Consider the following 233749-nt stretch of genomic DNA (forward strand, 5'->3'; position numbering starts at 1 on the left):
GCTGGTCACATGTCCACATCACATGTCCTGCACCTGCCTGGGCAGGTCATGTGATCACCACTATGTTTGGCTGTAGTCGGTTGGTTGCAGTGCATCCAGTATGGTCAGTGTTGTGGTGATGGCAGTTACACATCATTACTATGGTAACAGAGCAAGAAAACCTGTTAGATCATCACTGGGAGCAGAGCATAAGAGGTAGGAGGAGTTACTGAGAACTAAAGGATCATGGAACTCGTAGTTTCCAGTGCAGGCCATCTTAGTGATAACTCCACCTACTTTAGAGAGGCAATACATTTTGTAAATCATAAAATCAAATTATTTAAGCTCCGTTTTGTGACTAATGACATTGAGTATTGTTGCATTCATTTATTTATATCATCATGGGTTTTTGTGTCAGACGCTCATATTCCCGGAATACCCCTTTAACTGTAATAGTAGTGTTACATCTATCTGTGTAATTTCTTCTGCTGTTTGGCTGTGATGGTTCTGAATTCTATTTGGTGCTTTTCAGTTGACAGTCTGAACAGTGATCTATTTCTTGACTACTGGAAATCTACAATCCTGGCTCTGGACCAAGGGTTACGGCTGTCACATGTACTGAGCCCTGCTAGTCTTAATTGGAGCTCTCTGATTTAATCGTTGTGTGCTCAATTGTGCCTTGCTGGTCAAACAGTTTGTATTGCTAGTTCGCCGTGGGTCCTTTTTGCTATATATTTTTTTATTTCTTTTTATATTGACTATGCCCTTGACTATTCTCCTTTATAATCAATTATGTACTTTACTTGCTATCTACTTGTTCCTAGATTGGTGACCTCCCCTTTGTGTTATTTGTTTCTCTGTCTTGTTACAAGTTTACACCTCTGTGCGAGATGGGAACAAGTCCCAGTATTTGCCCACTGTTTACGGAGAACCCAATTAGCAGGTGAAAGTTTGGCGTTCAGATTAGAGCTCATTATCCTTGAATGTGTTGTCCCCTGTCTGTCTGTTTTGCTGTCTGTAAAATATTCAATTTGCAGTCTGTTTAAAGTACCATCTGTACAACAAAAAGGGCATTGCAGCACATATCTCTGTTGCTGTAATACACAGGGACAAGAACATTTCTAGCATTTCTACTTTTACATACAGGCAGTCCCCGGGTTACATACAAGATAGGGTCTGTAGGTTTGTTCTTAAGTTGAATTTGTATGTGAGTCGGAACTGTATATTTTATCATTGTAACCCCAGCCAGAACTTTTTTGGTCTCTGTGACAATTGGATTTTAAAAAATGTTGGGTTGTCATGAGAATCAATATTAACACTAAAGCTTCATTACAGACACATTTGATAACTATTACAACTGTTCATTGTAGCCTAGGACTAAAGTCCTAGCAGGTTGTTTTTGGCTCACACAATTGATTTTTGGCGCACTTGCGCCAACTTTCATGCGGCACAAATCGGGGGCAATCCGACTGATTTGGACTGAGCGCAGGATTTAAAATTCAAATTGTGTTGCAAGACATGCACTCACATACACCGGGAAGAAAATGGTGAACTCCGGTGGACCTCAGCGGGAAAGCGACACATGCAGGATATCGGATCTTGGTGGATCGCGCCGGACTTCATCCTTGTCGGACAGTCCGGATCGGGGATCCGGGGACCGGGTAAGTTAATGTGCCCCAATGTGTTTGCTAGCTCCCCCTAGTGATAAAACCAGAGAAGTGTGTTTGTTTTTTTACCAGTTCATCCTAAACATACTTTAAAAACTATAGCAGGCACAAATGAAAATTTTTGCTGCTCAAACTAGCACAAACGTTTGACACTAGTTTTGTTTGATTAGATTCACGTGGGGTTGCTGCTTTACCTTAACAATTTACTTTATATCTTCAAAACAGTAGCAGCACAAACAGAAATTTGAGCGTCACAAACCAGCACAAAAGTAGCACAATTGATTGGCACCAGTTTTGTTTGGCTTGGGTAATGTGGGGGGCTGGTTGACCTCTTACGACCTCTTGAAACTTTTATTCATATCTTGAGAACGATAGCGGCACAAACAAAAATTTCTGGTGCACAAACCAGCACAAACGTAGCACCAACGTTTGACACCTATTTTGTTAGATTTGAACAAGGTGGGAAGGCCAACTTCATTCAGGGCTGTATAGGTTATATACAGAGGCGCACCTGCCATGAGGCGAGTTGAGAATCTCGCCTCAGGCGGCGCGCCACCTGCTGGACGAGGGGGCGGCATTGTGCGCCCGGCCGTCCATGCCGCCACCCGCCAGTCTGCCTATGCTGCCGCTGGAACCCCCACCCGTGCTGCCGCCAACCGGACCTTGCTGCCGCCCGCCAGCCTGTCCTGCCGTCCACTTGACCGCCCTCCCAGGCTGACACCCCCCCCTGCATGGCGGCTAGCACATCCTCTTTCCCGCCAGCCGGCACATCCTTTTACCCGCTGGCCGCCACATCTTCCTGAGCACCTGTCTGCTCCGCTCCCTCTGTCCTGTTCATCTCCGCTCTCCCCCTCCTCCGCTCGGCTCCCCCCTCTCCTCCACTCCGCTCCACTCCGCTCCGCTCCCTCTGTCCGCTCTCCCCCTCCTCCGCTCAGCTCCCCCCTCTCCTCCACTCCGCTCCCTCTGTCCCGTTCATCTCCGCTCTCCCCCTCCTCTGCTCGGCTCCCCCCTCTCCTCCACTCCGCTCCGCTCCCTCTGTCCCGTTCATCTCCGCTCTCCCCCTCCTCCGCTCGGCTCCCCCCTCTCCTCCGCTCCGCTCCCTCTGTCCCTTTCATCTCCGCTTCCTCCGCTATGCTCCGCACCGCTCCCCCCCTCCTCTGCTCCGTCCTCCCCCTCTCCTCCACTCCGCTCCGCTCCCGGCCTCCTCTGCTCCGCTCCCCCCTTATCCGCGCCCCCCACGCTCCCCCGCTCCTGGAGAACCTTCCTGGAAAATAAAAGAAAATAAAGTAAGTTTATCTGTTTATATGTATGTGATGTGTGTATGTAATGTATATATATATATATATGTGTATATGTATGTGATGTGTCTATGTATGTGTGTATATGTGTATGTGTATATGTATGTCATGTGTGTATGTGATGTATATATGTATGTGTATATGTATGTGTATATGTTTGTGTACATGTATGTGATTTGTGTATGTAATGTGTATATGTATGTGATGTGTATATGTATGTATGTAATGTGTATGTGTATATGTATGTGATGTGTATATGTATGTATGTAATGTGTATGTGTATATGTATGTGATGTGTATGTGATGTGTATGTGATGTGTATATGTATGTGATGTGTATGTGTATATGTACGTGTTTATATGTGTATATATGTATTCCATATGCATTTTATACTACATGGTGGCACGTTGTATGCGGTTTATACTACATGGCGATACGCTGTATGTATTATATAGTACATGGTGATATTCTGTATGCATGTTATACTACATGGCGATACGCTGTATGTATTTTACACTACATGGCAATATTCTGTATGTATTTTTTACTACATGCCGATACGCTGTATGCATTTTATACTACATAGAGATATGCTGTATGCATTTTATATTACATGGGGGGGGGGTGCTGTATGCATTTTATACTACATGGGGGGACGCTGTATGTATTTTATACCACATGGCAATATTCTGTATGCATTTTATACCACATGGCGATACGCTGTATACATTTTATACTACATACTACATGGTGGTACGCTGTATGTATTTTATACTACATGGGGGGATGCTGTATGCATTTTATACTACATGGTGGTTCGCTCTATGCATTTAATACTACATGGCGGTATGCTGTATGCATTTAATACTACATGGCGGCACAACGTATGCATTTTATACTACATGGTGGTATGCTGTATGCATTTTATACTACATGGCGGCATGCTGTATGCATTAAATACTACAGGGCGATATGCTGTATGCATTTTATACTACATGGTACTCTGTATGCATTTTGCATTGCTTTATTTTCACACCAAACCAATATGATGGATCTGGTCCTGACACTCCCTGAAATATTACATATATGGGTGGGGGGGGGGGGCGTCTCTATATGGCTCGCCTCAGGCAGCAGACAGGCTTGGTACACCCCTGGTTATATATGCAGTATTTGGTACTGTAATAATCCACTGTGTCTGACATCTGTAGTACTAACATTTAACTGTGCATGCATGCCCTAACTAGAGCTCTAAGTTTGTTTGTAATTATTAGACCATAATTTAGAACATTATGGTGCAAGCACCATGACATAACTGTACTGCATGGTTCAGCAATATATTGGCTGCTGCAACTCTGTATATTATAGTAGTGTGAATAATGGTAAACTTAATCTTTATAAGATTGATTCAGCAATGACATTGATTCATCTGCAGCTGAAAATACATTGTTACCTAATTTGCAATGTTGTTTGTGTAAATTTATATTAGAGATCAAATATTGACTGTTTTCTGCTCAAGAGTTCAGTGATAGTTTAAGTGATAAATGATTTGCTTAGTTAGTGGGTAAGCAAATCATCGCTGTCAACTTTACCTTCTATTAGAAAAAAACACAGACTAAAAAGTATGCTAACAGTACTTTGTTATTCACATTTTTGGAATAAAAAATTCCATGCCTTTCCCTTCTATATATTATACCTTCATATACTATATATATATATATATATATATATATATATATATATATATTTACTTACAAGAACATTAGAACTGCCACTAGTGTTTTTTCATTGCAGAAAATGTACAATTTCCCTATGACGGTTGAAAATATTTTTTTTACTTTAATTTTTTTAATTTATAAAATAAAACGTACAAGTAACAACAGACCAAACAATGGGCCAATCAAATAAAACAATAATTAAAGCACCTTTGTAATGACCTGTCAAGCAACCAAAAGATGCAAATACTGTTAAGGTTATTTCAAAGCATCAGAAGAACACAATATTCCCTTAAAATGTAAGAAGAAGGGAAGGAGTGGAAGGGAAGAGAGGAGAGAGAGAAGTAAGAGAAAAAATTGGGGTTGGGAATGGGGTTGACACCATGTTTTCAATAATGTGTTACAGAAATCCTCAACCTGAATTTTATAGATCCTACCAATTTTAGAGAATATCAGAGCTGTAGCCCATTGCTCAATTTAATTCAACTATATCAGTGTCCTGTAGGGTACACACATGGGGTCATTCACTAAGGGCCCGATTCGCGTTTTCCCGACGTGTTACCCGAATATTTCCGATTTGCGCCGATTGTACCTGAATTGCCCCGGGTTTTTGGCGCACGCGATCGGAATTTGGCGCATCGGCGCCGGTATGCACGCGACGGAAATCGGGGGGGACGTGGCCAAACGAAAACCCGACGTATTCGGAAAAACCGCCGCATTTAAAAAAAAAATTGTGTCGCGAAAATTTCACTCACCTTCATCCTGGATAGGCCGGTGTATTTCGAGGCATTCCAGCGGACTTCAGCGCAGCAGCGCCACCTGGTGGACGTCGGAGGAACTGCTTTGATGAATCCCGACCGGACCCGAATCCAGTGCAGAGAACGCGCCGCTGGATCGCGAACGGACCGGGTAAGTAAATCTGCCCCACAGTGTTTTTCATTGTTTAAATGCAAAACACTGGGTGCTGGTTACCGATTGCATGCGTTTCAATGGAAGTGCATAATTGATCACTCTAAGCCCAGGGGCGGACTGGCCATTGTACCCACCGGGAATTTTCCTGGTGGGCCGGTTGGTCCTGGGCTGGTCTGGGCGCGGTCCGGAGCTGGTCCGGGGCCGGTCAACACTCCCTCCCTACAAATTTTAACATAATCTATAGTACCTGCATCGTACAATGCAGGTACTATTAATCAGTACACAGGCGCAGCGCCGCTGCTTCTGCGTCTGTGCATACATTCAGCTACACAGGTCACGCAACTGACGTCATTGCGCGACCTGTGTAGCGTGGAGGAGGCTGACACTTACCAGCTGTCAGGTCTCCTCCGTCCATGTAGCTCCGCGGCTTGGTGTAAGAGGCGTGGAGCAGTGACGTCACTATCCCGCTCCTCTACACCAAGCTACCAAAGACCGAGGGAAGACGGGAAGAAACCTGCGCCAAAGGGGTGAGTATTATGTTTTTTTTAAAAAAAATTATAGAATGGGGGCATTAATTATGTCTGGGGCGGGGGCATTGTTCTATCTATCTGGGGCTGGCAGGGGGCATTATTGTATATCTGGGGCTAGCAGGGGCATTAATTATATACCTGGGGCGGGGGGTGGGATTATTCTATATCTGCGGCTGGCAGGGGGCATTAATTATATGTCTGGGGCAGGGGGGGTATTATTCTATATCTGGGACTGGCAGGGGGCATTAATTATATGTCTGGAGTGGGGGGGGGGGGAATTGTTCTATATCTGGGGCTGGCAGGGGGCATTAATTATGTCTGGGGCGGGGGGGCATTAATTATATGGCGGGGCATTGTTCTATATATCTGGGGCTGGCAGGGGGCATTATTGTATATCTGGGGCTAGCAGGGGGCATTAATTATATGTCGGGCTGGGGGGATTATTCTATATCTGGGGCTGGCAGGGGGCATTAATTATATGTCTGGGGCGGGGGGGGATTATTCTATTTCTGGGGCTGGCAGGGAGCATTAATTATATGTCTGGAGTGGGGGGGGGAAATTGTTCTATATCTGGGGCTGGGAGGGGGCATTAATTATGTCTGGGGTGCCTGGGGCGGGGGGGCATTAATTATATGGCGGGGCATTGTTCTATCTATCTGGGGCTGGCAGGGAGCATTATTGTATATCTGGGGCTAGCAGGGGGCATTAATTATATGTCGGGCTGGGGGGATTATTCTATACCCGGGGCTGGCAGGGGGCATTAATTATATGTCTGGGACGGGAGGGGGGATTATTCTATTTCTGGGGCTGGCAGGGGGTATTGATTATATGTCTTAGGTGGGGGGCATTATTCTATATTTGGGGCTGGCAGGGGGCATTAATTATATGTCTGGGACGGGGGGGCATTATTCTATAACTGGGGCTAGCAGGGGGCATAAATTATATGTCTGGGGTGGGGGGGATTATTCTATATCTGGGGCTGGCAGGGGGCATTAATTATATGTCTAGGGCAGGGGGGCATTATTGGATATCTGCGGCTGGCAGGGGGCATTAATTCTATGTCTGGGGCGGGTTGGGGGAATTATTCTATGTCTGGGGCAGGCAGGGGGCATTATTCTATGTCTGGGGCAGGCAGGGGGCATAAATTCTATTTCTGGGGCAGGCTGGGGGCATAAACTCTATGTCTGGGGCAGGCTGGGGAAATTAATTCTATGTCTGGGGTAGGCTGGGACCATTTATTTTATGACTGGGTAGGCTAGGGCCATTAATTTTATGTCTGGGGCAGGCTGGGGGCATTATTATTACGCCTTGGTCATAGTAGGGGCTCTATCAATACTGGGGTGGGTGTGGGGGGTTAAGGAGGTTAAATGAGAGAAAGAAGAAATACATTACCCTTACCATTACAGTATGTTACATTATGGGGCACTATTTGTGTGGTACTAATATTTCAGGGGGCTCTATTACAGTATTTGGGGCACAGTATTGGTGGTAGCAGATAAAGGGACAGTTAAGGGACAACCGGAAAGTGCAGAACATAAGATGTCTGTGTGGTAAACTTTGCAGGAATGCTGTGTACCTGGAGGAAGAGACAAGGTGATGGTGGAACTAATGGAGAAGATGATGAACGAGTCCAATCCGAGGATACGTCACCTGATGTCACAGGATGTAATAGGTGAGGATCTCATGTGTTTTCTGTAGCTGTATATGATAAATACTGATTTTTTTCATGTTCACTTCTGTGTATATATGTAGTATTATAGTAGTTATATTCTGGTACATAGGGGGCAGTATTATAATTCTTGTACATAGGGAGCAGTATTATAATAGTTATATTCCTGTACATAGGGGGCAGTATTACAGTAGTTATATCCTTGTACATAGGGGGCAGTATTATGGAAGTTATTCTTGTACATAGGAGGCAGGTTTATCGGGTCATGTGTATGCATCATTTACTGATCAACAGGTCACATTCTTTGCGCATTAGATTCACTTACTAGTAAAAGATGTTCTTGTTTTGCATTAAGGCCATCTGCCAACAATTTGTCTGTAATAACCTCACCCACATTATCTGACCACACCCACTTGTTTTGACTCCACCCATAAAATGGGGCCACTTTTATAGCTTTTTCCAGGGCCATTTTAAATTCCCAGTCCGCCCCTGTCTAAGGGTGCTGTCACACGTCGCGTTTACTGCATGCGTTTAAAAACGCATTGCTACAGCTGAAGGGGTATTTCCCTAATTAAACAGCTGTTAACGCTTGCGTTTACAAAACGCAAGCGTTAACGCATTATTAACGCATGCGTTAACATCGCGGTTAACGCATGCGGTTGTTAACGCATTGTTAACGCATGCGTTAACCGCGATGTTAACGCATGCGTTTTGTAAACGCAAGCGTTAACAGCTGTTTAATTAGGGAAATATCCCTTCAGCTGTAGCAATGCGTTTTTAAACGCATGCAGTAAACGCGACGTGTGACAGCACCCTAAGCCCCATGCTTGGGTATTTGCATTTCACTTGTATACACAATACGAATGCCACATGTGCCACAAGTGTGTAGTCTATTATAAATGATTCCTATAGCCGGCCCTTTATTTAGTGTAATCGCTACCACCTGTCAGTGGTAGGTTTACAGGTTTGTAGTCTATTGTAATCACTATCCAGTGTCAGTTCTCCAATTAGTGTAATCATTATCCATTGTAAGTCCTACTAGTGTAATCAGTGCAACAACTCAAATGTATATGAGCCTAAGTAACACACAAATATTGATGAGAGCATGACACAAATATAAAAAGGCAGCCAACCCTCGACACAAATAGAAAGGAGTGACCAGCACATTACAGAAATATAAGGTGGTGACCAGCAGCGCATAACTCAAATATAAGGCGGCGACCAGCACTGCTTACACGATTATAAGGAGGCGATCAGCGTATTACACAAATATAAGGTGGTGACTAGAAGCACATAAGGAGGAGATAAATATATTACACAAATAAAAGGAGGAGATCAACACATTATACAAATATAAAAGGATGACCAGTGCATTACACAAATATAAGGAGGCAATCAGCGCATTATACAAATATAAAAAGGGAAACCAGTGTATCGTCCAAAAGTACACCTTTGGGCCCCTCCACATGAGTGAAAGGGTTAAAGTACACTAATGTCATTTTTGTACTGAATTGCACTGTTTGCAATTTGATAACACTGTTCCTATGTTATTATCATTGTATGTTATGTAAATTGGTTGTACCACTGTACGGTCCAAGCCCTGCTAGGTTGGGAGGTAGAACCTGTATATGTATATAAGTTACCTAATACTGTGAGTGTCAGAGCAGACATGTGCTCAGTTAGTATGGCTCAGTCAGTGAGTGTCTACTGAGACAGTGAGGTGATTGTCAGCAGGACACAGCAACAGGAGCTTTACAGCATGATCGGCTGCTATGGGGCCTGCACAGAGAGGGGCCTGCAGGCCGCACTATCTCTGCATCCAGGTAAAAGTAGTGGTGAAGACACTAGCCGTATAGCAGATACAGACGTAAGTATAAATTCCTGGTTGCATGCAGGGGCTCTGCATGCAACTAGACATGTTATACCTGCTGCTTGGTCAAATCAAGGATCCTTTTTCCATTGGAGCTGATGGTATTCTCCACACACTGCGGCCACACCCAAACTTTCTGTGCAACCTCTGTGTTCTAGGATGGACTGCAGTGTGAGAGCCTCCCTCTGTGTAATTCTGCCGTGAGGATTCAGACAGAGGAGAGAACACAGACACAGAGTAAGGACACACAGAAGACCCCTGTTGTACTCTGCCTCCAAGGTATGTGTGTACCTAACATTTGGCCCCTGTACTCTGCCCCCAGTGTGTGTATTCCATGTGACCTCTGTGCTATGGCCCCAGTGTGTGTATTTCATGTGACCCCTGTGCTATGGCCCCAGTCTGTGTATTTCATGTGACCCCTGTGCTATGCCCCCAGTCTGTGTATTTCATGTGACCCCTGTGCTATGCCCCCAGTCTGTGTATTCCATGTGGCCCCTGTCCTCTGCTCCAGTGTTTATTCCATGTGACCCCTGTGCTATGCCCCCAGTGTGTGTATTCCATGTGGCCCCTGTCCTCTGCTCCAGTGTGTATTCCATGTGGCCCCTGTCCTCTGCTCCAGTGTGTATTCCATGTGACCCCTGTTCTTTTCCCCCAGTGTGTGTATTCCATGTGACCCCTGCCTCTGCTCCAGTGTGTATTCCATGTGACCCCTGCCTCTGCTCCAGTGTGTATTCCATGAGGCCTCTGTGCTCTGCCCCCGGTGTGTATTTCATGTGGCCCCTATCCTCTACCCCCAGTGTGTATTCCATGTGGCCCATGTGCTGTGCCCCCTTGTTTGTGTATTCCATATGCCCTCTGTGCTCTGCCCCCAAGGTATATGTCTTCCATGTGGCCACAGCTGCTTTAGTGTGTCATTCTTCCATCATCATTCAGTTAAGCCCTCCCACTCTCCCCTGCTTTCTGACGGGAAAAACGGGAGGAGAGGGGAATGGTGAGTGTTGCTCACCCCTCGCCTCTCCATAGCGATCTGAGTGGCCACTCCACAAATCAGGGAAGGTATATAACCTGCCTTATCCTCTGCAGAGCTGCTGCATGGTTTAGATACAGTGCAGAGAAACACAATGGCCCAAATATATCATAAGTGAGGCAAACTGTCTTAGTGCAGGGTGCTGGGGGATTATTGAATACTGGCACATGGTCTTCCATTACATGGTGCCCCCTGCACTGCTGGGGAAGTGTGAACCATCTTTTTTTTGATGCACCTTTATAAATTTATCAAGCTGTCTGAAAGTCAGAATATTTCTAGTTGCCCATGACAACCAATCACAGCTCCCCTTTAAAATATTCATGAGCTTAGCTGTGATTGGTTGCCATGGGCAACTAGAAATATTCTGACTTTCAGACAGCTTGATAAATCTGCCCCAGAGTGTGCAACATTCTGTCGAGTAATAAATGTGTTGCAAAATCAGACTAAGCAGTAACACGCACTTTTAGGTGCACATTTTTTCTGTCTTGTCTGACACAGTACGGATGCAACACAAAACTGGCACAAGAACACTACTTATATAGATGTGTAAGTTCCAAGGTTGTTATTTTCAGTGCAAAGTAGGAAAATTGGCGCAATAATCGATCTGGGCCAATGTGTTCACCACACAGGGTCCCTGCATAATTCACATCTATGGTGGCCACGAGCTAGCTGCCGTCTTTGCGGCTAACTCACGGATGTGTTCACATGTTCCGTGCATTCAAATGAAACACATGTGATCTGTAAGAAGAACATGTTTTGCATTGTTTACATTCAAGAAGAAGCAACAACACATGTTGCTACTTTTCAAATGCAAGCATGTAGGACTAAACACTTTTGCTTCACAATTACGACACAATTCGCAACATTTGAGTTTTGCCTTAGTGTGAAATTATGTAAAGTGAAATTTTAGTGTTTTTGAATAAAATGTAATGTGTAGAATATTGTTGTATGTAATCATATACCTGTGCATGAAGTAATGGTATAGTAATTATTAAAATTACTAATATGATAACATCTATTCATTAATAGGTCGGTGGACACGAATCAGGTTACGTTCTTCATTTCTTGTTTTTTTTTTTTTAACATATTCAGCCTATAGACCCGGAAAGCTCAATGGCGTATATGCTGAACGTGTCCATAGAGTACAAAGGCAGGTAAAGGCCTTATTTTGACCTCTGTCTGCTCAATATCATCCAACAGGAAACACTGGGTGGAATAGTGTAGAAGACTACACTACTGCTTCCTGCTGGGAAAAAAAAGTTATAAGTTAAGCAGAATGTAATGATATGGTACCCATTCCCATAATCTGCTGAACGTATACTGTGGATGCTCCGTCACTGAAGTAACTCTTCAAATATGGTCAATAGAGAGACATCCCGAGCATAAGCAGCAGCAAATCACTGTCTGCTGCTAATGTTTACTCCTTCTAAAGGGGTAACTGTTTCCAATGGTGCTAAGTATATTGGCACATCACAATGTACACACTGGGAGGCCCCACACAAAAGTTTTCTATGGGGCCCAATCAATTCTAGTTATGCCTCTGCCCTAAGGGGTCTGATTGTTCAGTACTGTTGTACTGCAGTATGTTGTTAGAGTATTCCCTTTATTAATATGGATCATGACATGACAGCCCTGGGAGCCTCTAAAAGGCACCTGGCTGTTATGGCAATTGACCTACTGACCGTATAATGATGGCCACCTAACCTGCATGGAGAAGGCTCATCCTCATCTTACATGTACGTCTTTTGATGGTAAGAGGTTAAGTGTGAGATGGAAATGCCAGTAGGTTTTCTGGACTAATGAGCCCCAATAGAGCATTTATTTCTGTGACTTCGTTACAAATGATGGCACTTTTACAAATGAGTCTTTCCATCCCTTAAATTTTGAGCATTTTGTACAGCAGGCATTCTGTGATGTCCTGCACTGCACAAAAGCCCAATGCAAAGTAATTGTTGCTTTTTGACTCAAATTTTAATTTCTTAAAGGAAATCTACCATCAAAGTCCATCATGATAAACCAGGGACACTTAGGCTACATGCAACATGTGACTATCCGGTCGATGCCGACTGGGCACACATCCAGCACATGCAGAGTAGGAGGGGTGACCCCTCCCCTCTCCATAGAGATTCACGGCGCACAGCACAGTAACACAGGGGAAGATCTTTTCCCCATGTACGGAGCGATACCGTGCCCCACGTGTGTCATGCGGCCATTGCCGTCTATGGGGGATGTATGTATGGCAGCAAGCTTACGGCCTTACATACATCCCCCCGACGATCGTGTGCATGGGGCCTTACTCATAGATCCAGGCACTGTGACTGTGGTAATCTTCTTAAAATTATTATCCATGGCCTCCTTCTTCTAAAATCAACTTTTACAATTATGCTAAAAAGCCTGAAGGGCTACGCTAGCCACTCTGTGATCTGGCTTTACAGACAGTTACACTGTCTCACCCTGAATCCTGCTCCCTCAGCAGTGAGATTACTCGAGTAAGTGCTCACTACACAAGAGCTGAGGAAGCCAGGGGGAAGGGTGAGGCAGTTCAACAGTCTGTAAAGCCAGATCACAAAGGGGTTAGCATAGCTAGCCCCTTAGACTTATTGGCATAATTGTAAAAGTTTTGCATGGAATGAGGCCATGGATAACAAATGTAAGAAGATTACCACAGTCATGGTGCCTGGATTTGTGAGTAATGCCCTTTATCATGCTGGATTTTGATGCTTGATTTCCTTTAACTAGTTTTCTAAATTAAGGCCCACAATATACAGAAATCAAGTAAAGTATACATTGCAGCAACATATACTGTGTTAATCACAGTGCATAAAGCAATGTCACATAGTGTGCAAGTCATACATGGAACAATGTATTAGTGTTATTCAGAAAGCAAAAAACACCATATACAGGGCCACATCTGACATGAGGCGAAATGAGAATCTCACCTCAGACGGCAGATAAGCAAGCCCTGATGGGAGGGGCAGCTTGGGTGAATGAAATGTGGGTGATTGCGCCCATTGCCGCCCAAATCACCCACCATGAAATTAATTAGGTCTGTTTCTTTAAGAACATGGACAAGATTAATATACAGTGTGGCGCAGGCCTTTTTAGTTGCGCCGCTGTGTTGATCTAAAGCACTCAGGCGGCGTGTGATGATGTCACCTGCATCCCTGCACAGAGCATTCAGTGGGAGAAGAGGAGACAACTGAGGCTGCATGGGAGAATAACTGGAGGTAAGTAGCTGATTTATTATTTTTATTTCTGGCGGAGGCTGTGTATGTATTGGGGTAGGCTGTGTATACTTGTGGGGGGGGAGGCTGTGTGTGTATACAGGTGGATGCTGTGTATACTTGGGGTGGGTTGTGTATATACAGAAGGAGGCTGCATATATACAGAGGGAGGCTGTGTATATACTGGGGGAGGCTGTGTATACTTGGGAAGGGGTTTGTTGTGTATACAGGGGGGAGGCTGTGTATACTTAGGAAGGGGATGTTGTATATACAGGGGGAGGCTGTGTATAGTGTATATACTAGGGGAGGCTGTGCATATACTGGGGGAGTTTGTGTATCTAATGCAGGGGCAAGCTGTGTATCTAATACTGGGGGAGGCTGTGTATATATTGTGGGTGGAGTCTGTGTATATATTACTGGGGAAGCTGTGTATATATTGCTGGGGGGGGGCTGTGTATATACTGGGGAGGCTGTGTATAGTGGGCGAGGTTGTGTATACTGGGGGAGGCTGTATGCCTTATTGCAGGTGGCTGTGTGTAGTGGGTACTACTGGGGGTGGAGTGGCCCTGCATACTGTCAATGGGGGGGGGGGGTCTATATATAGGAGCTGGAATTTAATTAAACTGCGTGGCCTTGTATAGATTACTGTATAATTTAATTTGGAAGTATGTATATGGGGGCTGTCATGAATAAATAAAATGGGTGAGTATATAAATTAGCTGGGTGCTGTAGTTCAGGGCATGTGGTATATAATTGTAGGTACTGTACGTGCTATAATTTATTCGGGGGACTATATAAAGGATGTTTTATGTGCAGAATAGTGTATAATTTATATTAAGGAACACAATCCATTATAGTGTAAGTAACTGTATTTTTTGGGGGGTGCTGTGTGGAGTTATGCTGCATGTAGCTGAAGACTTCACTTTGACAGTGAAATCAGCAGAGTCTGACTTTATGTTTCATATTTGTCGGCAAAGTTTACACCTGAAAATATACCAGTATTGTGGTTTGTAGCATCACAATCCGCTTTCCCCAAATCATGCCTTTTGCCCATTTCATTTAGCAAATCCCCCTCATTGTGTGTACGATTTGTCACAAAGAGTTTCATTAACCCAGCCATGTCCTTCAATACATGTGTTCTTATGTCTGTCTGTGCCAATGACACAAAGTTCTTCAACAAGGTCAGCCAAAGGCTGTTATCTTGTCACCACCAAGTAAATGTGAACAATTTAATGCGAACTGTATCTTGCAGTGAAGGTTCACCTGTGATATATAATACAGGCAGTCCCCTGGTTACATACAAGATAGGGTCTGTAGGTTTGTTCTTAAGTTGAATTTGTATGCAAGTCGGAGCTGTATATTTTATCATTGTAATCCCATCCAGAACTTTTTTGGTCTCTGTGACAATTGGATTTTAAAAAATGTTGGGTTGTCATGAGAATCAATATTAACACTAAAGCTTCATTACAGACACATTTGATAACTATTACAGCTGATCATTGTAGCCTAGGAATAAAGTACAATAAATTACCAATATCCAGAGGTCCATTTGTAACTAGGGGTCGTATGTAAGTCGAGTGTTCTTAAGTAGGGGACCGCCTGTATGTACTTATGAGAATCAGGCTAAGATATTTGGGAGCATTCATTATTTTTGGTGCTCTGTATTTTTTTTTTTTTTGTGCCCAAATTTAACAGTTATTTGCAATGTGATGTTATATTGTGGTGCATGGCCTTAAAGTACAGTCATGGCCAAAAGTTTGGGGAATGACTTTTACAAAGTCTACTGCATCAGGTTTTATAATGGCAATTTGCATATACTCCAGAATGTTATAAAGAGTGATAAGCTTAACCGCAATTAATTGCAAAGTCAATATTTGCCTAGAAAATGAACTTTTTCCGCCAAAACACATTGCAACTTCATTGCAGGCCTGCCTTAAAAGGAGCAGCTAACATCGTTTCAGTGATTGCGCCAGTAACACAGGTGTGGGTGTTGATGAGGACAGGGCTGGTGATCAATCTGTCATGATTAAGTAAGAATCACACCACTGGATACTTTAAAAGGAGGCTGGTGCTTGGCATCATTGTTTCTCTTCTGTTTACCATGGTTATCTCTAAAGAAACACATGCAGTCATCATTGCACTGCACAAAACTGGCCTAACAGGGAAGAGTATCACAGCTAGAAAGATTGCACCTCAGTCAACAATCTATCGCATCATCAAGGAATTCAAGGAGAGAGGTTCTGTTGTTGCCAAAAAGGCTCCAGGGTGCCCAAGAAGGACCCACCAGGACCATCTCTTAAAAGTGTTTCAGCTCCAGGATCGGGCTACCAGCAGTGCAGAGCTTGCTCAGGAATGGCAGCAGGCAGGTGTGAGTGCATCTGCACGCACTGTGAGGCGGAGACTCTTGGAGTAAGGCCTGGTGTCAAGGAGGGCAGCAAAGAAGCCACTTCTCACCAGAAAAAACATCAGGGAAAGACTGATATTCTGCAAAAGGTACAGGAAGTGGACAGCTGAGGACTGGGGTTAAGTCATTTTCTCTGATGAATCCCCTTTCCGATTGTTTGGAACATCTGGAAAACTGATTGTGCGGAGAAGACAAAGTGAGCGATATCACCAGTCTTGTCTCATGCCAACTGTAAAGCATCCTGCAACCATTTATGTGTGGAGTTGCTTCTCAGCCAAGGGAATCGGTTCTCTCACAGTCTTGCCTAAAATCACATCCATGAATAATGAATGGTACCAGAATGCCCTCCAAGAGCAACTTCTCCCAACTGTCCAAGAGCAGTTTGGTGATCAACAATGCCTTTTCTAGCATAATGGAGCACCTTGCCATAAAGCAAACGTGATAACTAGAGATGAGCGAGCACTAAAATGCTTGGGTACTCGTTATTCGAGACGAACTTTTCCCGATGCTCGAGTGCTCGTCTCGAATAACGAGCCCCATTGAAGTCAATGGGAGACTCGAGCATTTTTCAAGGGGACCAAGGCTCTGCACAGGGAAGCTTGGCCAAACACCTGGAAACCTCAGAAAAGGATGGAAACACCACGGAAATGGACAGGAAACAGCAGGGGCAGCATGCATGGATGCCTCTGAGGCTGCTTAAACGCACCATTATGCCAAAATTATGGGCAACAGCATGGCCATGACAGAGTGACAGAATGAAGCTAGATAGCATCTAAAACATCCAATAATTGACCCTGACACTATAGGGGACGGCATGCAGAGGCAGCGGCAGCAGCGGCAGGCTAGAGAGTGTCTTGGCAACATACCCCAAATGGACTCAGGCTTAAAACCAATGGGTGGCAGAGAGGAACCAAAGGAGGTGAGCAAGAAGCGCTCAAATAATATCGGTAAATGATAAAAGTTTGCCAGTATATTTTGTGGATTACACAGCAGGGTGGCGACAAAGTTAACAAGTTTGTTGTGGAAGCCATGAAAACAACCCAAAATTCTGCCTGACACAGCTCGTTTGATAAGGGGACCATGTATGCCTACAGTTCATGCCAGTCGCTGCACTGGCTGCCAGTCTCCTTTCGAATACAGTTTAAAATAATAACCCTCATCCATAAAGCTCTGTATAATGCTGCACCCCCTTACCTCTCCTCTCTTATCTCAGTCTATCGCCCAACCCGTGCTCTTAGATCCGCCAGTGATCTTAGATTAACCTCTACCCTAGTGCGGACCTCCCACTCGCGTCTCCAAGACTTCTCTAGAGCTGCACCAATTCTATGGAATGCTCTGCCCCGGACTATCAGACTAATACCTAACCTCCAAAGTTTCAAACGTGCTCTTAAAACCCATTTCTTTAGGCAAGCCTATAACACTCATTAACTGCATGAAGTTTTAACTCTTCTACTAACCCGTCCTGTGTCGTCCTCCCATCTGTTATCCAGCAACCAACAGGCACCAGACTTCTCTGCAGTCCCATTCACCCTGGACCTGGTATATAAGATGACGGCTGAGTGGTTCAAGCGGCAGCAATTCCATTTATTATATTTTGTTCTATTCCCTAAGAAGAATGGCTTGACCATTAAATATTCTTTTACCTCGTGTTACCCCATCATCTTCATAAACCGTAAGCTCTGGCGAGCAGGCACCTCACTCCTGTTGTTCCATACAAATGTTGTGCTCTGTTACATTACATTTGTATTTGTTTCCTATGATTTGTAAAGTGCTACGGAATATGATGGCGCTATATAAATAAAGATTATTATTATTATTATTATTATGGAGGCAGTGAACTAGTAGTAGATTAAAGGTGCTGCAGTTAAAACTATGTTAGTTGGATCTTGGGATGGAGCTGGCGCTCCGCTTCCAGGCGAGCTTTCGCCAAACCAAGCCCCTGTCTCTAGGCTACTCCCCAAACAGCACTTCTAAGAACCTTTTGTATAAGATCAAGTGTAGTAGCGTTCTTATAAGTTTGGGATATGGCGGGTGAGGGGAATGTAAACAGATGCGCAAGAAGCACTGAAATAATATCGGTAAATGATAAAAGTTTGCCAGTATATTTTGTGGATTACACAGCAGGGTGGCGACAAAGTTAACAAGTTTGATGTGGAATGCCCTGTAATAGTTCTTGGGCGGTGTGCCTTTTATCGCCTAGGCTCAGCAGTTTGAGCACCGCCTGCTGTCGCTTCGCGACGGCACTGCTGCTGTGCCTAGAGCTACCGACTGATGGCGCCATGCCCACGGATGGTAATTCGGAGGAGGAGGAGGTGGAGGAGGGGTGGGAGGAGGAGGAGGTATAGTAGGCCTTTGAGACCTGGACCGAGGTAGGCCCCGCAATCCTCTGCGTCGGCAGTATATGACCAGCCCCATGGTCAGACTCGGTCCCAGCCTCCACCAAGTTAAGTGTAGTAGCGTTCTTATAAGTTTGGGATATGGCGGGTGAGGGGAATGTAAACAGATGCGCAAGAAGCGCTGAAATAATATCCGTAAATGGTAAAAGTTTGCCAGTATATTTTGTGGATTACACAGCAGGGTGGCGACAAAGTTAACAACTTTGATGTGGAATCCATGAAAACAACCCAAATTTCTGCCTGACACACCTCGTTTGATAAGGGGACGATGTATGGAGGCAGCTATATGGACGACTTTTGGAGGTAGCAATGGAGACAACGTGTGGAGGCTGCTATGGAGACAATTTAATTTGGATAGTGCCTGTATGTGGCAGTCCAAAAAAGTTTTCAAACCAGAGGAGCAGGTAGGTGGCCCTCCAGAAAAATGAAATAGATTGAGTGCCTGTATGTGGCAGTCCAAAAAAGTTTTCAAACCAGAGGAGCAGGTAGGTGGCCCTCCAGAAAAATGAAATAGATTGAGTGCCTGTATGTGGCAGTCCAAAAAAGTTTTCAAACCAGAGGAGCAGGTAGGTGGCCCTCCAGAAAAATTGAATAGATTGAGTGCCTGTATGTGGCAGTCCAAAAAATTGTTTAAAACAGAGGACCGGGTAGGTGGCCCTCCAGAAAAATTAAATGCATAAAGTACTATAGCTAGAGCCAGTGGGCCCTGTCAAAAAATAGCCAGTTTCCTCTGCTTTAGTGTACAAAGAGGAGGAGAAGGAGGAAAATGAGGAGGAGGAGTGCATAAATTATTCAGGTTGAGCTTCCTTCACCCGGTGGAGATTGGAAATTATGAGAAATCCAGGCTTTATTCATCTTAATAAGCGTCAGCCTGTCAGCGCTGTCAGTCGACAGGCATGTACGCTTATCGGTGATGATGCCACCAGCTGCACTGAAAACCCGCTCGGACAACACGCTAGCGGCAGGGCAGGCAAGAACCTCCAAGGCGTACAGCGCCAGTTCGTGCCACATGTCCAGCTTTGAAACCCAGTAGTTGTAGGGAGCTGTGTGATCATTTAGGACGATGGTATGGTCAGCTACGTACTCCCTCACCATCTTTCTGTAAAGATCAGCCCTACTCTGCCGAGACTGGGGACAGGTGACAGTGTCTTGCTGGGGTGACATAAAGCTGGCAAAAGCCTTGTAAAGCGTACCCTTGCCAGTGCTGGAAAAGCTACCTGCTCGCCTACTCTCCCTCGCTACTTGTCCCGCAGAACTACGCACTCTGCTGCTAGCGCTGTCAGAAGGGAAATAGTGTTTCAGCTTGTGCACCAGGGCCTGCTGGTATTCATGCATTCTCACACTCCTTTCCTCTCCAGGGATGAGAGTGGAAAGATTTTGCTTGTACCGTGGGTCCAGGAGAGTGAATACACAGTAATCGGTGCTGGAATAAATTCTTTGAACGTGAGGGTCACGGGATAGGCAGCCTAGCATGAAATCTGCCATATGCGCCAGAGTACTAACGCGCAAGAATTCACTCCCCTCACTGGCCTGACTGTCCATTTCCTCCTCCTCCAACTCCTCCAACTCCTCTTCTTCTGCCCATACACGCTGAACAGTGAAGGACTGAACAATGGTCCCCTCTTGTGTCTCGCCAACATTCTCCTCCTCTTCCTCCTCATCCTCCTCCACCTCCACCTCCTCCGATATGCGCTGAGAAACAGACCTAAGGGTGCTTTGGCTATCAACAAGGGAATCTTCTTCCCCTGTCTCTTGTGACGAGCGCAAAGCTTCCGACTTCATGCTGATCAGAGAGTTTTTCAACAGGCCAAGCAGCGGGATGGTGAGGCTGATGATGGCGGCATCGCCACTGACCATCTGTGTTGACTCCTCGAAGTTACTCAGCACCTGACAGATATCAGACATCCACGTCCACTCCTCATTGTAGACTTGAGGAAGCTGACTGACCTGACTACCAGTTCTGGTGGAAGTTGACATCTGGCAGTCTACAATCGCTCTGCGCTGCTGGTAAACTCTGGATAACATGGTTAATGTTGAATTCCACCTCGTGGGCACGTCGCACAACAGTCGGTGAGCGGGCAGTTGGAGGCAGCGCTGCGCTGCCCTGAGAGTGGCAGCATCTGTGCTGGACTTCCTGAAATGCGCACAGATGCGGCGCACCTTTGTGAGCAAATCAGACAGATTGGGGTATGTCTTGAGGAAACGCTGAACTATGAGATTTAACACATGGGCCAGGCATGGCACATGTGTCAGTCTGCCGAGTTGCAGAGCCGCCACCAGGTTACGGCCGTTGTCACACAGAACCATGCCTGGCTTCAGGTTCAGCGGTGCCAGCCACAGATCAGTCTGCGCCGTGATGCCCTGTAATAGTTCTTGGGCGGTGTGCCTTTTATCGCCTAGGCTCAGCAGTTTGAGCACCGCCTGCTGTCGCTTAGCGACGGCACTGCTGCTGTGCCTAGAGCTAGCGACTGAAGGCGCCATGCCCACGGATGGTAGTTCGGAGGAGGAGGGGTGGGAGGAGGAGGAGGCATAGTAGGCCTGAAAGACCTGGACCGAGGTAGGCCCCTATCCTCGGCGTCGGCAGTATATGACCAGCCGCAGGGTCAGACTCGGTCCCAGCCTCCACCAAGTTAACCCAATGTGCCGTCAGCGATATATAGTGGCCCTGCCCGGCAGCACTCGTCCACGTGTCCGTGGTCAGGTGGACCTTGTCAGAAACGGCGTTGGTCAGGGCACGGATGATGTTGTCTGACACGTGCTGCTGCAGGGCTGGGACGGCACATCGGGAAAAGTAGTGGCGGCTGGGGACTGAATACCGAGGGGCGGCCGCCGCCATGAGGTTGCGAACGGCCTCGGTCTCTACTAGCCTATAGGGCAGCATCTCCAGGCTAAGCAATCTGGAGATGTGGACATTAAGGGCTTGGGCGTGCGGGTGGGTTGCACTATATTTCCGTTTCCGCTCCAGCGTCTGGGGTATGGAGAGCTGAACGCTGGTGGATGCTGTGGAGGATCGTGGAGGCGACGATGGGGTTTTTGTGCCAGGGTCCTGGGCAGGGGGCTGACTATCAGCTGACACAGGGCAAGGAGCAGTGGTGTGCACGGCCGGAGGTGAACGGGCTTGGTGCCACTGAGTGGGGTGTTTAGCATTCATATGCCTGCGCATACTGGTGGTAGTTAAGCTAGTAGTGGTGGAACCCCTGCTGATCCTGGTTTGGCAAAGGTTGCACACCACAGTCCGTCGGTCATCCGGTGTTTCCTTAAAGAACCTCCAGACTTCTGAAAATCTAGCCCTCGCCGCGGGAGCCCTCGCCATGGGAGCTTCACTACGTGACACATTTGGCGCTGATGCACCTGCTCTGGCCCTGCCTCTCCGTCTGGCCCCACCACTGCCTCTTCCAACCTGTTCTGGTCGAGGACTCTCCTCCGTCTCAGAAGCACTGTGTTCACCCGGCCTCTCAACCCAGCTTGGGTCTGTCACCTCATCATCCTCCGATCCCTCAGTCTGCTCCCCCCTCGGACTTCCTGCCCTGACAACAACTTCACCACTGTCTGACAACCGTCTCTCCTCATCGTCGGACACCTCTTTACACACTTCTTCCACTACGTCAAGAAGGTCATCATCACCCACAGACTGCGACTGGTGGAAAACCTGGGCATCGGAAAATTGCTCAGCAGCAACCGGACAAGTGGTTTGTGACTGTGGGAAGGGTCCAGAAAACAGTTCCTCAGAGTATGCCGGTTCAAATGCCAAATTTTCCTGGGAGGGGGCAGACTGGGGGGGAGGAGGCTGAGGTGCAGGAGCTGGAGGAGTGCCGATTTCGGTGACATGGGTGGACTGCGTGGAACACTGACTGGTGGACAAATTGCTCGAAGCATTGTCGGCAATCCACAACATCACCTGTTCGCACTGTTCTGGCCTCAACAGTGCTCTACCACGAGTCCCAGTAACTTCAGACATGAACCTAGGGAGTGTAGCTCTGCGGCGTTCCCCTGCTCCCTCATCAGCAGGTGGTGTCTCACCCCGCCCAGGACCACGGCCTCTGACCCCTGCAGTAGTTGGACGCCCACGTCCCCGCCCTCGTCCTCTACCCCTAGCCCTCGGGTTAAACATTTTGAAAATGAAAGTTATAACTTTAATTTTTTTTTAACTTTTTTTTGTGTTTTTTTGTGGTTTTTTTTTTTTTTGTGTTTTTTAGTTTTTAAAACCAAACGATGCTATCCTATTGCTATGGCTATTTTCTAGCCAAGTATGAAAGCACACTGCTATGCCAGATGAGATGACGCTGAGTTACGAAAAAATAAACGTAAAATAAAAAGTAAATGGCAGACTGTGCCTAATTGAAATCAAACCCCTAATAAATTTTCCCACTTCGGTCTTTGCGATGGATATCTGCGTCACTAAGCGCTAAACACAACGGTAGCAAGTCTCACTACAAATTCCTCACAATATGGTAGTAGATGCACTACAGCAAGGACAGCCACCAGCAGATCAACCAGAAATAAAATATATATAACGCTATTGTAGGCCTAAGTAAGCCGTTTGGATTCTCCTATGGCTATTTTCTAGCCAAGTATGAAAGCACACTGCTATGCCAGATGAGATGACGCTGAGTTACGAAAAAATAAACGTAAAATAAAAAGTAAATGGCAGACTGTGCCTAATTGAAATCAAACCCCTAATAAATTTTCCCACTTCGGTCTTTGCGATGGATATCTGCGTCACTAAGCGCTAAACACAACGGTAGCAAGTCTCACTACAAATTCCTCACAATATGGTAGTAGATGCACTACAGCAAGGACAGCCACCAGCAGATCAACCAGAAATAAAATATATATAACGCTATTGTAGGCCTAAGTAAGCCGTTTGGATTCTCCTATGGCTATTTTCTAGCCAAGTATGAAAGCACACTGCTATGCCAGATGAGATGACGCTGAGTTATTAAAAAAATAAACGTAAAATAAAAAGAAACTGGCAGACTGTGCCTAATTGAAATCAAACCCCTAATAAATTTTCCCACTTTGGTGTTTGAGGTGGATATGTGTGTCACTAAGAGCTAAACACAACGGTAGCAAGTCCCCCTGCAAATTCCTCACAATATGGTACTAGCTGCAAATAAAAAAAAAAAATGTATAACGTTATTGTAGCCCTAAGAAGGGCTGTTGGGTTCTTGTAGAATCACTCCTGCCTAACACTATTCTAATTGAACAGCCTAACGCTATCCCTGCAGCAGCAGCAGCAGCTCTCTCCCTAGCGGCATCCAGACACAGAATGATCCGAGCAGCGCAGGCAGGGGCTAGTCTATTCCAGGGTCACCTGATCTGGCCAGCCAACCACTGCTATCGACGTGTAAGGGTACCACGTCATGCTGGGTGGAGTGCAGAGTCTCCTGGCTTGTGATTGGCTCTGTTTCTGGCCGCCAAAAAGCAAAACGGCGGGAGATGCCATTTTCTCGAGCGGGCGAAGTATTCGTCCGAGCAACGAGCAGTTTCAAGTATGCTAATGCTCGAACGAGCATCAAGCTCGGACGAGTATGTTCGCTCATCTCTAGTGATAACTAAATGGCACAGGGAACAAAACTGAGATTTTGGGTCCATGGCCTGGAAACTCCCCAGATCTTAATCCCATTGAGAACTTGTGGTCAATCATCAAGAGTCACGTGGACAAACAAAAACCATCATGTGACAAAATGCAAGCATTGATTGTGCAAGAATGGACTGCTATCAGTTAGGAGTTGGTCCAGAAGTTGATTGAGAGCTGCCAGGGAGAATTGCAGAGGTCATGAAGAAGAATGGTCAACAATACAAATATTGACTTGCTGCGTTAACTCATTCTAACTGACAATAAAAGCTTTTGTTACTCATAATATGATTGCACTTGTATTTCTGTATGTGATAAAAACATCTGACAACCACACATAAAAACCAGAGGGCAACAGATCATGTGAAGATATAATATTTGTGTCATTCTCAAAACTTTTGGCCATGAGTGTACAACTGTAAAGTATGGCTAAAATTGGGCACAAAAAAAACAAAACACAGGGCACATTTACACCTTTACACATATGTATGTATGTATTCACTGTCAGCCAGTGTTCTTTTCCCAGGGGGTGTCATAGGCCACAGATATGCAGCCAAGTAGCTGCTAACCACAAGTAGACAGTACAAAGTTAGGATGAGTGATACCTAGTCCTACTGTTCTGCTCTCCCCTTCCCCAAATTTTCTTATCTTATGTGAGAGATAACATATTTCTTTCCAGACACCATCTTATGCACCCAGACGCCATCTTGTTCACTGCCAGCCATCTCATGATTCAGACGCCATCTTGTGTAATCTGCCTACTGGTAGTTTTGTCATTGGTGCTGTTTTCTTCTTTCTTCTTCTCTGAAGGTCATGTTTTGACTATTAGGGGCCTTCATAGTACATTTGACCCTGTTTCCCTTGAGAATAGGCTTGTTTGAAGAAACGAAACCTAGAGTTCATTTGGGAAAAGCACTTAATGGGGGTTTCTGGGAGTTCCTCAAAGTATATCCTAGCTACAATATAGCATTTCAGTATTTTATCACCTTTCACACCATCTGCAAAGCATTTCTGTTTTCTATAGACACGGCTACGTGCCCTGAATAAAATGTGATTGAGTAAAGCTTATGACCAGGTGTCTGTGTCTTTTCATGCTGCTTATCCCAGTGCTGGGAACAAAGACCTATATTTGGCAATCACCTTACAATTTAGGGAGGGTTGTTGGAGCCCTGGATAAAAATCTCAAACAGGAGCTGGTGGTTCACAGTATCAAACATTGTGCATTCCAAAAGAATGAGGAAAGAATAGTCACCTTTGAATTTAGCAATGAGCAGATCATTGAAGACTTTAGAGAGAGCAGGTCCAGTGGAATACATAGCATGTAAACCGGATTGTAGGGGGTCATGATGGAGTTAGCACAGAGATAGCTGATAAGTCGAGAATAAACCAGGTGCTCGTTACTGATCACGTGTTTCACTGGAAAACGTATGAGATCAAACTGAGGCGAGGCCTGTCCTAGTATCACTTGTGAATATGTCCCAAGAAATGTGCCCCACACAGTTACCCCCAGTAATACCACCCATACAGCCACCCAGTAATGTCCCGCACACAACACCCCCTAGTTTGTCCCCCACACAGCCTCCCAGTAATGTCATCACACATCCCACAGTAATGTCCCCACAAAGTCCCCCAGTAATGTGCCCACACAGCCCCCCCAAAAATGTCCTCCACACAGACCCCCAGTAATGTCCCCCGCACAGCCCCCCAGTAAGTAATGGGCCCACACAGCCCCTCAGTGAGTTATGTGCCCACACAGAACCCCAGAAAGTAATGTGCCCACACAGTCCCCCCCCCCCCCCAGTAAGTAATGTGCCCACACAGCCACCCCCGTAAAGCATTATAAATGCATGCAGTATGAAATGCTGTATTTTTGTTAATATGAATATGATATAATATGAATGAATAACAGAATGTGTTATTTTGTTATCCTGAGTATTATGGTGTTAACCCTGTGATCACAAGCCACCATCTTGGCAGGGCTAGTCCCTTCCCATGATGTCATTGGGGAGCAACGATCTGTTGCCATGACATGCTATGCCAGGGGCACATTGTAATAGATGATATGTAAAATCCCAATATACTGCCATACTGGAGTATGGAAGTACATGGTAAGATCATTCAGACAACCTCTGGTTAAAGTACCCTAGGGGGTCTGAAAAATAGTAAAGAAAAAAAAAGTTTACATTTAAGAAACCTAATAATTCAAATCACCCCCCTTTTCGTAGAACTGATTTAAAATAAATAAACAGTAAAAATCGTAAACATGTTAGATATCAAGGTGCCCTCAAAATATCATAAATGTAATTCCAGGAGAAAAGAGGAGAGAAACCAGTTCTTTCAATCCAGCTCTGAAGGATGCACCAGGAAATAAAATTTTCAGATATCACATATCCTTATTCATGACTGTCATGATTCAGTCATGAATAAGGATATGTGATATCTGAAACGTGTAGACTGTCTTGCTGTGCTGTATGTATCCTGTGGCAACCATGCGTTTTTTAATTCAAGAATAAAGTGTTGAAAAATTTTATTTTTCAACCTTCAAAGCTGGATTGAAAGAATTGGTTTCTCTCCTCTTTTCTCCTGAAATGTTGGTGCTCCTAAGGCTGGTGCCACACGTACCGCTTTGTCTACGTTTGCAAACGCAGACAAAGCTGCACCCACCGGGGCAGGCAGCGGCCCGATCGCATTGGCGTTTCTATGGAAACGCCTGCGATCAGGAACTAGGCGCCTGTGTTTTGGGTTAATTTAATGCGAAACACCGGCACTCGTTCCCGATTGCAGGCATTTCCATAGAAACGCTGATGCGATCGGGCCCGCGGCCCACCCCGGTGAGTGCAGCTTTGTCTGCGTTTGCATTTGCACCAGCCTAAGCCATATCCGTGCTTGGACGATCCCAGGTGCTACGAGCCATATCATCAGGATGAGCTGACTACAATCTTCTCTTTGGTTTATAAATGTATTGCTGGCGCTGAACCCTGTAACAGAAAATATTGCCCAAAAGTTTAAAAGACCACTTTATTGCCATTTTACAATGTCTAAAAATTGAAATAAAAATTGTTCAAAAGGTTGTACAGTCCTCAAAATGATAGCAAAGAAAATAACAGCTCATCACGCAAAAAGTGACATGTCACACCAAAGTATGAAAAAGTTATTAGCATCAGAAGATGACAAAACAAAGATTTTTTTTCATACAGAAAGTTTTAATTTTTTTAAACTGTTTTAGACAAAATAGCACCTACATAAATTTAGTATCCCCGTGATCATTCTGACCCAAAAAATTAAGGAGACATGTAATTATGGGCACACAGTAAAAGCCTTTAAAACCAAGCCCACAAGAAAATGGCACCAATTTCACTGCATTTGGATTTTTTTCCTGAATCCAAGTACACAGAATGAATATTTAATACCATAATATTTTTCCTGTTTCCCAGTACATGGCATGGAATATTAAATCCCCTCATTGCAAAGTGCAGTTTGTTTCACACAAAAAACACGCCCTTATACAACTCTTTTCATGGAAAAATAAAAAATTTATAGCTTTTTGAATGCGGGGAGTGAAAAATGAAAACGCAAAATCATAAAAGGGGCACAGCATTAGGAGATTAACCATGGGGAATGCAACAGACCTCATACACAATAGCCCACAATTATTATAGTGTTTCCGACAGTTTTCTGTCTGACTTTGCACTGAAAAGATACAAAATGCTTGCACAAGTATTTAAAGGAAACCTTCCATTTGATTTGATGCATTATGAAGCAAACATATCTTGAGAATGCCGTAGCTACACTGATGCAGAAGCATATCTTGTTTAATCCCTGTGCTGAGTGGTTTTGCTGAAATTTTCATAATGAAGCTCTGTCGCTTCTGTGCCTGGGCCCAGCGGTTTTCCTATTACATTAATTATGCGCTGCACCAATGGATGATGCAATCACTCTTCTCCCTGCCAGGCATAATCAATCAATAATCAATTGCTGCCCCATCACTCACCTGCTGTGCATGGGTGATCCAGTTCAGGTTGATTAGTCCTGTCTTAGCTTGTGTGTAATGTGGATCCTGCTTTCCCAAGGTCCAATTTTATAATAGTTTTTTTCAGCAAAACCACTCAACTCAGAGATTAAACAAGATATGATTCTGCACCAGTGTAGCTACAGTATTCTCAAGGTATGTTTGCTTCATAATGCATCAAATCAAATGGTAGATATTCTTTAAGAAGTGTTTGTGCCAGTTTTGTGTTGTGGCTGCACTGTGTCCGACAAGGCAGAAAAAATGTGCACCAAAAGGGGTTTGTTAGTGCTTACTCAGAGTTTGCAGCACATTAATTACTGACGTAATTGTTACTGACAACAATTCTGTCTGCATCATAATTCTGCAAAGTGAACTAAGTGCAGTACAAAAAAGGTTGCTAACTTCTAGATCAGTGCAGGGGGCGCCAGATTAATGAAGACTGTGCGCCAGTTTTGATGAATGTGGAGCACCCTGCATATAGACAAACTGCACATAGTACAGACTAGTTTTGATAATTGTGGGCCAGTAGGATACATTTACTAAATTTACCAGAATTATGGCAAATATGAGTTGTAATGCCACATTTAATATCTGTTTTTGACAGTTTGTGTGTCTAATATTGGAACATAGGTTAGTAGGAATGGGTACATGGCTTACTGGTTAATGAGGAAAGGCTTAAAAATTCATAGTGCAGAAGAGAAGCTGGACATGCACAGAGCAATGGGTCATTTTGAGTGTCTAAATGCTGATGATGGGATGTGATGTAGGTGGGAGGCATGACAACATCAACTTGACCCCACACAGCATCATCGTTACAGGTAGCAGTAAAGACATGAAGCAGCTTAAACCACAGCAAGGAGCAGTGGTGGATTAAGGCTACCATTTTTTACAGATTGCTGCTTTTATTTGCTGAGTTTAAGGACCATTTTTTCCATAAATTACTTTATTTGTTACAAAAAAGCAGACAAAAAGCTCAAAAACACAGTCCTTATCCCATAACAAACTGTTTACATTACTGTACAATATTTCAAATGCAACTATTGCCAATTATCATGCAAAACAAAAAAATGGAGGAAAAAAATGAAGGGTACATATTCAAGTTCCGCTCACCTTCTCAACATTTTGTGAAAATGAAGAAGAATCGAAGAGTGAGCCCAATAACCCAGTGGGGTCCCAAGAGGACTTGAGACCTGAAAGATGGATAGCAAAAGAAGTGGAGTAGAGGAAACAAAGGTGAAGGAGTGTCTATAGTCAGGAGAGCATTAAAAGAGAATCCAGGGCTGCCAGGGTTTGTGAAACTTTTCATATGCCATGGACACAAGTAAGGTCTTCCATAAACATGAGATCATTAACTTGTCACCCACGTTGCTATCGTTGGAGGAGTAGTTTGTTTCCATAGAATTTGAATGTAGGATGCTGCAGTGATGATCAGAAAGCACAATATATATGTATGACCAAGTTCAGATGCCGCAGTGATAGAGGAGAAGCAGTGTGTGTGTGGGGGGGGGGGGGTCCAACTCAATCGAGGATCCACATATTAGAGATATAAGACATAATTCCTGACAAAATGAGCAGAGTACATGGCATGACCAAAACATGTAAGATGGTGCCTTCCTCTTTCCCAAATCTCCCGCACGTTTCAGATACCTGTGGATAAAATAGAACGCAATGTGGTGGTAGCAAGAGCCAATGAATGTCCCATGATGGAGTACAAATTTTCTATTCTTTTTTTCAAGTGTCAAAGTATTGTTTAGGTCTGATTTCAGTCAGTGAGTGAGGTAGGTCATCTAGGATAGTTTGCAGGCAGGAATAGGCTAAAGAAAGAGTGCGGTGGAAGGTTTCCTGTAGCAAAGCACAAGATTTCAAAGGAAGTCTTGTTACGGGATAATTGAGAGGACGGAGGCAGGGATGTCAAATACTATGACATTTGTCAGACTTTCAACTCACCAAGGGGAATAGGTTCTATAAGACATATCAACAATTGGGTTGTGAGCCAATTCCAATTATCTATGAAGTGTTCAACTCCATATTCACCAGTCCAGTTCTTCGCCACAGTTGAAAAATAAGGTCACCACAGCCTGGAGAGAAGTCAGATTTTACTGCAAGTCCAATGCGATGAGGGATCATGTGCAAGGAACGCTCGTGAGCAAGGGGCATAAAACTGTGTCTAAGGCAACACTAAGGTTTCCCCCTACAATCATCAATCCTTCAGCAAGTTCATCTTCAAGATCAATACAGTTAGAGATAGCTTGAGCTTGGCCAGAATTGGGGAGGTAAAGGGAGGTAAATGTATTTATTTTGTCTTTTACTAAGATGACACAGCCATCTGAGTCACTGTGAGAGTCCAGAAACTCCTATTGCATTGAGCTAGAGATCAGAGTAGAAGTCCATCCAGTACAAGGATCATCTGTGTAACTGTGATGGCATGTGGGTACCATCAATTTGTGGGTACCATCAAATTCTTATGAATGTTAAGCATATATGAACACACAACATACAAATAAAGGTGTGATAGCGATAAATAAGCGAGAAGTTAATCAGCATGAAACACATAAGCTCATGCTACCTTTACTCAGGGAGTGAATAACCAGCAAAGTGTAATTCAAACCTGAAAGTAGAACCATCCAGTGAGTCCATCTCATGAAGACAAAAAGTTTAGAAAGTTCTGTTGGCTTCCAGAGAAAGGCCTTCTGATAAGACAGGGCCCAGCGGGACACCGTCAGAACGTTAACGATTAAGCTGTAAAATGGGCCCCGGCAAATCTAGCAGTAGCCAGTTAGGGACTGCACAGTAACACCAGGAATAAAAGCCTGTTGGTCTAAGTGCCCAAATGTCTCTGCAACAAATTTGAACATTCTCCAATTCTATAACATCCCCTCACATATATAAATGAAAACACATTTCTAGTCCCACCACTCATAACTTTTAACATTTATCTTTTGTTTTCATATATAGAATTTAAGCAGGGAAACGTCCCCTGCCTTTTCTTATAAAATAGTTAGCAATAAAAGTTAAATCTTAATAAAAATTTCTTTTTTTGGTCGAATGCAAGATATGTAAATACTGGGGCAGATTTACTTACCCGGTCCATTCGCGATCCAACGGCGGGTCCTCTGCTCTGGATTCGGGTCCAGCCGGGATTCATTAAGGTAGTTCCTCCGCCGTCCACCAGGTGGCGCTGCTGCGCTGAAAGCATCGGTACGCACTGGAGTTCACCGAGCCGGGCTGAGTGAAGGTAAGTGCAAGCTCCGCAACAGATTTTTTTTTTTAAATGCGGCGGTTTTTCCGAATCCGTCGGGTTTTCGTTCGGCCATGCCCCCCGATTTCCGTCACGTGCATGCCAGCGCCGATGCGCCACAATCCGATCGCGTGCGCCAAAATCCCGGGGCAATTCAGGGGAAATCGGCGCAAATCGGAAATATTCGGGTAACACGCCGGGAAACCGCGAATCGGGCCCTTAGTAAATGACCCCCATTGTGTGCCACATTTAACACGTAAAGTCCGACAGAAGTGTCTTGCACTCCTCATCTTTACGGTGCACTAAAAAAGAGTTGGTGCAGTCTCTCGGGGCTGTGCAGGGAGTGCCAGATTCAAGAAGAACGTGGCTTGTCTCCTTATGAAAGCAGATTTTTTTCCCTAAGAACCTGGTGGGATGGTTATATCCTCTGCGGATTCTAACCTCCCTATTTTTTTAAAACTTTGGAGGACCTCCTTGACATAAGAATTGATGGCTAAATCTCCCCTGGAATAGGTGGATGTTTAATTGCTATATCTCCTCTAAAGCTAGGTTTGAAGGCTGGATCTCCCTGAAGTACTGTGGATCGATGGCTATATCTCCCTGGAATACCGAGGATTATTTGCCCTGGGAATGGCAGGATTGTTCCTTGGAGCTGGCAATGAAATTTCCTTCCACTCGTCATCCACAAAAAAGGGATTCTGCCTCTTTGACCCGAGCCTATACAAGCCAGATACTTTAGGGTTCATCTTATAATTTATGGATCAGATGGCAGAGACCTTCTTAGGCATAAGTGCAGTCTTAAGACCCTCTACTTCTCAGGGAAGCTCCAGAGTTGTAGGCACTGACGTTACATTATCTGAAGAGTCTAATGCTAGTGTTTCTGTAGAATCCACTGACGATTCAGACGATGTTCTTCTGTTGAACAAAGAAAAAGTGACCTTATAAAAGTGGTCAATAAAATGGTCTAAGAGAGATGTCAGTGGGAAATCAAAGAAACCGCAGCTATTTCTCATCACCATGCAACATCAACCAGAAAATTGTGTTGCCAGTTCTTGCTCATCCTAATATGGAGTCTCAGGACAGTAGACGTGCCCTGCTTACGTACAAAGAAGTCAATAAAAGCTTCTGTAAATCAAAAAATCTGCCAATTTCATGGGCCTAACAAAGGTAGCAAGGCAAACAAGTCGACCTTGGCATAAAAGTTGAAGGAAGTGATCAAGGAATGTTACTAGATAAGGGGGAAAGATTGCCCCTTAATTGTCAAAGCTCACTCAAAACATTTATCCGACGACCTTCATCAAGCATTACAGGATTGATGTTCTGGCTGCAGATGGTTAGGCCTTTGGCAGACGAGTTCTTAAAGCTGCTGATTCCCTCCCATAATATCACTGCTGTATAATTCCTATTAGTATGTGCAGCCATAGGACGAACAGGAAGTGGGAAATTTACTCACCGGAAATTTCTATATGCAAGATTTGCATTAAACAGAATAGATACCATGATCAACACTTCTTGTTTTAGACCAATAAAAAGTATGCATGGAAAAAGAGTTTCATACAGCTCAACCAAGCTAAACATTTTTCCTATACATAAACCATGTTTTGTTTTGTACAAATGCAAATCAACGAGAAACATTTATAAGCCCTCCCTCCAATATCTGCAACTAAGCTTGTAACATAGTGGAAATTTTCTTCACATGTGAAATTGTCCTCAGGGTCAAATGAGAAATTTTCCTTTCACTTTGACCTACAGTAGGTCACTTTTGATCCACACAAATAGTGATAGATAACTAGACATAGGGGCACATGTACCTTTGCTTTGGCTTGGCTTTTTGAATTCCAGATTCCTGCTGTTATCAGGCGTAGGAAAGCTGTTTGCAATTATTGTTCAAAAAGTCTCAAAATCACTAAAGACCTTAACTCAGATGTATTTAACCCCTTATCACCGACACTAGTTTTCAGCTCAATGACCAGACTCGATTTTTCAAATCTGACAAGTCTCACGATAATTGGTTATAACTTCGGAACGCTTTAACATATCCCGGTGATTTTGAGAATGTTTTCTCGTGATACATTGTACTTCATGTTAGTTATAAAATTTAAGTGATAAGTTTTGCATTTCGTTCTGAAAAAAAGTGAAAATTTGGCAAAAGTTTGTAAAAATTCTTCATTTTCCAAGTTTGAAATGTTCTGGTTTCCAGACAAGATGTAAAACTACCCAAAAAGTTTGATAATTAACATTTACAGAATATCTGCTTTATGTTGGGATGATAATTTATGCTTCCGGTCCTTTTTCTAGGATGTTATGAGGTGCAGAACTTTAGGTGCGATTTTTCTTATTTTCATGAAAATTGCCAAAACTCACATTTTGAGGGACAACTCGGCTTCCAAGTGACTTTGAGAGACCTAAATAATAGTAAAACCCCATAAATTACCCCACTATAGAAACTTCACCCCTCAACGTATGTAAAACAACTTCTATTAAGTCTATTAACCCTTTAAGTGTTTCACATGGGTTAAAAAATATGGACCTGCGATTTAGAAACTATTGAATTTTTTTGGAAAATACATTCATTTAGGCCAAAACTGAAATTTTCAGAATAAATTAAATGATGAAACGCACTGCAAGGCTTGATGCCCAATTCCTCCCAAGTGTACTGATACCCCATATGTGGTGGTAAACTGCTGTACAGGCGCACGGCCGAGTATAGAATGAATGGAGGCGCCATTCACAGCAGATTTGTATTGTCACATTGTATGACCTATAAATTTTTATTTTTTTTGGTAATACAAACATATGAGGGCTTATTTTTTATGGGATGAGATACAATGTATAGATAATTTATTTTGGGAGTCTAAAGCTTATTCTTGAGATTTTATTAACTATTTCAAGGGGGACACAAACAAAATCATCAATTTTTATTTTGGATTTTTAGCATTTTTTCTTTTTAACTTAAAAAAAATTTTTTTATCTTTATTCTCTGGTTCACTACGATTGCAGTGATACCTCATTTATATAGTTTTTCTTATTTTTGCTTAATTTTCCTGAGCAAAACCAATATTGGAGAAAATCGCATTGTTTTTACTATTGACAACTTTTCAGGCTTATTTTTTGCGAAAACAGTTGTTCTTTTCAGTCGTATCATATTAGGGAACGTAACTTTTTTTGATCACTTTTTAGAACATTTTTTGTGATGGTGTTTGATGAAAAATTGTATATTATGGGAAGTTTTCCGAGTTTTTTTTTTACGTAGTTCACCGAGTGGGTTCAATATTGATTTAGATTTATTGTACAGATTAATACGGATGTGGTGATACCAAATATGTATGTTTTTGTGTTTTATTTACTGTATATGCATTTTATGTGTTACTGGGGAGATTATGGGACTTTTATTTTATTTATTTAATTATATTATAAAAAGTTAAAAAAAAAATTTTTAAAACTTTTTTACATTTTCTACTTCTTGGCTTGAATAAGCGATCATCCGATCGCTTATTCAAGCCTTTACACTGCAATACAGGCAGTCCCCGGGTTACATACAAGATAGGGTCTGGAGGTTTGTTCTTAAGTTGAATTTGTATGTAAGTCGAAACTGTATATTTTATAATGGAAGTTCTAGACAATTTTTTTTCTTTTGCCCCAGTGACAATTGAAGTTTCAAAATTTTTGGTGTAATTGGACCAAGAATTATCAATAAAGCTTCATTACAGACACCTTACAGCTGATCATTGCAGTCTGGGACTATAGTAAAGCATCCAGAGAGCTTCACCAGAGGTCACATGGGGCAGAGGGGTCCGTCTGTAACTATGGGTTGTCTGTAAGTCGGGTGTCCTTAAGTAGGGGACCGCCTGTACACTTGTATTGCAGTGTATACTGTAAGTAACTGAGCATGCTGCGCATGCTCAGTTACTTACAGCCGGGTCCTGCCAGGAAGGCAGGACCCGGCGAGAAGAGGAGCCGACAGCCTCGGGTCACTCGTCGGGACCCGGGGCAGCGGCAGGAGGGATCGGATCCCCCGGTAAGCACACCGGGGGGTCCGATCCACGTGGGACACACTTGCACGCCGCGGTCATGCTTGACCGCGGCGTGTAAGGGGTTAAACACCCGGGATCGGAGTTTTTCCGATCCCGGGTGTTAGTGCCGGGTCTGGGCTGTGATATCACAGCCCGACACCGGCACTATAATAACCCGATGTCCCGAAAACTTCTTCTGACGCGGCGCCGTAGAAAGGCGTCGCGTCAGAAGAAGTACCCTTAATGACCGCCGTAGAATCCCGATAGGGCAGTCATTAAGGGGTTAAAAGGCAAAAACAAAGCTAAAACAAAAATACACGTGCCCCCAGTGGCGTAACAAGACCAGTAGGCCCCGATGCAAACTTTTTTTGGATCCCTTACTTACATAAAATCACGCTGCCAACCCTGTCTCACACATTACACTTGAAAATACACATATGTACCAACATACACTCACCGGCCACTTTATTAGGTACACCTGTGCAACTGCTCGTTAACACTTAATTTCTAAACAGCCAATCACATGGCGGAAACTCAGTGCATTTAGGCATGTAGACATGGTCAAGACAATCTCCTGCAGTTCAAACCGAGCATCAGTATGGGAAGAAAGGTGATTTGAGTGCCTTTGAACGTGGCATGGTTGTTGGTGCCAGAAGGGCTGGTCTGAGTATTTCAGAAACTGCTGATCTACTGGGATTTTCACGCACAACCATCTCTAGGGTTTACAGAGAATGGTCCGAAAAAGAAAAAACATCCAGTGAGCGGCAGTTCTGTGGGCGGAAATGCCTTGTTGATGCCAGAGGTCAGAGGAGAATGGGAAGACTGGTTCGAGCTGATAGAAAGGCAACAGTGACTCAAATCGCCACCCGTTACAACCAAGGTAGGCAGAAGAGCATCTCTGAACGCACAGTACGTCCAACTTTGAGGCAGATGGGCTACAGCAGCAGAAGACCACACCGGGTGCCACTCCTTTCAGCTAAGAATAGGAAACTGAGGCTACAATTTGCACAAGCTCATCGAAATTGGACAGTAGAAGATTGGAAAAACGTTGCCTGGTCTGATGAGTCTCGAATTTCTGCTGCGACATTCGGATGGTAGGGTCAGAATTTGGTGTCAACAACATGAAAGCATGGATCCATCCTGCCTTGTATCAACGGTTCAGGCTGGTGGTGGTGGTGTCATGGTGTGGGGAATATTTTCTTGGCACTCTTTGGGCCTCTTGGTACCAATTGAACATTGTTGCAACGCCACAGCCTACCTGAGTATTGTTCCTGACCATGTCCATCCCTTTATGACCACAATGTACCCAACATCTGATGGCTACTTTCAGCAGGATAATGCGCCATGTCATAAAGCTGGAATTATCTCAGACTTGTTTCTTGAACATGAGTTCACTGTACTCAAATGGCCTCCACAGTCACCAGATCTCAATCCAATAGAGCATCTTTGTGATGTGGTGGAACAGGAGATTTGCATCATGGATGTGCAGCCGACAAATCTGTGGCAACTGTGTGATGCCATCATGTCAATATGGACCAAAATCTGTGAGGAATGCTTCCAGCACCTTGTTGAATCTATGCCACGAAGAATTGAGGCAGTTCTGAAGGTAAAAGGGGGTCCAACCCGTTACTAGCATGGTGTACCTAATAAAGTGGCCGGTGAGTGTATACCTCCACTTAATAAAATGGGCCTCTATTCAGTAAAATGCCCAGCAGCCTCCACTCAGTAAATGACCAGCAGCAGCCTCTACTCAGTAAATGACCAGCAGCAGCCTCCACTGTTACAGTAACAGTAAAAGCATCCATTTTAGGTATACAAGTATGGTGGTATCACCCTGTGACAAGTCTAACCTACTTTTATTAACTCTTTAATGTATGGAGAAAAATAAAATCATCAATTCTTTTTTTAGATTTTTATCATTTGGGGGGGGGGGGTATTTACTGTAGCATAAAAATATTATCTTTATTCTATGGATCACTATAATTACAATGATACCTCATTTATGTAGTTTTATTTAAAATGTTCAATTTTACTGAAGAAAACTAGAATAGAAAAAATTGCATTTGTTTTAGTTTTGCCGTTTTTACAGCAGCATAAGTTTAGTAATTTTTTATTGACAGAGTTGGTATTGTGTTTATTTTTTGCATGACAAGTTGTTCTTTCATTGATACCATTTTGATGCATGGAACTTTTTTTTGATCACTTTCATTCACTGCACTTTTTCAATGGATTTCAGTTGCGTCATGCCTCCTGCTCACGGACTATATTGCGCAGCCTCAGGGCACTGGAAGACCTCGGGGCTGCCATCAGAGGACCGGACCCCCTCCCAGTATGCGCAGCAGAGGGGAGGGTATTCACATGAAAAGCCACTTACACGCCACGGTCATGCTTCAACTAAAAAAGATGTTTTTTTCTATACATACTACAAATCTTCTCAATGGAGAGATGTTTATGATTCAGGACACTCTAGCAGCAAAGACATTTGTTAAAGAGGACCTGTCACCCCCCCCCAAAAAAGACCCTACCAAATATGCCCCCCTTAATCCTCCCCCTAGCCCCTTTCTATTTATGCCATTTTAAAAAAAAAAATGTATGTTGTGAAAATTGGTTTTTAATCGATCCGACCTCTTATCAAATAAGAGGTCGGATCCTTGTATCCTGGCGGCCTTATTCATGAGAGGGTCGGCCGAGACTCCCCCTCCACGTCTTTGTCAGCGTGGACCTGTAAGAATAGCCGTCAGCAGCGCATATGTTGCACTATCGCTGCTCATTCACATATATATTCGGGCGGTGCTATTAAAAGCATGCCACAGAGAGCCGCTAGCGATTGCGTTATATATGCGCTGCTGCCAGCTATTCCTACAGGTCCCTGCTGTCAGGGGCGTGGAGGAGGAGTGTCGGATGGCTCCCTCATGAATAAGGCTGACTGCAGGGGACAGGATACAAGGAAATGACCTCTTATTTGGAGAGATGTCAGATCCATTAAAACCAAGTTTCACAACATACATTTTTGTTTAAAAAATGGCATAAATAGAAAGGGGCCCTTAGGTTGATATGGTTTTGTAAAATCGCCACAAGAGACCTGAATCATTTTTGAAAGCAGTTAGCCTTTTTTCGTTTTACACACAGACACACACAGAGTGGTGTCTAAAGTCAATTGGGAATAGAGGGCATGCGACAGAAAATCAAACAAGAATCTGGTTTCAGTAACATATCAGCACTCCAAATAGCTTGCCACAAATCAACACTAGTGACGGATATACTGTAGAATCCAATTAAAAAAAGAATTGTAGAAAATATAGATGGTTGCAGGTATCTCACTTCAGATAAACAACAAGTGGTACAGGGAGGTCTCCACCACAGAATTTGTCTGGTAACCTACAACAAGAGCAAGAGAATGAACAAATCATATAAAAACACAACAATTCTGTTAGTATTATTATTATTCGTTATTATTAAAGCCACACAAAATTGCTTAATATATTATAAAATACACATAATTTATGTTTGTGTTGCTGCATAACATTTTACTTTTCTATTCATAGAGCTCTATGAGAGCCTGTTTTTTGCAGGACATCTTTTGATTTTCATTAGGGACCCTTTTTTGGAAGCTTATAAGGCAGGAAACTTCACCTACAAGGACATATGTTGCAATTGTACATGTCCTAAAAGATACTTTTTAAGTATAGTAAAATGTGCTCCTCATTTTTTATTACTTTGCAATCAAAAGCGTAGAAATACAGCAAAAATCATCCAGTGCAGTTGATTGTTCTGGTATATCAATTTTCCAGTTAGGAAGCATAAGGCATTGTTGACCCATTTTCTCTGCTGAGATACAAATAAAAATTTCTAACAGATCTATTGGATGCACTGGATTGGCAATAGAAAGACAACTTACAGTTATTGTCTCCATATACCTCCTGTCTGTTTCTTCTCTAGTTTAGCTAGTTGGTAATACTTGCTAGTCCTTGTCAATACTGTTAGCATGAGATGGCCCATTTATTTTGCACACCCAAGCATACAATTGCAAGAAAGTTTGATGTTGAAAAGGATGACAGATTAAACACCAGAACTTTAGACATTATACAAGAATCCCTGTACAAAGCCTTAGAGAGTCATCAAACAAGCAACAGGACTGATATTGCCAGCAGCAAAAGGTGGAGCACTGCTAGAGTCCTATGAAATGGCCTCAAGTAGGGAATGAGTGTGTTTAGTTTTCCTCAAAGTGTCAGAAACAGAAACCATGAGAAAGACAACTCAGTTCTGTGAAGCTTAATTGGCAATTGCAAGAAAACTCTTTATAGATGATAGCTAGTTCACTTTAAGTACATGTAAAATAGTCTAGAGACGCCAAAGGAAATGTTTGCCACATCATTCAGCAGGGCTCGTTTGTCAGTGGTTTAGGTCTCGGAGGACATATCCTTGAAGGGTCCCACATGAAGCCACATGAAAGCCAGTGGTACTTGTAACGCTATATGGGAACTTCAATAAACTCCTGAAAGCCACAGTTGCATTAGGCCTTGGTTTGTTCGTGGTCCTGGTCTCATGTGACCAAAGTGTGTACACAGTTCCTCACTTATGCCCTGATCTGGGTCAGGTATTCAGTGAGAAGATGCAATAGGACATCATGCTTTGTCTATACAGGAGCTTGACAAGACATTTTCTAGGGTGTATGCAGGCACATGGAGGGCATGCACTTGGAATTTTACATTGCATCTCAAGCACAAATGTAAAACTACCTTTTGTCCTTGGCTATAAAGAAGTTGTTGGCCTCCCCAAAATGTCTAGATATTTAAAATGATCTAACGTAATAAAACAAGAATTGTTGCATAGAAACTATAACATAACTACAGTCATGGGCAAAAGTTTTGAGAATGATGCAAATGTTAATTTTTACAAAGTCTACTGCATCAGGTTTTATAATGGCAAATCGCATATACCGTATATACTTGAGTATAAGCCGAGACCCAAAAAATGGGAAAACCTATTGACTTGAGTGTAGGCCGAGGGTGGGAAATGCATTGGTCACAGCCTCCCAGTATGTAGCCAGCAAGACCCCTGTAGTGTGTAGTCTGCCCAGCCCCTGTAGTATATAGCCTGCCTAGTCTGTCTCAGATGCTGCCTCGGGTCCTTCGGTCCTTTTTGGATTCTTCCACTCCTCTTTGGGTCTTTGCGCTCAGCCAGCACACAGAATTACGCCAGCTGCTTGCCGACGTCATTGTTTGTGAGCCGCTGGCATCTCGAGGGGGCTCCAAGAGGAGCGGAAAAACCCGAAGAGGATCCGAAGGACCCGCGGCGGCACCGGAGCATCGAATCAAGTATAGGACCTAGGGTGACGTCGGAATGGTGAGTTTTGACTATTTTTTTCTTGACTCGCGTATAAGCCAAGTTAGGGTTTTTGAGAACAAATTTTGTGCTGAAAAACTAGGCTTATACTCGAGTATATATGGTACTCCAGAATGTTATAAAGAGTGATCTGTTTAACAGCAAGTAATTGCAAAGTCAATATTTGCCTACAAAATGAACTTTTTCACCCAAAACACATTTCAACTTCATTGCAAGGAGCAGCTAACATCATTTCAGTGATTGCTCCATTAACACAGGTGTGCGTGTTGGCGAGGACAGGGCTGGAGATCAATCTGCCATGATTAAGTAAGAATCACACCACTGAACACTTTAGAGGGAGGCTGGTGATTGGCATCATTGTTTCTCTTTTGTTAAACATGGTTATCTCTAAAGAAACACTTGCAGTCATCATTGCACTACACAAAACTGGCCTAACAGGCAAGAGTATCGAAGCTAGAAAGATTGGACCTTAGTCAATAATCTATCGCATCATCAAGGAATTCAAGTAGAGAGGTTCCATTGTTGCCAAAAAGGCTGCAGGGTGCCCAAGAAGGACCAGCAAGTGCCAGGACCGTCTCTTAAAAGTGTTTCAGCTTCGGGATTGGGCTACCAGCAGTGCAGAACTTGCTCAGGAATGGCTGCAGGCAGGTGTGAGTGAGAAGCCACTTCACACCATAAAAAACATCAGGGACAGACTGATATTCTGCAAAAGGTACAAGGAGTGGACTGCTGAGGACTGGGGTGAAGTCATTTTCTCTGATGAATCCCCTTTCCGATTGTTTGGAACATCTGGAAAACTGCTTGTTCGGAGAAGACAAGGTGAGCGATACCGCCAGTGTTGTCTCATGCCAACTGTAAAGCATCCTGCAACCATTCATGAGTGGGGTTGCTTCTCAGCCACGGGAATTGGCTCTCTCAGTCTTGCCTAAAATCACATCCATGAATAAAGAATGGTACCAGAATGTCCTCCAAGAGCAACTTCTCCCAGCATAATGGAGCACCTTGCCATAAAGCAAAGGTGATAACTAAATAGTTCAGGGAACAAAACATAGAGATTTTGGGGGATTTTTAGCTTGTGCGCCAGCGTATGATAACCCCGCTGCTGCAAGTTCGCAGCCGATACATCAGGAGGCTTCCGCCTCTTGATGTATCGGGGCTGCCGGCAGCGCAGTGCTTATCCCATGCAAGGCAGGGCCTGGCGTAGAAAAAAATGCGTCCGGCGACTTTTCACGTATGAAAAGCCGGCGGCAGCAGCGATTGCGCAGGTGCGGGGACAGTAACGCCCCACGCCGGCCCATTCCCGGCCGGCTGCGCCCCCCCCCCCCTTCATGCCCCTTCACTCCCCACTGGAGTTGCGTAGAGGTCCTGATAAATATGCCCCTTTGGGTCCATGGCCTGGAAACTCCCCAGATCTTAATCCCATTGAGAACCTGTGGTCAATCATCAAGAGACGGGTGGACAAACAAGCATTGATTGTGCAAGAATGGACTGCTATCAGTCAGGATTTGGTCTAGAAGTTGATTGAGAGCTGCCAGGGAAGTCTTGAAGAAGAAGGGTCAACACTGCAAATATTGACTTGCTGCATTAACTCATTCTAACTGTCAATAAAAGCTTTTGTCACTCATAATATGATTGCACTTGTATTTCTGTATGTGATAAATACATCTGACAAACACACATAAAAACCAGAGGGCAACAGATCATGTGAAAATATAATATTTGTGTCATTCTCAAAACTTTTGGCCATGACTGTATGTACCTTCACAACGTGATTGGCTGGATGGGAACACAAACGTCTCCTCGAACCAAGCCATAAAAATATTGGCGTATGTGGACGCCACATTTAACCCCGTGGCAACTCCACGTTTTTCACATAGAAATCTGAATGAAAAAGAAAGTAATTACATTGTAGAATAATCTCAAGGAAAGAAATGACAATCTCTTTATAGCTTTTCTATTTCCCAAGTACAGATAGCCTCTGTCACCGCCAAAGTACCTTTTTGATGTTCTGTACTTGTGTACAAGCTGACCACGTCAAAGGACACCAACAGGTCAACCTTCTGTACGTTCAACGTGGACAGCCTGTTAATAAAAACTGTGGTATCCTGCATGTATGATTTAGCATTTATTGCTGCTGCTCTTAAAATCTGACAATGGGGATAGAAGGATAGATAAAGAATAGAATCAGTACCCGCCACAATGGGTCTTCCGGGCAGGTTTCAAAGATTTTTATGTATCTTAGGTAGTAGATACAGGACGTGAATCAAAGGGTGTTGTATTAACAAAAAATGATGACGTTTTTGATCAATAATGTCATTAGCCAATGCATTATCCACTATCACAGGTGGATAGGGTCACAGGTACACTTCTTATATACATTAGAGTCATTAAGTTGTCTAAGACCATCACTGAGATTCTGGGTGGTGTCCATGACCACGATCGCACCGCCTTTGTCAGCTGGTTTGATCTTAAGGTCTTTGGCACCAACCAGTCTGCCAAGAGCTGCTACCTCTTCTGATGTGAGGTTAGGGTGTTGAAGATCACCTGAAGTGTTCTTTAGTTGTGCAAATTTAGTTTTCACAATTTGTATATACACTCACCGGCCACTTTATTAGGTACACCTGTTCAACTGCTCGTTAACACTTAATTTCTAATCAGCCAATCAAACCGAGCTTCAGTATGGGGAAGAATGGTGATTTGAGTGCCTTTGAAAGTGGCATAGTTGTTGGTGCCAGAAGGGCTGGTCTGAGTATTTTAGAAACTGCTGGGATTTTCACGCACAACCATCTCTAGGGTTTACAGAGAATGGTCAGAAAAAGAAAAAACATCCAGTGAGCGGCAGTTCTGTGGGCGGAAATGCCTTGTTGATGCCAGAGGTCAGAGGAGAATGGGCAGACTGGTTCGAGCTGATAGAAAGGCAACAGTGACTCAAATCGCCACCCGTTACAACCAAGAGAGACAGAAGAGCATCTCTGAATGCACAGTACGTCGAATTGTGAGGCAGATGGGCTACAGCAGCAGAAGACCACACCGGGTGCCACTCCTTTCAGCTAAGAACAGAATACTGAGGCTACAATTTGCACAAGCTCATCGAAATTGGACAGTAGAAGACTGGAAAAACGTTGCCTGGTCTGATGAGTCTCGATTTCTGCTGCGACATTCGGATGGTAGGGTCAGAATTTGGTGTCAACAACATGAAAGCATGGATCCATCCTGCCTTGTATCAATGGTTCAGGCTGGTGGTGGTGTCATGGTGTGGGGAATATTTTCTTGGCACTCTTTGGGCCCCTTGATACCAATTGAGCATCGTTGCAATGCCACAGCCTACCTGAGTATTGTTGCTGACCATGTCCTTGCCTTTATGACCACAATGTACCCAACATCTGATGGCTACTTTCAGCAGGATAATGCGCCATGTCATAAAGCTGGAATCATCTCAGACTGGTTTCTTGAACATGACAATGAGTTCACTGTACTCAAATGGCCTCCACAGTCACCAGATCTCAATCCAATAGAGCATCTTTGGGATGTGGTGGAACAGGAGATTTGCATCATGGATGTGCAGCCGACAAATCTGCGGCAACTGTGTGATGCCATCATGTCAATATGGAACAAAATCTCTGAGGAATGCTTCCAGCACCTTGTTGCCTTGTTGAGGCAGTTCTGAAGGCAAAAGGGGGTCCAACCCGTTACTAGCATGGTGTACTTAATAAAGTGGCCAGTGAGTATAGGTCTCGACTGCCTTGTCAGTCTGGGGGGCTGAAAATCACTAGAGTTATGAAGACCTTTTTCTTTTGCTTTAAATGTAGAGATACAGTTAATGACATTGGGTACATTCTCAGTGTTAGATAAATCACAATTGGTATTAGAAAAAAACGCTTTTAGTCTTAATCGTCTAAATAATGCTAATAAGTCACATTCATAGGAAAACCAATCTACCTTGTTCTGAGGAGAGAAAGACAATCCCTTCAATATACTCAATTTACTGTTCGTCAATTGTACTGAAGAAATATTAATAACTAATTGGTTTTCTGTGTCAGGTTCTTTGTGGAGCGATTTTATGTCAAAACACTGATCAAATTTGGCGATATGATATTGAATGTAACTGTCACATCTGCACTTGCTGTCTCCTCTGTCCATGCTAGTAGAATTAGGAGACACTGAGTTTTGTCATCCTGCAGTCTGAACTAGGTTCCACTGGCTGTCTTTATGTCTGCCACTCCCCTCACTGATTCTGTCTTGCAAGAGTTAACACTGTGGACCTGTAATTGCTTGCTCCTTCCACCTGAGGCAGGGCCTAGTTCCCTCTTTGCTAGTCAAACTGCTATCTTGCTGTGTGCACTAGCTATCTTGTATTCTTTGGTTTCTGATTTCTTGCCTGTGTATTGACTATTCTATTGGATTGTGATTTGGTTATTGTTATTCCCCACTGTTGCCTACTCGGATTGTTTACTTCGCCTTTTTGTGTTTGTTTGTCTGTTTTTTTCATGTTCACACCTTAACCAGGAAGGGAAAGTTGCCCAGTAATTGGCCTCCGTTTAGAGGGGACCCAATAAGTAGGTAGGGACAGATTTGGGGTCTCAGTGTCTTTGTTTGTGTCCTGCCTTTACAGTAACACACTTCACTTATTATTTTCTGTATACTTTTTATTAACTATTTTGAAAATTAGATGTTATAACAGGATATGATGTCACTAAGCAGTGGGTGTATATATACTTGCACTTGCACACTTGTTGTATGCTTACAAAGATTCACGGCAAATCGAAACATTGCTGCTTTTTTCATGCTTGTGTAAATAAAGGCTTAGTTCCTTCTTCAATTATATCGGATGCTGTAGCTTTTTCTTGTTTTGATACTAAAATCCTGGCAGCTGCAGGGCGCTCCTTTCCTTCTGCACCTTGCCTTGCACCCATAAAACAAGTAGCGGCCACATGTGGAGGGTCTCTGTACTCAGGAGAAATTGCATAACAAATTGTGAGGTGGGTTTTTTCTTTTTATCAAAATGAACATATAATAGACATATGGGAAATGTTACGCAGCAACTTATTTAGTTGGTAAATCTATCTGCCTGAAAACACAATGATTTCAAATTTTGAAAATGGCAAATTTTTCAAAAAATTCATAATTTTTTCTTTTTTTTTTGTAAATAAACGCAAGACATATCAGCCACAATTTACCACTCAAATGAAGTACAACATGTGAGGAAAAAAGACACTCAGAATCGCTTTGATAAGGAACAGTGTTCAAAAGTTATAACCATATAAAGCAACACATTTCAGAATACAAAAAATGGGGCTGAGCCTTAACCTATAAACTGACTGCGTCCTTAAGGAGTTAACCGGTTAAGGACCGGGCCCTTTCCTGTTTTTTCATGTCCATTTTTCACTCCCCACCTTCAAAAATCTATAACTTTTTTATTTTTACACGTAAAGAGCTGTGTGATGGCTTGTTTTCTGCGTAACAAATTGCACTTTATAGTGACGGTATTAAATATTCCATGCCATGTACTCATAAGCGGGAAAAAAATTCCAAATGCAATGAAAATGGTGAAAAAACGCATTTGCGCCATTTTCTTGTGGGCTTGGATATTACGTATTTCACTGAGCGCCCCAAATGACATGTCTACTTTATTCTTTGGGTCGGTACGATTAAGGGGAAACCAAATTTGTATAGGTTTTATAATGTTTTCATACATTTACAAAAATTAAAACCTCCTGTACAAAAATAATTTTTTTGATTTTGCCAACTTCTGGCGCTTATAACTTTTTTATACTTTGGTGTACGGAGCTGTGGGTGGTGTCAGTTTTTGCGAAATTTGATAATATTTTCAATGATATCATTTTTAGGACTGTATGACCTTTTGATCACTTTTTATAGATTTTTTTATATTTTTCAAAATGGCAAAAAAGTGCCATTTTCGACTTTGGGCGCTATTTTCCATTACGGGGTTAAACGCATTGAAAAACCGTTATCATATTTTGATAGATCGGGCATTTTCGGACGCGTCAATACCTGATGTGTTTATGATTTTTACTGTTTATTTATATTTATGTCAGTTCTAGGGAAAGGGGGGTGATTTGAAATTTTAGGTTTTTTTATTATAATTTTTTTTTTTTAAACTTTTTTTTATTTTTATTTAAACTATTTTTCAGACTCCCTAGGGTACTTTAACCCTAGGTTGTCTGATCGATCCTATCATATACTGCCATACTACATCATGGCAGTATATGGGGATTTTCCTCCTCATTCATTACAATGTGCTATCAGCACATTGTAATGAAGGGGTTAAAACGAAATAGCCTCGGGTCTTCGGAAGACCCGAGGCTACCATGGAGACGGATCGCTGCCCCCCCGATGACGTCACGGGAAGCGGCGATCCCAGGTAAGATGGCGGCGCCCATGCGCCGCTATCTTTTTGAGGCTGCCGGCACTGCGAAAACACGGTTTCTAATGCGGGTGTTACCGGTAAGCCTTTGCTGCAATATGCAGCAAAGACTTACCGGCTGTGGAGAGGGCTCAGCCCGTGAGTCCTTTCCATGCAGCGCGACCCGACCGCCGCCGTGAATACACGGCGGGCGGTCGCGAACTGGTTAATGGTTTTAATGATTTCCTCTGTCGTTATGGGTGTGCTTTGTTGTGCTAATTATGTTTCTGTTATTTTAGGGAGATGAAGCTTGTCTGAGAAACCTGATATCAAATCTGCTGTGGGGGATTGTAGTAAATTGTAATTTGCTAGATTGTAGAGTTTGGAGTAGTATTCCATAAAACCGTTTGCTGGGTGTCATTATTTTATCCTCTTTTTATGGTGGAATATATGTGGAATTTTGGTTTTATGAGTGCGTTGTTTTATTTGGCGGCCAATAAAGCACCAGCCTTAATTTTCAGTTTCTGAAGGGACTTTGCATATTTTTCTAAGAGTAAGTTACATAAGTTCGTTCTAGCTCTTGGTTTTTGGTTTCGTCTTTCAAGAAATTCTATTAGAACCATATAGGATGCAATTTGCCTATTTCTTTCTCTGCGTAGTCTGCTGCCTAGTTTTATCAGATTATCCTTCGTATACATTTGTTGTGTGATCCACAGAGAAAAAGGTTCGCTAGATCATTGTCGTTAAGGGAGAGAAATTCTCTTAAAATGGTTTCTATGGCTACAGAATTTTCATGTTCTGTTTCTCTATGAAATCTGTGGTGCGTGAAAATGTGAAAGTTGGGTACAATTTCTAGTATTCCTCATATTTTGAAATTATTCTGCCAGTCTCGGTCCTCTGTGTCTATTAGTTTAGTTTGAACTGTTGAAACGGAGGCTTCCAGTGAGTTGTGTGAGTCCGCCAGCTCGTTAAAAGCATTTGTGTATTTCGACAATTTGTTTTTGACGTGGGAAACTCTATTCCTCACCTCCTCTATAGAGCTCTGTAGTGGTTTTACCGAAGTGGACCTGATTGAGATAGGCCACAAATTCCAAAAAGAAGGACTGTGGGTCCTACCAAACAATGAAGTTATCATTCACATATCTTTGGAAAGCCCTTAGGTTCTTGGCAAATGGGTTGTCCAAACAAAACATATATAGACTCTTTTATTTTAAACCAGAAAACTCAGAACCATAGAGCAAAACTATTTCAAGGACACATGCGTCATATAAACAATATAAAGACATTTTTCCCAACATGAAATCTCACCCTCCACCCCAACCCTCCCCTAGGTCTAAACTTTTCTCCTATGGGATACCCATAGCTGTGCCAGTCTTTTGGGCAAATTATTTGCTATGTGAAACTATGTGAAAGCAGTATTGGAAAGGACCAGGCAGGGTCCTTCACAAACAAAATACTGGATGAAAGCTTGTTCCAAAGTCTGGACATCACCCTGGGCCTAAGGTCCACCTTCCAACAAGACAATGAGCTTAAGCACACATGTAAAATACACACAAAAGAAAGAAAAGCTAGTGGTAGGGGCCTATAAACCACCAGCACAGTATATACCACCAAATGTTTGAACGAGAAATAGAAAATGACCAAAATGGTTTCTAATGAGTATCACAAATATAATCTTTATTAATCATGATGGAATAACAAATAAATACATACAATAATATGTGGACCAAGAGAAAAGGGATAAAAAATGACTTGTACAGAAGTAATAGCCAAGAAAACAGAGTTTTAGAGGTAGGTTGTACAATCCATAGTAAGATGAGGCATAAGGAAGAGACAAACATAAAAAGGAAGGTTATATGTTCACATAGCCAAATCTATAACCTAGATGAGGTAGTAAGTATACAATACCACAGAATAAAAGGTACAAGCCACGGACCCCGACACGTGTTTCGCCAGTAGGCTTTATCAAGGGGAGTGCTGTGTGTTTGGAATGTTCAATATTTAGGGTACCGTGGGCCAATAGTAGCTGCGCCGGATAATTAAGACCTTACTGATGACCAATACCATGTCAGAGACATCGCGGGGAGGCGGGCGTCTGGCGAGATGTGCTGGGCTCGGCCGCGATCAAGCAGTGCAATGCGCATGCGTGGGAGCAGCGAAACATCGCAAGGGCACCCGCAACAAGCCGGCACAGAGAACCCAGCGCAGGACAGCATTCGCGCATGCGCAGAACTGTAAGACCTGTGAGTGGAGCGATGGATGGTTGATAATGCATACAGAGGAGAGGGGCATGTGGGGAGTAGTGTATTGCACAAAAGCCCTAACAATAATGTACATATATATTATACATGGTGCATAGGAAAATGTAAGAAAGAATAAAACCTAATAATAAGTATTGCGAGAAATGCAAAGTTATATTGCACAAACCCAATGATCGACAGGCAAATGAACAAGTGAAAATACATGTAAAAATTACATATAAAGAGAATGTGCAGAACATATCAAACGATCATGGCCATAATTAGATCATTCAAATACATAGCATACATGATATAGAGTGATGAATATATATATATAAAGGGAAAAATATGTACTTGAGGAGAATACAAAGGTAAGTATATATAAAGTGCAAAAAGTGCAAAACGTGAGCACACAAGTGTAAAAATGGGGATGGGGGGGGGGGAATATCGCTGGGAATAAAGAATGCAATAGTGGGGCCAATACACATGGATTGGTAAAGAACGGCAGAAGGTCCAAAGACATCTGTAAGAGAAAAGAAAAAAGACATAAAAGATACCTACTCACAAAAACAATACCAACAAGTAACCAGAAGATAAAAGGACCAACAAAAGTGGTACCATAAATATAAAGAACAAAAGAAAATAAAAAAATAAAAAATGTAGCTAAAATACATAGAGAGACCCAGAGCATGGGAATGGAGCTATAAATGAGGGGACTCCTGGGGGTTTATAGGAAAGGGGCAAAACTGAGGTTCTCATTAAGGCCTTGTGGGGTCACAGTGTCCAAGAGGAAAATCCACTTGGATTCTCTCTGTGCCAGGATCCGTCTCCAGTTGCCCCCTCTCCCATCTGTCAACACCCTATCTATCCCTCTCACCTTAAGTTGGGATTCATCCCAATCATGATGTTCTTTGAAATGTCGAGGGATAGTTTTCAGTTTACTTGGGTCCACTTCCTCTTTTGAAGCTCTGATGCCTAGAGCATGTTCACGAATTCTGCGTCAGAGTTCTCTGGTGGTTAGGCCAATGTAGATGAGACCGCAGGGGCACGTGGCAAAATAGATAACACCAGAAGTGGTGCATGTAATGTCATGCGTAATCTCGTAGTGTCTTTGCCTGCTGGAGTTGAAAAAAGATGTGGCAGTTTCAACATTCACACAGGCAACACAATTCCCACATGGACGGCATCCCCATTTGGGACCACGTGATCCGAATATGTTATGAGGGGTTTGGCCCTTATGTGTACTGCGGACCAAGTAATCCCTCAAATTCTTGGAGCGACGGTAAGTAATCGAGGGATTTTTCTGTGTGTACTGGCTAAGTGTTTGATCCATACGTAGGACCTGCCAGTACTTGGATAGACTGTCCCTAATGTTTGCCCATTGGGAGTTGTATGTGGTGACAAACCTCACCTGGTTATTCGTTTCTTTGTCCTTGGTTTTGGGTATGAGTAGGTCCTTCCGTCTGGTTCGCTTTGCTCTCTTGTAGCCGTTTTTGATGGCCCGATCAGAATAAACTCATTCTTGAAATCTTTGTTGGAGATCTCTCGATTGGATTTTAAAGTCTGCATCGTTGGAACACAATCTTCGGATACGTAGGAATTGGCCGATTGGGATGCTCTCAATCAATTTCTGAGGATGGGAAGAATTGGCATCTAGTAGGGTATTACTGGACGTTTCTTTCCGAAACATGGTGGTAAGCACATTGCCCAGATCATCTACATCAAAGAGGATGTCTAAAAATTCCATTTTGTGGCGTCCGGCTTTGTATGTCAATTTGATGTTCTTGTCGTTTTGGTTTAGCATCTGAATAAATTCCTGGAGTTCGTTTAACTCCCCCCGCCAGATCATAATGATGTCATCTATATAACGTGCGTATAAGCATATGTTGTCAACAAATCTGGAAGGGTTGGTGGTAAAGATCTCCCTCTCCCACAGCCCCAGGAACAGATTAGCACATGAGGGGGCACAAGCCGTCCCCATAGCTGTCCCCTGGAGCTGCAGGTAGAGGAGGTCTTTAAACAGGAAAAAATTATGCATAAGAGCGAACTCTAAAAGCTGTAGGAGTAGAGTTGCAAAACTGGGGTCAATATTGGATGTTTCCAGAAAGAATGTTGTGGCCAATATGCCATCCACGTGACGTATTGAGGTGTATAGTGACTCAACGTCACACGTCACAATCAACATCTCAGGATCCAAATATAGGTCTTCAAATTTCATCAGGACATCATTCGTATCTTTTAAATAGGAGGGCAATGTCTCAACTAATGGACGTAGGTAATGGTCAACCCGATTGGGCGTCCGGGTGGATTGTTCTAGCGCTTGTGCACCTTAGGGAGTAGATAAAAAGAAGACACTTTAGGGAACTTTGGTACATGAGTATTAATATCTTTCCCTAGTAGGACATTGTTGTCTACTGCCTCTTTCAAAATTGCAGTCAACTCCTCTTTAAATTTCAACAGAGGGTTAAATGTCAACCGCTTGTAACACATAGTATCTTTTTAGTTGTCGAAATGCCTCCTTTTCATACTCTTGAACTGGCCATATAACTACGTTCCCACCTTTATCTGATGGTTTAATAACTACATCAGACAACTTACTTAGTTCTTGAATGGCTCTTCGTTGGACTGTCGTGCAGTTGTTGCTGTTGCCACTCCTAGGTAACTCCAGTAGGCAACGACACTACGAGATTACGCATGCCATTACGTGCACCACTTCTGGTGTTATCTATTTCGCCACGTGCCCCTGCGGTCTCATCTACATTGGCCTAACCACCAGAGAACTCTGACGCAGAATTCGTGAACATGCTCTAGGCTTCAGAGCTTCAAAAGAGGAAGTGGACCCAAGTAAACTGAAAACTATCCCTCGACATTTCAAAGAACATCATGATTGTGATGAATCCCAACTTAAGGTAAGTAGATCCTGGCACAGAGAGAATCCAAGTGGATTTTCCTCTTGGACACTGTGACCCCACAAGGCCTTAATGAGAACCTCAGTTTTGCCCCTTTCCTATAAACCCCCAGGAGTCCCCTCATTTATAGCTCCATTCCCATGCTCTGGGTCTCTCTATGTATTTTAGCTACATTTTTTATTTTTTATTTTCTTTTGTTCTTTATATTTACGGTACCACTTTTGTTGGTCCTTTTATCTTCTGGTTACTTGTTGGTATTGTTTTTATGAGTAGGTATCTTTTATGTCTTTTTTCTTTTCTCTTACAGATGTCTTTGAGACCTTCTGCCATTCTTTACCAATCCATGTGTATTGGCCCCACTATTGCATTCTTTATTCCCAGCAATATTTCCCCCCCCCCCCATCCCCATTTTTACACTTGTGTGCTCACGTTTTGCACGGGGTTTCACGTTTTGCACTTTTTGCACTTTATATATACTTACCTTTGTATTCTCCTCAAGTACATATTTTTCCCTTTATATATATATATATTCATCACTCTATATCATGTATGCTATGTATTTGAATGATCTAATTATGGCCATGATCGCTTGATATGTTCTGCACATTCTCTTTATATGTAATTTTTACATGTATTTTCACTTGTTCATTTGCCTGTCGATCATTGGGTTTGTGCAATATAACTTTGCGTTTCTCGCAATACTTATTATTAGGTTTTATTCTTTCTTACATTTTCCTATGCACCATGTATAATATATATGTACATTATTGTTAGGGCTTTTGTGCAATATAAATGAATTGGTTTACACTACTCCCCACATGCCCCTCTCCTCTGTATGCATTATCAACCGTCCATCGCTCCACTCACAGGTCTTACGGTTCTGCGCATGCGCGAATGCTGTCCTGCGCTGGGTTCTCTGTGCCGGCTTGTTGCGGGTGCCCTCGTGATGTTTCGCTGCTCCCGCACATGCGCATTGCACTGCTTGATCGCGGCCGAGCCCAGCACACCTCGCCTGACGCCCGCCTCCCTGCAATGTCTCTGACATGGTATTGGTCATCAGTTAGGTCTTAATTATCCGGCGCAGCTACTATTGGCCCACGGTACCTTAAATATCAAACATTTCAAACACACAGCACTCCCCTTGATAAAGCCTACCGGCAAAACACGTGTCGGGGTCCGTGGCTTGTACCTTTTATTCTGTGGCATGGTATACTTACTACCTCATCTAGGTTATAGATTTGGCTATGTGAACATATAACCTTCCTTTTTATGTTTGTCTCTTCCTTATGCCTCATCTTACTATGGATTGTACAACCTACCTCTAAGACTCTGTTTTCTTGGCTATTACTTCTGTACAAGTCATTTTTTATCCCTTTTCTCTTGGTCCACATATTACTGTATGTATTTATTTGTTATTCCATCATGGTTAATAAAGATTATATTTGTGATACACATTAGAAACCATTTTGGTCATTTTCTATTTCTTGTTCAAACATTTGGTGGTATACACATGTAAAATAGCAAAGCAGTGGCTTCAGAACAACTCTGTGACTAACCTAACCTAAACCCAATTGAGCATCTCTAAAGATACTTGAAAATGGCTGTACACCCTATCACTGTTGGTCTTCCAATTTAACCTGTCATCGATGTGCACCCCCCAGGTACTTGTGGGTGCTGACTCGGGCCAATAGCATGCCCCTTGATCACTATTGGATGAGTGGTCATTTTTTTCCTCCTTATATCGATCACTATCTCTTTAGTCTTGTCGACTTTGATGACATGGTTTTTCCTTTCACTCCATCCTACAAAATAACTGACGATTGTTCTGTATTTCCTGTCATCGCCCTCATGGATACAGCCTACAATTACAAAGTCACCCAAAAATTTCTATAGGTGGCAGGAGTCCGAGTTGTATCTAAAGTATGATGTGTATAGGTTAAAAAGAAACAGCGAGACCACAGTACCTTGTGGTGCCCCCCCTGTTACTCATGGCTGTGTTGGAGCGCACATTCCCATATCTGCACATGCTGTGGTCTGTTTTTCAGGTAGTCAACAGTCAGATTAGGGTGGAATCCATTTGTAGGGCCCTCATTTTTGGTCTCATACAGGCTGGTCCTATTGTATTGAAGGCACTCGAGAATACTCGTGCTTATGTGTCTGATGGCAAGTCCTTCATGCACCAACTGCCTCATTAGCATACAATGACATATAGGACAAACAATTAACAATTACGTTTTGTGTAAAATCTCTACAAAATGCTGACAGCAGATTATAATGGAAGACCCCCTTTATCATGTGACTGCCTATTTTCAGATAGGCATATCAGATGGAGGAAAAGAAAAGCCACATTCACAAAAAATTCTGCAACAAATGAGTAAATAGATAGTACTCTGATGGTAAAGAGAAGAGCAATTAAATTAACTGTTCTTTTATAAAACCTTCTTCATGATTTTGAAAGCTTCTTACATGAGATATATGGTTTCATAGTTTTGTTCTAATTTGAATTTTAATATAACTAATTAACTTATTAAATCCACTTTGGATAGTTTGGAAATTCAGGCCAAAGAACAGCAAGTGAAATCTGAGAATAAACATGGACCCTGTATTTCAAAACTCACATATTTACTCAGTGAGAACTGCCTATTTGATTTATAGAAAAACCTGAGCCAGTTAGATAAAGATTTCAACTATTATTTTCATTTCCCACTCTTTCTTTTGTCTTTGTGGGGACAAATACATTTAAATTCAGCAGACAGCCATGGCATATATATTTCTGTAACCTAAAGCAACTACAAAGACCGCACATCTGATAAATGTAATCAACTCAAAACCAAAGAGATACGGAAATGCCTCAATAATGAGGCACCAATCTATTACAAAAATACAAATATAACTTTTGTAAAATTTAATTGCACAGACAAAAAAAAAACATTTTAAAACACATTCAATCATAAATTCATGTGAAAAATAGAGAAAAATACAAACCAAATCTGAACTACACTTATCCTGTAGGCTGGTCTAGCCCAAACCTATCACACAGTTAATGAGTACATACAGAAGTAAAATTATATGGATCCAAAATGTATCAGTAGTTCAGGTAATGATAGTGAAAAACAACCAGATGTCACAGTAAGGCTATATTCACACTGTTGTATGGGGGAAGTATATACAGCCAATTCATATACGCAGTATATACGTCCCCCATAGATGGCATTGGGCGCACGGTGCCTTATGGGAGCGGTACGGTGCCGCACACATGCGGCAACGTACTGTTCCGTTGCCAGGAGAAAGATAGGACATGTCCTATCTTTCCCTGTATTACGGCTCTCCATATATCACTATAGAGAGGGGCAGGGGTGAGCAGTGCTCTCCCCCTCCTCCTCTCGCCAGTGCTGACGCGTGCTTGCCGTAATATGGTACGGCGTGCACACGTTAGTGTGAATATAGCCTAACTCTGAGGCAGGGACGAATTAAGACTGCCATTGACCCTGGGCTGTATGAATATTATAGCGCCTATAAATATGAAATTCGCTTCCTACATATGGTACTAGAAATAACATCTTGGGGGATGTAGGATGTGTCCCTTCTACTGCTTTTAGTCTGTGGTTTCAGGACCTTTGGAGCTCCTTCATAGATCCTGAAATGGCTTTTGTGTGCATGTGTATTGAGAGCAGGAACAGATGTACGAGGAGTTCATCGGTGCTAGTCCTTCTTAGTATAAAACTTGGATGGTGGTTTGGGTCGCCATGGACCCACTAGAAGTCTTGGGCCCTGTGCTACTGTCCATACCGCCTATATTATAATCAGTGGCGTAACTAGGAGAGACAGGGCCCCCTAGCAGGCTACTGTAGCTACGCCCCTGATTATAATCCACAACTGCACTGAGGATCAAACATCACTATATGCGAATGAATAATTTTTTTATTGATTCGCATAAAAGTGATGTTTAATCCTCAGTGTTACTGTGACATAACACAACTATTTCACTTTTCTACAATTTCTGTAATGATCTATATAGGTATTTGTTACACAATAATGAAACACAAATGTATCACATGTATGATCTGCGATATATTGTAGGTCAGTTTTATAAGTTTCCAGATATCCAGATTTTTCATATTACCAGGGATATATAAATGGAACAACACCCTACTGAGAACAAGAAGGAACAAGAGTCCCGAAAAGCGTCCAGCTTTTATATCTATTGAGTCTATACTCACAATCTGCGGTTCCATGCCAACTATATAAGACTATATTTTAAAGTTGTATACAGATTTGATTACCTTTTGAACAATGCAGAAAGACAAGTTTCTTTTTCTACCCATATTGAGGAGTTCGAACTACAGTGGCTAGCGGACCAACAAATATCATCAATTGTTTTCTAATTAATTTCAATTCAATTGTCCAATTGGTCATTTCATTGGATCAAGGTGGGTTTCCGTATTTATGCCTCCAACAGGTTGTTACCTGTATTTATAGGCATTTAATGCCATTTGTCATACATTGGACCTTTTTTGTCTTTTGACAAAAACTGCATGAAAAGGTTCCCTATAAATACTTTTGATTAATCAAATCTTCTGTATATACTGACGTGTAAACACAGTTTATAATTGAAGATGTATGTATTTTTTAGTTAAAAGAAATGTATAACCAATTTTTTTATTCATTTAAAGCAAATAGTGAAATATATAATTTAGTTTTTTAATTTTGTAGAATTTTTTTTTCTATTTTCTGTTCAGAAATTCAGCATTTAGTGATGTGTTTTACAGCAGACTCAAATACATAGACAACAACGGACTGGAACCATCTATGATCTATGAGGATTTTCTAATATGTTCTATCTGGGGAGATAGAGCAGATAACCTGTGACATTATCTATTCACTATTGGAAGCAATTGCGATATTATCTTCTTTAATCAAATATGTCTTGTCTTTAATGTTTATGATGTGGCCCATACAGAATAAGCAGGTGGCAGTCTAATATTATTCAAGAAAAAACAAAAATACAAGTTGCAATTACAGCTCACCAACCCATGATCTCCAAGTAGGAGACTGCTTGTTGAAGGTGCACAGAAGAGGGAGCCAGGTTAGTTCCTGAGTGGCAAATCCAAAGAAAAAAGGAATTTCTCCAGCACTCAAAAATGAATAGAATCCAATAAAGTTTAACGCTGTATTAAAAATACATGACAAACACTACACAAAACTTAAGTTCTTAGTCATGGTCTGAGCATGACTTGTGTAGTTCGAAACATGTTGGTATTTTTACATGCATCCCATGTGTGTCATGTATTTTTAATGAAGCATTAAAGTTTATTGGATTTTATTCATTTTTGAGTACTGGAGAAATTCCTTTTTCTTTAGTCTATTATTATGTCTAATAGAGTAATTACGGATTTTAATTATTAAGGCAGAAATAGACATGCTTATGTATATATAAAATAAGTTAAACATTTTTCTGGTGACACATTCTTTTTAAGCATACTGAAATATACAGAGTTAATAGTTCGACTTCCTTACATCGTAGTATGTATAATCAATATCAATGGAAAAAATCACAGGATGAAAATACTAAATCGCAGTGTTCAAATTAAACTCGACATTCAATCCACCAGGTTGTATGGACTTGAGCCTATGAATCCATTCGGTTTCCCGGTTTTTTTAAACTTTTTGTCTTAGGCGTGGAGGGGATAGACAAAAAGTTTTAAAAAAATGGGAAACCGAATGGATTCATAGGCTCAAGTCCATACAACCTGGCGGATTGAATGTCGAGTTTAATTTGAACACTGCGATTTAGTATTTTCATCCTGTGATTTTTTCCATTGATATTGATTATGCATACTACGATGTAAGGAAGTCGAACTATTTACTCTGTATATTTTGTTATTAATTTTATTCTCTTTATATTCACAGATCACATTATACATAGTGCTTATGACAGTCAACCCTAAGCGCTTACCACAACCTTTTCCCTTGGAATATGGCCCACGCCTATTTTTCTCTTTTACATTCATCGTTCACGACCCACAAGATTGTCACTTTATTATTATATATATACTGGAAGAATTTGATTAAGAAGGACAACGGAGCCATGGATGTTCCTGATGGACACAACAATATATGCAGAAGTTCACTGTGACTGATTATCCTGCCTCCAACCATGAGGTTTTTCCGATTGCTGCATAACCCTCCCAGTTTTGCCAACCTTTTTTCCACATTCATCCTCCTATGGGCAACATGTTCGCATGCCCACACCTGAGATGGCTGCCGCTATGCTGGGGCAAAATCTCGCGTGAGTTGAGGCAACTCCAAGACAGTGACGATGCTGCATGACGTGGTAGACCGCGGCGACACTGGGCACAGCTAGCAACGTGATCACATCGTCCCAGTGAGTCCACTCGGATTGCTGTTCCCACCATGGCTGAGGTATGCCTAGAATCAGTTAAGTGGTGCACTTAGACGTACTCTAGACTTGTTATTTTTTATTTTTTATGATTTGTGGAGAAGGCGTCCTGCTCTAACTGGGTTGCTTAGCAATGTTATTGACATGCGCTGTGGGTTTGTTGACAAACACTGGCGTGATGGCGCGCCGGGTTGATTGTCGGGTACTATGACACTTTTTTATATCAACACTTTTTTGTATCAACGCAGCACTTGATGTATTAACATAGATATGAAGATTGTTGACATTATGTGACTATATTGTTATATATGTTTTAAATCGCACATGATTTTTTCCACTGATTCTCCCAATTGATGATGTCACATCTTGCGGGGGATATAAACCCGCCTTGTATGTTCACACACTATACTTGAAAATGGCTACATTGAGATAGCTGAAACGTTGTACTTTTCTCACTGGTGAAATAAAACACTAGTTTTCACGGAGTGCTGCTTCCCTGTCTTGGATTTTGGATTGTTTTATTGACAGTAAGAATTGAGGGGCCCTGTAAACACTTCCTCTCTCAGCCTGCAGTGTCAGGCAACCGAGAATGTGTTGTGAAGAGCAGGAGTCGTGTCTGGTCAACTCTGTGCTGAAGTAATGGTCTGGGTGCCCACAGAGAGGACTTTGAGTGCCAAAGGTTCACCACCACTGATATATACTGTTTCAAATATCAGCCCAAGCACTAGAGATAATGGAAACAATGGCATTTAGCTTGGTTCATAAATTCATAGCTAAACCAATTCCCATTTTTGCTCATGACCAACCAAAAAATATCACCATACTGTTACCAAATAATGATACCACCATACCGATAGCAAATAATACCACAATACTGTTACCAATTAAATCTACCAGGAGACCAATACTCCAAACAATAACGCTACAATATCCAAGTGATACCTCCAAACTGTGATCCACAGTATTACCACGGCATAAAGTAAATATAACTTTACTCATGATGAACAAAAGACTTATAATGAACAAAAGACTAGTATCTACTACTCGGTAGTAGTAGATACCGGTCCTGCACGGAGACTGCACTGTAATCCAGATGACGTCCTTCATGTTGCCTCTTTTTTTTCTTAGCTCTTCCAGACAACTTCGCATGAAAGCCAGCACCAATGCGCCAAAATCCGATCATGTGTGACGCAATCCCCTTCTAAATACCTGTCCCAGCGACGCAAATCCCAAAAAGTCTGACGGAAATGTGGTCCGTGGACCTTTAGTAAATAAGCCCCAATATCTCCCGAGTACACTGATACTTTATATGTGGTGGTAACCTGCTGTATGGACGCACGGCCGGACATAGAATGGAGGCGCCATCCAGAGCAAATTTGCATTGTCAAATTGTACAGGCTATAATTTTTTTTCTTTTTTTTTTATGTGGACCTATAGGGTCTTAATTTTTTACCATGCCATAAAAATAGCATATTATTTTTATTCTATGGGTCGCCAGATTTTGTTGTTAAGGTTAATTTTAGCATCACTGTCTTTTGAAATTTCATATTTTTCGGCTGACAAATCTGGTTAAGAGCTTATTTTTTATGAGAAGTGTTGTTCTTCTTTGATCTTATTTTGGAAGGTGTAAAATTTTTTAAATCACTTTTTAGAACATTTTTTAAAGGGTATTAATTAAAAATTATCTTTTTTTCCAAGCGTTTTTTGGAGTTGTTTTTTTACGAAGTTTTCTGTGCGGGTCCAAAAGTAATTCTGTTTTATTATGCGGATTGTCACGGACGCAGCGATACCAAATGTGTAGGGGGTTTGAGTATTTTATTCAATTTTACAGAATAAAAACTAATTTGGAGAAAATCTCGTTCACCGTCTTTTCAAAAGTATAACTTTTTCATTTTTTGGCTGACAAATCTGGTTCAGGGCTTATTTTTTGTAAGGGGAATAGTTCTTTTTAGTGGACTTATTTTATAGTGCGTAACTTTTTTAATCACTTTTTAGATAATTTTTTAAAGGTATTTATTAAAAATTATCTTTTTTTTTTCCTGTCATTTACCAAGCGGGTCCAGTAAAGATTCTGTGTTATTATACAGATTGTTACAGATGCAGCAATAACAAATATGTGGGTTTTTTGGTGTGTATTTGTGTTCTGTATACTTTATTTAGTGTTTGTAAGGAAAAGTGACATTTTAGGGGCTTATATTTTTATTTATTTTTTATTTATTTTAATGTTTAAACTTTACTTTTTTTACTCATACAAACTTGAACTCTAACCAGTGATGCTCTGACCGCTGGTTCAAGTCCAATATACTGCTCTACAATACTAATTTATTGTACAGCAGTGTAAACGGTCTGGCAAGCAGACGTATGCACAGACAGACAGATCCGGAAGGGGTCTGACTGCAGAAGAGATCAGGCAGCCCTGGGGCACTCGGCAGACCTCGGGGCTGCCCAGAAGTGGATTGGATCCCCTGGTAAGCGGCACCCGGGATCTGATCCACATGGGGAAGACCCTTGCACATCTGTAATATACAGCTGACAGCCGCTGCTTCTTGTGCCGGCTCCGTTCATGATCCGGTGTCAGAAGCGGGTCGTTATAGAATGTTCCCGTGCAGTACAGTAACATCAGAGTAAAGAGACATAGAATGACACTCACCCTTTTAGGTGATTAAATCAATCTTTATTTCAGTTTGCAACGAACATGGCTAAGGGATGGAGAGTGATGCAGAGGTGCTGTACAGACAAATGGCTACAATCCATCTGTCTATGAACAATCGTCCCTGCCAGGACCTTATGATAGTGTTTAATGAATATAAGATGAAGGTTTAATTAATAGATGTATATTGGTCAATTGCCTGTCCCCCACACTTTCACACACATTACAAAAACATGAGGTAAAGTGGCCAACCCCTTTAATTTCATAACTCACATAATTAAAAAAAATCATTGTTTTATTAATAATCCATGAAAACATTGTTACTTGAAAACAGATAGTTGTATTCCTGGTACATGCCATTCAGTAATTATTATTCATATGAAAGAATGAAACATAACTGAAAAACATCAGATTCATATTGTGCTTTTTTATTATTTAACCTTTGTACACATTTGGAGTTCATGATGAGCATAGATTCAGGAGTTGTCATAATCTAGGATCACTTTACTTAACCTTTTGTTCGTGGTTTCATAGAGTAATTACCAAAGACTGATGTAGTTCATATGTGGACATCTACCTGTTATACAAGGACTTTCAAAGAGACGGGTGCCAGCAATGAATTTACAATTGATTACATGTAGTGTTTTTGCCATCCCGTTACTTCAATCACAAGGTAAATATTAATTATTTATAAAGGCAGTGTGGTTAATCATTTGTAACTAGTTCCAAAAACCATATAAATTCATCGAATTCTCTCATCCTCTCCAGGCTCCTAGGAGGTCCTCCCCAAACATCTGCAGCCATGAAGTTGGTCACTCTGATTTGCTTGCTCCTCTGCTCCATAACAATTGAATCAAGGAATTTGCAAAAGAGGGATGAGGGTAAAAAAAACTGCTTTGTAATAATGTAACCCAATGTAGATAAAAGACCAGAAATTTCATCCTTGTTTTCTTTGCTCAGTGCATATCTATTCTCCTCTACAAACTCTGTTACAGTCTGTATTGCTCTGTTAAATTAGATACTCTCTCTCTCTCTATATATATATATATATTTATATATATATATATATACATATGTATAGTTGCTGATGTAGAGAATATTTAATTTGTTATAGTACCTTTATTTGTTATTAGTTGTTATTATTAGTTATTATTTGTTAAAGTGCATTTCTTATAGTTTGTCATTGCCCCAGCTTGTGGCAATGTAACTGAAACAGCTTTACACTGTCAGCAGAACCTTGTAAATTATCCAGCCCAAAAATAAGCATCCCTAACCTTTGTCTTTATTGGTTGCATGTGTGAGGATTTTCCATGAAATTGCCTTTTTGTGTACTAATATATGCTCCTAGATTGTATACTTTATCAAGTGCAAATTTCTAAAGGATCAGGGGTGGTTGTACAACACTGTTAACAGTAGCATCAAGGACCTGTTCTTGGGCTCCCTATAGCTTCCATTATGGTTTGTGTATGTTGATGTTGCATATTTGTTGAATAGATTTCTAACACTGGTCCAGTTACCATGTCCATTATTTTCGTGCTAATGAACGATGAATAGTTGAATAACCAGAACAAGAGCACATCTTTCCATTATACCTTATCTCTGTATTATCTGTACACCTGGTTTTGGCTGAGATGCAAACTGCCAATGAGAGTTTGATTTATTTCAATCAATCAATCAATCAATCCACATGCTGTAGACACAACCATATCCAAATGAATTTAACAAACTTTTATTTGCAGACATTCCTACAACAAATCTGCCTTTTATGGAAAATACTTGCCATTTGTAAAAGATGATTAGCTTGTTACCTTTCTTTAGGTATTATGGAAATTTAGAGAAATATAATTTATTCCTTCCTTTTTCTTTAGATCATCATCCCCGGCTCATTGGTGAAATACATACTGCAATAGGCAGTGACAACTTTAACCATATGTAAGTGTTCTTGATCTTTTCCTCTCCTTTAGTAGAAAGGAAAATAAGTGTGTTTTGCTGTTAGTGCCAAACTAGTTAATGGGGACATGTCAAGGTGATTTGGGACACTAAACCAACCATAGGTCCCTATGGACTGGTGGTTTAGGTTTCCAAATTGCCCTTTACTTTTTCTCTCTTTGCCGGGGTCTAGTGTCTCTAAATCACCAAATCACCCAAAACACCCTGCCAAGTCCTCTTTAAGCATTCCATATATATATATTATACTCCAGATGGGTTGGATAATATCACATTTTCAGATTAGTATATATTTTCTGGATATCATACTGTAGATATAAAGAGTAGGGACAATTCAATGAATAATAATGATTGCAAAATCAAAATTTTACAGAATACTGGCTATGCTCGCTCAGGACCTCCAGCATTGTAAAGTTGAAGACCATGTGAAAGTAATGTTGGAACTAGCCAAGTTTGCGCAAGGTTGTGTAGATGATGAAAGTAACGAAGAATGCAAGAAACCAATGGTATGTGCCTTTGCTACTAATAACGTAGCAAAGCTTTTACACTGACAGCACCACCTTGTTGATTATCATGATATTTGGACCCACCTTAGATTTTAATACATTGTATTAAATTGAAGCTGAAAATCCATTGATTTTATCTATGAATAATCTTTCACATCCCAGGGTCTAGGAAATATTCCTGATGTGGCAAAGTGTTTTTATTACAATGATTCCTTTGAACTCTTTATGTTGTCTTTAAGGATTAAATAATCTCCTATTATAAATATATGATTGCATATATGATTAATTTGTCTTTTGTGGTTTTGCAGATAAATGTTTACTATGATAAAGTTTGTGCAATTCCAAAACTAGATGAAGCTTATCCTTGGACTAAGGATTGTTGTGTAAAGGCAGAGCTGGAAAGAGCGCAGTGCTTCCATGAGCACAGAGATATTCCAGTAGAGCCATATAAGATACCAGATGCTGAGGCTGCCTGCAAACTGCATAAAGAACACCATCATGATGCTTTACACAAGTATGATTTTTTAATGCGTTATTCCATTTATCATAAAGGGGTATTCAGGAGACAGCAACTTATCACCTGTACACAGGACAGCAGATAACATACAGCTCAATGGGACCCCAGGTGGGACTTCCATTGATTTGACTAAGAATTAGACTTTTACCAATTTCTGTGGTACCCCCCCCCCCCTAAAAATGAGAGTGGCTTGTTGCACATGTACCCTGATTCTCAATTCATTCTTTATGGCACTTCCAGTGTAAGCTGAGCCATAGACAGAGAACAGAATGACACCACAAATTTTCAACCTGTTACTTCAATCATTTTGGGGTTCTGTTGTGATCCGTGTGGTGCAGCAGTTATACCAACGCTATTGACAATTTGCTGTCGCTGAAATACCTCTTAAGTTGTTTTCTTTTGAAAGTGGGGGGAATTAAAACTTGTTCTACTTTCCAGAAGGATATCAAAATTGTAACAGTTAGTGATTTTGCTTCCCACTCATCTGTTTTAAAAAGTGGAAATAGCAGGTATGGACCAGAGTGAGCTTGGGCAGGGTCACTACTTTTTCACAGATTTTTGTAAATCCTATAGTAGAAAATATTCATAGGTTATAGAGAAAATATCAATTTTGATAAACTGGAACCTAATAATACTTCTGGTCCATCTGATGTCGACATGCCAGATGATTAATTCAGGCACACAAAGTAGTGTATTGTTCTTTTAACCATTTCAATGGTGCGGTGATCGATATAAATACAACTAATTACAATATCCAATAAATGCACTTAATTACAATACATATTTGTTTCAAATAGAAACACTGTTATATGTGTTACAACTGGATACTAATGGATCATATTGAAAAATCTAAATAGACCCCCACCTATTATGTGTCAATACCTTCAGTATCTTCAGTTATGGAGGGTGATGTGGCACAATTATTTGCATTATTCTAAAAAGTTACCTAGGAACCTTTTCAAGATCAAGTGATATGTTGTTATGATGAGAGTTGTATTTTTCTTGCCATTTTCCTACAGTAACTTAATAAATCACCTTTCTTTAAAATATCCACCAAAAACAGAAACTATTCTGTTTTTCTGGTTTTCGTTAAAGAGAACCCGTCATGCAAAATAACCCCCCTAAACTAAATATATTTTCATAAACTGCCATTGGAGAGCATTGCCTCTATCCCTTTATTGTCCCTCTACATGCCTGTAAACCTAAGCAATGAGGTCCTAAAGCTGTATGCAAATGACCTGTGAAATGTCCAATGAAGCATTAGCATATTCAAGCTGTCCACCTTATTCATGAGTGAGAGGCACAGCCACACCCCAGTGCATGACTGACAGCCTGTATAATGATGTGAGGCTGTATAATGATGTGCTTCCTGGTGCTGGTGGCCACGCCCCCTGCAGCCTGTGTGTGCATGTGTGTGTGTGTGTGTTTAGGAGAGACACAGCAGCTCCAGGCAGCCATGTTACAGCAGAACATGTCAGATTCATGTGTAGCTGATGTCTGTGTCTCTCACCTGTATATTAGGAGGATGCAGCATGTCAGCAGATGCAGCACACACACTAGCCATGCTTTACTATACATTACACACAGACATGAGCAGGGGGAGGAGAGGGGAGGGGTAACAGGGGTGACATCACTGCCTCTGACCATGTGACCAGCCACATTTACATGATAAAAAATAGATTATTTTACAATGAATAATGTATGAAATAACTAGATAAAGGCTAAGATGGGATCCTTGTGAGCTGCTCCAACAGGTAGTAGTGACAAGACTAGTGACACAGACCTGATGACAGGTGTCCTTTAAGCCATTATTTACTATACAACATGAAATACCAAAAATATAACAATATACTTTAAACCGCCTCCCAGGTTCTAAGACCTCTGCTTACGGTAATGGGAAATCTCATTGACATGCAGAAGTAACCGTGTTTCTTTAAACTACATAGCTAGGTAGCATAAAAGTATATAATGCTAAATGTGTTTGTCACTGTTTTCCAGACCAATTTAGTACCGTATATACTCGTGTATAAGCCAAATTTTTACAGCACAAAAAATGTGCTGAAAAACGTCACCTCGGCTTATACACGAGTCAATTAAAAAAACTTATATACTCACCCTCCGGCGTCCTGATACTCCACGCGGCTCCCGATGTCCCAGATGACGGCTCGGCTCATCTTCTTTCTTCCGCGCGGCTCCTCTTCTTTCTTCTGTCTTCTTTAACTGCCGGCATGGAAGCGACCATGTCATACTACATGGGGTCAGGCTGGTTGTATACTACATGGGGGCAGGCTGGCTGTATACTACATGAGGGTAGGCTGTCTGTGTACTACATGGGGGCAGGCTGGCTGTATACTACTGGAGGCAGGCTGGCTGTATACTACTAGGGGCTGGCAGGCTGTATACTACTGGGGGCTGGCTGTATACTACTAGGGGCTTGCTGGCTGTATACTACTAGGGGCTGGCTGTATACTACTGGGGGCTGGCTGTATACTACATGGGGGCTGGCTGGCTGTATAATACATGGGGTATGGCAGGCTGTATACTACTAGGGGGTGGCTGTATACTACTGGGGCTGGCTGGCTGTATACTACATGGGGCTGGCTGGCTGTATACTACATGGGGGCAGGATGGCTATATACTACTGGGAGTTGGCTGGGTATATACTACTGGGGGGGATGTGACCAATTCATTTCCCACCCTCGGCTTATACTCGAGTCAATAGATTTTCCCTCTTCTTGGTGGTAAAATTAGGGTTCTCGGCTTATACTCGGGTCGGCTTATACTCGAGTATATATGGTATTCATTAAAGTGATTGTCCAGGCTATATAAAAAAATTAATAGAAGACAAGGGGGGGGACTTCAAAAGCCTCTGCTGGTTTACAGAGGTTGGCACACCCATCCCGAACATCAATTTCTATGCATAGCAGTGGTCAAGACTAGAGCATGGGCCTCTATAAACAAACAGTGACCACGATGATGCCACGGATGAACAGCAGCACTGGAGGGGGTGAGTATAACATTATTTTTTGTTTTTGTAGCCCCTTTCCCCCAAGCCTTATACAAAAAATTTAGAAAAGCCTGGACAACCTCTTTAAATCCATTCACCCATTTACAAAACATGGCCCTAGAGGTTTATATTTGAATAAGCACATACTTTTCTAGGGGGAAGTAACCTTTTTATTTTGCATTGTGATAGAGCTCACCGCCTCATTGGCTAATTCATAGATTAATTTCCAGGCCATATCTTTTGAAAGGGTGGACAAAATATTTACCAAATTGATAAGGGGTTTTGTGAAAATCAATAATGTCAGTTATATAGCATTGTGTAGACATATTTTATCATACAGGTGGCTGTTTTCTCTACACTAACTTGGTTTCTAAACTTTCAGATACATACATATTATTGCTAAGAGACACCCAAACATCTACCCCCCAGCAGTTTTGGCCCTTGCTGGACAATATGACACCATTCTTACGGAATGTTGTGAAGAAGAGGAGAAGGTGAAATGTTTCGAATCTAAGGTATGGTATGCAGTTTCCAACAGAAAATGTTTTTCTTTCTTTTTAAAATACAGTACATTCATATAATAGACAATATATACAGAAAGAGTAAATACGATTAATCAAGGGTTAAGTTGAAATAAAGGTTGGACTCATTTATCAAGCATCCTACTCATATTTACTTTACTTTTTTCAGTTTGTTGAAGTCCACAAAGCCACACTTTATATTGAAAACAAGCAAAAACATGTTTGCCATGTTCTTAAAGAATTCCCAGAACGGGTCTTTCAAGCTATGTAAGTTGCTGAATTGTTATTGGAGTGTATTTCTATTCATACTTAAAAGATATAAATCCTTAAAGCACACCTGTCTACAGGAATGTCAGGTTCCTATATCCTATGCTATTATGATTTTAATAAAGCCTTTGTCAGCATTCTGAAACATTTCAGTACTTTATATAAGCTTAATTCACATTACCCGGCTCCTTGCCATCAGCATGTGGTAAGTCCTACGGAAGGGGGGCAGCTGCAGCTTATGTGCCTGTGTCTCTTCTCCTCCACACTCCACAGCTCTTTCCCCCTCTCCACTTCTTTCCATGCGCATTGAGCAGACAGGAGAGGGATGGTATGGAGGAGAAGAAGAATGCATGACGAGAAACAGGCACACACGGCCTTTAGCTGCCACTCCCCCGGGAATCCCCACACACTGCTAAACTAAAATAAAGTGCTGAAATGATTCATAATGCTGACAAAAGTAGTTTTAAAATTAGCATAGGTAGAAGGTGAATTGAGCAGCCAGGCAGATTTGAAAAAGACATTCATTCAGTGCTAAAAAAAATATAAAAAAGGTAGAGCAAATGATCTGATGCATTTCAAACTTACAATAAGTTCTTAATCAGGCTATGATCAGGCTCAAAACATATCAGACCATTCGCTCTACCATGGTAACTTTTTGAATTTTTAACGCTGAGTGAATTAAAAGTGAAGTTTTAACACAACCATTTTTTTCAAATCTGCCTGGCTGCTGGGATTCACCTTCTTCCTAATTCTATTGGACTGATATGGCTCAGCATATCCCAGCATTGGCACTTAATATATAGCTACTACGGGCAGCTGAGCTGAAAATACATTTCCCTTTCCTTTATTGCGCATAACATAGACTATTGGAACCTGTCAACAGCTAATAAAACATTCCTGTTGACAGGTTTGCTTTAAAGATAAAAAGATGGCTTTATATTTCTTTTAAAATTCATTGCTACATCAAAACTAATTAGTTGTAGAACATTTATGTTTTGAGCTACATGAACATGTTATTAATTTGTTTTTCTCTACTTCAGAATGTTAGCTAGATTTGCTATAAAATACCCTGGAAGTAGCTTTGACGTTATACAAAAACTCGTCCATGAAGCTGTGCATTTGAACAAGGACTGTTGTAAACACGACGTGGTCGAATGTATGATTGAGAAGGTATTACAACTGCATGGATAAAGGGATATATTTTGTTTAAGACATGAGGCAATATACGATATATGTTTTCACAAGTACCAGAAGCTCTACTTCCCAGTACCTTTAGTGTGCTGTATTTAAAAATATTATTCCTGTAAAAAGATTTTGGTACAATACATGTTGCCTCCCTATAAAAACAAAACCTCATGACAATACTATTTCTCGTGTAGGTTGTCAGTTTAGTGTTCCCATATAGACCATACATATTCAGTGCTTTGATAATAGTAAACTTCTGATGCACCAAATAAGAAGGTGTTTTCATTGGCCCACTAGCACTGAAATGTAAAATCGGACTGTAAAATTCATCTTTAATTAGATGTAATTAGTGATAGATGTAATCATTTGTAAAATAACTGTAGAAAATTAGTCCCAATTTAATACACCCATTAATCAGGAATGCACTTCTCTATGTATTCAGATTAGATAAAAATTAGCCATTTTCTTTAGCACCTATTCAAAAAATGAGAGATCTCTGTCAAACTTGGCTCATTATAAATTGTTTCGGTATAGATGGAGTCATAGATTTATTCACCTGATAATACTTTGTCATTGTCCGGCAGCTCGAATTCAACAAACATGTCTGTGAACACCAGGCGGATATATCACCCAACTTGAAAGTTTGCTGTGAAAAACCCATAATGGAACGCACACCCTGTATCATTGCCATGCCTCAAGAGCCAACCCCAGAAAGTGTGCCTAAAGAGCTGAAAGAGTTTGTAGAGGATGAACATGTGTGTCAAAACTTTGCAGAACACAAGGATGCCTTCTTAGCCAAGTAAGTATACATACATGATCACATTGAGAAATGAAAAGAATATTTAGATATAACAACCACAAACAGATTTAGTAGAATGATTTGCTATAATCAATCCACAGGATGGGCGATACAAGTTTAATAACTGGGTGTTGAATTTGAGCACTCCATTCCTCCTGCAGAAAAAGTGAATTGATTGGTGGCCAAACTTGTGAAATTCTACTCAATTTAAAGTCTGTGGGATAGCTGAACGCTGTATTTGGTCTATCTATATATCAATTTATCTACTATATGTATCTCTCTGTATTATATAGTTATTATTTAATCACCACTCTGTTTACTTGGATGATGAGCAGTTATAAAATTATAGAGAACTGTTCTAAAATCTATTTAAAAAGGGCAGCCATTAAACATATTATTACTTATATAGGTCTATAATGGCCATGACAAGGTATTACTGAATGCTTAGCAATTTTATTCATGTCATCTTATATTACTTGAATGTTTATGCTCTCATAGGTTTGTATTTGCATTTGGAAGAACACATTTAACATTAGGTGTCACAAGCCTTCTGATTGTTGCTAAAGGCTATGAGGATCTGATTACAGCATGCTGTGCAAAAGAAAATCCTGTGGAGTGCTACAAGACTGCGGTATGACTACTTAGCCAACTACCTCCCAGTTAAAATGATTCATCCTGGATTCATCTTTTACTAAAATGTTTTGTTACTTTACAGCCTCAACTGCTTGAAGCAGGAATCAAAGAAAGCCTAAATCTATTAAAACAAAACTGTGATGCATTACAAAAGATTGGAACATATGCTTTTACTATTCAGTAAGTGTACAGAATAGTGTGAGATTGTTATAACATTGGTTTATATGTACATTGTAGAAAGCTTTAAGTCAGGTCAAGTAGAGTGACAACACCCTACCACAAAATGTATGTATGTATGGAAATATATTACTCATTTATACATACAACTTATAACTTACATGTTACATACAATGAAATGAATGTTAAGTATGATTTTAAAGGTCATATTAGCATTTGCTATATTCATATGTATACTTTACATATACATTCCAAACATAAATATATGTTTCTGTACATAATATGTTTATGTACTGTAGAAGCATGCAAAATGAGATGAGACAGACCCTAAAACCTGAGTCAGTAAAATCTCAGAAATCACCGGCATTTAAAAGGTTTTGTCTAGTGGTATAGACTCCAGAGAAGTGTATTACAGGTGGTCCCCTACTTAAGAACACCCGACTTACAGATGACCCCTAGTTACAAACGGACCTCTGGAAGTTGGTCATTTACTGTACTTTAGTCCCAGGCTACAATAAACAGCTATAACTGTTACTAAATATGTCGGTAGTTAAGCTTTATTGTTAATCCTGGTTCTTATGACAACCCAACATTTTTAAAATCCAATTATCACAGAGACCGAAAAAAATTTGGTTGGGGTTTCAATTATAAAATATACAGTTCTGACTTACATACAAATTCAACTTAAGAACAAATGTACAGACCCTATTTTGTATGTAACCTGGGGACTGCCTGTATATAGAAGAATGATGATGGTGATGATTATAAATAGTGTCTTCCTAGTCATCATATTCATTACTAGTCCAGGAAGTGCAGCGTCATTCTGATACTTGTCTTGCTGCAGGTCTGGCTTTCCCAGTTATCAGGTTTTTGACCACACAGTTGTACTCCTACAGCACAGATCCACTACTACCTTACCCCTACAGAGAGGCTTGTGACAGTTCTCACACCAAGGCCAGGGTTGCCTCCTGCTTCTGTATCTGCTGGAGATAATTTGCAATTTAGCAGGTCCTGTGCAGGTTCAGTGGTTAGATGACACTGACCAGAAGATGGGGGAGCCGAGCAGAAACAACAATGTGGCCAGAGACAACTAGATAATTAGTTGTTTGTAAGTAACATCCATGACAGAACACCTAAATAGTTATTAAAAGAACAGGAACGTGTTTTCTCCTAATACTTAAATTGCAAGCAATTTCACTTGCCCAAACTGTCTCTGTCTGGACTGAGCTACATCATATCACATTGCAGAATGAAGAAACTTGCTCTTTATGTGTTCTCAATCCAGCCAAAGGTCTACTGGGAACTTTTAAGGAGGCACAGACATCTAAGTGAGCAGCACAAATTATAGAAGCCAAGAAGTGCAGGAGACTTATGGAAATACTGTAGCTCATGCTGGCACCCTAATGCACCCTGCTACCTACTTTGAGGCCAAAGCCCCAACTCACCTCATGGTTAATGCAAAATTTCTTTAAGTTGAAAAAGTTGTACCTTTTGAAACTCCCCTCATTCATAAACTTCAGATGGGGTTTAAAATTTAGCATCCTGTAGTTGGCCATTTGTTTTCTTTAAAGTAAAGTACATGTAAGTCCATCTAAAAAAAATTAGAAATAGTGACAATTTTGGAAAACAGTATTATAGGTGCCTATATGTATAATGTCCTTTGTTCTTACACAACATTGTGAACACTTGATTAACACTATATTACTGTATACTGTGCATACACTCATTTTATTGCTATGACATAGGGAAGCAAACAAGCTTAACTCTATGTTTAAAAAGAAGGAGAATGACAGGAGCTAGGGTATCTAGTAAGTATTAAGCGTTTTGGAGAACTGGTGGAAAAAAATATCTAGTTGAGAATTCCTAATATTAAAGTATTTTTTTTTGTAAAGGAAAGGTCAACAAGGTTGGTTTTCTATATGGGAAAGGAACGGCATATATAAACTTAGTCATATAATGGATATTTTAAAAAAGTGAATTAAAACCCTTTGACCAAATAAAGAAGAGTTAAGTTCTTATACTATTTACAGATATCTAAAGAGATCATGAAAATAGATTATCTAGGAAAAATAGGTAAAAGTAACAATTTCAGAAAATGTTTCATGTGCTGGAGGGGGGGGGGGGCAATCCATCAATTGTTAGCATCAGTAGATATATGGTATTTGGGGAAGAAGACATATTTAGGGGAAGATAGCAAATAAATAGGCAAGATATACACTCACCGGCCACTTTATTAGGTACACCATGCTAGTAATGGGTTGGACCCCTTTTGCCTTCAGAACTGCCTCAATTCTTCGTGGCATAGATTCAACAAGGTGCTGGAAGCATTCCTCAGAGATTTTGGTCCATATTGACATGATGGCATCACACAGTTGCCGCAGATTTGTCGGCTGCACATCCATGATGCGAATCTCCCATTCCACCACATCCCAAAGATGCTCTATTGGATTGAGATCTGGTGACTGTGGAGGCCATTTGAGTACAGTGAACTCATTGTCATGTTCAAGAAACCAGTCTGAGATGATTCCGCTTTATGACATGGCGCATTATCCTGCTGAAAGTAGCCATCAGATGTTGGGTACATTGTGGTCATAAAGGGATGGACATGGTCAGCAACAATACTCAGGTAGGCTGTGGCGTTGCAACGATGCTCAATTGGTACCAAGGGGCCCAAAGAGTGCCAAGAAAATATTCCCCACACCATGACACCACCACCACCAGCCTGAACCATTGATACAAGGCAGGATGGATCCATGCTTTCATGTTGTTGATGCCAAATTCTGACCCTACCATCCGAATGTCGCAGCAGAAATCGAGACTCATCAGACCAGGCAACGTTTTTCCAATCTTCTACTGTCCAATTTTCGATGAGCTTGTGCAAATTTTAGCCTCAGTTTCCTGTTCTTAGCTGAAAGGAGTGGCACCCAGTGTGGTCTTCTGCTGCTGTAGCCCATCTGCCTCAAAGTTCGACGTACTGTGTGTTCAGAGATGCTCTTCTGCCTACCTTGGTTGTAACGGGTTGCGATTTGAGTCACTGTTGCCTTTCTATCAGCTCGAACCAGTCTGCCCATTCTCCTCTAAACTCTGGCATCAACAAGGCATTTCCGCCCACAGAACTGCCGCTCACTGGATGTTTTTTCTTTTTCGGACCATTCTCTGTAAACCCTAGAGATGGTTGTGTGTGAAAATCCCAGTAGATCAGCAGTTTCTGAAATACTCAGACCAGTCCTTCTGGCACCAACAACCATGCCACGTTCAAAGGCACTCAAATCACCTTTCTTCCCCATACTGATGCTCGGTTTGAACTGCAGGAGATTGTCGTGACCATGTCTACATGCCTAAATGCACTGAGTTGCGGCCATGTAGCTGGCTGATTAGAAATTAAGTGTTAACGGGCAGTTGGACAGGTGTACCTAATAAAGTGGCCTGTGAGTGTATATTGGATAATGTAATACACAAAGAAGCAGAGTTTACGTTATTGAAAGGCTGGAGAAATACATACAATATCACCTGCTCAGAAATATTGAGGGGGACAATATTAATGCAACCATATCATGCATGTAATATTCCTTCTGTAAATAACATATTGGGTTATAAGAATGTATGCATTTAATAAAGATATCTCAATTCTTCATAGAGGAGACACCCAAGAAGGGGTTGAAATTTGACTGCATTGTAAAAATTAAATACAGATAAGAAAAGACATTGTAAAAGGTGTTTAGGAACTTCTGGCCATATACATATGCACTTGACATAACAAACATTTGATAAATCAATTATATCCAACACACAAAAAAAATCCTTTTAATGTGAAATAAAAATTATTTTCTTTATTTTCCTTTCAGAAAGATTGCTGCCTATACAGTAAAAATGCCACAAGTGACTGACAAAACACTTATTGAAATCGCTGTTAAAATGACCAAAATTGGTGTCGAATGTTGTGCACGTCCTGAAGATCAGAGAATGTCTTGTTCTGAAGAGAATGTATGTTAGTTTCTATTTTTGCTTTTTAAGGTTCTGATGATTTAATTTAATGGCTTGTCCAGACATAAATCAGAAAAAGTCAGAAGCTTGGCAATTAGTTGTAGTTCTAATGTACTGCCAGGGAGCAATTCATAGAAGGAACTAAGATGAAGGAGTCTTGTAAAAAAAAAAACTACATCTGCCTACATTGTAAAATCTGAAGGATGCAGAAGTTCCAGACTTTCCTGGGTTCTTTCTTAGAGATGGAGTGACGCACTGACAAAGCTTTTCACCCAATCTCTGAGAAAGTAGTGTGTCCGTACAAGTCTTTCTCTCTTCCTGAGAGGCACATACCAATCTTCAGTAACATGTGCAGTGCGGTCCTTTTAGTGATGTAAGAGGTATGTGATCAGATGGGAGAGGAGTATTCTTTATACCGTGGGTACAGAGTTGAAAAGCAAGTTACTTAAATGCAAGATTGTGCAGTAGGGCTGTATGTTGTAGAAATGGGTAGTGTGGCTGTATTTGTGTGTGTGCATGTGGATGTAACAGAGCTGTGTCTGTGCACATGTTTGTAGCTGTGCTTAGTGTGTGTGCAAGTGTATGAAGCAGTGCTGTGTATGTAGCAGATATACCGCCAAGGAATGGTTAATTGGTGCCAAATATATTTTTATATATTCTTTTTATTTTTGAATCTGCATCTTATACTTAGGTGCTTCTTATAGTCTGAAATCAGCCTGTAATTTTCATGTTAAGAGCGCCTCAACCACATGTGTTAAGGGGGCTGGCTGGCTTATACTTAAGGGGGCTGGCTGGCTGTATACTACTAGGGGCTTGCAGGCTATATACTACTGGGTGCTGGCTTGCTATATATTACATGGGGGCTTGAAGGCTATATACTACTGGGGCCTGGCTGGCTATATACTACTGGGGGCTGGCTGGCTATATACTACTGAGGGCTGGCTAACTGAATACTACAGCGGGCTGGTTGGCTATGTACTAGAGGTGGCCGGCAAGCTATATACTACAGGGTCTGGCAGGCTATATATGGCTATATATGGCCCAACCACATTTTCTATGGGGCCAAGCCTTTCCCAGTTAGACTACTGCTTCTTATATGCATAATGTTTAGGCATACAAAAAAACCCTCTAGTCTAGGTTTAAATATTAGATATTATACATGACCTCAGCATACAATAGAGATTCTAGAAATACACATTTCATACTTACTTCATAGTTTACTGAAGGAGAATTTTCCTTAATGACATTAGTTTATCAGTTATCTATTTCTATTTCCAGCTAAGCTTATTAATAGGAGAAATGTGTGAAAGACAAACAAAAACACCCATAAATGAACAAGTTCATCACTGTTGTGATGCCTCTTATGCTAAAAGAAGAAAATGCTTCACAGACCTTGGAGTTGACACATCTTACCAACCACCAGCTTTTGATGAAAATGTTTTCAATGTTGGTGCTAATATCTGCGAAGGTACAGAAGAGGAAAAGCAGGCCAAAAGGCTTATGTAAGTACAGGGGCGTAATTCCATAGAAGGTGCAGGCATAGCAGTCGTTACTGGACCCTCAAGCCCAAGGGTTCTTTCTATCATAAGAAAACACTAATAATATAATTGGAGGTCCATTTAGAGAATTTTCTTGGGGCCCAAGAGCTTTGAGTTTCAACTCATTGTAACTCAGACCAATGTCCTTATTGTTTCCAGATTGCTTATAAAGGCCATTAAACTAAAGCCCACTATGTCATATGAAAACCTGAAAGGCTGTATTGAGGAATTTACAAAAGTAAGAGAAAAATGCTGTGCTGCAGAAGATCACCAAGTTTGCTTTGATACAGAGGTAAGTTTGTAGTGTTACAATTTTAATTGCCATTCTTCTCCATTAGTTTGGTCTAGTTTTGCAGCCCAATGTTCAAACTATTACATATAGCAGTGACTAAATATATTTCCTTGTGGATGTGTAATAACTTAAGTCTTCTTAGACATGGTCATGATTGGATACTACACTTTCTGTATGGAATTTTATTAGCTCTTGGTATGAAACTATTATAGACACTTTTATTTTTCTAAAATAATCTAAAGGACTAATGTAATATTAAATATCTTAAAATTATTGTCCGTTTAATCGTCTGATGGACAATTATCTTAACCCCTGAACGACCTGGCCCTTTTCTGTTTTTTCATTTCCAATTTTCACTCCCCACCTTCAAAAATCTGTCTTTTTTTATTTTTGCACATAAAGAACTCTGTGACAGCTAGTTTTCTCCGTAACAATTTGCACTTTATAGTGATGGAATTGACTATTCCATGAAAAAAATTCCAAATGCAGTGAAAATGGTGAAAAAACGCATTTGCACTGTTTTCTTGTGGGCTTGCATTTCACATGGCTACTTTATTATTTTGGTAGGTACGATCACAAGGATACCAAATCTCTATACTGTATATAAGCCGAGTTTTTCAGCACAAAAAATGTGCTGAAAAATCTCGCCTCGGCTTATACACAAGTATTTTATGTGGGCTGGCTGTATACTTAAGAGGGTGGGCTGGCTGGCTGTATACTTAAGTGGGCTTGCAGGCTATATACTACTGGGGGCTGGCTGGCTATATACTACAGGGGGCTGGTTGGCTTTATACTACAGGGGGCTGGTTGGCTTTATACTACAGGGGGCTGGTTGGCTTTATACTACAGGGGGCTGGTTGGCTTTATACTAAAGGGGGCTGGTTGGCTTTATATTAAAGGGGGCTGGCAGGCAATATACTACAGGGGCTGGCAGGCTATATACTACAGGGGTTGGCAGGCTATATACTACAGGGGACTTGCTGGCTATATACTGGGTGGCTGTGACCAATGCTTTTCCCACCCTCGGCTTACACTCGAGTCAATAGGTTTTCCCTGTTTCTGCTGGTAAAATTAGGGGCCCCAGCTTATACTCGGGTCTGCTTATACTCGAGTATATACAGGTTTTATAATGTTTTTAGACATTTACAAAAATTAAAACCAACTGTACAAAAAATGTTTTTTTGATGTTGCTGTTGGTGGTGTCATTTTGTGAGACTTTTGGTGATGTTTTCAATACTACAATTTTTAGGACTGTACGACCTTTTGATCACTTTTTATTGAATTTTTAATATTTTTATAAATGACTTTACATCGGGCATTTTCAGACCCAGTGATACCCAATGTGTTTATGATTTTTACTGTTTCTTTATATTATTATCAGTTCTAGGGAAAGGGGGGGGGGATTTTTAGGTTTTTTTATTATATATTTTTTAACTTTTTTTAAATTTTACTTTAACCCTAGGTTGTCTGATCGATCCTACCATATACTGCCAGTATATGGGGATTTTCCTCCTCATTCATTACAGTGTGCAAATCGCACATTGTAATGAATCGGTTAAAATGGAAGACCCAAGGCTGTCATGGAGAACAATCGCAGCTCCCCGTCAGTTTTTGACGCCACCAGCAGCGGATAACACCCGCGGTCGGTGCTAGCACAGATCGCTGGCGTTACTGTGTTACAATATGCAGCAAAGACTTACTGGCTATGGAGAGGGCTCAGCCCGTGTGCCCTCTCCAGGTACCCGCACCCGACGCGTGCCGTACTATTGCGGTGCGTGTTTGGAAGGGGTTAAAATGTTGTTTACAAGGTTAAGGTTTTTTTGCAGTAATTAATGTACTCATCTTCAACACTATGTATAGTTAGAGGGGATATCCAGTTTCAGCAAACAGAAATCTACCCATAGTCTTGAGATGCACAATCAAGTTCACGAGCTGTTAGTACCACATGGCTCTGATTAATTTCTGTGATATAACGATACATGCACCTGCATGTCCATCACATGACCATGGGCAAATTTCTATCCACTGAAAGTAAACATACAAGCTTTCTATAGTGGGACAGCAAGCAGAGATCTAGAAAATGATGAGGAATTGATACAGAAAGTATATTGGAAAATTATATAACTTTTCATTACACAAACAATATAAATTATTTGCTGAAAGTGGTCAACCCCTTTTATGTCCTTATCTGATTGCTATTCACATTGCCTTTTCCTCTGTAGAGACCTGCTGTTATGCTACATTTGAAGAATCTGCTAGGAGTCTAAAATACAAAAGGTAAAATATGTTTTACTATTTTGGGGTTGAAATTATAGACATCTATCTGTATACAGTAAGAAACAATTATATTTTTATTGTATTGTAGAGTTATGAATTACCATTATTAGCAAAACATTGTTGTTTTGTTATAAGTGTTATATATATATATATATATATATATATATATATATATATCTTTACCTTTACTATGTGGGGAATTGAGCAACTTTTTTTCTCCTAATGTGGCATAAAATAGAATAAAAAGTCTATACTGCTCTTGGTCGCTTTGGATTGCATTTCCAGTGATGTTGCAGTTATGCTAGCCGTTGAATGTAGCCTTAAGAGAATCTGGAATTTATTTACTTGACTGACTTCATGTTTAATTCTATAAAACAGATCTCTGCTTTCTACAGACCTCAGACTCGTAGAAGGAAGACCAGGATCTTCTAACATTCGATCAAATGAAAAATATACAGAGCTTTCATAAAACTCAAATAAATTTTGCAGAAATTAAAAATCAGTCTCTTGTGCTCTTTTCTATTATAGGTCCTATAACCAATGGTCATTTATTATAAATGAACTATGTCACTTGGATAAGATGTTAGTGAACTATACATATTTAAGGTTCAAGAGACCTATAACTTTTATTTGATACATAATCTCATGAAATGGAAAGAAGTAATTAATAAATGATAATTATTAGTATATTAGCAAGTAACATACAGTACAAAGTAGGGATTATGGAGTCAATTCTGCAAAAATCATCATAGCTTGGCATTAAAGGGTCTGTCCAGAGGTTGAAAAACATGGCTGCTTTCTTCCAAAAAGTGCTCCTCTCCTAATCATGGGTACTGTGTGGTATAGCAATTAAGCTCCATTTATCTCTTTGAAGCTGATCTGCCATAATGGAACACACTGGGGGCCATTTACTAAGGGCCCGATTCGTGTTTTCACGACGTGTTAACCGAATATTTCCAATTTGCGCTGATTTTCCCTGTATTGCCCCGGGATTTTGGCGCACGCGATCGGATTGTGGCGCATCAGCGCTGGCATGCACGCGACGGAAATCAGGGGGCGTGGCCGATCGAAAACCCGACGGATTCGGAAAAACCGCTGCATTTTTAAAAAAAAAAAAGTGTTGCTGGACTCGCGCTTACCTTCACCAGGTATAGGCCGGTGAACTTCAGTGCATTCCGGCGGGCCTCGGCGGACTTCAGCGCAGCAGCGCCACCTGGTGGACGTCGGAGGAACTACCTTAGTGAACCCCGGCCGGACCCAAATCCACCGCAGAGAACGCGCCGCTGGATCGCGAATGGACTGGGTAAGTAAATCTGCCAGACACTGCCAAATTCATTACATGAAGTAACTGAAATGCTAAAGTAGAAGTAGGGATTTTTAATGTCAATTCCACAGCAAATGATAAAGAATAGGTTTTTCCAACAAGTACTGTTTGTCATACATACATAAACGTAAGTAAATTATACTGTACATGCACATATTCAGAAATAAAATTGTGACGTTTTTTTTTTTTTTTTTTAATAAAAATAGACGTGAACCTTTATGGGCTATGTACCAAGGCTGCACAAATCTTCCTGCCAAGGAATGATGCCATCCAAAAATAATTCTCACAATAATAAGAGTTCATATTTGAAAACTGCAATTGTCTATTAATGACTATAAACCATGTTGCTTATAATACATGTGGAAAGAAAATCAGTTAATTTCTTATAAATCAGATACACTTAATCATTTTTTCTGTCTCTGTTATGAATATGTTGCATTTTAATGCCATATTAGCTCAGGAATAAGTGTAAAAATCACTATAACTGATTATGTTTCCAAAAAGCCTAAGGACAAAAAGGCCCAACTTCCAATATCTGTGCAGTCAAGACGTGTAGTCCACTGTGAAGTAGGGCATTATGCCACAAGAAAGTTTTTCTCTGTGTTCTCTTGGCATTCATCATTATCCAGTCCTCTTTGTATAAATTAATTTTGAAATAATTATACTGTAGTTTCCGTCTTTTTAGCAGTTTTTGAATTAAGGTATTGACGTAATACGGCTTTCTCATGGACATACCTGAAGAATAAAAATAAAATATTAACTCATAGTAGTTAGGCTTCTTCACACACCAGTTAGTTAATTATAAAAAGATATGATTGAAATATTTGTCCCTATTTGCCTGATTAACAATACCTGGTTTTAGCTCAAAAAAGCTGATCCAAAAACTGACATGTGAAGTTTGAAAATATTTATCACTATTGTATCTCTATAAATGTTCAATTGAATACCAGAGATGAAAATTTCAAATGACTTTGGTCTGCTCTGTAATATATTCACTGCTCTCCTGGTCTCTCATGCCCTTCTCTCCCCCCTACATCCTCTTCTTGCACTGAGATGCCAGAGGGAGAGGGTGAGCGGTGAGCTGACACGTCATCAGGGGGAGGGAAGTGCAGAAGTCAAGAGTGACTAGGAGAGCAGTGAATATATTACAGAGCAGACGGAAGTTGTTATTTGAAATGTTCCTCTTTGGGACTCTGCTGAAACATCCGGCAGGGAGCCAGGTAAAGTTTCACATACTTTATTTCAAACACCATATAAAACTGACATTGTTTAAAAACATATTTGGCATATACAGAACTTTTTCTATAGCAACCTGACACCTGATAAAAATAGCACTCTGGTTTCCTTTAAAGAGGTCATGCCACCATATCAAATTTATGTAAATTACTTAAATACATTTAAAACAGAAATTTTAGTTTTGGCATTTATTTAAAAAATCTGCCTTCTTACTTCAAAAAATGCTTTTTGAAATCCTAATAGCTCCTCCTGCTGGTGTCTATTACCATCATCTCCAGCACCTTCCCTGGATGATCATACGCAGAAAGAATTAAATGCTAAAGACAAAACCACTCTACTGGGCATGCGCATAGCTAAACAACAGAATCCTCCACTGGCCCCCTTACACCTTTGCACTGTGGGGGGCCAGTATGCAGGCAACCTGAATGTCTGATATAGCACTGGACGCTGTCTTTATGCAGAGAGAGCAGCAGCTTCCTCCGCTGGTCTGACCTGAATTGTAGACAATTAAAAAGCATCTTGAGGTTGCGATGTCCTGATGCTGCTGCTGCGTATTACATTCCGGCTGCTACTATTGGGCTATAGTCCGAGGCAGAGAGGATATAGGTGCTGGGGAGGTGGTAGTGATTTAATGTCACTTTAGGTCTCTTCAGGCCTGTGCCTGATATGTCCTGTGCATGGAGCAGTCATGCACAGGACATATCAGCGGGTGTGTAGGGGGAGACAGTGCCAGCATCCAGCAAGTCATGCTCTAGAAACACATTAGCATCAGCATGACAACATTACCACTCCTATAGCACAATACCACTCCTATTCTATATGTATCTGCACAGGACAGACTTACTACTCCTACCCTGTATATATGGACACATCACAGTACTACTACTCCTATCCTGTATATATGGACACAGGACAGTACTACTACTCCTATCCTGTATTTATGGGCACAGCACAGTACAACTACTCCTATCCTGTGTATACGTGCAAAGGACAGTACTACTTCTCCTATACTATGCATATGGGCACAGAACATGAATACGGCATGGGGGAACACACAGTCGCGTGCATTACATTTTATTGTGAGAGGCCTATATAAAAGTTTAATTAGGTAAATATTATTGATTGAAAGGAACAGGGAATAGAGAATCAGTGACACATGACACAGTACACGTAGCATCTCTATATTTCTTATTATTGCAGTTCAAGGTTCTTAAGTACTGCAAGAGTTTTTAATGTTCTCAACTACTGCAGGAGTTCAAGACTGCACTTTGGTGATTATCCACAGGGTGTGTTCACACGTTGCAGTTAAAACTGCATCGCACTCAGCTTTGAGGTGGTTTTAGGTGCAGTTTTGTCAATTGAACAGATGAAAGACATAAAATGAACAAGTGAATGACATTTGTGGAGCAGGTTTCCCCTTCAAAATCAAATTCACCCATTTAGGTTATGGGTTTCACCTGTTCAATTGACAAAACTGCACCTAAAACCACCTCAAAGCTGATTGCAATGCAGTTTTAATTGCAACGTGTGAACGCACCTTTAGCCACAACTTATTTTAATTTAATATGGAAACGACACCAATCACCTAGTTGAAAATAGATCTTTACTTCAGTGGTTGCAACACCTTTACCTTGCACACATATAAACTTCAGAAACCTATGCCCACTTTCCTGTTAGGGTATATCCACACATGATATTTTTGTTGCAGACATTTCTGCAACTGAAAATTAATTTTCTTAATTTGATGTGATAGATTTCTGTAGGCCTCATTCTAAAGAATAGTACATGTGCGGACAATTCTCTAACATATCAGCTGTTTGCCAGTAAACTCTTATTTAGACGACAACATGAATGTTGATAGAATGATGACAGTAAATGACAAACTATATCACTGACTTCGCAATTGTCCTTTGTATTTCTCGCTCTTCTTCTTCATTCAGTCGCTGCAAAATGGTTTCCAAAAGGGGAAGACTAAATTTAATATACTGAGCTACCTGTGGAGAAAGAAATCCAGATGTTGGTCACGTTCTTTTGTTGCAGCAATAAACATAGTTTTGTTACAAAGGTAATAAGTGCATACATCACTGCTGATCTCTTCTGCTTCTCTGTCCATGAGGAACATCCTTGCTATATTTCCTGAGGGGCCTTGTAAGAGTCTTTCCCATAGTGGACAATCTGTGCTTTTCAGTTTTTTCTTTTCTAAACAAAATAATTTTACATATAAGAAGAAATTTTTAACTCATTTATCAACTGTTTGAGAGCAAAGTTCTAGTTGTTCAAGGCAATAAATCAGAGCTCAAGTTTCATTATATAAACTGCTGTGGGAAAATAAAAGCTGAGCTCTCATTGCTTGTTATTAGCAATTGGAACAGTTTTGCCCTCAGACTCGTTTGGTAATTCTCCAGAGAATTCATAAAGTATATAGATCATCTTTTTATTGCATGCTTTTCCTTGTAGTCTTAACGAAGTAATACAACAATTATTCAATAAAACAGTCAAGTCAGATAACCCATAAGATCCCCTTAAGCCACAATATTTTGAATATTTCAAATGTTTACTACTATATGATTCTGGTTTAAGCAACCATCTCTAAGACTCGAAATATTGTAAGTGCTATTGGGTCCTGTAGACTTTACATGAGCCTGCATATTCCAAGTCCAGATTACAAAAATCTAAGGGCAAAGTCTCTTAATTGGATAACAGTCATCATTACTGAACAATTTTTCATTGCCTTTTTTCTATTTTATAAGGAAATGTAAGAGGATATATAGTAGATCAGTCATACAAGACAACAAGGTAACTAACTTTGTCAGTTATAGTGGTTTGTCCATTCTCAAATTTCAATCCCCTAGTGAAGTTTACACAATAAAGATCATTTTAACCCCGTACTTTACAATTTTACTTAGTGTTATTGTTGTTTTAGCTCCTATCACTCAGTGATTGGTCAGTGTAAAAGAGTGTGGGCAGTTACTCTCTAACCAGACACTTCAGGATTCCTCTGTGCTATGAGATGCTGTGTGCTGACTATGTGGTTAGATCATCAGGGCACAAGGTTATATACACTTTCATTTAGCTTCTGAACATTCATTAGTATCTGTTATATAGAAATAGAGATGAGATAGATTGGAGATGAGAGATGATGAGATCCATGAGATGCATATAACACACAATTACTTTCTCAGTTCTGCTATCTCAGCTATAACATACACTATCAGTGCTGCTGTGCCTCCCTCCCCTGGATAAAGACCTTATCAGCTTGTAGATTTACTCTCCTCACGCTGATGTTTGTTGGCAGGAAATCTCTGTGTGTGAGCTTGTCTTAGAATGCAAGGGTAAGAGCAGGTGGCAGAGAGAAGCTCAGTGCAGTGTCAGACAGGCGAATTAATCTGCCATGCCCAAGCATAGACTTCTAATTTATGTTCGGATTCCGGTGCAACCACAATTATATACACCAGGACTGCTATAGACAAGTTGGAATTATATCTGCAAAATGCTGTATTTTTGCTAATAACAGTGAATTAGAGAATGTGTTATTTTGTTATCCTGAGTCTTCGGAATAACCCTTTAGCTTAAAATGCAGCAAATTTATGATCTCTTTGATATATCTGATACATCTTTAAGTCTGTCTTCTCTAAAACTACCAGGGGCAGACTGGCCATTGTACCCACCGAGAATTTTCCCGGTGGGCCGGTTGGTCCTGGGCCGGTCTGGGGCCGGTCCGCACTCCCTCTGTTTAACTTTTGATTCAATCTATAGTACCTGCACCGTACACAGTACACAGACGCAGAGCAGCACTTCTGCGTCTGTGTATACACGCAGCTACACAGGTCACGCAACCAATGTCATTGCGCAACCTGTGTAGCGTAGAGAAGGGCTGACATTTACCAGCTGTCGAGCCCTCCATGCATCTCTGTGGCTTGCTGTAAGAGGCGCGGAGCAGTGACATCACTATCCCGCGCCACTACACCGAGCTAAAGAAGACCGGGCACAGTAAGAAACCTGGGCCAAATAGGTGAGTATTATGTTTTTTTTTTTTAATTATAGAATGGGGGGCATTAATTATATGTCTGGGGCGGGGGGCATTATTCTATATCTTGGGCGGGGGGCATTAATTATATGGCAGGGAGTCATTATTCTATATCTAGGGCTGGCAGGGGGCATTAATTATATAAAAATAGGTAAAACCTCTGCACTACCCAGACATTGATTGTTAGAGAATAGGATAACTAAGCACTGGAAATGCTGTCGGTGTGATACAGGTGTCTCTCTGTATCAAACAAAAACTAAAAAGAGAAGAAAAAATACACCAAGCACCAATTGACACTGATTTCGTAAGACAGTTAATATAGAAGTTTTAATCGAGTTGTGGTCTCAATACATCAAAAAAATAAAATAAAATACACATCCTTATTCTCACATATTAAATTTCAATGTTATACATAAGCAACAATAGATAAAATACATAACAGTACTGAATATCAAACGATTCTAAAAAATCTGTCCTATATAAGTAGGCAGCAATATAAAGCTGCAAAAAAATAAACGTAATGTTTATACCCAATTAGGACATTAAAAGGTATCATGGTGTGATCTCAGGCAGGGCAAAAAGGTAAGGTAGCACTCAAAGGGGCCCACGTGCTTAACCTATACCTCAAAAATATGTTTAAAATGTAAAAAAGATAAAAAAAGGTCTCATTTCTTGTTCCGTATAAGCATATCAAAGTCCATATATTCGATTAAATTGTATGACCAGTCACATGCTCATATGGTTTAGTTGTTTCCACAATTGAATCTTTTAAGCTGCAGTTCACACAGGATGATTTTACACTGGGTGTGGGCTTCAAATTGGGTGGCCAGCCATTTGTTTGAATAAGTAGCTGGATGCAATAAATATCTCTTTCATCAGATATACTGGCAAGGTTAACCTTTATTTGGATGTTGTGCTTACCCTCAGTTGTTTAACAGTGAAAGCGTATATTTACAATATAGTCCACTCCTCGGGCGGTTAATCAGCTTTTACCTCCACAAACAAAGAAGTCAGATCTGTGTCAATCAGCGTCTTTCCGATTTTTCTGCGCATGCATGTCACTCCATTCAGCACGGTCAGAGAGGGAATCGCACAGGTTTGTAGGAGTGCAGCTCACACGGGTATGTGGGGAAGCCGCTGCCGTTGGACTGTTAGTAAGTGTCCGTCTGATGGCTCGTAGCTGGATTAGATTAGGTGCAGCATAAACACTGGTAAATGATGACAGTCCAGAACCATAAAAATGAGCGTAGATACACGGAACAAATGAGAGAGCTGCTAGACGCGTTTCCAAGCCATTCATCGGCTCCTTCCTCAGTAGCTAATCCTTCCTTTAGCTATACTTATTCAAACAAATGGCTGGCCACCTAATTTGAAGCCCACACCCAGTGTAAAATCATCCTGTGTGAACTGCAGCTTAAAAGATCCAATTGTGGAAACAACTGAACCATATGAGCATGTGACTGGTCATACAATTTAATCGAATATATGGACTTTGATATGCTTATACGGAACAAGAAATGAGACCTTTTTTTATCTTTTTTACATTTTAAACATATTTTTGAGGTATAGGTTAAGCACGTGGGCCCCTTTGAGTGCTACCTTACCTTTTTGCCCTGCCTGAGATCACACCGTGATACCTTTTAATGTCCTAATTGGGTATAAACATTACGTTTATTTTTTTGCAGCTTTATATTGCTGCCTACTTATATAGGACTGATTTTTTAGAATCGTTTGATATTCAGTACTGTTATGTATTTTATCTATTGTTACTTATGTATAACATTGAAATATAATATGTGAGAATAAGGATGTGTATTTTATTTTATTTTTTGATGTATTGAGACCACAACTCGATTAAAACTTTATATTAACTGTCTTACGAAATCAGTGTCAATTGGTGCTTGGTGTATTTTCTCTTCTCTTTTTGGCATTAATTATATGTCTGGGGAAGGCAGGGGGCATTAATTATATGTCTGGGACTGGCAGGGAGCATTAATTATATTGTTGGGGGCATTATTCCATATCTGGGGCTGGCAGGGGGCATTAATTATATGTCTGGGGTGGGGGGCATTATTCTATATCTGGGGCAGGCAGGGGGCATTCATTCTATGTCTGGGGCAGGGGGGGGGCATTATTCTATGTCTGGGGCAGGCATGGGGCATTAATTATATCTTGGGCGGGGGGGCATTAATTATATCTCAGGGGGGCATTATTCTATATCGAGGGCTGGCAGGGGGCATTAATAATATGTCTGGGATAGGCAGGGTCATTATTCTATATCTGGGGCTGGCAGGGAGCATTATTTATATGGTGGGGGACATTATTCTATATCTGGGGCTGGCAGGGGGCATTAATTATATGTCTGGGGCGGGAGGGGGCATTATTCCATATCTGGGGCTGGCAGGAGGCCATTAATTATATGTCTGTGGTGTGGGCGGCATTATTCTATATCTGGGGCTGGCAGGGGGCATTAATTCTATGTCTGGGGCAGGGGGGCATTATTCTATGTCAGGGGCGGGTTGGGCACATTATTCTATGTCTGGGGCAGGCAGGGGGAATTTATTATATGTCTGGGGCAGGCTGGGGGCATAAATTCTATGTCTGGGGCGGGCTGGGGGCATAAATTCTATGTCTGGGGTAGGCTGGGTCCATTAATTCTATGTCTGGGGCAGGCTGGGGCAATTAATTCTCTGTCTGGGGCGGGCTGGGGACATTAATTCTCTGTCTGGGGCAGGCTGAGGGCATTAATTTTATGTCTGGGGTAGGCTGGGGGCATAAATTCTATGTCTGGGGTGGGCTGGGGGAATAAATTCTATGTCTGGGGTGGGCTGGGGGAATAAATTCTATGTCTGGGGTGGGCTGGAGCCATTAATTCTATGTCTGGAGTGGGCCGGGGCCATTAATTCTTTGTCTGGGGTAGGCTGGGGCCATTAATTCTATGTCTGGGGTAGGCTGGGGGCATTAATTCTATGTCTGGGGTAGGCTGGGGCCATTAATTTTATGACTGAGGAAGGATGGGGCCATTAAATTTATGTCTGGGGTAGGCTGGGGGCATTAATTCTATGTCTGGGGTAGGCTGGGGCCATTAATTTTATGACTGAGGAAGGATGGGGCCATTAAATTTATGTCTGGGGTAGGCTGGGGGCATTAATTCTATGTCTGGGGTAGGTTGGGGGCATAAATTCGATGTCTGGGGTAGGTTGGGGGCATAAATTCTATGTCTGGGGTAGGCTGGAGCCATTAATTCTTTTTATGGGACGGGCTGGGGGCATAAATTCTATGTCTGGGGCGGGCTAGGGGCATAAATTCTATGTCTGGGGCGGGCTAGGGGCATAAATTCAATGTCTGGGGTCGGCTGGGGCTATTAATTCTATGTCTGGGGTAGGCTGGGGGCATAAATTCCATGTCTGGGGTAGGCTGGGGGCATAAATTCCATGTCTGGGGTAGGCTGGGGCCATTAATTCTATGTCTGGGGCGGGCTGGGGGCATAAATTCTATGTCTGGGGTTGGCTGGGGCTATTAATTCTATGTCTGATTTGTGCGGTCGCACATCGACAGTGGGTATCGGAAGGACACTGATCGCAATAGCCTCCTACATTTTACCAGTTGCCACTCTCCTGCCACCATCCATGCAATACCACGGTCCCAGTTTACCCGTGTCAAGCGTTTGGTCAGCGATACTGACACACAAACAGATTCAGGGAACGAGGATACCCCGAACACGTCATTAAAGACAGCATGACGGCTCATAACCCCAGACACAATCCCACCCCCTCTCACCCCAGGGTACCATTTGTACACACGTACCATCCGGCATCTAACAAGATACTCCATATTCTCAGACGACATTGGTCAATCCTAACCAGAGCCCTTCCAGAAATCCCAGAGTTCCAACAACCTCCCCTACCATGCCGCCAACGCCCTAAAAACCTCAGAGACTCCCTGATTAGAGCCGACATCGGCTCTAACTTACGTACTCCACGACAACAATTTCTCCGTACACCTAAGAAAGGTACCTTTAAAAAAACGTGAAGCCTACTGGATTCACACTTTACAGAGTTTAGAACCACGAGGAATGAATCGGGATTACGATATTTGCAGTTTTATTTGATTGTCAACATACTTTATTGCCTTATTGCTTTGCGAATTTTAACATATGTCTCATTCTACTTCTCTCCCCAGAGATCCTAGAAACTACATATCTCTTCTGTGGTAAGATCACCCACACAAGATTTCCCCTACCCCATACCCCCTGTGGTACCCCTTTCCCTTCTCTCCCCCTTCTCTCCCCCCCCCTCTCCCCTTCCCCACCACCATATACTACCCTTTACCATCCCGTATCCACCATCCAGGCCCCGTACACACAAACTACATTCTCAACAATAGTCACTCACATATCGCATATACACCACTTTTATCCCTCCCCCGAACTCAGACCACAGCCACACACTATTGTCATTTCTGACATGACGCTCCACCCCATCCAGTATACACTGGCGACCACACACTGTCCGCCATGTGGTTAACTGAGTAGCGTCACCATGGCAACACCTCTATACACACGGTAGCGCAGACCGCAGTCAACTGAGTAGCGTCACCATGACAACACTCCTATAAACACGGCAGCATTGCAGATCGACCATTCCCAAACATTTCACTTTCACACCTACTCTATAACGTGCCATGATTACAGGTGCCCGCCCATCACATCACGTGATCGGCATCCCACGTGACATCATATTAGGGCCGCCCATCACATCACGTGATCGGCACCCACGTGACGCACTCGTCATACTGTGCCCGCCCATCACATCACGTGATCGGCATCCCACGTGACGTACTCGTCATGCTGTGGGACGGACAAGAGGCGGCTCACAAGTCTTTTAAACGCCGACACCGCCACAACCAGCAGCACGCTCTCCTACAGACACACAGTGTCCATACCAGCCGCCTGCCATACCAGCCAGCCCTCTCCTGCATCATCTCAGTGATCGGTAACTTATTTTCCTTTTACCTTACAGGCATATTTATGCGCCACCTGCTGCTATTCCTTAACCAAGGCATTGAAGTTCTGATTATACAGCCATACTTCATATATTGTGGTTTTACTGTGTGATTATATGACTCTGTATCTCATGTCCTTTTTTCTTATATTATGACATAGATATACCCTAGTCTTCTATATTCTCAATTTGTCTAGTATATATCTTCTCCATGTACCTAGTATCATTATGGTCTATACATTGTTCTAGCTCTACATGCTTATGTATATAAACCTTTGTATCTTATAGTGTTTGACAAAGGCCTGTGATAGGCCGAAACGTCACCAACTGATCACGTTCTTGTAAATAAATATCACTTTCTGGCATCCGAAAATCAAAAGGAGTGCTTGGATTATTTTATTTGGCTATTAATTCTATGTCTGGGGTAGGCTGGGGGCATAAATTCCATGTCTGGGGTAGGCTGGGGGCATAAATTCCATGTCTGGGGTAGGCTGGGGGCATAAATTCCATGTCTGGGGCGGGCTGGGGCCATTAATTCTATGTCTGGGTGGGCTGGGGCCATTAATTCTTTGTCTGGGGTAGGCTGGGGCCATTAATTCTATGTCTGGGGTAGGCTGGGGGCATTAATTCTATGTCTGGGGTAGGCTGGGGGCATTAATTATATGTCTGGGGAAGGCTGGGGCCATTAATTCTATGCCTTGGGCAGGCTGGGGGCATTTATTCTATGCCTTGGGCAGGCTGGGGGCATTAGTTTTATGACTAGGGAAGGCTTGGGCCAATAATTCTATGTCTGGGGTAGGTTGGGGGCATAAATTCTATGTCTGGGGTAGGTTGGGGGCATAAATTCTATGTCTGGGGTAGGCTGGAGCCATTAATTATTTTTATGGGACGGGCTGGGGCCATTAATTCTATGTCTGGGGCGGGCTGGGGGCATAAATTCTATGTCTGGGGTCGGCTGGGGCTATTAATTCTATGTCTGGGGTAGGCTGGGGGCATAAATTCCATGTCTGGGGTAGGCTGGGGGCATAAATTCCATGTCTGGGGTAGGCTGGGGGCATAAATTCCATGTCTGGGGTAGGCTGGGGGCATAAATTCCATGTCTGGGGCGGGCTGGGGCCATTAATTCTATGTCTGGGTGGGCTGGGGCCATTAATTCTTTGTCTGGGGTAGGCTGGGGCCATTAATTCTATGTCTGGGGTAGGCTGGGGGCATTAATTCTATGTCTGGGGTAGGCTTGGGCCATTAATTCTGTGTCTGGAGCGGGCTGGGGGCATTAATTCTATGTCTGCGGTAGGCTTGGGCCATTAATTCTATGTCTGGGGTAGGCTGGGGGCATTCATTCTGTGTCTGGAGTGGGCTGGGGGCATTAATTCTATGTCTGGGGTAGGCTGGGGGCATAAATTATATGTCTGGGGTAGGCTGGGGCCATTTATTCTATGCCTTGGGCAGGCTGGGGGCATTAGTTTTATGACTAGGGAAGGCTTGGGCCAATAATTCTATGTCTGGGGTAGGCTTGGGCCATTAATTCTATGTATGGGGTAGGCTTGGGCCATTAATTCTGTGTCTGGAGCGGGCTGGGGGCATTAATTCTATGTCTGCGGTAGGCTTGGGCCATTAATTCTATGTCTGGGGTAGGCTGGGGGCAGAAATTCTATGTCTGGGGTAGGCTTGGGCCATTAATTCTATGTCTAGGGTAGGCTTGGGCCATTTATTCTATGTCTGGGGCAGGCTGGGGGCATTAATTTTATGACTGGGACAGGCTGGGGACATTATTATTACGCCTGGGTCATAGTAGGAACTCTATCAATACTGGGGGGGGGGGGGGGGTAAAGAGGTTAAAGGAGAGAAAGAAGAAATAAATTACCCTTACCATTACAGTATGTTACATTATGGGGCACTATTTGTGTAGTACTAATATTTCAGGGGGCTCTATTACAGTATTTGGGGCACAGTATTGTTGGTAGCAGAAGAAGGGACAGTTAAGGGACAATGGGAAAGTGCAGAACATAAGACGTCTGTGTGGTAAACATTGCAGGAATGCTGTGTACCTGGAGGAAGAGACAAAGTGATGGTGGAACCAATGGAGAAGATGAGGAACGCGTACAATCCGAGGAGACGTCACCTGATGTCACTGGATGTAATAGGTGAGGATCTTTCATGTGTTTTCTGTATATAATAAATACTGATTTTTTTCATGTTCGCTTCTGTGTATATAAGTAGTATTTTAGTAGTTATAGTTTGGTAAATAGGGGGTAGTATTATAGTAGTTATATTTTTGTACATAGGGGGTAGTATTATAGTAGTTATATTCCTGTACATAGAGGGCAGTATTATAGTAGTTATATTCCTGTCCATAGGGGCAGTATTATAGTAGTTATATTCTTATACATAGGGGGCAGTATTATAGTAGTTATATTCTTGTACATAGGGGCAGTATTATAGTAGTTATATTCTTGTACATAGGAGGTAGTATTATAGTAGTTATATTCTTGTACATAGGGGCAGTATTATAGTAGTTATATTCCTGTACATAGGGGGCAGTATTATAGTAGTTGGCTTGTATATGGGAGAAGGTATTGTAGTAGTTTTATTTTGTATATAGGAGGCAGGATTGAATGTGTTATTCTAAATGTGTTACTGTAGCGTTATTCCGGTACGTAGGAGGCAGTATCAATATATTCTTTCTCTGAATTGTACATGTATGGCACAGGGGAAAGCTATTTAAGGCTTATCGGGTCGTGTTTTTGACGATCAGTAAATGTTGCAGATGTTCTTGTTTTGCATTAAGGCCATCTACCAACAATTTGTCTGTTATAACCCCACCCACATTATCTGACCACACCTACTTTTTTTGACCCCGCCCATAAAATTGGGCCACTTTTATAGTTTTTCCCAGGGCCATTTTAAATTCCCAGTCCACCCCTGAAAACTACACTGCCATTCACTGCTGAGAAATTGAGATAATTCTTGCAACTTTAAAAAATGTCTCAATTGAAAAATCTGGAAAAACAGGCTAACAATGCCCATATTCCCATACAATTTCCAAAACTGAGGTGCGTTTTTGAAAAACCTACAATGACTTTGAAGTGCCAACAACTTCTCCCCCCTCCCCACCCCCCATCCACATCCTAATAAGTTACAGTATTTGTGTTGGTAAAAGCTGTAAGGGACTTTCATACATATGACAGCCATTCAAATCACCAATTATTCCAATATAGTTGTGAAAAAAAGTAAAAATGTAGAATGTAGAAATTGCATAAAATAGTACCCAGATTCATTAAAGAAGACATGTCACCAGATTTTGCCCCCTGACTAACAATGATAAAGTGTTACAAGTCCCCCATATATCACCTAAAATTAGCTGCCAGCCCTGTACATTAATTACAGCCATTTGTCTGATATGCAAATGAGCTTTTCTAAATCTCCTGTGAGAGGAGAAGAGTCAGAGATACCAGTGAATCACGCCCCATTATTCTGACTGACAGCTCTGTGTCTCTTCAAATCACTGCTCTGTCTCCTTGTCCTTAGGGACCGTCTACTAATATTCATCTACAGACATATAAAGCTCTATGTACAGATGGGGAATATTGTACATAGGTGCCCTGTGTTACATATATGACATGTGACCAGTGACATCATCGCAGGTCCTTTAGCCTTCTAATAATAGCAAACTGTACACCATGTATGTGAATATATGAAATCACAGCAGCCTAGATGGAGGATGAAAAGAAGTAGAAGTCCATGGAGGCAGCTGTGACCTTATGTGGTCAGATACATGTATGGTGTACAGTTTGCTATTATTAAGAGGCAAAAGACCTGAGATGATGTCTCTCCCGTCACATGACATGAACTGTGACCGGTAAGGAGGCATAAGGCATAGGGAGGAGTAGATGGGAGGGGCCTGATGAGCAGGACACTGCCCCCTCTGATGCCACGTAATATAAGATAAAAGGTGATTTATGTGGATGAAAGCAAAATAATTTTTAGCTAAAAGACCCATCAGTCAGTTAATTGAGATCTGAACATGTCACTGGCTGTATATGTGCAAATGTGGTGACAGGTTTCCTTTAAGATGACACAAGAAAATATACACTCACCTCCTGAGGCATGAATAATGTATAGTGCAAATTCATTCGGACTAGTCTCAATCTGACAAATAAAAACAATATATTAAAAGGTTTATATAGACCTGTGAAATTTTAGGATAGTGTTGAAGATTACTGAGAAAATAGCAGGTAAGTATGTAGCATAATGTACCAATATACTGTCTGATATACACTCACCGGCCACTTTATTAGGTACACCTGTCCAACTGCTCGTTAACACTTAATTTCTAATCAGCCAATCACATGGCGGCAACTCAGTGCATTTAGGCATGTAGACATGGTCAAGACAATCTCCTGCAGTTCAAACCGAGCATCAGTATGGGGAAGAAAGGTGATTTGAGTGCCTTTGAATGTGGCATGGTTGTTGGTGCCAGAAGGGCTGGTCTGAGTATTTCAGAAACTGATGATCTACTGGGATTTTCACGCACAACCATCTCTAGGGTTTACAGAGAATGGTCCGAAAAAGAAAAAACATCCAGTGAGCGGCAGTTCTGTGGGCGGAAATGCCTTGTTGATGCCAGAGGTCAGGGGAGAATGGGCAGACTGGTTCGAGCTGATAGAAAGGCAACAGTGACTCAAATCGCCACCTGTACAACCAAGGTAGGCAGAAGAGCATCTCTGAACGCACAGTACGTTGAACTTTGAGGCAGATGGGCTAAAGCAGCAGAAGACCACACCGGGTGCCACTCCTTTCAGCTAAGAACAGGAAACTGAGGCTACAATTTGCACAAGCTCATCGAAATTGGACAGTAGAAGATTGGGAAAACGTTGCCTGGTCTGATGAGTCTCGATATCTGCTGCGACATTCGGATGGTAGGGTCAGAATTTGGCGTCAACAACATGAAAGCATGGATCCATCCTGCCTTGTATCAACGGTTCAGGCTGGTGGTGGTGGTGTCATGGTGTGGGGAATATTTTCTTGGCACTCTTTGGGCCCCTTGGTACCAATTGAGCATCGTTGCAACGCCACAGCCTACTTGAGTATTGTTGCTGACCATATCCATCCCTTTATGACCACAATGTACCCAACATCTGATGGCTACTTTCAGCAGGATAATGCGCCATGTCATAAAGCTGGAATCATCTTAGACTGGTTTCTTGAACATGACAATGAGTTCACTGTACTCAAATGGCCTCCACAGTCACCAGATCTCAATCCAATAGAGCATCTTTGGGATGTGGTGGAACGGGAGATTCGCATCATGGATGTGCAGCCGACAAATCTGCGGCAACTGTGTGATGCTATCATGTCAATATGGACCAAAATCTCTGAGGAATGCTTCCAGCACCTTGTTGAATCTATGCCACAAAGAATTGAGGGAGTTCTGAAGGCAAAAGGGGGTCCAACCCGTTACTACCATGGTGTACCTAATAAAGTGGCCGGTGAGTGTATACTTTAGATGCTAAAAACATTTTTTTGTTAATTTCTATAGGACATACTTACTGTTCCCTTTACCAGTGTATTTTTTGGTACACTTTACCACGTTAGAAGGTCTTTCTGAGCTTTTCTTTTCCAGACTGCACAATGTAGAGATAACACTCAACATATTGATTGGGATAACTGTACCAGTATTTTTTGGGCATCAAAAGCATATGTCATGACTATGAAAATGGCGTGCCCCTTAGCTAACTTGAACAAGGAACCTTACAGATTTAAACTGTTATTTTCCTTTTATCTGTGCTAGATTCAGGAACATGAGCCGACAACATGAGTGAAAGATTACGCACAGATCACATGGCATTAAGAAAATCTCAACAGTATTAAGTAACAACCTGAAAATTTGTTATTATCACCCTTTTCAATCTTAAATTTTACGATTATTATTATTACTTTTTAATGTTGCTTGATGTTTTAAATGGAGTGTATTATGTAAAAAAAAAACTGTATTGCTGATGGAAAAGACTTTACAATCGGGCCCTGGCTGCTTAACATGGCCAAGTTCAGGAGAGAAAACATAGTCCTTATATCAAATAGCCTTATTATCAGCCTTAAAGGGGTATTCCGGGTATATGAACATCTCACACAAAACCCAGGATGATATAAATAAATGAATACAACAATACTCAATGGCATTAGTCACAAAAAGGAGCTTAAATAATTTGATTTTATGATTTACAAAATATATTGCCTCTCTAAAGTAGGTGGAGTTATCACTAAGATGGCTGCCACTGGAAACTACAAGTTCCATGATCCTTTAGTTCCCAGTGAGTTCTCCTCCCTTTTATGCTCTGCTCCCAGTGATGATGTAACAGACTTTCTTGCTCTGCTACCATAGTAATGATATGTAACTGCCATCCCTGCACATCACCACAACACTGGCCATACTGGATGCACTGCAACCAACGGACTACAGCCAAACGTAGTGCTGATCACATGACCTGCCCAGGCAGGTGCAGAACATGTGATGTGGACACGTGACCAGCGGCCATCTTCTGTCCTGTGTCTGCTCCACAACGGACCGTGCGGAGGAAATTAACGGACTGATTAAAGGGCCAGTAGCATTTTAATTCTTCATTACAGTCTATGTCACCAGCATTTTCTGCTAAGGGGAGCTAAATTTTAAATAACAACTAATTACACATTAGCTTATATTTTGAGTACCCATTTGTATATGAATTATGCTTATTCCTGGAATACCCCTTTAATCTAACTCCACTCAACGGAACTGACCTGGTGCCCATTCAACCGATACACAGACTTTCCCTGCACCAACTTATTCTCAACACCATATTTCTTTATTGAATTCACACCAGAAACAGGAATAAATATATAGATTATTATTTTGGATTAAAGGAGTTATCCTATTGTAAGAAAAATTTTGGTGCCAGACTGAAGAGGGCTTTTACAGCTTCCAGCAGCCTAGCATGCTCATCCAGCACCATGTCCAAGTGCCTGATACAGCGCCAGACCGCCCAGAATTTGTTGGAGCAGAGCTTCCGTGGACTGTGGCGTGGAACACAAATGAGTACACGTTTCATTTTTTAAAAAGCTGTCCCCAGTCCAGAACCTACATTTTTCTTACAGTTGAACAAGCCTTTTAAAGGAAACCTACCACTTGAAGTGGCAGGTTTCAGAAGAAAACACCGAGCACCAGCTCAGGCTGAGCTGGTGCCGGTGCTTATTTTTGTTAGTGTTTTAAACCGCGGTATCGCGGTTTAAAACACTTTTTAAACTGTATAGCCAGCGCAGGGAGGTACGCGCTCGGCGCTTACCATGCGCGCGGCTCTCCTTCACTTCCTATGTAGCCGCGCGCATGGTAAGCGCCGAACCTCCCTGCGCTGGCTATACAGCCACTTCAAGTGGTAGGTTTCCTTTAAGGTGCCTTAAGCAATCAGATCTATATCTTTACTTTTTTAAGCACACTTTAAGACTCACATTTTCCTACCATATGTGTAAAAGAAGTAGAATAGGGAAATTATAGTATGTACCTACCTTAAATTTGTGTAATAACTGATCAATTACTTCTTTTGTTTTCATATTGCTGTTTATCATGACTTTTGTCTCTGAACCAAAAGCTGGGGTGAAAATTGAGGTCTGGAATAATAAATAGAAGATTATGAAGAAATAAGGAAAATTGAGTTTCGAATGAATGGATGTTTTGGTCAGAGAAACCTCTGTAGTTTATATCTATCCCATTTAATTCTGACTATGGTCATGTCTAAATTTACATGTTTATAATGTACTCTTGAAACATCCACATTTTCCAAGAACTGATTACAGGCAGTCCACGGGTTACATACAAGAAAGGTTCTGTAGGTTTGTTCTTAAGTTTAATTTGTTTGTAAGTCCTAACTGTATATTTTATAATTGTAACCCCTTTGTGACCAGGATTAACAATAAAGCTTCATTGGAGACACCTTTAATAACTATTAGGGCTCTTTACTGGAGTCTAAAGCTAAAGTACAGTAAATTACCAACATCCAGAGGTCTATTTGTAACTAGGGGTTGTTTGTAAGTCGGGTGTTCTTAAATAGGGGATCATCATATCTGTAGAAATTATTTTAAATTGCAACAAATTTACACTTTATCAGTATTTATTAATGTACTTTTAAAAACAAAAACGATCACCCAGAAGATCAATAATCTTATAATGGCAGAAAAAGCAGTAGGTAAATATATATTATGTGACTACATTCACCGGCCACTTTATTAGGTACACCTGTCCAACTGCTCGTTAACACTTAATTTCTAATCAGCCAATCACATGGCGGCAACTCAGTGCATTTAGGCATGTAGACATGCTCAAGACAATCTCCTGCAGTTCAAACCGAGCATCAGTATGGGGAAGAAAGGTGATTTGAGTGCCTTTGAATGTGGCATGGTTGTTGGTGCCAGAAGGGCTGGTCTGAGTATTTCAGAAACTGATGATCTACTGGGATTTTCACATACAACCATCTCTAGGGTTTACAGAGAATGGTCCGAAAAAGAAAAAACATCCAGTGAGCGGCAGTTCTGTGGGCGGAAATGCCTTGTTGATGCCAGAGGTCAGAGGAGAATGGGCAAACTGGTTCGAGCTGATAGAAAGGCAACAGTGACTCAAATCGTCACCTGTACAACCAAGGTAGGCAGAAGAGCATCTCTGAACGCACAGTACGTCGAACTTTGAGGCAGATGGGCTACAGCAGCAGAAGACCACACCGGGTGCCACTCCTTTCAGCTAAGAACAGGAAACTGAGGCTACAATTTGCACAAGCTCATCGAAATTGGACAGTAGAAGATTGGAAAAACGTTGCCTGGTCTGATGAGTCTCGATATCTGCTGCGACATTCGGATGGTAGGGTCAGAATTTGGCGTCAACAACATGAAAGCATGGATCCATCCTGCCTTGTATCAACGGTTCAGGCTGGTGGTGGTGGTGTCATGGTGTGGGGAATATTTTCTTGGCACTCTTTGGGCCCCTTGGTACCAATTGAATGCCACAATGCCACAGCCTGCCACAGCCTACCTGAGTATTGTTGCTAAACAATGTCCATCCCTTTATGACCACAATGTACCCAACATCTGATGGCTACTTTCAGCAGGATAATGCGCCATGTCATAAAGCTGGAATCATCTCAGACTGGTTTCTTGAACATGACAGTGAATTCACTGTACTCAAATGGCCTCCACAGTCACCAGATCTCAATCCAATAGAGCATCTTTGGAGTGTGGTGGAATGGGAGATTCGCATCATGGATGTGCAGCCGACAAATCTGCGGCAACTGTGTAATGCCATCATGTCAATATGGACCAAAATCTCTGAGGAATGCTTCCAGCACCTTGTTGAATCTATGCCACGAAGAATTGAGGCAGTTCTGAAGGCAAAAGGGGGTCCAACCCGTTACTAGCATGGTGTACCTAATAAAGTGGCCGGTGAGTGTAAGGTTATAGAGAAAAATGCAGCTGGTACACATACAGCAGGTATACATACAATATTATAGAGCTGCTGTACTTTATCTAAGCTGCCATTATATAGGCATCTACAGTACATAGAGTCAAGCTGCTGTATCTGAGCTGCCATGTTCATCCAGCTTAACTAGAAATGAGCCGTGGCCATGAGGAGAATTTGTGTATTTGCCCCTAGCTAAATTTTTACCCCAGGACTAGAGATTTTTAAAATTTGTTTCGTCCCAATTCGCCAAATTTTTTGAAAAAATTCGATTCGACCCAAATTGAATCAAAACGAATCACGTTAAAAAACAGGCATTTCCTGGCTGCAGAGAGCCTGTAGGGTGTTGTAGAACGTTGTGCCGTGCTTAAATATGCATAGGGAGCGTGGTTTGTTCTTCAAACAATGCTGTGTTTTAGTATGACACGCACATGACAGCCACGGCTCTTAGAATCGCTTCACTCTTCACTTCCATGTGCACTTACATAGGCCAACTTCCCCAAATAAGCGAAGCGGGAACACATCCTGACAAGGTAACATCTGTGCCAAGATCCCACTATAACATCAAAGAGTGCACTCTTTTTACACTGACATCAGATGATTCCATAGATCACGACATAACCTGTTCTGTCAAATGCGGATACATGTGGAAAGCCCCACAAAAGAGTGCAGAGGATGTTGGCAGTGATTTTGCATTGACGTCACTGATCATTTTGCCCTTCTTTTCATGCGTCAGTGTCCTCTTTCAATCGGTCAATAATCCATCAGTTAAAGCCAAAAACAAACAGGAGTTGATCCAGAATAGAGATGAGCAGCAAATGGGATACTTGCATGTCCTCTGTGTTCTGTATCCACTACTGCTTTTGGCTATCAATCCTGAAGCTTTTCATCCTTCTGACAGATGAAATGAAGGGGAAAACCAAACATAGTGGCAACGTCATAGAGTGATGGAGGGTGAAAACAGCATTATGTAAATCACAGGGTGTTCCAGGGAGACACTGGTCAGTTGGCAGCAGCATGAGTAGGCTGAAGAGTGGCACAATGACAAATTATGGAGGTAGCGGAAACATGGTAGGCCACAAAGTGGCACAATGATAAGAGTGTGGAGGTGGCGCTAGCAGAAGCAGCAGCAGGAGCCCACAAGTGGCAGCAACATGGGGGCAGCAACAGGGGTAGCCACAGAGTGGCACAATGATTTAGTGTGGAGGTGGCATCAGCAGCAGGATCCCACAGGTGGCAGCAACATGGTGGCAGTAACAGGGAAAGCCACAGAGTGGCACAATTATATAGTGTGGAGGTGGCATCAGCAGCAGCAACAGGAGGCCACAAAGTGGCACATTGATAAGAGTGTGGAGGTGGCGACAGAAGAAGCAGCAGCAGGAGTCCACAGGTGTCAGCAACATGGTGACAGCAACAGGGAAAGCCACGGAGTGGCACAATAATATAATGTGAAGGTGGCATCAGAAGCAGCAGGAGCCCGCAGAGTGGCACAATGATATAGTGTGAAGGTAGCATCAGTAGCAGCAGCAGCAGCAGGAATAGCACAATGATATAGTGTGAAGGTGGCATCAGAAGCAACAGCAGCAGGAGCCCACAGAGTGGCACAATGATATAGTGTGTTGGTGGCATCAGAAGCAGCAGGAGCTTGCAGAGTGGCACCATGATATACAGTGGAGGTGGCGGACAAGTCCAGTCCCTGGTAAAGATGGTAGGAGGCAGATGGTGCAACTAGCAGCAGAAGTGTGGCATCAGGCGGGTGGCAGCATCAAAATAGTAGCTGAGGCAGGTAGTTAGAACCCTGACTTATTTCTCAATGTTTGGAGGAGGCGTCATGGCTGATCTAATCTGATGCATTAGGCATTGGGTAGTTGAAATCCTGGCCGATCCAATCCTGATTCATCTTGACAAAGGTCAGTCTCTCCACATTACGGGTGGACAAGCGGGTTCTCCTGGGGGTAACGATGGCCCCCGGCGCACTGAACACCCGCTCTGATGCCTCACTACTGGCTGGGCAGGACAGCTTCTCTACTGAAAACTCCGCAAGTTGCGTCCACGAATCAAGTTTGGCTGCCCAGTTGTCCATGGGATCCTCTACCTCAGGTGGTAAAGTGCTGTCCAAGTAGGCCACCACCTGCTGGTGCAGGGTCTGCTTCATGTCCTGCTGCTGCTGCTGGTGGCGGCTACCCTCCTCACAAGGCGGGTGAAGGAAATTGCTCATTAAGGAATCCAGACTTAAGCGACTGTTGATGGAACTGCTACTGCTCCTACCCCCCCAGCTCCCCAGAGCAGCCGTGGTAGTAGTACGTGAGCAATGACAGCCAGGAATCCCCCGGTCAGACCTGACAGAGGATGGACAATGGCGCACATAGGCAGTGGCCAACTGTGTGCTCAGTATCACTCTATAGTATGCCAATTGTTCCTTCCTCTCAGCAGCAGCAAAAAAGTCACCTATTTTGGACCGGTAGCGAGGGTCCAAGAGGGTGGAGAGCCAAAAGTCATCCCTATGCCGGATGTTGACTATTCGGCTGTCACTAGTTAGGCAAAGCAGCATGCTGCGGGCCATCTGCGCAAGTGACTCTGAGGGACTCCCGGCCTCCATATCCACAGTACACTGCCAAGGTGCTTCTGGGTCATCTGCCTCGTCTTCTACCTCCTCCGGATGCTCCTGCTCCTCCTCTCCTGTCACCTGAGTAGAAAAACCACAAATTGCACCAGACTCTGCTTGTGCTCCAAAGTCCTCCTCCTCCAGTTCAGCCCCCACCGGACTCATGTGGCCATGAGATGTAGTCTCCACTTCTCCAGTGCCCTGACCAGAAAGATTTTGCAGCATGAGTTCCAGGACATGAAGCAGTGGAATGACGTTATTCATCCCGCAGTCCTGGCGACTGACAAATAACATGGCCTCTTCAAAAGGCCTGAGCAAACAGCAGGTGTCACGCATGAGCTGCTAGTGGCTGGCATCAAAGTTACACAGGGGAGTACTACGGTCCACTTGCATCATCAAAAAATCATTAATGGCTTTTCTCTGTTCATAACATATGGAGGCTGGAATTCCAACGGGTGGAAACATCGCATATCAGACTATGTTGGGGTAGGCCGTTCTCGCGCTGCAACTCGAGGAGGGTGTAATTTCAGCGAAAATCACTGTATAAACTATGTGGATTTCACACGTAAATATGGCTGTAAACTAGAGCCACAATAAGGTATGGCAATGTGCGTTATACAGATAACCCACAACTGACAGTGTAATTTCAGCGAAAATCACTGTATAAACTATATGGATTTCACACGTAAATATGGCTGTAAACTAGAGCCCACAAAAGGTATGGCAATGTGCTTTATACAGCTCACTACTGCAGTTACATGAATGTCAAACAGATTTCTTCCTATTTGATTTTGTCACTAAATAGAACTGCTATTTGGGGTATACAGATCCCCCTTAAAGAACAACCAGGGATTGGTTCACCAATCGCTACTGCAGATGCATGAAAGTCAAACAGATTTCTTCCTATTCGATTTTGTCACTAAATAGAACTGCTCTTTGGGGTATATAGAACCCCCTTAGAGAACAGCGAGGGATTGCAGCAAGAATCGCACAGTACAATAGCAGCAGCTGGACACTACAACATGAAGTGTGAAGTGCTGAGATAGAAAATGGCTGGGTTTTATAGGGCTGTGTGACATCACATAAGCCTGCCGGTCGCTGATTGGCTTTCATGTCTGCAGATGTCATCGGGGATGTTCCTTTCTCCTTCCCAGAGTTCTCTGCCCCATGTAACTTGTTGTTCTCGCGCCCATTTAGCAGAAACATGAGGGGAAAAAAACCAACTTCGTTCCCGCGAATCAGCATAAACGTCGGCTTCGTGACGAATCGAATTTTTCCTGAAATTCTAACCAAAGTTAGAATCATTGGAATCGATTCGCCCATCTCTATCCAGGACCCATAAGTCTTTAGTTATCCCACTGCTGCCCATTAGTCATAGCATAGACTTCCATGGTTATACTTATGTGAAATATTTTTCACATGTTTAAAGAGTCAAGCTTTAGTCGCTTCTGGCTACTATGTACAGAGCTGAAAAGTTTTTTATATAAACTTCTCACTGCAGGAAAAGAGGGAAGTATTTTCTTTAACCCCTTCCCGACGCGCGCCGTACTAGTACGGCGCGCGCCGGGTCCCGGTGCATGGGGAGGGCTCGCGGGCCGAGCCCTCTCCATAGCCAGTAAGTCTTTGCTGCATATTGCAGCAAAGGCTTACCGGTAACACCCGCGATCGGTGCTAGCACCGATCGCGGGTGTTTTCTCCGTGATCGCCGCCGGCAATGCTGCCGGCGGCTTCAAAGAGATGGCGTCGCATGGGCGCCGCCATCTTGTTGTGGATCGCTGCTCCCCGATGACGTCACGGGGAGCGGCGATCCGTCGCCATGGTAACCTCGGGTGTTCCGAACACCCAAGGCTACTTCCTTTTAACCCATGCATTACAATGTGCTAATTGCACATTGTAATGCATGGGGAGTAAAATCCACATATACTGCCATACTGTAGCGGTGAAAAGAAAATATAGTTAAGTTTATCATTATTAAATTTAAATTGCCTTAAAATGTAGTTATTCTCTAATCATAGTGGTTTCTAGCTTATGTTCAACTTTTTCTAGCAACTGACAATACAATTATGCAAAACTCAATAAAGTTTTTGGACTAAAACATTTAGACTAAAAACATTTAGTAGTGTTCTAAAAAGTCACATAGTAGATATGATTGGACTGTCAACAGAGTATGCAATTCAAATTATTACCAGGAGATGTCACACTAGTACGTCTATATTACAAATGTACACTACGCCTGACCAATTTCCTTTTGTCGTGCAGTAGTGTGTACACAGGTGTAAAACTTTAAATAGTCGGAGCTGGAAAAAAAAGGGCATTAGTCCCAAATTGCATCTAAAGTCTTCAATCCAAAAAAAAATATGTGTTTCTCCCCTACAACGACTTTCTTCTCCTGTGTATCAATAACATTAGCTCACTACTGAAACCAGATTAAGAAGAAGAAACTGCAGCTACTTCATGGACTTCATGACCATTTTTAGCTCATTTGCATATAATTTTGGAGGCAATTGTATTTATTGGTAAAATGGACGGTCTTAACATAAAAGAGGGAAGATTGCTTTGCTCTGTATGCTCCCTGGCTCCATGTTTTCCATCACGATTGGCTTTTCGGGACACTGCCTTTCAGGAATGCGTCAGGTTATTCCTAGACTATGGAAGTCCTCTGTAGGCCCCACAAGGACCCAATGAGTGGAGGCTGTTAATAATATAATGCAAATGGAGGAGATGAGGGTCATGGATCGTATGATTGACCATTAGATCTCAAGATATAGTACTAGGGTTGACAAGTTCTTACTTGAGTGGGGCCACATCTTGCCATCTTGCTGTCTTAATCTCTGCTCATGACTACCTAGATATCTAAATATCTAAATTCTGTTGCGCTTTACAATTCCTTTTGTTTCTTCCTTTTGTTTCTAGTGTTTTGGCAGGCCCATTTGTGTCTTCCATTGTGTCTGTAGAATGCATTCTTCTTCTTGGGTCCTTGTGGTACATAATAGGTTTATATAGGGTTATGTGTTGGTGATTTAGAGTTAGGTAAATGTTTCATTTGGTTGTCACTGCATCTCTATGTATGCCAATACTTGCTTCAGTCTTATTGATGTGACATTACTATGTTTTGGCGACCTACAGGCTGGTAAGCTAGTATGTATACAATGTATGGCTGTACAAGTTATATTTGTTGTTTTAAACTTTTATTGAACAGAAAAGAGGGAATGCTAAAAAGGATATTTCATACCCTACCTGAGGAGGCAAATAGTTCAGTGGTATAAATGTTGGTTACAGGTTTCCTTTAATGTATATATGTAATGCTAGCATACTTTACTTACTTTAAAGTTGTAGAAATGTCCATTAATAGAAAACCGATGCTGTTGTAAATGAGTTCTGTCTGGAGTGTTAGTTCGAATCCTTTTTTTCACTAAAGCAGCATCACTCATTGTTCTATACAAAGATGGGGAATCAGGCGCGTGATCATTGAGATTACTTCTCAAAGTACTTGTGTCATAGTCATATTTTGAATAGTCTGAGGATTGCAAAAAAATATAACATTGAAAGAAGTAAAACATAGCAATAGTTAACCATAGATATGTAGATTAATGTACATTGTATGTTATCTGTTATGGAACTGTATATAAAATTTGCATTTGATGCTTTGTTTATTGTATGTTTAATTTTTGTTTTTCTTTTTTTTACACAGAAACACATAGTAGAATTTAGCGTTTGAAAACAAAAGTAGTATAAAGTATAATTAAAATAATAATATAAAAAAACCTGTGTCATAAAATCCTACCTTTAAATCCTTACATCTGCAAACTTGCCATAAACTCTTCAATAAATTCCTTTATGGAACTAAAACTATTGCACCTATATAACATCACAAACCAATACTAAATAATTTCAACCTAAAATAGGTTATCCACAATAAATAATTGATATTTTTTATATGATGAAAAGTTAAACAATTTACCAATATTATTTCTGTGTTAGGCCCCTTCCACACTTGCGTTGCAGATCACGTCAGAGTCTCATCAGGTTGTGATCAGGGTTTGGTCAGTGAAAAACTGACATTTTGCATCAGAGTTCAATTAGTTTGAAAAATGTGTGAAAACGCATTGCACTTGCATTGCACTTGCATGTGTCTCAGCGTGCAATGCGTTTTTGATGCGTCTCCGTAGACTTGTATGGTGCGTTTTTCATGCGCGTGTCTTGCAAAAGTAGAGCATGCTGAGACTTAAACGTGTGTTAAAAAAAACGCATGTGTGCGCCTGAAAAAAAATGCAAGTCTGAAAAAGCCCATTGATTACAATGGGTCAGAGTGCAATGCAAGTTCTACGCGTCAAAACACACGCAGAACACGCACGTGAAAAAGGCAAGTATGGAAGGGACCTTAATTCCTCAAACCTTAAAGCTTCTTGCCCACAAGCAAGTTTGATGCTTACATCACATTCGCATTATGTGCTAGCTGCAGTATCCAGCATGTCAGTTTAGTCCCAGTTTTTGAGCATTCAGGCCAGACATTGCAGCAAGCACTCGATACTTTTATTATAACCTTTAAAAGTAAAATCTGTATTACCATCTTTTGAGTCCAACTCATAATCTGAATTCATTATAGGCTCATCTATTTCAGCAATGTTATAAAGGTCATCAAATTCACCCCAACGCATCATTCCACTAGAAAAGATAAATAACATACAGTTATGCCATGATGATTATAACACATCTATTAGGGTTATTGCCGGTATAGCAACCATTCAAAGATAGATAGATAGATAGATAGACAGATAGATAGATAGATAGATAGATAGATAGATAGATAGATAGGTTCAGTGAAGAGGCAGCACTCCTTGTAGTGGTGAAAGGGGTGAAGCTTTATTCAATAAAAAGCGACGTTTCGGTGCACCGTTACACCTTTATCAAGCATTGGTCAAGCTGATTGGTCAATGGTAAGTGACAATAATTCAGTGTACATCATACAGAAAAGTGACAAACAAGTAATAACATTATTCATATACATGTTATAAAGTGACCAGTAGTGCCAATATATTATTATGGAGTGTGCCATCATCATAAAGTGACGTAGTGCAAAAGTAAACACAGTAAAACACGCCCATGGGTTTGTAGACCTCCTCCACGTCTCATTCATGAAAAGCAAATAGTTTCTGCTTGGCCACCTGTTGTATCACACCGTGTTCAGTGCCAAACAGGAAGTGTATACTTTGACCTCCAGGAAACCGGAAGTGAGGTAATCGGCTTGGATAGTACATGTGTATTGGAGGTATGGAGTTGATGGTGGCCATCTTGGATAAGGGTAGCCCTCTTCTCATTACACCAACACCAATATGACAAGAGGTAAGTATTAAAATACCATTATTTTTAGCGCACGTTATGTGGATCAGCACATATTGTTCGTCCCCAGTATGCAGAGGACTCACTCGTGCCAAGTACCTCCCTAGTGCTGCAGGATCCATCGGACGACAGACCTGAAGCAAGATGGGGATATAGTACCATTGTCCCGAACGTGTAATCGCCAATTGGGATGACAATCCCACCTCATAGAGTCGTGGATGAAGGTTTGGGGAGTTGTTAGAGGGTTATGCCGGGCCAATCGAATTTGAATGGGAGACGTGGGAAAAATGGTCCATCCAATGGGAGTTTTCAATATATCTCTTGAACTCTGTAGATATAAAGACATAGGTATTAGTTGGATTTAAAGAACAATCTAGTGTTACATAATACAAGAGATGGTAGGGACAAAGAATACATTCAGTCCAAGGTACCAACACTCCATCATGTCTGCTCCTGTGTTAGATTATGCTATTTAGATTAAATTCAATATTCAAACCATATGGATGGAGTGTCTTTAATCGATGGATCCATTTTAATTCACATTTTCTTAGAAGTTGTGCCCTGTCACCACCCCTTCTTAGTGGAGGAATGTGGTCAATGAGGATAAAGCGCAATTGTGAATCGTTATGTCCTTTTTCAAAAAACTGTCGACTGACGGGAAGATCCCGTCTCCTTTTGCGTATCGTATATTTATGCTGTGTAATCCTGACTCCTGACCTTGAATTCGTTTTTTGTGGTTTCACCAATGTATTTTAGTCCACATGGACATATCAACATGTAAATTACATGGTCACTAGTACACGTTAAATAATGTCGGATTTTGTAAGAAACTCCTTCATGTATAAAAGACTCGCCTTTTTGCATCAGTGAGCAATTAATGCATGATCTGCATGGGAAACTCCCTGTGCGTGTAATTCCCATGAGACCCGTTTGTATAGACGATCTTAATGGTCCCACATCTGACCTCACAATATGGTCACCAATATTCTTGGCCCGCCTGTATGAGAAGAGGGGGGGATTACGGAATTCAGGCACACCGGTGGATTCCTTCGCTAGTGTATTTCAGTGTTTTTTTATTATGTAAGATATTCGGTCACTTTTATCGGAAAAGGTGGAAATAAATGGAATTCGACTGGAGTTGTGCCTTTTATTTTTAGGTCTAAGTAAATCCTTCCTATTGTAAGTGTTGGCAAGATTCCTATTTTTGTCAATAATTTTTTTTAGGGTAACCCCTTTCCAAGAATTTTTTCGACATTTTCTCCATGTTGGACATACACTTATTGTCGTCACTGGAAATTCTTTTTACCCGAAGAAATTGACTTAGAGGTAACGATTTTAACATGCTTCTTGGGTGTGCACTGTCATATTTTAGTAGGGTATTCCTATCTGTAGGTTTGACAAATAGGTCTGTGTATAATGCATGTTCTGCACAAGATACTGTAACATCTAGGAACTGAATCGAATTTTCTGAGTACACCACTGTAAATTTGATATCTTCATCTATGGAGTTCAGGTAATTGTGAAACAGGGTAAGTTCATCAATAGTCCCAGTCCACAAGAGGAAGATGTCATCTATGTATCGCCAACACTCCACAACATGTTGGAAGTGGTGGGACACAGAGACAAAGTCCTCCTCAAGTGACGACATCATGATATTGGCGTAACTGGGAGCCATATTTGCCCCCATAGCTACACCCCTCAATTGTGTATAAAATTCGTTACCAAATAAAAAGTAATTGTTATACAGAATCAGGTGTAACATATCCAAAATGAACATGATAGTTGACGGTGAGTAAGAAGTGTTATGTAGACATTTTTCTACAGCTTTCAACCCTCTGATGTGGTCAATGGAGGTATGCCAAGACACCACGTCGAATGAAACCAACAAGAGTTGGTTATGTTGGGACAAGTTAATGTTTTGTAATTTGTTAAGAAAATCCGATGTGTCACGAATATATGATTTGCTTTTCATTACAAAGTCTCTCAGGACAACATCGAGAAAAATTGCAATATGTGAAAAAACAGAATCGCGGCCAGACACAATAGGCCTGCCGGGGGGATCTTGGAGACTCTTGTGAATTTTTGGAAGGATATATATCACCGGTGTGATCGGGTATGGAACAGTTAGGTACTTGTGCATGTTTTCTGTAATAATGCCTTCTGATAATGCTCTGTCTAGATGGAGTTTTATTTTCGTGCAATGTCAAATTTGGGGTCACCTGGAAGAAGCTTGTAGACAGAAGTGTCATTTAATTGTCAACGGATTTCATTAATATATGCTGAGGTGTCCATGATGACGATAGCCCCGCCCTTATCGGCTGGCTTGATAGTGCTCACTGATGCAAAAAGAATTCAAGACATATATTGAAAACCCCCATCGGATGGACTGTTTTTCCCACGTCTCCCATTCAAATTCGATTGGCCCAGCATAACCCTCTAACAACTCCCCAGACCTTCATCCACGACTCTATGAGGTGGGATTGTCATCCCAATTGGCGATTACACGTTCGGGACAATGGTACTATATCCCCATCTTGCTTCAGTTCTGTCGTCCGATGGATCCTGCGGCACTAGGGAGGTACTTGGCACGAGTGTGTCCTCTGCATACTGGGGACGAACAATATGTGCTGATCCACATAACGTGCGCTAAAAATAATGGTATTTTAATACTTACCTCTTGTCATATTGGTGTTGGTCTAATGAGAAGAGGGCTGCCCTTATCCAAGATGGCCGCCATCAACTCTATACCTCCAATACACATGCACTATCCAAGCCGATTACCTCACTTCCGGTTTCCTGGAGGTCAAAGTATACACTTCCTGTTTGGCACTGAACACGGTGTGATACAACAGGTGGCCAAGCAGAAACAATTTGCTTTTCATGAATGAGTAGGAGGAGACGTGGAGGAGGTCTACAAACTGATGGGCGTGTTTTACTGTGTTTACTTTTGCACTATGTCACTTTATGATGATGGCACACTTCATAATAATATATTGGCACTACTGGTCACTTTATAACATGTATATGAATAATGTTATTACTTGTTTGTCACTTTTCTGTATGAAGTACACTGAATTATTGTCACTTACCATTGACCAATCAGCAGGTCTGTTGGTCCTTAAATAGTTGGCTGTTTGTTACTCACACTATGCTTGATAAAGGTGTAACGACACACCGAAACGTCGCTTTTTATAGAATAAAGCTTCACCCCTTTCACCACTACAAGGAGTGCTGCCTCTTCACTGAACCTATATTGGAGACCCTGGCCAATTAGAGACCCCGGCTTCTGCACCCACCGCTAGTTGTGCTGCTCTGGATCTTCTACTTTTTAGATAGATAGATAGATGTTAAAAGGGACATGACGTAGCATGTCTGAGGAAGGGGGCGTTTCCCCCGAAATGAGGAAACGTTACGTCATGATGCTCATACTGTTGTCCATGGCGGTCTATGTGTCTCTGCCCGAGGTCTGAAGATCGAGTGAGTGTCTATACTAGATTGATTTATCTACACTGAATATGCGAGTAAGAAATATATTTTATAGTAACATCCTTTAATATAATATCACACAAACAAGCCATTATTACTGTTTTGCACAAAATTATGAAGACTTTTGCAACTGAACTGCAAATATTGCATATGTAATAATATTGAAGTAAATGAAGCATTTGTTTAAAGAAGATAACTTTGTCTATGGTCTAAATTGTTGAACACTATTCATTGATGCATTTATATGAGGTTATGGAGATCCTCTAGTCCTAGATCATTTGTTAAAACTAACATCCTTTCTAACAATTGAACTTTTATGTTAGATATGCAAATGAGTTTAAAACCGTCAATTTTTGTCTGTAAGAAGTCAGTGTCTGGTGAGCGAGCGTCACTTCAGACACCTGTGTCCTAAACTCTACAGCATCTAAGTGAAGCTTTTGGTATCGTATTTAAAATGAGAACCTCATCTTTCAAATTACAGCAGACCTTCATACCCTACCTGAGGCTGCTCTTTGTTTTTATGGATATTTAAATTTTATTTCACCAAAGTTTTTTATGCATCTGTATATTGGGTAAATATTTAGCATCCACAACACAGATTAGCATGTAAAAAGTATTCAGGTTAGAAATACATAATGGATAAATAAACCAAAGGTATAAAGCAAAGCTTGTTTTATTTCTTTGATTATTTTAAAGCTTACCTCTTTGTTATACTTGATCCAATAACTTCTGGAAGTTGGATAGATTCTGAAGAAACACACTTTTCATCTTGCATTTGAAATCTAATGGGACGTTGAACTCCCCAGAAAATCTCAATAAGTCCAGATAAAACAATGTGTCCTTTGGCATCCTACAGTAAAGGATAGTGCTTTATATTAAGCAGGTCCATACACAGTAATTTGCACTTATTATTAAAATTATTATTACTGCTACCAAGGCGTAACTACAGAGGTAGCAGCCATAGCAGCCGCCACGGGGCCCGCAGTGTCAGGCGCCTGACACAATAAACGACCTGACACAATAAAGAATGGAGGATGGGCAACATTATATCTATATTGTACTGCACATGTCCAGCATAATATGTATATAACATATACTGTGATGTATATATGCAGTATATATGCTACTATTATCGTAAAGGTGTGTCAGCTCAGCTGACATGTTCAGGTTTTCCCAATGGAACAACTCGACAGTAGCATCTTTACTTAGGACTTTGTTGTTCCAGTACAGCACACCAGCAAACTACTCTGATATATTCCTGTGGGTAGAGCTGCCCTTTATAACCCACAAATGCTGCAAAAAGGCTGGCAGCAGAATGCAGCAGATCTTATAGGTCTCATTTACTTGGGGGTCGCGCTGCTCACTTTCAGACTGTGCGTCTGTGTGCTTTTTTCAGGGTTACACGGCTTGTACAGGTATTTAACAAGTATCTGCTCTTGGATTTTGGTGCACGCAATCTAGTGCCATCGGACAATCCGACTGATTTGGACTGAGCCCGGGATTTAACTTGCAAATTGTGTTGCAAGCCCAAGGACTTAAAAACACCACTAAAAAGATGTTGAACTTTGTCAGACCTGAGCGGGAAAGCGACACATGCAGGATATTGGGCAGGCGATCTTAGTGAATCGCTGCACAGTGCATTATCGTCGGACAATGCACTTTCGGTGAACTACAGCGAGAATGTAAGTAAATGTGTTCCAGTGTGTTTATTGGTAGCTAGAGCAGTGTGGTGGGTAATAGGAGAAGAACTGCGACAACATCCAGGCAGAGTTGTATTTCTGAATAACTTGACTGCTTATTACTAAGAGAATGCTTATTTGACAAAGAGAACTAAATCACTATTGGTATTTTAGAAAAATCTACCAATAATAATGAAAGAGCAGCACAACAAAGCACCCTAGGAAATGGATACTTCAGTACAATTACACTGAATGGAATTCAAGAATCAACTAAGGAAGATATATGGTGACTGGTCCCCTATAAGTCATCATAATTATCATAGTATATAAGGTTGGAGAAAGATGCAGGTCAAGTCCATCCTATAAAATTAAACAAATGTTTTTCCCCCATAACCTGTGATATTTATGGTCTCAAGAAAGCCATGCTCTTACAGTAGAGGATTCCTGTCTATGGCGATAATAGAACCACCTCTCCTCTAGGCGTAGAGGATGCCCCCTTGTCCTGGTCACATGCCTAGGTATACAAAGATCTATGGAAAGATCTCTGCACTGACCATATACATACTTGTACATTTTAATGAGATTTCAAGATTATAAACAAACCCCTACCCCTTTTTTATTCATACAATCTTTTCTAAAACCATCCATAGACTGTAACCTTCTATATTAATTGCCCAGTCAAAGCTATTCTCCATCCATGTTTCACTGATTTCCACAATATCATATTTGCCCTCCAACATTAGGACTTCCAGTTTCTCTATCTTATTCATGAGGTTTTTGGAATTAGTGTACATAAACTTTATATTGTTTCCCCATCCTTATTCCTTTGGTTATCATTATCTTTCCCTAGCCCCCTTTACTCCCCCATAACTCTTCCAAGTATACATTTACACTGTATTGCTCTGTACAAGTGTTATTGCCCTTACCCTAGGTCTCTAGTTTAATGTTATTTGTACCAAAATAGTACCTCTGGAAACATTGTTCCTCAATAAATAAGCCCTCAAGCAGCTGTCAACAGAAAAATACTAAAGTTATGCGAAAATTTAAAAAATAACAGCTAAAGTTCTAAGCCTCCTTGCATCCTACAAAAATGAGAAGACGCATAAATACCATTCCAAAATAAAGCAGACATTCTCTAAATGTTAGCTATCAAGTTATATTGGTGTTATTACAATGTGCCGGAAAAGGAGAAAATTTTGAATTTCGAAAGTCAGATCAAATTTTTGCCAAACATACATTTTTTTCATAAATAAACGCAAAACATATCATTCAAACTCTTCAACTATAATGAAGTGCAATGTGTCAGCCTGTAAACTCTTTCCTTACATCCCTTAACACTGTACAATACTGCCGTGTTGCATGTGCAGGTTAAGATTTTTAGACTATCCTAAAACATGTGTATTGTTGAAAAAAATGTGATAAACACATGAGAACACAAAATACAGAAATGGGTACATTCAAATGAAACCTGTCAACAGAAATTGACATAATAAACCACTATCAGCATAAGACAGAAAACTCAGCAATGAAGTCATTATGCACCCAACCTCTGGAGAGCCAGTTATAATGTACCTGGATACAGAATCTTGACTTCAGTTCTAAATTCTCTGCTGCACCATGAAAGAAACTTGATCTGAAAGGTGTTAATCTGGTTGCCAACATCACCGCATATTGCAGGCACTACAAATTACACACTTTAGTGATGTACTGTATATTACTATATCTTTATGGCAAGTTATTTCTATCACAATATTAAAAATATGGGTACAAATCACTACATATTCTGCAACTATCTATAACTGAGCTCTATTCACATACCTGGTGATGTGTTATTTGTAGGTTCTTTTTGTCCTTGAAATAACAGTTGTATGACTTCAGAAGTGAATCCAGCTGACCTCTGAAATACATGAGAAAATGACAATGTTTTTATGGGATAACATGACTCTGGGTCACATGAGTTGGGTTGACGTGCCCTTTTGAATCTTTTGGTCCTTGTTGTTAGAGGGGTTTCTCAACTCAAGGATCACTGAATGACTCAGTGGTCTTCAACTTGTGACATTATTCTGATATTTAGGACACTTACAAGTATTTACAAACAAAGTGCTGAAATAATCTTCTTTGGCACCATCTAAAATGCTCACCATAACAGCAGTACAGCAGTATATAACTGATAAATCTTGTAATAACCACTAGACTCTAAGTTGCCTAGGTGGCTACTGCTATAGAACATGCAGGTTGCCTAGGTGGCTACTTCTATGGAACATGGTTGCTGCCTACAGGATTCTATACTTACCTATCCAGTTACCTACCTACAGTTCCTTAGGCTCTCATGGCGGGCGTCTATCTCCTGCTCTTCTTCAGTGCAAGCTTCCAGCTCCTGGCTGTGTTCTGTGTGCCAAGCTGACAGAGCAGAGAGTACTCAGGAGCAGCAGTGGACAGTGTGATGGGCATAATTAAAGAGGACCTTTCACCCCCTCGCACGTGTGGGGATTAACATATCATCCTGTAGGGACTGGAACACAGATTACGGGGCACATTGAATTTTCTTTGTAGCCCCCACGGTTGTGAAGATATCAGTCCCAGTAATCTGTGTTTTGTCTGAGAGGAGGAGCTGAGGCTGGAGGCACATGTTATGCTAATATTCTGACAGACAGACAGTGTGTAATCTCTCTATGCCGTTCTAGGTGCTGTGTATTGTGTTAACATTGTGGTAATATTCAGTTAACATTACGTTTACATAGTGTTTATAAAGATGCGAACGGGAAGCTAACACAATGGAAACGCAAATGCAGTGTAAAAACACATGCAATGCAAACACCATTAAATGTTAACACACATGCTATGTAAACATCATGAAAACAATTTATATATGCTATACGTCTGTATATGGCACTGTGTGTATAAGTAATGTGAATATGCTCCATATGTGTGCGCATTTGTGTAAGAGTGTATAAATGTCTGTAAAGGGTATAAATGTTTGTGTAAGAATGACACACCATATACCATATACTCATACAGCATATATACATCACAGATACATATGCACATATGCAGAATGTATACATTACATACATATCATAAACATATTATGCTGTACAGTGTGCACCAAAATATGTATATAATGGTGGACATCCTCTATTCTTTAGTGTCGGGTCGGATGACTGCTACAACTGGAGTTACACCTCCTCCTCCAGCTCCAGCCAGAACACAGACTATAATGATCAGATACTAATACTGATATCTCTGCAAGTGTGGTGTCTAGAAAGAAAATTCAAAGTGCCCCTGAATCTGAGTAGATGTCCCCACAGAATGGTTTATGAATCTTCACATGTGTGAAGTGGTGAAAGGTCCTCTTAAAATCACACTGTGCACATACACAACAGCTTCTCTGTTTCGGTATGGACTAACTCTGGTGTGGATCTACAATTCCTGATCTGCTGGGACTAGTTGTGTATGCAATGCAGATTAATCCAACAAGTACAGGCACTTGCCACTTTACTTGTTGGATTAATCTGCATTGCATACACAACTAGTCCCAGCAGATCAGGAATTGTACACCAGAGTTAGTCCATACCGGACCTATTGGGGGTTGTCAGCATATTGCATGTATTGTACGCATTTATGAATTGTATTATGGCACTTGTGGCCATATGTTTTTAAATGTTTTATGTTAGTGCTATTATATTACAATAAAGTAAGGAATTTATAGATGCACATTTGATATTTATTTCTTGTGGCCAGTTTTCATGCACATCCCCGCTATTTAGTCCATGTTATACAAGTAGATAAGTAGCCACAGCACATTCCTTCCAGTAGATAGGTAGGCCCAGCAAAAAAAAAAAAAAGAATATTTACTTACCAGAACTATCAGCAGCCAGCTCCTCATCGCTCCCACGCTCTTCCCTTTGACCCAGGCTCAGGCGATAGCGCCTGGGTCGTACAGAGGACATAGGCAGCGGTAACATCACTGCCTGCGTCCAGTGATCAGTTTAAGAGACACAAAGCAGCCATCACTATTTATTAAAGATATGTCTGAGAGCCAGATGCAGCCAACAAAAGAGCTATATCTGGCTCCCGAGCCATAGGTTCCCTACCCCTGCTTTAAGAAATCATTGCTTTCCCTATTTTTTAGTCAGAAAAGGTGAACGAATTGACTCTACATGCCTGTTTCCCACCGTGAAATTGGAGGAGGAGGGGTGATGGTGTGAGTGTTCAAAATTGAAGGTATACATGCAGCGGCATGCTGTTCCATCTAGTTTGCATTTAGTTGGACCATCATCTATTTTTCAACAGGACAATGGCCCCAAACACACCTACAAGCTGTGTAAGGGCTATTTGACCAAGAAGGAGAGTGAATGCGTGCTACTCCAGATGACCTGGCTTCCACAGAAAAAAAAACGGAACCCAATCAAGATGGTTTGGAGTGAGGTGGACCGCATAGTGAAGGCAAAATGGCCAACTAGTGCTAAGCATCTCTGGGAACTCCTTCAAAATTGTTGGAAGACCATTTGAGGTGACTACCTCTTGAAAAACATCAAGAGAATGCCAAGTGTCTGCTAAGCAGTAATCAAAACAAAAGGTGGCTACTTTGAAGAACCTAGAATATAAGACATATTTTCAGTTGTTTCATACTTTTTTGTTAAGTATATCAATCAAAATGTGTTAATTCATAGTTTTGATGCCTTCAGTGTGAATCTACAATTTTTATAGTCATGAAAATACAGAAAACTCTTTGAATGAGAAGGTGTGTCCAAACTTTTGGTCTGTACTGTACACAGCTAAATCTTTTCTGTCACGTAATTTCAATGACTTTATTGTGTACTATTTGGGATTTGACTCTGCTATGAGGATCCGCTATCTTTCTTTTGGGTTTTAATGTAGCACAGCACACCAGGATGACAAAGCACAGTCTGTCTTAAAATAAACCTGTCACCCTGAAAAACTGCACTAGGAGCTGCTTACTGAAGTAAGCAGCTCCTAATGCTAAAACAAATGCAGCAGTGTTACAATGTTAGCATTATCAGAAACCTCTGATAACGCTAACTAACACAACATTGCTGCGCTGTACACTGGAAACGCCGGATCGCTCTCAAAGCAGTCTGGCGTATTCATGAGGTGGCAAGCTTAGGGACGGTGACGGCCGAATGACATGCCACAGTTACTGCCGGTCTATGTACAGCGCAGCAGTGTTAATTATCGTTATCAGAGGTTTCCAATAACACTAAAAGTGTAACATTGCTGCATTTGTTATAGCACTAGGAGCTGCTTACTTTAGTAAGCAGCTCCTAGTGCCGTTTTTCAGGATGACAGGTCCTCTTTAAGCCCTTAGCGCAGTGACTTAGCGCTCAGCGTCTGATATACATCGGACTCAGAGCTGAAGCCAGTTCAGCTCAAGATCTGAGCAGAACCAGCATAGACATACACACGGTGCCGACTGTAACTAATAGTTTTACCCGTTGAATGCCTTGGTCAGTGCAACTGTGGCATTTAACCTGTCTTGGGGGGGTCTTTCCCCCACGAACGGGGGCACCGATCATTGAAATGGCAGCTCTGGGGTCTGATCAGGATCCCAGAGCTGCCTGTAGGCACTGCCTGAAAGATGGTGTCTGTTACGTAATCTTAAAGGCACAGTGTCAGCCTATGCATGTACATCAGATGATTGCTTGTTCATGTCCCATGGTGAAAATAGTAAAAAAGTAAAAAAAAATGTTATCCATTAAAAAATAAGGTAATTAATCGATAAAAATGCCCATAAGCCCCATAACATATAAAGAGACATATAATGCAAAAAAAAGTCTAAATCATAAAACAAACCCCAAATATATAGTATCACCACGTCTGTAACAACGTGTAGAATAAAAGTGAATAATTATTGAACCCGCATGATGAATGCCGTTAAAAAAACTGTTAAAAACTCACCAAAAATTATGATTTTTACCTATACAATACCACAAAAAATGCAATAAAACGTGATCAAAAAAACATATGTACTCCAGAATGATGCTGTTGCAAAGTACAACATGTCCAACAAAAAACAAGCCATCAACCAGCTCCATAGCCAAAAAATTAAAAATGTTATGCCACTTGGAAGAAGGCAATGCAAAAATGATAGATTTTTCCCACATCAGGGTTTTATTTGACAAATTTAGTAAAATGGAAGAAAAAATATTCATGTCTGGTATCCCCGTAATTGTATTGACCCATAGAATAAAGATAACACTAAAAAAAAAGTGAAAAATCCAGTACAGAATTGATACTTTTCTACTCCTACCCTCTCATCCCGCAAAAAAGTGCCATCACATGGGCCCAATAACGAAAAAAGAGAACATTTTATAGGCTACAAAAGGGACCAATGGGAAAACTAAAATCCTGTCAGCTGCAGGGAGCTCCTTCCCCCCTCCGCCTCGCTGTGCACCCATAAAACAAGTAACGGCCACAAATTGTGAGATGGGTTTTCTCTTTTTATATTTTGGATATGTGTAAATTTTAGGGCTAAATAAATGTATAGCTGTCAAAATTTGACCATCATTTTTTCTTTTTTTTTGTAAATAAACGCAAAACTTATCAGCCAAAATTTACCACTAAAATGAAGTACAACATGTGGGGAAAAACAATCTCAGAATCGCTTTGCTAGGTAACAGTGTTAAAAAGTTATAACCATACAAAAAATGGGACTGAGCCTTAAGCTATAAAATGGCTACGTCCTTAAGGGGCTAAAGTGTATGGGATGTGTACACAAGAATAAATAGAATGTGTTACACTACAAATAAACCACAATCATTCTGCTTATTTGATAATCTTTAGCCTGCGTTATTTACATTATTCCACACCCAAATGAGATTCAAAGACATGCCCTGCAAAATCCTTTGTGTTCATAACTAGCAACCAGGATCATATGCAAAGCACAATCCATGGCAACATCTTTGCATTGTAAATAGCCCTTTGTATTATCTATAATAGGTCTCACTACAATAAAGAGATAGAGTCCAACAGTAGCAAAATCTTGGAACCAACTAACTTTTTGTAATAATTGAAATAATAATCTTTTAAAAGATGGCTTTTAGGATTGATCTAGTTTGCAATGATGATAGTTTCTATAATGACATTGGGGCACATTTACCAAGAGTCCACGCACTGCATTTCCGTCTTTGTGCAGCATTTAACAGGGGTTTTTGGCGCACGTGATCGCATTTTGGAGACACAAATCTTTAAAACTCAAATTGTGTCACACTCGCATACACCGGGAAGACGAAGGTGAACCCCGGCGGACCTCAGCAGGGAAGAGACACATGCAGGACATGGGGCACACGATCTTGGTGAATCGCGCCGGACTTCATCCTCGTCGGAAAGTCCGGATCGGGGATCGCGACAGGACTGGGTAAGTCAATGTGCCCCATTATTTGTTATTGTAATCCAGTGTGTGGTGTAAATGAAGTAACTGTTGTATGAATTTTCTGTGGACACTATTACTTTTTCTATACTAGGGAATCACTATTAATTGAACCAATGACAGGAACAGCTAGATTGTCTATGATAGTCCCAGTCTCCGTAAACAGTGCATGGTTCCTAGATAGCAAACAAAGTCATCCCCTGCGTGTTTAAGTAAGCACAACTCAATACAGTATAAAGGTAAGGCGATGGAAAAACATATTAAGTGGAAACATAGTTTTCCATCCCTGAACCCACCAATTACTGTATACCACGATCTACACCTCATATATTTTCTGCACTCTTCAAACTGTCTTTTCTCAGATTAAACAAAAACCCCGTTTGGATTATGAGATTTCTCTTGTGTTCTACCATCAATTCCATGATGCCTTAGCACAGTGAAGGCGAACCTTTTAGCGACCGAGTGCCCAAACTGCAAACCCAAATCCCCTTCACTTCTCGCGAGGTGCCAACCCAAATTAGAGCAGTATTTTATTGCTCCCTGTTTTTCAACAATGTTCAATCATATTGGCCTCTTGAGGACACCACCACAGTAGAAAGGAGAAGGAAAAATCTGCATCATTGTAGCTTCTTTCCAGTGTCCCTCTGTACACAGAGAATCATGGGGCCAGTAGGAAGTCCTTCAGAGATAATTAGGCCTGTCAACACATTCTCCCTCTTCCTACAGTCCCAAGTAAGTATCAGTTTAAAATATGACTGAAAGCAGCATCTTTTAAGTTGCTTGGAACTCCACGCAGATTCTTTGAGTCCTGTCTGGTGTGCTGGGGCAATGGCCCGGGTGCCCACAGAAAGGGCTCCGAGTGCCGCCTCTGGCACCCGTGCCATAGGTTCGCCACCACTGCCTTAGCACATGTCTATGCTACACTGTGATTATCCTTTCCATCTCTGTTCTCCAAACCATAAACATACAGTGTGGAAGCAGAGTTGCTCTCTAAGTGCCTGTGTTGTACAATCCATGCACTTTTCAACACGGGAAGATTTAATACCTGTAATTGGTGTTACATAATTCGTATTCATAGACTGAAGTGTAGAATGTCAACCGAGCAAGATCCACAATGATACCAATAAATCATTTCATTCTGTACAGAGTTATAAACAGCAAAATAAATGCTGAGAAACAGCTAAGCAAATGATAAATGGAATGACATAATGGAAATACCATATGGGCAACATTGGTTTTGGCTTGAAAGTCCATTAAATTAGAGGTTTCTAGCAGAGTGTTTTTATACAGGCAGTCTCCTACTTAAAGACGGACCCTAGTTAAATACGGACCCCTCTGCCCACTGTGACCTCTGGTGAAGCTCTCTGAATGCTAATAATGCTAATAAAAAGATGGTGAACTCTGTCAGACATGAGCTGGGAAGCAACACATGCATGATTTCGGGCGCTCGATCTTAGACAATCGCTGTACAGTGCATTATAGCCGCACAACGCACTTTGGGGCTGATTTACTAAGGGTCGCGGATCGCACTTTTGCCAGACTTTTCGTCTTTTTCGGGGAATGCATGGCGTAGACAGATATTTAACAGGTGTCTGCGCTGGGATTGTGTTGCATGTGATCGTTTTTTGGCGCAGCTGCGCCAGTTTCCATGCGACACAAATTGGGGGGGGGGGCTGTCGGACGATCCAACTGATTCGGACTGAGCACGGGATTTAACTTTCAAATTGTGTCGCAACACAATGCACTTACATACACCATGAAGAAGGTGAACTCTGTTGGACCTGAGCGGGGAAGTGACACATGCACGACATCGGGCAAATGATCTTAGTGAATCGCGGAGTGCATTATCGTCGGACAATGCGCTTCCAGTGAACTTCGTTGGACAGGTAAGTATATGTGCCCCTTGCGGTACAATTTGCTAATGTTAAGTAGCTAAAGGTCCTGTTTTTCATTACTCAGATCCATTTTGTTCCCCTTTCCATTGCCATTGTGTAATTATTTATCATTGTGCCTTTGTACTGCAAATTTTGCACAGTTCTGCAACTTCAAAGTATGGAGGCGTTTCTGTTTTTCTTTAGGAGGACAAACTCTACAATCTCATCCATTAGAGAACGAAAGGAGCCTTAGAACTGCTGCCCTCTACCCTACATGTTATTGCAGCAAATGTTTCTATGGCAACCAAACCCTAAAAATGCTTAACTACAAAACAGTTTTTGTATTTAATTGTTAAACTACACACTTCACATTTTTTCTCCATTCCCATTTTGCTTCAAAAATTGCCTTTATTCAACCTTAGACAAATATGAAGATTAGCACAGTGATAATACAATATTTCTGGCTGAGTTGTCCCCCAGCTATCCTGGCACACCCACTGCTGCCTCCTTACCCTACCCAGGAGACTCGCTGACAGGGCCAGTGTGGAAATATCAATGAGGAGGAGTGAAGGGACGGCTCTCTGTAGAAGCAAAGAGGAGTGCTTAGACTGCCATCTAATGAATACACACCATACAAACATACATACTCACCTCAGAGTAAAGTAGTGGATCGGACCCATAGGAATTATTATACAGGGCAGAAAATGTTTAGGTGATAATTAAGAAGTTATTACTGTACATAGTGGTGTGAGAATAACATGTTCAAAAAGTGTTCAGATGGCAACATTGAAATAAGTGATTAAATAGGGGGGCATTGTTGCTGTGACAAATTTCCTTTAAAGGAAACCTGTCATCTGCAATTGGCCTAATAAGCCACGCCTAGTATATTGTCAAACAGCATAACACCTTCTAGTTTTTGTTTCTTTCATGGTCCAGTGTGATTGCATCATACAGAAAATTAACTTTAAAGTGAGATGTAAATTAGTTGTATAAAGTCAAGGAGAAGGAGAGTTTAACACTGAAGTCAAGTCTAAATGCTTACTCCTCTGTGATTGACATTGTGCATCGGACTCCTGTGTGATTGACATTGTGCATCAGACTTCTCTGTGATTGACATTGTGCATCGGACTTCAGAAGATCTGCCTCGTGATGTCTCTGGATGCAGGATGATAAATGACAAGGGGGCTTTTTGAGAAGAGTGAGCTTGACTTCAGTTTTAAAATCTACGCCTCCATGACTTTGTACAACCAATTTACAACTAACTTCAAAGTAGACTTTCTGGATCAGGCCATCATACTGGGCCATGAAAGAAACACAATCTGGAAGGTGTTCAGCTGCTTGGCAACATACTGGTAGTGGTTTATTACCGTATATACTCATGTATAAGCAGAGTTTTTCAGCACAAAAAATGTGACAACCGTCCCCTCGGCTTATACAGGAGTCAATATACTTAAGTGTAAAGAGTAAAAAATACTTAAAAATACTTAAAAAATAATAAACTTACATACTCACCCTCCGGTGGCCCCGATGTGCAGCACTGCTGGCTGGGGGAGAGAGATGGCGGCGCCCAGCAGAAGAAAGAAGACGGGCGTGGAAGCCTGAAGACGAACCGCACGGACATCGGGGAAGCAGAGCTGCACATCAGGGCCACCGGAGGGTGAGTATATAAGTTGTTTTTTTTTAATCCTGGGGGCAAGCTGTATACTACTGGGGGCACGCTGTATACTACATGGGGCAGGCTGTATTCTACTGGGGGCAAGCTGTATACTACTGGGGGCAGGCTGTATACTACTGGGGGCAGGCTGTATACTACTGGAGGCAGGCTGTATACTACTGGGGGCAAGCTGTATACTACTGGGGGCAAGCTGTATACTACTGGGGGCAGGCTGGGCTGGCTGTATACTACTGGGGGCAGGCTGGGCTGGCTGTATACTGCTGGGGGCAAGCTGGGCTGGCTGTATACTGCTGGGGGCAAGCTGGGCTGGATGTATACTACAATAGGTTTTCACAGTTTTTGGTGGTAAAATTAGGGGTCTCGGCTTATACTTGGGTCAACTTATACTCGAGTATATACGGGGTAGTTCAATTTCTGCAAATTCTACAGCAGAAATAAAATTAAGAATATTTTATATGTATCATTCACCAGTACAAAACTCACCTAGTAATATGTTTTGAGTCTTTAATTAATGCTAAAGGAGACTCCATGCCAAGTTTTTTGGCCATGCTTCCTTACTCCAAGTCAGCTACACACCTAAAAATAAGAGAAAAGTAGAACATGTAATTGTAGAATGTAATCAAGCTAATCAGTTTCTACATTTTAATGTGGTTTAAAACTTTTTAATGGTGTTTCACTCTAACACAGAGATGTGCCAGGATGTGCTGTTGACAATTAGTAAACTGTAAAAGGATATGTTCATATGGGTGGAAAGTCCCCTTCAAAATCTACTTTCTGTTGATTTTAACCGATGCGTATTGCAGATTTTTTTCTGCTCGAATAAGAAAAAAGCAACATGGCATATCTTCAGAAGAAATCTGATTTGACACAGATATTTTCCTCCTTGTGTGAACATTACCCTGAGGCCTCAGGCAGGCTGTATATGCACAAACTACAACTAGTGCAGATCTAGCAATGACTTGCATTACACCAGTCACATATTTTATATGACTTGTGACCATGCCACACCATGGCCATGCTGCAAGGTATAGGCCAGATAGTATTCCCTCCCATATCGGTGAATGTCCGCCTAGCACCCTATGGAGGAGGGAGGTGCAAGGAGAACTTATCCAACAGGCCAAAACCCGGTTTGTGGCCTGTATAAAGCACACATGGCCATTGGGAGGAGTAATCTCTGTACTGACTGTTTCTCCCTATGGAATTTGCATTGACATGTGTAAAAAGCAGATTCAAATGAGCATATAGGGGGTCATTTACTAAGGGCCCGATTCGAGTTTTCCCGACGCGTAACCCGAATATTTCCGATTTGCGCCGATTTTTCCTGAATTGCCCCGGGATTTTGGCGCACGCGATTGGATTGTGGCGCATCAGCGCCGGCACGCACCCAACGGAAATCGGGGGTGTGGCCGAACGTAAACCTGATGGATTCGGAAAAACCGCTGCATTTTATTTAAAAAAAGGGTCGCGGGACATGCGCTTACCTTCACTCGGCCCCGCTTGGTGAACTCCAGTGCATTCAGCGCAGCAGCGACACCTGGTGGACGTCGGAGGAACTGCCTTAGTGAATCGCCGGAAGACCCGAATCCAGCGCAGAGAACGCGCCGCTGGATCGCGAATGTATCGGGTAAGTAAATCTGCCCCATAATGTTGACTTCATGCAAGCTCCCAGATCTTTGGTGCTTTAATAAAGCAGCCATTGAAAATAACAGAGCCATTTCTTATATGGTGGCATTATTTTTTTCTTCTTGGGTAACTGTGGGAATATGTCTGTAACATAGTACAGACTAATTAGCTCACTAATGCTCTGCTGCTTCCGTGAGGTTTAATACTGATATCTAGGTATAGTGTGTTTGTTTTTTTTTTTTATCATGAAACTATTGAATTAAGGAGATTGTCTTGTCATCATAGGTTATAGTTATATATCATTGAATAGAACCATAATTTGATCACTGAACCACTACAAATCTAAAGCTCATGTTATGAAGCTTCGCAACCCCTTTTCCTATTTTACAATTGGATATACAACTTTTCTATTTATGTTACTATTCTGTTTATGATTTTTGCATGTATAAGCATTGGTTTTTCACAATAAATTTGGTAAATTATTCAGTAATCAGTCTGATTATGATGATGCCTAAAAACCAGATCTTCTCTAACACAGCACCACTCATGACCAGGTGGCCCCTGCAGTACAGCACCATTAAAGTAAATGAAGACGTGTTGAAGTCGTCCTTTTGAGTTTCTTCTAAAAGGCCATGCCCTTGAGTGAACAATTTGCAGAAGAAATGTCATAGGGGCTCCTCCACATGTTTCTTTTGTTAGTGGTGACCTAATGGCCGAATGTCATAATGTTGATATGATGACAGAATCATGTGGAAAATATGTGTGTCAAGAATGCTTCTTTATTAGTTAGAACCGGTTTCTTTTTTTAATGGGAAATTCTAAACATATTACTAACTGACTGAACAGACATTTTTTCAGAAGTGCTTCCAATAGTTCCCAATTACCATATTTATCTCTATCTATTTATAAACTCAATACTTAATGACATGTTTAATTAGCTGCAGCCTTTAAGTACAATATACTAAAAGAGCCTGAGGTCCAAAGAGAACCCCTTTACCATTGTAAACTGTAACTTTTATTTATTTCAATAAAAATTACTTTTTAAGTGACTATGGTGTATACAAAGTGCAATAAAAACCCAATTACTAAGATTGTACGTCCAATTTCCTGCATATGTCGCTTCCCCGCTGAGGTCCGCCAGAGTTCACCCTTCTTCTTCCTGGTGTATGTGAGTGCTGATCTTGTGACACAATTTCGTTTTTAATTTCCGCAGTTTGTCCGAATCTGTTGTCCGACGTCCACGCCCCCCGATTTGTGTGGTATGAAAGCCGGCGCCAATGTGCCACAATCCGATCGTGTGCACCAAAAACCCGGGGCACTTCAGGGCAAAACGGTAAAAAGTCGGGAAACCCGTCATAAATGCACTGTTCGGACCCTTAGTAAATGTGCCCCATTGTGAGTTTAGGAGGGCACATTATTGGGACTCTCTGGCTGGTGTTTTAATATACCATTTTATTATACACCTATACAGCTTGGTGAAAAGTAATTTTTATTATAAATAAATAAAGTTGAAGTTTGCGGTTAACCATATTTTTAGGAGCCTTTTTATATATTGTATTTATATATTCCTTACATTTGTGCTCCCTGTATACTATGCCAGATTAACAGGAATATTCCTTTATACATACAAAATATATTTTTCTCCACACGAACGTGTTCAGACTATGGAAATGGTCCTGGTTGCTGGTTCTACACAAATTATGTGTATGTTAACCGAGCATTCAATGAAACTATGGACTGAAAATATTGAACAGGATGGGAATCCTTGTATCAAACAGAAAGGACTCCCAGGCTTACAGTACCAGTGCTGCAGTTTAGCCAGCAGACGGTCCTGTCATCATATTTATGCATGATGCAAGGACTCCCATCCAGTAGGACCATTATACATGTCTGTTTCCACAAACTGAACATGTTCACGTTGAGCTGGCCTCTGAAAGATGATTAAAAAGAATAAATGAAAACTAAAAAGACATCAAGGCAAATAAAACAAAAGAATTCATAAATGAACCATAAATGCCTGATTACTGGCAATGCCTCACATTTATCAATAGAGAGGAAAACTGCAGGTAGTGCAGTTTGCCTCACTAAAATGCAGAGTACACCAGATTATTAAAGACCGCTCCTATAGTGCACCATTTTTTCTGGTACACTTAGATTGTGTTGGGGCGGACACAGTGCAGCTGCGACACATGGCAACATACATCTATTTATGTGCAAACTGCACCAGAAAACTGGCACAGAGCATTTTATAAACATGGGCCAATGACATATAAAACCCAGGGGAAATTACTGTTAGTTACTGTTACTGTTAATTCATTCATGTGTGAATTACTGTTTCTCTTTCATCAGAAATTTGCAAAACACAAACTGATCAAACTCATTAGGATATATTTATTTTCTGGCCTTTAGACTGTTTGATTGTATATCTTTCATGTTTTAAATTATTAAAAAGGAAACAATCAATAATTAAAATAAGAATTCCTGTGTTATCACTGCTAAAATGTTTTTCAAAAACACAGAGCATGGAACCAGAAGCAGTTGGTTGTAGGCTCAGTGCAATTACCAGAACATGTAACTAGAGCCACAGCTCCTATTCACGTGAATGTGTGTTGGAAATATGACTTCTAGCCACTAAGAAAGGCAGAGAGCCAAATTTTAAAAACTTCTTGCTCTGTGATTATAATGGCCTAAACATTTTATTGGCGAAAGTGCTAGGTGTAATATTCTCACTGATCTGATATTATTTGCCTATCCTCTAGACCATCAAAAGAATTCCTGGACAGCCCCATTAAAAGTGTCATTTAGCACTGTTTCTGGGAAGGTTAAACCATTTCTGATAAATTATCCAACTCCATTGGCAGAATAATACTATTTACCAATATAGACAATTGTTGTTCAGAAGCATACGATTGTTACTCACTGCCTAAATCAGTAAAAATTGTTCTGCAGTTTTCCTCTGATTTTCTACTCAAATAACGGAAGCCTAAAGTAAGTGCTACAAACCTACACTAACTGAAGCCATTAAAATTCTATTAATATGATAAATTTTGTGATGGAAGTTGATAGCCAAAATGTAGGGTAAACTGGGCCTAGCATTTGTCTGTATTATTACAAGTCTAACATAAAAAACAACATGTTATACAAAATATTGATACTGATGTACAATGACAAGATAACATGTTCATGAAACCATAATAACTAAGATATAGCTAGACCAGCTATTTACATATATCCTTTACAACTGTTTATCCATAAATGGCATTAACTCTTTTGAGTTAAAGATAAAAAGAAAACATGAATGTGCAGTAACCTTTACCGGATATCAGTGTATATACATGGCAACAACAAATTACAATCAAATACAGTCATTTTACATTTCATTACATAACGTCATTATACATCACCAATCCTGCTCCTATCAGCCAGAGAGAAAAACTGGTTTGTAGTGTATTGCAACAGCTATGCGGATGTAACTATAGTTTAAAATACCACCAATAGTTTCTGAGAATCTTAGGAAGAAAGAATTGCATGAGATAACAGTTCATGAGCACATCCCACACTGGTCATCAGCACTACATTCCCAGGAGAACCATCACCCATATGCTTGATCCCTAACTGTTTTAAAGTCTTCTACCCAAAAAAAGAAGAGATGGGACAAAAACCTTAAAGTTTACGTGTAGGAGAACATTAAGTAGAATCTGCATTTATTTCCTCATGGTGGGATATGGATCTCTGTGTCACTCAACCATTCTGGCTAAAGGATAATGCCATGGGTGTTATCCAGTTGCCCCCATTGGTTTTACAGGAATCTTGACTTTGCGGCAACGGCAATACAGTGCTACCTAGTAAAGTAGTTCTAGTGTGAGTCACAGTTAGCCCTTGAAAGTCAGAAGACACCAGTTTGAAACACTAGACCTCAAGCATAGAATAATCAGAATTAGTCCAGAGTCGCGGCAAGCAGCAGCCAGGCTACAAACCGTAGGTCAGGGCAGACGGAACCCAAGATACAAGCTAAAGATCAGGGTGGTTAGAATTAGGGTCAGATGAAGCTGAAGTCATTAACAGACACTATGACACTATGTCACATATCATAACTGGAGTTGTAGAACAGCGAGAGTCAAAAAACAATAATTCAGATAATTGCAATTTTGTAGATACAGGCAGTCCACGGGTTACGTACAAGATAGGGTCCGGAGATTTGTCCTTAAGTTGAATTTGTATGTAAGTCGAAACTGTATATTTTATAATTGTAGATCCAGAAAAAAACAATGAACATGATGCTCAGGCTTCTCCCATTAAGGGAATGTGTGCACAGATTTGTATGGGGCACTTTAGATGCTGGAGTACCGTCAATTTAAATCTTTGGAGTCAGCATGCGGGACCACAGAGCCACCAGTTAGTGGCACCAGAAGACACATGTACAGGACATTATAGCAAGGTAATGGAGGAATCAGGATGGGGACGCACTTTGTGGCACATGGTAGTGCAACTCATACCACATCCCTATAAATCATGCCACTTTTGGGCACGAGACTGATTTTCAAGCTGCCAAATTTGCATTCATGTAAAGATACTAATTATGTTGTACCTGAGCTTTTTTCTATTAAAGGAAATCTACCACCTTGATGAGGGATTGTAAATCAAGAACACATACATACTAGTGTGTGCCTCCTCTGGCATGATCTGCTCTAAGCTCCCTATGTCCTTAGATGTTCCATAGGTTCCATAGATGTTAAAGGAGCCTTAAGCCCCTCAGATTCATTTGCATAATTTTTAAAAGCCTTTTTTTTCAAACCAGGACATTAGAAGCTAAAAGAAGAGTGGATCCTGCTATAGGGGTCACACACCAGTATGTATGTGTTCTTGGTTTACAATCCTTCATCCTGGTAGTAGATGTCCTTTTCATAAATTGGGATTATAATGCAACAATTATGTTTACAACCATCCACAAAGGAGAAGAAACCCTCACCCTTTTATCTCATGAATGCTCACATTACATTGCTAGGCCTGACAGCTACTAGAATGGTGTAGAATGTTAGGCTGCTACAATGTGCTCCTAGCAGTATTTGGTAGCCACAAGAGGCTCCATGACAGCATGCGACAGTCAATTGTGCCCCCACAACTCTATGTTTTAGCCTGAGGTGTTACAATGAAATTGTGCAAGCCACAGGTTCCCAAATAAGAATGCCAACCACAGGTGTCCATGTCACTGGTGTCTGCATAACCGTGTGTCACTGCCGCAGGTGCATCCAAAAGAGGACTGGCACATGCCAGCAACAGGTGCTACTGTAAGACTACATTCAAAAGAACGCTTGGGGGACGTATATATACTTCAATGGTCTCACGGCGCCGTACGGGAGCGGTACGGTGCAGCACACGTGCGACACTGTACCGTTCCATAGCCCGTAGAAAGATCGGAATAAGGCTCCGGGTCCTATGTTACTCTATGGAGAGGGGCGGGGGTGAGTGGTGCTCTCCCCCTCCTCCTCTCCCCGGCGTCGATGTATGCTGTACTTCGGTACAGCGGGCATACATCATGTGAATATGGCCTAAGAGTGTTTGCCATCCATAGTTTATTATAGAATAGTGTATCTTGGCTAAAAGTGCCCTAATAACAGTGTATTCAAGCCACAGGTGTCGGCAGAGGTCGCACTAACATTTTTCCATAAGGGTAATAATACTCCTCTCACCATTTTTGAGGAGTAATCTCAGCCAAGGAGGAGTATGAAATTTTCAGTAATACAAATATATAACTCCTAGTCGTATATAGTGTTAATAGACTTTTGTTCCATATGACTATGTTTTTACCCTGTACTGTCTCATTTTATTTGTATATGTCCCCTATGATTTGTAAAGCGCTACGGAATATGATGGCGCTATACAAATAAAGATTATTATTATTATAGATGTCTATTTATAGAAGAAAATTTGTTACAGCCCCTGTTTTTGTAGCTTCTTGGGACAATTATAGTACTATTTGGGGCCGACGCCGACCCCAGACCACCAACCACCCACAGAGTTGCCCAAGGCTGACGCTGCGCTCCAGACCCCACCCACAGAGAGGGCCAGAGCTGACGCACGCCCCCCCCCCCCCCCAAGACCCCTCCACCCATAAAGTGGGCCAGAGCTGACGCTGGCCCCAGATCCCCACCACCACCCACAGAGTGGGCCGGGGCTGACGTTGAGCCCAAGAACCCTCCACCCACAGAGCGGGCCAGGGATGACGCTGGCCCCAGACTCCCCCCACCACCCAAAGAGCGGCCCTGCGCTGACACTGAGCCCCAGACCCCACCCACAGAGAGGGCCAGAGCCGACGCTGGCCCCAGACTCACACCACCACCCACAGAGCGGGCCAGGGCTGACGCTGAGCCCCAGACCCCACCCACAGAGCGGGCCAGGGCTGACGCTGGCCGCCGCACTCCACCCCCAGGACCCCTTCCCCCATAGACCTGGCTGATGCCTGACACCGCTAACCTTACTCAATTTTTTTTTGGGGGGGGGGAATTGGGGGCATAACTTTTCTTTTTAAACTGTTTAATTTTTACTTTTACTGTCATTTTTTGGGTTTTTTTTAATTACAATTTTTTTTTTTTTTTTTTTTTTTACAAGGTCGCATGTGTTCCCTGCTAAACTTCTATATAGATCACAGATAACAGTGACCTAATGGTAACAGTCTATTGGATCACTGTTATCAGTGATCTGTATACAGAGTCATGCAGGGAGGATGCATATAGCACCTTCCCTGCAGCCTCTCACTGTATACAGGGGCTGCTCTGGCTACAAGATTGGTCTGTCACATAGACAGCCCAATCTTGTTCATAGCTCTGTGTGCACGGTCGCACACGGCCATGGGGGGGATGGGCGGAGCTACTCACTGCTTCAGCCCGCGGCCGATGTAGAACGTCATGTGACCTGTGCTCCGGTCACATGACTATCCATCGGAGCCGCAAAATAGCTCGGCAGAAGAGGAGGGGTGGCACTATGTTGTGGGTGTTGCGGGCGTGAGCTGAGATCCTGGGCAGCAAGCGCCGGCAGCCAAGCACCCAGCCGGCAGATAACCACCAAGCGTATTTATACGCTTGGCGGTTTTTTGGAGGGGTAAATCAGCCTCTACAAGCGTCATAGACGCTTGTAGAGGCGTTATTGCGATCTCTGGGTGTCGGAAATGTTTTTTAAATACAGATACCACATAAAGATAATGTTTGGGTTTTTTTGGTACTTTATTCATATTAGAAGCCATTCCTTTAAATTGGGGTCTATCAGGTTTATATCCTGATGTTCATGGATACTTTGATTAGTAGAATATGACATCCACCTCTTTTATATTTCTCTGACAAGTGATGAAAGTGGTTTTAAATGAAGTCTTATTTTATAAATTTTTAAAACTTACAGATTCCTTTGGAGGTACTCAGAAGTACTTGGCATGAATATGGTAGAAAACTACTGCTTTAATGCACTATATCTTAATGCAGTACAAATAAAAAGTGACACTGTTGACACTAATAGGACCATATCTACCTGTGCAAGGTCACACTAACTTGTAAGACCCAATGGACATGTTCACCAAATGGGCAATAATCAATTATTCCAACCCCCATATGAGAATGCATATGTTTTTAATAGGCAGAATGGGGGAAGCCATCTCGATAGAGAAGGAAAGGGTAAACCATGTGAAGTGCAACATGTTCTACCCTTCTTTCTGCCACCATTTGCCATGGCTCTCTCCCATTAAATTATCAGCCAATTAATATCCAGATTTAGACAATACACATATAATGTGTTATTGCAGCTTTATTTTAATTACAACTGTAGACAAAGTAGAAACTGACAGAACTTGTGATAAGGCTTCAAAGAAGAATAAAACCAATGCTTGATCCTTTTTTTTTTTACAAACAGATGCTAATGGATACTTATGGACTCCACTTATTGAAATGGGGTCAATAAGGTCAATAAATAATTTAAATGGTAAGAACATCAAACTGAAAAATTGGTACCATCACAAATACTGTAAACAAAACAAATGTGCACAAATCCTGAGTTCACTGATAAAATGTATACAGAAATATGAGAAAAATATAGAATATACACTCACCGGCCACTTTATTAGGTACACCTGTCCAACTGCTCGTTAACACTTAATTTCTAATCAGCCAATCACATGGCGGCAACTCAGTGCATTTAGGCATGTAGACATGCTCAAGACAATCTCCTGCAGTTCAAACCGAGCATCAGTATGGGCAGGGGTGCACCTAGCCTTTCTGCTGCCTGAGGCGAACTATAGAAAGACACCCCCCCCCCACTCCATATATGTAATATATCATGGAGTGTCAGGACCAGACGCAATCATATTGGTTTAATGTGAAAATAAAGCAATGCAAAATACATAGAGCATCCCACCGTGTACTATAGAATAAACACAGCGAGCTACTACAAAGCACAAATACATATAACAATCCGCCATATAATATAAAATCAATACAGCGTGCCGCCATATACCATATAATACATACAGCGTGCCCCCATATACCATATAATACATACAGTGTGCCGCAATATACCATATAATACATACAGTGTGCCCCCATATACCATATAATACATACAGCGTTCCCCCATATACCATATAACACATACAGCGTGCCCCCATATACCATATAACAAGTACAGCGTGCCCCCATATACCATATAACACATACAGCGTGCTGCCATATACCATACAATACATACAGCGTGCAGCCATATGGGGGGGCGGCGAAAACGGGGGGGGGGCCACGACCAGCGCGGACATTGGGCTGGGGCAGGGACTGGTACTTGTGCCGGGCGGTGAGATGTGATAGGCGGGCCGTGGGGGGGAAGTGTCGGCCGGCGCACAGGTACATGTGCAGGCCGCGCGCATGTTCAATGGATGGGCGCGCTGGTACCTGTGCCGGGTGTTTGGATGTGATAGGCGGGCCGCTGGGGGAAGTGTCAGCCTGCGCGCCGGCACAGGAGCCGGCCGCCGCCGGGTGAATGTGATGGGCGGCGGTATTGTCCGGGGGGGGCGGGGGCGGTAAGATGTGCCAGCTGGTACCCATGCCAGCGGGCAGGAGCCCTACGCAGCCCCCTAGTCTAGCAGGAGGTGTGCCACCTGAGGCGAGAATCTCAACTCGCCTCATGACAGGTGCGCCCCTGAGTATGGGGAAGAAAGGTGATTTGAGTGCCTTTGAACGTGGCATGGTTGTTGGTGCCAGAAGGGCTGGTCTGAGTATTTCAGAAACTGCTGATCTACTGGGATTTTCACCCACAACCATCTCTTTGGTTTACAGAGAATGGTCCGAAAAAGAAAAAACATCCAGTGAGCGGCAGTTCTGTGGGCGGAAATGCCTTGTTGATGCCAGAGGTCAGAGGAAAATGGGCAGACTGGTTCCAGCTGATAGAAAGGCAACAGTGACTCAAATCGCCACCTGTTACAACCAAGGTAGGCAGAAGAGCATCTCTGAACGCACAGTACGTCGAACTTTGAGGTGGGCTACAGCAGCAGAAGACCACACCGGGTGCCACTCCTTTTAGCTAAGAAAGAGGAAACTGAGGCTACAATTCGCACAAGCTCATCGAAATTGGACAGTAGAAGATTGGAAAAACGTTGCCTGGTCTGATGAGTCTCGATTTCTGCTGCGACATTCGGATGGTAGGGTCAGAATTTGGCGTCAACAACATGAAAGCATGGATCCATCCTGCCTTGTATCAATGGTTCAGGCTGGTGGTGGTGGTGTCATGGTGTGGGGAATATTTTCTTGGCACTCTTTGGGCCCCTTGGTACCAATTGAGCATCGTTGCAACGCCACAGCCTACCTGAGTATTGTTGCTGACCATGTCCATCCCTTTATGACCACAATGTACCCAACATCTGATGGCTACTTTCAGCAGGATAATGCGCCATGTCATAAAGCTGGAATCATCTCAGACTGGTTTCTTGAACATGACAATGAATTCACTGTACTCAAATGGCATCCACAGTCACCAGATCTCAATCCAATAAAGCATCTTTGGGATGTGGTGGAACGGGAGATTCGCATCATGGATGTGCAGCCGACAAATCTGCGGCAACTGTGTGATGCCATCATGTCAATATGGACCAAAATCTCTGAGGATGCTTCCAGCACCTTGTTGAATCTATTGCACGAAGAATTGAGGCAGTTCTGAAGGCGAAAGGGGATCCAACCCGTTACTAGCATGGTGTACCTAATAAAGTGGCCGGTGAGTGTATGTTGATATTGCTAATTATTACCTTGTCACAACTTTGCTTGTAACAACTTTGCTACAAAACATCTTTTTAGGATATAAGACCATGTCGGAAATATTTTTCATAGCAACAAAAAGGACAGTTGGCAAAAACATTGCTTCCTGTGAAAGTGTGGAGAACAATCTGTAGGTCAGCACATGTTCCGCATGGCTTCAAAAGACACAATGTAGACTTTCATCTCTATTCTGTAAATGCTTACTTAGTTAAACATTGATTCAAGGGCTGAAGCTGAATTCTTTGATAAGTACATAAAGAAAAACACATTGAGCCTTGAATCTTGTTTTTGTTTATGGCACATATGACCTCAGTGTCTTCTGAGATGAATAAAAGAACACTAAATTATCATAACCAAATGACCTACACATACTTGTTCTGAAATATATATATATGTTATATCAGGGAAAAGGGAATTTACTTGAGGATTACCGGCTATTTGGTTAAAGTGAAGCAGTATTCTATGTAAGATTAGCAAATTCCACTTACCTTAATACATGCATTTCACTTTCTCATCCGCAATTTCCCCAAGAAAACATGACAGTCTTGAAGTGACCTGACGGCTCACCTGAGTAGTTTATAAAAGACAAAGGAAAGTTAATTATTACTCCTCCAGCCGTACAGGTATAGGAAATCTTAGCCACTCCTTTTTGCCTCAGTGCATTTTGGGAGTATTTACCAGAGCTGACAGCTGACAGGAACACTCCTGTGTGCACATTCATCCATACCTGAGTAAGGGGTGTGATCTGGCTCTTGCGAAGAAAAGATTCAAGGCTGCAGGGCAAAAAGATTTGTTTTGTAGCCAGAATGTGATTTGTTTGTACGCTCAGTTTTAAAATGAAATCTGACACATGTGAAACTGTAGTGTGATACAGGTTCTTCTTACTAATAGTCGCTACTCTATAAAAAGAGTGTAAGTAATAGGTATGTTTTTAATGTGTAGTAAAATGCGGAAATAAAATTGAAGTAGGCAGGGAAACAGAAATTAGAAAATGAAAGAAAACAATGCTGGGTATTTCAACACTATGATGTCATGCTATATACAGTGGTGGCCAAAGGTATTGGCACCCCTGTAATTCTGTCAGATAATACTTGTTTTCTTCCAAAAAATGATTGCAATCTCAAATTCTTTGGTATTAATATCTTCATTTATTTTGCTTGGAATGGAAATACACAAGGTGTTCTATGGGATTCAGGTCTGGACTCATTGCTGGCCACTTTAGAAGTCTTCAGTGCTTTCTCTTAAACAATTTCTGGTGCTTTTTGAAGCCTGTTTTGTGTCATTGTCCTGCTGGAAGACCCATACCCTCTTTAGACTTCATAATGCCATGCACACGGTCAAGCAGTCCAGTGCCAGAACCTCTGCCATGTTTGACTGTTGGGACCGTGTTCTTTTCTTTGAAGGCCTCTTTTTTTCCTATGTTGCTGCCTTTTTCCAAAAAGCTCTACTTTTGTCTCATCTGACCGGGGAACATTCTCCCAGGCTTTCTCAGGTAAGTTTTAGCAAACTCCAGCCTGGCTTTTATATGTTTCTGTGTAAGAAGTGGGGTATTCCTGGGTATCCTACCATACAGTCCTTTTTCATTCAGATGCCGACGGATAGTATGGGTAGACATTGTTGTACCCTCGGACTGCAGGGCAATTTGAACTTGTTCGGATGTTAGTCAAGGGTCTTTATCCACCATCCACACAATCTTGCGTTGAAATCTCTCGTCAGTTTTATTTTTTGCCCACATCTTGGGAGGTTAGCCACAGTGCCATGGGCTTTAAACTTCTTGATGACACTGCACACGGTAGAAACAGGAACATTCAGGTCTTTGGAGATGTACTTGTAGCCTTGAGATTGCTCATGCTTCCTCATAATTTTGATTCTCAAGTGCTCAGATAGTTCTTTGGTCTTCTTTCTATTCTCCATGCTCAATGTGTTACACACAAGGACACAGAACAGAGAGTCAACTTTAATCCATTTCAACTGGCTGCAAGTGCGAATTACTTATTGCCACCTCCTGTTAGGTGCCACAGGTAAGTTACAGGTGCTGTTAATTGCACATACAGTGCCAATACTTTTGCCCACCCCTTTTTTATGTTTGGTGTGGAATTATATCCAATTTGGCTTTTTGACAATTCTTTTTATGGTTTTCCATTGAAGACAAATTTTAAATTTTTTTGTATTATCTGACACAATTGCAAGGGTGCCAATACTTTTGGCCACCACTGTAAATAAATAAGTAAAAAGTCATTTACTTCTGATACTGGGATATGTTCTCCATCATTGAATGATTGTCCAACTAAGCACTGTAGCCTTTGTGGTACTACAATTTGTACTTGTCTGGTAAAATTCACATTGGTCACTTTGTTGTATTTGTATGCAAGAAGGATGGGCATGCAAGCTGGTTAGTGGCGAGTGAGGTTGAATCAGGAAAAGTGCTAGGTGCTATGAGCCAAAAGGCAAAAAATTTTGGGTCACTGCAGACAGTGACTACAAAGAGTCATCACAAGAAGCATGTTTGAGTCCCCTCCCTGACAGACTTGAAGCTATACAACACATAGTAAAGGTATATAGGTCAATGACACATGAAAGTTGTTGTGCCAAGTATTATTGTTATTGAACATGAGAAAGGAGCCCCATTGATCTCAAGAACAGGGTTCACGTTAAATACTATGGGAGCATCAGAATAGGACATCCCTTCTTGTAAATGGTTGGGGGTATGTTTGTGTGATTGGTTGGGGTCCCAGCAGTCAGAACAGTCAAATTGCTATAGCATATCCTGTGAATAGAGGGTAACAACAATATTTGGTACATATGTTCAATGCTACTCAGTCATTGCACAAGTCACCCATATTCCCAACTTCTGCTTTACCACTGCTGTTCACACACACTTTCGCTTACTAGGCTGCAGTACTCCCCTCACTTCAGAGCAGCTGCCAGGACACCATAATACTCTGCAGTAGAAGTCAAGTACTACTGGAGGCTGAGCTGAATAGGTTGCTGGTATCAGTAGGTGGCATGGGGGAAATATAGTATTGAATGCCTAGCTCTCCTAAAATTGAACTCTCCCTATCTGAAATTGGGTAGTCCTGGACTCAAATTATACTTTGCCAAGGCTAATTGGCTTCTTCCATGGGCAAATAAGCTAAATGTGTTCCCTCTTTGGATTAGTACTCTTCTTTCCATACTAGATCTATTTCGCTTTTTTTTTGCTTCTACTTAAAATGCAGTACACCTCTAATTGCCCTTACTAAGGCTTAGGGTCACTCTTAGGTTCTGTCCCCAGTTAAGTGCCTCCTTTAAGAGTTACATCCCATGGTCAGGGTTGAGGGGTAGTGGACCCTCTGTACCACCGCAGACGATGACGTAAGCCGACACCTGGGAGCAGAGTCAAAGTAGCACCCGGTTTTCACCAGAGACCGCCGCAAAGCGGACTGGACTTGCTGCGGCGTGGTACCATCAGGTCGCTCCAAAGGTGCGACTTTGTCCGGTGTGGCGGTCAAGGCGGAGTACAGAGCCGTGAGGCAGAGACGGAGTCAGGGACATAGCGGAAGGTCAGGATAGGCGGCACAGATGGGAAGTCAGGAACGGAATCAAGATAACAATGGGAAATCACTATAAACGCAGAGGACATAGGTTACAAGCTTTCTCAATGGCAATGAGGCACAAAGATCTGTCAGGGGTCATAGAAAGAGGCTGGCTATTTAACAGGTCAGCGGATGGGAAGTGGAAATTAGCTCAGCAATGGCCCTTTAAATTTTTCATTGCCAGCAGGAGATGCTGCTGGAACCCGGAGGGGTAAATGAGGCAGTGGGCACAGAGGGGCACACGGAGACACACATGTCCTAGCAGTGGTCTCCCCTAACTAAAAACATGTCCAGCAGTGGACTCCCCTCACTAATGACTTGTTCCAGCAGTGGCTTCCCCTCACTAATAACATGTCCCAGCAGTGGCCTCCGTTAAAAATAATAAACTTATATACTTACCCTCCGGTGCTCTGCATATACAGATATACCCATGGATAAATATATATATACACACAGGAAGGCATCAGAGATTACACAGAATGCCTGATATGTATATAGGTTATAAACTTACCTGTAGAATTGGAGATCTCCAGGCAGCACCCCGCGCCACTCCTCCAGGCGGGCCCCCCCTCGCCGCCCCTAAAGACGGCACCCGCGCCTTTTCATGCTGTCTGGTCATGTCAGTCACAATCACGTCAGTCACAATCAGCTCACGGGCCCCTGCAGCTCATGGGGTATAGTATGCCCGGCAGAAACTCAATGGGGAAATCATAGGGACAGTGCTGTAACAGAGTCTCCGCTTGCTTCTCTGAGAAGACAATGGCATAGTTCATATAAGAAGTGGGAAGACCCGCCAGACATTTGGAGGACTCTGCAGAAGACATGGTGGACACCGGATGGAGAGCCATGAAACAGCGAGAGTGGCACTCCAGTCCCCAACAGAGAATCTCTCCGGTCTGCCAGATGAGTACTGGACCGTGTTGCTGCAACCACAGGAAGCCTAAAGGCACAAGGGGACGTCGACCAGGGGAGCACATAAAATGACAGTCTCACCTTGTGCAAAACCCCAATTTGCATAGACAGAGGCTCAGTGTGGTACTGGACCGAGTCACGCAAGATCTGCCCACTTACAGAAGAAATGACCAGCGGCTTCTCTAAATGAACCATGGGAAAGTGATGCTGGGAGACAAGGGCAGCATCCACAAAGTTCCCTGCAGAGCCAGAGTCCAGAAAGCTTGAAGCTTGAACTGGGCCACTTGTTCAAAAGCTGAGTAGAACATTCAGGCGTGGAGAAGCTTTGTTCTCTCCTAGGGGCACTTATCCCAAGTACCCTAGGTGCGTGCATTTCCTGGATGCTGGGGACAAGCAGGAGACATCTTAAGCAAGTGCTGGCACAATAGATGCAGAGGTTCTCTTGTCTTTGTCTAGAGTGCTCTTGGGGTGTTAGCCAGGTTTTATCCACCAGCATGGGTCCCTCGGTAGCAGACACGGAAGACGGCAGAGGGGGCCTTTGGAAGCCAAACGGGGTAGCTGTCACACTCTGGCGTGCATTAGTTCTGCCTGCAGTTCCTCCAAACGTGGATGTCAATCCGGGTAGCCATAGGGATCAGGACGCTCAGGGTATATTGAAGGTCCCATGCAGACAGGGTGCCTTTGATCTGACTAGAAATTCCTTTTTCAAAGGTAGCGAGCAGAGCCACCTCATTCAAATCCAGCTCTGAAGCTAAAGTACGGAACTGGACTGCGTAGGCACCAACAGGGTAGTCCCTTTGGTGTAGATTCAGCAGGGTGGTCTCAGCAGAAGACACCCAGACAGGTTCCTGAAAGAGGGACTGGAATTCACCTAAGAAGGTGGTGATATTGGCTGTGACTGGGTCTTTCCTGTCCCAGAGGCTAGTAGCCCATGCCAGGGCTTTCCGGATTTATGTTTATCCTTCCCTGTAGCTAGGTCAGTCATTGGTTGGAAGCCTAGATGTGCTGTGAGTAGAACATAGAGGAAGATAGCTCCCCAAGGTGGCCGGTACCCCTACAGTTAACGATCAAGTACGTTAAAGTCCAAGTGTGGAGTCGTTTCTTTGAGCCCCGCCATCATCACAAGGCTGTGTCTCCTTGCGCAGCCGCACTTCTCTTTGACTGGCTGCGTAAGGAAGTTAGCTCACGTACATATGTAAGGTTAGCAGACAGCCGGGTGACGTCACTGGCTGTCTGCTGCACTTGCAGCTGGTGACGGGGGTGAATATCAATGAGGGGTCGTGCATAAATTGTCTTCCGATGGAGCCACTCGGCCAACAGAGAGTTGAGTGCCTCCTACTCATTTGTATAAAGTTAGAAAGTCTTTATTTTGAGGTAGCAGACATGCCGGAACGTGGCAGGAGGACTCCCCCATCAAGGCAATGAGCATGCATTTGGTGACAGTCTTCCACCCCTAAATGTGGTGGTAGATGTCCTTTGATATCTTACTTTCCAGGATGAACAGCACACTACAGCGTTAGAAGAAAAGAGTATTACCTTAGTAACTGAAATATTAATTAAGGAGAGCTACTTCAAACCTCCCATTAGGTATACGACTATTAATTGTGTAGACTGTACCTTTTGTTGGTGTTATAATAAATATGTATTACCCTGCACAGAAAACAAATAAGTTGTAGATGTAGTTGAGTTGAAGATAACTTTAATCTATTTTTCTTTCATTATTAGTCACTTACATTATACATACACAATTGGTGACCATCACTTGAGAAAAACAGTCATATTGGGTTAGATTTATCATGTTTATGGCTAGTTTATAATCTGGAAACAAATACATACAAGCCCCCTTAATAGTAGAAGAAATAAATTACGGTAATACCCGTACAGTTACTTTAGGTGGAAAATAATGACATTCCTTAATTTGCCAAGTCCTCAGGAATGTCCTTCATTCACAAACCCTAATTGTCTGGCACGTTAAGCATAGCAAGTTGCAGCCTGCTAGGAATTTGACAGCCTATGGTAAGGACAAGCTGAAGAGAGTTTACTATTAGCACAAAACGTACATACTAATCATATGTCGTAGAATATTGAATTATCTGTTGCAGTAATTGGTGCTGTATACAAAAATTGATGCAAAACGTTTTAGGTCACCATCTTGCAATGATTTCTACCTCTGCTGACCTTTTAGTCATGCTCCTGCCTGGAATTAAAATATAATTGTATTTTCTTTGGTGCATACTTCTTAAAATCATACTTGACCATCTTCTGGAAATTGTGAAGACACTGAATCATGGTAGTACAGTGAATTTGTAAATGTCATACTTACCCCTTCACGTCACAGCATTTTTAAATTAATTTTTTGCTCACCACATTAAAAAATCTATACCTCTTTCATTTTTCTGTGTACAGAGCTGTGTGAGTAGTTATTATGTGCATTACAAATTTTACCACTTAGTGACATTATTTATTATTCCATGCTGTGGACTGGAAAGCCGGAAAAAAAATCCAAATGTTGTGAAATTGGCGAAAAAATCTGGCATTTTGGGATGGGTACCTAACATGTTTGTGATTTTTACTGTTTATTTAGTTTTACTGCATATTAGTTCTAGGGAAAGGGGGTTGATTTGAATTTTAAATTTTTTTTTAATTTTTGATTTTTTTTTGTTACCACCGGTATTTTTTAGACCTTCTAGGGCACTTTAACCCTAGACAGTCTGATTGTTCCTACCATAAAGTGCAATACTACTGTAATGCAGTATACAGCGTTTTTACACATGATTCATTACAATGTGCCACTTACCTGCTTTTTCTGGTAATTTTTAATTGCAATTTTTCCAGCAGCCCAGCAAAGTTTGCTGCAACAGAGATTTTCAATGTTGCATTTCATACATCTTTGGAATCCAAATGTGCTTGTCTGAAAAAGCAATAGTTTAGAAAGGGTTGCATAAACACTTGAGACTTTTTGAACAACTTAAAAAAAAAGTAGTCAAAAAACAAAAGACTCTTATGCTTGATATATCAGACTGTAAGCTATATCAAGCAGCCCCCCCACGTTTTACGGCGGGTTACCCAAATTTTTCTGTTTTGCGCCAATTTTCCCTGAATTGCCCTGGGATTTTGGCGCACGCGATCAGATTGTGGCGCATCGTCGCCGGCGTGCACGCGAAGGAAATCGGGCGGCGAAAACCCGACGGATTCGGAAAAACCGCCGCATTTAAAAAAAAAAAAGTGTCACTGGACATGTGCTTACCTGCACCCAGCAACTCCGGCGGACCTCGGCGGACTTCAGCGCAGCAGCGACACCTGGTGGACGTCGGAGGAACTACCTTAGTGAATCGCCGGAAGGCCCGAATCCACCACAGAGAACGCGTCGCTGGATGGAACAGGTAAGTAAATCTGCCTCAATGTGTAAAAAATTATGTCAACGTGAAGCTGATTTATGGTGTGAGGCACTGAAGGGGTTAACTGTGGATGGGCGGTATGTTTCCCCTGGGTTTTCCTACTATGCAATGCCTTAATGCAGAGGTTGTGTTGTCCAGCACTTTGGACACACAGGTGGTAGGAGCAAAAAGGTGCTGAGCAGAGGTGAGAGTGTTGGCTCTGAAAGGAGGCTGGAGAGCGCACACAGTCCTGATTTCTATGCCTGGAGCAGCGACATCCTTTATTTTTTAGTAGTGAGTCAGGGGAACTCTGTTTAGCTAGCATCCAGACGGGTAGGATTTTGTTTTATGTTTTGATGCTTGTATGTGAAGGCTGTTTTATTTTGTACCTGCTGCTGGAATAAACGCAGGCGAGACCTGTTTTGGACTATACTTTGGTGTCACTGTCTTGTACTGCATCACAAATCTCCGCTACCACGGTCTCTACTGGGCCAAATCTCCAACAATGGTTAAGGTTACTTAGCAAACAATTTGAGCAGTTAGACTAGTTGAATGTTGAGCGTAATATTTCAAAAACAGAAAATCCCTAATTTTTCTAGATTTTCGCAAAATTTCCATTTTTTAATAAAAAGGTGCAACCATAATATAGCATTAATGTGAAGTACAACATGTCACAAAAAAACAATCTAAAAATAAACTTATTAAGTTAAAGTGTTCTAAAGTTATAACTGCATATGGTGACAGATATCATATTTCTCTCCAGACGCAAATTTGTCCAAGCAGAGGCCATCTTGTCTTAGCCAGGGCCCATGTTGTCCAAACATCATTTTGTGTAAACTGTTAAGAAAATACTTTGTCTTTGCTATTGTTTTTCTGCAGCTTCTCTTTCTCTGCTTGAAGGCCATGTTGTGACTTATACAGAGCTAACAGAAGGACATTTAGTCTAGTATTATTCCAGTAAAAACTATACATAAAGTTCATTTGGGAAAATGGCTTAAAGGGGAGATCCTGGTATATTCAAGCTAACCTATAGCATTTAAGTATCACCTTTTCACGCCCTCTGTAAGACTTTTTCAGTTGTGTTATACATGACTGCCTGCTTGAAATAAAGGTAGTGATTTGAGTACAGCTAATGACTGTGTATTGTGTCATTCTCTGTGTCCGTATCCCAGTGCTGAGAACAAAAAAATCTATACAGTTGGCAATCACCTTACAATTGTAGAAGGGCTGTTTGAGCCTTAGATAAAAATCTTTAACACCTCTCATGTCACACCGTTTTTTCATTCATATTTTGCTCTCCACTTTTAAAAATCTATAATGTATTCATTTTCCATGTACAGAGCTGTGTGAGGGTTTATTTTCTGCGTAACAAATTTTACTTCACAGTGACGTTATTATTGCATGCCGTGTACTGGGAACCTGGAAAAAATTCCAATTGTGGCGAAATTGTTAAGATTAAGATTTAGTACCTACCAGTAAATCAGTTTCCATTAGTCGAGGTTACGTACAACATAGGTCCTGTAGGTTCGTTGTTAAGTTGAATTTGTATGTAAGTCGAACTGTATATTTTATAATTATAGCCCCAGCCAAGATTTTTTGGTCTCTGTGACAACTGGATTTTAAAAATGTTGGATTGTCATAAGAACCAGGATTAACAATAAAGCTTAATTGCAGACACCTTTAATAACTGTGATAGCTGTTTATAGTAGCCTAAGCCAAAGTACATTAAATTATAGATTATCAGAGGTCCGTTTGTAACTAGGAGTCGTCTGTAAGTCAGGTGTTCTTAAATAGGGGACCGCCTGTATATAATGTTCTTGGTGATATAACAGATATATGCTCACCTTCGACCAATTTGAAAATGCTTTGTGCAGCGTTGTGTAATCTGTGTGCGCTATATAAATAAAGAATTATTATTATTAGGTTGTGTCACAGTCACAACCAACTACTGTAATCCTTAGTAATCCTTCCACGGAACAGCCCTTGGTTTTCCCACTCTTCCATGTTGAGTGGGTGTACTATATCCAAAAAACTATATCCAAAAACTGAGAGTGTATAGCTCATGGTGGCTGAGTGGGTAGCACTTCTGCCTTGCAGTGCTGGAGTCCTGGGTTCGAGTCCCACCCAGGTCAACATCTGCAAAGAGTTTGTATGTTCTCTCCGTATTTTCATGGGTTTCCTCCGGGTACTCCGGTTTCCTCACACACTCCAAAACATACTATTAGGTTGTTTAGATTCTGAGCCCCATGGGGACAGGGACCAATTTACCAATCATGCTTTGTGCAGCATTGCATAATCTGCATTATTATCACTACCAAAAATAACCATTCGTGCCTAGTTGAGTGGTTAACTTTTTATTTCTTAATGAGAAATTAATGATGAAATGTATTAACCCCTTACCGACGCAGGCTGAGCCCTGTCCATAGCCGGTGTTTCCTGCATATTTTGAATAAGTGTTTGCTGCATATTGCAGCAAACACTTACCAGTAACATCCTAGCACCTATTGTGGGCGTGGGCGCTGCCATCTTGGCTTGGATCATCTTTGCTGCAATATGCAGCAAATGTCCACATTGTATGGAGAGGGCTCAGCCCGTGAGCCCTCTCTATACCCTTGCAGCCGGCATGTGACGTAACACTATCTCACATGTCGGTAAGGGGTTAAGGTAGGGTTCTTTAATAGAGAGTGCTTGGAGTTCTTCTAGTCTTCTTGTGGAAGTGATATCAATGAGAATCAATGAGAAACACAGTTTTAAGAGTCAAGAGTCTAATACTGAATATTTTCGAGAGGTTCAAAAGGATCTTGAAGGATGATGTTCCGGACCAAAGTAAGAAGTGCTTTTCTGAAAATGTTCGGCTTCAGTCTAGCAGAGGCTGTTATAAACCGTTTGACCCACCTATGTTCCACGAGAGGGCAGTAAAATAAGGCACCCAGGGCGGATACTTGGACCTTCAAAGTGCTCACAGACAATGCCCTGTCAAGTCCAGCCTGTACAAAACTTAAAATCTGAAAAATATTTGGGTTAGTTTGACAGGGTGGCTTATCTTTGCAGAAAGACACAATTTTCTTCCACATCCTATGATATATGGCAAGGGTGACTGTTTTTTTGCTGTGTTTTAGGGTCTTAATTACCTAAAATGACATGCCTTGTGATGAACTCAGGAGTTCCCATTTAGGATCCATGCAGCCAGTTGGATCCAGATGGATTAATGGTTCCAGGAAAAGATGGTCTTTTTCTGGAGGTAAAGGTATCTGATCCTGCATAGCCATGGAGAGAATACCAGCTTCTCTTTGGCTAATCCGGCTATATCAGAAGAGAAGGCAACTTTGTCCCCCCTTGTCTTCTTAAATAAGAAACCATTGTTACTTTGTCCAAGAGAATTTGAAGGTAATGGTTTTTCAGACAGGGTTGTTTGAGATAATGACTTCACATACTGCTCTGAGTTATTTTCATAGTATCATAGTATATAATGCTGGAAAAAGACGCAAGTCCAACCTTAAATTGGACATCTCTTGAACATGTACATAGAGTCGGCCATAACAACCTCCTGCGGCAGAGAGTTCCATAGTCTCACTGCTCTTACAGTAAAGAACCTTTGTCTATGGTGATGGTAAAATCACCTATCCTGTAGGCGTAGAGGATGCCCCCTTGTCCTGGTCACAGGCCTAGGTATAAAAAGATCTTTGGAGAGTTCCTTGTACTGCCCGTTCAGGTATTTGTACATTGTAATGAGGTCGCCCCTCAGCTGTCTTTTTCTAAACTGAATAATCCCAAATTTTGTAATCTGTCATTGTATTCCAGTGCCCCATTCTCCTAATAATGTTGGTTGCTCTCCTTTGCACCTGTTCCAGCTCTACTATGTCCTTTTTATACACTGGTGCCCAAAACTGTACACAATATTCCATGTGTGGTCTGACCAGGGATTTGTATAAGAGCAAAACTATGTCCTTATCATGAGAATCAATTCTACTCTTGATATATCCCATGATTTTATTTGCTTTATTTGCTCTGGTCACTTAAATTAAGTTTACCATCCACCAATACCCCCCAAGTCTTTTTCAGATCCAGTTTTACCAAATAATTGACTGTTTAGAACATAATTATACTTTTTGTTTCCATGGCCCAAGCACATAATTGAGGTCTGTTGGTTAGGCGAAGGTCCAGCATTCCTCTTGTTGGCTCCAGGACTAGTTGCGACAGGTTATTGTCTTTTGTTGTTGACAAAATCTGCTACCTTTGAAGAACCTGCAGGGTACTGCCCCCCCCCCCCCAGTCAATATCTGGGTGATTGAAGTCCCCCATGATAAGTACTTCACCATGCTTTGAAGCCGCATCCATTTGACTTATCAGCAGTTCCTCTGCTGCCTCCATTATATTTGGAGCCTTATAACAAACCGCCAGCCATATTTTCCCTTCCCTTATCTCCACTCATAAGAGAAAGTAACCTAAGGGCAGCTTCACACTTGCACCCATGTACCTTCCTGTGCCCCAGGCTGACTCACCTTCCCACGGTCCTGTGATGCTTCCTGTGTTCCGGCACACGCATGCTGTCACCCCTGCCAGATCTTTGTGCCTCAGAGCCTTTCATGTTGTGACCCCGGTTACAATATTGACTTCGATCCCGTTGTGCGGCATGTCTTGAACTATCTGGTGTTTACTGCACAACAGAAATGAAGCAAGTTGCTTGAGAAAGGCTTCGGACGAGGCTGAAACGTAGCAGCTTGGGAATAAAAACCACTTAATTTATTTCCACTATTTTGGAGTGCCGCCTATTTTTCTATTGTTATATTTTATTTTTACACGTAAATAGCTCTGTGATGGCTTGTTTTCTGCGTAACAAATTGCACATCTGCAAATAAATTCCAACTGCAGTGAAACCTCTTGTGGGCTTGGATTTTATAGCTTTCACTGTCTGCCCCAAATGACATGTCTACTTTATTCTTTGGGTTGGTTGAAATTTGTATAGGTTTTATCATGTTTACATACATTTACAAAAATTAAGACCTCCTATACCAAATTTTTTTTTGATTTTGCCATATTTGGTGTACAGAGCTGTGGGTGGTGTCATTTTGAGCAACTTTTGATGAAGTTTTCAATGCTACCATTTTTTGGACTATACAACCTTTTGATCACTTTTATATTTTTAAAAATTGCAAAAAAGTGCCATTTTTGACTTTGGGTGCTATTTTCTGTTAAATGCAGTGAAAAATCATTATTATATTTTGATAGATGTTTTTACTGTTTATTTGAATTTATATCAGTTCTAGGGAAAGGGGGGTTGAATATTTAGGTTTTTTTATTATAATTTTTTTTTTTATTTTACTTTCACTATTTTTCATTCCCCCTAGGGTACTTTAACCTTAGGTTGTCTGATTGATCCTACCATATACTGCCATACAACAGTATGGCAGTATATGGGGATTTTTCACCTCATCTTTGTCGGCGGCGATTGATGGGATAACACCCGCTATCTATGCTAGCACCGATTGATGGTGTTACCGGTAAGTCTTTGCTGCAATATGCAGCAAAGACTTACCGGCTATGGAAAGGGCTCAGCCCGTGAGCCGTCTCCAAGTACCCGCGGTACTATTACGGAGTGCGCCGGGAAGTGGTTAATAGGTTTGCCTAAAGAGATTGGTTTTACAAGCACGTTTGAAATGTGGTTGGGTATTAGTCAGGGGAAAGTCATTCTAGTGAACTGGTGCAGCTCAAGAGAAGTTCTGGAATCGTGCATGAGAGGACTGATTAAGGTAGAGATCTCTAATCAGCCTGTGAGTTGCTGTGTGAATGCCAGGAAACCTTCCTATCAGAACTTCTTCTATTATAACCCTGTACCCCATGATCAATTTTGGCAATATAGAATTATAAAAAGTATACTAATTAGTCTGGGCCCTCCAGCTTATGCCTCTGAGCAACTCATCTTAACATTTTTTCACTCCCTCTCACTCAAAAAAAGTTCTGAGAAGATGGTTTTCTCAGGAGCTTGTAAGCAGAACTCCTTTAAGTAGAGGTCCTTTAAGATGTAGGATCCACATGAAGCTGTGAAGATGCAGAGGTCACCAGAGAAGACGCGAGAGTAAATTTTGTTATTTCTTTCTGCTGCATTGGGGCTAAACATTATCTAACAAGGGGAGTGCCCAGTCTAACAGATTACTTAGGGGGGACCCTGCCTAACACATTGCTAAGGGGGACTCTGCCCCCAACAGCCTTAATCAGGCCCTGACTATACAAATGATGCAAGGAGTCCCATCCCCAGCAGTTTGGTCAGCCCAGCCTTAAAAAGGCCACTGCAGAAAAACTTTGGTGGCCCTGCTGAAAAGGGTTATGCATTATTGTATTGCAAAAAAATAGGTTTTGTTCTTAAATCTTTGCACTTAATAATTTTGCATACACTAAACATCATGCAAAGACATCAGCCCTTTCAGCTTGAAACCTAGAAGTAGCTAATGACACTTGTGAAGAAGCAGAAAGGGCAATTTTTTTCCTGTGTAACACTGCCCTCTATTGCTTTGCAGTAGATTTGGTAAATCCAGTTTCCTTTATACAGAGACATATCATTAGTAATTAACTTGTTTGGTGATCTATTTAGTTTCAATTATTTATTTTGATTTACTTAGTTCTCTCATAGTCCTTGTATGGGAACAAATATAGATTGTGAACCCTAATATGCAGGATCTTCCTTTCACCTGTGCCAGTTCAGTTTTGGTTTGTGTATTTTCTGCTTGCCAACTCTCTGCAAGCTCTGAGGCTGGCTGGACAAAGTGTGAATAGACAGGACAAGGGGCAAGAATAAATTATAAGTAGGCGGGGCGGAGAGGGGCTCAGGTCACCTGAGACTGATTGAATTTTTTTTTAAATTGTTGTCCTGTCACAGATTTTAATCGTATCAGCATCAATACAGTTAAAAGAAGGTAGAAAATTTCAGATTATCATTGTAGCTTCCACCCAGGTTCTTCTGAACCATAATTTTGGTCCCAGAGCAGGAGCTCCAATGATAATCCTGCCACAACTGTCTGTCCACAACTTCTCCCTCCTCCTCTAGTCCCAGGCAGCCAAAGATTTCCTGCTTTAAAAAATTACTTAGCATGGAATATTCTCAGCCTCCTCAGACTGCAGAAGGAGGCCTTGTCTGGCAAACTGTGCTGGGTTGATGGCCTGGGTCCCCAAAGAAAGGGTACCACCACTGTTCTACTGTCCTATGTGTATATATATATATATATATATATATATATATATATATATATATATATATATATATATATATATATATATTTGCATATTTGTTCAGTGTAGTGTGAGTGAGTGTATATGAGCATATATTTATATTCATACATTCACACTCTACAAACGTGTACAAAATATACAAACTTTGCACATGACTCACATACATTTTACATACAAATACACTTACATTTTGTATAGTCATCAGTCTGGTCACTACAAGTTCAGTAACTGCAGAGCGCAAAAGACACTGCAGCTGATCCTTTCCAACACTCGTCCCGACACTGAGCTGCTCAGTGAGGGGAGGGATAAAGAGAAAGCTCAACTCCAGCAGCTACCCTAAACTAGTACTGCACCATTCTTTTCCACTGCCGCAGCAAGTACACCTGTGGCAGGGCCCCTTTCGGGGAGGGGTCCGGGAATAACCCACTCTGCCCTCTCTGATGCCAACCTTACAGCAGTGAGGAGGCCAAGGTTAGTGGGCGGAGCTTCTCTCTACACACAGGAAGCTTCTACAAGAAGATATTTTGTCACTGTGGAGATCAGGACTGCAGTTCAGACCTTTCTAGTGGCTGAGCTGAGACTGCAGTCTCACTAATTACCCCCTGATGGCAGTCCTGGGCATGTCCCTTTACCATTCACAAAGGGAAGGGCAGTTCACTATTGACAAGACATACCTGACACTTAGGTGCCTCTCCTCTCTCTTAAATGTTCCTGGAGTTGCATGGTATTATTCATCCATAGCATTGTTCACAATGAAGCATCATCATTGTGGGATCCACTTTTATGACTTGCTATGACACTACCTTGATTCTACTCTAAGGTCAGTGGTCACTTGTGTCTGCTTGAATCTTTGTAATGTTGATCAATTGTTAAGAGTGCAAGATATGTAGGACTGTTTAAGTACCAATTTTAAATTAACCTTAAATGAACCATAAATAAAATGTATTGTGTAGATGTATAGACCAAACAATGTTGTGGATGTTGCAGTTAAGCTCCTTGTTAGAGAACATCAAGTTGTGCAAAATGTAATGAAATACTAAACAGTTGAATATATCCATTCAAAAGTCTAGAGGTTCATACACACAAGCCAAATATCCATGACTTTTTGCAAGTAGTGTATGTTGCAGATGCATAGGCTGACATTTAAATACCCTTCAATACAACAGTATTGCAGGATATTATAATGTACAAGCGATTGGATGTTTGTTCACATCCCATAGCAGAACCAATTAAACCAATTTAGCAGAACCCAGGCCCATTACCTATAAAAGTGACATATAAGGAAAAAAAATACCACACAAAACCCCACATATTTGGTATCACCAAAAATTATCATTTTTACCTATTTCGTACCACATAAAGTGAAATAACAATTATAATAAATAACAAAAACGTATCAACTTAAAAAAGGTACAATGGTAAAGCACAACATAAAAAACAAGCCCTTAACTAGACAAAAGTTAAAAATGTTATACCACCTGAAAAATGGTGATGCAAAAGCTATTGATTCCCCCTCCCCTTCCGTTTTATTTGGCAAAATTTGTTAAATATAAAAAATATGCAAATATTTCATTGTTGTAATTGTACTCAATCATAGGATAAAGGTAACATGTTACTAAGGCAATACAGCTAAAAAATAATAATGTGTCCCCACCCCCAAAAAAAAAAAAAAAATTAAAGGGGTTATGCCACAATGCAATTTTCTTCAAAAAACCTTTTTACTAGTTTTAATATTTAGAAAATCTATTCATAATGGTTTATTTGTTATCTTGATACTTGTTCTTCAGTCTCTATTCTTGCCACTCAAGAACAAGGGCTTGAAGGTGATGCACATCACTGAGAGAGGCAGTTTTACCACAAGACCCATAATGCTTGTCAGGTGCTTCTCTCTTATTGGCTTTCCCTCAGTTCTACGTCACTGATTTCTTCTTCTTCTTCTACTGCCCTGTTTTCAAATTGTCCATGTGCAACGCCCCTGCCAACACAGTGGAAACTTAGTGTTGCGAAATTCACTGTAAGGTGAATGCTTTACATTCTCTGCCTCCATGTTATCCCTGTGTAAAGCAAGGGCACCCCATTCACCCCCACCAGGTCTTACATCTAAAGTGGGGTTGCCCCAGAGAGAAACTTTCTACATCTTCAGTCTCTCCCTACTTTCTTGTACTTCCACCTGCCAGAGACCTGCCAGGCTGTGGATGAGACCTCCCTGGTACCAAAATCACGCTCTGCCAGCCACGCAGGTACCCAGGGATCTGGCTGCTCCTAATACCCAGCACAGCAGGATTCCAGTAAATATAATGGAAATGCTACATGCCCCTACTGTTTCCACTACTGATACCTAATACTCTATTTCCTTTCAATATTTCTTACTACTGTATTTACTTGAATAAGAAAATAATTGTTTATATACATCGATAGCTTTTATAGACAGATGGCTTTTATACTATACTGTACATTTATATTGATGGGCTGATGGTGTGGAAAAACTATATTTTATTTTTTATGAAACATACTTAGTTTTTCCCAAAGACAAGAAGCTAGAGGGTTAAGTGGGCATTTAGATGTAAAGTAGAATAAGTGTGGTAGGGAAGGAAGTAAGTAAGTCACAGCAAGAAGCATCTGTAACTAACAATTTAGACGCTTCTTGATTATGAACTACACAGAGGGGTGATGCGGCTGGTGGCCAGTGTCGACCTATAAGCAAAAATGTATGTTCAGTTCATATAAAAATATGTATACAGAGGTCACAAGGAAAAAAGATACAACAATAGTAAAAGACTAACAACTCCCATGCACAGCAGATAGCTGCTAGCCCAAAATTTGTTAATCTGAAAGCCATCTCTACCAACTCCCTCGTACACATGCACCCTACAGCAATAGCTCTCTTTGCCGAATTCCTCATACACATGCACCCTCCAGTGACAGCTATCTCTCCCGACTCCCTCATAACATGCATCCTAGAGCAAAAACCATCTCTCCCGTCTCCTGCACAAAATGCATTCTACACCAACAGATATCTCTCCTGACTCGCTCAAAAATATCTTGAATGAGCTTATATGTGTAATAAACAGCTTTCAGGGAAACTGTAAAAACTTATAAGAGGCTGAAGCAGGAGAACCAAAACGTAGGTGTAGGAAGAAAAAGTTGTTTCCCATGCTGGCCCTGAGATTCAGGGAGATCAACTGCCAACAGGTGACTTCCTTAAAGGGGTATTCCAGGAATCAGCATAATTCATATACAAGTGGGCACTCAAAATATAAGCTAATGTGTAATTAGTTGTTATTTAAAATTTTTCTCCCCTTAGCAGAAAATGCTGCTGACATAGACTGTAATGAAGAATTAAAATGCTACTGGCCCTTTAATCAGTCCGTTAATTTCCTCTGCGCGGTCCGTTGCAGGACAGAAGATGGCTGCTGGTCACATGTCCACATCAACATGTCCTGCACCTGTCTGGGCAGGGTCATGTGATCACCACTACGTTTGGCTGTAGTTGGTTGGTTGCAGTGCATCCAGTATGACCAGTGTTGTGGTGATGGCAGTTACACATCATTACTATGGAAACAGAGCAAGAAAACCTGTTAGATCATCACTGGGAGCAGAGCATAAGAGGGAGGAGGAGTTACTGAGAACTAATGGATCATGGAACTTGTAGTTTCCAGTGGCGGCCATCTTAGTGGTAACTCCACCTACTTTAGAGAGGCCATAAACTTTGTAAATCATAAAATCAAATTATTTTAGCTCTGTTTTGTGACTAATAACATTGAGTATTGTTGTATTCATTTATTTATATCATCATGGGTTTTTGTGTCAGACGATCATATTCCCGGAATACCCCTTTAAACCTGGGTACAACAAAGGGAGTCGCCTCCTTTGGTCAATGTAAGTGAAGTTCAGAGATCCAAAGAGGTTGTTCATTAGCCAAAACAGATCATGTAACACACGGAAATTCTGGCTCTGCACTTTGCTGAAAGCGGGAAGCACTGGAGGGTCAATGGAACTAGGTAATTATGCTTTTTTCCACCTTGGACTGCTATTGATTTTCTTTACTGCAAACTCCATTTGATGGAGAGAAAGCTGGTAGAGCAGTGGCAGAACAAATAAGAAAGCGCTGTTCAATTTCAAGTCACCCAATCTGAAGAGTCAGAGAGGAGTGAGAGTTTGGAGGCCCCATACACATTAGATCAACATAATCAGCCATGAATGGTAAATTCAGACCATGTTCTTGTAATGTATATGGGGGCCTAAACAGGGACAGAGTGGAATCTTGAGTGCATACAATGGTACTACGGTATGTGTTGAAGAAGTGGGGAAGGGAGGCTGGGCCCTACTCCATCTAGACAGTCCGGGATTATATTGTCCACATTATCAGCCTACACGTGTTCTGAACTGATTTAAGGTGAGCAGTGCTGACCCACAGTGCTCTCTGTACCTGGGGAAAACAACTGTGAATACTGCTCTGTATTATTTGGGAGGCTGTGCAGTAATGGAGAGCCTGATGAATAGCTAGGGGCCAGACGGCCTAGAATTTTGTATTGTTTGTACTTTTGTACTATTTAAAATTAAACTGAATGCGGCCGGCTGCACCAAAAGAACTGTGTCATTGCTGTGTCTCACAAAAGTGCCTGTCTATGCCAGCCCGCTACCTAATCCCCTACAATATGAATAAAGTCGTCATGCTAAACCAACCATATAGGGAATAATTTGATGGTCTGGTAACCTATCCCCCTGTATGGCAATACAATGGAATATTTCACAGTTTTTTGGTTGAAGGTGTATGTAGGGGAATCCAATACATGTCTCCAACATATGGCTTCTAGAGTGTACACTGTAGACATATAAAGAGTATTAGCATCTGAAATGGAAGACGTTTGTGACAACCACAACTCATTCTCGACCTGACCGCCAAGCCAAACTAAGTAATCATGGGAGAAGAGCGTTGTTGAGAGAGGTAAAAAAGAACCCCAAGATCACTGTGGCTGAGCCCCAGAGAAGCAGTAAGAAGATGGGAAGAATCTTCCACAAAGTCAACTATTAATGCAGCCATCCATCAGTCGAGCTTTATGGCAGAGTGTGCTGCAAAATTCTCTCCTCAGTACAAGACATATGAAAGTCTGCATACAGTTTGCAGAAAAACACATGAAGGACACCCAGACTATGAGAAATAAGATTCCTTGGTCTGATGAGAAGAAGATTAGAGTTTCTGTTGTTAATTCTAAGCTGTATGTGTGGAGAAAACCAGGCACTGCTCATCACCTTCCAAATACAATCCCAACAGTGAAACATGGTGGTGGTAACATCATGCTATCGGGGTGTTTTCAACTGCAGGATGACTGGTTGCGAGTGAAGGAAAGATGAATGTGGCCAAGTAGAAATGAAAGCTTGAATGAAAACCTCTTCCAGAGTGCTCTGGACCTGAGACTGGGCTGAAGGTTCACCTTCCAACAAGAAAATGGGGGTCATTTACTATGTGCCCGATTCGCGTTTTCCCGACGTGTTACCCGAATATTTCCGATTTTGGCGCACGCGATCGGATTGTGGCGCATCGGCGCCGGCATGCACGCGACGGAAATCGGGGGCGTGGCGGAACGAAAACCCGACAGATTCGGAAAAACCGCCGCATTTTAAAAAAAAAAAAATGTTGCGAAAATTGCACTTACCTTCACTCAGCCCGGCTCGGTGTATTCCAGTGCGTTCCGATGCTCTTCAGTGCAGCAGCGCCACCTGGTGGACGGCGGAGGAACTACCTTACTGAATCCCGGCTGGACCCGAATCCAGTGCAGAGAACGCGCCAGTGGATCGCGAATGGGCCGGGTAAGTAAATCTGCCCCAATGAACCTAAGCACGTAGCTAACATAACAAAGTAGTGGCTTCAGAACAACTATGTGACCATTCTTGGCTGGTCCAGCCAGAGCCCTGACCTAAACCCAATTGAATATCTCTGGAGAGACTTGAAAATGGCTGTTCACCATCAAACCTGGTGGAACTGGAGAGCATCTGCAAAAAAGAATGGCAAAGGATCCCTAAATACATACTACATCAAACACATATTACATCATTCCCAGGAAGACTCATGGCTGTACAAGCTCAAAAGGTGCTTCTACTCAATACAGAGCAAAGTGTCTGAATACTGACCATGTGATTTTCACGGGTGACCTCGTGATCCATGTCGCGGAGCACGGGTACACCCGTGCTCCGCTGTGTGGCTTGCCTCGTCCCCGCACTCACCTCTCCCTGCTCCTGGTCCGGCTCTGGTCCCAGTCTTCCTTGTCCTGGCTCCCACTCCTGTCCAGGACTAGGCACGCGCGCGTCCCCTCGCTCTTGGGCGCGTGCAGCAATACTTTGTGATTTAAAGGGCCAGCGTCCCTCAATTGGCGCTGGCTAATCCGGCACGCCCTTATAGTCCGGCACCTCCCTTCACTCTCTGCTGGATCTTCAAGTCCTTCCACTGAAGTGAAAGCCTCCCAGAGGCCACTCCAGAGTCTCCGGCCTGCCCAGATGCCGCTCCAGAGTCTCCGGCCCACCCAGAGGCTGCTCCAGAGTCCCCGGCCTGCCAGAGGCCACTCCAGAGTCTCTGGCCTGCCCAGATGCCGCTCCAGAGTCTCCATCCCGCCCAGAGGCCGCTCCAGAGTCCCCGGCCTGCCCAGAGGCCGCTCCAAAGTCCGGTTTCCTGCTTCCCTACCTTGGCTGCCACCGCGGGCCTAGTTGCACCCGCGGAACGACCTGGTGGCTTCCCACCGCAGCAAGACCATCCCACTTTGCGGTGGGCTCTGCCGAAGACCAGGGGCCACTTAGACTCCGGCCCCAGGTTGCGGGTAGTACCATCATCCCCGGAGGTGGTCCAGGCAGTCCACAGACTCTTCCCACAGAGACTTTCTGACGATTCGCCCATCTGATCCGTGACTTACCTCTCCTGGCTCCTGGCTGTGCTCCGGGTCCCGGCATGCAGGCCGCACGCCTCCTGCCTCCCAGGCCGCACGCGCTGACTTCTCTGAACTTAAAGGGCCAGCGTCCTTCCCGCTGGCGCTGGTCACTTCCGGATTTCACTCCCTTCACTCCCCGCCGGATCTTCAAGTCTTTTCACTGAAGTAAAAGCCTCCTGTGTGTATCCCGAGGTCCCGTTCCTGTGTGTATCCCGAGATCCCATTATTGTCTGTATCCTGTGGTCCGTGTCTGGTGGTCCGTATCCTGTGGTCCGTGTCTGGTGGTCTGTATCCTGTGGTCCATGTCTGGTGGTCCGTATCCTGTGGTCCGTGTCCGGTGGACAGTATCCTGTGGTCCATGTCCGGTGGTCCGTATCCTGTGGTCCGTGTCCGCTGCTCCATGTCCTGTTGCCCGTATCCTGATGCCCGTATCCTGTGGTCCATATCCTGTGGTCCGAATACTGTGTTCCGAATACTGTGGTCTGTATCCTGTCGTCCATTCCTGTACAACTGTGCTCCAGTGCCGCCCAGGGTTCCAGCCCAGTGGTGACCTCCTGCCTTCCAGTGCTTCTGCCGTGCCTTCCAGGGTTCCAGCCCAGCGGTGTCTTCACTCCGCATCAGAATTACCAGTGCTCCTCTATGTTCCTGCTGTCATCTCAGGTTGTGACTGTTTCCTGCATTAGTTGGCTGTCACTGCGGGTCTCATACCAACCCCTGCGGTGGTCCAGAGGGTCCACAGACTCCTCCCAAAGAGACTCTGACAGTTCTACCCTCACGAACTGTGACAGTAAGATCCGGCCATGGACTCCGCCAAGGTCATGAATTCTGTTAAAGCCATGGACTGTGCTAAGGGTCCACTATGGCTGCTGGCTGACCTTCCAAGCACTATCGCCCAGCAGTCTCAAAAGATTGCTGCCCAACAAGAACTCCTGGACAAACTCGCTGCCATCCTTTGATGGACTGATTGCCACCCAGCAACAGGCTTCCGCGACTCCTCCGCCTGCTGCCCCATCGTGTTTTCTGGCAGTAGACTCTGGACCCGAAATTTTGATACCTAACAATTTTGATGGCAACCCCAATTTTTGCTGGAGCTTTGTTTCCCAGTGTTCGCTGCACATTAAACTGATGTCCTCACAGACCACCACCAAATGCTCCAAACTGGCGTTTGTCTTCTCCCTGCTCTCTGGAGAGGCTCTGGCCTGGGCTGCTCCCATGTGGGATAATGGTGCCACCCATACCATGTTTCTGGAAAAAATCAGGTCCAAGTTTGAACCACCTCAAGCCCGGCTTCCATGCCTGCCCTGCTTGGCTCCGGTATTTCCAGAGTCTTTGGCTCTCCTAGAGCCGCTCAAGTCTCTGGTGTGCCAAGAGCCGCTTCAATCTCAGGTATGCCAAGAGGCGCTCCAGTCACCGGTGTGCCAAGTGCAGCTCCACTCTCCAATATGCCAAAAGCCACTCCTGTCTCTGGTGTGCCAAGAGCCGCTCCACTCTCCAATGTGCCAAGAGCAGCTCCAATCTCCGGTATAACAAGAGCCGCTCCAGTCTCCGGTGTGCCAGTGCCGCTCCACTCTCCAATGTGCCAAGAGCCACTCCAGCGGTGTCTTCACTCCGTATCAGCGTTACCAGTGCTCCTCTATGTTCCTTCTGTCATCTCAGGTTGTGACTGTTTCCTGCATTAGTTACCATGGCTGCTACCGCGGGTCTCATACCAACCCCCGTGGTGGTCCAGAGGGTCCACAGACTCCTCCCAAAGAGACTCTGACAGTTCTTCCCTCACAAACTGTGACAAACGTTATGGATACCCCCTGACCTTATCTCCACCTTTAAATTACTTTACAAGCAACCAGTGTCCCACCTCAAACTCACAACAATGAAGCCAGAATCCAAACATATAGTCAGACCCATGACGGCTGCCTGTCCCCACCACTCTTTGCCCTACCTATGGAGCCCATGACACAGGCCATGTACATCACCAGCCCCCATACCTCTCTCCCAAACCTGTTCTTGCCAATTTTGGAGCAATATCGGTTCTCAAGAGTAAATATGGATAAATCTGAGGCCTTCTTCTTAAACAATGGGAGGCTGATTCTGGTCATCAATAGGGTTCCACAGATACCAACATTTTGAGTGCAATATGATACCCAGAGAAGCATTGATACTCGATACTGATACTTTCAAGAAAAGAAAAAAGTTTAGAAACGCAATGCAAACATCTGGGGGGGAGCTCAGCTCAATAACATATGCGTTTCCAATGAAACGCATGTGATCAGTAACGCTCAACCAGTGTTTTGCAAGGAGAGCTTTTCTGACAGATCGTTAATTGTATTGTGAAGGTTGTCCTGGTAATGTAAATATAAAATGTAGAATTTATTTTATGCCTTTTTATTAATTAATTTTAACTGTAAAAAATTTATGTTTAGAAAAAGGATAGTGTAGTGATATATAGAGAGATCTCTGAAAAGATCCATCTATATACCAGAGTATGGTAATTCACAGTCATATCATATGTCACAGTGTAACTCTGTGGAAGCTCTAAAACGTATTTGCACCATTTTCTTGTGGGCTTGAATTTTACGGATTTCACTATGTGCCCCAAATTACTTAATTCTTTGGGTGGGTGCAATCACACGGATACCAAATTTGTATAGTTTTTATAATGTTTTCATACATTTGAAAAAATTAAAACCTCCTGTACAATAAAAAAATTCTTAATTTTGCCATTTCTGGCACTAATAACTTTTTCACGCTTTGGGGTATGGAGCCATGGGTGGTGTTAATTTTTGCGACTTTTGATGACGTTTTCAATGCTAACATTTTTAGCACTGTACGACCTTTTGATCACTTTTTATTTCTTATATTTTTCAAAATGGCAAAAAAGTGTTATTTTTGACTTTGGGCGCTATTTTCCGTTACGGGATTAAACGCCAGGAATAACCGCTATTATATTTTGATAGATTGGACATTTTTGGACGCGGCGATACCTAACATGTTTATGATTTTTACAGTTTATATTTATATGGGTTCTAGAGAAAGGGGGGTGATTTGTATGTTTAAGATTTTTTTAATATAATTTTTTTTTTCGTTTTTTTTCTTCCCCACTCAGGTCCGACAGAGTTCACCATCTTTTTAGTGGTGCATCTAAGTGTTAGTGCCTAATACACAATTTGAAATTTAAATCCTGTGCTCAGTCCGAATCAGTCAGACCGACCAACAGCACGCCCCCCAATTTGCGTCGCATGGAAGCCCGCGCAGCTGCGCCACTAAAAGGGTTGCATGCCCCACAATCCCAGCGCACACACTTCTTAAATACCCGAAAAAGATGAACAGTCCGACAAAAGTGCAGTGCACAACCCTTAGTAAATGGGCCCCAGTGAATTAATTCCTCCCTCTATATTAATAATAAATAAATTAAATAAGTATGCTAATGAGTATGAAGGGCTCTGGGGGCATTGCAGATTCAGTTACAGTGAGTCAAACATGTCTCTTCCTTCCCCTGTGTAATCTAGAAGCTGCAGAAAATGCAGGGGAAAGGGAGCCAGCATGAGCAATGATATCACATCATCCCACCTTTTAGCTTCAGAGTGGCACACTGCAACAGAGCAGAGGAGAGGAATGTATCTGGTGTTTATTACTTTACTATCAACAGGGAGTGAGCTGCAACTCAAGGCTTGACATGGCCTGTCAGAGCGGGTTGTTTATCCCCTCATAAAGGCATTTAAATGAGATGAATGTGGCTGCTCTTTACGTACATGCTCAGTAGTGAAGCTCTGGGAAGAAATGTCTGCACTCATCTTAGTACTACTAGAGGTATTATTATTTGCTCTGGTGTCTCATGTTTATTATCTTGTCTGTAGTAATATTTAGTATTTGGTCTGAGGTCGGTTTTAGTTATTGTCTGAATGCAGTATTTGGTTACTGGGATGGTATTCACTGCTGTTCTGTGGATTTTATCAAGTCTTAGCTGGCTTTTTGTGCTGTACTGTGTTTTTTAGTGGATCTAGGGTCCTGGTAACTGGTGCAGCCCCTTAAAGGTGAGTGGTATGATAATGTGGCCCTCGGATCAGGGGTATTGTAATTACCCTGGTAAACTTCATATTTCTGACCTCAATGCAAGGGGTAAAGGCTGTGCTCTGCATAATGTGACATTGTTTAACCCGGTGGTCTCCAACCACTGGGCTGTGGAGCACCCGGTCCCAATGCTGTGGTCATAAGAACTCAAAATTAAAAAACTGTATACTTATCTCAGACGCTCCTCTTCTCCCTGCGGCTTCACGGCAGATGGCCGCCATGCAGGCTGCCAGTGCGCACAAACTGTGACGCGGCCAATTACGTCACAGTGCGCGCGCACTGGCAGTGCACATAGAAGTGCCTCTGTCCATCTGCCAGGGGGCAAAGAAGAAGCTGGAGCCGGAGAAGAGGAGAATTAGACTTGAGTAGGTGGGGTATACAGTTTTTCATTTTTAAGGGGACGTTCCTATGGGGGCTGCCATAGGGACATTGCTTGGTGGGCTGCACAGGGGGCATTACTATTGGGTGCTGGGCTGGGGACATTACTATGGGGGTTGGGAAGGGGATATCAGTGTGGCTGTAGTGCAGGGGACATTACTATTGGGGGCTGCTTTTTTGAAGGGGCCCTGCTTTGGACATTTTATTAATGAGGGGAGGCTGCTGGACGTTTCGTTAATGAGTTGCAGTGGAATTTCCCACGCTAGGCTTATACTGAAGTCAATAAGTTTCCCAGATAATTTTGTGGTAAAATTTGGTTCCTCGACTTATACTTGGTCCGAATTTTCAGGTGCAGCTGGTCCCCGAATACAAAAAGGTTGGGAACCACTAGTTTAACCCTTTGCGTACCAGGACGTTATAGGCAGGTGCACAGGTCTGTACAGCAAAGTGTGAAAAAGTTATTTGGCCTGAGCATTTGGCAAAATAGGAAATACTTTTTTTTTAAACAAAAGATTTAATTATTTTTAAATCTACTAAAACCTATTGAAATCAATAGAAAAAATAAAGAGGAAGTGTCATTTGGAAGGCAGAATGAAAGCAGTTAAAACAGAGCCCACAAGAACAGTACAATTCGTTCCACAGAAAACAAGCGCTCACACATCTCTATAAACGTAAATATAAAAGAGTTATCGCTTTTGGAATGAAGGGAATAAAAAACAGAAATGCAAACATGAAAAAAGTCCTGTAAGGGTTAAAATAAGTTGCAGTCAGGGATTGGGAGTTCTGTAGGGTTTCATTTTGAGATAACTGCTTAGTATTGGGGGTCATATCTGAAACTCGCCTGGTCTGAGGTATTTGATGCATAAAAGGGGCAGTATTCATTTTGGAGTGTGATGAAAGCGTCTTATGTACTAGTTGTCCCCATACGGCGAGTGCACCCCCAGCATGGGTGATGCAAGTCGCTAAGCTCTGTCCTCAGGAGCTCTCCGTGACGAATGCTGCTGGTGTGAGGTAGTGGGCACTGAGCTACACGTCCGGAGGTGACAGGAGCCGCCCCCTCTCCCGCCCGCACTCTGAGGCAGGGCAGACCGCTGCTGCTATTGGCTGCTACTAGCTGTCAAGCGCTCCCGACCCTGTGCGGAGGGCTTGTGTATGTTCTACGTCTATTGGCCGGGATCGCTGTCAATCATAGCCTATAGTGGGAGGTGCCTGTGTGGGAGTCGTTTCCTAAACTTCCATGTTATTATGTGACAGTGTAGCTGGGAGGTCCGTGCACCAGGGTACAGGTAAGCCGAGGCTCAGTAATGGCACAGCGCGCACGATTGTGTGGTACGGGAATGCGGCTCCGCTGCTTTATCCTCTAGAGACGTGACCTGCAGCGGTGACGGCACTGGCCGCACGGTAATAGCTGATTATCAGGGACGTGATAGAGCCAGTCATTACTCCCACCACCGCTATACAGGGGTGGGGAGGCAACTGCTCAGGCCTCGTGTTTACTGCCTGAGACCCCAGTGCTGGATGAGTGCAGCCAGTATGACTGGTGCCTCCATAGAGTGCAGCTCCTCCAAGTAATACAAATGGGCAGTGGCTGCCAGCATTACTGGTGCCTCCATAGAGTGCAGCTCCTCCAAGTAATACCCATGGGCAGTGGCTGCCAGCATCACTGGAGTCGCCATAGAGTGCAGCTCCTCCAAGTAATACCCATGGGCAGTGGCTGCCAGCATCACTGGAGTCGCCATAGAGTGCAGCTCCTCCAAGTAATACCCATGGGCAGTGGCTGCCAGTATCACTGGTGCCTCCATAGAGTGCAGCTCCTCCAAGTAATACCCATGGGCAGTGGCTGCCAGTATCACTGGAGTCACCATAGAGTGCAGCTCCTCCAAGTAATACCCATGGGCATTGGCTGCCAGCATTACTGGTGCCTCCATAGAGTGCAGCTCCTCCAAGTAATACCCATGGGCAGTGGCTCCCAGCATCACTGGAGCCTCCATAGAGTGCAGCTCCTCCAAGTAATACAAATGGGCAGTGGCAGCCAGTATCACTGGAGTCGCCATAGAGTGCAGCTCCTCCAAGTAATACCCATGGGCAGTGGCTCCCAGCATCACTGGAGTCGCCATAGAGTGCAGCTCCTCCAAGTAATACCCATGGGCAGTGGCTGCCAGTATCACTGGAGCCCCCATAGAGTGCAGCTCCTTCAAGTAATACCCATGGGCAGTGGCTGCCAGTATCGCTGGAGCCCCCATAGAGTGCAGCTCCTCCAAGTAATACCCATGGGCAGTGGCTGCCAGCATTACTGGAGTCACCATAGAGTGCAGCTCCTCCAAGTAATACCCATGGGCAGTGGCTGCCAGTATCACTGGAGCCTCCATAGAGTGCAGCTCCTCCAAGTAATACCCATGGGCAGTGGCTCCCAGCATCACTGGAGCCTCCATAGAGTGCAGCTGCTTCAAGTAATACCCATGGGCAGTGGCTGCCAGCATCACTGGAGTCACCATAGAGTGCAGCTCCTCCAAGTAATACCCATAGGCAGTGGCTGCTGGAAGGATTTATGTCTTGTAATCTGTGAGCTTATTTGCAGTTGTCACACCTCCAGGTCACAGGCTTCTGATAGAATCTGAGATATGGAACTAACAGGGCAAGATACCGAGCTCTTCCCATGATAAAAGTTCCCAAGATGTGAGAATAGCTTTTACCACTTGTTCTGGGCTGTGCCTACTGCAGTCTACAGCGGATTTCTGCACCTGAGTAAAAAGTCCACTGTGGATCCTTGTCATATGGCTTTGAAGCCTTAAAGGAATTGTCCACTTTTAGCAGATATTTTCTGTACCAATTTATCACCGTTTTCAAGATCTCTGCTTGCTGTCATTATGTAGAATAGAGCCTAGTAGAGTGTCTTCCAGCAATGTACTAGACCTAGCCATTTAGTGACCTAGTTAGTGGTTTTATCTTTATAGGTTTTTGTCTCTCTCCTCTCCTGTCAGATTGGTGGCACCCCCAGCAATTGGGGGAATGGGAGAGCTGTCCTAAAAAACAGTATCTCAACACAAAGTTGTACCAAATATAAAATCCAAATTTTATTAGATTTCAGCAATGTTAAAAACGGCAAAAGTAGTTGAACGGATAACAATGCACAGGCAAAGAGTTACACCTGGCATTACAAGGTGTAAGTGGAGCCAATAGTGACAAGATTAAGCCACTCTCCAAGATTAAATACATGTTCAGTAATGTAAAAGTACAAGAGGAAAATTACAAGGCGTAAGGGTGGGAGACATGGTAAAATGAATCAATCACTCACCTGATGTCTTAAATGATGACCCCCTTGAGAGTACATAAAGGCAAGTAAGAAGTCAGGGGCTCCTTTTATCATAAGTATCTCTGATGCTTGGAGTCCCCATGAACGGCCGTGCAATTGAGCCCTTAAAGTAAATATTTGCAACCTCCATTTAAAAAAAATAAATAAATTAAAAAAAAAACTATTCAGGAGCATCTCGTGTAATTTCTACATTTTTGCATTGCTATAATGGTAACAGTTAAAAAATAGAGAGGAAACCAGTTTACATAAAGGCCTGAAGAACCTTTACATCAAATCAATACACAATCAAATATAACGATCTTATGATAGAGGTGAACTTTCTGTTGACCAGCTCCACCTCCTTATGACCATGTTTCTTCCAGGCTGCAACTGTAATCTGTTTAGTGTTGAAAATAAACGGAGATGAGCTTGTTCGAGGATACCAGCAATAATAATGCCCCACAAGGGCAATTGCAAAGGTTGTGCGCTGCAGCAGAGTAAATGTGATTGTACATTCTAGCTCCAGGACAAGACCACCACATGAAACATATTACCCAACATAGTGTAGCCTCTTAAGCAGATTGGGGGTCCGCTGCATGTGCGATTCTAGTAGTGACCAATATTAGTTCATTAAGACTTAGAAATGACATTTTTATTCGCTTTTACACATGGCCTCTCATATTGTGCCTATTGGAGGTAAAATTGACTATTTAACTCTTTCCTGCACTCCTGCATCACTGTTGCCGCACCTAGCTGGGCACAGGGGGTGCAGATAGTGTCCATGGCAGCCCTGGAGTCCAATGAAGGACCCCAGGGCTGCTTGCAATAAGTGCGTGTTAGTGCATGCTGTAAGACTCGACTTTACAGTGTAAGTGTCAGCTTATGCATCTGCGTAGGCTGACAATTGTAATATATTGTAATACTTCAGTATAGCACGATCCCTTGTTCAAGTCCCACTCCGGGAACTGCAGTCCGAGTGTATAGATGTACCTGTGGGGAGCGCTGGAGGGTAAATATAATTGTGGTGACCCATAAAATAAAGATAACATGTTATCCATGCAATGCAATGTATAAACAAGAAAATACATTTATTGTCAATGTTATTAACAAAAATACAGCATTTCAGATCTAATTACAACCTGTCTCCTTCAGTGCTTGTGTACGCAATTTTGGTTGCCTCTGGACCCAACCCTGGATCTTTTAGAGTCAGGCAGACCTCTTGCTCTTCAGTCTTGCTCTACACACACTGACTCCTGCTGGCAAATAACAGCATCATGAGGAGAGTTAAGCTACAGACAGATAAGATCTTTATCCAGGAGAGAGGGAGACCAGATCTGACAGTGTGTGTAGCTGTATGTAGCAGTGCTTGAGAATGTTATACACATCTAATGTATCTCATCTCTGATCTGTCTCTCTTTCTATGTGTCAGATACTAATAGCATGTTCAGAAGCTAAATGAAAGTGTATATAAACCTTGTACCTTGATAATCTAACCACATTGTCAATGTCAGCACACTGTATCTCACAGAACTAGATGGATCATGAAGTGTCTGCTTAGAGAGTCCCCCGCCCATACTCTGGATTCCTACACTGACCATCACTGAGTGATAGGAGCTAAAACTGAGTAAAATTGTAAAGTACGGGGTTAAAAATGATCTTTATTGAGATATCATCAATAGGGGATTTAAATTTGAGAATTTTCTTTCACAGTCAAACCTCTTTAACTCCTAAATGCTGCATGCCTTTTTGTTTTAATTTTTTGCTCCCACCCTCAAAAATCTACCTTTTTTTATTTTTCTGTGTACGCAGCTACATCAGGGTTTGTTTTTATGCAATAAATTGTGACTGTATTTAATATTGCATGCAGTGTACTGGAAGTCTGTACATTTTCTTGTTGGTTTTTACGACTTTCATTATGCACCCCAAATTACACCACAAATTTATTCTTTGGTTCGGTACGTTCACAGAGATACCAAATTAAATAGGTTTTATTATGTTTTAACAGATTTAAAATAAAATTACAACCTTTTGTAAAATAAAAATTGGGATTTTGCCCTATTTTGACGTTAATTAAGGCTTCTTTTTTTTTTGTGGTGTTTTTTTAATTTTTTTTTCAGGACAAGATGACATTTTCATTGCTACCATTTTGGGGAACCTTTTAATCACATTTTATTTGAAGCGAATTGACAAGAGGCAATTTAACATAAACTAATGGCTGTCGTGGAGACTGATCATTGCATGTTAATCGTAACAAAGATGCCAGTGCCCACACACAGCTGAAATATAAATGCCCACGACGGCCGCAGTGTTTGCTGCTGTTAGCATCTGGTGTTTGCTTCATAATGCAACATACATCTGGTGAGTATGAAGGGGACTCAGCCCATGAACCCTCTTCATACTCCTCCTACCGCAACAGGACGTTCAGGAATGTCCAAATGCTAAAGTGTTGAAAACCAGGCTTTTTTGTTTAAGTGTTATAACCGTATATAGTGACACCTGGCGGATTTGAAAAATCCAGCTTGGTACTGAAACTTTAAAATTGCTTAGGCCTTTGATTTTTTTTTTCCGTATAAATGGCCATCAATTCACATTATATATGCCTATGAGTTATTAAATTGTATTTATAGCAATCCTTATATTCCTCCACTGTTAAACTACCGCATATACTCGTGTATAAGCCGAGTTTTTCAGCACAAAAAATGTGCTGAAAAACGTCCCCTCGGCTTAAACACAAGTCTATTACAAAAAAAAAATGACCCACTTAAATACTCACCCTCCGATGTCAGCGCGGCTCCCCGATGCCAGCGCGGCTTACCGATGCCAGCGTGTTCCGTCTTCTTTCTTCTCCGCGGCTCGTCTTCTTTCTTCCGGCATGGACGCGGCCATGTTTTCTTCGTGGCCGCGCATACTATGATGTCAGCAGCGGCCGCGTCATAGTATGTGCATGCTAGAAGAAAACATGGCCGCGTCCATGCCAGAAGAGAGAAGAGGAGAAGAAAGAAGACGGGGCGCGCTGACATCGGAGGGTGAGTATTTAAGTTTATTTTTTTAAGGGCCGTGGGGGCAGGCTGCTGTATACTAGGGGCTTGCTGTATACTACTAGGGGCTTGCTGTATTCCCACCCTCAGCTTATACTCAAGTCAGTAGTTTTTCCCAGTTTTTGGTGGTAAAATTAGGGGTCTCGGCTTATACTCGGGTTGGCTTATACTCGAGTATATACGGTACTCCTCATGAATAGTAAGTAGCAGTCTCTGTACATGTGATTAGACAGGCTAATTGGTCATTAATTGGTGTATGACAGTTCATTGATGCTTGGTCTGACGAAGCCCGCTAGCCGGGCGATACACGTGGGGCATCTACTCCTCCCCAGACCAGATCCATTCATATGGTAATGTAGTTTTGAACTTTATTTGTATATACTTTATTTGCATTGGACCTTATATTTATTATGTAAATCCTCCATGTTAGAAACCTTGTTGACCCTTGGTCCTAGATATTTCTGTACATCTTCTTAGACAACTACTTACTTTGATTTCATCCACTGTGACCTACTCTGTCATTCATTTATTTTTTTTCTATGTGATCATCTTGGGGAGTTTTGTGATATGCACCCAATTCTTGGGTTTTTAAGTGTGTTTTAAATGTTATACCAATAAAGCTTATTTTGTGTCATCCATACACATCTCTCTCTTCCTATTTTCAACTGGTCTGTATAAGGAAATGGGTTGTGTAACATAAAAGTGAAAATGAAAATGCTCTACAGCTAGATTATAGCATTGTTAATTTTTGTTTTCCTGACACGTCCTCCTTCTCCTGGGGATTTCCAGAGATGTGTTGTTCTATATTACTATGTATTTGTCCACCTGCTTGACAACCCAGTCTTAAGGAGTGGCATATGTTCAGGTTTATGCCATTTATGACTAAGCGCTGATAAGATCTCATGTAAAATTAGTTGTGAGCATGAAATAATAAGTTGAGATAGATTCACACACACTACACAGCGATGTCACCTGGCAATTACAGAATGATGTATAGCACTTGTTAAATGGGCTGAGTACATCTTTTTAACATACAGCATAGGACAGATGTGACACAAGGTTTTATACTGTAGTCTATAATCATGATAACACAAGTTCATATAGTTCCTGTAGGCAAAGTGTATCACAGCGTTTAATGGTGCCACAAATCAAGTTAAGCCTCTCTCTGTGATGAGACCCCCACACATCATGAACCTGGGGTTCCGATGTATCCCCATCAGACCCCTTGTCACTCCCTGAGATGAGTGGAGCTGCTAGTCGTGCATAGCCCAGCTTCCCTGTGTACCTTTATGGAGCTGACGGTGGTGCTTCAGACCCCCGTTCTCGTGACCTGTGGGGTCCCATCGATGAAATCCCCACCGATCAGCAAGTTGAGCCCTACCCTGTGGAAAGGGCCTAACATGTTTTGTGAAAACCTTTTTAAGAGTTGATTCGAAGGTGAAAATGCTCTCTAATACAGAACATGAGTAGTCCTATTCACTGTAGCACAGGTCGCACTAACGCCTGTACAAGTGTGTATGATACTTGTACAGGCTGCTTTACTCCCCTAAGCTTGGGGATTTACTCGTTTAAGCATGGGATGCAGGCTCTGAGCAGTGGCAGCCCATGCTGCCACCACTCAGCACCACACTTGATGCAGTTTCAAAACAGCAAATACCAAAGCTCCTTACACACTAGCGTGTAAGGAGCTTTGCTGTTGGAGAACACTGCATCACAATCTGCAGCTGGCACTTCGCAGCCACTCCCTTCTCCCCTGCAAGGCCAGCTTGTGGCTCCGATAGAAGGTCATGTTACAAAGTCACATGACATTCTACAGATTATCAAAGTAGCAGGATAATTAAAAATAAAACATAGTGTTTATTTCAATCTATTAAAATACAGTTATAGTAAGAACTAGTGCCAGCCATCATATCATCAAAAGCAGTGGCAAACGCTTAATATGCAAGTAGTGAGAAAAGCATGCGTTTTAGTGTATTATCACCCTGGCTAGATGGTACAAAAAGAATAAATTAAAAACTCTCCAGGAGGGTAAATTTACCCCTTCAGGACTCATTTTGGCCTCGAGGACGTGGCCCCATTTTTCAAATCTGCCCTCTGTCACTATAAGTATCCAGGGGATTTTAAGATTTGTTTTCTTGTGACACATTGTACTTTAAATTAGCTTAATTTGGATGATAACTTTTGTGTTTAATTATTGTGTTTAAAAAATGGACATTTGGCAAAAATTTCGAAAAATTCTTCACTTTCAAAATTCTGTACATTTGAAGCAGATAGTCATAGCACCCAAATTAATTAATAACTTGCGTATTTAACTAGATTGTTATGAGGCTTAGAATTTGGGTGCCATTTTATACATTTTTGGAGAATTGAGAAAACCTGTACTTTAAGGGACCTGCGTAACATTCAATTGACTGGCCTGCCGTAGCCGGTTGGGCATACATCCAGCACCATGAAGAGGAGGAAGGGTGACCCCTCTCCATAGAAATGCACTGCGTATGGGCCGCAACATGGGGAAACATAGGACAAGTAATTCGCTGTGATTACTGTGTAGGGTGTGTTGAAACGCTGCCCTTAGCACATTGTCTGGATACCCTGTATCCCAGAACTTCTGACATTTTATAATCTGAACAGTTTCACCTTCCGGATTCCACGTCTGAAAGGCCCTGGATAGCTGCTTTTCTGCCTGGGCAAAGAACTAGTGGTTGTAGCCTTTCAGTAGACCTCTGTTACAAGGTTGCCTCCTGTCATTAAGAAATGGAAAGGAAGAGTCTGAGACTTCATATGTGAAACTCAACCCAATTGAAATGGAGTGACTAGTTGTACAAAATCTGTTGTGTTCTCCATGTAAGAGACAGGTTATCATCAGAAAAAAACAGTTTCTTCCCACCAGTCCAGGAGTAGGTTGGCATAGGTAGGCGCACAAAGGCAACCCATTGCTGTACCCCTGAGCTGGTGGTAGAATTTTCTTCTGTTAAACAAGAAGTAGTTTTTGGTAAGACAGAATTCCAATGTTTTGAGGACAAATGTGTTATGTTTGGCTTGTTGTCTACTCCTTGATTTCAAAAAGTATGCCACCACCCCTAGACCTGCTTCATGTGGTATTGAGGAGTATAAAGCTTTTACCTCCACACTCCCTAGATTGAATTCAACTTCCAGTATTGCCCCCTCCAGTTACTTTAGTAGCTCCAAAGTGTCCCTAGTGTAAGAAGGTAGGGACTCTGGATTTCTCAAGTTGCTCGCAAGTTGCCGTCAAACTCACTTGCGGGTATAAGCCTAAGGTTTTAGACTACTATAGAGGCAGTGGCTGTGGAATTAATGTCCCAGTAATTTAAAGGGAATCTATACAGTGAGACCAGTATTAATATTACAAGCAACTCTTTCCATGTGCAACATTCCCCACTGGGGCCTAGCCTTTTTCTCTTGGGGCCTGGAGACAGCCGGGGCCCGGGATACTGGAGTGGCTGGTGGTTGCGGCCTAGGCACGCTAGTGTCACGGTGCTTGGTATGGGGACCAGAGGGCTCTCCTACAGCCTGGCAGGTCTCCAGCAGGTGGTGTTGGTAAGAAATGATGAGGGAGAGGCTGCTATAGCGGTTCTCCCTGGGGCAACTTTTTGAGGTCTGGAGTATGAGTCCCTGTGTAGTGGATAGGGTGACGGTGACAGCCATAGTAGCAGGGATCAGACGGAGGCAGACGTTGTCTAAATGTAACTTACATTTCTTTATTGGAACCAACAGGAACAGTGGATAACGCTACACGAATCTTGACAAAATAGGAAAATGCTGGGGATGCACTTAGAGGGAACCACAGGGATTGATCACCAGCCTGAATGCAAGGGCAGGCTGGGAGATAGCTGTGTCCTAGTAGGATTCTTCAGCTTGTGCTGGGTTACTTCAGATATCACCCTTGAAGGTAGGATGATATCCCTTTTCTCTCACTAACTCCTCAGAGCTCTACTGTCTCACTGCTTGGTCTGACTGACTAGTCTTTCTGACTGACTCTTGTCAGACTGTACTCCTGACTGACTGCGCTCTCTGTCTCTCCTCACTAGACTGACTGAACTGACTGTTGGCACTCTCCAACCGTCACTTCTCCTCAGCTCCTGGTCAGGTGGTGGTTACTCCTCCAATTACATCCCAGCTTACAATACAATATGATAACAGCTGTGATTGGCTGATGGAATGACATCACATTAAACAATTAACTGCTGCCTTACCAGAATCTACCCCTGCAGTGTTCCCTGTATTGTGTAGTGACCTGCTGTGGGGTTGATCAGACTCCACACAGGTTGCGAGCTACATATTGGGACGTATTCGCAGCAACTCTGCCTTGCAATGGCAGGGATGTTGCACATGCATGTGTATATTAATATACACAGAGTGTGGATTAACCCTTTCATAAATGCGATACGGCTAGATACGTTTTAATTGCAAACAGCCAATGCAGTTAGTACTTGTATAGATGTCATAGCAATGGCACACTTCACATGGCTGTAGCTTCTGAAGCACAATAAAAGTTAAGTTTTAGGCCTGACCTACAAGGCTCTTTCTCTTTCCAAGGTCAGAATTTGTAAATAAGATTTAGCTTCTGAATCTGGGCACAGTTTTGGTGTCATTTTAAAGAGGCGATTTTAAAGGTAGATTATCATCAGGGTTGTGCTGATGATAAATATTAGGAAATGTTACATGTTACAAAGTATTTGGCAGTCATAGTAAAAAAAGACCTCCCAATCCCCCCCTCCACTGACAATGTACATGCTCCCCACTGCCTTCTGTCAACATCCAAGCTTCCCCTCCCCAGCTGACAACACACAAGCCCCCCCCCCCATTGACAAAACACACTTTACCCACTGACAACATCCAAGCCGTCCCTCAGTGACCACACACAACCCACCCCCAATATCAAGAATCAAGCAATTCCCCATTGCAAACGCTCCCACTTCCCCGATGACTACACAAACTTTTACCTCCTGTTTCCTGCTCTTCTCATCCACGTTGTTTCTCCCGTGTGAGCAGCCCATGTTGTGGTGCTGGGTCTCTTGTAGCTGGTGGAGGGGTGGTCACTTCTCCAGCTCTTAGAACCTGATGCCGAGGAGCATCTCCAGCCCCAACTGTCAGCCCTGCATATCTGTCTTGGGGAAGGGAAGGGCGCACACACACAGACACATAATAGGTGGCGCCCTAGACGATCACCCATCTCTACCTACCCTTTTTCTGAGCCTGGGGCTTGGGCTCACTGTATGTAGAACTATTCTTTATACTGTAGGAACTGTAATGTAAGAAACTTCAAATATGTGCCCAAGTATATGTGATAAAGGTATCCCTGTATAATAATATTCACTGTTTACCCTTTCAATCAACATTGCTATTATTTTAGGACTATTTTGGACTAAAGATTTTCGTGGGATAACCTACACACTCGGTATCTCACTGAACAGGCTTCCATTTTTCATTTAGTTGGCAGAGGTTTCTGTAAACGGGAGAAAATATGTAGTTTTGTCTTGGTGTTTTGCTTCAGGCCAGAAAAAAAAAAAAGATTTGCAGTGCGCGGAAAGGTATGTTTTCTATTTTTTTTAATTTTTTTATTTTTTTTGTGTGAAAACCTGGGCAGTTAAACAGAACAATGCGGCGCTTGTGTGCAGTTGCCTTAAATCTTCCCTCAATAACGGAAGAAGTGAAGTAAACATATTGAAAGTGTCTCAATCCCAGGATAATGGTGAGATTTTCTAGGTGTAGTCATCTGTACTTTCCCTTAAGTTTGTCATGTCACATCTTCCCTGTAGCAACAACACAATTTTGTCTCCAAATATGGTGAAGAGGATTCATTCATTCATTAGCTCAGCATTATCTGGATGAGCATCTGCCAGCTATCACTTTCTGTGTTGGGATCCCCCTCTCGGTCACCAATCATCTCTTGTGGAAGGTAATCCCTATTGTCCCGCTTTCATGCAGGTCCTCATGATTAAGTATAATTCTACTCTAGATGGGGGAACTTTGTCCCATTGACACCCTTTCATTGCTATTCTTTTGGGGAGGCTTCTAGGCTTGAGTCACTTCTGCATCCAATGATGGATCTGAAAGTCCAATGCTCAGAAACCTTAAATATTGCAAGGCCAAAGAGCAGATGTTTATATAAAATTGTCTTTAAGATGCTACAAAACCACAGATCTTTTATAAGGAATGTGCTGCATGCAGGCAGTCCCTGGCTTAAAAACACCCAACTTGCAGACATCCCCTAGTTCCAAATGGACGTCTCTACCCACTGTGACCTCAGGTGAAGCTCTCCGGATGCTGGTAATTAAAGAGAACCTGTTAGGCAAATTAACCACCATAAAATAAATATATTTTTTTATATATATAACTTTTATATATATATATATATAACTTCCATCAGACAGCATTGCAGTAGACAGCATTACATTGTCCCTCTACATGCTTGTAAACAATCAGGTAATAAGGCTGCATTCACACAGCCGTATGGGGGATGTATATACGTTGGATACGTCCCCCATAGACGGCAATGGGTGCACGGCACCGGCACCCTACGGGAGTGGTACGGTGCTGCACAAATGCGGCACCCTTCCGTACCCCGAAAAAGATAGGACATGTCCCATCTTTTCACGGAATACGGCGCAATGTTTCTCTGTTTCTCCTCGCGCCGTCGTGTGCCCACCGTGCTATGGTCCCCAAATGGGCAACTCCCCCTTTTTTCTTTCATACAGAGTATCTCTCTAACCCAGTCAGTTTGGTCTGAGTAAATAAACGGTATTATTTTTATCAGCTTATCACAAGCTGTGCACCTGTGACCATGGTCAGATTTGTGTTCACTGGAAGTAAGCATGGAAGCTTTCTATAGAAGGGGAGCGAGCAGAGATCTAGAAAATCATAAGGGTTTCATACAGAAAGTACCTTATATACTCGAGTATAAGCCTAGTTTTTCAACACAAAATTTGTGCTCAAAAACCCTAACTCGGCTTATACTCGAGTCAGCTAAAAAAATAAAGTCAAAACTCTTCTGACATCACCTGTAGGTCCTCTTCTGTCTGAGACAGTCTGAGACAGAAGAGGACCTATGGGGGACGTCGGAAAGATGAGTACAGTGTTATTTTTTTTCCTACTACAGGGGCTGGGCAGGCTGTATGCTACGGGGGCTGGGCAGGCTGTATGCTACGGGGGCTGGGCAGGCTGTATGCTACGGGGGCTGGGCAGGCTGTATGCTACGGGGGCTGGGCAGGCTGTATGCTACGGGGGCTGGGCAGGCTGTATGCTACGGGGGCTGGGCAGGCTGTATGCTACAGGGGCTGACAGACTATATACTGGGAGGCCGTAACCAATGCATTTCCCACCCTCGGCTTCTACTCGAGTCAATAGGTTTTCCCAGTTTTTTGTGTTGAAATTAGGGGTTTCGGCTTATACTCGGGTCGGCTTATACTCGAGTATATACGGTATATAATGGAAAATTGTATAACTATTTATTTACCCCTTTAATTTCCCATGAAGGGATCTTGAAAAAAAACGCTTTGCACCATTTTCTTGGAGGCGATAATGGGGATACCAAATTTATATAGGTTTTATTAGATTTTTTAAAAATTTGAAAAAGTTTGGTGTATGGAAATGTGTAAGATAACTGTAATTTTTTTTGCAGGATGTGATGACGTTCACATTGTACAGTCCCACAAATGGTATCAATCTTTTAATCGCTTTTAATTTAACCCCTATGCGCACCAGGACGTACTATTATATCCTGGTACACGGGGGGGGGGGGGGCATTGTTTGGAGAGCACTCAACAGCTGAGCTCTCTGCATACACAGCGGTTGTCAGTTGTATAATACAACCGTCAATGTCCCCGTGGCGATCGGTTGCTGTTACTGCTTGCAGACTCGTTAAGACTTGTAGGCTTGCCATGTGTGATGATCTTTAATATCCAGCAGATAGCAGGCTATTAGGGATCAGCAGTAAAATTGCTATATAATGCAATACAGTATTATTGCAGTATATAGTATTAGCAATCAGACCCTGCAGGATTAAAGTACCAAAGTACCCTGGAGGGTCTGAAACAATAGTAAAAAATTTTTTTTTCAAAAGTAAAGGTTTAAATCGCCTCCCTTTCCCTAGAACACATTTAAAAACAAACAGAAAAAAAATCATAAACGTATTAGCTATTGCCACACATTAAAAGGCCCATTCTATCAAAATATAAAAAAGATTATTCCCAGCCATAAACAGTAACAGAAAACAGCACCCAAAAGTCAGAATTGCCGTATTTGAATAAAAAAATTATCAAACAGACATATAAGTGTATAAATTGATATATTGATATAAATTAATATGCCAGCACGTACTACAAAAAATTACACCTTACATAGGTGCGTACACCAAAGTGTGAAAAAGTTATTGGCAAAATGGCAAATATTTCTTATGTATAAATCATGGGTGTTATCAGTGGGTGTTTGCTGCAGTATTGTAGACTATGACTATAGTAGACTATGCTACTTCTAGTATCACAAGACGATTCGGCTTGTTTAGAAAATCCTTCAGAACCTGCAAATATCTGTCTGGCTAAGCAGTAGCTTGGTCAAAAGCAGGTCCGAGAAGGTGGAATTGTTTTTAAAGCGCTATACTTATTGGATCATCTGACCATTCGAGCAGAACACATTAACCCAATAAGTATAGCCCTTTACCTGCATAGGAAGTATCTATTATATCCAGTTGTTGGGGACCACTACTGTAACGGACAGTTCACTGTTGTGTTTTAACCCATGTTGTTTGTGTTTTTAGGTATCTGGAACCTTATGACTAGCCATGTTATGTTGGGGACACTCTGCTTTTGGACAACTTGGATTTAATCATGGATCTTTAACTATTGCCCCTGAGCCCCAGATAGCTACCTTCCCGCTGTCTAATGTTATCAAGCAAGTGGCCTGCGGAGAGCATCATTCTGTATTTTTACTAGAAGATGGTGACGTGTATAGCTGTGGTTGTAACAGTGCTGGACAGCTTGGTCATGATCATGAGGATGTCACTCTAGGTATTAATCGTATGTAGTATCATTCTGCTCCAGAAATTGTATTCAAGAACAAAGCTGGTATGCTCATTGTATCTTTTTCTTTCCAGGATATGTTAATGTTTTGGCAAATAAAGAAATAATTCATGTAGCATGTGGACAGGCTCATAATGTTGCACTCAATAGCCAAGGTCAGCTATTCTCGTGGGGCGCTGGGAGTGAAGGACAGCTAGGTCATTCCACTATAGAGGATTCTGTTCCTGTTCCAAGGTATGAAGATATCTTATACTTTAGCTATCAGAGTTCACCCTTCAATGTTATACTATAAGGAAGAGAGAAATATTTTTTTCAATCACTTAGAACAGCATCTCCAATCTCCATAATAAGCAGCTTTAAATCCTTGTATGACCACATTTTATATGTTGGTGGCCAATAAAGTAGACGTAAACTGTAGTTATTCAAGCCCCCTAAATTGATCTTTGCTCTTTGCAGATAACATATTCTCTAGTGTTATCAAATCTAAACCTTGTATTCACACAGAAGTGGAGTCTTTTTCCTTATCCAGGTTTTGTATTAACCACAATACAGGCAACAGGAAATGTTGACTTCTTAAAAAGACTTGGTGGTTTGTGTTTCAATAGACCAGTGCAGAGTAAGAGAAGACTGCTGCTGTGCCAGACACTGTCTTGATAAATCTGGTGTATTTGTAAGACAGCCGAGTCCTACTTTGCGCCTTCTATAAGATGGTCAGTGCCAAAATGTTGTGCACGGTCTTAATTTTTTTTGGCGCACAGATGTTTCAATACATCTCACCCTTTGCGCTTCAGAGAAGGAATAAAGTTGTAAATTGAAATTGGTGTGGAAGAAATGTCCGATGGGTGTCTCTCTTAAGGCCTTCTTCACCCAGCTACTCTTTATGGGCTTAGCAGGAAGAATCCAGATTGGAGCCACCCCATGCCCAGCAACATTGCTGATTTTTGAGTAAAACGCACTAATTTTTAGTGAGGGGGGGGGGCTGCCAGTATTTCAAGAGTAACTATAAAAGCTTTTCTTTTTTCACAAATCAGTAGCTCTTGGGATGTAAAACAACTTTGTCTATAATCTTTGTTACCTATATGCAGCAGTTTCCTTGCTACCCTCCTCAGATTACCTCAGTGCTGCAATCGCTGCCTCCTCTCCATGTACTGATGAGCCCTATAAGTCCGTAGCTTGTTAACACTACGTTTCTCAGATGGTTTCATGCTGCTCCCTGCTCACAGAGGAGGAGGCCATGTGAGAGTGAATGTAGCAGTGCTGGGTGTGCACGGAACAGTGAATGCAGATGTCTCCTGCACAGAATAGTGAGGTACAAGATCTCCCTGTTCCCTATCGGTTCCTCCATCCCAGTCTGTGATTGTACAAAACTTTCTCTGTCTGGCTCTGTCCTTCTCACTGCTCATTTCCCCCCACCTTGTCATGGGCAGCATCAGCTTTGTGCAGATAAGCTATTAACCCTTACATAGCACAGGCATAGACTGCATGTAACTGGTGTACAGTACTTATGATTTCTTCCTCTTATTACATGTTCCCTGTTCCTCCATGTGATGGAAGCTGGCAGGCTAATCACTATATACATCCTGTATGTACTCTGTGCAGTGTGGGAAACTTTATGTAATTAATGATAAAGTACTTTGCTAGAGAACATAAGGCATCATGGAATCTGTGGGCAAGCTAGCTGGCCTCAGCCTGAAGGCATAGACTGACAGACATTAGACTCTGCCCCAATTCACCTCTGGTGAGAAAGATTTTTGTCAAACGCTTTCAGAACCGAAAATGACATAACTTTGGAAAGAAAAGGACGAGCAGTACAAAGTAGGTATGTTTCTGTTTGTATTGAAAGAGAATCGCAGTTAATAATTTGTTAAAATCACTATAGCTTTACAGTTACGCTTTCATGATGCCCTTGGTTCTGCCAGCATGAAAATGCCAACAGGTTTGCTTCTATTTCCATTGTTACAATCACTAAAATTGGAATAGGAAGCTAAACAAGGAGTATTGGTATGTGTGCCAGATGAGTCATGGTTGTGAAATGTGAACAAACAGTACAGAACACCTGATGGCTAGCAGACAGTATTAGAGAGTCTATAAATGGTAACGTGTACCAGAAAACTCCAGCTTAATGTACGGTACTTTCATGTTTTGTGCTTGTTTAGGATGTTGTAGGCACTTATTTTTGGTGGATTTGTTTTCCTAGGTTAATCAAGAAATTGAATCAGCAGAGGGTCCTGCAGGTATCGTGTGGAAACCAGCATTGCCTGGCTCTCTCAGATGGTAGGACATCAGTTACCAACTTCATGTTACAGGTTATATTCAATTGAAAGGTCAGATAAAGGATTTCTCTCTGAAAAGAACATAGAAAAAGTAAAAATTCTAAATTGTTTGTACACTTTTCAGGGCACCAATTATGGGCTAAATTAATTGAAAGGATTGTTCCCAACTCTCTCTGAAATCTCTACACAGAAACGTTTGTCGCTCTCCCAGATTCCTGACCAGGACCAAAATTGGCCAAAATGAGAATCCCCCTATCGCAGTGGTGGCGAACCTATGGCACTGGTGCCGGAGGTGGCACACGGAGCCCTTTCTGTGGGCACTCAGGCCATCACCAGAGAGGACTCCAGGTATCTTCCTGCAGTCCCAGACAGCCCAGGACTTGCAGTGCACAGAACTATTTTAATGTAACAGCGCTACCTGGGACTACTGGAGGAGTAGGCAGGTGTTGTGACTGAGCAGGGAGTATAAATCAGTAATTACATTTCTGTGTTGGCACTTTGCGATAAATAAGTGGGTCTTGGTTGTAGTTTGGGCACTCGGTCTCTAAAAGGTTCGCCATCACTGCCCTATCGGATAGAACTGTATTTTTGGTGTCTTGCTGGGAAATTATAACATTTTCCTAAAATTTCTATAAACATAACTATAAGCTTTAAATCTTTGCAGTGGTAAATTTTAAATTTTGTATTAAAATTTACCACACTGATGCTAGTATCTTAGTGAGATGCACCATAGAAAAGGCCATTGCTTGATGCTGCACATGCTTAGGGTTTGAACCCTTATCTCATACGTCCTCACAGGGTGGCACCTCTATGGCCAAGCACGTATGAGATACGTCCTCCATTCTCAGAGCTATAGCTTTGAATCACTGGCACCAAGACTGATTTTTTTCGCTTAAAGGGGCAAACCTCCTCTTTCATATTGTGTTTCTAAGTGTGTTTTCAGAGATATTCATCTTTAAATTGAATATTTCATGTGTAAAAATCACTCTTGACTGCACTTTAATAGTTGTTGTTTCTAGGTGCCAAAAAACTGGAGATACCATCTTTTTTTCTTTTGAAAGAGGGGAATCTGTCTCATAAAATTTTTTTATCTAATGTTATTAAGCGCACACTTGCGTAATATTGTGTGATTGGTTTTTTAAATTTTTTTTTAAATTGATGGAAAGGATGAGCATTCAATCCTCCTCGCCTAATGTTGCTACATATTAACTCAACGCTCACTGATGGATATATCCGTCAGGGAGCTGTAAAGGATGTATGAAGAGGGAAAACTGGTTGAGCCCTCTTCATACTGACATGGTTTTTGCTGCATATTGCAGCAAACACCCTTCGCTAACAACTAGCACCGAACAGTAAGATCCGAGGCTGTTTGGTGTATGGCATTCATTACAATGTAAAAATAATATACAAAAACAAACAAAACAAAAAAAAAACAACGCTACAATGTAAAAGCGGTAAAAATACAGTAGTATTGCAGTATATGGTAGGAACAATCAGACCATCTAGGGTTGAAGTACCCTAGAGGGTCTAAAAAATAGTAAAAAAAAAAAGAAACATTTAAAATTACCCTCCTTTCCCTCGAACTGATATAAAAATAAACAGTAAAAATCTGAAACCTGTATGGTATCACCAAGCCCTAAAGTGCTTGATCTATCAAAATATAATAGCAGGTACTGCTGGCAGTGAAATGTCCAATAAAAATAGCCCCCAAAGGTCAGAACCACTACTTTTTACATCGTATAAAAATGTTTTATACTAAGTGATCAAAAGGTTGCACACCGCAAAATGATAGCAATGAAAACATTGCATGTTGCAAAAAATGACATCTTGCACAGCTCCATTCGAAGAGTGAAGAAATCAGGCGATACCTTTTTGAGGCTGAGTATATTTGATGGTGAGCTTCCGAGAATACTAGTTCTCTTCGTCAGACATGATGTTATGCACGAAACAGAAAATTCACAGTATTTTATACACACTAAACAGTGATCATCATCAAAGGATATTAAAAAAAAACCTCTAAAACAACAAATTGATAAAAACAGAGACCTCTTATTTACAACAGGATGGCAATAAAAACATTAAAAACCTATGAGGCGAGAGACACTTGAGCCCTGGCTTGTGGCCTCCAGGTCAGAGGTAGGAGGTCATGATTTCTTCACTCTTCTTCTGCTCTCCATGGCTAACACGGTACAAATCTACACTACTAACAGCTCCATACGCCGAAGCATGATAGTTATTAGGATCATAAAATGGCAAAACAAAACTTGGGGGTTTTTTTGTACACATTGTTTTAATTTTTGGCAATAAGATCATACCAAACAAAGAATAAAGTAGATTTATCTTATTCCGAGATTAACCTCTTCACTACTGTAATACGGCTACACATATCATATTTGCACATGCCCCATGCAGATAGACTTTGCACTGTCCCTTGAACTGTGGTCCCTTGAAACACACTCCTGGAATTCTTTCAAAGCAGAGAATATATTATCAATTTAATAAAATTATTCAAGATAAAGTTTTATGTTTCATGAAAATAACCAAAGTAAATTTTGTTATGAAATGTAAAGAGGTTCCAAAGATATCTTATTAAATGAAGAGAAGAGAACTGCAAAGGTTGACCTGGATATCCAGGCACCAATGACCTTTAGCCAAAAGCTGGTTAAAGAAAGGGGTTTTTATATTGCTTAGATTCTGTGAAGAAGCCTGAGATGCACAGTATATAAATCTGTGTTATGTTAATGATGCACACTATGACAACCTCATCAGCATACTCTATCCTTTTGTACTATTCCAGATGGCCAACTTTTTACGTGGGGACAGAATAATCATGGACAACTAGGTCTTGGTCATGGATTTACGCAACAGTCCAGTCCACAGCGTGTGAAATCTTTGGAGGGGATACCGCTGGCACAGGTCACAGCTGGGGGCTATCACAGTTTTGCCTTGTCCCTGTCTGGGGCTGTGTTTGGTTGGGGAAAGAACGGCTCAGGACAACTTGGTTTGAATGACGAACAAGGTAGAGTGCATCAAAGTAGAAAAGCTCACTGGTTAGGTGAGCTTCATTTTGTTAAGACAACTATTGTATAGGACATTTCAAAAGAATATTAAGGCCTTATGCACAGAACCCATGCAAAGCACATGGCCGGCTTTAGACGTGGAAAGTATTAGCACCTGTCACTTTTGAATGTCTTCTAGAGAAAATCTAGAATCCAAATCCATCATGATAAACCATGGACACTTACTCCTAGATCCAGGCACAGTGACTGTAATCACCGTATATTTGTTATCCATGGCTTCCTTTCTTCTAAAATCAACTTTTAAAATTGTGCTACTGAGCCTGAAGGGCTCTGGTGGGTGTTTCCAGAGCCCCTCAGTAATCTCTTTTCTAATTTTGTTACAACAGCAGATCAGGTCTCCCCATGCTCTTGCTCCTTCTGATAGATTACACGGGAGAGGGAGTGGGGAGAGAGCAGGGAGATTGTGAGACCTGTTCTGCTCATTGTAACAGCCAGTGAAAAGACATCACTATGGGGCTCTGGAAATGCCCCAGAGCCCTTTAGGCTCATTAGCATAATTTTGAAAGTTGATTTTAAAATGTCATGGATAACAAATATAAGAAGATTGCCACGTTCACAGTGCCTGGATCTTTTAGTAAGTGCCCCTTGGGGTCCATGCTTGATTCTGTCGGTAGAGTTCCTAAAATTATCTTCTTGTCTTGCTATAGATTAGACGATGACCAGTGTCTTACAGCCAAACACAGAACTGTTGTGTTCCTGGATATTAGTCATTTTGTGTCACCTTCTATATAAGTTTTTGAGTTTTAATAAATAAAAATATAAATCAAAGAAAATATTTGAATATAATCTTTATGTACATATCTAAAACTGGTTGCAATAGGTCTGAGTTGTCAAACCCCTTATTCCCAGGGATGCCACATCAGCCTTGTGGTTGCCTTAAAGGGGATAAATGTCATTTTAATACTTTATATATTTATCGACTCAAGCTTTTTAGTTGCATTTTATTGTACTCTGTTGGCATGTTTTGTGATGAAAAAGTACAATGCTGTCTCTATAAGCAGTATATAGCACTGTAGGAATTGTACACTTGCTATGTTTGGGTCCTCATAACTTGATTATCTTTCTCATTCATCTTTTGCAGTCCGGGTATCACCATGTCATGTAAAACCTTTGCGTTCCCAAAAGGTTGTATATATTAGTTGTGGGGAAGAGCACACGGCAGTCCTAACAAAGGTGATAAGAACTTAATATTAATGAATAAGCTACTTGAGTTATTGGTGCCCGGATTTGGGATCCTGGGTAAAACTGTTGTTGATGGGACTGGCAGACAGCAGGGGTATGCTGCCCGATCCTCTTGTTCTCTCGCCACTCCACCTCCATACACTGACTTAGCAAAGGGTCCATGTGTATGGGGAGATTGAGTAAGATAGCTCTTTTGATTTTATATATGTGTGCAGTTTTAATGTCCCCAATTCTTTTTCTAGACTGGTGGACTCTTTACATTTGGAGCTGGTGACCATGGTCAGCTGGGACATGACTCTCTACACAATGAAATCAATCCAAGGCGGGTGCTAGAGCTAATGGGCAGTGAAGTTTCCCAAATTGCATGTGGGAGGTGAGCTTACATTTCTGTATATTCTGTGCTTTGCTGTTATTGGGTGCAGCTTATAGGACATATTGGGGAAGATGTTTGAAATGGAAATGATGGGAAATGCTGAAATGCCTTTCACCACATTTATTACAGGTTTTAGACCATTTTTTAGAAAGTCATTGCATAACCCCCCCCCCCCCTTTAAAGAAAGCGAATCGGACATGACAGTCTTATACTGTGCCAGATTTATCATCCAGCATCAAACACGCTGATAAATCTGGTCTAATGTACGCCACGTTAATTAATTCAATTGTGTCGCATGCGATCGGATTGTGGTGCAGCTGTGCTGGCTTTCATGAGACAGAAATTGGTGGGTGGTGTGCCGTCGGTGTACTGATTCGGACTGAGTACGGGATTTAACTTTCAAAATGCTGCAAGACAATGCACTTCCATGCACCAGGAAGAAGGTGAACTCCGGCTGACCTGAGCGGGGAAGTGACACATGCAGGACACATGCGCACAATCTTAGTGAATCGCGGCACAGTGCATTATCGACGGACAATGCACTTTAGGTGAACTCAGTCGGACGGGTAAGTAAATGTGCCCCATTGGGTTATTTTAAAGCAATACAGAGAGTATGCACCTTGCTACTCATTGATGTATTTGTATTTATATTTCATGGGGAACCACTTTAACTGGGACCTGCTTTACCTGGATGTTAAAGAAAGTATTTTGTGTAAGATTTCTACTAATGTATATAAGGTCAAATAAAAAGTTTAAGATTAAAATAGGTCTTAAAGGAAAGCTACCACTTGAAATGGCAGGTTTAAGAAGAAAACACCGAGCACCAGCTCAGGGTGACGGAGCTTATTTTTGTTAGTGTTTTAAACCGCTGTATCGCTTTATGGCCGAAGCTGCTTCGGCGCAGGGAGGTACGCGCTCGGCGCTTACCATGCGCGCGGCTCTCCTTCACTTCCTATTTCGCCGAGCGCTTACCTCCCTGCGCCGCCTATAAAGTTTAAAAAGTGTTTTAAACCGCGATACAGCGGTTTAAAACACTAACAAAAATAAGCTCCGGCACCAGCTCACCCTCAGCCGGTGCTCGGTGTTTTCTTCTTAAACCTGCCATTTCAAGTGGTAGGTTTCCTTTAATCCGTAATCTGATTTTAGCGCAAGTAGTAACTTTTAAGCTACCCCGGACTAACAGCTAAAATGAGTGAATTCCTAATCTTTAAAGGAGAGTTCATTCCTGAACCAATTCCATGAACTCCTGGGAAACCCTCACATAAAACACATTGTACCCAAACCTTGTTGGTTTGGATGATTAAAGGGTACATATAAGGTTGTGCAGCACTAGATCATGACATGCATGTTTCTTGCTGGTTATCAGCTCTGGCTTCTTCAACAATTGCAGCTGTATTGTGGGCAGCCTAAAGAGAAATTATGAAGATATTTCTGCCTTTGTGGTCTTCCACCAGTCAGAATAACCTAGTAATGTGTGAGGTACGTCCTAAATGGAGATTCCCTCTTTAAAATCCAGACTTTTAATTTAAACTGTAATTTAGGGCAACTTTAAAAATCTGTTCTTCAGGGTTTATGGATCTTGCAAGATTCAAGGCATAACATTCTTTGTGTTTTTTTAAAATGACCACTTGTATCTTTTGTGCATATTTGGGTAAATTAGTGCTGGTTTTTAAATGGGATTTCTGCCCACTGATAGTTGTCACTAATCCATAGAATATTGGTTTACTTTCTGACCACATCAACAGGTTTCCTCCACTCCTAAATGAATTGAGTGACTGGCCGCACATTCATAACTTCCAGTCTCCTTCCATTCTGGGAGTGTGTGTCTGTCCAGCCTCTCGATTCCTTTGGGACTCTCTTCTCCTGACGCCACCCATTAGCAAGCTGTCCTTTTTATACTGTTTTTGTGTGATGTTGCAGTTTCAAAATGTGGACTACAGTAAGCCCGGAAATTAAGTGATATTTAATTTTTGTGCATGATCTTGAAATATGTTGGGAAAGTTGACAATTTCTTTAACCCCTTAAATAGAAGGCATAAATAAAAATAAAATGATCCCTTCGCCCATATGGAAGTATATACATTTAACAAAATTACTTCATCTCTTTTTTTTTTTTTTGTTCTCTAGACATCACACTATAGCCTTTGTGCCTTCTTCAGGTATTCTCTATGCATTTGGATGTGGAGAACATGGTCAGCTTGGTACAGGATACACAAGGAATGTCATTTGTCCTACACCAGTAAAATGGAGGTGGTTCCCTCACAATGTACAGATTCCACCTTCAGTTGGTTAGTATATAAACTGTTCCTTCCTATATACATGATATCTGAGGCTCGTGCTGATGGCTGTCGGGGTATACATGTCTAGGAAACTCCGTAGATCTGTGTCTTCGCAGGTTTTATCTTTTTGCTCAGTGGTTTAAATCTTTGGATTACAAGGAATTTAACCCCTTACCGACATGTGACGTAGTATTACGTCACATGCCGGGTCCCGGTGCATGGAGAGGCCTTGCTGGCCGAGCCCTCTCCATAGCTGGTAAGTCTTTGCTGCATATTGCTGTAGTATGGCAGTATATAATAGGATAGGATCTTGCAGACAACCTAGGGTTAAAGTACCCTAGGGAGTCTGAAAAATAGTAAAAATAAAAATAAAAGTTTAAAAGAAATATAATAAAAAAACCTGAAAACTCAAATCCCCCCCCCCTTTCTTTAGAACTGATATAAATAAACAGTAAAAATCATAAACACATTAGGTATGGCTGCGTCCGAAAATGCCCGATCTATCAAAATATGATAACGTTTTTTCACTACGTTTAACCCCGTAACGGAAAATCACGCCCAAAGTCGAAAATTGCCATTTTAAAAAAAAAATCTATTTTAAAAGTCATCAAAAGGTCGCACAGTCCTAAAAATGATAACATTGTAAACGTCTTCAAAATCCGCAAAAACTACACCACCCACAGCCCCATACACCAGAACAAAAAATTTTTTTTTTTGAATGTATGAAAACATTATAAAACCTATAGAAATTAGTTATCCTTGTAATCGTACCGACCCAATGAATAAAGTAGACATGTCATTTGGGGCGTACAATGAAATCCGTAAAATCCAAGCCCACAAGAAAGCGGCACAAATGCGTTTTTTTTACCAATTTCACTACATTTGGAATTTTTTTTCCCGCTTCCCAGTACACGGCATGGAATATTAAATACCAACATTTTGAAGTGTAATTTTTTATGCAAAAAATAAGCCGTCACACAGCTCCGTACATGGAAAAATAAAAAGGTTACAGATTTTTGAAGGTAGGAAAAAATGAAAAAGGGCTGCGGCGTTAGGGGGTTAAAGGTATTCCAGGAAATAGCATGATTAATTTTCGAATGGGTCATTAATATATAAGTTAATATGTAATTCGTTTTTAACCAAAAAATGCTGTGGATATGCTCTAGAATGAAGAATTAAAATGATACTGGCCCTCTTATCAGTCTTTTGTCACTGTGGAGGAGACATCGGGCAGAAGATGGCCGCTGGTCACATGTCCACATCACATGTCCTGCACCTGTCTGGGCAGGTCATGTGATCATCACTATGTGGCTGCAGTCGGTTGCTTGCAGTGGGTTTGATGTCATTGAGAGGGCAGGGCCTATCACGGATAGCAGAGAAGCCTCAGATATCTGTGCTGACAAGTCAGCTCATGGATGAGAAATGTGTGTTGGGCAGGACTAGATATTTGGGGGTGGAATGGACAATAGTCATGTTATTTATTCGGGCTGAAGTGACGAGAGGTGTATATATATCCATGGAGGGATGTAATTACATGGCACTGCATGTTAGGAGGCAGAGGGGACAGGAGGGATGCATTTACATGGCACTGCATGTTAGGAGCCTGGGGGGGGGGGGAATGATGTACATGGAGGTACCATTGCAGGTCATACTGATGTAAGGGGGGATTTTTCACTCGCTGGAGCATGATACACAAGTAAAGTATGGGACACATGCGGTTTGGCCCTTGTTGTGGAGAGACCCCATCTCGTTGGGGCTGCTGAGTTAATGTGCAGTGATGGCAGTTACACACATCATTACTAAGGTAACAGATCATCAGTGGGAGAAGTGCAAGGATGTCAATACACTTGATAGGAGGAGGCATAAATAGAGGGACGTGTTTCGCCAAACGCAGCTTCGTCTAGGGGACTCTACTATAGAAAGCATATAAAATTTTGTGAATGCCCCTTTACGGCTTCGTTAAACTGTTTTTTTTTTTTTTTTTTTTTTTTTTCCCTCAACAGAGCTATCATCATGCAGCATTATCAAACACGTTTTCTCTGGATGGAATAAAACATTTGTGATTTGTTCAAAGTCGGATGTGAGTTCTGATTTACATTTTTTTGTCCCTGATGGTGTATATTTTTATCATAGATATATATATACACCCATGTGTGTACTGTACAACTCTACATATTACTGTTGTAGGTGTGATCAGAAAATACCCTGTATATATTCAGAAATGAAAGCTGCGGGTGAAAAATATTTTGACTACCATCATTGAGAGAGTTGTAATCATGCCCTAATAGATGGGCAGGTTAAGGAGTTGATAATTTTGTAGGTTTAGACAATTTATTGAATTGTGCCTTTTTGTATACAGATGGTCTGTGCTGTCTTGTTTGACCTTATTTGTTAGCCCTTCACTTTCTATTGTACATATCGTTTTAAACAATGTTTTCTGTACATATGTGTTACAGGAGGTCGATTTGATGGACCTGTGGTTTAGGGTCCCACATTGACCTTTTTTGTAGTCTATATGTTAAATGAAAAAAATAAACTGAAATACTTACCTAGATGTGCCTCATTGGACACAAATCTGAAGATTCTGCCCAGCGTCTCCTCTCTATGCTTCAAGTGCCGGAACAGTATCCAGGCTTCACTGGGCATGTGCCATACTTATGACATTTGCACCGTGAAGCTGGGGTGTAATGCTCCGGCTTCACTTGCCAGAATGCGCAGGCACTGAGGGAACAAGGGATGCGGTGAGTGTTTTTTTGTTTTTCCCAAATGCATAAGAATCAAACAACGCGATTGGGGAGACTAAATCATGTGGGTGGTTTAGTTTCCCAAATCGCCCTGACCAGTTTCCTTTAAGAGCTGTAAATGCTGTAATACTCCATTGATGTGATTTTCTTCTAGAGACCTGAACCTGCAGATGATTTCCGTTTCTGCAAAAACAGGAATTACACCAGTCTGATAAACGATGAGACCATTGATTTGTGGAGGCAGAAAGTGATTGATAATAGTAACTCTATGAAGTACGTCATTTATTAAGCATATTTAGTGTTATTATTTAAATTTTATATTCAGTATATAAGATTTTTCTATGCAGATATAATCTGATGATTATACATATTTTAAAATGACCTGATTATACATATTTTAAAATGACCTGCTCGTAGTTCTTTATTTTAATGAACACATACATTTTACAAGGTGCTGTATTTTGCATAGTATAGGTTTTATTTTCATGCAATGAATCCCAACATCCTATACAGTAGAAGGCATTTTGTGTTTGGTCCACTTTTAAAGGGTTTTGCTTTTTCTGGAAATATGGAAAACTGAACCCTGACACTGTTTCTTTAACTCCTTTATGACTTAGCCCTTTTTTGGTTTTGTTTCCATTTTTCACTCCCCACCTTCAAAAATCTATAACTTTCCATGTGCAGAGCTGTATGAGGGCTTCGAAATGTGTAAAGACCATATTATTATTCCATTCCGTGTACTGAGAAGCTGGAGGGAAAAAAATTAATTTGCACCATTTTCTTGTGGTCTGTTTCTACTGCTTTTACTGTGCACTCCAAATGACACCTCTCCTTTTTATTATTTGGATGGGTACAATCACAGGTATTCCCAGGGACAAATTTTGTAAAGGTTTTTGAAATCCAAGCCTAGGGATTCTGTTTCCTCCTGTCATATAGTGCAACACAGCTGTATTGTAGTTTATGAAGAATTTGCTATAGATATGTAAATGTTTGCCACTGGCACAATCTTACAAATCTTCATGAATGACAGATCCTGCTTGTATGGAGAGGGCTCCACCCATGAACCCTCTCTATACTCCCTTAGCAGACTTATGACTAATAATATGTCACAGGTCATTAAAAATATCTTTGTTTATTAAAGAGCATAAATGTCACCATCTTGGTTCTGCTGATGTGTTTCGGGCAGAGGATTATACGGACACTCTTTAATCATAACTTGCTACTTGCTATGATTAAGGGGGCGTTCGTATAATCCTCTGCAAGAAATGCATCAACAGAACTAAGAAGGCAGCATTTAAGCTCTTTTAATGATGTAATAAACAAAGATAGTAGTTTTGTTTTTCTTTAATTGGGTAACATTTATTACCAAGATATGACATGGATATCAGGATATGCATACATTGATCTTTTTTTAAATTTGAAGTTCAACAACATTGGTACGGCCTCCCCAACCCTACCGCCCTACCCTCAAGTGATCTGGTTGTTTCCTGCTCCCTAGCGTAAATTCTACATACCATACATTCATCATTATTCCTATTTCACCCTCGCATGTCATGACAATCTTTTTATAAACATCTCATGTTCCCTATAACCCTCTAGGTTGCAGTCGCTCCCAAGTCCGTAGTAATTCCAGAGAAGCTATCCCCGGTGTGTTGATCCGCTTTTTCCACTGCTTCTGAAGTATGCAGTTTCTGATCGACCTTTAATTCCATCCTAATGGTCCCGTTCATCAATTTCTTCATCTCCCTTATATTTGGCGGTTCAACATTGAGCCAGTGTCTTGCTATAGATCTTCTGATAAAGAATTTTAGCTAAAGCTAACTGTTCTGACGGGGTATGTCCAATTCCCCTACACATCCCAACATACATAATTTAGGGGTTTCATGAAACCATTATGCCGAACACTTTATTAATTAAACTTATTATGCTTAGCCACAAGGATCCGACTGCCGGACATGACCAGAACATGTGTATATCATCTGCTATATCCTCCGACCACAATGGGCAACGGACATCCTCCCTTAATCCCATTCTCCAGAGCTTTATAGGTAGAAGAAACAATTGTGACTGTCTCTGTGCCACATTCAGGGATAGTACCGCTGTTGATTTAATTGCTTCTGCCCATTCCTCATCTGTGAGTTCCCCTCTTCCCACTTGTTTCGTGTATCAGCCATCTGATCTCCCAGTATCTTGTCCAGTAGTACACTGTATAACCAAAAAATAAGGCCCCTCATGTACTACTTGCAACACTCCCATGGAAGAAAAACGTAATAGGTTCCCTAGTCAAACTGTGTATGGATTGCATGTCTGATCTGCAAATATTGAAAAAAAAAAAAAAAAAAAGGAACGGGGGACCTCAAACTCTTCTTGAATTTGTTGAAAGGATTTCAGCGTTGCATCTACATATAACTGTATCAAGAAAGAACATTATGCTGCTTCCAACCCTGCATCCTTTCTAGCATATATATATATTTTGTCCACTCACCTATGACAATAAGCAGTTTATACATCCCTTAAGTTTTCTGTATTAAGGAAAATGTTGGGCGCTTTCTCATCTGTCTCCCAAATACCCCAACCTCCAAAGCTGCCACCAGATTTTACCCGTCTATGTAGTGCTGAACGACCCTGGAGCACCACATGGCTGTTCCCGCTAGCTTCCATCCCCCAAAATGCTGACACTGTGCTGCCAAATAGTACTTCCATGCATTAGGTAGGGCAGGACCCCCCCTACCTCCCTTTGGGCATCTGTAGTTTTTCCAGCCAAATTCTCGGGACTCCCCTCTTCCAGACCAGGTCTCTGAACAGGTTGTGAAATCTGTGTATAACAACTGCAGCATCAGAATAATTTTTATTAAATTGGTACGACCCATAGAAGACAGGGGCAACTTATACCACACTGAGATTTTTGAGAGCATTTTAACTAACAAAGACGTCAGGTTCAGCTCTATATAATCACTCACCATCCTTGTAATGCGTAGACCCAAATGTTTAAATTCATCCACTATTGGTATCGCCCCTTCTTGCATCTGAGATAGACCCGTGGGGTGCAATGGTAGCATGGACGATTTTGACCAGTTTATGTTCAGTCAAAAAATAATATGAAATCATGTGAAATAATATTACTGTCCGGAGGGAATTCTGGACTTTGGACAAGAAGAGCAGGTCGTCATCTGCTTATAATGCAATCTTGTAACCCTGCTACCCTGAGGGTTGTCTTATCATACATGCCAATGGTTGGATGGCCAATGCAAACAGCAGCGGCAATGGCGTGCATCCCTGCTGCGTCTCGCGCTGCAGCCTAAACTTAACAGACACCGCCCTGTTAACTGTAATCTGGGCCACTAATTCTCTATAAAGCATTTGTACCCATTGGATGAAATTGGGCCCAAAACCTCATTTACGCATCACTACCCACAAATAACCCCATTCTACACTATCAAATGCTTTCATGGCATCTATAATAATAATTCTTATATAGCACCTACAGATTACATAGCACTGCACAAAGCATGACAAATGGGTCCCTGTCCCCATGGGGCTCACAATCTAAACAACCTAACAGTATGTTTTTGGACTGTGGGAGGAAACCTGAGGACCCGGAGAAAACCCACGCAAACATGGAGAGAACATACAAACTCTTTGCAGATGTTGACTTGAGTGGGACTAGAACCCAGGACTCCAGTGCTGCAAGGCAGAAGTGCTACCCACACAGCCCTTATGATACCACTGCCAACATGCTCCATCACCCCCGAGTTAGCCTCTAAATTCAGATAGAGCCTCCTAAGGTTAATTGCTGTAGATTTGAATGGGATGAACCCTGACTGATTGGGCCCTACTACAGAGCCTACCACTTTTCCAAGTCTATTTGCCAAAGTTTTGGCCAGGATCTTTATATCTGCCGTGAGCAAACATATTGGTGTATAAGACTCTGGAAGTTGCGGATCCTTTCCCTCCTTAGGCTCAATGAGCAACTACTCGTAACCTTGCAGGGTACAGCATGGAATATTCCAGCGCTCTCAAATGCCGCTTTACATCAAGAAACTGCGTCCTCTTCTTTGAGACGTCTTGATAAAAGGCCATTCTTACTCCATCAACTGCGATAACATCTTGGTCTTGTGTTTGTCACAGTATTTTGTATAGGTCCTTATAAAAGTGCAGCAATTTCATCAGCACAGGTCGGGTTGTCTTCCAGGCGGGCCAGTTCTTGTTCCCACTCTCTTTCCACCGCAAACAGTGGTGTTAAGTTATCCTGCCCAAACACTTCTATCAGCCAGTTTTCAAAGTAGTCATCCGGATTCTATCCTACAGGGACCCGCACCAGCCTGATATTATTCCGGCATAACCAATTCTCCAGGTCATTTGCTTTCGTCTGTAACGCCACCACCGTTTATGGACATTGTTTCTCACCAACAATATGTCTTCCTTCAGGCACCCCACCTGTCCTGTCAGCATTACTAGTGCTGAGGTGTTATGCTGCACAGCCCTCAGCACATCAGTTTACTTGGGCTCCGGGGTTTCCTGCTCATCAGGGGGCTCTCCTATAGGGTATTGTTCACTTATCTCCTCCTCTGACATATCCTCCTTATTTTCAGATAATGTGTTTGTTAGAGGGACAAACCGTGAGACCTGTGGCCGTTGGTTCTTTGTATGTTATGCAGCCTGTCCAGTCTTCCCAGTAGCTGAGGTTGTTCTGGCAAAGCTTCCTAAGCAAGTGGCAGTCTCTCCGCTCAGTATCTTACTTGCGCGGTCGCCCTGCTGCTGGTTGCCGCCATCTTGTTAGTGCCGCTCATCCCCCCCCCCCTTTCACCTGTTTCCGCTTTCTCTGGCCGGTCATTTTGTTGCCCGATATTTTACTCCAGTTCCCTGACCTTTTAGGTCCCAGTTTACGTCCACTGTAGCTTGTGCAGGTTGGGGGGATTCTGCAGGATACTTGCAGCAGAGCACCAGCTCTGCACCTCCGCTCACATGCGTCTATAGGCCACGTCCCCAAACACAGATAGTTTTTACCCCTTAACAGATATGTCATAGAGCTGTTAAGGATGTATGACGATTGCTCACGAGGGTGATTGCTCTTTATACAGACCTGAGCTTTGCTGCATTATGCAGCAAACACCTAGCGGGAACGCCCACGATCAATGCTGGTACCAATCCTGGAGGTTAAACTTTTAACTGCCACTGGTGAAGTCGCACACCATCTTGGGAAGATTGTTACTTCCTGTGATGTCATCGGGGAGCGACGTTATGTTTCTATAACAGCTTGGAGTCTGTTTGAGGAATATATTACCGCCAGTGACAGGCCACCTTCAATAAAAATCATAAACGTGTTTGGTATTACCACATCCCAAAATGCCCAGTTTATCAAAATATGAAAACTGTTATTCCTGGCAGTGAACCCTGTAAAAATAGCGCCAATTGCCCAAAATGCAGCTTTTTTGGCAATTTTGCATCACATTAAAGTACCGTAATAAAAAGTGATCAAAAGGTTGTACAGTCCTCAAAATAAAAACCTCATCACATTCGTACACCAAAGTATGAAAAAGTTATTTAAACACCTTTAAAACCTATATGTATTTTGGTATCCCTGTGATCGTACCGAGCCAAAGAATAAAGGAGACCTATCGTTTGTAGCACATAGGGAAAGCTATAAAAACGGAACCCACAAGAACAGTTTTCACCAATTCACTGCGTTTAGAATTTTTTCCCACTTCCCAGTACACGGAATGGAATAATAAATGCCATCACCTAGAACTACAGTTTGTTATGTAGAAAGTAAGCCCTCTCAGAGCTCTATACATGGAAAAATTAAATAATACATTTTTTTATTTTTGTGAGTGAAAAATTAACAAAAGACCTAATACAGAGATTTGGTTTTCCATGGTTCCAGTGAATTACGCTGACCTCCTAGCAGCCTATATCCCGTTGCATATCAGACAAATGCTGGATGCTAGCCAACATGAAGCATGGGATCAGAGGGTGAGCTGTCTGGTGTTTGTTTTCAACTAGATTTACTTTTTTCCATCCAATGTAAGTGGTCTTGTAAAAAAAAAAAATACAATTCTTATCCTTCTGGAAAAATATATATTCTTCCAGAAGGATACGAATTGTATCTCAAATACTGTCTTTAGATGGTTAGATGGTTTATTTATCTTCTCCATACAATGGTTAGCTGGGTGAGATGCCATTTGTACAGATGGTTTTAGGATGCCTTCTTCAACCAACTGTGTCTGTACTGACAACGGTGGCTAGGCTAATATCCTTACTCAGGTTTCATACCTACCAATAAAAGGCACTAGAGATGGTTTGCAACAGTTTTAGATTCTCTGTTGTAATGTAGTGCGAGTACAGTCTTCTACTCATGATTAATCTGTATTCCTCTCTCCTATGTGTAACAGTGGCATAGTTCAAACTTTGTCATCTTCAGCTTGCTGGAATGGGAGCTTCCTGGATAATAAGTAAGCATTGGTTCATGTGTCGTGTGTGTGTGTGTGTATATATAATAGATATATATATATATATATGTGTGTGTGTGTGTGCACACATACCCTTTGCCCCTATTATAATAATAAATTAGCATTTTATAAATTTAAAATAACACACTCTCATAACTGCTGGCTATCCCGTCTCTTCTCTGCATCCTGAACAGAAAAACACCGGCTGCATTCCAGGTGCCCATAGTACAAATTCGCTTTGACTCCATTTTGAAGCGGAATCAAAGTGCACTTGGGCGAGCCATGGGCAATCGCATATGTGTTTCTATGCAAACGCATGGGATTGCCAACCAGCCCCCATGTATTTTATTGTCCCACAGAAAGGCATATGCAATTGGGCCAAGGCACATCCCAGGGCGCTTTGATATTGTTTCGAAATGTAGTCAAAGGGCAATCAAGTAACGGCACCCTCTGGATAGAAGCTCGGTAGGCAAAAGTTCTTTTTTTTTTGCCTTTTTATCAAGGGTATCATTGGTAACACACATATACCAGTATTTTGAAGAGAGTAATCAGCTGTCAGATTTTTATCCACTGGTAGTTAACATAGCAAGCAGAGATCTAGAAAACTGTGAGGAATTGATATGAAAAATGTAAGAAAATTGTGTAACTTTTTATCATAAAAAGAATGCCCTTTATTTCCTGCTATGTGAATACCCCTTTAAGTTACCTCCTGCCTCCACAATCTGGGGACAGTACAGTATAGTACAGCTGACACCCGCCTGTAACTGCTGCGGTCGGATCCGACCGCGGCACTTCACTTATCATTTCATGGGTGCCGACCATCTTGGAGGGTGGTGATCGAGTCATTGAGACTTGTAGGTTTGCCATGTGTAATGATCTCTAATAGCCAGAAGATGGCAGGATATTAGAGATTATTAGTAAAATTGCTATATACAGCCGGTCCCCTACTTAAGAACACTTGACTTACATACGACCCCTTGTTACAAACGGACCACTTGATATTGGTAATTTATTGTACCTTAGTCCTGGGCTACAATAAACAGCTATAACAGTTATCACAGGTCTCTGTAATGAAGCTTTAGTGTTAATCATGATTCTTATGACAACCCAACATTTTTAAAATCCAAAATCCCAAAATGCCCGTTCTATCGAAATATAAAAAAGAATATTCTCAGCCGGATCAACAGAAAATAGGGCCCAAATGTCCGAATCGACACTTTTTAGCCATTTTTTCCATCCATGACTATTTGAATAAAAAATGAAACCGTCATATAGGTCCCAAATTGATTTAAATTAAAACACCAACATGTACCACAAAACAATTACACCTTACATAGGTCTGTCCATCAAAGTGTGAAAAAGTTAATGGCCTCAGAACAATTTTGACAAAATGGAAAATATTTTTTATGTACAAAAGATTAACATTTTTTAAAATATATTAAAACCTAATATAAACCTATATAAATCGATGCGATCGTACAAATCCAAAGGATAAAGAGAGAGGTTTTCATTTGGAACGCAGAATAAAACCCGTAATAACAGAGCCCACAAGAAAATGACACTAATGTGAGGGGTTTTTGTCAATTTTCTGTGGCCCAGCCTCACCCAGACTCCACCTCCAGCGGCCGCTGAGTAAATTGAGACTCCTGATCTAAACCATAATTTATCCTGCTTAATACAATAAAAATGCTCTTTAGTCACCTCTCTATATATAATAGAGCACAATAACTCTATGAAGTACCTGAACGTCATGGAGCGGATGCTGGGAACCAATATTAGACGTTAACAAAAAGCATGTGTTTAAAATAGCATTTACAATGCGTTTTGTATACACCATTGTTGGCAGTGATGTAATTGGGCAAATCACCTGGGCAGTTGTAATGCGTTTTAAACCACAATGAAAATCCAACCAAAACAACGTGTGAACTTGCCTTTAGGCCGGCAGCACACATGGCGTTTTAGAAACTGTTTTTGGGCCGTTTTTAACGCATGTGGTTTTTTGAAAATGCATCAGTTTTTGACGAATGCTTTTTTAAAAAAAAAACAAAAAAAAACCAGCTGTTTTTGACTGGTTTTACCAATTATCTTAATTAAAATGGGTCAATGGATGCGTTTTTAACGCATGCAGTTTTTAATGGACTGCTTAAAAACGGCCCAAAAACTGGTTCAAAATGCCACGTGTGGCATTTTTAAATGCACACTACCATGCCTTCCCTCCGTTAAAAAAATATGTTCCCTCCGTTAACATATTGGTTAAAATTCCCACTGACATAAATGTAAATTTTATGTCGTCCGTTATGGTCCATTTGGCATGGATCCATTATCCATTCCTTTTTTACTTTCTTAATGGAGTGTGAAATGAGCTAGTTTTAAAGTGTGTTTTTTTCGTTGCTGGAAGTGTAAGCAGCTGCATTTCTGCAATACGTTTAAAAAGTCATCACAAACACCATGTGTATCTGCCCCTGTTCTCTAATTATGATCAATAATCTCATTTCTACTTTTATACTGTGCTTTAAAATATATAGACTTTAGTAAATAAGCTTGAAATACTGCTAATATTCATGACATTTAGAAAATTGTGTTTTCTCAAATTTTGATCTCCAGTATTTGTAGTGAGAGTCAAGACCTAATGTTAACTTAATATGGTACTAGTAATAATTGCTAAGCTTCATACAAAATAGAAGCCCTTTTGTTACCTCAGTAAATGGAGAAATAAAAAATGTTTTTTAAGTGTTCTTATTTGAGAACATTAGCAAAACATTAAATTAGATATAATAAGAAATAGTATAAACCTGCCAAATAATGTGAACATATTATGCACGCCAGCGGTAAATGTTGCCAAAATTGAATATTAAAAAACAATTCCAGAAATTGTGATCTAAGAACTTCTCCATTTCTGCTTTTGTGAAGCAACGTGTGCTGTTCAATACTTACAGAAATGATGAACATTTCAAGACGAGCCCCAAGATCCCCGGACTGGACATGTCTTCTATTAAAGTACTGTTTGAGAAGTTGATGAATGCCCACCATTCCAGACTACTGGAACAGGTAAATCTTCTGGTACACAGTTAAAACAAATTTGGTTGTAGGGTTAAAATTATTGAGTTCTAAAATTGAGGGTCACTCCAATGCAATTGCAATGGTCTGGAGAGGTGGTCTATTTTTCACATTTATCTTCAGCAACTCGGATACGTGTTGGCCAGCTGATTAATGGGGATTTTTTTTTCTGTTTCTGAATGTCTTGTGGTGTTCATCTTTTGACTTTTGTCAGATCCTTAAAGGTTTTGAAAGTTTCCTGATACCACAGTTGCCCAGCTCTCCACCAGATGTAGAGGCAATGCGGATTTACATCATTCTCCCAGAATTTCCACTCCTACAGGACTCCAAGTACTACATAACTCTGACTCTCCCATTAGCCATGGCTATTCTGCGACTTGACACCAATCCAAGCAAAGTTCTTGGTAAAATCTAAGAATCTCTTTTAACATTACCTAAAAAATGTATATTGCTTAATGTTATGTTTTATATTTGTTATGGTATTCTACTTATTTATTGCCTCTAGGCCCTATTCACTGTAAAATAACATAGGTGGCTGAGTATTTACACAAGTCTTCTATGATGCCTTTTCTTCAGACAACTGGTGGTCTCAGGTGTGCCCAGAGTACTTCTTCAGATTAATTGACCTGTATAAAGGAGCCGTGGTCTATTTGCTGAATGGACGGAAGACCCTGTTGATCCCTGTGCTTTTCACCAGCTACATCACGGCTGCCCTCAGACTCCTGGAAAAGATGCACAAGGTAATTACATGACTTTATGTATGAGGAACATTGTATTCCAGACTCCTCATCGAGGAAGAAATTGGCACTCACCGCGTCTTTAAAACATCATCTTCTTTATTCTTTACGTCTTAAAAAATGGCATGCGTTACAGGGAGAGAAACATTATTACACAGGAGCTTTTGGCCTATAACGCTCCTGTGTAATAATGTCCCTTTCCCTGTAACACATGCCATTTTTTAAGACTTAAAGAGGACCTGTCACCCAAATTTTCGTCACTAGGAGCTGCTTACTAAAGTCCGATGATTACATTGTACCTCACCGCAGTTTGATAGCGTATCTTTCTAACACTGCGGCGTTTGTTCAAGCACTAGGAGTTAATTGATGAAAATTTGGGTGACAGGCCCTCTTTAAACAGTTCGCGACCACCCGCCGTGTATTCACGGCGGCGGTCGGGTCGCGCTGCATGGAGAGGGCTCACGGGCTGAGCCCTCTCCATAGCCGGTAAGTCTTTGCTGCATGTTGCAGCAAAGGCTTACCGGTAACACCCTAGCTAGCACCGATCGCGGGTGTTTTCACAGCGATGGCTGCCGGCAAAGCTGCCGGCATCCTCAAAAAGATAGCGGCCCATGGATCCGTCTCCATGGTAGCGTCGGGTCTTCCGAATACCCGAGGCTATTTCGTTTTAACCCCTTCATTACAATGTGCTGATAGCACATTGTAATGAGGAGGAAAATCCCCATATACTGCCATACTGTGGTATGGCAGTATATGATAGGATCGATCAGACAACCTAGGGTTAAAGTACCCTAGGGAGTCTGAAAAATAGTAAAAATAAAAATTAAAAAAAGTTAAAAAAAAATATATAAAAAAACCTAAAATTTCAAATCACCCCCCTTTCCCTAGAACTGACGTAAATATAAATAAACCGTAAAAATCATAAACACATTAGGTATCGACGTGTCCGAAAATGCCAGATCTATCAAAATATGATAGTTTTTTTTTAAATGCGTTTAACCCCGTAACGGAAAATAGCGTCCAAAGTCAAAAATGGCACTTTTTTGCCATTTTTTTAAAAATATAAAAAAATCTATAAAAAGTGATCAAAAGGTCGTACAGTCCTAAAAATGATATCATTGAAAATATTATCAAATTTCACAAAAAATGGCACCACTCACAGCTCCGTACACCAAAGTATAAAAAAGTTATTAGTGCCAGAATTTGGCAAAATAAAAAAAATTATTTTTGTACAGGAGGTTTTAATTTTTGTAAATGTATGAAAGCATTATAAAACCTATACAAATTTGGTATCCCCTTAATCGTACCGACCCAAAGAATAGAATAGACATGTCATTTGGGGGGCTCAGTGAAAGACGTAATATCCAAGCCCACAAGAAAATGGCGGAAATGCGTTTTTTCCCCATTTTCACTGCATTTGGAATTTTTTTCCCGCATGGAATATTTAACATGCGGGAAACATGGAACATGGCATGGAATATTTAATACCATCATTATGAAGTGCAATTTGTTACGCAGAAAACAAGCCGCACACAGCTCTTTACGTGTAAAAATAAAAAAGTTATAGATTTTTGAAGGTGGGGAGTGAAAATGGACATGAAAAAACAGGAAAGGGCCCGGTCCTTAACCGGTTAAAGAATAAAGAAGATGATGTTTTAAAGATGTGGTGAGTGCCAATTTCTTCTTTCTTCCTCAATGATGAGTAAGTGACTCGGTTCTATTTCCCACTAAGTTTGAGCACCACCACATATACGTATTTATATGTCATACTTCTCCAACAGGAAGAATACGGCTATAGATATTTGGGTTTATTCTATCGCTTATTGAAAGGTTAAATAGATAGAGTAGTAGGTAGAGTAGTGTTTTTTTTATAAAGATAATGGGGTTACCGTTTTGCGCCGATTTTCCTCAAATTGCCCCGGGATTGTGGCACATCGGCGCCGACATGCACGCGACGGAAATGGGGGCGCGTGGCCGTCGGAAAACCCATCGGATTCGGAGAAACCGCCGTATTTAAAGAAAAATAAAAAATTGTGTCACTTGAATTCAGCGCAGCAGCAACACCTAGTGGACATCGGGGGAACTACCTTAGTGAATCGCCAGAAGACCCGAATCCTCCACAGAGAACGTGCCGCTGGATCGTGACAGGACCGGATAAGTAAATCTGCCCCAATATGTACCTATGAAAAGAACTTGACAGACATAAGGAACAGTTTTCGGTACTATTACATCATGGATTGTCCACTCTTTAGGTAAATGTGAAGGTCCAGCATGTGGATCATGATAAATTCTACATTCCTGAGATATCCAGTTTGGTGGACATACAAGAGGATTACCTCATGTGGTTTCTCAACCAGGCAGGGCTGGTATGTATAATCATGTTACTTGGTTTTCTCAAATAATTTATTCTCTGTATGATGCAAAGTTACCAAGTTTTTCTAAAGATTCTGTGAGGGGTATTTATTACGACTGGTCACATAGTGTGCGAGTCATGATACTCTCCCAATCGGAGCATAATGCACCTGTTATACCAAGAGGTTTTGGTCTCCTGGTATATCTGGTTCATGATTGTTTCCATGTTTGAATTCTATGCCAGGTCTGGCCATCCGTAGAATACTGCTATAGCCTGCACCACTTGGCGTGTGGGATGTCGCAAACCCTGATTGTGCGTCCAAAATTTTGACTTTTTCATAGCTTGTATGCCACACATCTGGCACACAAGCCATAGTAATCCTACCCCCTGTATGTCATGTTATGCATGTCAACGTTGTTTCTCTCATGCAATGGGAACATTGCCTGAACATATTTTTACACATTGGAAAACTTTTTTTTTTTTTTTAATTGTAATTCTAGGGGTTAAATTTATCAAAATCAAGTTTGTTCAGGATCTATAACCATGTCTGTTGATGTTCACCTCTTGAATGTGGAAGTTATGCGTAGTCAGTGTTTGAGTTGATATTTCAGAATGGTGGAAGATAAAATTTTTACTGTATGCCAAGGTGTAGCCGACATATTGGATGTTCCATGCCCTGCCACCACAGGGCTAATGTGCTGTGATTCAGCTGAGATCAGGATGTTAGAAAGAAAGAAAATAACATTAGGATCATCTTTCTTTTTCTTTGTAGAAAGTCCGTCCTTCAATTATGCAGGTAACTTTTCTACATTTGCTTTTCTGCTTTTCATTTTATGTGTAATTTTTGTGTGTGTGTGTAAAACTTTTTTTTTTTTCAATGGATAGAATTTTAATGTTGTTTAGTTGAAGTTTTTTATTTTCTAGATGGAGATGACATATCCACTATCTTTGGATAGATCGCTTACCATCTGTTGGTTAATTTATTTAATCGGGTATTGTTTCTGGCTGTTTTGGAGCCATTTTTTTAACCGGCCCTATTTTATTGAATGGTATTTTTCTTAATGGCCATTGTTTTCACAGCCACAAGGTTGAGCCAACTGACAGGACGTGCTGTTCCTTTTCCTGCTGTATTACCGCCTGCATAGTCTTTTATTATTGTTATTGGTCGCTTGACCGGTGCTCTCCCATAGATGGAACCCGAGCTGCAGACGGGACCTTTACAGGCATTCCATTACAGGCAGGGTTACGGGTCCATAGTTCTGTTCTTAAGTTGAATTTGTATGTAAGTCGAAACTGTATATTTTACAATTGTAGTTCTAGACAAATTTATTTTTTGCCCCAGGAATATCAATAAAAGCTTCATTACAGACACTTTACAGCTAATCATTGCAGCCTTGGACTATAGCAAAGCATTCAGAGAGCTTCACCAGAGGTCACAGCAGGTAGAGGGGCCCGTCTTTAACTAGGGGTCGTCTGTAAGTCGGGTGTCCTTAAGTAGGGGACCGCCTGTATTTGATTACTTTGTGTATTGAATGTAATTCTGAGACATGAATTGTGCTCTTTAATCGCTCTCTTTCTTTCATTCTGTTAGGATTCGGTGACTATCTGCTCTTATCCATTTGTGTTTGATGCTCAAGCCAAGACCAAAATGTTACAAACAGATGCAGAGCTACAGATGCAGGTAAATAATTGAGTTATATACCATGCTCTATAAAGGCCATGTTTATTCAATACAGACATTCATATACAAGATATGTTTGAATTCTGTTTAAGGTAAAAAATTTGAATGATGGTTTAACCAGTTTAACAGGACCTCCATCCCATAAAGCTTGTTTCACACAACCATATTGTCTTCAGTTATCCTTTTTAATGAGCCGTTTAGCAGGTGCATGGAGTAAAACATGCTAAACTTCAGGAGGGCACATTTTCTGCAGCTAAGGATGGACCTTAATGCCACAATGTTCTCGTTAAACAAAAGTATATAGAATAAATGGTGCATTTATAAAACTATTCTACATAGATCCCGAGGGGGGAGTGTCCTGGCTATGGAGGAGAACAGTTGTGCTGTGTGATGGCTTCCTGCTCCATCCCAGAGAGAGTATGTTAGCCCAAGGCAACCCAGCACTGCTATCGACTAATCTATGGGGCCCAAGAAGAAGAGAACAGTGGCCCTCCTGGCTCGCGTTATATCACTAAAGGAATCGGCCGGTACCTCACCAGCCACGTGACTGCTGCGGCCTCCAGTCCTGTAAGGAGGGCGCATCTCCATCACAAGCAATCCCGCAGGACCGAGTCCATGGCTGCTGCCTCCTTTCAAAGCCCCAGTGGGGTAAGCGATCGTTTATATCGGGCATGCCCGTCTCCAACCCCAAGCCCTGCAGATGCCACCTTCCTCGTGGAATCCAAGATGGTTGCTGAACTGGGAGCACTGCAGACTGTTGGCATGCCTACTCTCATGCTCTGGCCCCACAAGCGGCAACTGGTAAAGCCTCAGAACCCCAGAATGTCGTACCCGAGCAGCCCGACAGTAAGCCGGGTATATCTGCTGACCCAGCTCCTGAGGCTGACGGACCTCCTCTGAAAGCGCATGTTGCGCAGATCCATCAACCCGGGGAGATACCAGAGTGCCAGAATTTGCCACTAATACCCCTGCAAGAAGCAACCCCATATACCACTCTTATAACTTATAACCCCACAGATGGAATGGCAAAATCCACAGGGACTGAAAGTTAGTCAGTCTGACCCTAAGGCAGCAGGGGTCCCTCAGCCGGCAGTGCTTAGCTCAATATCAGCAGCCTGCCTTGGCCATCCTGGGACCCTTGCGACCTCTAACCTCCCTGAGACCTCATGCAGAGAAAGACAGCGCGGGCCCCAACTCGGACCCACTTTATGGGAATGACCTCTCCAGCCTGGTACAGTCATCTCTATGGCCTGATGTAGGCGCGCCATGCCACACTCCACCTTCTGGGTTACAATTGCACTCTGTTCTCACCTACTACTGCATTTATCCCTACCCAAACCCCAGAGATGGTTGTCGCTCCACAATTGTCATTATTAAGCCCTGAAGGGTCTCCCTATCATTCTCTTGCTTCCCAGGTAGTGGACATGCAGCATGCCTCCCTATTCCCTCAAATACTAGAGGGTTTAGCAGAACTACATAACCTCAAAGCACACCTCAGAGATTCCCACGAAGATATGGAGTGTTACATCTCACGCCTTGAACAATCCTACAGCGCACAGGTAGCGGTGCTGAGGGACGAGGTACAACAACTGCAAAACAGAGTGGTAGCCACTGAAGCATCCCAGGAGGTGCTGAGGAACCAGATAGGACAGAGGATTGAGTGTCTATCTACCCACTGTTATCAGCTTCAATATCTGACGGACTTGCTTACGCCACCAAAAACAGGGGGCAACGGTATAATATTCACGTGGGTGGCCTCCCTGAATCCGTAGAATCCTCTCAACTCCACGAGGTGCTGTGATCAGTCTTTAACTCCCTGGTAGAACTAGACAGAGCCCATCGGGCCCTCAAAGCCTGCCCTGCGGCGTAAGACCCCCCACAGGATGTCATCTGTCAGCATCTTTTAACATGTAAAGATTAACCTATCATGAATAAAGAACAGATAGTCTATCAAGGGGCTCAACTACAATTGTTGCTGGCTCTTTCTCGGCTGACTCTCCAGGAATGCAAAGCTCTGCAGCCGCTGTAAGACTTTTACGTCAAGGTAACCTCCCCTATACTTTGGGGTTCCCTTTTTGCCTTGAAATACGCCACTCTGGTCTTGCACTTAACATTTGGCATCCGGAAGATGTCCCTGCAGTATCAGCAGCTCTCAGCATCCCAGTTCCAGATCTCTCTACATGGCCCTCCAGCCAACCCGGGGAGTCCACTACGACCTCAGCATGCTCGTAGAAGAAGAACCAGCAACATCCCTGGTGGCCCCAGGAGAAGAAGACGCCAACCTGAAGCACCTTGGGAAGATCGGAACAGAGTTCCAATCCGTCTATTCTTGCCTCTAAAATATTAGGGGCCCTCTAGCCGGTCAACACCCTGTGGTACTACAGAATCTTATAGAGTTATAAATTGCCGAAACCAGGTTGCCTGCCTTTGGGGAGGAACGTAGTCGCAGAAATAGAGAGCACAAGTGGCGATCAAGAGGTAGTTAAGACTATTAAGAAATCCCCAGCCGGTAAAAGTCTTGGCCTGAATGGCTTCTTCCCTGCTATTTACGAGTTTATGAAAGGTTCATGGCCAAAGTATTCAATTCTGTGTGTGTGGTTACCTGGTTTTAAAACATAATTGTATATGTGTCTTCCAATTCAGTGATGAGTTACAGGGAAAAATAAGTGGGCTGTATAAATGGTGCTTATTTTCATGGAAATCTATGGTACATAATTTTCAAGTAGATTTCAAACCACTACCTGAATGGTTTGCTTTTAATTTACTTGGTTTTTATTCATCTATCCCACTGTTCATAAATGCATCTTCCTTTGTGCTGGTAGGTGGCAATAAATGGAGCCAACCTGCAAAATGTCTTTATGCTATTGTCTCTGGAGCCTATGCTGGCCAAAAATCCGTATCTGGTCCTGCATGTGAGAAGAACAAGCCTGGTGGCTGATGCTTTACGGGAGCTCAGTATTCACTCCGATATAGACTTGAAAAAGCCTCTTAAGGTATGAAAGCTTAAAGTGGTAGGATATAAAGAGATGCAATCTGTGTTTAAATGAAAAAAATGGTGCTCAACAAAAGTAAAAAAAAATACACATAATTACCTGTCCTCCTCTTGATCACTGCGTTTGTCGTCTTGAGGGTTCATCGACATGTTTAGTTTTTTTTAAGCAAAAAGCAGGTGTGGATCATAATGGGTTGAGATAAATAATTGAAAGGTGCTACTTGACACACCAGGAAGCAGTCATCGGGTCCTGGCACTCCAGGCTGGTAATTATTTAGGCCTCCTGCGTGATGTCACCTCCTCCACCATGGTGGCGAGAGGCGTGAATAATTAGCAGTCTGCAGCTCCGGACAACGCATCCTGGCGATACGGCCTGCTTGTGATCCTGACATGTTGAGATTAAAGAACACCAGCAGTGGGATCAAAATGAAGAGGACAGGGTAGTTTGTGTAGGTTTGGGTTTTTTTTTACATTTTTTATTTCCTCTAAGGCGCTTTTACACATGGTGATCATTGGGCAATTGTCAAAACTTTTTTTTACTAGTTGAAGTTATTCCTGATAACTGGCTCATATAAAGGTGCACGCATTTGCCTGTTTTGTAAAAACATTTATGAGTATCATTTGCCTCCAATGTATTGTCCCGTGTAAATGGCGAATGTGCTGCCAGTATATGTAGTAAGTGTATCGCCAGTGGCGTAACTAGGAGAGGCAGGGCCCCATAGCAGACTTCTGAATGGGGCCCTCCTTCCCCCTTAAAAAATATACATATTTATATACTCACAAATGTGGGTTACAGTTACACAGTATACACAGTACACATGTAGAGCATAATGCAGTATATATACACATACATTCTGTCATACACATATTACTTTGTACAATGTGCAGCATAATATGTATATAATGGGGGTGCATCCTCCATTCTTTAGTTTGTCAGGTTGGATGATGGTCCACAATTTGATTGTGGACCATGATTGTGATTGTCTAATGGCCCCACATTTGAAACTTGCAAAACCTTTATAGTGGTTTATCAGTAATCGCAGCTTAGATTTATAACATTAATGGCATTGCTTTTAGGATAGGGCGTCACTGCCTGATTGCAAAAATGAAATGCCTGCTGCCTTCTGTGTGTGTTTTTTAACTGCACAGCATCACTTTTATGCAATGGAAAGAAAATGCCAAAAGGTCTTTGGCATGACCTCCTGATCTTGAGCTTCCTTGCAATCAAAGCGCTTTCATAAATGAGTGAGCAAACGGCTTTGCAGGAACTTGGCAAGTGATGTTTTGTTTTTTTCCCACACAAGGCATATGCCTCCTCATTAAATTTGGCACATGGCCTTGCAGTAGGGGAACTGGAGCTCACTTGTCTGGAAAGGGGTAAAAGTGGCCATTTGACCAAACTTTTTGTTTGAGTAGAAAAAGAGGCAAGCCGGTGGTTTTCAGAAATGCCTCTATTAGTTTTCTTATAATCTTCTCACAACCACCATGAAATATTACCTATAACAGGTCAACTAAATTTAGTATTATCTCATAAATGATATCTATTTTTACAGGTGATATTTGACGGGGAAGAGGCTGTAGATGATGGTGGTGTCACTAAAGAATTCTTTCTCTTACTTCTTAAAGAACTTCTGAACCCCATCTATGGAATGTTCACTGTGTACCCTGATTCCAACCTCCTCTGGTTCTCCGATATTGTAAGTGATAAACCTACCTAAAGCAAAGCAAAAATTTTAGATGTTTCATTACAGTAGCATAAGTTACATCACTCCACAAGCCAGTATTATAACTTAAAGAGGACCTGTCACCCTGTATAAGCTGGCTAGGAGCTGCTTACTAAAGTAAACGGCTCCTAGTGCTACCCCAGTATTAACAGTGTTAAACTGCTAGCTTTATCGGAACCTTCCGATAAAGCTAGCAAACACTGCACTGCCTTACCCTCAGAACGTCCGTTTGGCTTATTCATGAGGGGGCGGTATGAGGAGGCAGTGACTGCCTATGGCGTTGGAAGGGCGGTCCGGGGAGGGGGGATCCTCGGACCGTCCCCTCATTCTGAGGTCATAGCAGTACAGTGTTCCCCAACTTTATCGGTAGTGAGCAACTCCTAAAGCATTTTTTTTTTTTAAGGGTGACAGTCCCTCTTTAAAGGGAACTTGTCGCCACATATACTGGTGACTGGTTTCTATAGAGCTCTATTAACTCACTGACACCTTTCTTTAGCTAAAATTGTTTTGCTTACATCCACATAAATCGCCTTTTATCTTATATTACCTGGCATCAGATGGGGTCATGTCCTTCTCGGCTGCCCCCTTCCATCTAATCCTCCCCATGCCTTATGCCTCCTTACTGTACACAATTCATGTCATGTGACCAGCGTGACATCATCTCAGGTACTTTAGCCTACTAACAATAGCAAACTGTACCTCATGCATGTATCTGACCACATGAAGTCACAACAGTCTCAATAGACTTCTACTCCTTTCCATCCTCCATGGAGGCTGCTGTGATTTCATGTAATCACATACATGGTTTACAGTTTGCTATTATTAGAAGGCTAAAGGACCTGTGATGTCGTCACTGGTCACATTTCATGAATGTAACACAAGGCACCGTGTGAAAAAAAAAAAAAGACACACACTATTTCCTATCCGTACATAGAGCTTTTATGTCTGTAGTTGAATATTAGCAGACAGTCCCCAAGTACAAGGGGGCAGGGCAGTGATTTGAAGAGACACAGAGCTGTCAGTCAAAATAATGAGGCATGGTTCTCTTCCAGCCTGAGAGAGAGAAGAGTTACATTCACCAGACATGAGTCACAAAAGTTCATTTGCATATCAGAAAAATGTCTGTAATTAAGGTACAGTGCCCCACGGGCAGCTCATTTTAGGTGATATGGGGAGAACTTGTAACCCCTTATCAGCAGGCATTGTTAGTTAGGGTGGTCAGTCTGGTGACAGTTCCTCTTGATCTGTGAAATTAGAACCTATTTCTAGCTTTGGGTGTTGTCACTTTAATAACAAGGTCATGAATGCATGAAATGGTAAATCCCTATTATTAATGAGCATGCTTATAATTTTGTATATGCTGCCTATTGTCTCATATTTGTATGTTTTAGTGTTTTGTAGAGCACAACTGGTTCCATCTTATTGGCATTATGTGTGGGTTAGCCATCTATAACTTCACAGTAGTCGACCTACATTTTCCTTTGGTGCTATACAAGAAGCTATTGAATGTGCCAGCAACTTTGGAAGATCTCAAGGAGCTATCCCCTACAGAAGGAAGGTGTGTGCTTAAAATTAAATTGTAGGTCCTATATATAGATAAAAATAATTATTAATGCATTATATGATTGGCATAATACTCCCCATTAGAAAAAGATATGTGATTATAATCTCTGTTCGGCTTTGCAGAACATATTGGTGCTGTACTTTTTATCAGTGCCTCGCAGAAAAATATTAGGAAGTTTTATTATAAGTGGCTTTCTTGTCCATCTGTACATTGAAGTCAAGGCAGAAGCAAGTTAGTAAATGTATTAGATAATCCCTGGGTGCTGTCGGCTGCATATAGGTATGTTTACTCTGTTTATAATCTGAGGTTGGCCACTAAATTTATCAAGGGAAGTCCCTAGTAGACCTTTGAAGTTGCTGGGAGCCTCAGGTCAAATGACCTGCCAACAGAAGGACTGTGACTTTTACACAAAGTCCAACAGGGTAAATATAATATGGATGACCCAATTGTGATGTTATATTAGCCGTGGTAAACATTTGTATAAGTGACCAATCCCTTTAAGTATCAGTGTTATACTGCAGGAAGGGCAAGTTCATGCTGCAGCCAGTTTTGACTCCGAACCACCAATTCCAATTTTATTTTGCTTCTAGAAGTCTTCAAGAACTCTTAGACTACCCTGCAGAAGATGTTGAGGAAACATTCTGTCTTAATTTCGCAGTAAGTAGACAGTAGATTGTAGTTCCCTATACATCTACACTGCTGTCATTTGACCTTCCAGATTCCTTTTATTTCAACATTTTTTAGGCTACATTTACACGACTTATGAACTCCTAGCATCGCATATCCTTTTGCCGGTTAGGTTGAATTGCCACCATATTGGGCTAAATAGAACTCATTAGAAAGAGTTTTTATTCAAACCTTTTTTGAGGTGCAATGCAAAATCCAATTATGCTTTTTACAGTTTTAAGCTTACAATGTTTACCAAGTGGTATAGATGACCTAATTTTATTTCTAGAATTTTTAATTTGAAGAAAAAAACGCCTCCTTTTTTGTGCCTCCATTTTAAAAGTGAATCGGAGATTGTCTGGGGCAACCCCTGTCTATCTTTCCTACACCATCCTTGCCCAAGACAAGAGGACCACACAGACCAAAGTATATTACACCAATTGTTTTTGGTTACTAGGTGTCATTCTAGGGAGTTTCAGGCCTCTTCTTCCCCTTCTTGTTTTCATAGAGGTTTGTTTTTCAACCCAAGAACAGCATTCCAGACACACTTGCAGCTCATCTTTAGCAGTGAATACCTTTTTCGTCCTACAGTTCCATTATCTCATCAATAGAGTGGGGTCAGTTCCTGTCATTGCCAGAAATCGGGGTTGTATATTGATGTCTACTACATCACCATTTTTCCCTCCTATGAATGCTTGGATCCCAACACTGCAAATTTGTAGCTCACCTATTTGGCCTGGCCGCCACTCCACATCTTTTAACAAAGGTTCTAGCCTTAATCACAAGGTAGCAAAAGGAGCATGGTTTTCTTTGTCCCAGATTCCTCTAGTGGAGCATCAATGGCTGTAAGTCTCCACACGCCTGCGAGGGGGCCTTAATTTGCCAACTCTCCAGACGGAGAAGTTACTCCATGACCCTAGCCTTCATCATAGGAATTCTCAGATCTAGGAAGACATTTTCATAAAGGCTTCTTCCCTGAACCAGGACAGGGACACTGCTGGGCTTACGCAGGATAATTTGACTTTGAGGTGGGTTATCAATGACCCAAAGTCCTTCCTTCCTTAGGCAAGCAATTTGACTCAACTTAACTTGACTTTTTAACTATGGGAACACAAGAAATGATTGTGGAGAGTATGATGCATGTAAGCTGGACACTCAAGTTCACCTTAGCGACAAATGAGTTGGCTGGCCTCACTCTCTTGTTGTGAGTGGTCATTATTCTCAATAGTCCATATTCCAAGGCTGTAGAGATTGAACAGGAAATAAATACTTGGGCAATAAGTGTTTGGGCACCGTCCCCGTACTGGCCATTTAATATATGTTAGAACTGTGATTATATGTGCTTTAAAATTTTTAGTTTTCATATACTCCTTTGTCAATCACATTGTTGTCAAACTTTTATATGTGTGTTTAGATCCTCAGGGAAAGTTATGGGCTAATGGAAATGAAACCCTTGGTACCTGGAGGAGACAAAATAACTGTGAATAGAGATAACAGGTATGTCATCTGGCCTGTGTGAGGTTGTGCCATACCTTACATGTAGTGATCTGAATAAGCCTGATTCCTTTTTTTTATAATTACAATTGTTTTTTTTCTAGCCTATCTGTTTAGGATAGATTGAGTTAGTTTCAGCTGATCATCAACACACACCATAGATCTAGCCCTGCTGGTGCTCCATAGCAATTACATTGTAAACTTTAGTACAGAGGTCATTGACATTTTTAACCCCTTTAGGATGGAGGTTTTTTTCTCTCATTTCTTGCTCTCCAGCTTCAAAAATCCATAACTTTTTTTATTTTTCTGTGTGAGGGCTTATTTTCTACGTAACAAGTTTTGCTTCTCAGTGACATTATTTATTATTTCATGCCGTGTACTGGGAAGCTTGAAAAAAATTCCAAGTATGGTGAAATTGGGGAAAACAGAGCATTTGCGTCACTTTCATGGGGGCTCAGTTTTTGCAAATTTCACTCTGCGCTTTAAACTTTGTTCTTTGGTTCAGTACAATTACGGTGATAACGCCGTCAATAAGTTTTTAATATTTTTGATAGATCTGGCATTTTGAGATGCGGCGATCGTGTTTTTTACTATTTTATTAGCTTTGAAACTTTTTTTTCCTTTACGATTTTTTTTAGACCCTCTTGGGTACATTTTACCCTAGATGTTCTGATCGTTCCTGCCAAATGCTGCAATACTACTGTATTGCTGTACAGGCAGTCCCCGGGTTACATACAAGATAGGGTCTGTAGGTTTGTTCTTAAGTTGAGTTTGTATGTAAGTCGGAACTGTAGATTTTATCATTGTAATCCCAGCTAGAACTCTTTTGGTCTCTGTGACAATTGGATTTTAAAAATGTTAGGTTGTCATAAGAACCAGGATTAAGACTAAAACTTCATTCAGTGATAACTGTTATAGCTGTTTATTGTAGCCTAGGACTAAAGTACAATAAATTACCAATATCCAGGGGTCCGTTTGTAACTAGGGGTCGTATGTAAGTCGAGTGTTCTTAAGTAGGGGACCGCCTGTATATGGCATTTTTTATTGCACAGTATTCATTACAATGAGCAACTGGCTCAGTATCTGGTTTCTGCAAATTTGTTACAGCCTTGATAGCAACCGAAAGAAACCACCGCTCCCCGCCCCAATCACACAGACAATCAGGGCAGTGACGATCAGAACCAAGATGGCGGCACCCACGCACCACCATCTTTTAAATGCCAGCTGCATCTTTGCCGGTGCCATCAGACGTGTTAATACTAGAGATGAGCGAGCACTAAAATGCTCGGGTGCTCGTTATTCGATACAAACTTTTCCCGATGCTCGAGTGCTCGTATTGAATAATGAACCCCATTAAAGTCAATGGGAAACCCGAGCATTTTTTCACTAAAAGAACAGTGAAGAACAACAAATTACAGATGTTTTCCTTGTAAGAACACATTGAAAGAACACTATTCTTCACATTGCAGGTGTCTTACCAATAAGTTAGGATATGTGCGCGAACATCTGCAGTGTGAAGAATAGAATAAAAACATTGAAAAGAACATTATTCTTCACATTCCAGATGTTCGCGCACATCTCCTAACATAGCGGAAGACACACGCGTAATTTGTTGTTCTTCACTGTTCTTTCGTTAACTAAATGCTCGTTATCGAGCAGGGGAAATACTCGTCTGAGCAACGAGCCGTTCTGAGTATGCTAATACTCGACCGAGCATCGAGTTAATACCCACGAACAGTGCAAGCACTGACCGTGGGTATTAGCGGTGGGTGTTTGTTGCAATATGCAGCGAACCCCTGCCTCTGTATGCAGAGGGCTCAGCCCATGAGCCCTCTTCATACACCCCCCGCACCTCTGTGCGAAAGGGTTAAAGATACCGCTTCAGTTGGTTAAATCCTTTTTATAGATGGTGTATAACTGTTAATTAGAGTATCATTGTGGTGTATGATTCCACTGAGGTCTGTATGGAAATCACTGAGATTTAAACATTGATCCAGATCAAAGATAAGCTTGAGGTCAAAGCAGTGCAGTCTCATTGATGTGTATGAGGGATTTTTTTTTTACAAAAACACTTTACTATTGACATGAGTTTTTATTCTTTTAGTTTGACGTAAATTCTTTTGTAGGAAAGAATTTGTGGATTCTTACGTTAACTATGTCTTCAACCAGTCAATTCAAGAATGGTATGAAGCATTCTCCACTGGATTTCTAAAAGTTTGTGGCGGAAAAATACTGGAGCTTTTTCAGCCATCTGAACTTCGAGCCATGGTTGTTGGCAGTAGTAATTATAACTGGCAAGAACTGGAAGAGGTGAGGACCGTAACCAGAATTATTACCGTATTTAGACAGACCACACAAGGGCATGACTACATGAGGTGTACAGGGGCCCATTAGGTGATTCTTCCCCAAATCCTAGAGTACTGTAAATTTATACATTAATATTCATTCCTCTACAGTGCTGCTGATGGTGGTGTGGCTTGTTGTAGAAATAATGACTGATTATGCATCCATGACCTGCAATCAGAGGACAACAGAGATCTTTTCTGTAGGGTCAATGTCTGATGGCAGCATCGCTAATACATTTTTCTCTTGCCATCTGTTATACAAGGAGAGCTCAGTGGCCATCACACTTTAGATTTCCCATTTCTGCTCATGTGGAAATGAGTGGGGAGGGATGAATTAGGACTATTGCACTTGGAAAGCTCTAGCATGTGCAATTACAGTAAGTCCCTGGATAGGGGCAGCACTAAATACTTGCATCCAAAAATCTTTACACAGAGACAACGGTTTACTTGCAAATTGTTTCTTACTCTTGGCCATATATGATTCTGCATTCAGAGTAACATCTTTACTTGGATCTCTCATAGAGCGCTGTGTACAAAGGTGAATACACTACTGCGCACCCTACTGTGAGGATGTTTTGGGAGACCTTCCATGAATTCCCTCTAGAGAAAAAGAAAAGGTTTTTATGTAAGTTTAAGCATTGCTTTTTTTGATACATTGTATATGTATATATTCTATGTATATGTGTAATGCCCAGTTCACATTTCCTTTCAGTTATTGTGAGCCAAATCAGGAATACTAAAGGAATACTGTCGTGTTTACAATCACCAAATTTTGCACAGCCGCTCTCTTTGACTCAGGGAATGTCATATACTAGGATTTGAGCTGAAATTTTCACTCCAAACCTTCCAAAATCCACTTATTACCACCATATACAGGAGCCATTGTCTGCAGCTGCGGCAAATGGAAGCTGAGCCGTGATTGGTTGCTATTCTGCCACAGATCATTAATATGAGCTCTGAGCTGAGATTGGTTACTATAGGCAATGAGTAGAAGACAACTTAGGTGTGAGGTAAGATGGATAGGAATACAGACATAGGGGGAAATTTATTAGAAATATCTGAGGTAAAAATGTTCCAGTTGCCCACGGAAACCAATCGGAGATCAGCTAAAATTTTATAAACAGTTGGTGGAAAATGAAACTTGAGCTCTGATTAGGTGCCATGGGCAACTAGGGCAGTTCTGCTCACATACACTTCTAATAAATCTCCCTATAGATAAAGTGACAGTCAGAGATTGAGAATGCCGGAGACGGAGACAGTCGCTGGATTGAGAGTGTCGGGGACGGTCATTCAGGGTCAGAAAAGTTTAGACAAAAGGGACGGTCTGTGACGGAGATGGTCTAGGACCAGTCTATAGATGCATATAAAATATTTATTATTAACCCATTCTATTTTGTTATAGCTAAGAGCAGTAATTTACTATCCCGGCCAACACCCGGATATACAGCTAGTAAAAGACAAAGTAATTTAACAACCAGACAGGCAGGGGTTAAACTAGCACACCTCTCATCTCCTTCACTTTCTCTCTGCATATGTCTGATTTATATAAACTGTTTATCTTTGTCATATTTTGCCATTAGTCTGAAAACCTGCTGAATTGTAGCACAGCTCTGGGCTCCCAGCAGAGGCTGTAATAACAGGCTTGTGTCACGTTGTGCCCCTTAAGAAAACTTGTCTTATGTAAAACATCATTGCAAATTCTTGAACTGCTAATCTTATGTTAAATGTCCTCAGAAGGAATATCTGAGTGGCATATATTATCCCAAAATAGATCCCTCTGAATTGTGAAAAACATGTTCTTTTTGCAGAAATGTTACATGTATAGTGTAATAAATATAAATCTAAACAATATAAATTTATAACAAATCCAGTTGTAGTATTTGGATGACAATAAGATATGATCCATATTGAGAATTTGACACATTTTACAGTTAACCCCTCCACCCCACCTCCTCAGCTACTTATTGGCCAAACTCTTTCATTATCCATTGACTTTTTGGGAGCTAAATAGTTATCCATGTGTGAAATGTTGTCCCATGAATATACTACTCTTAAAGGGCCATTCCTGAAACTGATGGCCAGCGAGGTCTTTGGTAAGTAAGTGTCACTTCACAGATTTTATCATTTTGGCTTGGTGAAACACAGCCAAAAGCAGCTTTATCTGAGCAATTGACTCTTCTGTATGTAGTGGCCATTACACAGCACATTGTGTGTTTCCCCTTTCTCCATTGATCAGACAACGATGGCCTATCCTACGACAACCCCTTTTAGAGGGAAACTGTCCCCAGAGTGCTAATTTTTATCAGAGGACACGTTGCTATAGACAAAATGTTTATGCCACTGCTCTCCTGGTCACTCCTCCCTTCCTCCCGATGACGTGTCGGCTCACTCTTTCTGGCATCTCAGTGCAAGAGAGGATGTAGGGGGGAGACCAGAGCAGCCCCAAGTTTGAAATATTCCTCTCTAGGAGTCTGCTGAGGCATCTAGCAGGGAGCCAAGTAAAGTTTCACATACTTTATTTCAAACGCCACGGAACACTGACGTTTTTTGAAAACATTTTTGGCATATACAGTACTTTATCTAGTAACCTGTCCCATGGTGACATGGTCCCTTTAATGTCATCAGACATGCTTCTGATGCATCCCCTTCTCCAACTAAGTGTAGATTGTGCCACCATTTGTTTAGTTTCTTCTAATATTATTTTGGTCCTGTAAAAATCTAAATGAGTGCTGTGACCCTTTGTCATTTCAGTGTTTCTCACCGGCAGCGACCGTATTCCGATCTATGGCATGTCCAGCTTGCACATAATAATCCAGTCTATATCCAGTGGGGAGGACCACCTGCCTGTAGCTCACACATGCTACAACCTTTTGGACTTGCCTAAATACAGCAGCAAAGAAATTCTCAGGAAGAAACTTACCCAAGCCATAGACCATTATGAGGGCTTCAGTTTAGTATGAGACATAGCACTGAGTTTCCATGCTTCCCTCCGTCTATTTGCACTTTATCTCTCATGGGCTTATTTAATATTAATGTAAAATACACTCATTGTATACAGGTAAAGACTTCAGTTTCTATTTTTGTAAAGGAACCAAATTGAAAAAAATGTTCTAAACAAATCCTATGTGGATGTCTTAACGCCTTTGATATGTTTTATGATACCCTATGTTTTATTTGTAGATTTTATTCTTTGCATTTGGCTCACCTTGATCTTTTAATTATATGGGGATAACATTGTATCTTGTTGTAGTAATACCAGTATTATCAAGGAAAGGATTTTCTCAGGCTAACCATTCTAGCAGTTATTCTGCTACTCTTCAGGCCATTTGAGGTCACAGTTAAATCTTTTGTGTGTTTTTTATTTTAGTTTATCTGATGGATGCCCAGTTATGTTCACAAGATCTGGGCCTTTTTATTTAAAGGGAACCAGTCATCAGGGACCTCATTTTTCACTAAAGACGGGTTCCAAAAACCCATGACACCTTTATTCAAACGATGCCTTTGTCTCTTCTCTGAGCATTTTCATTTCTTTATAATTGTGTATCTGACTCCCTAACAAAATCCTGTACCAAGTACAAGAGGGATGGGTGGTGGGGGGTGGTTTGGATACAAATCAAAACGCTTGTCTTGTGCTGCTGAATCCCTCCTTCCTTAATCCACACTGCTAGTCTCACAGCCCCCTCCTTCCTGCTTGCTCACAACCCCTCGTCTTGCTCCTGAGAGCTGAGAAGTGTGAATGAAGGGAGGAGGGCACAAGGCAAGCGATTAATTTTGAAATGCATCCGAAACACCAGCCCTCTCCCCCAAATTAAAAAGAAATTAAACTGCTCAAAGGAGAGCCAAAGGCATCTTTGGAATGAAGGTGTTATTGGCTTTTGGAACCTATCCTCAATGAAAAATGACAGGTTCCCTTTAAACAACTTCCATAAAAGTTTCTTCATTCCAGTAAGAAATCAATACAAGGCAATGTTTCTATTCAGAACCAAACTTTTTTTTTATTTTTAAATATCACGTAACAAAATTTCTGTACAAAAACCAAATCACAATATGCAAAGTGGGAAACAAACAGCCATTGCTGTGCTGCCACCCATCGCCTGGGCCAATGCCAAGCAAATGTTAGAAGGTCCCAATTATTATCAATGATCATTTTCTCAATAATGATCTTACAGGGACTCTATGCTTTGCATATCTGTAAATTTACATATTTGCACTGATGCTTTTTTTTAATCTTAAAATTTCCAACCTGGTAGAAATAAAATCAACAAGATCTTAAGAAGCTGAATGAATCAAACCATTGTTTTGTATAGGTTTCATTGTTATTAAAAAATCTTTTTTAAACTGAGGCATTTGTCTGTTTTTTTCATAACTTGCTGGCATCATTGACAACCTTGGGTATACCAGTTGCCATTAGAAGGGAGAAGCCATGGCAAAACAGTTCTTTTCCCCAACTGCAGGCAGTGAGCTAGTAGACATTGTTGTCTCCTACATCAAAGAAGTCGTGGAACAGAGTAGCCCAACTCCTCTATCACCTGTCCCCCCGGCATACTCTTATTTGCCTGAGAAGTCGCTGAAAGGATGTCAGTTCCTGGAGGAGCTAAAGCAAAGAGGATGCAGACAATGCAAGTATACTCGCTGTGCTGGCCTTTCCCTTCCTGTAATCTATCCCAGCTTGAGATTCTGCAACATCTCTCTCTTCCCTAAAAGATCTCAGGGGTGAGTGTTGTGAACATTTTTGCTATAGTACTTTATAAAAATAAGAGTTTTTTAAAGAAAGCAAACTCTGCAAAACCCTCCCTAAATTACACACCATCTCCTCTGGCTCCTGAATGGCTCCCTATAAAAGGGGTTAAGTGAGCTATCGGCTCACTGAAGGGAGCCGACTCCCGTCGTTCAGCCAGTTACCTCCTGAGGACGCCATAAATATGGCGAAACATGTCAGGGGGGCTGTATGAGCGTCTGCAATTTTATTAGTGGTGAAAAGAAGTAGGGTTAAAGGGAACCCGTCACCACTATTTTCACAAATACAGGTAGTGACAGGTTCCTATAGAGCTCTAATAACTATTTGACACCCTGCTTGTAGCTAAAAATTATGCCCCTGAGATTCCCATATATTCAACTTTATAGTTTTATCTGGTAACCAAGCATGGCTACAGTGAGTCCAGGTGGGCGTGGCCTCCTCAGGCTGAATCCATCAGCTCCTCCCCATCCTATATCTGTATGCTGCTATAATGTCATGTGACCAGGGTGACATCATCACAGGTCCTATAGCTTTTGTAGCATTAGGAACTCTACACTAAGCATATATGTCATGAAATCACAGCATATTTTATCACATGAAATCACAGCAGGCTGCATGGAGAGGAGTAGAAGTCCATGGAGGCTGCTGTGATTGTTTTATGTGGTCAGATATGTACATGGGGTACAGTATTCATATTAAGTAGCTCAAGGACCTTTGATGTCACCCTGGTCACATGACAATAGGCCACGCCCTGTGTTGTGAATGCCATGGAGTCACATGTGCTGGTTTGGCAGTGTGTCAGTAATAGTGTGAGGAGAAATGTAAACACAAAAAAAAAGGCAAAGGGGAATTGTAGGAGAGAGAAAGTTGTAAGTGTAGTAAGATTTAACTTTTATTAATTATTTTAAAATCCTGAGTGTATTTTCACACCATAAAGTAAAATATGAATTAAACATCTAGTATGGCTTCATTATACTTTGCCATACTATGTCCTCGCCACATAGGTTCTAATTTTACACCTCGGGATATAAATTCAGGTGGGAGTCCCCTTATATTTTATTTGATCCCTCCTGTAATAACAACTGAAGCCCACCAATGATTCCTTGTGGGGATCGGGGACAATGTAGATGTTTTCTCTGAATTCAGAACGCTACATTAATTCCAATCCATTTGTCATTCCCTAAGGGGCGATTCACTCCCAGTACTATATTATAATACTGTATAACAGGTGAACTCTCATATATAATGAACCTGTAATTTCATCTTTAGGAAGTCTCCTACAATAATAAAACACGACGTTGAGAGAGTGAATCCGATTTAAATTTAGCCCCAATAAGGGGATGGAAAGTCCCCTTTAGAGGAAACAATGTGGTTGTTCTCCACTCTGTTAACCATAATGGATCAAAATATATTCTATATCTGACTACTTTAATCATACCTTAACTAAAATTGCGATCATTTTTTAACATTCTCACATTACAAATATTGGGTGCCTAAAATCAATTAATTATTTAAAGTAGTATCTTCATAAGGTCAGATATACTGCAATCCTGATACATGTTTTGATATGATATGTTTTATTCTGGACCAACTAGCCCTTTTTTTTTTGCTGTTCTAACATTGGTGAAAAATAAAACACTTCACCATTTAACGATATCAAAGCATATTAATTATGTTGCAATGTTAAACAATGAGCACATAACAGTGATATTATAACAGCACAGTAGATACTCTCATAATAAATACAATATAGCTTTCCACTGAACTTACAGTGGAATCCCATTGGCTAATTAGGCCGTCACTCTTACGCATTTGAATAAAAGGCGCCCGAACCCAGCCGCCTTTGCCCCTAGAAGAAGCCGGGGAGACCCGGCGAAACACGTGTCGGGACTTCTCTCTCGTGTCCGCAGCCACAGTTTATGGATAGAAATTTATAGGGACAGCTGTAGCAGCGGTACTTACCCGCAGACGATCGCTAAGCGAATCACAGCAGGACAACAGTGACTAAAGTACAGGCCGCATGGACGCACGCTTCGAGAGACTAAGTCACATATGCTGCTGCAGCATATAGGAGGGATCAGACCATTATTTATTGCTTCATATCGTATTTGGTTGAAAGAAATGTCTACTAAAGGCTACAGGAATAAGCGCTAATTTGTATAGTGACAAACTACCTAGTGTTCCTTCAAAGAGGAGAGCCACTCCACATTTTTATACTTTTCAACATTCCAAAAGACAACTCTCCTTGAAACAAAAAATACAGAATCGTACATTCTTCAGAGCACACTTATCCAAATTAATAACCCCTGAAGTGTTTTCCCTACCCAATGTTTTGCAGTTGAGGGGCAGGCTTCTTATTTTCCTGGGTTTCCCATATTGTAGAGCCTTGATTTTGATCAGATCTCTCTAGGTTACCAGAGAATCTTTGAATCGTTGTTACACTTCCCCCAAATGACCAATACTAAGGTTTCTTTGTGGGGCATAAAAAATTATTGCATCAATGGAGTAGGGCTGGTTCTCTTTGTGTAAATACACGTCCATGATGTCTATCACACACATATTTTTTTCTCATATTCACTGCTGGTTCTTAACACTTTCAATTTGTGATCCTAATATTTGGCATTTTCGATTTCGGGCACTATTTTCCGTTACAGGGTTAAACACAGTCAAAAAAACGTTATTATATTTCAATATATCAATTTTTAGTTTTTTTAATTATTTTTTAAACTTTATTTTTTATTTTTACTTTTACTAATTTCAGACCCCCTAGGGTACTTTAACCCTAGGTTGTCTGATTGATCCTACCATATACTGCCACACTACAGTATGGCAGTATATGGGGATTTTCCTCTTAATTCATTACAATGAGCAAATCACAAAAAATGAAAAGTCACAAAACGACCCAACAAATGTCTCAACATAGACCAATGGAGGACTGGCGTAAATGTTCACCAAACTGCAAATCATTAATTCAGTCGTATTGTGAAAACTAGTCTATGCAAATAATGAATTTGGTGCAAGCAGGGTCTATGTTAAATTGACTTTGCACTGTCCTATGTTCATTTGGTGCAATGGAAGACAGCATTTATACCACAACTGTGCCAAAACAACGTAAAACAGACAAAAAAACAACATTGATAAATACCCCCCCCCCCCCAGAGTTGTGAAAAAGATTTTACAATTGAGTGCCACAAAAACACACTTGGTACGAAGCTGACAACATAAAAAAATTGATGAACAGCTAATAAAAAAATATTTGTATAATAATATTAATTTAATCCCAATGCATTATGCTCTAGAACAGTGATGGCGAACCTTTTAGCGGCCGAGTGCCCAAACTGCAACCCAACCCCCCCTTATTTATCGTGAGGTTCCAACAAAAAATTAAAGCAGTAACTTATTGCTCACTGTTCAACAACTTTTAATCAAATTGGCCTCCTGAGGACAGCAACACAGTAGAAAGATGGAAAATTTTCATCATTATAGCTTCTTTCCAATGTCCCTCTGTACAGAGAAAATCATGGGGCCAGCAGGAGGTCCTCCAAAGATAATTTGGTCCTGTCTATTCATTCTCCCTCTTCCTACAGTCCCAAGTAGCAAAGTAAGTATCAAAATATGTCTGAAAGCAGCATCTTTTAAGTTGCTTGGAACTGCAGGAAGATTCTTTGAGTCCTGTCTGGTGTGCTGATGGCCCGGGTGCCCACAGAAAGGGCTCTGAGTGCCACCACTGCTCTAGAAGATCTTTCTTTCTTTTAGATTAGCTTAATATTGGTACAACCACTAGATCATAGCTCCCGAGATAGTCCCGGTTTTTCACCTCTGTACCGCCGTCATGGGCAGCTGGGAGATTGTCCCGGATATTCCCTCCAGGTCCCGCACTGGCTGGGGTTGTTCCGGCTCTTTGTCCCACCTAGTATACTTTCAAAGCCAGAACTTGTGGTACTGCGCCGTACACGGGGAAAAGATAGGGCATGCTCTATCTTTCCCTGTGTGTGTGGCCATGCGTCGCTGTTCTCCTCTCCAGCGCGCAGTGGTATGCCCGCCCAGCTGCATGAATGTACTCTTAGGATGGAATTCAACATTTATGATGCAAAGGTTCAGCTCTATCCCCATTTAGCAACAAAAATGCTGAATAAAACCACATCAGAAACTAGCCTATTCAGCTGGTTTCTTGCACTCGAGGAATTTCTTCGGAATAACCGCTGGGCGAATTCTGCAGCATGTGCATATGGAACACTTTGTGTCATTTAGGCATGAGGCCTAACATAAATTAATGTTATCTACCAGTCCCCAGGTTACATACAAAAAGGTTCCTCGGGTATGTAAGTCGGAACTGTATATTTTTTAACTGTAGTCCCAGTGACAATTGGATTTTCCAAATTTTTTGCTGTAAGGGGACCAAGGATCATCAATAAAACTTCCATTACAGACACCTTACAGCTGATCATTGCAGTCTAAGACTATACTAAAGCATCCAGAGAGCTTCACCAGAGGTCACAGGGGTCAGTCTGTAACTAGGGGTCGTCTGTAAGTCGGGTGTCCTTAAGTAGGGGACCGCCTGTATACCCATATAGCAATGTTAATTGGTAAAAGAAGGCTCCTCTTACATATAGTAGTACTTACATACAGGACTGGCAGCCATTTGGGAGCTCTAAACACTCTCTCTTCTTTATGTAAAAAATCATGTTCTTGAAACAGGAACAGCAAGATTATAGCAATTATCCTTACTGTCCAGTTTCTGCACAAATGTCAGATGGTAGTAATATGTGTGTCTCTCCCGGGATCTCTGATGGAGATCTTTCTGATGGAGTTGAAGAAAAAAAGAAAAGAAAAGCAAAATAAACAACAATTTAAAATAGCCCATCTCCCAAGAATGTTATGGAAACAACAGTAGACTGGCACTCACCACAGTTCTTCCTTATTTCATTCCGGTTTATTAGTGATACTCACAAAAACATGACGTGTACAATACATGCAGAGGGAGGGATAGACGCAGGGACAAATATACAGGGTACATGACAGCTGTTTTGCGCAGCAGCGCTTCGTCTGACTTGCCTTTCCACAACATATGAAGGTATGGCTTTTTAAACCTCCCAAATGCCCGCCCCCACTGTCTGTGAACTTCCTATTGGTGTTCACAGGACTTATTCATAGTCCTTTACGCTTCAGCAAAATATCTCATGTCCTCCACTAAAACGCTGGAATTCACATGTCAATAGTACTCACCGTGATTAAAATGACGTGTCGCGGTCCCCTCGCTGTCAGCGCCCGCCTGAGAGGACGAGTGGTGGGATGGTACCAATCCCAAGATGGCGGCGGCCTCGAGGCGGACGCCTCTAATAATAATAATAATAATAATCTTTATATAGCGCCATCAAATTCCGTAGCGCTTTACAAATCATAGGGGACATATACAACTATATTACATTACAAAGAACAAACAGTCATATGGAACAATAGGAGTGAGGGCCCTGCTCACAAGAACTTACAGTCTATGAGGATGAGGGGGTGACACAAGAGGTTGTATAATGGTCCAGCCATTCTTTATAAGGGAACAATATAAAATAATTTAATAAATAATTTACTAAACAACGATGTTGCTGCTTGAACCAGCCATCAGCCGCCATCTTATTTACAGGGTCCTAGGTGAAAAAGACTGCAGAGAAGCCTGGAGCTTGGTATATATCTGCTGTTTGCCAGATAACAGATGGGAGATAGGACATAGGATGGATTAGTAAAGGGAGAGTTGACATTTCATGCAGTTAGCGAGTGTGATAGGCTTGCCTAAAAAGATGGGTTTTAAGAGCACGTTTGAAGCTTTGGAGGGTGGGTATTAGTCTGAGAGTCCGGGGAAGGGCATTCCAGAGAATTGGAGCAACTCGGGAGAAGTCCTGGATACATCCATGAGAGGTTTGAATTAAGGGAGAGATTAATCTAATGTCACTGGCAGATCGAAGATCACGGGAAGTGCGATAGACTGAGATGAGAGAAGAGAGATAGAGAGGTGCAGCATTATTCAGAGCTTTGTGGATGAGGGTTATTATTTTAAAGTGAATACGGAAGGAGACAGGTAGCCAGTGCAGTGATTGGCACAAACTGGAGGCATCCGTGTAGCGTTTGGCCTGAAAGACAAGCCTGGCTGCTGCATTAAGAATAGATTGAAGAGGAGAGAGTTTAGATAGTGGAAGACCAATGAGTAGGGAGTTACAGTAATCTAGTCGAGAGTGAATAAGTGCAACAATTAGCATTTTAGAAGTTTAAAATGTCAGAAACGGCCGGATTCTGGAGATGTTTCTGAGATGCATACGGCAAGAGCGAGCAAGAGATTGAATATATGGAAAAAAGGAGAGGTCAGAGTCCAGCACAACCCCAAGACAGCGGGCCTGCAGCCTCGGTGCTATAGTGATCCCACAGACCGAGATGGAGAGGTCAGGGGTGGTTTGGTTAGTAGATGGTGGAAAGACAAGAAGTCTTAGAAAGATTAAGTTTCAAGAAGAGAGAGGACATGATGTTAGAGACAGCAGAGAGACAATCACTAGTGTTCTGGATTAAGGCAGGGGTGATGTCACGTGCAGAAGTATATAGCTGGGTGTCATCAGCATAAAGATGATACTGGAAACCAAATCTGCTGATGGTTTGTCCAATGGGGGCAGTATAGAGAGAGAAGAGAAGAGGACCTAGGACTGAGCCCTGAGGAACCCCGAAACTGAGAGGAAGATGAGAAGAGAAAGATCCAGAAAAGGAGACACTGAAAGTGAGCGATAGGAAGAAAACCAAGAGAGTGCAGTGCCCTTTAGGCCAATGGAGTGAAGCCTCCTGAGGAGGAGCTGGTGGTCCACAGTATCGAACGCTGCCGATAGATCCAGGAGAATGAGGAGAGAAGAGTCACCTTTGGATTTTGCAGTGAGGAGATCATTGGAGACTTTAGAAAGAGCAGTTTCAGTGGAATACATAGAGCAGAAACCAGATTGTAGGGGTCAAGGAGGGAGTTAGCTGAGAGATAGCGGGTTAGACCAAGCGTTCCAGGAGTTTGGAGATGAAAGGGAGGTTAGAGACTGGTCTGTAGTTAGTAGCATTGGATGGGTCCAGTGAAGGTTTCTTTAGTAAAGGGGTAACAATAGCATGCTTGAAAGAAGAGGGGACGACCCCAGAAGAGAGAGAGAGATTGAAAATTTTAGTTAGGTGAGAAGTGACTGCTGGGGAGAGAGACTGTACCAGATGTGAGGGGATGGGGTCACTGATGCAGGTAGTGGGGCGAGCAGAGGAAAGGAGCCTAGACACTTCTTCCTCTGTGACTGGCTCAAAGGAAGAGAGTGAACAAGGTAAGGTATGGGGGGGAAGGGGATTGGAGGGGTGAGTGGATTGAGCAATTATTTCCTGGCGGATACAATCAATTTTATCCTTAAAATAGGCGGCCAGATCTTCAGCCCCAAGGTCTGTGACAGGTGGCTGCACCTTTGGTGTTAGTAAGGAGTGAAGGGTATCAAAGGGCCTTTTGGGGTTGTTAGAGAGAGAGGATATGAGATTAGTAAAATAGACCTGTTTAGCAAGGTGGAGGGCAGAGTTATAAGTTTTTAGCATAAATTTGAAGTGAAGAAAATCTGCAGATGTGCGCGATTTTCTCCACAGACGCTCAGCAATCCTGGAGCACTGCCGAAGGAAACGAGATTGTTCAGTGTGCCAAGGTTGCCTGCGTGTGTGTTGAAAATTTCGGATAGAGAGTGGTGCCATCTCATCTAGGGCGCTTCTGACAGTGTGATTATAGTGGTTAGTAGCCAGGTTTGGACAGGTGAAAGAGGAGATGGGGGACAGTGCAGACTGTAAGTTTTCTGTGAGTTTATGAGTATCTATTGCACGTGGGTTTCGGTATGAGTGATGGGTGGAAGGCTTCTGAGAATGAGAAAGATTATTGAAAGTAAAAGAAAGGAGATTATGGTCTGAAAGTGGAAAGGAGGAATTGGTAAAATCAGATATTGAAGATGGTCGGGAGAAGACCAAATCGAGGATGTTTCCCTCACTATGAGTGGGGGAAACGCAGAGTTGTGAAAGACCGAGAGAAATAGTCAGTGCTAAGAGCTGAGAGGCAGGAGGGGAAATGGGAGTGTTAACAGGGATGTTGAAGTCTCCCATGATGATGGTTGGAATGTCACAGGATAAAAAGTGAGAGAGCCAAGAGGCAAAGTGGTCAAGAAACTGATAGGGTGAGCCGGGAGGACGGTATACTACAGCCACACGAAGAGAGAATGGGCGGAAAAGTCTAAGGGTGTGAACCTCAAAAGATGGGAAAGTAAGAGAGGGTACAGGAGGAATGACCTGGAAAGTGCATTGTGGAGAGAGGAGTATGCCTACCCCACCTCCCTGCCTATTCTCAGGTCTGGAACAGTGCGAAAAATGTAAACCGCCATAAGACAATGCTGCAACGGAGGCGGAGTCATCCTGCTGGATCCATGTTTCCGTAATGGCTAGAATGTCAAAAGACTTAGAAAGCCGCACCTACGGGGGCGTGGCCCATACCTCCCCATTCTCCGGATCAGCTGACGCTGCGAAGTTAAGAACACTGCATCACGATAGTTCACAGCGGGAGTACCTGGTAAGACTTCGTTGTATGGTTACCATGGGAACCTGACACAGAGAAGGAGGACTGTATTCACACTCTAAACGGAGAGGGTGATAGTAATTAGAAGTAAGCCTGTGGGAACAGATGAAAGTGGGATGGTATAGCCATATTCAATATTAAAATATCACAAAATCTTAGTGAAAATACTAAATAGTGGAAATTACGTGTGTTAGAATACGACAATAGGTCTAAACACGCTTCCACTAAAGGAACAAACGTACAGCGTAACGGTTTGTATGTTATTAAGATGTAGCGATAAATATCGTATAGGTCTGGGAGATATATATGTATCTCTAAAGGAAAATGGCTGGATTAGAAGTGGGCTCTAATGTCAAAGGGGGTGATTTAAAGGAATGAAATAAGGAAGAACTGTGGTGAGTGCCATATTGAAGAGTTTACTGCTTTTGTTGAATAAGAGCACCACCTGTTTACCCACTAAGTCTGGCTTATCCTGTACACAAATCCAGCATCTATATAAATGGACATTTAATTATATGAAGTAGTGCCATCCCACCTTTCCCTCTGCCTCCATTTTCCCAAGAATGTTATATTGCTGTATTTGTTTTTTTCAGAAGAAAAAAGGTTTTAGGTTATTTATGTTGCAGGATAAATGCAGCATAATTGCATATTTGCGTCCTTTTAAAATATACAGTGCAGAAAGAGTTGATAAAAGGTTATTAGTATGATGTATGAAACACAAAACTGCTTTTATAAACTACAATTTGTCCCTTAAAAAACAAGACCCCAAATATCTATGATAGAACAATGAAAAAATATATAGCTTGTAGAAGCCATTAACGAAAGATCTAGACCAGTGGTGGCGAACCTATGGCACACCGAGCCCTCTCTGTGAGCACGCGGACCATCTCCCTTGCTGTCTATATATAAATCATTAGAACTCCCGGCAGGAAAAGCTGCCGATTGCCGAGAGCTCCAGTGATCTCTTTCACTGAAGGCTGCGTCTGACCTGCTCTGTGCTCATTAATGCTGCCTAGAGACACAGCAGCAGGTCAGTGCCCGCCCCTCCACTCCCTCCCCATCCCCCTTCAGCCCGGGAACAGGAGGAGAGTGAGAGGGAACTGCAGGAGCACGCAGCAGCCTGTGCACAGTGAGTACAGAGAAGTGCAGCAGGAGGGCAGGAGCTGCTCTGTGTGTTACACAGGCAGCAGGCAGGCAGCTATGGGACACTAAACAGCTATAGGTCCTTATTGTTTAGTGTCCCAAACTGCCCTGTATGACACATGTCTGTGGCCACATGTATACTGCCCCTGGTCCAGTTCTCCTGTCACTGTGTCATGCTGCCAGTCACCCTGGGGTGCACTATACTGCCCTCACTGACAGCATGGCACAGGTGCCCAGAGCTCCAGACCAAGGGCAGTATATATATGTATATATGTATGTGTGTGTGGCCACAGACATGTGTCATGTGGGGATTTGATGGTAAATTCACCTGCATGATTACATGTAGATTTGCTGTTCAGTGCACCCACCCTACAACATACACATTACCCTACACACCCCCTCCCGAATTCAAAAATCCTTCATATTGCCCCTGGATGGGGGTAGTGCTCATCACTGGATGGGGGTAGTGCTCCTCACTGGATGGGGGTAGTGTTCCTCTCTGGATGGGGGGTAGTGTTCCTCTCTGGATGGGGGGTAGTGTTCCTCTCTGGATGGGGGGTAGTGTTCCTCTCTGGATGGGGGGTAGTGTTCCTCTCTGGATGGGGGGTAGTGTTCCTCTCTGGATGGGGGGTAGTGTTCCTCTCTGGATGGGGGGTAGTGTTCCTCTCTGGATGGGGGGTAGTGTTCCTCTCTGGATGGGGGGTAGTGTTCCTCTCTGGATGGGGGGTAGTGTTCCTCTCTGGATGGGGGGTAGTGTTCCTCTCTGGATGGGGGGTAGTGTTCCTCTCTGGATGGGGGGTAGTGTTCCTCTCTGGATGGGGGGTAGTGTTCCTCACTGGATGGGGGGTAGTGTTTCTCACTGGATGGGGGTAGTGTTCCTCACTGGATGGGGGTAGTGTTCCTCACTGGATGGGGGTAGTGTTCTCCGCTGTATTTGCTCCTGCTTTGTGATATAATTAGTGATGTTGGGCTTTCTTTAGCGGTCTGTTTATTATCAGTATGGTGGTATGTATCTTGTTGTACTGGTAATGGTCATCATGCAACAGTATTATATGTCCCTTATAGAGTGGTATTGTGTGATTTTAGGCTAAATAGACGTGTTGGCACTTTGCGATGATTACATGGACTTTGGTTTGGAGTTTGGGAACTCGGTCTCTAAAAGGTTCGCCATCACTGATCTAGACAAAGAGTTTGATCATAGGTGGTAATAGAGCCTGGAGTGCTCAGGCTCATTTGTATACAATCCTTCATTCTTGTGGTAGATTTTCTTTAAAGTGCAAACAGGTGCAGTAGTAAGTGGTTCTACCAGTAGGACCTCTACCACCAGGATGAAGGACTGTATGCAAATGAGCCTGAGGGGCTCCAGGCACCATTAACTCCTATGGAGCCCCTCAGGATCTATGTACTTGCACACACTATGAGGTAACCAGCAGAGCTCGTAGACGTGCCTCTGGCCATCTCCCGGGAAGCAGCAGGATGAAGAAGAACCAGGAGCCGCGGAAAGAACAGGAGTGTCAGAAGAAAGTATACAGTTTTTCTTCTCAAGTTCTTTAGGGCGCAGCCCAGGACTGGCTGTTCCTTGGCCCAGTCTTGTGCCCCGGCTCGCTGGTTGGGGACCCAGGAAGGTTCTACCATCGCCATAGACAGGGATTCTTTACTGTAAGAGCAGCGAGACTATGAAAATCTCTGCCGCAGGAGGTTGTTATGGCGGACTCTATGTACATGTTCAAGAGAGGCCTGGATGCCTTTCTGGAGAGAAAAAATATCACTGGTTATTGGGGGGAAAAAAATTTTAATCTTATAGATTGGACTGTATGGTCTTTTTCCAAACTTATATACTATGATTCTAGTGGATCTGATATCTTGTGAAGAAGTTATGAAAGAAGATGTGGGACTTACACGTACAATTGTCTGTGTGTGGCCAGGTTTAAAACAAAAATCCTGTGTATCTGCCATTTGAACCAAGAAAAAGGGACGTGTTATAGGTACTGATGCAAGAACACAATGGTGATAACAATGAAAAAGTCTTTATTACAATAAATACAAATGTACACCCAGTGTATAAGCCAAGACAATAAAAACAATTAAAAAGCACAGTAAAGTGCTGAGTCTCAATATAGCAGCAATAGAGGTATAATGTGCAAAGATAATGAGCACTTGTTGCTATAGGCAACCCTATGAATATAATGCTAACAGGATAAGCTGAAGAGGTTGCTGAGCCGACTACCCTGTATGGCCCGGCGCAGCCTGTGCATGTCTTGTGGAAATAAGAACTACAAGTAATACATAAGTAGGAGTCAAGCACAGGACAAATGTATCAAAATGCCATCACTGTTCATTGCCCAATTAGTAAAAATAGAAAGTGAGTTCCTGTACCATATATACTCACGTATAAGCAGAGTTTTTCAGCACAATTTTTGTGCTGAAAATTCCCCACTATATAAAAAAATAAAAATAATCTCAGTACTCACCATTCCGACGGCCCGGGCAGCTCCTCTTCTATCTTCATGCTGACATCATAGCTGTCCGCTGGCCGGGCCGTGCGCACAGAGAATTCGCGGTCCTGGCGTTGGACTGAAGAAAGAAGTACATAAAGATAGAAGAGGAGCTGCCCGGGCCATCGGAATGGTGAGTACTGTGTTTTTTTTTTTTCTTAAGAGCAGGCGATCTACTACAGGGGGCTGGCTGGCTATCTACTACAGGGGGCTGGCTGGCCGGCTATCTACTACAGGGGGCTGGCAGGCTATATATTGGGAGGCTGTAACCAATGCATTTCCCACCCTCAGCTTATACAAAGTCAATAAGTTTTTCCAGCTTTTTGTGTTAAAATTAGGGGTCTCGGCTTATACTCGGTTCGGCTTATACTCGAGTAGATACGGTAATTACATGGTAGGTTCTGTTTAAGGTCATTTAAGTATAGTGATTGCTGTCAGGGGATTATGAAGGTTGAATTTTATAGATATTGTGAAATGACTTCCTGATGTTTCATTCCCAGAACACTACTGAGTAGCTTGATAAATCCAAAGCCAAAATCCCAGAAGCAATGTGACCTTTTTGGAAAAAAAAATTCCAGTCCATGCTGCTTACAGCAAGTCTGGCCCAGAAGCTTGTGACAGGATAAAAAATAATATATCAAATGCCTGCAATGTTGTTATTCCGGTTTATCATCTCGTTACACTACAGGGATTTACACTGATTAATAGGAGAGGATAAAGTCAGCACGTACTGAAGGAGTAAACATGTAAAGGTCAACGCATCTCAATGTCCTAAACTACATTCATAAGACAAAGACATATTCACGGATCACAGCCATAGCAGCCTCTAGCATGTTGGGAGGTAAAGAAGTATTACTGGGATTGTATGTTTTCATGCTTAGTGATACCAAAATTTGTCATTTCATTCAGATATTTAGAGTGGACTACAAAACTCTCTCTCATTTTAAAGGGTTATAGCCTCAAACTTAAAAGACTTCTACCACCATGATGAAGGACTGTATGCAAATGAGCCTGATGGACTCCAGGCTCCATTAACACCTCTAATGCCTGGGGCCCCTCAGACTCATTTGCATACAATCCTTCATCCTGGTGTTGGATGCCTTTTAAAATTTATTTGATATGTTATTTGACAAAGCAACACAAATTTGTGAATGTTTGCATTTGTGAAGTGTAAAGATGAGACCAAAGTGACATTTTTTTGACCTGATAATGTAGAACTGACACAAAACAACTCCTTCAGGTGGGGCGACAAAATTGGTGGTCTGCTTGGCAAACAGAGGCCTTATTGAATTTAACACGATATATTGCTAGTACATCACCCTACTGCCTGTGCCATCTACACCATGACACCATGCTTCTGCAAAGACACTCATTTACAGACACACACATTTACAGACTGTCAAGTGAAAACTTCCCATGAAAATCTGCATTAAAAAGCATGTTTTGTTAAACATGCGTTTATAATTTAGATTTGTGTTTTTTATAGTGTTCTAGTGTTTTTTTGATGCATATTTAAATGCGGATTTTAACCTGTTGTGTTTCACCTGATCTAATGTCATTTCAGGCAACAATCTGATTATTTTATGGTAAATAAAAACAACAACAACAAAAAAAAACAAAACAAGAAAAGGAACTTGAACATTATTTGACTTTCCACATTCAACAACAATTTAAACGTGGAAAAAGAACACATAGGGGCACATTAACTTACCCTGTCCGGAGGATTTCCCGAAAGTGAATTGTCCGATGACAATGCACTGTGCTGCGATTCAATAAGATCGTGCGCCTGACTTCCTGAATGTGTCGCTTCCTCGATCAGGTCCGCCGGAGTTCAGCATCTTCCTCCCCGTGTAAAGTGCATTGT

The 233749-nt window shown here is 41.9% G+C and overlaps 3 protein-coding genes and 1 long non-coding RNA gene across 12 annotated transcripts; 3 read left to right on the forward strand and 1 right to left on the reverse strand.

The window, feature by feature from the left end:
* Positions 1–7698: 7698 nt before the first annotated feature.
* On the forward strand, positions 7699–62101 carry LOC140103306 (uncharacterized). The gene is made up of 4 exons (XR_011850120.1): positions 7699–7770; positions 9796–9916; positions 58296–58808; positions 61970–62101. It is a non-coding gene; the product is annotated as an uncharacterized lncRNA (long non-coding RNA).
* Positions 62102–62170: 69 nt separating this feature from the next.
* Positions 62171–79584, forward strand: LOC140070726 (albumin-like). The gene is made up of 15 exons (XM_072117569.1): positions 62171–62316; positions 63304–63367; positions 63756–63888; positions 64197–64402; positions 67795–67927; positions 68103–68200; positions 69241–69370; positions 69970–70184; positions 70683–70815; positions 70900–70997; positions 74840–74978; positions 76257–76480; positions 76676–76808; positions 79031–79085; positions 79464–79584. The coding sequence occupies exons 1-14, from the start codon at positions 62238–62240 to the stop codon at positions 79073–79075; spliced, it is 1830 nt and encodes a 609-aa protein (XP_071973670.1). The 5' UTR covers positions 62171–62237; the 3' UTR covers positions 79076–79085; positions 79464–79584.
* A 101-nt stretch (positions 79585–79685) lies between these two features.
* On the reverse strand, positions 79686–163544 carry RASSF6 (Ras association domain family member 6). 6 transcript variants are annotated; one of them, XR_011848975.1, is made up of 14 exons: positions 163395–163544; positions 143384–143497; positions 136588–136666; positions 124683–124775; positions 115079–115157; positions 112283–112431; positions 107323–107420; positions 106079–106272; positions 98215–98316; positions 94773–94824; positions 83726–83844; positions 83542–83639; positions 80025–81144; positions 79686–79939 (listed from the first exon to the last, which is right to left on the reverse strand). XR_011848975.1 is itself a non-coding variant. In XM_072117581.1 (11 exons), the coding sequence occupies exons 2-11, from the start codon at positions 124745–124747 to the stop codon at positions 81069–81071; spliced, it is 1032 nt and encodes a 343-aa protein (XP_071973682.1). In that variant the 5' UTR covers positions 124748–124775; positions 136588–136742; the 3' UTR covers positions 79686–81068. The 6 variants fall into 6 exon arrangements, 1 of the variants encoding a protein (XP_071973682.1); XR_011848976.1 differs by lacking the exons at positions 136588–136666; positions 143384–143497; positions 163395–163544 and adding an exon at positions 129222–129301; XR_011848978.1 differs by lacking the exons at positions 136588–136666; positions 143384–143497; positions 163395–163544 and adding an exon at positions 129227–129250.
* A 171-nt stretch (positions 163545–163715) lies between these two features.
* On the forward strand, positions 163716–219255 carry HERC3 (HECT and RLD domain containing E3 ubiquitin protein ligase 3). 4 transcript variants are annotated; one of them, XM_072117526.1, is made up of 25 exons: positions 163716–163839; positions 177660–177909; positions 177996–178155; positions 180119–180195; positions 182992–183213; positions 184356–184447; positions 184699–184829; positions 186956–187116; positions 189111–189187; positions 190006–190124; positions 196244–196303; positions 199237–199348; positions 199572–199761; positions 199934–200097; positions 202347–202460; positions 203220–203243; positions 204039–204128; positions 206951–207121; positions 208674–208817; positions 210236–210402; positions 210999–211065; positions 212489–212571; positions 214695–214878; positions 215436–215538; positions 217665–219255. In XM_072117526.1, the coding sequence occupies exons 2-25, from the start codon at positions 177684–177686 to the stop codon at positions 217871–217873; spliced, it is 3147 nt and encodes a 1048-aa protein (XP_071973627.1). In that variant the 5' UTR covers positions 163716–163839; positions 177660–177683; the 3' UTR covers positions 217874–219255. The 4 variants fall into 4 exon arrangements, with proteins under 4 accessions (XP_071973627.1, XP_071973647.1, XP_071973656.1 ...); XM_072117536.1 differs by lacking the exon at positions 163716–163839 and adding an exon at positions 172653–172793; XM_072117546.1 differs by lacking the exon at positions 203220–203243.
* Positions 219256–233749: the final 14494 nt, after the last annotated feature.

Source organism: Engystomops pustulosus, chromosome 1 (genome assembly GCF_040894005.1).
Source record: "Engystomops pustulosus chromosome 1, aEngPut4.maternal, whole genome shotgun sequence".
NCBI classification, from domain to species: Eukaryota; Metazoa; Chordata; class Amphibia; order Anura; family Leptodactylidae; genus Engystomops; species Engystomops pustulosus.

What these genes read in the sequence shown, in the direction of transcription:
- RASSF6 (XM_072117581.1), bottom strand. Translation starts at nt 124,747, where the DNA reads ATGGCCAAAAAACTTGGCATGGAGTCTCCTTTAGCATTAATTAAAGAC. An exon ending in TACAAATAACACATCACCAG is followed by an intron (nt 112,432 to 115,078) that starts GTATGTGAATAG and finishes CCTTTACTGTAG; the next exon opens with GATGCCAAAGGACACATTGT. An exon ending in TGAGTTGGACTCAAAAGATG is followed by an intron (nt 106,273 to 107,322) that starts GTAATACAGATT and finishes TGCAATCCTCAG; the next exon opens with ACTATTCAAAATATGACTAT.
- LOC140070726 (XM_072117569.1), top strand. Translation starts at nt 62,238, where the DNA reads ATGAAGTTGGTCACTCTGATTTGCTTGCTCCTCTGCTCCATAACAATT. An exon ending in AGTGACAACTTTAACCATAT is followed by an intron (nt 63,368 to 63,755) that starts GTAAGTGTTCTT and finishes AAAATTTTACAG; the next exon opens with AATACTGGCTATGCTCGCTC. An exon ending in AAGGATGCCTTCTTAGCCAA is followed by an intron (nt 70,185 to 70,682) that starts GTAAGTATACAT and finishes ATGCTCTCATAG; the next exon opens with GTTTGTATTTGCATTTGGAA.
- HERC3 (XM_072117526.1), top strand. Translation starts at nt 177,684, where the DNA reads ATGTTATGTTGGGGACACTCTGCTTTTGGACAACTTGGATTTAATCAT. An exon ending in TCCTCTGGTTCTCCGATATT is followed by an intron (nt 208,818 to 210,235) that starts GTAAGTGATAAA and finishes TGTATGTTTTAG; the next exon opens with TGTTTTGTAGAGCACAACTG. An exon ending in ACTGGCAAGAACTGGAAGAG is followed by an intron (nt 214,879 to 215,435) that starts GTGAGGACCGTA and finishes GATCTCTCATAG; the next exon opens with AGCGCTGTGTACAAAGGTGA.